General features: G+C 42.5%; 11 protein-coding genes and 1 long non-coding RNA gene across 22 annotated transcripts; 6 read left to right on the top strand and 6 right to left on the bottom strand.

Moving 5' to 3' along the window:
* Nucleotides 1-2,639: 2,639 nt before the first annotated feature.
* ENPP5 (ectonucleotide pyrophosphatase/phosphodiesterase family member 5) lies at nucleotides 2,640-9,762 on the bottom strand. The gene is made up of 3 exons (XM_062638476.1): nucleotides 8,851-9,762; nucleotides 4,946-5,122; nucleotides 2,640-3,652 (listed from the first exon to the last, which is right to left on the bottom strand). The coding sequence occupies exons 1-3, from the start codon at nucleotides 9,740-9,742 to the stop codon at nucleotides 3,288-3,290; spliced, it is 1,434 nt and encodes a 477-aa protein (XP_062494460.1). The 5' UTR covers nucleotides 9,743-9,762; the 3' UTR covers nucleotides 2,640-3,287.
* A 4,284-nt stretch (nucleotides 9,763-14,046) lies between these two features.
* RCAN2 (regulator of calcineurin 2) lies at nucleotides 14,047-84,310 on the bottom strand. 3 transcript variants are annotated; one of them, XM_062638507.1, is made up of 5 exons: nucleotides 84,056-84,310; nucleotides 77,572-77,625; nucleotides 30,617-30,790; nucleotides 27,745-27,916; nucleotides 14,047-20,521 (listed from the first exon to the last, which is right to left on the bottom strand). In XM_062638507.1, exons 1-5 carry the CDS (start codon nucleotides 84,278-84,280, stop codon nucleotides 20,361-20,363), a joined length of 786 nt encoding a protein of 261 aa, XP_062494491.1. In that variant the 5' UTR covers nucleotides 84,281-84,310; the 3' UTR covers nucleotides 14,047-20,360. The 3 variants fall into 3 exon arrangements, with proteins under 3 accessions (XP_062494491.1, XP_062494492.1, XP_062494493.1); XM_062638508.1 differs by lacking the exon at nucleotides 77,572-77,625 and having other exon boundaries at nucleotides 84,056-84,309; XM_062638509.1 differs by lacking the exons at nucleotides 77,572-77,625; nucleotides 84,056-84,310 and adding an exon at nucleotides 55,565-55,985.
* An 18,351-nt stretch (nucleotides 84,311-102,661) lies between these two features.
* LOC134173953 (uncharacterized) lies at nucleotides 102,662-110,369 on the top strand. The gene is made up of 3 exons (XR_009968452.1): nucleotides 102,662-104,180; nucleotides 109,267-109,456; nucleotides 110,189-110,369. It is a non-coding gene; the product is annotated as an uncharacterized LOC134173953 (long non-coding RNA).
* On the bottom strand, nucleotides 105,498-131,397 carry LOC134173951 (24-hydroxycholesterol 7-alpha-hydroxylase). Of its 6 annotated transcripts, none has more exons than XM_062638468.1 (12): nucleotides 131,033-131,394; nucleotides 123,799-123,934; nucleotides 122,574-122,748; nucleotides 120,730-120,879; nucleotides 119,772-119,865; nucleotides 118,185-118,283; nucleotides 116,159-116,249; nucleotides 114,938-115,071; nucleotides 113,261-113,356; nucleotides 110,365-110,453; nucleotides 106,718-106,805; nucleotides 105,498-105,643 (listed from the first exon to the last, which is right to left on the bottom strand). In XM_062638468.1, exons 1-12 carry the CDS (start codon nucleotides 131,207-131,209, stop codon nucleotides 105,572-105,574), a joined length of 1,401 nt encoding a protein of 466 aa, XP_062494452.1. In that variant the 5' UTR covers nucleotides 131,210-131,394; the 3' UTR covers nucleotides 105,498-105,571. The 6 variants fall into 6 exon arrangements, with proteins under 6 accessions (XP_062494452.1, XP_062494454.1, XP_062494457.1 ...); XM_062638469.1 differs by having other exon boundaries at nucleotides 105,520-105,643; nucleotides 110,365-110,466; nucleotides 131,033-131,397; XM_062638470.1 differs by lacking the exon at nucleotides 113,261-113,356 and having other exon boundaries at nucleotides 131,033-131,397.
* Nucleotides 131,398-134,119: 2,722 nt separating this feature from the next.
* On the top strand, nucleotides 134,120-145,797 carry SLC25A27 (solute carrier family 25 member 27). The gene is given in 10 exon segments (XM_062638475.1): nucleotides 134,120-134,479; nucleotides 135,977-136,106; nucleotides 136,108-136,151; nucleotides 136,882-136,966; nucleotides 137,158-137,280; nucleotides 137,524-137,636; nucleotides 142,333-142,417; nucleotides 143,074-143,166; nucleotides 143,506-143,608; nucleotides 145,664-145,797. Coding segments are annotated over 10 exon segments (951 nt in total). The 5' UTR covers nucleotides 134,120-134,376; the 3' UTR covers nucleotides 145,736-145,797.
* A 1,523-nt stretch (nucleotides 145,798-147,320) lies between these two features.
* Nucleotides 147,321-158,420, top strand: TDRD6 (tudor domain containing 6). Its single transcript, XM_062638467.1, has 5 exons — nucleotides 147,321-154,017; nucleotides 154,482-154,600; nucleotides 155,654-155,743; nucleotides 156,582-156,639; nucleotides 157,982-158,420. Exons 1-5 carry the CDS (start codon nucleotides 147,375-147,377, stop codon nucleotides 158,068-158,070), a joined length of 6,999 nt encoding a protein of 2,332 aa, XP_062494451.1. The 5' UTR covers nucleotides 147,321-147,374; the 3' UTR covers nucleotides 158,071-158,420.
* A 1,539-nt stretch (nucleotides 158,421-159,959) lies between these two features.
* Nucleotides 159,960-180,015, bottom strand: PLA2G7 (phospholipase A2 group VII). Of its 3 annotated transcripts, none has more exons than XM_062638459.1 (11): nucleotides 179,683-180,015; nucleotides 172,177-172,301; nucleotides 167,329-167,479; nucleotides 166,623-166,716; nucleotides 166,002-166,070; nucleotides 165,068-165,215; nucleotides 163,513-163,626; nucleotides 163,135-163,226; nucleotides 162,509-162,682; nucleotides 161,265-161,413; nucleotides 159,960-160,389 (listed from the first exon to the last, which is right to left on the bottom strand). In XM_062638459.1, exons 1-11 carry the CDS (start codon nucleotides 179,939-179,941, stop codon nucleotides 160,286-160,288), a joined length of 1,479 nt encoding a protein of 492 aa, XP_062494443.1. In that variant the 5' UTR covers nucleotides 179,942-180,015; the 3' UTR covers nucleotides 159,960-160,285. The 3 variants fall into 3 exon arrangements, with proteins under 3 accessions (XP_062494443.1, XP_062494444.1, XP_062494445.1); XM_062638460.1 differs by lacking the exon at nucleotides 179,683-180,015 and adding an exon at nucleotides 172,932-173,129; XM_062638461.1 differs by lacking the exon at nucleotides 179,683-180,015 and adding an exon at nucleotides 172,465-173,118.
* IMP3 (IMP U3 small nucleolar ribonucleoprotein 3) lies at nucleotides 173,186-174,066 on the top strand. Its single transcript, XM_062638464.1, has one exon. The coding sequence runs from the start codon at nucleotides 173,246-173,248 to the stop codon at nucleotides 173,801-173,803; it is 558 nt and encodes a 185-aa protein (XP_062494448.1). The 5' UTR covers nucleotides 173,186-173,245; the 3' UTR covers nucleotides 173,804-174,066.
* Nucleotides 180,016-180,067: 52 nt separating the features above from the next.
* On the top strand, nucleotides 180,068-187,846 carry ANKRD66 (ankyrin repeat domain 66). 2 transcript variants are annotated; one of them, XM_062638466.1, is made up of 4 exons: nucleotides 180,068-180,181; nucleotides 181,958-182,118; nucleotides 183,464-183,692; nucleotides 186,308-187,846. In XM_062638466.1, the coding sequence occupies exons 2-4, from the start codon at nucleotides 181,980-181,982 to the stop codon at nucleotides 186,486-186,488; spliced, it is 549 nt and encodes a 182-aa protein (XP_062494450.1). In that variant the 5' UTR covers nucleotides 180,068-180,181; nucleotides 181,958-181,979; the 3' UTR covers nucleotides 186,489-187,846. The 2 variants fall into 2 exon arrangements, with proteins under 2 accessions (XP_062494450.1, XP_062494449.1); XM_062638465.1 differs by lacking the exon at nucleotides 180,068-180,181 and adding an exon at nucleotides 181,619-181,755.
* Nucleotides 187,847-189,797: 1,951 nt separating this feature from the next.
* On the bottom strand, nucleotides 189,798-191,585 carry LOC134173947 (taste receptor type 2 member 40-like). The gene has a single exon (XM_062638462.1). It carries the CDS (start codon nucleotides 191,217-191,219, stop codon nucleotides 190,269-190,271), a length of 951 nt encoding a protein of 316 aa, XP_062494446.1. The 5' UTR covers nucleotides 191,220-191,585; the 3' UTR covers nucleotides 189,798-190,268.
* Nucleotides 191,586-204,620: 13,035 nt separating this feature from the next.
* Nucleotides 204,621-218,179, top strand: MEP1A (meprin A subunit alpha). The gene is made up of 14 exons (XM_062638458.1): nucleotides 204,621-205,227; nucleotides 205,408-205,432; nucleotides 205,530-205,583; nucleotides 206,456-206,496; nucleotides 206,609-206,687; nucleotides 207,023-207,140; nucleotides 207,813-207,992; nucleotides 210,909-211,126; nucleotides 212,099-212,248; nucleotides 213,932-214,147; nucleotides 215,058-215,516; nucleotides 216,487-216,660; nucleotides 217,234-217,441; nucleotides 217,912-218,179. Exons 1-14 carry the CDS (start codon nucleotides 205,159-205,161, stop codon nucleotides 218,057-218,059), a joined length of 2,139 nt encoding a protein of 712 aa, XP_062494442.1. The 5' UTR covers nucleotides 204,621-205,158; the 3' UTR covers nucleotides 218,060-218,179.
* Nucleotides 218,180-222,430: 4,251 nt separating this feature from the next.
* Nucleotides 222,431-254,770, bottom strand: ADGRF5 (adhesion G protein-coupled receptor F5). The gene is made up of 21 exons (XM_062638457.1): nucleotides 254,626-254,770; nucleotides 253,145-253,275; nucleotides 250,879-250,939; nucleotides 250,339-250,509; nucleotides 248,954-249,133; nucleotides 245,537-245,664; nucleotides 245,002-245,060; nucleotides 243,560-243,702; nucleotides 242,551-242,763; nucleotides 240,682-240,915; nucleotides 239,591-239,755; nucleotides 239,237-239,455; nucleotides 238,768-238,986; nucleotides 237,496-237,648; nucleotides 236,041-236,237; nucleotides 234,851-235,030; nucleotides 232,095-233,465; nucleotides 231,139-231,180; nucleotides 230,979-231,038; nucleotides 225,262-225,346; nucleotides 222,431-223,825 (listed from the first exon to the last, which is right to left on the bottom strand). The coding sequence occupies exons 2-21, from the start codon at nucleotides 253,247-253,249 to the stop codon at nucleotides 223,746-223,748; spliced, it is 4,065 nt and encodes a 1,354-aa protein (XP_062494441.1). The 5' UTR covers nucleotides 253,250-253,275; nucleotides 254,626-254,770; the 3' UTR covers nucleotides 222,431-223,745.
* Between the last annotated feature and the right edge of the window lie 19,112 nt (nucleotides 254,771-273,882).

Raw genomic sequence — 273,882 nt, 5'->3', positions numbered from 1 at the left:
TAACGAAAGACAAAATAATGCAAGCTTCTCTGTTTCCAAGCTTAAGTTACAAGTAGCATGCAGGATACTGAAACCCATTTCCAATAAACTTGTTTGTACATCAAAAAAGTGCCATATACACAGAAACCAAATCCCAGATCCTCCCCAGCCAAAAGGTAGCCTGAAAAAAATCTCCCATCAGAGAAAAAGTTGCTATTTTTCTCCAGTGGCATAACATGTGCTTTCAATTTCATTAAGCATACACCCAACACCTTAAAACAGTGTTTAACACTGACTAGTTAGCATATTTGCCCAGAGGTTCCTGCAAATACACCTCAGCAATAAGGGAAACATGTTTAAACCTACACCTAAAATACCTTCATGCTGAAAGATTCCCTTCTGTTTCCTACATAGTTTCAATTTACCCCCCTCAAAGAAGGGCCTTACAGTGCAATACAGACCAGTGGCATCCAGAAGAATTCTCATGCTTGTGTTCCCAATTATTATAGGTATTATTATTCCCAAACCCTTTGTTAGGGGAAACATACTCTTCCATCGTTTTATGTTTGTGCAGGTGAGTCCCAAGATGACTGAACAACACTGACCAACTCTTGCCTCCCCCTTAAAAGCCAGGGTCACTTGGCCCATGATAGAACTACTCTGGTCACGATTAAAGAAGCTGGAGTTTAATGATCACCTCATAGACTACAATCCAGTCATTTTTACCTCTGTGAAATTACTGCAATAACAATATTAAAGCAGAGTGTTCCAAAGTGAGAAAGCGTGTAGCTGAAGTAGCTACAGGGTATGTTTATAGCATCTCCAGTTTTCAGTTACTCCCTTGACAAAGCCTGTAGATCTTTCTTCAAACACAACATTTATGCTAAAGCTTGCTTTTAAGTTACAAATAACAAAGAAAAGTTGGACTTAGTGCATCAAGCTGCTGTCTGCCACCCACTTTTTGGAAGGTAGCTAGGGAAGTGATAAGTTTACTTTGCTGATGCCAGCTAAAGCTGAATGCTGCAGGGGCTTCTCAGGCTGACAGATGGAGGCAACAGTAATGTTCACAGCAGTTTCTAGAGTGTCTGGGGAAGTCCGAGTAGAAAACCTGAACCTCTAAATTGTGACTTAAGACACAGCTAATGGTCAGCTCCACTAAGAATTTTACAGTGCCAGATACACCTAACTCAGGTGTTTTCCTTCAGTGTTTTCTTAAGGAAATGGCAATGTATGTAAACAAGGCAGCAGTACACAGAACAGGAAGAGCAGGACTGCAGCGATGAATCAGATTCTCATTAGGCTTCACACATATCCCTAAATCAAGGGGCTGTCTTCCACAGATCTGCTAGTTTCCTGTCTTCCTACAGCTATTATTACAGGTAGACTTTCAGCATACACCTTAAAGTGGAGTATTTCACTGCCTTCCCTCTCAAGCATCCACTGCACTGTGGTCTGTGGAAACCTTCCACATCCGTCTGCAAAACCACTTAATGCCAAGCAAGTGGCCCTGTCATCACAAAAGAATCCAACAGGTTGTTACTTCAGACACACTGAGCACCAGGCAGTTCGTGACATGGCACTTCAGAGTCATCCCTGAGGCAGTTGAGGCGTATACTCGCATTTGAACTCACCAAGGTGACATTCAGTAGGTCTGGAATTAAGTTCAGCAAAATGAGTTTTGTACTTCAGTTAGTCAGCTTGTTGCTCCTTGCTAGGTCTGGCAGCAACCCTGCACCTGCAGCCTTACACTGTTAGTCACACCAGTAGTTTGACAGATCACATCTGAGGCCAAGATGTTCCCACCTTTGCCCTTCTCTGGGTGCTGTGGATAAAGCAATAAATTACACTTGAAATACCAGACTCACAGTTGGTGTGAATTTTGAAAGGGTTTCTTTCTCCTTCAGGCATTGTAGTCACAAGCAAAGTGCAGAGAAATAGTCAACTCATATAGGGAGGGGAAAAAACAACCACCAGCTTCTAAACAAGTCAGACAACTAGACAACTTTTCTCACTTCAAACCGCTAAGGTTTCATGCAAACCTTAGTCAGCAGCTTCTCTCCTCCCATTTAAATAAGCTCACCAAAAACCCCACAGCTACAACAGCAAAAGATATATTGCTCCATGCAAAATTATCAGAGCAACATGTAGTTTTGATAACCCATAATAAGTAATTTTCCTTGACAGAGACTTTCATCTGGAAGAACAAACCCCAGTCTTACGCCTTTTTTTCATATTAAAAGTGTGCTTTTTCACATTCAAGATACGGATATTCCTTAAATTGTGTGTCTAATCATATTCATCAAACTCTAAGGTCCAGTCAAATAAAACACAAGACAGCAAGCAAAACCCAGACCAGAGGAGAGTCTCCAGTAACAGATCAGATGCTGTCACCCAGTGACAAGCTTGACAGCATGTACGTTCCTTTCCTGATTCATACGCCTTATTCTGAAGGAACCCTCTCATCACAGAAATATGGAAGAGTCCATTTGGATATAAAGGTGTTGTGTTTGTATATGTCTTTAAACTGCCGACTGCATGGAAATCCTAGAAAACTTAGTCCAGTGTACAAGGAACAACAGAAAGACATTTACCTCAAAACATACCTAAAAAGACCTATATTTACCTGAAGAAACCCCAAAACAAAACAAAAAAACAAGCAGTTTAATGCTGACTGCTGAAGGCAATACCGCCTAGGTTCTTATTCTGGTGCTACAGTTAACACAGTAGTTTAAAGAAATAAGCCTAACTCTAAACTTAAGACATTTAGCAGTGCATGACCTAGCTTAATAATAATGTTGTTTTTCTGCAGGATTTATTCTGCCAAGCTAGCTGCAATGGTGATCCATGCAAAAGCTTCCTTGGTCATGCAATAAACACCCCAAAGAAATCTAGTCCCATTCAGTTACTTGTTAGAATCCAAGAAACTAAAAAGAACTTCTCAAAGGAAAATAAAAAGGGGGGGTGGAGGGGGATTAAATCACCACATAATAGTCTGTGAAGTGCACCTCAGCTGATGTTATTTCCCTAAAGTAGGTCAGAATTGGGTATTTAAGATCTACATGTCTACATACATACAGTGTCCCTAAGAGTATTTTCAACCCCTGAAAGATTAAGTGGTTATAGGCTGAAACAGAAACATGCTCTTTCTCTGCACACCTGGTATGTATGCACTCCACTGGACCAATGGATCAGCACCCATTTCCTTTTATTCCACGCATTTATGCTGACCCACCTCTATCCATTTTTGTGACTTTTTTTTTTGTGTAAGCTTACATTAAGCATCAAACAGGAAATAGTACCACGTGTTACTAATCTTGCAACAGTGGTTGGGCAGCTTCAGTATGTTTCATTTGCATGGTGTTTGCTTGGATGAAGATAAAATGCTTAACGAAAATTGCAATAAAAACCATAACAAGAAAGCTGCCTAGAAAGACTCCTAGAACAGTAGCATAGGTGTCTGCTCCAAAGGGAACTTCCTCAGCAAGTATGTCTTTCACAGCGTTGAATGAGCCATTGTGTGGCAGCGGGTTAATACCAAGCAGATGGCACAATAAAGGATACAGGTCTGTAGAATTCATTACTTCTTTAGTGGCATTCTTTCTGAAAGCAGGCCCAAATGCCAAAAAAATGGGATGCATTTCTGGTAACATGTTGTCATATCCATGATTACCAGCTGGAAATGAAAGACAGATAAAGGTCAATATTCTGAAGCTGCAAAACAAGCATTAAACTTTTTGCTAAAACTAACAGAACACAGAAAAGCAACAGACATCATTTAGTCTTCCACAAGTTTTGAAGAATCATTTTGATAAACAGCATAAATGTCTCCCAGCAAATACCAAGTCTCAGAACCACAAAGAGAAAATGCCTTAGGAAAAAGAATGGAGAACACTATTTTTAAGGAAGAAAGAAAAATTAAAAAAAGGCAGGCTCACGGGGCAGTAACAGCGCTGCCAATGGCATGTTGGGCTACACCCAAGTTTCATTGATTTTGCCTAAGAGAAAACTCCAACTTTGCAACTCTACCAGATCTCCTGGGGGGAGAGAGGGAGGAAGGGGAAATCCATGTAAAGACAGACTGACTGCTAGTAGCTGACAGAACTTAAGCTGTGGCTGCTTGGACGCTTTGTCCACTTTTGTGCATGATCTGCTCATCAACAAGGGAAAAGACACTAGTGGGTCTCCAGTGCCTTGCAGGGCACTGAGAACCCTGCACATGTAAATACACCTGTAAGCACAAAAAGCTGCTCTCATCATCTATCAATAACTGAAGTATTTGTCTTACAGGAAATACCCTTCAGCTACATAACCAGCAGCAAATTTAAAAGGTTTCTAGTTAAGAAAGTTAAGAATTGACAATATGACACCTTTATTTTTCCTCATAGCTAACCAAAAGCTACAGTTTACTGTCTCCATTCTACCTATAATAAAAGTGAAACCCCAAGGAGAGGAACTGAAATGTGGGGATTTTTTCCTCCAGGTCACCTAGAATGCATCTTAGCCTACAAGGTAAACGACAATCACTGCTGTACAGTAAAATACAGCATTTAAGGACTCTTTCTAGCAATAGAATAAGGTTACTGTAAGCAAATACATCCACAGAAAATGAGGACTTTCAGAAAGCATTCTTGTATTTCCAATGCAACGCCTCTCCAGCAAATAAATAGTACCTGATAAAACAAAGCAATTCATCCTCTACTTGGCAAGCTCACTTACAACTTTTAGTTTCTTTTTAATCTCTCAGAAAGTGCTTGTCAGTTTGCTAGATCTCACAATAAGACCTCAAGTGTGAGGCCGCTACAACACGTGAATGATCATATCTCAGTGAGTTTTATTTTTTGAAATGGTAAGTCCAGTTCCTCCTCCCTCATCCCATGGGAAAAAAATTAAATTCCACACACTTAACTACAGAGTTTTCCATCCCAGTCTTAAAATAACCAAAACACTGTAAAGACAGAATACTTACATTGAATAACATCAAACTTATTATACACAATTTCCCATCCTTTATCAGCCACTGCTAAGATTGGCTGAATTCTCCTGTTGTGTTTGTAATGTAATCTATCTGGAATCTGCTCCTTTTTATATACAGTCATGTTGGGATGAGCATTGGCCAAAGCTTCATATACTTCATCCAGTTTGCCTTCAAAGAAACAAAAGACAAAACTTAAACATAGCGGTATGCTTACTGAACTCATCAGCAGATTAAATACAATTGGAATAAGAGGGCAAAATGCACTTCCCCAAAAGTTAATTATATCTGTAAGAGACAAGAGCGGATTAAAACGTGCACAGAAGTTACTGTGAGAAATCCAGAGCATCATTCACAGTGAGCTCACACCTGGCACTGGCCTTCACAGCCTATTCCCAAGCAGTAAGTCCTAATTTAAAAAAAAAAAAAATCCCTGGTTTCATAGTTACCAGAACATAAGCTTCTGACAGGAATGAGCCAGAAGCATTCCATTAACACTCACGGAAAAGAAACCAGATCCTCCTAGCTCCATGCAAAGCTTGAAAGCGAGAAGATAGCTCCTAAACCTGTTCATGAGGTAACGCACATGTTAAGGCCATATTCCGCTTCCCCTCAGTTGGCTATGACAACAAATGACACTTCTTTAAATCAGTTTAATTGTTAACTGCTTTCCTTTAGAAGGCCACAGAGAGCACCACTTTGTTTCCTGGCATCTCTGAAAACTTACTTCTGAGTGAACCCAACTATTTTTCTTCTACAAGACGCTCCAATAAGCAGCTACATATCTGACCCCATTTGATTCCCAGTTTTGATCTTCTACCATTCTGATGACACGTTTAGCTGATTTAGGAAGAGCAGGTAGTTTTTTTGCTCTGCACCACGCATCACAGTATTAGCAATTAATTGCTTAGGGATAAGCACAACTGGCTTGTATTAATCTTTTAACAGAAGCCCTCAGGTCACAGTTCAGACACCATTAGTGTGTTAGGAGCTGTACAAAGATTTCAGAGGCCTAAGCAGGGAACAGGGGACAAACAAAGGGACAGGCTGGACTGACAGGTGAAACAGCACTTCTGGCCTAGAACTGTGTACTCAACAGCAGCTAACATCGCTACACATTCGCTTGTATTCTTAGCTCTACTCTTTTCCTTTCCCTAGTCATCTGCTGCATAGGGAGTGTAAATCCTCAAGAGCTGTACTAACAAATAAATAAGCATTTTCCACTGCCAATTCTTTATTTCCTTATTTCCAGTTTCTGAGCTTTTCTTTCCAGTAAAAGTCACTGAACAGTTGGACAAGCTGAACACCACCAGCGAGCAGGAAGGAGGAACCAGGACATCAAGACAGTAATACAAAAGCAAGTTCAACATCCTACATCTGAGCAAGTTTCTTCAATTCCACCTCCATGTTGGCCAAGATTCCTGTTAAGGGCTATGCAGCGTATATAACAGACTTCTGTTAGGCACCAAGTAACTCAGCTCCATGACTTATTTAAGTACTTTGTGCTACTACACACATGTGCAAGTCAGTCAGACAGCAGAGTTCACAGCTAGTCTCCACAGGCCAGTTTCAGCACTACAAGGTCTGAAGCACAACTGGAAGACTTTTACATTTCCCTTGTGGCCAACACTGCCATTTTTAGCAGATAAGGGGAATTTTAAGTACATCCTGTCATTTTGACAACTTATTTCTGTCTAGTTCTGCCTTCACAGCCACATCTTGCAGCAGGTGTTCCTCCAAGTGAGCTCTTCCCTGAGTGTCTATCCCAAGAAACAACTGCCTTGACCACCAGATCAAGTGCTTAATTTGACCTGTCTGATGCTTCCTGAAGTATACCATTTACTGCATGGAGTTTTGCATGTATCTCGGGGGAAAAAAGTTTGGGAGGAGGTAACCAATGACTTCAAAGAAAACTTCTCCATTTGCCTCCTCAGTTCCTAGGATCCGGTATGGAGATTCTGAAGGAAAACTGGAAATGGATTAATGTATAATGTTACTTAACTCAAACTGGCATAAAAGAACTTTAACCATAAAAGAAAGAAACTTAACAGTCTTGACAATAAAGGTCAAGATGAGACAGCAGAAGTCCAGATATGATAGAGACAGAGCAACAGGGAAAAAGACTCCAATCTAGCATTTCTAGTATTAAATTAGTAACAAAACTAATTTTGTTATGCCACTTTTCTATGTGGGATAACAGAGAGGAGAAGCCCCAAATACAGCAAACTATGATTTTTACACTAAATTAACTCTTTGAATTAATGTATTACGTTATATGCAAGAAAAGAGGTCAGCATCACCAGCTGTGCTATAGGTACCATGTTCATGAACATATGCTTAGTTCCACACACACTAATACACCATCACAGTTAAAGAACAGCTTTAATCCATCTCTCAGGGAAGAAATATGCAGCCAAACAGTAAAAGCAGCAGAAACTGCTGCATGTTGAAGCATTCAAAATTTTTCTCAATGTCTCACTAAGTTTTACAAGCAAGACAAATAACTCAAGGAATCAGTCTTAGGTACTTGTTATTTCATACCTAAATGGTTTATAATAAAAATTACAGCTGGTAACACAAAAGGAAGGACTTTTAAACGGCCTCAAAATTAATTCTTGTTTATTGGTAGTGTAATAGATACCTGAACCTCTCAGCAAAATCAAACCCAAGCTATTTTGGAAATGGCTTTTTTACTACTCTGTCATCTAATTGCTGCAGAGATACTATTTCTTTTCAGCATCTAGCAGGAGAATCAGGTTATGCATGTTTTAAGTTCTCATCTACTGCATTAGGGATGTTTCAGCACTAAAGTTTACCTTTACAACTCCTTTATCTGGTAATGAGAACATCCTGATCAACCTTGTTTGGCTCCATTAGAATGGGACTCCCCAGCTCAGCTCTTCTATCACCACTGACAGAAACAGCACTCAGATAGAAGAACCTGATTGCGCTCAGATAGCAAATGACTCAGTCTGGATGTACTAACCTTTTAGTCTGGAGTATTCTTCAAACTAAAAAATGAGAGGAGACATTTGTTTACATATTTAAAGGTCACGTAGGTCTGCAAAATATCCTCTCTGCTGGGGCATTAAGTAGAGTGCTATCCACTAGTAATGCAAATGTTACAGGCATGCCTTTCCAGAAGGTCACCTTAAAACTCAACTTCCAAATTAGCCCTGCTGCCCATACATAAACCTGCTATTTTCCATGTTAACACATTCGCACCAGTTATAGCTTTTGATCATCCAACTAAAGAGCAGCATCCCTACATCACTACCCTAAACATACACCTGACACTTAAGCAACACTTCAGTGACTGCAACCAGACTTCAGGTTTTGATTCCAATAGTGTTCTTGCCCATTATTATGACAATAAAAATGGTATGAACATAACTGGCTATTAAAAGTGATGGAGAAAAAACTGAACTACAATAGCTGGCAGCCGATCAAACAGAGAACACAGGCTTTCTTTTTATCACAGGTCCCCATCTGGTTTCAGTTTACTGTTTGAGTTAGAAATCTAATTCTTCCATTATGACTTTAGCCATATCATTTTGATGAATGGCAAGATATGTGACATTCAGTTGTTATCTATCTAGAACACCATTCATCCTTCATAATGCTTTTAGATTATCTTACTTTTTGTAAGCACTAAAGGATATTTGGCAATATTAGTCAACAACAGACAAATTGCTCACAATTCATTTCAGAAAGTTAATCCAGGCTTTTGACAGAGCTAGCAAAAAGAACAAAGGAGTGATCCTGCAAGTACTCCTTGCTCAAGGCTGACATCCTACTGGCATCAGTGGCTGCTGCTGCCACTTTAGTTAAGGAACAAAGTCTGTAAGTTTTCATATTCAAGTATTTTCTTCAGAGAATTTTACTGCTGTAACTCCTACCTTCTTTTGGCAAAATAGCTACCACAGGAGAATTCTCAAAGATTTTATAGAGCTCTCTATTCACATACTGATCAAGCTCAATGAGCCTTTCTGAGGAAGACTCTGACATTCCATGATCGCTTGTAATTATGACATTTACCACATCCCATAGCTTTGCTTTCTTCAGTTCGGACAGAAGATATCCCAGCTTTTTGTCAATATCACTAATTACAGGCCCCATAAGTGGGTTTTCTGGACCCAGAATATGGCCCATTTCATCAGGCTGTTCCCAGTACAGGAGACCAAAGTTTATGGGCTCTTCTGATGTAAACCAGTCAATAAGCCTAGCAACTCTATCTTCAAAGGAAACAAAATAGTTGTAGGGCATATAATACGTAGGAAAGACTCCATGTATTTTCACATCTGTCCCAGGCCACATGGCTGCGCCAGTTTTATGTCCTTCCCTCTGGTTTGTTATCCATATTGGTGTGGCTTCTTCCCAGAACTTGGAGTTATAGACAGCCATTCTGCTCAAAGAGAAAGTTTCATTCAGAATAGGATCATACATCTCATTAGCAACTACACCGTGGCTTTCTGCATAGAGACCAGTCACCATTGTGTAATGATTAGGATACGTTTTCGTTATAAACACGTTAGTGACCTGTTTGACATGAACACCATTCTCCATGGCATAATGAAAATTGGGAGTTGAGGCTTTACAGATGTAATCCCATCGAAATCCATCAAAAGATACCAGCAATACTTTGGCCTGGGCTGGCTGGAGAGACAATGTGCTTGGAAGAAATGATAAGAAAATTGCCAGGACTCTCCATAAACAGTTCATGGCTATTCCGAAAGGTATTCGTCCCTTCTTCGGAAGCAACATGGCATCTGTTGAGCAGAGACAGAACATTTGTTTGCGTTAACCTGTTTATCAAAGTCATAACTTAGTTTAAAGAATGAGTAGCTAAAATATTCCTTCTGCATTTATACAGCTTGCCTTACTGACACAAGACCTCGTACCTATCAGTTACACTGATATCCCAATTTCAGAGATGGGAAGTGAGACACTACAATTTGTTGGATGAAACTCAGTTTGCAGAGCAACTTCTTTACCCAACATCACTGCTCAACCTCTTCCTTTTTCCTTCCTGCTCCCAATACACAGGAACTCCTGCTCTTGCAATCTGACCAGTTCTTAAGTATTTCCTCTACCCAAAGTTGTAAGAAATTTTCCTATGAGAAAACTTCTGTTTGTTAAGAGTTAAGATGTAAACAGGGGCAGCTCTCACCATGAGAATAACAAGGTCCGTCTCCACCAGAATTTTATAACCCCCATAAAAGCCAATGAAGCATTAGTGCAAGAGTGGCAGACCACATACCTGCAGGGCAATGGATGGAAGAAGGAAGCACAACACGGGAAACTGGTGGAGCCTGCACCTGCACAGCCCCCATCAGGGAGAGGGAACCACCTAGAAACCATCATAGCTTCTAAGCCCCCACACTGGGTGTGCGATTACTAAATGTACAGGTAATCTAGTGGGGAATCTAGAAAACAAGCTTTGAACTTCAGACACAGTCATACATCCATTAAAAGGCTGTGCTGCTTACAAGGTGTCAGATCGGGTTAGACAAAGAGCAGCAACGTCAGTTTTCCCAACATTTTATCACATCTCTAACCTGATTATAGCTTTGCTACAAAACCAAGCTCTTATTAATCCACTTACAACCAAAGGCCACTTCTTGTGTACAGACAGCTTTACCAACAAGAACGTACACAAGTCATACAAGCCGGTGTACAGTTTAAGTTCTGACTAACCACTTATGTCCCTACAGGGATTGCAAAGAGGTCGCTGGAAGATTCAGTAGTACTGCATTCAGTGAGCCACTGGAAATACTACATCTCTCAAGTGTTTTCTGTACTCAAAGCTGTAAGAAACTGGCCTGTGAGAAAACTTCTGCTACTAAAATTCAGCTGGAAAACAGTGCTTCTGTAAGCAGTAAATCCATATTAATATCCAGAATACATTAATACCCTACTTCATATGAAAAGTTCTAGTGTAACAGGCATCTGAATGCCGCTGCAGTGATGGAACAGGATTTGTCATTCTGGTAGAACACAAGATATCTTCCATAGGGAATTTTCCTAGTCCAATTCCCAGAATTCCTCCCAATATACAGCACTGGAAACTTGGAAAACAGTGTAAATGTTCCCCTGACCTTGTGTGTCTCCCAAAATTAACATCCAGGCCTTCAGTGCTGCTAAGAATGCACTGACACTTCAGAGGCCTAATCCCCCTTCCAGCAAACACTCCAGACCTGTGGGGCTGCATCACTCCACCCCATGTGGGATTTCTTTCAGCTGAATCTGAAGGAGAACACGCCATTGTGTCCACCTGAACCCCAGCTGCCAAATTAAGTGCAGCCCGGGACTGACTAATACATTCCCCCTTCTTGGGAGTGACAAGTACGAACTTAAGTCCTCTCAAGGGAAATTAGGTCCATCCTTCTGAATTTGAGAGAGTTCATTATCACAGAATCATTAACAATACTGATGTCAACATCCCAATCCTTTAACTACGCATTTAAAACGAATAATCATGTCGTCTGTTTCCTTTTTCCTCAGGGCCATCCCATACTGGTCTCCCCTGGACACACCTGAGCACATCTACTGACCCAGGTCTCTCGGCGGCTCAGCACTATAAAGCACGGCCCTGAGGGTCTGAAGGGGCTCTGGTGGGACAAAGGCACCCGACTGCCCGGAGCAGGGAGCTGCCACACCAGCACCAGGGACGCGTCCGGCAGTGCCCTACGCAGCAGCCCCCACTCGCGGCCGCACACGGCTTTGCGGGGCTTCCTTCCCCCGGCCAGACCAGCCCCGCGAAGCACAGCCCGGTTCAGGTACCCAGCGCTGTGCACGCCAGAGGCCCCCTCGGCCCAGGGCAGCCCCCACCGCGGCCTAACCAGCCGCCTCCCCGCGCCGGAGCCCTCGGTCCGGGCTGCCCCAGCTCCTACCGCCCCGCGCCAGAGACGAGGCCGCAGAGAGCCGCGGCCCCCCATTACCTGCCGGCAGCCGCGGAGCGCGAGGACGACTCGGTCAGCCCGGGCTCCAGCCCCTCACCGGGCTGAGGCTGCGGCACGGCGCCTGGGCGGTCTGAGGAGGGCGCGGTGTAAAGGGGGTGGTGCGTGCCATGGATTAAATAGAGAAGGGCCGGGGCGGGCTCGCTGCGCTTCGGGCTGGCTGCAAGGGTAAGGCGCGAGGTTCGCTTTCTGGGAATCTGCAAGTACTTCTTCAGTTAAAAACAAAGAGAATTGATTCAGGTGTTCTTGCATCTGCCTTTTTTCTTCTCTTGTGTTGTGAGCCTCTAAACTCTCAGTTTTTTTTGTGGCAGGTACTTTTTTCGATGTTAGCGTGTTCAAGCCCCATAGCCATGCCCTGGAATCAAGGAGAATTAGTTTTTCATCCTCATCTCAGTAGAATCTGAAGGGTTAAAAATCCAAGCTGGGTTTCCCCCCTTTAACATCTGAGGGACTGTGCTATAAACAGGTACAAGCCCGTGCCTTGTGTATGTACACAAACCTGACTCTCTGGCTGTGTACAAAATCACTACTGGTGCATAGGAACATTCTTTGCATTGATCACTTCACAGCTGGCACTGCCTAACTTGTACGTCCTGCTAGTGTAAACAAGAATTACAATGCAAAGAGAACAAAACCCAGGGGGTTCAGGGGTGTTGGGTGTTTTTTCTCATCCTTACAGGATGAACCTGCTTTCTTCTTGATGGCAACCTACTGGAGCCTTCACATCTCCGACACAGCAGATCATTAGTAAGTAGGTAGAAAAGGGTTACCCGTAACCTGGGTGCAGGCTGTAATCCAGGTAAGACTCTGGCTCCTTTATGTGCGAAGGGACAGCTTGGCTTCATGAGCTCCAGATCACTGGGCTGGCCAGGCTTATGCAGGAAGGGACACGCTCAAGCTTGGGACAGTGGCAAGGTCTGATCGTTGTATCTAAATTCCTTCAGCAAGTGTGGTATCTTCCTCCCCTTCACCCCAGCTCATAGAACTATAGCAGGGGACAAGGCTCTTCTAATTGTTTTCTATCTTTACTTTTCCCCCTTTATTACTGTTGTTCTGTTACAGATACAAGATGGAGACTAGTACAAAACTGGAAATACATGTTGCTGATTTGGTTGGTAGAAGCTGTGTGGATGTGGCTTGTGTACACAGAAAACTGATTAGACCACATCTGTAGCATGAAGATCATATGGTTCCTGACCCACACCAGCAGCTTGGGAGAAAGGGGTAAGCAGGGAAATGCAATTAGAAATTTCTTTCTCATGAGACCCCCCCCGCAGTCCTGCATCCAGCTCTGGGGCTGCTAGCACAAGAGAGATGTGGAGGTGTTGGAGCCAGTCCAGACAAGGCCACAAAGATGGGCAGAGGGCTGGAGCACCTCTGCTATGGAGACAGGCTGAGAGAGCTGGGCTTGTTCAGCCTGGAGAAGAGAAGGCTCCGTGGAGATGGTAGAGCAGCTTCCAGTGCCTAAAGGGGCTGACAAGAAATCTGGAGAGGGACTTCTGACATGGGCCTGCAGGGACAGGACAAGGGGGAATGGCTTTAAACTGAAAGAAGGTATATTTAGATTATACCTTAGGAAGTTCTTCCCTGTGAGGGTGGTGAGGCCCTGGCACAGGGTGCTCAGAGAAGCTGTGGCTGCCCCATCCCTGGCAGTGTTCAGGGCCAAGCTGGACACGGGCTTGGAGCAGCCTGGTCTAGGGGAAGGTGTCACTGCCCATGGCAGGGGGGTTGGCACTGGGTGAGGTTTAAGGACCCTTCCAACCCAAACCATTCTGTGATTCTGTGGTTCTGTGAAAATTGCACCTCTGTGTACTGAAATCTCAGGCTAAATTCCCTTCAACAGCAGGGTGCTGTGTCACACCTAATAGTTAATGTTATTAGCTAGGAAATACAGTACTCACATTTACCATTCAGCTTTAATTTTGGCCTCTCGTCACTCAGATCCTGAGGCCTGGGGAACTTCAGCAGTGACCTGCACTCATCTGCAGTGGCTGGAGTTAGTCACTAGAGGGTAGAGGTGTATATGGATTTAAGGCACTGCTCTAAATAGCTGGAAATGATAATATTTGCCTTGGAAGTAGGAAATGGCTCAGCTGCTTAAAACATGTAAAATGAAAACAAAGCATGATCAAGGAGTTTGTTAATTCCACCAAAATGTTTAATACCATAATAGATTTTCATTGAAGTACAGAGCTAATGTGAATATTTGTACAAAATATGTGGTTAAAAATAGTATTGATTTATAATATATACAGATATGTCACATCTGTGTCAGAAATGCAGACACTTGAACGAAAATATGAGTAATGTTTTTAAATCTACAACAACATACATGAAATATTTCTGCAGCTACCCACAGCAGGACAACTTGCCAAACTGACACTTAAGGATCCAACAGTCATTACAGATGGCATTTCTTTCAGAAGTTTCTGAACAAGAACTTTGCTGTAAAATGGATTCAAAACATTTACCTTCATTAACCAGATAGTGAAGAGAACACACCTGTGTGGCACTAATGTAGACACAACTTTCTTGTACTAGTTAAATGATCAATTACAACAATTTGTTAAAACAAGGCTGATTTTATGGTGTAGAGTAGAGAAGTTTAATCCTTTTTGCTGGATGCTCTGGTGAGTGAGGAAGCTCCAGCTCAGGGACAGCAGATGGGCCCATCTTAATAAATTCTTATTTGTAAAACCAAGTTTCATGAATTTATATCCTGAAGTCTATCTTTAAGGTTGTAAACATCTTTGTTTTTCATTAACTTTGAGGCTGCTCACACTTCACAGCCTTCCCAGCCTTACTCCAGCAAGAATCTCACTGACAAGTGTCCCTGATTCTAAGCTTTGTAGCTACTGCATTGGTACACAATCCCCTATTAAGATGACTCTTAGCGTAGCCCCAGAATCTCTGTGTAGTGACTGAACAAACTGACAAAGGGGAGAGGCAAATCAAGGCCATTTTTTAATATTTTCTGAGCACCTCTGCAGTGGAGGCATTCAGGGTTCTTGCCCTTCCTTTGGGAGTGCTGCTGCTGTTCTACCTCAGTGCAAACTTCCCTGCAAGCCAAAACAAATATACTCAACACTTCAAATAGACGTGTGGGAAAGAGCTTTTACAATGCTTCCTCCCTTGTAATTTTAACCCTGAATGCTGCAGTCTACTTGTATTTTTTTTTTAAAAAGAGCATAGCTTACGTTAGGAAGAAAATCTTTTAAGAGAAGCCTGGAATATGTGAAAGCTGCTGTGCTCCCCCCAGATGATGTGCTAAACCAGGAAAAGCAGTGTTCTGTTTTGGGGTGTTTTTTTTAGGGTAGCATACCTAGTTCTTTGAGAGCATTGCATGAGGATGAGAATAAATGAGGGGCTGACTGGGGCTTTAATCCATACCTGGTTTTACTTTTTGGTAAAACAGAAGTAGTATTTTTTAGAGAGAGGGGAATTAAGGAAAGGCAAAGGTCTTAAATTCATATTGGTACATGAGATCAAGTCTTAAATGGCTCAATGTTGAGTGGTAAAATGTTTACCACTAAAGAAGAAACAGAAATAAACTTAGTAAGGGTTCTTTAGAGGATGCGATCTGAAAGCACTGTAACTGTAGTCAGGATGTCCACAACAACCTACTGAGGCACTGAAGCTCACTTCCAAGTGCACAGTCCAGTGCCAAGCAAGAGGGAAGAGCCACAACTGGCATGCAAGCAATGCAGCATTTCAGGGAGCAGGGGAACAGCCTTACTGTAGTTAGAAAGCTCATTTGTTGCTCAAAAGTGAAAAATAAATTGGGCCTCCTATAGTACATTTTGCTTCTGAAGAACACTGTGAGAAGACAACTATTGTTTTTTTTTTAATCAAAATACAGAGGCTAAGGTCTGTCTCTTCAAAAGGAAGCAGGGAGCTCAGAGCTTACATTTCTAGCAAGACTTATAAGCAGATCTAACTTTCAGAATCATGAACAATCATCCTTTGAGAAACAAACAATGTCTTTTATGCCAGCCACCCAGACAAAAACAATCATTTTCCAAAATGCATATCCCAGTGATGAAATACAAGTATTTCACAACACAGTTAACCAGCAAATTCATCTCCTTGTTTGCAATCCACTGCAAGGTCCAATACAAATTGACACAAGAGACTACAAACAATTACTTTCAATTTTTGTAATACTTAATGTTAACAGAACTTTTTCCCCAGCCTGGATGGGAGCTGGTTGCCATCCATGTTCCTCACTCAGGCACTCGTGCCCACCACATTTACCAGTTACTATAACAGCACAGTAAGAACCACATCAGCTGCCAGGGGTGTGCTTTTGCCCAGCAGAGGTTGTGTTCTGTTGTTTTTTTTTGCATACACCAAGCCAAATCCACAGCAAACCAGTGCAAGCTCACATCACTCTGTGAAACTGCACAGAAACAGAACATGGCATATCCTGCCAGCGAGAGGGCTGCTTCCCCCCTAATTGCTACTGAAGCAGAGTTTGGCCTAGATCACACATTTAAGCATTTTCAGTTCTACCAGTTAGGAGAGCAGTGGTATGTACCACACTAGTCAGTTATTAATACTTTAAGTCTTTTAAATGATGCTTTTCAAAATGCCAACGCAAGCAGAACACAAAAATATTGTTTGCCATATTTATTCATTTAAACTAAGCTCTTACACAAGTGTAAAAGTGATTAATTAGCCAATAGCTTTGCAGTAGTCCTATAAAATATGACTAAATAGAATATTTCAAAAGTATGTACAATAGAATGAAAATGCTCACATAAACCATCAGTGCTCAGACATGTCAGTGTCATCAGGTCTTGCAATATGGTTTAGTCTGTCACTCTGTACAGTCTTTTTGAAGAAAACTTTTTTACTGTTACTAAATAGGAAGGACCAGGGAAAAGACCAAAATATGAATAAACCCATCCACCCCCACCTGATGTCAGATCAATTAAATGTTAAACAATTTATGTATGGGGCACATATTCACACTATAAAGCACCTTGCAATAATTATGCCTGTAATCTTGGTACAGTTGAGGAAGCAATGCTCTTGCCATGTTTTCTTGCTGAAAACAAAGTGTGCTTGAGGGTGTATGGGTATGTTAGGAACGGGGGAGTTTGTACTACCTTGTCTTCATTACAAAAATCAAGGCCACAGAAATTCTTTCTTCTGATCCAAAAGCACAGATTCAAAGATACCCTTTTGCCATGCACTGTAAATATTTTCATGCTTTTAACTGTACTTAGGAAGTCATTAAAATTTTTATCTTGTATCTGAAGAGGTGAGAAAGGACAAGCAGGCAGCAGGCAACAGAAATAGCAGCTGTACTCCCTGATTCCCTGCCTTTATTTCCAAGCAACTGCAGCCATGTCCACCCAACAGCAGGCCCCAGGCCACTGCTGCCAGCTGCTCTCACAGGCTCCTGATTCAGAAATGACATTAGAAGGATGCTTCCTACATGACTGTTCAATGGCAGATGTAATGTAACAGAGATTCCATTCTTCTAACACTGTGGACATCCTGTGAAAAGAGTTTGTCAGGACTGAGCTCATAGGTGCTACATGAAAGAAAATGCCCACTGAAGTAAGCAGGGGCTCTGCCTGTGCATTACTGAATTAAACAGGACAGCCTCTCCTCCAGATGGACAGTGTGTTTTTAAAGAAGCCTTTCTTCTGTGATGGCAAGAACATGCCTCTAGCAAAATACCAGGTTGCCTCAAGAGGTAAGTGTCACAAAAGCTGCTACTTTTATGATAGGGATGCTATTCCATAATACCTGAAACATTTTTCTGTGCTGACCATTATTTTATCATGAAAATGTGATCTATAAGCTTTGACCATAGCAACAACAGGCTTCTTTGAGTTTTCAGGTTTGTAGTTGTGTTTCTATTGTACACTTCACCCAACGAGCCATGTTCCACTCCTTCCTGGGCAGTACTGAGGAGTTTTACAAAGACAATGAGGAGTCATTACATGGGACTTGTTTTTAAATCTGTCTGAAAATGCACTTTGAGGAAAGCACATCTAAGATCCAATGCTTTAATCTGCAGTATAGTTTTTAATCATTTGAGGCCAGAGTCTGTATTCCAGAATCTAGTCTCTTTGAAGTTCGAGTTCATGGATACAAGGATAAGATTTGCCTTCCAATGCTTTTGCATGTAAAAAACTCCAGAGTACCAGCTTTGATTGGAGATGATCTCTGATCACTTACATCACTTGAGAATGGGGCCAGTAATTTCTTCTATACAGCAAATCTCAACAAAAAAATCTTACGTGTTTAAATTTTACTGTCCCTGTTTTAAGTGTTCTAAACCTCATGGACCTCAGCATTGTGTATGTTCTCAAAAAGGACAGTGGTGTTACTCCTAAAATCTCGCAGGTGGCCTCTGATGGTGTTTTCAAGAGGAACACCAGGTTATAGTCCCAGGGCAGCAAGTGCCAATTCATTTATTGAAACCAATTCCAAATGCATCTCTGAGAAAGTAACTTAAGTGAAACCTCTAAGGAGTTACTTTAAGACAAGTTTACACATATCATGAAGATAGTGAAGCCTCATTTTTTTTTTCAGTCTCTGCTGTAAGAATGTGCTTCTGTTAGTGTAACACACACACAACAAGGTCCATAATGCAGTAATAAGTTTCGCACTGTAGATATATGCTAAGGAAAGCACTACATCTCAACAAGAATATTAGGGGCTGTGGTGGTCAGAGAATGAAGTGTATGAGGATGGTGAATCCTCAGGAAGGTCTTAGAATATTCTTACCATGCATGCTGAGAATGGCATCTCCACTCTTCACTAAGAACCTGCTTTTCTTCCTGGGAGTACTGCGGAGCAGATGGATGCTCCAGCAAGGGGGGCTTCACTGTGCTGAAGCCCATAGCCTCATTGCTAATTAAAGGTGGAATGGAACCCTTCCTCAGAGACCAGATCATTAGTTTTTAGGACAAAAATCTTGATTACAGAATGTGAGCTGACTTTTCAGATCCTAGAGCGAGCTTCCAGGATGCATTTAAACAGTGGAACCTCACTGTGCCATTATAGTCACTTTTGGGAGTACAGCTGCAGTTAAATTAGCTTTAAAATCCCACTGTATCTTACACATATGCTCAATTTTCTGCAGTATTAATTTCAGTGGAACTACTCATGTGCATAAATTAAGCGCATGCTTAAATATATGCAAAATCTGAGCTCAAATGTCTAGAAAATATGTTCTCAAAATGACAAGTGCGCATAATAAAAGTAGTCATCATGGAAGGTCTGTCAGACAGGGAATCCAGTATCTGCCAGCCATGATGAAAACACAGGACAGTTCTTGTAACCCAGTATACACTGCAAGTGAAAGAAACATGCAGGAGGGAGTGAAAAAAAGGGATTCAGTTGCATGCAGTCTAATTTCAAGTGTGTAATTATGGTCCTGTTTTCTTTGGCCAAAAAAAAAAAAACAAACACCCGAAATCAACAAACACCAACAAACTTCTCCTCACCTCCACAAACCCAAACTGCATACAGCTCAAAAAGGGCTTTAAAGCACACAAGTGGGGAAGTAAGAGATCTGAGTATCAGAGATGTGGAAGTAATTATTAACAGTTTCAGGGCTACTCAACACACCACTAGGAAAGCATTACGCCTGTATCATTACTAGAACTTACAGCTATGACAGAGAGCCATCAGTTAACTTCTCTTTCTTCCTCAATCTCAGGGAGAAGTACCACTCATATCTTTATGGAAGACAGAACAACAATTCCTGTTGATATTTTGGCTCACTCCTCTTTAAGAGAAGGACACTGGACCCTCCAGCAAGCTGCTGTCTCTCCCCTCAGCCCAGAGAGCTCTATTTCACATCCCTGCCACCATTAAGGACCAGTGAGCTCTACTGGTGGGAGAGGGTGTTTCTCTGCTGCTCCCAAAAATGCTGCAAAGGTAGTATTCCTTACAGAAAACTCCAGGGGGGTGAGAAGGCCACCGAGCTGCTAATAGATTAAAAACAACACACATCCCCCCCCTTAACAAAAGAATTACAAGGAAAAAGAAAAGACTAAGGTCTGCAGGGGAGCTGGGAGGGTCAGAGAAGCTGGCTGCTCAATGAAGGGCAGTAGCAAGTATTCTGGGAGTTTGAGTATCAAGCCCGGTATCAGCCTAATTGCCAACCTGAACAATCTCTCTGGTAGTGGTGTTTCAGCATGCAAATTAGAGCTGTGAAAAAATCCTCAGACCAAAACCCTCCCTTGTCTCTTCAGCCTTGTTTTGTCCTTTCCAGAAAAACCTGTCCGTTGGTGTGTGATATGGTTACATATACAAAGATCTTTTTCCTAGCCCTTTGATTACATAGGCTTGATTACTGTGAAGGGGTTTCAACGAGTAGTGTCCTGGAACTCAAAAGGCGATGGCTGCCTTTCAACAAAACAAAGCAAACAAAAACCAAGAGCTGTGCTGGAGGAGAGAAGTGCTGCTTCTGCTGGAGAGGCTCAGTTAGATACAGGAGGTGGCAGACCAGGGCGTCGAGTTTGAATGATTTTTGGCTTTGGAGAATTCTTTGGGTCCTCATCTTCTTCCATGTCACTGTCGCAGACATGCACTACCACACTGGGAGTGGACTCTGTTCCTGCATGCAGCTCATACTTCTCTCCTGGAAGCAGAGGAGAACAGTTAGATCAAAAGACAACAACAGTCCACATAGTAGCACAGGCCATGGCACTCTTGGACTGCAGAATATTCCTGCACCTGGATGCGGCAGATGAGCTTGTGCTGCTCCTAAATGTAGGTGAGGGCAAGCATAGCTAGACTGCAGCAGCTGCCACAACTGATTGATGCCCTGGGTGGGGCATGATCATTGGTCTACAAGGCATAATAAAATACCCTGATGTCTATACCCTGACTGGTGTTTTGCACCAATGTCAGTGGCCCATGGCATCAGTGGGGGAAGGACAAAGAGGAGAGAGAACATGGAAGTTCATGCTTAAGAAGAGGGACTGGATGTTGGGTTGGGGCTGTCTTTTTCTGCTGTTGGCTCCAGTCCCATTTAAAGCCCCTAGATTCTGCAACTTGTCACCTCCAGAGAGACATCAACACTTGGTCCAGTTGCTCCAGAAATACAAAAATACACATATCTGCTTTAGATGGATTTTGAAGTCCAAAGCTCTTTAGCCATGGCTGTAACAAATTCTGTCTCTGCAGATGAGGTTACGGAGTAGGCTATAAATGCTCACTAGCAGGCAAAACAATTAAACAGTACATTAGATTTGCTAACTACATACATTTCCTATTTAAGTCTGCACACAGTACACCTGCAAGGAAGATAAGGGTGACTTAGGTGGTTACCTGCAGCAGTCCACAAAGGAAAATCAGTATCAGACATAGGACTTTCAGTCCTGCATTCAGTCTGTTGGCACTGCATTGTGTTTTGGAGTGTACATAGGATCTAAGTAGGTACTGGTTATTAGATTGCAAGGAATTAATTTAAGACTGTAAGGAAAATACCCTAATGGTGACATGTCTGACAGCATGACCTGGACTTTCAGAACTGACAAACACCCATCCACTGCACTAAAAACTAGAAACCATTTGAGATAATGCCCTGTCCCCCTTGTCATCACTCTTATCTCCCAAGACCCACAAGTTACATTAAAACAGGCTTACAGTGACCATATGCACACCTCATAGCTTGGATTTTTTTTTCCGTAAGACTGCTCCAGAACCACTGCTTTTTGCCTGCAAAATACTCTGAAACGAGGAAGGTGAGGTCCCAATACACTGAGCTGGCCTGAATTTGTGGTGCAGCAGCGCCTAAATGCCTGCATCACTGGCAGAGCCTGGCAGTGCTAGGTGTTGCACTATGAAAGTGAAATGGCCGCTCTACCCCAAAGCACTTGTAGTTTGCTGGTGGTGTTAATTTGGGATTCTATTTATAAGCAACTTTGTGGCAGAGTGATTCCTGTGAAGAAGAGGCTGCAGGTTTGTCCCCTCATTAGCACACGCAGTTCTGGGACTGTGCTCACATGCTGTTTGTGCTGACAAATTCTTGGTCCAGATACGACCAGGCAGCTTACGATTAGAGGACATGCTGCATTTTTGCCTAAAAAATCAGAGGCAAACTAGTGAATAATAGCTGGAAGTCAGGCATCTTGCTGTGAGAAATATTTTACTGCTGTGATACCATTAATGTTGACATTTAACTGCTCTATTTTTGGCTACCTTTCCTCTGAATCCAAATTGAGCAAAGCATTACAGGTCTTGCTGATAGGCTGAAATATAAAAAGAGGAATAGCTTGGTTGTGCTGCACTGAGAAATTATACGGTTTTGCTTTGCCTATTTTCCCTGCGGGCTTCAGCTAATTTCTCAGCTCTGGGCTGACGTCAATGCTGCCAACCAGCACTGAAGGCTACATTGGTCACTGTCAGCTACAAGCAGCTCTGCAGTGCTGTGCGCATGCAGCGCCAGGCCCTTTGCTCATACACCAGCACTGAGAAGTAAATCAGATTCACTGCCCTCTTAAAAGGTAATAATCGCAGTTCAAATGCCACATTCTTTTACTGTTCAAATCCTTCCCAGAAGGGCTCTTTCCGCTGAAAAAGAGCAGTGAAAATAAGTACAGACACAAGGAAAAATATTCAGATGCCTCTGCCACAAGTAACTGCAATAGCAATTAATGTCACTTTGCAAATCAAAATGCAATGCTCCCATAAATTAGGGTTTTAAGGGACACAGTTATTTTTGAGCATAAATGAGCTGCAGACTCAATTCTGTACTCACAATTATTCATGCCTGCAGAACTGTGGCTCAAACTGCAGAACACATTTTTATGGCTCAGCTAGGAACAGTAACTAAGGGACTACTATACAGCTGTACTTTGTTCCTAAAGGTAACCATTGTTTGGGGAAAAATAATAGGGTAATAAGTACAAAATAAAAATCCATTCGGTACAGCCAGATTACATCTTCCCTTCTGCTTTTCACTATGTTTTTTTCCTTTCCTCTTAATGCCTTCAGCATGAAAAAAGAACTAATTCCACAGCAGCTAAGCTACTGGAATAATGGTTGAATCGCTGCAACTGAGATATAGTTACAAGCTATAGGTTGTCCCAAGCTAAAAGTAGCAGGTCGAGTTAGTATAGATAAGATTATTTAAATAATCACATAAGCTGATGTAACAGTGGAAACACATAAATTTACTCACAAAAATATCACCCAATTTATGCTCAAGCATTTTAACTCTGCCTTTGGGTTACAATGCAGAGAAGAACTAAGCTGCAGCACCTCCATCACAGAGGTTTGTCAGAAAATGTTCCTAACAACCCCCTGAAAATAGCAGCGATGTTCCTTTCCTTATTTGATAAGAAGAAAACCCAGGAATTTGAAGTTTCACCGTTCAGCAATGGGCCTAGCTGCTTTTGTGTCACTTGGCACTACCTTTTGCAGCCACACTAACCATAAGCAAAGCTACAGCTTCAAGTGACACAACAGAGATGACCACAAGAACAGCACAAAAACAGTGTAGGGTATTTCAGAATTAGAGATAATGGTATGTGATTTTCTATCCCTTTCTGGATCAGTACTGTGACCTTTCGTTGATGGTGCACCTCTCATACAATGAGGCACTTTTGTCCAGTAAAAAGGATGTTCATATATTTAATTAATAATGAAGAAATGGTAATGATACTGTGCAGTTACCTCATCCCTGATTCTGACTCGTGATCAAAGGTTAATGGGTTCAGAGCTGTCCATTCCATCTTAACTATGTCACTGCCATTATAAAAAGACCTTCCACTTACAGTCTCTTAACGCAAGTGCTTTACAAATAATATGGTGCAAATAATGTTGGTCCTTTGTATGGGTGCATGTTTATGCCAAGGAGAACCCATCCCGTGTAAAACCTCTGCTGCACGGATCTGCCATACACAAAATAGAGGAGTTGCTTTCTGGAAGCCCATTGCTGATATTGCAGAAGGGCACCCTCCTCTCCTGGCCAGAAGAAGGCAGAGGGAAAGCTTTCTACACCCAGCAGCTCTCCTGCACCTGCCCCTGGCAAGAGGAGGGAATTGAAGAAGCAGCCACAGAACAGAGAGGAAGGACAGAGATGGAAAATGTTATCTATCACCCATCTTCCTGCCCCTCCAACCCCTTTAATCCTCTCTGGAAGCCATGCAAGGTATTTAGCATTTCCTTTGAATCACTGAGAACAAACAGGAGGGTTTGACAACAGCTGGGCATGGAAAACTTGCCATGGGAGACACAGTTTGAAATCCCTGTGTGTGGCATTTTCTGGGTAGGGTCCTGCTCTTCCCTGTTTCCACTTTCCCCATGCAAGGGTGAACCAAACCCAGGGGCAAGAGCTATGCATCCTCCTCAAGGAAGCCAGCAGGACCATGGCAGGAACAGCCACATCTTAACTGCTCAAAGACAACAATGAAGCCCTGACCCAGCCCCTCTTCTGACCACTGATCATTCGCAGACCCAGCAGCCAAACAACACAGCCTGCTGCAGGGCCTCCTCTGTGTACCCAGAGATACCACTGTGGACACAAGAGCCATCGTGTGTCATACTTTGGAATGGTGCTTTCATAGTGTGAAAAAATGTGCTTTACATGACCTGGAGCGTAGCCTGAGGGCACTGAGGAGGTGCAAAGCCTGCTGAAATGCTGATGACAGACTGGGAAACCTGGAGAGAACCGAAACTGGTACAAACTTGTCTATAGGGGCTACTAGAGATGATGCCCAGCCTGCACTGGTTTTCAAACATGCCTGAAATCATGGGGACGAGTGCTAACTGACAGAGGCAAAATCACACTGGGGAGCACATGGAGCATGTGAGTGCTCAGGATCCTGACCCACAGTGTGTGTTACTGTATAGTGTGTGTTACTGTACAGTGCAGAAGAAATTGGGGTGACAGGTTTGAAAGAGGCAGTGGGGGTAGAAGGGAAGAAATACACAGGTTAGGAAGTGGACAGGGAGAAGGTAGGACTGCTTTCCAGAAAAGGAGGGGCTTATTCTAGTGCCATGAGGATGGTTCATAAACAAATGGCAGAGCAAACATAGCTGCCTTTTCTTTGCTAGGAGCAGCTCTGCTGTTTATACATAGCCTAGACCTGGAGACTGCCCCTGTATCCCCCTTACAAACATTTCTCATATGAAATTATTTCCTGTATTCCTCATCAGGATGAAACTAAGACCTTATAAAACATTATGGAAAAGACATGAGGGCTTAGACTAGGCAACAGCTTGGTAGGTTGCAAGCATTCCTGTAGGAAAGACGTAGGTGACAGCCAGACCAGGCAGAGACAGAATCTGGGCCTGGTAGGCAAACAGCCAAACTACCACCCCAGTTAGTGCAATGCTTTTATACCTTTGACAAGCTAGTGGAAGTTCTCTTGACAGTGGAAGTGTTTTTCATTAGAGAGATTAACATCACGCTTCTTTATTTGCAATATATTGGAAAAATCCTAGGCTGGTGGTCAGAACCAGGCACAGGCACAGTTCCTGGCTCTGAGTGGTCTACAGCATTCTGTTCATGCTTCATTTAAAGCTCAACTTCTGCATTTGCAGAGAGTGACAATATACATCAATCAACCAGAAACTTTATTAAATATGCCACGATCCTCCCTAAGAAGTAAATGCACCCTCACTGATTTTAATTGAATGTTGAAGGAGCACAAGCCAGCTTCCCTTTGTGCACAGCAGAGATCTTTTCCATTAGAGCTCTGAGATGCCAAACAGCCACTGCTGTAAACCACAAGGAAAAATACAACACGTAGCAAATCTGTTAACTAGCTACCAGCCTATTCACGTTAGTCCAAAGCCAATGTCCCAGCCTTTGTGCCCAGGATAGAGAGGAGATGACCTGTACTCATGGAAGGGGAAAGTAGCATGGGTCTGTGTCCAAGTGGTGTATCTCACATTACCAGCAAAGTAGGTCAGTAAACCCCATCTTATATTGATGAGACAGAAAGAAACTGTTCACTATTTACATGCTTAAATGAATTTTCCTGGTACTTGGATATTGTCACATGTTAAAGACATGGAAGTCAAGCTCCAACATTCAGAGTCAGTCAGCATTTTTTCATAGCTGTTAACCATAGTTACATGTTTTAATTGTGTTTCTTGAATGAAAATAAAGGATCTAACATAGCTGAGGCCAACAGTTGATGTACAGCACTGTGTTTTACTGATTTCCTACTGAGAAATGAGGTTTGGTGGATTTGTTTTCAATGGAATGCTAAACACAGTAAATGCACAACTGAGAACTGCAACACTATTTTAAATCCGGCACTGCAGTTAACTAAAATTGATCCCTCTAACAAGTGCTAAAAATAGAAAGACAAGAGCACACCATGACTTTTCATATTGCTCCCTTCAGGCTCCTTAACTATGGGTGAATATGACCTTCACGCAAAGCTGTCCCAGAGGGTGGGACAATGAGTGATATTTCACATTCCGCTGCTCCAGAACAGGAATTGATTTATTACCCAGCTAGCTTGGGAATTCGTTTACGTGTTTCCATTTATAACAGTGCTGCATCAAAGGAAAAAAAAAAACCCAAAAAACAAAAAGGAGACTTTTGTTTTTTCGTTTATTCACCAGTTTGGAAGTAAAGTATCAATTCTGGAAATAATAATACACAATACAGTATGAAGCGTTATGCCTGACAACCTTTTTCTATGAGCTGTCCTGCTGAATGGGAATAAGCCGCAGGGATCTCTGATGTTCTCCTGATCATGCATTTTCCCCCTGTGAGAGATCCCATTTGAAAAAGATGTGAGATAATCCTGCACCTCAGCTCTGGGTTACTCTGGTACAGCTACACAAAGGCCCCAGTGATAAGATGCTTGCAGTTGGAAGCTACTCTCAGAACAAGCAAGCAGCATAATTGGTTCAACTGCAGAGAAAACAATTCCCTCATCCCACTAGAATATAAAAACTAAACTGATAAATTTTCATTAACTCAGCCACCCCCCAACTGTTATTAGATTACATATGAAGTGTTTTATTTCAGCATGAAAGTAATTTAATAAGCTATTTATCCTTGTGGTTTATGAATGTAAATTGGACCAGTTTCTAAGTAATATTGCTTAGACCTGAAACTGGAACCTTTTCCCTTTTGAAAATTTTAAAAGACAGTGCTTTAACAGCTTTGAAAGAAAACTGTTGTTAAAGATGCCTTAAAACAAAAATAATCCTCTCCTAGGAAATTTTTTGGTTTCATCAGATGAGCATTTTCTAAGGTAAAGCTTTGTTCTGAAAATCCCAGCTAGCTTCACTTCCTGGCATTAGCTGAAGATGGGGAGAAGAAAGCCTATCAGCATTACCCACTGACATGTATCTTATGTTCACAGAGGTTACAGATTACCAACCATTCCTCCTCCACACAGTTTACAAAAAAAAATGGGCAGTCCTAGGAGAGCAACCCTGCCAGGATTGGGGAATGGCAGCTCTCTCCACTCCAGGGGAAATGCAGTGATGCCTAAACATTACATAAGGTATTCTGCACCTTAGAATGCAGTACTGAGCAGATGTGATTTAAAGCAAAAACTCAAGTTCATGGACAAACATTTGTCCAGTCCACACCTAAACCATCAGTTGCCTCATCTAAGCACAGACCCAAGCATAATAAAATGCGTAAGCAGGCTTTGATATGCTATTCAGTCAGACATCACTAATGAGCTGCAGATAGAATTTTGTATGTATATATGGTAAAATTCACCCTTAAGCAAAGAACCAGTTGACATGCACCAACTTAAATCCAAAGCTTTAATGCCACTTACAGGCTTTATGCCAACTTCCTTACAGTTATTATCTACGCTGCTATTTCTCATCTCCTTTTTCTGACACATTTTCACACAAGAACCACATGCTTACCTGGTCCTAGCTTAGAAACTGCATAAAGGAGGTCGTAGTTGATGACAGGTGTTGCATCATCTATTGGTTGCCACCCTACAGGTGGGGAGGCTGGAGGCGAGATGAGAAACTGTTTTGCAGGCTGCGGTGGTGCCAAATGAAGCTTGTCTCCATCTGTCTCAGAGGTCTGAATCTTTAAAGAATAACAAATACATTATTTAGTATAGGATAGAATCATACAATATCTTGGGTTGGAAGGGACCTTTAACGGTCATCTCATCCAACCCCCCATGTAGGGACATCTTCCACTAGATCAGGTTGCTCAGAGCTTTGTCCAACCTGACCTTGACTATTTTCAGGGATGGGGAATCAGTCACCTCTCTCTGCATAACCTGTGCCGGTATCTCACCACCCTCATTGTAAACAATTTCTTACTCACATATAGTCTCAATCTCCCCTCTGTCAGTTTAAAGCCATTTATCCCTTGTCCTGTCCCTACAGGCCCTTGTAAAAAGCACGTCTCCAGATTTCTTGTCAGCCCCTTTAAGCACTGGAGCTGTTCTAAGGCCTCCCTGAAGCCTTCTCCAGGCTGAACAAGCCCAGCTCTCTCAGCCTGTCTCCACAGCAGAGGTGCTCCAGTCCTCTGAGCATCTTCGTGGCCTCCTCTGGCCTTTCTCCAACAGCTCCACCTCTTTATGTTGGGGCCCCCAGAGCTGAACACAATACTCCAAGTGGGGTCTCACAAGAGCAGAGTAGAGTGGGAGAATCCCCTCCCTCAACCTGCTGGTCACACTGCTGGTGATGCAGCCCAAGGTACAGTTGGTTTTTCCAGGTTGCGAGGGCTTATTGCTAGCTCATGTCCAGCTTTTCATCCACACGGGATGGGTAAACGGAATGATTACTCAGATCATACACTTCTAATGCCAAATGCCACACAGAGAGGGTTTCAGTGTCAGTCTCAACAGAGAAGGTCTGGAGATGAATTTCATTTAAATGCTACAGATGGTTCCTCTACAGTAAATGCACTGGGGGGGGGGGGGGGGGAGGTGGGGTGTTATATGAACAAAGCTACAATGTTTGTGCCTATTGTACATGTTCTGTGAGGATAAATGCAAAGCTTTGGTATCCAGAGCTGCTAGTTCAGAGATTTTTGAGACTGAAAAGATAATTGTTGTGATCTACTGGTCTAAATTCCTAAATAAAAACAGATGTTAGAGAAGAAACCAGTAACTCCTGCACCAAGGCCTTATAAGTAACTTCAGAAAGATTTCTGAAGATCTGATTTCTTTAGCTGAAGTGATAAAGGAATCTATCACGTTCTTAGTCATTTGCAACTAGTTGTTCTCATTTCATTTCCATCTTAAATTATGTAGTTTAGGTACTTCTCTTTTCTGGTATATTAAGGAAGGTTCCACATACTTGAGCAAGTTTACAAGCACCTTGAGCCCAAAAGCAGTAACCTGCATTTGCATGCTTGGGACAGCAGCCTCTTTGCAAAGAGCCAGTTTGGTTCTCTCAACATCATGTTCCCCAGAGATTCTAGCTCTTGAAGTGCTTATTCAGACTGGCCCAGGCCCATATAAAAACACACTGCTCCAAACACTCTGCTGCTTCCGCATATCCATTCCCTGGACACAACTAACAGGCTCTTTTAAGACTGCATATACTGGAGAGCATAGTGTAGATACCTAAACGGCTTTGCAGGAAATCAACTCAGATATGGAGACTAATCACTGTTATGCACATTCTTCTTTTCCTTGTGCTACCCAAGTTTTCAATTAACCTCTTGGTAGTGCAGTTGGAGTGAAATGATGCTCAGATCTGCTTAACAGCAGCTTTTGAAACCTTTCAGAAAAAAAATAAATAATCAGAGCCAGATCTAGATATTAAGGCATCTAAAAGGGGACTGAGGCAGCTTTTCAACGCCTAAAGCCAACTGTAAAGTCTTCTGAACTCATCTAACCTGTTAAACATACTGTTTTGTTTTGTTTCTTTCACCAATGTAGTTTTCCATCCTCCCAAGGTCCTGCTTCTGCCTAGGCTTAAATCAGCTCTTATCCTGACCAGACTGCAGAAACTCAAAATTCAGCTACCTCTTAGGCTTGACTGACACCTTCCAATAAGCCTGCTCTTAACCCCAGAGCTCTGAAGGACCGATCTAGCAGCTCAAAGCACACTTACATTGCTTATGAGCACCAGTGAGTATCCCATAAGCCACAGCAATTCATTAAAATACATCCAGAAGAGGTGGTGGCCGGGTTCTCAGCCTCCCTCACTTTTCTGTACCCTGGATGAGGCCTAGTACTCACCCAGGCTGTGGGAGATCTGGGTTCTCTATTTCTTGGCCATGGAGAATCAAATCCTCAACTGACCCTTCCAACAGATGGATTTAATCACCTATGCCCCCAGGCTGGGGGTATGGCTTTTCCTGTACTTTCTTCCCTTTACTGATAATTACTAAATTCCTTTTAGAAAATTCATACATGTATTCAGTAAGAATAAAACAAAAAGGGGGGGAGGAGGAAGCCTGACTATGGCTCAGGGATACAGTCAAATAAATAATTCATCCCTACTTTTTTTTAAGAACTTATGATACTTCACATTACCACGCTTTTATGGTGTAGAGAGTTATTCACAGAAACTACCCAATGTTGTAAAATCAGTTCTAAGCCATGTAACCTCTGTGTGTTGAATAAGCAACTTGGGTCCTGAGTGGTCCTTTAAATTTACTGCAGGCCCACTGGTCAGGTACAGCCCAGACAACATAAGGACATTTGAGAAATCTTCTAGCAGAGAGATTGGACATGGGAGAAACCTTTATTACTTTTATACAGTGTTATTGCTCAATACTTCCATAAAAGCACCAACAGAAACAGACACCAGATTTCATTACCTGTGCAAAATACAACTTTAACTTCTTCCCTCTGAACTGTGTTTCATGCAGCTCTATTCTGGCACGAGCCGCTGATTTGGGATTACTAAAGTTTATCCGCACACGCCTGAAGCTTTTGAAGAGCTGGAATGTCACGCAGTCATCGTAGGCACGGAACAAGCCTTCAAATTTCTCCTGCAGATGGAAAAGAAAGAATGGTGATCATTTACTTTGTGCTCCGTCACATCAGCCTGTGTCAAAGGATCATCTGAAACTTGACAAGTGTTTAACCAAGGGGTTTCAGCCTGTGGCCTTTGGGGGTGAGTGTCCACAGACTAGCGAAGGCTCTGTGAAAAGAAACTAAGGAAAGCACTGGTCTGGAAGTGCTCTGTAAAATGTTCAGGGGAAGGATTCTTCAAATTGAGAACCCAGAAGCTATTGAACTCATAAAAGTTGAGTGAAACTGCAACAGTGGCTTATGGAATGAAGCTGAAAAGGGTGCATGACTGAAAACACCAGACAACTGTGGTCTCATCTGTACAAAAGCAAGCATTGTGCTGAATCACAATGAAGTCAGCAGACAAAGTCAGATTCATTGTAACTGAGCTACATTCACATCAACACAGCAGGGTTATTTGGTATTGCATGTTATGGTTTTTTGATGCTTCTGTCATTTAAATACTTAGCACAGATACACTCATTTCTTGAGAGTTCCTGCAGCAGCATGGAAAAAAGCTAGGGAGCTGAAAACAGTCACCTGACCCAAAGACAAATTTCAGGCTTCAAAATGTTTAGCCGTAGAACCACTTTCAAAAGCAGATGACATAAATGTGAATATTTTAATGCTGTAAAGGAAAGGTCTGAGGTGTTGCACATCCATGGACCTAGAGATCAACAGAAATTCAAGGTTCATTAGCAGCCTTGGAGGATCAGACTTTCTCTGCAATTTCTCTTTAAATATGCAAACACAGAGGACTAGTTCCAAATCGTCAAATAAAACCAAAGTATTTACATCAGTTCTGACACACTTGCACAGGTCGTTTCATTCACAAGCATAGATTCATAAAGTATTAAGACTGAAAGGGAGCAGTTACTATGTAGTGTCTACTTTGTGTCTACTCAGACTTTCGACTGCCATCCAGTGAGTCTCACATGAAGTTCTAGCGTTTTAACTACTATAACCAAGACTTAAAGTCTTTGAAGATGGAGAATCAGCCTGAGCAAAGCTCTTTGTTTTAAGGGTTCTTTATCCTGAAAATGAAGTGTTTGAGATGATTTGCCACACCATTTCATACACTGAGCACTGTTACGTCAGCCGTTTGTAGAATTCCAACAACCTGATGTTTTCTTTGATACATCTGCAAATAAGCTTTAAAATATAACTTATTTTCTTCTCACCCAGGAAAACAGTTTATTTTCTCTTTGAGTGGATAAGTTGCTAAGGCTGCATAAGATGAAACAGAAAATGCAATTTATGTAATCTCATCAAGACCTCAGTTCTCATCTGCTGATCGTACAAAGTGAGAGAAAGAATCCAGAACTTCTTAGAAAAATCACAGAATAGTTTGGGTTAGAAGGAACCTTAAAGCTTACCTAATTCCAACCCCCTGCCATGGGCAGGGACACCTTCCACTAGAGCAGGTTGCTCCAAGCCCCGTCCAACCTGGCCTTGAACACTGTCAGGGATGGCGCAGCCACAGCTTCTCTGGGCAATCTCTGCCAGTGCCTCACTGCCCTCACAGGGAAGAACTTCTGTCTTTCAAAGTAACCTCCCTGTGGTCTATGAAGCTTTCATGATTTTCATTTCATCTGACCTCAATCACCCCTTCCTCTTACCACAGGACATACTTCAGAGGAATAAACAAAAAAGAGGAGAAAAAAAGAGAGGAGTGGCTGGTCAAGGGGAATAACGGCAAGAAGCCGTAATACCACAAACATGATGGTGTTGACAGGTATTCAAGGTATTATAACAGAAGTCACATACGCTAAAAATAAGCAGCAAAGTGAACATTTCCTAGTCATGAACATTCCCTAGCCCCTTGTAGTAACTATCAGTTTCCCTACAAGTCAACAATAAAATCATTCATCATATAAAAAAAAATTCACCAACCATGGAAGAAACCATGCACAGACTTGTCTGGCAACTGGGAAGTAATTATTTATTATGACTTACTGTTTGTTAGGGTACAGATTCTCCCTCTATTGAAAAAATGGTATTTTCTTGTCTTTTGTGCCTGCCCTCTTTGCGACACTCCAGAATGCAGACCTTGGTGAGGGTCATAATGCAGAAGAAGGGAAGACGTTGAGTTCAAACTTGGGCCCAAGAACAGCGAGCACAAGGAATGTTTTGGGCACATTTCTGGACAATAATGAGACACACTTACATTAGGCACCAAAAGGGATAGATGGGAGTATCTCTAAATAAAGCTGATTAAATACTGGACACCAAACGTAATACAGGGAGAACATTAAAGTGCTATGGGCTTTATTCTGCTTACTTTTCAGTTTGATACTGGCACAGCATTAGAGATTCAGCTTTGATTAATGCTCCAAAAAATGCCGTGGGGAGCAGGGAAATCAAGGCCTCTATTTGATACTAATACAGGGCAGTCTGTCCACAGTGGGACGCACCTACTGCACTGACTGAAACTGCATCTCCCATTAAAAAGATTCATACATCTGAATTTTTCTTCATTTTCAGCTGATAATAATAATGACCTCAGCAGAGGTCATTAATCATCAACTGCAATTAATGGCCCTCAGCTGCATTTAGAGCCATCCAAGCTCCTCCTAGCTTGATATTAATTCCCAGGAAATGCCTTATGCCTTAATTGCTATTGCCTGTGATTTCTAATATCTGTTGCATGTACTTATCTGGATAAAAGTCTTTCAGACTCATTCCAACCTATAAGAAAATGTATCATACGCATTTTAAAAGACCTAAGAAAATTCTCTCCCTTTCAAGTTTTGTGAATAAATTATTCAAGACTCATAATCCTCTCAATTCAGGACTTTTAGGATTCAGTATTCTTTAAATACTTCTAGAAAATGTGTCTCTGAATGTTCAGAATACTTAGAAAACTCTTGACAATAAAGCAATGTCCGAAGTTGAGCAGCAGCATTGCTACTCTTAAAAAGTCAAAATGCAGAAAGTCATGAGATAGGCATTTGTGGGATTTTGGACTGTCTCCATTCATCCCAAGTGTGTCTCTGTGAGACCTGATTTGCTCTGGCAAATGCAGTTTGTTTTCAGTTGACCAGTTCTGCAGAAGTTTTCTCTCTCATAGGCTCCGAGCCATCTCTTCATCTTGCTATTCCTTTGCTAACACGAGGCACCTTTCCCCAGTTCTTCCCTGTCACCTTCCGTCAGCTCTCATCACCCATCATTCACCACCTCTAGCAGTTTCTAAAGTTCTTTTATTTTTTCATTAACAGAATTAGCACAAAGTGCGCACACACTAATTGAGGCTGCTGGTTACTCAAGCTTGACTGTTATCATTTATGACAGCCAATGCAAAGGACAAACAGAGCACCATCCATGGAAGAAATGAGCACTGGTGTGATAGACATGAGCTAAAAGCTTCAGAGCACAAGGGCAAAGCTATGCACTCCTGGACTAAAAACCATCGGTACTACTAAAGGGGAGCTCACCTGGGATCCAAGATCCTGTCAGTCACATGATAGAAGTCATCAGTGAAATGCAGCCGTAAGGAGGCAAACAAAATACTGAATGTATCTGGAGAAGTATTTCCAGTAAAGCAAGGAAGCTATTGACAACATTGTATAGAGCACTATTACATGTTATTAAAAATGCAGGGTTTGTTGCCTGTATCCCAGACAGATTAAGCCAAACAGGAACAGACTCAGATAAAGGCTACAGGGAATGAAAGACTTACTGAATAAGAAATGAAAATGCTTGGCTTATTTAGCAAAACAAAGCAAAAACTGAGAGGAGATGGGACAATCATCAGTAGTTTACCAGAACTGTACAGAATAAAGACAAAGTATACTGTGCAGATTACAGACTAGGAGACTATGTCAGCATGAATCAGGTGGAAACAATTTACATGAACAGGTGTAGCTCAGAAGTTAAAGAAGGTTTCAAACATCAGAGTATTGATCCAGAAACAAACTTCCAATCGCAGCAGTGTGAAGAATGATTTTTTTATAAAGATTGAAATCAGTTAGTTGATGGGAGGGACTATGACAAAGTATCCCAACAAGCATTGTAAAACATGACTGCCTGAATTAGCAAGTGAATTGGGTTCTGACACAGCAAGTTCCTGTGATGTATTTCCAAACATTTCTTTCATGAATAGCTCCACTGGTATTGTGTTAATTCAGGACAAAAGCCAAGGCCTAATTCAATTCAATGGAAGTCTTTCCACAGACATCAGCGAGTGTTGGATTAGAGCCCTATAACTCAGAACACAAATTACATTTTATTATTCAGTGTGTTTACACTCATTATCACCCTTGTTACACATTTGATTTAGGAGATGGCTGTGATTTAAAACTTTCCTAGAGTTTTGCAATCAAGGCTGCCTGGAAACCTCACAGCAGCCTTCCTGGATCTGAAGGGGGCCTATAAGGATGCTGGGGAGGGGTTCTTCATTAGGGACTGTAGTGATAGGACAAGGGGTAATGGGTTAAAACTTAAACAGGGGAAGTTTAAATTGGATATAAAGAGGAAATTCTTTACTGTGAGGGTGGTGAGGCACTGGAAAGGCCTACCCAGGGAGGTTGTGAATGCTCCATCCCTGGCGGTGTTCAAGGCCAGGTTGGACAGAGCCTTGGGTGGCATGGTTCAGTGGGAGGTGTCCCTGCCCATGGCAGGGGGGTAGGAACTGGATGATCTTAAGGTCCATTCTAACCCTAACTATTCTATGATTCTACGATTCTAAATACAGCAAGCATTTTTCCCATTTCAGTTTTTCCTGTTCATTTATATGAAGATAATACAAGGAACTAAAGGTATACGACAGAGAAACAGTCATAATTTACAGTTATAGAATAATAGAACAGTTTGGGTTGGAAAGGACCTTAAGATCATCCATTTCCAAGCCCCCTGCCTTGGGCAGGGACACCACACACTAGACCATGAAACATGTTTTTCTTGAAATTAGCTCTGTACCACATACATATTTGCCTTTAAGAAATAAACTCATACCTCAGAGTGGAATGTGGTCTGTTTACACATAGCCAGGCTGGTGAAATAGCATAGATCCCCTCATGTGGCACAAGAAGATGGAGTTTGATAAAATGTTTGAAGGCCAAGCACTAAAGAGTTTAGTAACAAAACCAGTGCACAAACAGCTCAGTAAGGAAGACACACATACCAGTTAATTCTAGAGGGGATAAAGGAGTTACTAAAGCAGTGCACATTTGAAAAAATTAAAACTACAGAAACCTAGAAAACCTCAGCTGGAAGTAATTTCAGGACTGGGATGCATCAGTGCTACATGAAGGGTATTGCAATGACCTAGTCTGGGTATTTTGTATAGCTTTTCTCATCCAGGAGTAACGAAGATGGAGCAAGCTGGAAAAGCAATGGAAGAAGACTTCAAGGATGATTAGAGAAGTGCTGAGCATATCATGGGAGGTAAAAGTAAGTGATCTTACCTTGGGAAACAGTAAGTAAGGTATGGTGTGTTTCCTGCTACATCTAAGTACAAGGAAAGCAGTAGATGAAGTGCAGGGAAATGGATTACCTGAATTACAATAACCAACAGCACTGGTATGAAACAAAGACTTCCCATTAAAACGTTCAGGCTCCAACTGAGGTTATTTAGCATTAAACCTGTAAAATTTCAAAATGCCATTGGCCCAGGAGTAGCAAAAAGGGTAACTACTTTCGTGAAAGGGGCAAGAGGAAGATTACAGGACAGCAGTATGCATTTCTGTAGCTCTGAAATAAAAAAATAAAAGAGCTCTGATTTGTAATCAGAATTGGGTTCACATCAAGTGCTTTTAACAAGTCTTTCATGAGCCACAGAAACCAAGCAAACAGCTTGATATAAGTCATACGTGAAAATATCTTAAATGGCATGACCTCCTGCAAGTAGCCAGTATAAACAACAGCCTAATCAATGATCAAATTCACTGCTTCTAAAAAGGTGAAATAGGAAACTTTGGAGGCACATATGGAAAAGCCCTACTGATTTGCAGTTAACATTGTGCTGAAAAAGGAGGAAATACTTTAAACAGATTACGATGATGATCAATAAAGAGCTCCATGCTCTTGTTCTTATGCCTTTATGAAATGGCAGGAGAATAAATTACAGATTTATCATCCAGGGATACTAAGGCACAGGCCTCCAGGTCCTAGCTTTTTATTTTGCCTTTCACTGAAGGTAGCTGTAGCCTAGAGTGTGTCATCTTCCTACTCCCTCCTTACCAGTGGGATAGGATAGTATTTGAAGAAAATACTCAGAATGAATACTACTGTCTGAATGCTGGTTTGAAGGAAGTTTCTTCTATTATCAAAGGGGACGTCTCATACAATTCCATAGGTGGAAACAACAACAAAAAATGCAGTAGCAAACTGTGTCTTTCCATCTCTCTGTCATTCATCAGGGTACATTTTAAGATGGTAACATTTCTACAGGTGAGAAACTCTGAAAGGGAGAAAAAAAAAGTGGTTTTCACCTTGGTACTCAGTGCAAAGTTCTGTTCATCTCTTCCTGAAGCTGGATTAGAGCACTGAGATAGGGGTGAAAAGAGCTTGGGTTTATTTATTTGAATGATGCACAGCACTTCCAAAATTGCACAATAGCCTGAGTACACAAACAAATCAACCCAGATTCGCTACCCTGGTTCATGCTATTTGTTGTTCTGTGCTTGGCTTTCTGTTAGTTTTAAGGGGTGAAGGGTCAGGTAAATTATGAGCCAAAGATTAAACAAAACAGTATAAGCCAAAATAAATTTTGAGGTTGAACTTTGAGAGGAACAGATTAAAAAATACATTAAATCTTGTTGCCTTTGGTTATATCATGACCGATTTACTTGCATTATTGCAATCCTGTGAATGTTAAGGGGGGTCCTAATACCTTTTAGTTTTACTATGTGAAGAATACACATTTTGTATTCCAGAGGTGATGCCAAGTGACCTGGTTGCTCTGCTCTTTGCAGTGAACCAACCCTACACAGAAATGCAGTGACTACAAAGCGTGCCTGGCACACAGCCGTGCCTCATGGCTCACACATGCTGTCACGTTACATGGGCTGCTTTGGAGGCATCTGCACAGAACTTTTAGATCCTGAAGGCTGCAATCAAGGTTTTGCACCATCATTTTGTGCCAAAATCATTCCAACAGCAGAAATATTTGATGTAACGCTTACTGCTTACAGATATGGTATCTTGCTCCAGACAGAGACTTTGAGAAAGTATAACAGAGATTGCACTGTGGTGTAGACATTTGTACCTCATCATCTCACAAAAACTCATGACAAAACTAGATAGGAAACAGGAAGAAGCTTGATAAGTTTTACCTCACACCAGGACTGAGGCAGTAAGAGCCATCCCTCCCTACCAGTCCTCCTGCGCAAGGACAAGTCCACCAAGGCATGATAGCACTGCAGCAGCACCGCAAACCTCCTGGTGAACAAAACAAGACAGACTTGCGTCTTGAAAAATCAGCTGAACTAAATAAACCCCTGTTCAGCTTCCAACTCACCAGCACAACAAAAGGTACAGAGATAATATCTATCCCAAAGCTTAATGGAAACGGCATTCACATTTCAGAAGAGGCTGACAAATGGCAGGGGCACAGAATTTTGCTGCGTTGCCTTTTCTGTTTTTAACCAGCTCACATCTCTGTTTACCTCAATGTGACGCACATTCCTCCTGCTTAGCTCCACTGATCTGGAAACCAAAGGCTCCTTCAAGATGAAATAAATTGTTCCTGTGGCAATGCCAAGGGGGTGATTTAATATAGTTTGGAGACTTCTCAATTCAATTTCACACCCAATGACTGAGCTAAAAGAAAAATCCACACTTTATGTTTCTTCTTTATAGGAGCACTGCTATTTTACTGTATCACCAGAAACAGCTTTTCTGATCATCCCATATTTGAAGTACTCCAGTTCCAGATGCTGCATTAGCTCACTGAAACGCTGGAAGTGCTCTTTCAAACCAGCTGGCCAAATGCAAATTATATGACTACATCTATTAGTTTTGCCCCCAGTGCTAGGGAGTGTTCTATAGAAACATCATTCCTTGTTCTCAGAGAAGCTATTTCTGATTCCTATGCTGGCTAGCATTTTGTGCAACATCACTAGATACTTCCTTTTTTTCTTCTTGCTTGCATCATATTTGTCAGAGTAAAAAAAGCAAGAAGAAAGATCAGTGAAGGATTTAATGCAATTTCTGTTTTCCAAACAGCAGCCTTACATTTTAGCTTAAGAATGATAAAAATAATGATCATCATGAAGCCATGAGGAAAAAAATCAGACAGTCCTGAAAAAAAAAAAAAAAGCTTTTTTATGTTTATTTTATTTTAAGAATTCACACAATAACTGTGTAGATAATGTATTCAGTGAGCTCCAAGGAGCTCATCTGCATTGGATTTAAGAATATTCATAGTATCGATTTTATCTTGTTGCTGCAAACATTTAAGCCCATCAATTAATTGGTAGCACAAGAAACAAATTACTGTGTATATGTTTAGCCTGTTCCAGTAATTCCTAAAGTTCCTGTTATTGTAATCTGGCAAACAAAACTAAGGAAGAAAAACAACCTTAATTAGTTTTTACCAGTAGCTATGTTTCTGTCAGTAAGGGTGTTCCAAGGAGCAGATCTATACAGCAAAACAGCTGGTGCTGAGGACTTTCTGAGCAGGTTCTGTGGTCTGAATGCCTATCAGCAGTTGGAATATATTAGGCACATTACTGGAGTGCACCTTCTGTATTAATTTCATCTGAAAGACAACCAGCTCACGAGCTGCTCTGTGACGTGGATGAAAATATGGAGATCAACAGGAAAACTGCCTCATGAGAACCCCCAACTCAGACTAAAAAAGCTAATGTAGATGCAAGCCAGGATCTCTCATCAGAACAGTCGGTGGCACTCCTGGAAAAGCCAAAAAAAACCCCAACCAAATTCAAATGCTAGGGACAAGAATAAATAAGGGGCTGGTAGTCAAACTGGCACAGGGAACGAGGATTAGATTTATGCATTAGCTCTGTGAAAATATTCATACTAATTGTATAAACTTAGGGACTGTAAGAAAAGCCACATAAAATTCCATCTTCTTATTACACTATTTTTTATTGATCTTTGACAACTTAAGTTTCATCTCCTTAACCCTTCTGAGGTATACTACTCTCCTCCTCTGTGTGGTGACACTGAGGACAAACTGACTCGTAGTCACAGTGCCCACTTACAGGCAACCATGGGAGCTTAGTCTCAGAAGCTTAGTACAAAATCGCTGCTGAAATGTAGCTTCAAAGGAAAACAGCCTACCTGGAGACAAAAGCGTAGAAGTCAGATTTCACTAAAGGTGCTGCTGCTAAATGACTCTTGTAAGCCTTTAGATAAATACCATTGACCAAATCTGAGACCAAGACTAGTTCCAGCTGAACCTAGGCTCTGTCAGGAGTTTAGAAAACAACGGGGTCTGTTCTGAACCTCACGACTCAACAGGAGGATTTCCTTATTGCCTGTATTTTTTCCATTAGACACAAACTATTGTCCAAGTCTGAGACTGATTTGATTCAGCCTTACCCAGGCTCCATTAGGAGTTTATAAAGCAAAGGGGTCCAGTCTGAACCTTGTGACTCAATGGGAAGGTCTCCTTTACCCTTTTCATCCTTGACCTCTATAAAAATCATTTTAGCTTGATTCTACCTCGATATGCCTTTATACATTCCATTAGACACAGGCTACTGACTGAGTCTGAGAGGAGGGAGGGTCTCCCTCACCCTTGGTGTCTTCGGTCTCTGTATCAATCATCTTTAGCTTGTTTTTACAATTTTCCTTTGAATGCTTCATCTATAAATAAGAAAGTGAACCTTGCCATCAAATTATGTTAAGTCGTGCTTTTATAAATCATATTAAAACTGCTCTTCGTAATACCTTTGATGGTCATTCTTTAAGCAACCCTAAACCACTCATTTTGTAACAGCACCTCTGCCCTAAAACATTAAATAAAGAGCTATTCTCTCTTGCCTTTCTCCCTGCTACTGCAGCCCACGCTCAGTGGGCAGAATCTGCAGTGCTATGACCACTGTCTAACGCTTTGGTTGTACTATTTGACTGTTTCTTATTCTTGCCAGTCTGTCTCGACCATCTGTCATTCGCTGTCTTACACCTCATTTGCAAATTACTCAAGCAGGTCTGTCGTCTGTCTACATTTGAACAGCTAGAGAAGCTGCAGCCTTTGAAACTGGAGTCTGTCTGTACAAGGATACATCAAGGTCAGTGATACGCGATCCCCAGTTGAGCGACTGAATGGAGTCTGTTGCAAACCTACATAAACTACATGTGAATGGTGTTTCAGGCTTAATGGTGTACAAAAAAAGTATCAGAAATAAACATGTAAGGAAGAGGTACAAAAAAACCTCTAAAACACTAAGGAAAAAATCATCATTGGGCTGGAAAAGAGTAAAGGTGTGCATAAAGGGAAGTTTATGCTTCCTAATGTGACAAATAGAGGCATATGGGAAACTCCTTATAGGATCCATTTCAGACATATTCTGCCTCTTGTACATCCAGCACAGTATAGCTGATGGAATAAGAGTACGCTGGTCTGCAACACACCAGAACTGAATGGATGACACATGCAGCTAAACCAAATTTTACCCTGATGGCTGCATAAGGATTTGAGGGTGCAGGATCACACAAGAGATGCTTACACCACAGCACAGCTTTCTGCATTTTGCCCTTGGTTAATACAGCAAAGCCCTTCACATCCCACTAAACAGTAGAGATCAATACAGTTTTCTTAATAGACATTAACTTGTTCAAGTTCCTAATTTCACTTTAAAATAGAGAAATGGTCTAAGTGGGAAAAAATAGATAAAGGAAGAGGAAAATAAAGTGAAATAAACAACTTTAAAGCATAGTTCAGAAACTATGACAGCTCTTTTAAACTGAGAGGTCCAGAAAAAATGTGTTGAGTTGCTGCAATATCTTAAGCAAAACTATTTCCAGAAAAGGCTTTTATGATTCATGAAAGCCTCATTCTGTAGTTTGCCAGTGAAAACCTACCTTCATCATCAATTCTCTATGTACATTTTCTTTTCATACTGCTTTGCTCTATATAGACCTTCCTTCATTAATTGTTTACAAGAAAACATGTGAGCTTGATGCATTTATTTAAAGAGGAAAAAAGTCTTATTTTTATTATTAGAAAGGATACAGATTTTCCTTACAACAGGAGCTGTGCTGTCAAAAATAGAAAGACACCAGTGCGTGTATGTATTTTTATATATATATATATTTAAAAAGAGGATAACTACAGGTAACAGTGCGTTCCTCCTAACTTCAAATGGCAGAACTTCCATAGACCTATTTATACCCTGCACTGAAAGAGGCCACTATAAAAGACTGCAAGTATATCATTCTCCCACACTCACCAATTTGGTGCCCTCAGAGGAGCTATAATCTGTGAGGTACAATTGCTCTTAATGCTGTTATCACTCTGAAAAGTTGAACTGTGAACTTGATTTTGCAGATCATGGCAGAAAATGGATGGAAAATACCTGCATAAAGAGAGATGATACACTCATCCCTCCATGCTGCTTCTATACTGTCACTGTAATACTCACTTCAGCTCTGTCCTACAAAATATTGAAGATGCTTTCCAGTTTGAATAAGCTTCTGTGACAAAAAATGTGCTTGAAACATTCTTACACTTAAGGGAGGCTGTCTTGTCCCTCGTCAGAGGTCACAGTCTTCAGAGGACTGCAGGATCCCAAGCATCAAGGAAATGCCATACAGTAGTCTACCTGCCTAATTAAAAATCCAGCATATTTTCATTTCCAGTATAAACCACAATGCTTAATTAGACTCTAACAATTTTACAGTACTATAGTACCTAATGAAATCAAGAATTTAGCAATTTTCAGAAAACTGGGCTTGTGCAGGCCAGAAGAGGGGTTTTAGTTGACAAGCAGCCTCACAGCACCAGGAAGTGGTCCTGACAGGACAGCCCTGGTCTCTGTAACAGGTACATAAGGGCAGTAAAAGAAGCAATAGTTTTTATCTGCCTCAACAGCCACTAGTACTGTCCACTACCAGACAGAGTATAGGCAAGGGCATTTGAGTCTTACAGTGATTTAATTGTTTTATTAGGCAGATGGAAGAAACCCCAGGGTGAAAAAGCAAATATTCCTGACCAAACTACTCCCATGTCATTTTTCAACCAACTGGATAATTTCCAGTTGGCACAGATTTTCTTTAGAAACAAGAACTGGAAAATAGACTAATCCTATCTTACAGCTAAAAACAGCACTGCTCTTCATCAAAATCATTTTCATTTCCTGATGTGAAAAATTTATCAGTAACAGCATGATATTAAAAAGATACTGGACTGGCATCATGAAACTGAAGCCACTCATCATAGACACTGCCCTCTTACTGATTGCTCTGGATACCAGCAAGCCCAGTGGTAACTGCATGAATTTTTACTCATTTTATGAAAAGTAAAAAAAGTAGGACATATAAAAATAATTAGTACCCTGTAGCGTCCAGTTTCTTGCCCTGTGGCACCTTTTCACGCTGCCTCTGTGTCAAAGAATGGTGTGTGCCTTGCAAATGCCATCATGGGAGTCTATAATGTGTTTATCTGCAGTGTTGGAGGCGAATGTGTAAACTTGAGAAGTCTGGCTTTGAGGACAGTGAGATTTTAAAGCCCTGAACTTTGGTGCAATTAGATTCTAAGTGACATGAGAAGACATGGGAATATCAATTTTAGGGGAACTAGTCAGTCAAAATAATAGAATCAGAGAATAGCTCGGGTAGGAAAGGACCTCAAAGCGCACCCAGCTCCAACTCCCCCTGCCATGGGCAGAGACACCTTCCACTAGACCAGGCTGCTCCAAGTCCCATCCAACCTGGCCTTGAACACTGCCAGGGATGAAACAGCCACAGCTTCTTTGGGCAACCTGTGTCAGTGTGTCATCACCCTCACAGTAAAGAACTTCTTCCTAATATCTAATGTAAATCTACCTAAATCTAAAATAAAGGGAAGCAACCTGTTCGCTACTGAGGTTACATCTTCCAGACCACTCAGCCTGACACATGGACTATACCTGCAAATCACTACGTTGCAGAAGCAGTGCCAATTGTAGCCTTAAGAACAGAATTTACACTTTTCAATTCAATTGAAATTGAAAATTGTATACTTAATAAGTTTGGGATACTAGTATATCATTAAGGACAAATATCAACTATGAGTGAAAATTTCATCCTAGAAGTCCCTCAGCAGAGCCCACAGACTCTCTAAGGGACACTCAAATCAGAAACACAGTAGATATGGACTTCCTACATATATAAACCTTAAATCTGATGGAAAACATTTAGGGAAGAATAACCTTATCTATAGGAAGGGTACCTTCCTATAGATAAGTGGTCTCAAAATATAGTAGTTCAATATATTGAATATCTGCAGCTATTATCAGCCACTCCATTTTAGACACTAGTGCACACTCCTATTAATTATCTTTTTACCACATTTATAACAACTATTTATTCCCAAAGTAAATTCTCTTTATCCAAGACCTTTTCTTTATAAAATACTTAAGGTTCCTTTGCTCTGCTTCTGGTTCACTATAAAACCACATGAACTATAAAACAGAATAATATAGTTAAAGCTTTAGCAGAAATTTTAGCAAACACTGAGCCAATGACACTAAAAAATATTCTGTATTGTTGTTTCCTAGGATGCAGTATGCACTGAGTACTCTTCTGTTTCAGGACTGCCACTTTATGCCAAGCAAATGTTTTTATTCAGCAACACTTAGTGAAACCAAACTCCTTTCACTAGCCCAGGAAATATCTCACTAATCTGGGAGTTAAAATTTTGGGCAGGTAGTTTAAATCACTATAGTTTTATCAGTCTAGTTATCTGCTACAAAAGCAAGATACAGATATCTGAGCATGTTTCATTTTTATTCATTTATTTAAAGAATTCAGACAAAAATGCATCAACCTTCCAAACCTCTAAAAATAAGTATGCCAATAATTTACTGCTAGTATAAGCAGCATACTTATTACTGTTATGGCCCAGTGTTTGGCATTGTTCCCAGCTGTTGTGATTAATAAGAATTCTGTTTAATTCAGTGATTCTCAGATTATGGTTCAAGGACTAGCAGTCACCTGCAGAAAGCTTCCTGGTTGCACAGCCCTGGAATTCCTCTAATATAATCAGGTGTTTCTAAAGATAAAGCTACTTACTACCTTTCACACTTCAGTGGTTTTCTTCTTAGGATCTGTGAACAAGATGGCAACATGAAATCTCATTTTTAGACAAAAAACGTTCATCTGTAAAGTACAACCAGCCTCAAGAGACAAACATTGCACTAGCACTGGCCAGCTTACTTAAACTGACCCGCAGCCACATTAGCACAGAACCCAAACCAGGAAACCACCACTCAACAGGATTAATGCACCCAAGAAATCACAACAATATTCACAACTTGAGAGCTTTCAGTCAGCTTGACAACATGGCCAGAAAGCAGCAGGTCAAGGGAGGTGATTCTGCCCCTCTACTCTACTCTCATGAGACCCCACCTGCAATACCGCATCCAGCTCTGGGGGTCTCAGCACAAGAGGGACATGGACCTATCGCAGAGAGTCCAGCGGAGGCCAAGATGATCAGAGGGCTGGAACTTCCAAAGTACTTACAAACTTACTTCCAAAATTTAAGTCAGATAAAATTTCTATAATTTTCCAGACCCTTCCCCTCCTCCATTCAAACAGAAATGCTATTTCTTTCTAACAGCAGTCTCTCTGTAACCTATGAATTCTCAAAGATAATTTCAAATGGTAGCAAGATTATTTCAACTGTATACTAAAGCATTCTTTGGTAGATTTTATCAGGTCCTGTACACTTGAACAACTGTCTTATCTCTGCATTTTTAGCAGTTTATCTCTGCTCTGGCCGCTACTAGAGTTGGTTTTTTTCTATTAATTTAGCTGCTTATTAGTCAAGCAGTTTATATAACACTGTTCATTATGCATCTTGCTGTTAATGGATTTGCACATTGTTTTCCTCTCACTTTTTCTGCATCACCAGACTTTCCTTGTTCCTATTTAAATCCTCAGTTAACTGAAATCAATTTTGTAATTTTGCCCACTTGGTTTTCACTTTATATATAAAACCTTAAACTGCTGTAAAGCAAAAGTCGTATCTGATCTAGCCACAACAGTCTCCTAATGTATGTCCCATCTGTCCTTTGCATCAGGACAGATAATCCCATTATGCATTCAACAGTGCCTCCTTAAACGCTAGCTCCCATGCACTCCTCAATCTCAGATAATCGTCTTAGGAGACAGTATTTACCAGCTCCATAAAGGTGCTGAAAATGACTTTTTAAAACATAATAATTTTCCTTTCATCCGATCTCAGACTCTTCATTTCAAAAGCTTGCTTCAAAATAACTTTCAGTGAAAGTACTTGACATTATTAATTTCTTAATTGCCAAGATCAAAATCAAGAATCAAATACAAATTAGCTACCTCCACTTGCTGAAAAGAGCGTGCCCAGAACATTCCTTCCTGTTTGGATACTTCCAACAATTCAGAAATTACTGGGTTTTATTTCTAGTATCATCTACCACACTGGGCAGAAACAAGGGAAAAAACACCCTTCCTTCTTGCATTTTAGAAGGATCCAGCAGAAAGCAAGACAGAGAAGGTCATGATTCTATGATAAGGTAGGAATAAAGGGCAAAGATTTTTTTTTTTGTAGGGTTTACAAAATAGTTTCTGTCTTACACATGCATATGTAGCTGAGTCTTTAATTCCTTGTAAGACATACAACAACAACAAGTTTTGAGGAGGAAGCTGAGAACAGCAGTAGCCCACAGTAACAGTTCACAAAGGGATTTTGTTATGTGGAGGTGGAATGGAAGCCTGTGGAATGTTTCAGGACAGCAGAAAGCTGTCAAGATTAATGTACCTAAGGTTTCAATGATGCCAACACCTGACTGGTGACAGCTTTTGTCATGAAGTCCTCCTTTTCTTGACCACCACTGAGTTTTGTCAGCATCTTGTGTCAGCTTCCGCTCTCAAAATCCTTAAATCATTCCACTACACCATAAGAAGTCAAAGTCATCTGTTCTTGCCTTGGTCTTCCATTGAGCATTCTTGTTTTCGTCAATTCTCCATCCATCCTAACTTCTCTGCCTCTGCCATCACTCAATCATAAGGCCTGCCACAACTGACCTCCCTGCCACAAGAGTGTTCTCCATTCTTGGTCTTGCACCACAGAGGCACTTTTGAAGGGGGGAAAAAAACCCTATCATCATACAGGCTTCCCTCCTCTGAAACTTCTTCCTCATTTCAGCCACCTTTTTAAATGACCAACTGCTTTCCTTCTCCCTCAGGTTAAAACCACAGCTCAGAGGACTTCCACCTATGACCTGCTCCTTAAAGATAAGTGCTCCTTTTAATGTTCCTCTTTGAGGGAGAAAGGCCATTTCTGATGGTGGGTTGATTTTGGGTTTAGGTTTGGGTTGTTTTGTTTTTATCAGCAAATAAAATAATAACGCCCAAAACAAAATACACACACCCCAAACAAACAATACCCAGTTAAAAAGGGCACATGTCAAACCAACAGCTACAGAGAAGTGGTGCTTAAAACAAATTTCCCAGTATGATTCTAACTATTTAGACAACGCAAAAGTCTGTATTCTGATTGGTTATTGGTTTTCCCTGAGAAACATGGAAAAGCAACCAATACTGAAGGTTCCCAGGCAAGAGAATACACACCAAAGGATGATGAATACTTGAAGCTGGTAAACCTGGAATAAGACTTATACAGCAAATGAAACAATCATAATCTTATCTCCTCCATAAATGGAATTTCATTTCAGGAGAGGATCAGCAGTTCTTTTACTACAGTTTGTTCATCTGCCTGCACACCGGCATGTCCAACCTACATGAATACAAGGACAAATAAGATTTTGCAAGGTTACCACTGCTCTGGGCATGACATGGGTATAACACAGCAGAGCTCACCACAATGCTTGATTCAGCTGTTTGAGTGCCTCCACCTTTTATGGCCAGCGTATCAAGATTACTCACCACAATATATGAAGCAGACGGATACCTCTGCAAGCGACAAATTGAGCTGAAGAAATTACTGCATACAGCTGCCTGTTGATCCTGCTCTGAGCCAACAGGTTCACTGTGTTTCCCAGCTCAGTGATTGTTATTTCAACAGATAGGACTACCTGGTGCTGCAAAACTGGAGGATTTTTCATGCTGCAGTACATTTCTCTGCCAAATGTGAAGCCATGCTGCAAGATAAAGTCCATCTCTCCATCCAGATGCTGTTATAACCTCAGGCAGATTCTGAAAGGCAGCAAGGTTGGACCAGTTTCAACCCCTCTCTTCCCTTCCCAAAACAGACAGTAACTAAGCAAGGCTCCTTGTTGTCTGGCTAATGTCTACAGCTCGAACAGCATTTGAGGTTGAACATCTACAGAACCTGATACATTCTAATCCACTTTCCTAATCAGAAAACTTACTTCCTGGTTCCTTAGTTCTCCGTCTGCAAATGAGAACACTTGGAACTTTCTTTGTACAACACCACTTTGAAGTTTTTCACAACTCTGGGAGTACAGAACAGACAGACTGCCATAGAGATGCTGCTGCATGCCCCCCCCCCCAGCTCTGCAGTGTGCTGTGCAAAGGTCCCGCAAGGACAACGGGGCTGTTGACTGCTTCAGAGCTGCAACAACCAAGGGCTTCTCCTTGATTCAGCACCAACAGAAATTCCTACTGGGGGCAGTTAAATGCCTCACAAGAACACTGATGCTGTGAGAAGATGACCTGTGCTTTCAGGAATTAACATGGACAAAGCAGAAATCAGCCTGAATTACAGAGGGAAAGCATAGGCTGGAAACAAACTCAATGGCTTCATGTGCATTTTAGAACTGCTGTCAATGAGGAAAAAAAAGGGAGAAGTTTGTGTTTGGCCTGAAAAAAACCCTGCATATATAATATCCTATACTGAGGGCAGCTAAGCTGTCATAGAATCATAGAATAGTTAGGCTTGGAAAGGAACTTAAGCTCATCTAGTTCCAACTCCGCTGCAAGTATTAGAAGCGGCAACTGAGGCTCAAATCTATGATCTACACCAAAGAAGAGTCAAGACTCAACACTAAGAAGTCAATAAAAACAGTTACTTTAAGGAGGGTTAGACAGTAGAGACTCAGAAGTCTCCCATGGAGAAATTTGAATTCAGTTGGCATTTAGAAGAGGGTGCACACTGACAGCCATGTCAATGGGGAAACATTCAGAAGTCCATGCACAGGGTGCTGGCACCACTATAAATAGGTGGAAGGAAAACACAGAATCCTGCAGCAACTGAGCACTGACTAGAGACTGAGCTTGGCAAGTTTCTGGACCTCAGCAGCTTGTGTGTTAGTCAAAGGTCTGATAAACTGCGGCACTCTTCTTGTTCAGCATCTCTTCACCAAGGAAGAATTTACTGCTTGAGATCACACTGTCATGGTTGTTTGCATTCTAGCATATGATCAGATAATATCTTCCAAAGCAAATATGTTGTTTAGCACATGAATGGTCAAAACTAAGTAGATTATTTAATGCCTTTGGCAGAATCACTCCTAGAAAATATTAAAGAACTGTCCAATCACAAAGCACAGCCATTAGTCTATGTGCAAAATAATGCACTAAAGGGATACACATAATAAGGTTGGTGCAGACCTCTGCCCCAAAACTTGAAACTTCTTTCAGTATCAAAGTTTAGATCACGCTATGAAGCAGCCAACGGTATCAGCAAAGCTTGAGACAAAACACTGCACATACACATTACCTGCAGAGATGAATGAGGCTAGCCACTAGGGACATGAAAACAATGTGTCTCTGAAATGCTTTTTTTAAGAAAACCACAAAGAATTTGGGTATTTCACCTCTATAGGCTCTACTGGGAATTCTAAACAAAATAATTGCCTAAAAAACTCAGTATCACACTTGCATGTGTATTAAAAGTACCTCAATCTATAGCTGTACTGATTAATTCCTAAAATCTGCTGAAGAAAATCATCATCTCTTTATTGCTCCTTACATAGGTTGGGCCATTTATCAGCATAATTGCAAGCTCCCTCTTACCTTATTACCTGCCTTGGATTACTGCTGCATGTTCTAGCAATGCATTCTAGCTGTTACTTATTTTCATTTGATGACAAATTGCTGATTGTCTTGTTATCCTTATGAAAAGGAAATATCTTCATGTGCCTTCCAACAGAAAGGAGGATAAAAAGAATATAAAAACCTCTGACTTGTTCTGCTGTTCACTCTGTTAGTATTAAAAGGGTGAAGAATGAGAAACAAAGCATGCCATATTCACAGGTGTGTAAGCACCTGCAGCTGCAACTGACCTCCAGTGAAACAGCAGCATTCCCTTCTGAATCAAGAAAAAAGCAAATACAAATAACTGGAGGTAAAAAAAAAGCAAATACCAGTAACTGAAAGTTAAAAAAACAAATACAAATCACTGAAGGTTAAAAAGGCAAATAGAAATAACTGAAGGTAAGCCTAAAGGCACACCATGACACTTAGAAGTCTAACAACTGTATTACTTCTTCTTTGGAGATTTCTTAAGGAGTTCACTTGCCTTCACATGGGGCTGTTAGAAAGACAAAGGCAAAGACCAATCTATTCCTGTTAACACTGGTTTCCAGCAGTGCTTCAGTCTGCAGCAGCACTGGGTGCATGAGCCCCAGGTTTGCTGGCTCAGAGTCTCTGGACACTGACACTGAAGCTGTGCAACAGGGTCTATGTGCTGGAAACAGAACTACATCTGGGAAGCTATGAAGACCAGAGTAAACAGGGCTACCACAACACTGAAAGCAAAAGGTATCTCTTTGGACAGGGACCTGCTTATTTAGGTCCTAAATATTTCTGTTGCTTTTGAAATTTTTTATTTAGAATATAGTAACTACTATGAGATACATATATATATGAGAGAGAGTGAGACATTACAAACCTCTTAAAGGTGGTATCTTTTATCTTTCTAACACCCTTATTCTACATCAGTTATATCAACATTACAGCTTTTTGAAGGCTAGAAAAAGAGGTTATACTTTTCTCTCCAAACCAAACAGTCCTATTTTAAAAGCATTATTACAGGTGGAGTAAATGAGCAAGAAAGCTAAATGTTTTCATTCTTCCTCTTTGTTACTTACTCTAGATGAAGACAGACAGTAAGCAGAGATCAAAAGACATACATATCTATTTCTCAAGCAGAACTACTGGATCTTGAAGATTTCACAGATGCAACATTATTTGCAAATAGAAAGAACTATCAAGTGCAGGAAATACTAACAGAAATTTTAAAGCAATCCTTTCAAGCCATCAGGGTATTTTCTGTAGTCATGCCGCTGTTTGATTTCCTCCTTATGCTCCCAGTCTATGGAGTCTTACTGAGCAACAGTCTTCCCACAAATCAAGCTCATGTGACTAAGCAGAAGAACCTGAAGAAAAGAAACCCTGAAACTTTCACAAGAAGTCATGATGTTTGCCACTGGGCAGCTGGCAGCATCCAGAGGGGTAGCAACACCCCTCCAGCTTGCTTCACATGACTCTAATCTTCGAGCACTTGAACTTTAAACCTCAGAACATCTTTATGAATGAGCCATTTTCACAAATTGGAGGGTTTTGTAAGTGGAGAGCAAAACCCACAAGAACTTAGCATGTTTTTGCCCTCTAGACTCAGAGGTTTAGATACAATATCACCCTGTTAAGCCTCTTAAAGGCAACTGCAGGGCAATGACTGATCTCCAAACCATCCATCCCAAACAACTAGCGTTATCAGTGTGCTCACCAGAGTGTCTGAACTGAATAATGAGTTTACAGATTGACAGACATTCCACTCCAACTGGAATTAATCCTCCAAAGCAATAAAGTCACCACAGTGAAACTATTTCTCCTATTCCCTTTTGCTGCCTGGCTCATGTCCACATTGTTTTTCCCCTGCATTAAGATAATGTTCCTATCCACATTACTTTACATTATTCTCTTCAGATACAAATTCAATCGGTCTAGATCATAAATATTTCTTCTGTGTTACAGTAGTGCCTTGTAGCCCCAGTCATACCTTGATGCCAAGAGGAACAGCGCATATGAACTGAAGAGAGAACATGAATTATGAATAATATATGACTATCTTACTTAGAGTAAGAAGTATGAGTTTAAATTCTCTTCCACAAGTTTCAGTGATGTCTGTAATTTCTCTATTAGAAATAAACAAGATATTCATTAATTGTTTGCTTATGTAACAAAGATCATTACATAAAATTATCACCTAGAGGCACTGACAGAAGAATTGTAATTATCCAGGTGAACTTCAAAGCAGAACTGCACTTTTTGAGCTCTATGGTTGCCTTCTCACCTCTGCTATTCCCGATACACAAGCCCGATACAGTTAGCAGCATGTTGATTAGCCTGACCCTATTTTGAGATTATAAAACACAATTCAAAGCATCAGCTGATCAAAACCAGAAGGCCTGCTTGATGAATTCATGGATGGTAAACCAACGGTGTCAGTGCTGCAGGTCAGCTGCCAGTTTCAGGGCATCCAAACGTGTGTTTCCTGAAAGGATGAGCCATTCCCAGTGCTGAAACTAAAAAGCTTTGCCTTCAGTACTAAGTAATCACTCACAGGCCAAATGGAGGAAAAGAGTATTTCTGAGCTGTATGCCAAATGGTAAGAGCCTACAGAATAAGGTCACTTCCACAGGTGGAAAAGCATTAAGACAAGCCGCTCAACTCTGCCCCAAGCCCTGTGCCAAGCAGCAGGTGTTGCTTCTCTGTGTGAGAATCCTCCAGCACTTCTCTTGAAGAGTAGCAAATACAAGGAATGACCATTGCCACCTGCTGTGAGAGCTCCTGCTCCACAGCCCCAACACAAACCCTGCTCTTCCAGCACAGGTCTGGCAAATGGGGCAGCTCCTCTCCAGCCACCCACCATAAGCAGGACAGTGGTGGCTCAGTACAGCCAGCATCTTTCTCTGGAGCCCCACATCAGTTCTAAACCTACATCGAAATGAAAGCCATCTATGCTGCAGGCAAATCTAAACCACAATCCTTGCTCACATTAGAGAAGTACTTCTACAGTGCTAATAGCTCATTTTAGAAAATCTCATCGAACAACACATGTATCATGAGATCCTTAATACATATCTTCTACCACTGAAGGAACATTTCCTTCGCACTGCCAGAAGGTTCTCTACAAAAACAACTTTCCCCTGCATGAAGAGCTGTATAGCAGAAGACAACTGGAAGGACAATAGCCTAGATTTCAGTTTCCAGTAGTACTTGTGCCTCCCAGTTGGCTGGCAAAAGGGCTGGGCAGAGCAGTACTCACAGAATCATAGAATGGTTTGGGTTGGAAAGGACCTCAAGATCATTTAGTTCCAACCCCCCTGCCACAGGCAGGGATGCCTCACACTAGGTCACATCGCCCAAGCCTCATGGGAGAACAGAGGAAGGGGAGATGGCAGGATTGATGTGCTTGCTTTTGCTCTTTTACTTCAGTTTCCACATCCATCTCTTCTCAGAAACAGCCTCCTTCCTTTTCAGACTTAAAGCTTGATGTTCTCTTTATCCTGCCAAAGTCAACACAAACATTATCATATTGACTGTGACCATTCTGTCAACAAAAACCCAACATCTTGAAGTGAACCCCTTTTGCAGTCAAATAAAACCACTGTATTTTGCTGCAGTTCTCCTAGGAGTGAGCAAAGAGCAGCAGATGTCTCCACCTTTGGATTATCAGTAGTGCTGAAACTTTGACAAAGGGGATGCTACACTACAGCCTGCTGTGTAGCAACTGGGGCTGAGAGCAGGGCTGGTGAGGCTCGAGCATGGGCAGCAGGCGTGCTGCGGCAGCACTGCACACAGCCTCCTGCAGTCGAGTTTGGGCACAACTAAGTGAAAATTAGTCTGCAGTGAGCTGTGGGTCACCAAGGACAGGCTGCTTCTAGCATCTAAGCCAAACAACTTCAAAGTAGGCTTTGCGTCTAAGCTGCACTGCAGTCTGCAGTGAAGTCCCCATTGGAAAAGTACCCAAAGTCTTTGCACTCAACATTTTAATTCAGACATCAGTAAAAAAAAAAATATAAAGGCAGTTTTAACTATAAGTAATGAAAAGGATTACAATTTCTGTAATGTCTCTGTAACCCTTTTGTTCTCTTTTACCTGTGTTCCTGGGCCACACTTTCCAAATGCTGCAGCTTAAATCAGGCTCCTCTAAGTCTAACCAAAGTCCATGGAAGGCTTTCTGCTGATTTCATGGAAACCAAAACTTTACTTTTTCATTGCTACTGTCATGAATAAGGATACAAGAGATCACTACAACTCTAACATCTGGCATAGTCTTATGTTGAATGTCGACATGTCACTAAAAGACAGTTGCTCCAGATACAAACTCATCACAACACAGATGTAACTCCTAAATAAAAATATATATTTATGTTCTTAAGGAAGAATTAAAAAAAAAAAAAAAAAGGAATAAGCAGACAAACATTCTACTACTTCAAAACACTACAGAAAACATGTCCCACTGCAGGCAAGGCTGCTCACCTGAACCATTCCTCTGAATTACTCTCTATTTCATCTATTCATCTATTTCATCATTCCTCTGAATTTCATCTCTAAATCCAGTTTTAAACTGTTAAGAAGAAGCTTTTTAAATTAAGAAGAATCTCTTGCTGGCAACACAAAAGCATCTGTACAAAGTACACATGACAGCACCTGGTAACAAATTAACAGGGAAATAAACCCCATACTGATCTCTTGCAAATAAAAGTGGTGTTATTTCCAGATACTTCCATTAGCTTCAATGTTTGACTCAGAATTAAACAGCACAGGGATTCAAAATTTGACCTCCAATTAAATCCTTTTCTTCCCTGTTCCATTTTTTGAATACTAAGAGCAATCAGATTAGGAACTAGCGTTGTCTGTATCTCTGTCCTTTAAATAAACTGCTGGATATCACTGTATTATGCCTATGAGCTCTTTCAGATGATCTGTGAAAAGCATACTTAATATTTCTCTTTCAAACTTAATTTGCAGTGATTTTCTTGCAGCAATATGAGAATAAAAGAAGATGGTAATTGATTTCAACAGTAAGCAATTACACAGGATGACTTTTCTATGGCAATTGTCTAATTAAGAGACAATTAAGAGCCCACCTTATCAAGCCTTTAAGCATTGCTTCTGAGGTATTCATAAGATGCGCAAGATGCACAACTTTCTGTATTCTGTTATATTGCAAATTCACCAAAATACTGGCTCCAAACTTTTAACCCCTCACAAAAAATTTATACTTGGACACATGATCTGGATCCAAAGGAAAGAAACAGCTTCTGTTCAACTGAGAGAAAATATGCGAACATTATGAACATTGATAAATAACATCAGTGGCAAGGCTGACACTGGGCTAAAAATATCTCACCAAAAGTAACAATGAATGTTTTTTTATGAGTATGAAACATGCATATACACAGATGTCAGTTATATAACCCATTTCTTATATCATTAAAGAGTAAACACCAGCCTATTCTTTCAGCTTATGAAAACACAGTAAAAAGCAGGCACATTTCTCTCACATATTCCTCTCCCCTAATTAACAGATTTTTTTTTAACTGCGTGACTTTTACTACTGCAGCAGAATCACATCTGCCTCCTTAGTCTGAATTGCTACATACAAATGCCTATTGCTCCCAAAGGCTTTTCTAAGAAGCATCTGTAACAAAAGAATTGTAGGCGCATACCTTAACCTCTTGGTTGGCAAAAACCTCCACATCAACCCCACAGGCAACCAGAGTGGAGATATCACAGTCCATGCTACGGGCTGGCATCCCCCTCTGTTGTACAGAGAGTCAGGCAACCTCGGAGTTACAAATGATTAGAAGGAAAAAAACAAATCTTCACGTCAGTATTGCAGTTGAACAGTCCAAGATCCTGTTTCAATGCTGACAAGAACTGCAAGCTTCCGACACAAGCTCTTTGCACTTAACTGAGTTGCTCCTTGCTTTTCCCCCGTACACCCACCAACTGAGCAGGCACAGCATAGTAACAGCGCTATTCCATCTCTCATGGCAATGACATCACCACAAAGACTGACATAATCTAAATCTATTTTTTTCAACCCTTTTATCTCTAGGCAGCACAGCGGATCAAATTGAACATGATTATGTGCTAAATCTGAACTCAGACTAAATCAATTCAAGCAGCGTTCACTGGCAACTGAGTCATAGCTGTTGTTTCAGCTGAGTGCTTATGTTGGCAAAAAAGATTGCCTGACGCTGAAAGGTCCGCTCGGAGTGTAAATTAACCCAGCATTTAGAGCCACTAAGCTCAAGGTAATGTTTGTTATACTGCAAAACCTACAGCAGCATACTAATAAAAAACCCTCAAAGAAACAACCAGCAAAACCCCTAGCATTCTGTTTTTAATAGCTCTAACTCCTCTTTTTTAGCAATGCACGCTTTATAACCCCACACATGAGATCATCATGGTCCTGTCATCAGGAGTGATCAACATACTGCAAATGTGATCCCAGTGCTTAGATATACAAGTTGAACTGTGACTCATCTTCAGAAAGATCAGAGGCATGTACGCGTGTGATTTGGTAGTCAATAGCCCTTCAAAGAACAGAACATGAAAATTTCCCTTGAAAATAGGACTTTGCACTAGGCAAACCTTTATACCATCTGTCCTTAGAGCTGCTCCTCCATGAAGGTAACAGTATTCAACTGAAAGAAACAGATTTAGAAGGGGAAGATGTTTTACACCTGCTGACTCAGTGGTCTGTTTATTCTTTGCCATTTTATTTTTTAATGATAGAAATAAAATACCTACAAATTCAGGAATTATAAAGTTGATCTTTATCCCAGACTTCGCTGTTTTTTTCAGAAGCACAGAATCACAGAATGGTTTGGGCTGGAAGGGACCTTCATGACCATTCAGTCCCTGCCCCCTGCAATGAGCAGGGACACACTCCCCTAGACCAGGCTGCTCTAAGCTCCATCCAACCTGGCCTGGAACACTTTCAGGGATGAAGCAAGCACAGCTTTTCTGGGCAACCTGTGCCAGTGCCTGACCACCCTCACGGTAAAGAACTTCTTCCTAATATCTAATCTAAAGCTCTCCTCTTTCAGTTTAAAGCCATTCCCCTTTGTCCTATACCTGCAGGTCCTTGCCAAAAGTCCCTCTCCAGGTTTCTTGTTGGGCTCTTTAAGCACTGGAAGTTGCTCCAAAGTCCCCCTGGAGCCTTCTCTTTTCCAGACTGAACAAGCCCAGCTCTCTCAGCCTGTCCCCATAGCAGAGGTGCTCCAGCCCTGAGGATCTCTGTGGCCTCCTCTGGACTTGCTCAAGCAGGTCCACATCCCTCTTCTGTTGGGGGCCCCAGAGCTCTAATGTTTTATTTTGTGATCCATAAATTACTTTTAATTGTTGCAAGCCTAGCGATGACATTTTTTCCTAAATCAGATTAACAGGTGGAATTAAAATATTTAACTATTGATACAAACCTAGCAGCAGCACCTAGCTCAATGTAAGAGGCTGTTCTGCTCAACTCCGTTTCACTGACAGATACTGCACCTTTTTTACCATGGTTCTGTGATGCTGCCCATAGTTTGCTACTGATACTTTTAACTAGGCTGCCTAAAACTGTATCAGGTACGTATGCTGAACTGTGGTCAGTTTGGGCTGCAGACTACCACACCCTTAATGAACTTCAAAATCAAGACATGTGGAGAAAATATATCAAATTCTTCGCATCAAAACTGTGCATTCAGACACCTAAAACAGAAGTGGCTCCAGATCAGACTCAAGCCACCCAGCTTCTTTCCTTACTCTTTTTGCTAGCACTGTAACTGGTAAGTGTGGGAAATTCCAGAGCAGGTGATAACAGAACAACTTTTGTGGAGTAACCCACCCTTCACCCGTCCGAGCTGGCAGTAGGGTTAGATGCGGATACAGAAAGGCTGAGATCTCTTATCAGAACATTCTTTTCCAAGTTCTGTTAAATTAATTTCCCACTTTTTATCTTGCTTTTTTAGTAGCCCCCTCACCAGTGATCACAAACTAAGATCCAGAACCAGGACACAAACACATCGCAGCAATAATGATGTTACAAACCAAGAATATACCAGCCAACAGCCATGGACAGGGCAGTACAAGGCAGCAAGTTAATATGGTTTATCAAGATAATCAACTGTTTTGCACACCAGCAACTTAATCACTGTCAAGCTTTTTCATAAACCACAGGAAAAGAAAGAAATTCGAAGTTAACATTTTTGTGTATGTTTAGAGGAACTTTTATTTGCATATTTGAATCACAGAATACCACATCATAAGGAATCTCAAGGATCATCTGGTAGCAACCTTTCTTGGCAAAGTATGGCCCAGACTAGATGTCCCAGCACCCTGTCCAGCTGAATCATTAAAGTGTCCAGTGCTGGGGAATCCACTTCCCTGGGGAGATTATTCCAATGGCTGATTGTTCTCATTGTGAAAATTTTTCCTCTTGTGTCCAACCAGAGTTTCCTAAGGAGTAACTTGGGCTAGTCACCCCTTGTCTTCTCCATGGGACTCCTTGGAAAAAAGGGAGTCTTCATCTTCTTTGTAGTCACTCTTTAAATACTGGAACATGGTGACAAGGTCTCCCCTGCACCTTCTTTTCTCAAGGGTGATCAAACCCAGCTCTCTTAGCCTTTCCTCACAAAGGAGGCTTCCTAGTCCTTTGGTCAGCAATATCTGAGTATTGCATATACATGATATTATAGAAAAAAAAAGCCCTAAAAATGCCCGATTGAAGCTCCAAGTAGGCAGGATTGGAAAAATCATGAGATTTTTCATGAGAAGTTAGTAAGCAGTTATCAAAGGCCTTGAAGGAATCAGTGAAAGCAAAGACAAGTCACATATATCTGAGCCTAATGAAAATTCTAGCAGAAATGAACCAACAGGATGAAAAGCTGAAACAAATGTTTGAAAAAGATCAAGAATGACATGGTGGGGATCATTTAAGATCTAGAACAGCATCTGAAGTGATGCTTGTCCTAAGTATGGTTTCATAGCAGTGATAGAAAAAAGATCTTACAGTACAGAGCTACACTGAACAGTTCCATCAGAATTTATTTCATTTTTTCATTTTTAAAACTGTCACCTATCGATTTCAATTGCCTATCTCCTTAATCTTCTTATGAAAACTGGTATGCAGTATGCAAACTGACCTGTTCCACATCATCATCATTCTTGCATGTCTACTTTCATCTTCAAAACAGAAACACTGAAATTTTCCCACTCCATCTGAGTAAAGAAACTGTACTGAGATCACAATTACTTTTCATTTCTAGTTTCTTCTTGCCTAAGCACAACCTATTTTTTCCCGAGCTCACTAGGCTATTTTAGTGAGCTCTTTAGAGAGACAACCTATTTGGATTTTCTTCTTGAAAACAATGGTTAAATAGCAGAAGAACTCTGCAGAGTGTTTGCACTTCAACTTATGTCTTTCAATATACATCATATTCTGTTTATTACTACTCATTTCTCATTTGAAATCAAGACATAATCCTATGGGAGATTTTTTATCAGAGCACTCTACAATTCCATATTGTGTCATCTAAGGTTAATAAAAATAATAATATCAGATTAATAAGTTTTTCACTATGAGGTTGCTGAGGCACTGGCAGAAGGTGCCCAGAGAAGCTGTGGCTGCCCCATCCCTGGCAGTTTTCAAGGTCAGGTTGGACAGGGCTTGGAGCAACCTGATCTAGTGGAAGGTGTCCCTGCCCATGGCAAGGGGTTGGAACTGAATGATCTTGAAGGTTCCTTCCAACCCAAACCATTCTATGAGTCTATGATAATTTAAAATTGATTGAGTGCTTTCTCCACATCATGAGACTTGGCTTTCAATCAAATTTAGATTCTTCTAAAAAAAAAATAAATCTCAAATCAGGTTCTATATGGTCTTGCTAAATTCAATTCACCCAATTTGCAAGAAAAAATAAAGCCATATTTCATGCATACTTTAAAGTATCACATTCAATAAACAGAAATTGCTATAGACACACATGCACTTCAACATACACATAGAACTCTTTCAGTAGGTTCTCCAGATCACAAACTGCTGCAAATCACAGCTTTTGTACTAACACGTGCATAAGAAAGTCACAGTCTTTTTGGCACACGCTAAGCCAGAGGATTTGTGGATCACATGTATACCTCAAGGCTTCACCTGGAAGTTAAAGGCTAGACAATATATGGAATATTAATACTGACAACTACAAGCCAGTATTTTCCTTCCAAGAAAACAGTTGGTGCTGAGGACCCAACATCAACTGTATACCTATTTCAAGAGGAATTATTTTAGGCTAGTTCTAGTATGCCCTGTGGACTGGTATACAGCAGCAGCCCAGGAGACAGTCCTGGAGGTTTCCTCTGGTTGAGGTTCATCTGAAGGGAACCCACATACAAAGCACTCTGCGATGTGAGCCAAAGCACAGATGGTGGAAGGCCGTTTTAGAAGAAAATTACCTGAACTAGAACGCTAATACAAGTGCATCCAAAAGTACATAACTCTACTGCTGTTCCCTACCAATTTTATATTTGGCTTAAGACTATGACCACTAGTTCTGAGAATGGAGAGAGAGCAGAGAGTTTTGAGCAGTCATTCAGAAGTTTCTGAATTCATTTCAGGTTTTGTCCAGAGTAACAAATGTGCACAGAATTAAAAGGGCTCTATTCACTATATATGAATATTCCAGGGGAGCAAATTTAAGAGCAATTGAGACCCACTTGTATATGTAGGCTGAGTATGGAAATACCAAGTTTTTACAGTGCTGTGTATAGCCATCAAGTAGGGTAGAACACAGAATACTACTGATTAAACATAATTCTGGGTGGTATTCACTCTTGTGAAGGCACAAGAACTAAAGTCATCTCATAGCATCACTTGACTCTCTGATGATCAACACTGATGATGATCATGTCTTATACTTGAATCAGCAATCCACTTCCAAAAGGCAAAAAGTTCCCCATATCAGAAGGAAAATAAGTCATGCTGTTCCAGCAAGGGACAATCTTGCATTCTGGATTTGTACAGTGCCTGGGATAACACAGTCGTAATGTATAACCTTTACCCTGGTGCATGGAGCTTTTGTTTTTCTACAGCGTTAACAGAGTTGCAGCTGTGTCTCAGCTCGAGACATATAAATAGGACTACAGATTTGAGAATTTTCAAGCTCAATTGTCAAGTTATTAAAATAACTTGTGCAAAATCCTGACCCTCCTTTTGCAAGCAAAATACTGCTGACTTAGCCTTAGGGAAACTTCACTGTCTAGACTTCACAGTAACATCAGCCACATTGTAAACAAAAATACCAGCTGAATTCAGAAGCAAACGTGACATTTTTTGTTCACCTGATGAAGCTTGTGCTCATCATTACTAGTAATAGATTAATTATTTCTGTAGCAGCTCTGCCTGCAGGTGCAAACCGTATTAAGGGGCTGTATAAATCCCAAACGACAAAAAGAACCCCTTCATCAATGACCCCTTGACACCTGAGAGAAACACCATGAATGGCTTCACATTATGCCCAACTCATATGTTTTTAATGATGAACATCTTAATTGAACTCATTCAGCCAACTACACAAGTCAGAAGTATTTAAACCAGGCTCCCTTACGCACTTGTGCTAGGAATACACTTTTACAAATATAATCCTATTTTCTAACAGAATTATGGAGGATAAATACTTCTAAAAACCCACAAAAACTTGGTAACATAAGAGACAGGCCTGAAAAAAGCCCAGGAAAAAGGTTCTTCCAATGTCTGCATCTGCAGCAGAAGATAAGAAAGGCCAGGCACACACATTCTTCAGGAGCAAAGTTAGCTCCTTCAAAGAGGTCTTTCATAAAGACATTAACAGAATCTGGAGTACTGAAGACTGCATAGGGTTCAGCTCAGCCACAGAAGGAAAAAGAACATGCACAACTATTTCTTTGCTTATGGCAGTGAGCATTGACTCATGCTCAAGTAGATTACCCTCAAAAGGACGGAAGTAACAGATAAACCCAGCGAGACGAATGCACAAGCAGCACATCAGACTGCTGGGCCAACAACTGGGAACTGAGGGGAGGGAGGTCCTCTCATCTCTAGCCACCCTGCAGATTATGTTCTGATTTATGAAAGGGTGAACAATTGGCACTCTGAAGACACAATTCAGAGAGAGACGTCTGAACGCAAATGACGGAGATTTGAAAGCAAATGAGATAAAACAGATTGCTTAATGCTATGAGCTAGCATTAACAAACTAGATAAATACACTGTTACCTGGAAGTAACATTCTCACTCTATATTCCCAAACAGAACTGTCATTAAATATTATGTTGTTAAATTATGCCCCTTTTTTTCAACAACATTGTGAGGGTTTTAACTCTTGGTGTATACCCTTTTTAATAGATGGAAAAGCCTGGAGATTCCATTAATATCCACTAGCAAACTTCTCCAAGAGAGGAGTCAAAAGCTGAAACAATAGTGTGTTAAGCCAGAGGATGCCTATCTGCCCCAACTTACTTATTCCTAGGTTCTAAATTACTATCCAAACTTCCTGAATTTTCAGAGGCCATGAGACACAGCAGTACCAAAGATATAAAATAAGGCACCTACAGCATCTCTGAACCACCCATCCCCTGAAGATGAACTATACATTAAATAAAATACTTTTCAGATAGAAAATTTAACTGGCATTTACAGTGAAGAAGGAACAATGAATTATCCAACAGCTACAAAAGCACTGACTTCTCCAAGTTGAGTTTGACCCCCAAAGGTGAAGTTTCTGTAAATGCTAAATTGGCAACAAGTGTGGAAAAAAGGACTTGGATTCATCCCTTCTCATTACAAATAATCATTCCCGTGGTTTGAAGATTTTTAGAGACACAGAATTTTAGCCATAGTAAAAAAGAAAATGAAAGTTTAATTAAACTTAGAATAACCCTAAATCAATAAATTCCTCATGCATGCAGAGAAAATCCCTAGCTGAACCATGCCTTGGCTGGCCTTGATTTTTTTTGAAAGGTAACTTTTCTACATTGTGTTGATATTTTGTGTTTCTGTAGGCAATAACTTTCTGTTAGTCACACTTCTAGATCTTAGAATCTGAGGCTCCAAGAGTTATAAAATAAAATAAACCATAAACATTATGAAGGATTTCTCCCTCCTTTAATAAGGATAATATTAAGCACCTCAAAGACCCACATACGCTAATGTGAGAATACTTCAGTGCCTGAATAAATGACTATGTCGTTTAAGCAACATCATTTTGCTGTCTCATTTAGCTACACACGAGTTTCAACTCTGAGTCAGAAGCGTTCAATTACTTTAACGTAGCAGCATCATTCATGGTCCTTAGCTTCCAAGTATATGCGGGGAGGCGTGAGGGGGTGGAAACCAGTGCATGAGTCTTCTGTCTGCTGGAAGCGATTACAGATCATTCCATGTGCCAGATCCACACAGGATAAGAACCATTTTGGTTCCCAACTACAGAACCCTCTCTCTTAAAATGAGCTGCCACAGTTCAGAAGTCAGGATATTCTTGATTCATTTTGTAAACATATGACCACCCGTGGAATACACAGAATCATAGAATAGTTAGGGTTGGAAAGGACCTTAAGATCATCCAGTTCCAACTCCCCTGCCATGGGCAGGGACACCTCCCACTAAACCATGCCACCTAAGACTCTGTCCAACCTGGCCTTGAACACCGCCAGGGATGGAATACGTAACACATGCAGGAATCCCTGATAAGAGAATGAGATCGTAACCCTGCAGTGTAAGCGAAATTTATTTGCAGTCTGTCTGCATAGTATAATAGATAAACTGAAACCTATGCAATTTTAAATTAAAAGAACTAAACATAGATCCTCACATCCTGGCATATACATTGCCATTATAAGCGACAAATTTGGGACTTGATTTTGTTGCTTCAGCAAGGATAGCTAGTGCAACTTGAGATGCCTTAACAGGATCCATGCATAGGGTTGACAAATGCGATAAAAGACCTCTGGAAGACTCTTCTCTTCTGAACCATCAGCCAAGAGGCTCTTTAAGATATTTAATTAGCACTAATTCGGGCAACTGAATGCCTCTTATACACTCAATGGACTCTAGAGTGGAATTTTGCTGACCTGTCACTTGATGTGCAGTTTAACATGAGCTGTATTGCCCTCTAACCTCTGCTGACAGCTACAGAAACTTATATAGTGCATATGTACATACGTAAAAGATGACATTTAAATTTAAGTGTTGATCTTTAACTGAATCCTACACATAATGTTACCACTGTGCCTAAATTTTTTCAACAGCAAGTTAGGAATGGTGATACCTACTATGTAGATGTAAAGCAATGTTAATGTCACATATAAAATACATTTCTAATTAATAGATTCTTATGCTAGCCCAGTGCTCCGAAGGCTGCAAGAACCTCTTGAAACCTCAGGCACCTTCTCAGTTCACACTGGGAAGATGGAGATGCTCACAGGCTGGCACTGAAGCAAGATGCTGAAGAGATGGATTCAGTACCTCACAAACTACCTTTGTGACCTTGGACGAAGAACACACATTCAGAAGAGCTCAGAGCCCTTGTGCTTTATTTGGATTTTAAGTGTAAGCTGGGCAAGACAGGTACTCTCCATTATTAAATGGTTTTTAATGGATGATGGTGCTTGGGATAGGCCTGTAATACTCCTGCCAAAAAAACCCTATGATTTACAGTTATCCATGAACTCTGTTAGCAGTTTCAAGATGTATTTTTAAATCATTTCCATGTACTCTTGCTTGTCTCAGACTAGCAAGGGTATTTAACATGCCTGTATGTTTTCCTTGTCATTTCAGACACTTCATCACAGCAAAATGCCCTTGAAGGAAGAGCCTGGAATGCTCACTGCTGTGAGAGACCAGCCTTATCTCTCAGCTGCAGCTCTGCACAGGACACACAGGTGAGAGATTTAATGGCTGTGCTGAGAAAATAGTGCTTATTGCCAAGCCAGCAAAAGCAGTCAAGTTCAAAGGAAAAAGAAAAAAGGAGTAAAATGTCAAGCAGCATGCAGCCAGCTAATAATGAAGTGATGAATAATAGATTTCTTACGCAATTGCTATTTTATCCTGATATTGCAGGGTAGGTATTTAGTTTGCTGCAACACTTTAAACCACATAGTTTCTTGATCTGTTAATTCCCTGATGCAGCTGCAGACAAGGAAGAAAAAATGTTCATACTTGAGATTTACCATATACAAATACCCGTTTTTGTCTTCATTACAGACAGAAGACACTGTCTTCTGTTTTGATAAATTCTTTGCTATCATTTTGTTATTTATGTTCAAAGGACAGATTAAGATTAGGTAATAAGGGACCCAAAAGTCAGATACAAAGCTTCCCCAGTGGCTCTCAAGTAAAATGTGAAATCTGTTAAGGAAGTTGTGTTCTTTTCCCCCCTGCAGCATGTACCTTATGGTTGGGAATAAAAAAAGAAAACTGGGTAATTCTAAAATATCAGTGAACTTGTAATTTATTTATAAAATCACCAGAGTCTCTCCCCACAAGGCTGATTTCCTGATTTCACAAACAGAAGAAAGAGACCATGTCGGCACATTTAATTGCCTGTATCTTACATGAAGATGTAAGAGAGCAGATTTAGTTTCTCCCTTCTTCTCTCCCTAAAAAAACTGACTTATTTTCCCACCTAGAACTTGAGAAATAGTCATTTCATTGACCCAGACCAGGAAAGGACCAAACCACACTTCATTCTTCTGTTTTGCACTCTCAGTTTACTCAGTATTTCAGTAGTTTTAGAAAGTGTGATACAGCTCTAAACAGATATTAACTAAAATAAAAGAGCTAGTTCCCATACAGTCATCTTGCACATGAAGTATCAGTACCATGGTTTCAGAAGATGTGTATTCAATATAGTTGTAAATAATTCAGTCATTCTATATGTTAGTTCACTCTAAGAAAAAAGGGCATTACAATGCATTGTAAATATTCAATTGTCAGTAATTAAATTGCAGATACGTTAAAAATATGAGTGACAGAAAACTGATCTTATTTCAAAGCAACCTATGTATATTTAAATGATCAGCTTCTATCTGAAACATGGAGCTGTGAACAGTGCTATTACACAAAGCTACATATTTTTCTAGTAGAGGAACATTACCATACAAAAATTCTAACTCATTCTAGTTTTTAAAGTCTCCAGGAATAAAACCTTAAGTTTTTCTGACTTGAAGTATATCTGGCCAAATTAGAGCTACCACTATGATGCCAAATACAGCAAAAGCCCCTATGTGTACAAGTGCAGATTTCTCCCACTTTCAAAGAACAGTATCTGCAGTTACAGGAGTAACCTAAATCTGTAAGAAATACTCCAAGTTTTGATGTAGAATCTACACCTTCCCCTTATACAGGGAATTAGAGTTTATCACATAGCAGTAGACCACTTAGTTTTCTCTTTAGTCAATTTAATTAGAACAATGTAAATAAGATATGCAAAGAGATAACGTCAGCACTGAAGCACTCAAACCAATCAAACCATTAAGAGTTAATACAACAGCCTGAATTTACATATAATGTACAGGATCCCAGTTTAGGGGGGAAAAAGATCTCACTAAAAACCCCGCTGCTCTCTACCCTGTGCCCTCTGATGCAAGGTGCTCCATACTGATGTTTACCATAACATACGAACTGGAGATAGTATTAGTTCGGAGGTCACTACTGGTTTCACAACTTTCCATAAAGCAAGTAGGGCTTGTAGAAAGGTGGTTGTTTCCTCATTGTTAAAAAGACAAAAAAGTATTAATTTGTAATTTAATATGCAACTCTGAAATAGTATTATATATAAATTTTAGCCATAGGCTGAGCTTTTACAGTCAGAACTTTATACCCTTCAATTTAAGATGGACAAGAAAACTTGACTTCATTTCACTTGAGATATCACCAATTGCATTACAATTTCCTCAGGCCACAGAGATAAAATTAGGCTTAAGTACTGTAACACATAGCAAGAGGCAACTTGGGTGTACCATCTTCTCTCAAAGAAGCACTTGAAACTACTTTATTTTATTCCATGGCACCGGTTTCATCAACTTGAACGAGAAGAAAATCATGGTCCAATTATGTGCATAAGAGGAAGGTCACAATTTTAAGTTAGCTTTTAAAAGACTGCTAAAAAGTATTCTAGCATTGGATGATATCAAATGACAGCAACTACTTCTTACGGAAAGGCTATGCTCTGCAGCTAACAGATTTATTCCCACTCTAAATTACTAAGTGTATCTCCTAAGCATGTTCATATTTCTGTGACACACAGAAGCAACTGAAGACATGCATAAGCCAAGAAACATTCCTGGAAGATAACCGAATTAGAACTTGAACAAAAACCGATTTCTTATCTTTTGGACAATGCAACTGAAAAAGTTACATATTTCCTGTTCTGTCAATAATTTTAAAATATTATTGTAATGTCTGGTTGCTATTTACAAAATATTTTACATAAACCAATGAATGCAGCCAAATTTCTGAAGGGACATGTACCATACCATATACAGTACGTAAGTTTTGAAATAAGAACAAATTCCCCAGTGAAACAATTCCTATATCAAGTTGCAGATTGTTTCAGGGCTCTCTGCCCCATATTAGAGAATCTCAAGAGTAGTCCACTGAAGTTTTCAAGGCATCATATTCACTGTAATGATGGCCAGGGTATAAAATATTTGCACATAAATTTAAAGACGATCTTGCTAACCACTGAAAGACACTTCTGTCAATCTAACATCTGAATATGAGCCAGGAAGCACAGTGCCTGTGAAACAGGGACAAGGTCCCGTCACAGTCTTACATACATTCCACCCAAGCACAAACATAAACCAAAGACATTAATTCATAAAGACACATACTCTGACATCTACAAAAATAGTCCCAGCTTGCTGACCTGGTTCTGTAAAGATCATAGAATGGTTTGAGCTGTAATGGACCTTAAAGCTCAGTCACTTCCAACCCCCAACCCCCTGCCGTGGGCAGGGACACCTTCCACTAGATCAGGTTGTTCAAAGCCCCATCCAACCTGGTCTTAAACACTGCCAGGGACGGGCAAAAAAATCTCATGGTATTTTGAAAACAGAGATCAAAGCTTTTCTGGAAGGCAGACTAGTTACCAAGTACAAAATGATACCATGAAAAATCTTCAAGGCATTGACAGGTTTGAAGTTGTGCAGAGTTTTAAAATGTCAACTTAAATTCTGGAAAAATTATCTGAATTTTAATGGCCTGCATCCTTGACTTCTAAAGCCTTTGAACCCTAGTTATGACAACTGCTGTATTTAAATTTGCTAAATAAATTCTTCAGTTTGTTAGTATAAAGACAAATAATTACTGATTTATTACCATACAAATTTCTGGAATAAAATATTTACTCAAACTTCATGTACAAAATCAAAAGTAGCTCCTCTGCCCCTAAATGCAGAAGGAATTACAGGTTAAGAACTATTTTAGCACTACTTCTAGAGAAAAGCTGAGCAATTAAATACTACTTTGTAATGCAAAATTTAAAAGGACAGAAAAAGAACGATGCTTTCCCACCATTTTAAAATCAGCACCCTCAAACAGCAATTTTGCATGCTGCAACTAACAGAATAATGTGTTTTTAATTTACATTTCTGACTTTATAATTTTATATGTAAAAGTGATGGAGAATTCAGTTGTACAGAATTTGCTTTGTCTGGAATTGAAGTATTACTTCCTTCGGTGAATGGGAAGCTATAGGTGCTGTTATTTTCAACTTGAATTTATACAAGTGATCTTGTATAAATTATTTATACAAGTCCATGTAGTTTTAAATTCAAATGGAAGAACAGAAGATATCTGACAGATACTTAATTTTTTAAACAGCAGATACAAAGAACCAAACCCAAGCTCTTTTCTTCCATTACCTCAGATCTTCTCTATTTATGACTGTACAGGATCTGCTGTAACCCAGGAAGCCACTGAAAATGCCTGAACTGGAAAAAAAGAGTCTCCTGTGTTCCCTCTACAGCCTGTTTTTACAGAGTAAAGTTTTCTAACTGCTTCATTTTTGTCTCTTACATTACTTTTGGGATCTCATTATCTGAGTGTTTTCTTGGTTTGGTGCATCATTTACAAACTCTAATAAAAAACATCTGAAACTTTCACCTCAAATCAAAGCCCGTGGGTTTAGATTAACCTCAGATTTGAACAATTTGGGGTTGTGTCACCAAGTCATAAAACCACATGACTGGACAAGAATAATCACAGCTTTCCTAAATATAGGTACAAGAGCAGTTGGCAAGCACAAGCCTACACAACTTCAAGAGATTTGTGGAAGATGTTTTTAAAGAGATCATTGTAATCCATATACTCAAATGCTAAAAAAACACAGCAAAAGTTTCAAGCTAGTATCTTTTTGAAGAGAATCTTTAGAAGATTTTGTCTAGCAGGTTTATTTCTGATAAATTTGGGATCATAGAATAGTTAGGGTTGGAAAGGACCTTAAGATCAAATATATAAGTTATCTGATACATTACTAGCCAACAAATTGTTAATGCAGAGAAAATGAGATTGGTATAGGAACTGTTAAGTATAGGAAAGGATAGCAATGCATTCAGTGCCAACAGAGGAAGTACCACTCCAGGAAAAGGCTATTAATACAGCTTCCATTGAAACAGATTATTAGCAGTAATTTTATGTGGCATATTAATGCCAACCCACACACAACCCATACAACAGACAAGCACTAAACAAAACTGCCAGTGGCTTAAGGTTTTCAAAGCCCAGAAGGATCAAGATTGGGACTACAATTTATCACAGACCAGCAGCATAGGTAAGGAAAGATCACCAGCACTTGGAAAAAGCCAACACAGTCCCAGGTCTCAGCAGTATACTTCCAGAATAAAGACAAATCATGTCACTTCACCCGAGCTCAACACTCAATACAGTTTGAAGAAAAGATAGATGAAAGATGACAATGGTATAGCAAACAAATAGAGCTTTTTATTTAATGGCAAGTCTGTAAGATGTCTGTGGGAATGCTAACTGGACAGCATGATTGCCATTGTTGTTGGAAAGAAAAGGACAGGAGTAATTTGAAAGATTTTTAAAGCTAAGTGTGGGAAGGAAGAAATGCAGAGCAAAGGTGGTGATAAACTTCAAATGGATCCATAAAACAGTGGCATGAATAAGTAAGAGTGTCTGTACTGGAGAGAGGAGAAAGGAAGCCTGGGCATACTCCTATTTCATATTATTCTGCATCATCTGCTAGTTTAGAATCATGATCACAATGATTCATAAGGAAGAAGCTTAACAGCAACATTGAATAATGAAATAGCATGGGAGAAAGTGTGGGAGTTGTGAAACACAAGCTCAGCTAAGAGATCATTATGGGTGATACATTTCTTTCAGCCATAGAAGCAGGGGGAAAGCAGAGTTCTTGAAATTTGCTGAGCATGGATCAAATTAGATTGTCTTGGTTTGTCACCTGGAATCAGGACATAGATTGCAACATAATCAGCATAAAAGAACAAAAAGGACGTCAGAAAAGGAACAGGAATTTGGTTTCACTCATTCAAGTTTTTACATTGCCAGCAAAGCACACGTAAGTGTCCATTAAAATGGGCCAGCTGGATTTAAGGAGCCAGATAAGAACTGTGAAGCTGAATCAACTCCAGCTTTTGAGCCGATTACTGAAATCATGTGAAAAAAGCAAATGACCCAAGGCAACTTAAAGAGGGTTCCTTCCAGGAGAGACAACAAAGCACAGAACAATGGGTTACGTTTTATTAGTAAATTGGGAATACAGTATTAAACCCAAATCTGACAGAAGCCCATTAATAACTTACACTAAGATCACACTGGAAGCTATTTTACTTCCATAGAGCCCAATTTTAATTTGGATAAAAACTTCAAGAAGTGCCAGTTGAAGAACTGCCCAAATTTGTGTGATAAAATTATTCTGATGACTTAAATCAGCACAAGCAATTGACCATTTTAAATTAACTGGTCTGCAATGATAAATTTAAGTGTGGGCAAACAGGAATCAGCAGAATCCTGATCATGGCTCCACTAAGGGCAAATTGTGCCTGACAAATTTGGTGGCCTTGTGCAACAGGGTTACAGCTCTGGTACATAAGGGAAGATCACGTACCTGGACTTGTGCAAAGTATTTGACACTGTCCCACACAGCACCACTGTCTCTGAACTGAAGAGACATGGATTTGGTCGAGCTATGAACAGCACAAGTACTCAGTCTTCACATTTTGTTCAAAACATATTGCTAGTTTACTTAAATAATTGACTACTGAATGTTTTAGCTGATCCCATTCCTCTAAGCCAGGCTGAAACTGTACCCACCTTATGCATTACCTTGCTTTCCAAGCAATCCTATATACCTCAGTAGGGCTTTGCCAAATAAGACAACAAACATACACATACATGAGGCAGACTTCAATCATAATGCAACGTCACTAGCCCTGGCCACAGAAAGCAACGGGAACAAGTCCAGCTCTAGCCAGAGAGTCAGGAGGAGGAGATGGGACCAGAGGTAAAACTAGAAAGGCTGCAAACTAAGTCCAAGGCTACAGTGCTAGTCCAAAGACAGGACTTGAGACAGACAGACCTATGTAATTCAAGCCAGAAATAAAAGCTCCATCCTGAGCTTAAGAGGAGTTCCTGGATCAATAAGCAGGAGGTGAGACAGGTCACAGTAACTGAATCCTGCTGGTGATACAAACCAGCATGTGCTGGCCACACATGTTATTAGGCAATAATTAAGCTATTTCAAGGAACCTGTTCTGAAATGGCTGTTGGGAATCAGAGCTGACAACATGGAGACTTCCAGACTCTGTGTGGAAGTTCTTAGGGAAAATACTGTTTGTCCTCAGCCAAAAGTGTGTCATGGGCCATTTTAACAAATTGGTTGAAAACATTCTCTCACATTATAGTGCTGGAACCCTTGCCAGAACATTATCTGATTTACAGCAGCAACACAGCCTAAGACTATAGCATTAGATATTACACTTTCATGTTTATTAGGATTGAATTTCTTCTTGGTAGATACTCGCTGACATTCAGTTGAGTGACCCACAGCAATACGTCAATTTAAGTTTTCAAGAAAATTATGACAAGCCAGGCAAAACATAAGTTTCCCTTTAAAACCAATTTAATATACAGGCTATAAACTGCACTAGGGTCTAGCTAAACTGCACTCCTTCAGTTTGCCCATTCTCTCAGCTTTGTTACTAAATCAGGTATAGCCAACTATTTATACCACCTTATCTGGTAGCACTGCCAGTTTGCTCACTGAGGACAAAGAAATCTATTTTACTAGGTTTGCAAGCAAGCACAATGAAAAAATTATTTCAGGCTCATGTCCTAGCTATATACAGGATACCACAGATGGCATATAACAATGACAAGCTATACCTGGAATACTGTGTTCAGTTTTGGTCCCACTATATAAAAGATGTGGTCAGGCTGGAGAAGGTCCAGAAAGGCCACAAGGATGATCCAAGGACTGAGTAGCCACGTGAAGAAAGGCTGAAAGAGCTGGAATTGTTCAGCCTTGAGAAAAGAAGGCTCAGGGAGACATTATCATCATGTTCTACTGTGTAAAAGTTGGCTAAAAAAAACCAAAAAAAAAACCAAAAAAAACCCACGAGACTCCCTTTTTACAAGGAGTCACATGGAAAAGATGAGGGGTGATGGGCACCAATTACTCCGGGGGAGATTCTAGCTGGACACAAGAGGAAAAATTTTCACATTCAGCCATTGGAATAATCTCCCCCAGTACTGGACAATTAAGATTTGGCTGGACAGGTTGCTGGAACATCTAGTCTAGGCCATACTTTGCCTAGATAAGTTGGACCAGATGATCCTTGAGGTCCCTTCCAACCTGGGATTCTATGATAGGGAATAAGGAAAGAGTTCAGAAATGTAAAGAGGTTGAAAGCTAAAAAAGCACATGGCTAGAAGCTGAGTTCAGATGAGAAGCCGCAATACATTGCAAAAATTAAGATCTAGGTTCACCCTAAGCAAAAACACTGCAAAGTAACACTGACAGTAACAATTACTCTGTGAAACTATTTTGCAGGTCTGAAATGAAACTGAAATACATGTAGGGTGACCACTGCTGTTCACATTGCACAAAACCAGGGAGGATTAAAAACTGTAGTTTGTATTTAACATTCTAGTGGTGGGGTATTTAAAATGACATTACTTAATACATGTTATCTCTTTCAGTCCTCCCACAGCTGAAGAGTTGTGTGGTACCTGAAGGAGTCAGCAGATGGCACCCATGGCACTCAATACAACCAGAGCACACGCATTCTGACGTCCTTTCATTCATATACAGTAGACTCTTCACAGAAAGTGTGGGGTTTTTTTTCTGCACCAGCCAGGATTTTCCGTAACACAGCATAAACGTAATTTATACCCACTTAGACTGTTTATCTTCAACTATCAAGGTGACTTGCTGCATGATCATTAGGAGCAAGGAGAGATCAGAAGCAAAATAGCGCTTTTCACTTACAACGTTTTAATCTCAAATTCCACAATATTGGTGGGTTTAACCAGTTTTCACAAGTGATGCATCTGTGTGAGAATCCCAGTTTCAAATACTCTTGTACCTCATCCTACATATACCTAAGATATGACCTCAAGAAGAAAAAACAAAACCCAACAAATAGTCCACATACATACAGATGATGGTTAGAGATGTATTGTAAAACACAAACACAAAAGGCATTAACAAAAATCTAAAGCTTGCCTAAAAACCAGTATCACATTATAACTACAACTCATGTATTACAGGTCTGGGGTTAACAGCAGTCCATACTCTACAAGGATAGCTGAAGATCTTTCAAAAGCAACGATAAGCAGTGAGAGCATTAACTGCTAATGCAGAATTAGAAGGAAAAGCAAGATAGGCTGATCTCTTTGAAAGATTTGGTACCTATCCAGAAACCATATACCACCTCTTTGCAGTACATAACACACAGAAAATCCCAAACCACTGTCCTCACATGACTTTCAGCTTATGAAGAATTTTCTGAAAACCAAGTGCCTCTTAATGTTTGCATTTGGACTCTCCTCCCCACCATTCAAGATCACAGAATCATAGAATGAATAGAGATGGAAGGGACCTTAAAACTCATCTAAGTTCCACCCCCAGCTGCAACAGCAGGGACACCTTCCACTAGACCAGATTGCTCCAAGCCCTGTCCAACCTGGCCAGGAACACTCTCAGAGATGGGGCAGCTACAGCCTCTCTGGGCAACCTTTGCCAGTGCCTCACCACCCTCACAGGAAAGAGCTTCTTCCAAATATCTCATCTAAATTTCCCTTCTTGAGGACTGTATTTTCAGTCAGGGATACCATGGACCCAAAGCTTTCAAGAAGAAATATCTTGAGAAATAGATAAACAATCTGCATACAAAACAGTCATGAAGAATAAAAATGGGAGAGACATAAATTACGTGACTCTTATCATGGTGTCTGGAAGCCAGCCCCATGGTGCACACCAGCCTGTTACCAAAGCCTTAAAATGGGGAAAACTTCCTCTCAGTCAGGGCTGGGACCCCATTTCCTCAGCATCTTCTGAAGTTCTCAGTTCTGTTCTTCCCTTATGAGCCAGCCAAACACCAGAAATGCAGGGAAGAAATGATCATACATCTACCTAATACTAGTTCCAGTAACATTAAGCTCAAAATTTCTAAGTGACTGCATGCCACAGTCTAACAGTATCTTTATGCTTTTTAGACTAACTACAAAACCAATTAAAAGAAACACATACCAATTTGCATCCCCCCTCCTGCAGTGTAATAAATGCCTTCATTACACTCTTGCCAAGGATACTGTAATTTCTTTTTCCCATAATGCTATCATCTTAACTTCCAGCTCATTAGTCTCTATCACATGAAAAAGGTTTGCTCTTATCCCTCTGAGACACACACATAACATCTACAATAGCTGCAATGCCTCTGCTTCTGTATTAAGTTTCAAAGCCTGGTACAAAAGTTACGTAATTTAAGCAGCATAAAGCACCTATAAAATGCAATCAAATTAGAGCAAGACAGCCTACAGTTAAAAGTGATCACATTAAAGCAAGTCAATAAAAAAGTACAAGATACATTATTGCCAAAGCCATTCACACACTCATACTACACAGGAAACTAAGGATTTGAATGAACTCCTCAGCTGACCGAATGGTAAAGTTCATCAGCACATCTGCTGCCCGAGGAGTGGACCTGAGAACATAGCCATAGAGAAACCATTGCACTACTGCACCAAATGCTAGAACTTCCATCAGCTGCAAAGAAGCATGAATTAATCTGAAGAAAATGTGTTTTCAAATGTACAGAAGTAACTGATTATTCATTTCACCTTGATTCAACTCTGAATATGATCTCTCACCTTTGTGCTCAAGTCTGTGGCAGAACCTGCCTTAACCAATGCCACAATCCTAAAGCTGCTGCCTCACAGTTTTCCACTCCATTATTACCTCAACTTGCCTTCAAGCATCCCTCATTTTTCTAAGACATTTCTACCCCTATTAAACACTGACATATTAATTACATTAAATTCTGGTGCAGTGTTGTTAATGTAGATTTTTTTTTATGAAACATTTGAGAAATTCACTTAAATAACTGGTAAAGTTGTAGATTTACTGTTTTGAATGACATTAAACCAAAACATGACTTCTGTAAATGCAATATCCCTATGCATTGGTAATGAAGGCTGACCTTCATTTAGAAGCCTTTTCCTTGGTCCAGAAAACTGATATCAGCACTTGTGGATGGATTAGGAGCTCTGATGGTATTAAAATAAGGAACAGCTGCTGCCCTAACCACATTAGAATGGCTTTACTGCACTTTTTGATTTCTATCAGCTACAAAACCAGTAGTTTTGTTGACTTCAGAATGACAGCTTGCTGGAGGGAGAAGGGCAAAACTGTGTTTGATTATTAGCAGATATCAGCCAATAAGAACTACTTAGTGGAACAAACCAAAGACTTTTCTATAAACTGCATAAAAGCAGCTTTTCCCTTTTAAAGATGCAGCTCTTGCTTGTGCCAGCAGATATAAGAAAGGTTGACTTGCTTTAATACACACTGTGCCAAGATACGTTTCACTTAGATATATGGAAGCTCTTGTAGAAATGACTGCTGTGGTTTATTCCAAGTGTGACCTGGTGTCTATCTTCTTGCTTTTATATCGCTTCATAAAAACACACTGCACCTTAGATTGCCTGATAAGCAAAAAGGCAAAAAAAAACAACCCACCAGGTATAACACTGGTCAAGAATAACAAGTATCACCAGTTACGATAAATCCAACCCTCACAAACTTGGTAGACATGAAATAGAAAAAAGCTGCATGAAATATTTCTGCTAGGTTCTCTTATCATCCCCGAAAGCAACATATCCTACTATCATCCTGGGGAAGAAGAGGCTCAGTATTCCACGTATATGCAGTCAAACTCGCAAATATCTTCAAGCAGGATAGTCAGGAGGAGAAAAATACAGCCAACAAAACTTCTCCGTCAGCAAAAGTCCTTGGTTGAACTCAACATCCCAGTTAACAGTGGTAGGGAATTCAGAGGGAAGACACACTAGCCTCAGCATTCCAGGCCAAATCTCAACTTGCTCAAAGATTAAAAGGCATTTGAGCCCAGGAATTTAGTTCAACCAATTAGAGGAGACAGATGAGTGCAAAGTGGAACTTTAAATCTAGATTTGTACAGTGTTTAGGAGTAACTAAATTAGACCTTCCCACAGTTTATCCTTCTATGTTCATTGTGCTAGAGAAACTGACTTACAGGTAAGACCTCTCAATTCTCTCTGGCTCCCAGAACCTGTGTTTTCTCATGCCACAATTGATAGTCCCTAAACCTTTACATGGATTTACCAATACCTTTGTTAAAATCTTATTATTCAAAATTTTATCTATAGGAGCAGAAGAAAATAGCATCCCTATACAAAAAAAAAAAATTACTCTGAATGTCCTTTCCCAGGAAAGATTTCCCACCCACCCTGATTTCTTGAGATAATGCATTCCCTCTAGGCTGCAGAGCAGAGCATGAGCACAGAAAGCCAATGCTAAAAGAATTTTTCCATAGTTGCTCTTAAGGCGAAAAGTACATTTCCAAATTTAAAAAGCAGACAGTAACTGCTGTCTTGTGTGTTCTGGAAAGAATATTACTCAGTTTATTTTTGTAATTTACAAACAACTAGTATTGCTTGATGCTCTGAAGCACTACTGAAAATTTCAACTGCAATGAACACAGGCCTACCTTTAACCCAGTTGGTCTTTTGCCAGGCACATTCTCCCACCAAAACAAGGGCATTTGTACTACCAAGCACCCTGTGCAAGGATGGGAAAATAACCCCAACTACTGTATAAATTATTAGACAGCATCCACATTACAGACAGTGGTGTTTCAGGCCCAGAAATTCTTGGTAGTCTTTTTTTTTTTTATAGGTTGCTTCATTTTTTTTGTTGCTTTAAACACATTTTCAGAGCAGGAATCAAACATTGATTGAATAGAATAATATTTGGAGCTTTGTAACTCCTGGATAATCACGTCCAAATATACCTTCTACTTGCATGGCATGAAATAGGCATATGCACAGGTTCAACCTGACCATACTGTTACAGCTGCACAGTGTTCTTCTTTGTGTTTCTTCAAAGGTTATAAAATCATAAAGCTTATGCACCTTCCCAGAAAGACAGCAGAAATGCTGAAGCCTTTCAGTAACAGCCAGAATTACCTAAGAAAGAAGATGGAAGGAATGCCAAAACCAGACTAAGCTAACAACTCCTTACAGTTCCATTAGAAATTCCGCAGATCACCTCAGAGAAAATTGGTGTCAGACCCTTTATAAACACGTAAATGCAAGTTGTCTGAACAGCAATAAGAGTAACCTTAAAAAATCTCCTTATAAATATGTATTAAAATTCTGAATACACAAACCACACCAAGCAAAATTCATTTTCTTCCTCCCAACCAGAAAGAATGCTCAATAGTTCCCAAATGTCAATGAAAGTTACCTTTGCTACTGTTCTTAGATATAAAGAAGTTCTTTCCTGTGAGAGTGGCGAGGCACTGGCACAGGGTGAGCCCAGAGAAGCTGTAGCTGCCCCATCCCTGGCAGTGTTCAAGGTTGGATGGGGCTTGGAGCAATCTGGTCTAGTGCAAGGTGTCCCTGCCTGTGGCAGGGAGCTGGAACTAGACAAGGTTGAAGGTCCCTTCCAATCCAAACCATTCTATTAAATATCTACACCTCTTTTAGGGTGCAGAGAGCACTTGTATAATGCTGCTGAAAAACCTGGGATTATCACTCTAACAGTCAGATGGGAACTCAGATGCCAAGCGCAAGAGGTCATAGGTGTCTTCAGCAGAAATACTGCATTAGACCGAGATGGTTTACGCTGAAAGTATTTGAAATTAGTTACAGAATAAAATATGAATGCCATGGAAATGCATACTTGTCATAGCAAGAACAGCCTCCTATATAGCTTTTAGTTCTTAGATGTCAGTAAACTACCACCCAGGGAAGAGTACAAGACAGGATTCCCAAAGGGCAGCTACAATTCATGAACTGCTGAAGGACACTTCCTTGCAAGCTGTCTGTATTTTTATTTTAGTAGATGCAAATACAGTATGTAGTAGAGAAACACTTTTTTTTTTCCCCAGAATGACAGGGAATAATCCATTTATAAAGCAGAACAAACCCAAGTGGGTAGAGATTCCACAGCTCAAGGCACAGTCTGCTTCAAGTGGCAGTTTCTGATACTGTTATCATATCGACAGATGAAAACCTTACAAGGTAGAAAAACTGAAAGTAAAACAAAGCAGCAGCAAGTGTACCAGGAAGGCAGAATGAAGCCTGCATTCCTTTCCAGCCTTGGAGCGGTGACTTCATCTTTGCTAGGGTGACCTTCCACTGAGACCAGGCTTGAATACTAATATTAGACTAAAAAGAAGTATGCCACCCTCTAAATACAATGATGACTCAACACCTAGAGGCTCCAGTGATGTAATGTTAAGTCAGAACCTCTTTGATCATAATCGAGATTTTTAAAAGTGAAGGCAAAAGGCACAGATCTTCCCTTGCAGGAAGACTGCCTCCTAGAGCATCTTCTTGAATTAGCCTGTAGGAAAAGGGAACCAAAGAAACACTTCACACATGGCAGCAGACACACTGGCTTCCCTTTGTTTAAAAGGAGCGCTGAAAAGACACATTTCAATTACATGCTTCAGAGTCAAAGCATCAGTAGAAAGGTTTGTGTTAATCCTAGAAGTGAGAAGTTAACGGTAACCCAGCAGACCACTGAACTGTCCAGTGTCTTTTACTGCACCTTAAAAATAAAAATAGCAGCATGCAGATGCGCTTTGTTGCGAAAGCCAAATTCCAAGTATAAAAGAAAAAAGCCTTTCCAAGTAAGGCTATAGAGTTCTCTTAAAGCATCAAACTTGAACAAATATTCCAGCACTCACTTGAGTAGCCTTAGATCTTTTTCAATGCCCAAGCTCAATAATACATCTTTTTAAAAAAAAGGTAGTCTAACACGGACTTCTGTAGTAAAAGCAAGTCATCATCCAGTATATGTGAAAGAACCCCTCATGAAGGAAGTAACCGTTTTTGTAATAAACACCATTAAACTAGAATTATCTTTTCCATTGATTTGTTAATTTGACCTCTTTTTTCTTCCCTTTCCCACTCCATCTCCATTAACCTCCCTGTTCAGGAAATGCATTCCCCAGTCTTGCATTCACACACTGACCCTCCTCTTCAGAAGAACTTTTTAGGATACACTTCATCATAAGTTCCAAGAATCACAAACTGGTGGAGGTTGGAAGAGACCTCTGAAGGCCCATCTTGAACAACCCTCCTGCTCAAGCCAGCTGTCCAGGACCATATCCAGAGGCTTCTGAATACATCTGTGGAAGGAGACCACACCACCACCCTGCACAACCTGTGGCAGTGCTCTGTCACTTTCACAGTAAGAAAGTGTTTCCTTATGTTTCAGTTTGCACCCATGGCCTGTGGTCCTATCACTGGGCACCACTGAAGAGAGCTGGGCGCCATTTTCTCTGCACCCTCCCTTTAGGTGTTAATACACACTGATAAGATCCCCCAGAGCCTTCTCTTCTCCAGGCTAAACTCTCCCAGCTCTCTCAGCCTTTCCTCATAGGAGGTGCTTCAGTCCCTTCATCATCTAAGTGGCCCTTCACTGGACACTCACCAGTATGTTCATATCTCTAGTACTGAGAATCCAGAACTGGATGTGTCTGGTCACTGTTTTCTCATGCAGAAATAATAATTTAATAATTACCAATAATAATCTCTCCTATTGGTTTTAATTAAGTTAGCAAGAAAAAGCACTTAGTGGACTTCAGCTACCATTTCCTTGTCAGCTTCACCATACCTAAAATGCTCAGAAACTGGTTTTTCATTCTTTATCCGAAATACAACTATCAAGTTTAATAGCTGCTCCTCCTGATTTGAGCCAAAATAGTGGCAAAAGGAAGAGCATACAGCCTCTAAACAGCTTGAGGAAACACATCCTTCCCTCACATAAGCATATTCTAATAATGTCAGTTTTGTGTAAGTAGTTCCTGAGGCATTACAGCATCTGAAGAAACCATCTTAAGAGACAAAGATGCTTCACTTTGACAGTGGGCTTACCAGTTTCAGCCTGAAGGAAACTACAGTCATAATACAGAAAAGGATGTTTTTACAAAACAGTGATATATGCATAACAAATTTACAACAAAAGGTTTACTATCCAGAAAGCCCGAGGGGCTACGTGCAGCAATTAACTGTTAAAACACACACACACACATCCACCCTTAGGAGTAATCAGTCATGCCCTTTGGCTCCCCACCACAGTTGCTTTTTCAGGAAAGATAAAAGGAGCAGTGCCTCCCATTCAGTCACACCATCAGCCAAAAATAACAGTCTCAATTTTGCCATATCTTAAGTAGTCCCAGCAGTTTTTCCAAGAGACATGTGGTAATTATCAGGGTTTAGAAGTATTTTCTATTTAGTTTCTTTAGAGTAGGATTTCCATGACCCAACAAAGCCAGCGCTGCACACTTCAAAAAGCCTCCCCCTACCATGAACAAGTTATATGCTAAAATAAATGATCATAACATAGAACGGTTATGGGGCACAACTGAGTGTGACCCCAGATTTGGAACAGGGTTGTTAAGATAATCTACTTCTCCACACCTTTGTTGGCCTTTAAAAGCTAAAAAACTCAGTATTTTCTAGTTGCATTGTAAAGAAGGTACAATTCTACTTTCTATATGAAGGAGAAGGCTATCCATGATAGGAGTGGAGATAAGCAAAACCACACCCCCACCTCAGCTGTAGCAAGCTGATAGTGTATTGATGCTGCTAAGCCATCATGTGCAAATCCTTAAATGCCTGTATCATTGACCCAGATAGGTCATTCTCCTGACCAAGAACACAGTAAAGCAAATGTTGAAAGCAAGTATTTTTTTTACTAGATACTGTTACTGTAGCAAAATCAGATATACACAGCCAGTATAAATTTATATTTCCCCTTTCTTCTTCCAGTGTTTAGGATCAGGCAGTGACTCCTGAGCAGCTTTCTTTACACTAGATGGCAATGCTCATCTTCAGATTCAGGGCCCGCAACTCTTCAGACTCGCTCTGTGTTGAGACCTTAGGGTGCCAGCCAGGAGAAGACTCGAGCCTGGCCTGATACAATTTCTTAATCTGTAAAGAACATGGCCTTCAGCTGCAAGAATTCCTCATCTTCAGAAAAACAAAGGTCCAAAACTCAGGTTTCCTGCAGATGCCATAGTCACTCTTGATAAGGCAACACTGAATCCTTTCCAAGAAGTGCTGTACAGCCACGTGAGGTTGGTGAAAGTGTATAAACAATACAGAATGCAGTAAGATCAGACAATGTGAATCAGCTTATCCACAGTGCTGGCATACATGCAGGTAAGTGTTACCCCCAGGCTGCTGCCAGCCCGTTCTCAAACACAAACTGGAACTTAACCTGCATCTGACACAGTACTTAAGTGTCTTCAAATTAAAACACAAAGTAGTTAAGGCATTGGCTTTTAAAAACCCATCTTTGGAAAGAATATTGCTTAGATATTTGCATATTGAAAGACTGAATTTGACAGTTCAGCCTCTTAAGGCACTTCAGCAATGTAGCTTTAATATTGTTGCATACCAGAGCCACTTAGAAGCTTATACATTTAAGTATTATTTATACAGCACATTCACAGACCAAACCTAAACAACCTTTCAAAATGACAGGTTTCTCTGGCTTTCTTTACCAGCTAACTTGTAACTTCCAAACCAATCATACCTCTATTTTCCTCCTAAAAGCATGGGTCAGGAGTAAGAGACAAAAGATACACTGCAAAATCATTACTTTCTGTGGAATGGATAACACAATGAAACTACTATAAATACAACCACTAATGTAGTATGTTTTTTAAAAAGTTTAGTGTACCACTACTTTTACACGGGATCAATATATAACTGAAGATATGATTATCAGCAGCATTTATGGTGTGAGATTTTAAACTTCAGCTTAGTAACTTGACAATATTTTATACTGAATTCATGTATGCTCTTATCATGCAGCAATGGTTAATAATAGAAAGGATTACCAGTATTAATCAACTGGGAACATAAGGGCATGTTCTACAGGAATAAAAATCATAATCAGCTCCCCAGGTCCTTGGATTTAATGAGAAATCTGAAGGTAATCCCATCTAGTTAAATACAGATTTATGGGGGTAACTACTTACCTGCCAACAGAGCTATTCAATCTATGTCATTGACAGCTAGTTTACAGAAATGCACATGGAACAGAATACCCACCTCCACAACCCAGCTGCTATTCTTAAGACATCCTTAAGCCCTGCAAGTCTTTGGGGATTGCTTTCCCACGTACTTACATAATCATCCACTCCATTTTCTAACTAAGCCACCAGCTAAATGCCAGAATAGAGCTCTCAGCGAAGAAAGCTCAGGAGCAAGTGGGGATAGAATCTCTGCAGGAGACAAAGAGATTCTCTAGTTCTGGGCACACTTCTTTTTTCTTCCTTTAAAATTATACTTTCAAACCCCTTCAACTTAAATGAAGCTCATTACTAAATGGTTCTGAAATTCCACAAAATGGCACAACATAAGTGCAGATGTGCCTGTAACAATTAGCCTAGACTACTTCATCAGACAATTAAGCACAAAGCTATCAGTTTTCCATTCCTGACACCTCCATCAGGAAGAATACTAGGTTAAGAAACAGGAACTGAACACTTCCTGCAAAAAGTTGATTTTTTTTAAATTATTTTTATATTAAGATATTGTTTTCAACATTGTTTTAGTCAAACTACAGAGTTAAAAGTAATCTCGCATAGTTCTTGTCTTTGTTCTACTATCATTCATTTTAGATTTTTCAAATAAAATAGTATTTCAGATAACTTAAAACATTTGAGACCCTATCATTCATACAACTGCCTGAAAGGAGGTTATAGTGAGGCCGGGGCTGGTCTCCTTTCCCAGGTAACAAGTGATAGGACAAGGAGAAATGGCCTCAAATTGCACCAGGGGAGGTTTAGATTGAATATTAGGAAAAGTTTCTTCACCCAAAGGGTTATCAAACATTGGAACAGGCTGCCCAGGGAAGTGGTGGAGTCACCATCCCTGGAGGTGTTTAAAAGATGCGTAGATGTGGCCCTTAGAGACATGGTTCAGTGGTGGACACTGCAGAGCTAAATTAATGGTTGGACTCCATCTTGGAGGTCTTTTCCAACATAAAAGATCCTATGAGAAGATACAGTAAAGGCAGCCTCCCATCACAGTGGTACGTGATCAGCAAGTGGGAGAAACTTTCACACGTTTAACTTTGCCACCTCCATCACAACTGCAGCTACAATTCCTATGAAGACCTGTACCCACATTTCAGTATTCTACAAATCTGAACAAAAGAAGATTTTTGCTCACCAGAGTTGATAAAACCTTTTTAAGCTATTGAAATAGATGTCATGGCAGAATATTGTTGTCACCTTAGAAAGAAAGCATAGTTTGGATCCATTTTCTTTGTACAAGAAAGATTAAACTGTTTCACTGAAACTGCAGTAAATACAAACATAAGGCATATGTTTCTCATGTATTGAAAATATGGAAAGCAACACTTTACCTTGCTGTTCTCATCTTCAAACACAGACTGGTGAACATTACAAGCAAAGAGAGAATTCGGGAGATCGTTGAAGTCAATTATTTCATGAAAATCTTCCTCTGCAAAGCACCTCTTTAAATCGCTGTCTCCATTTATAGAGTAGAGCAAGAAGTGTGCTCCATCCTCTGCGATACAACCATAGTGACCCAGGCCACGCATTCCAAAGAAGTACGAGTCTCCCCTCATCCCTGGCAACAAGAAGAGACACAGTTACACTACACTTCAAAAATATCATACGCACAAGTTAACCAGAAATCCTTAGTTTGGGGGGTTAGTTCATAGAAAGCATACTTAACAATATTTTAAGGCAACAATTGGACTCTGAAGCAGCCACTAAAACTAGTTTCACCAAAGGGTGAAATAAAGGGGATCTGCTTTAGTTTTAATTATTAGCACAGAAAAGACCTAAGCATACCAGCACAAGCTGCTGAACACAACCAGAAGCGTTATTTCAGTGCCCTTGCCCTAAAGGAAAATACTGGGTTGTATTTAGGTTTAAGAGAATCATGTTTGCTACTGGGAAGGCAGGCTGGTGCTTCTGAATTCACAGTCAGCTTAGAGAAAAAGTGTAATGCATTGGGTAAGATGAAAGTGAAAATAACTTCAACAGTTAAAAAAAGCTAAGGGAAGAGTGGACTTGAGAGATGATTCTCAGCACGCTTTAGGAAAATCCTGCTGCCTTTGGAGCCTTTACTCCATCCAAATCTATCGCATAGAAAGGTAATGTTATGACACATAAGTAACAAGCCCATACATCAAATACTATGCCTACTATTGATAACAACAGTAAACTTCATACCAGCCAAGAGGAATAAGTAAATGTCCAATTAATTATTGGTGTGTTAATTAGCATAAATTCAGGTATTTATCAATCCTTAGTACAGGTGTAATACACATCAGCTACAACCTCTACAGAGCTCCAATAAGCTGACTAGAAGTCATGGAGAAGCATAATAAATCCCCTGATGCTTTTGTTTCTTTTAATCACAATATGTAATCATTGGCTGGTTTTCCTCCTCATAATGAGTTAAAGAATTACATAAACAGTATGCTCATCTGTTTCTGATTTGCTCTACTGCATGCTTGCTATTCTCTATAAATAGTTGTAAATATTAGTTCAAATACACTATTTAGGACTAGTGTCCAAAATTAAACTCTATGGGCTTATTACACTTAATCTTGGTAAAGCAAAGCTAAATTAGTTCAAAGCTTGATCCATTCATTTAAGAGGTCATGGGATCAAGGCCTAATCAGGTCATATTTAAGAGACCAATACAGAAGACTTATTTCTGAAAATTAAAAACTGAACAGAAAGACACAGGAATATTAAGTCATTGTTAATGTCTTCTTGATTCAAAACCTACCAAAACCTGTTTTCTTAATCAGTGCTTATGCAGCTGTGCTCAAGTAATGATTTTCTTAGGGGAGCAGGGCATTGCTTTGACATTCTGCTCATTTTTAAAAGTGATAAATTTAGCCAAAGAAGATGGAAAGGGACATGGCGGCAATCTTTGCACCCCAAAAGGCAGCTGCAAATGGAAAGAAATAACTTCTTGCTGCCAGGGCTAAGGCAGAGAGGCTAAGAACCACACTGGTACCAACACATCACCAGACAAAGCCATGATAGCCCTTGACAGTGGTAGGTAAATGGTTAGGACTTGATGATCTTAAAAATCTTTTCAAACCTGCACAATTCTACAGAGCTAGTCTGCCATGCCTGTGCCTTTCATATAACTTCATTTCTGCTGCTGCTCTGAAATGATACTTGGCTGATAACAGCACATCATACCGTGACATAAGGTTACAGAAGTGTCAGTAATTTTATTGCTGAGGTCTCAGGGCTAACAACAGAAGTCCTCAAGAAAACAAGCTGAAGTCATGCTCCAAAAGTATCAGTTTAGAGCACAGAGTCCACGCTTGCCACACTCTGATCACATAACAGAAACAGATTTACTAGCCAGTATTATTTCTCACAACAGCTAAGGCTGGAAGGGGCCTGGACTGGGCACCTAGTCCAAACCACAAGGTCAGACCAGGATAACTCAGGACCTTATCCAGAGATAAGCGCTGTACAGCAATACCACTCAGAGCACATGTAGCGATCTGCAAAGAGCTGGCAGGTCACAGGATCTTAACTGTCCTCCTTTTCCAGGTACCAAAGTATGTTACACAGCTAAAACCAGAATAGTTTTCTAGTGCTTTATTCCATGCATGTGATTTATGAGGGAGGGGTTGAAAACAAGCAAGAGTGCAGGGCTGTAAGGAAGCAGGTATAGTATGAAAGCCTCTGGCCAATTACCTCCTTTTACTGTATCAACCTAAGGACGGGTTTTTAGACTATCCCATGCATACCAGTAATTTCACCAGCTCAAGCTGGTATTAGCACAAGTATCTCCAACTAATTTCAGTTTAGGAATTTAACTGTACCTGAAAAGAAAGCCTAAATAAGTGGCAAAAGAAATGCCTACTTCAACAGTAGGCATTAATGTAGTAGGAACTCAGTATCACAGCAATACTGCCTCTGGTAATTGAGCCAACTCACTTGAGCCTAGTATTACCATGAATTTCTGTATAAATGTACCCAAGTACGTACCATGAAAAATAAGCAAAACTCACAGCAGCCACTACTGGGGAAGACACTTAAATTCACTCTGGCAGAGAATATTAATAGATCTTCTACTCCAAACACAATCTCTAAACATGCTTACCATCATGTCTAGCATGTGCTGAGATTCATTGCTTCTAGGTTTATAAAAATAAAATTCAAGCCCAATATGTTACAAAATAAAGTTTACATGCCTGAGAGTATGAAGTACTTCATTCACAACAGGCAAAGTTCTTTCAGTCAGTGAAAATGCTGACTATTTTAGAGTCATACTGGCCAAGAACCTCCCCCCCCCCAAACATTAAGCTGGAGGAGTCCAGTCAGCAGAAGGGGATGTTTCAAGCCAACTTTACACAACAGACTCAAAAGTACAAAGATGACACAAGCTGATACTCAAAAGTTGAAGGAATTTGGATTATGAACGAACATTCAATAAGCATCCTAGCGAGAAGGGGAAAATTAAACCAAACTGGGAATAGCGAAGTTTAGGACCCACAAGAATGTCCTAGGATATAATGAAAGCGGGATCTGCTGGTTGAATGGAACTTGGAAGGGACAAACATACCTGAATCAGCAACATTTGTCAGCACACTTCAATGCTTTGGGCTGTAAATTCAGACTGAATGGACAAACAAGCACTTCTGCCAAAACATGCAACATAATCTGTCAAGTACTTCAGGCTTCTTGCCCCAACACCAGTCGTTTTCCTATACAGAGGAGGGCCCCACGCAATCTTTTGTAGTAAAGAAAGCATCTCCTGCTCCGATTCATGGCACAACCAAACTGATACAGTTAAAACACCAGGCCTAAGGAAAAAAGGTTGGGTTTAATTCTATGCATAAAGTAGGTAACTGACCTGATCAACTTAACAGCTGTGTAAATATCTGTAGCAACCAACTTAGGCCCAGTTTGGGAACAGAGAGACAACAGCAGAGGTTGGAATTGTACTTTTCAGCAACTAACCTACTTAAAGAATTCATGAAATTATAATCTTGAGTTTTCACAGCTCCGCATGAACTTCATAATAAGTCACATATGGGACATTATCTTCAGCCAGTCATGAGTTGGAAATCTTACCACCTTCTGCATCATAAATAACTTTACATATATATATAAAGCAAATAACTACACATCCTTTATTATGTCTGTCAAACTACTTAAGGCTCAGGTATTTTTTTGTTGGTAGCATTTTGTAGCTTCTTTGAATTTACTTAGCTACAGGCAGTCCTCTGTCAAAAAATATTATCTTCCTGATTATTCTACTAATTTGGAACAAAAGAATTTACATTTCAAATCCCTTAAAATAATTAATTCCAAATCATGTATAAACCATGAACTGCATTGTCATATAAAATAAACCAAATTACAAGTCATCTTTTATGTAACTATAATACAATCATGTGATCACATTCCCATTTATATTAAAGCTCCTTTCCACAACTGCTGACAAAATAAGCTAACTCCTCCTCTCCTGCTGTCCTTATAAAAAAAACCCAACAACCAGAAAGACATCCAAATAAGAATAAACCATGGTCATCTTGCCTTTAAAATGTAATGACTCCAAAGAGAGCTGTGCATTTGCTTCTCCCTTCCCAAATCAGGATATTTTTAAACACGTAAGATACCAGGAGTTGTCATCCAGAATTTCAAAAGAAGTAGCAACACCGTAACAGCAACACTAAGGCATCATCCAGCACCAACACTGATGCTAAATTAGTTCACCAAGATCTTAACAGGGACCACACTAGTAAACTCCATATCAGAATTGCTCCCCTTCAAAGAGAGAAATATACACAAACCTGAGCCCAAGTCCAAGTAACCTAATCCTGATTGTTTGCCACATCCCTTTATCCCCTGTAAATAAAGTTCACCCATATGCAATCTGTGTTTCTATACTATTTCTGTATTTGGTGTAGGGTTTTGACCTTAAGCCTTCACATCAAAAAAATAGTAAATTACTTGAAATTTCTCCTCCTGTGGTCAGTGTGTGCAAGAGCTTGAAATCTGTGACAGCTCAAACCACGAAGCAAACACCCTTCCCATAGGAACAATTAGGTTATGTCAGTGTTCAACCCTACAGATACTGTAACTGAAAGCTCTGTAGAGATTCCAGGTGGGAGCTAAGCATTCACTCTGTCACCTCCCTATTTTTAGACATGCTACACCTCTAATTAAAATTAACAGAGACTAGCAAAATTTCATATTCACTGGCAAATAGCTTACTTAAAACTGTTATCAAAAAGTATTGCTTTTTTAGTGTTAAACCAAAAAGGCAAAGAGGTACATCCTATGATGGAGTCAAACCCCTACAGAGCAAACAACTGCAGCTGAAATTTTGCTAAATTAAGACAACTTTAGCACATAAAGTGTCTGAATGGACCAAAGCTTTATATACCACCAAGCACGTATAGATTTATCCACTGTTTCTTATGGAAACTAATAACGCATTTCTTTGGTGACCATTTTCCATTTTTAAGAGGTTTTAGGAAGAGTCCCTGAGGGACATCAAGAAACAGGGACAAGTCTTTTGAAATTGCTAGGAAACTTTACTTTTTTTTATTAAACACTGCTTGCCATGACAAACATGGCTAAAAATAGACTAAAGCAAACAAAATGGTACAAATAGAAGCTTTAAATATAATCATTATAAACTAAAAGTATTATTGAGTCCCAAATACAAACCTGGAAACCATAATTTACAGGAATTAAGAAAAGTTTTGGAAAAAAGAAAAAGGGGGGAGGCAAAAAAATGTTGAAGTTGTTTTTCTAGAAGGGTCCAGAAAAGGTACAGGGATTCTACCTCTGCTACTGAAAGTACAAAACCAAACAGCAAGCTATACCATAATTTGAAGGGGGGGGGGGGCAGGGCACGATCAGTCTTTGAATAGTCACTGAATTAATGACAGCACAGTCACCAGTTCCTGTCATGTCAGCCTAAGGATGTAGCTCCTGCTGAAGCACTCGGACCCACAGTGAAGACTTCAGCAGAAGGCACAAGGATATCAGGGTAGTTCAGATAATAGTAGCCTATTAAAATTTCATTCCATTCTGCAAAATTAACACTGGAGACAAATATTATTTTTATGGGGTGGTAATTCTTCACTGTGGAAAGCTCCCATCCACTTAAATTGAGGTGTTTTCCTCAGAGAGAGCAGAACAGGACCTCATGTGACAGGATTAATGAGCTGTTGTAGTCTCAAAAGTAATACAGACTATAGTCACCCCTTCCCTCAATCTGCACCTCAGCATCTCACACCTGGACATGGACTACTCCCCTTACAGTAATAAAAGTTACTGGTACTGTGGAGTCCACTTGCATTTTTAACTCCAGTTTGGCTAGCACCACACAAAAATAGCCTCAACCTCCACTATTGCTCTTGCAGAAGTGGCAGATATGAGGAAGAGGATTTTATTATTATTTTTCCAAACACTATCTGGTGCAAATCCCAAATATTCTAATCCTTTCCATTGACATTCTAGTCATATTAAATTTAGCTGAGACTTTGTAACTATTTTTGGAAGCTTTTAGCATCCAAAGGGACTATTCAGTTTTATTCATCTAAAGCAGGGCTGGCCAGCTCAAGCAATTCAAGACCTGCATATTGCTGTGCCTCCCATGCCAAGGATGTATCCTAAGACTAGTAAAGGAACTCTATTGGCCTCGGCTTGCCAAGTAGTCTGTACCTGAACCCCTGGAGAAAACAAGCCAGCAGACACTGGTGCTCAACCCTACTAAGCCAAGACTCCAGCACCATTCCACAATGGGAAGATGATACTATGAGCAACCAATGCCAGGCATGAAGATTTTACACATGGTTCTTACAGCCAAGAGCTGAGCCATGATTAATCGACCACTACGGTTACCATGGTAACATTAAGGCATTCAAAGAACAAAAATCCCCAAACCAAAGAAACCAGAACAAGCTTTTGGATTACCTTCACTTGGCCTCTACACTACACTATTTAAAGCAAGCCAGTTTTATAAGGGACACACAGCACTACAACATTGCTGGCCTGCAGCCAGACCTGTCACCTCACACAGAGGTCAGTGGAACACATTTAATAGCCCTCTAGATTGGAATGTGAAATTCATAACTATACCCTAATTCCTACCAAGACCTACTTCCCTTTTCCCTGTTAGGAAAAAAAAAAAGGAAGAAATCCTGTATGTCAGTACCACATGCAACAGGAGCTGTTCACAGTGTTTAACTCCTAGAAGGTACTCACTGATGACTTGGAATAAAATGTCATTGTTTCCTTGAAAAGAATTTTCTTCTGGTACACACAAGTGATTTAACATAAAAAAACACCAAGGACACCAATGCACTGACAAGCATTTTCAAGACAAAATAAGCCACCGAATCTAAGTAAGAACTGTAATATCTGGAAAGCAGCAAAGAAGCTATATCACATAGCTGACAACCTTCTGAGAAATTTAAGGAGAATGGGACAAGAAAGGCAGCACTTACTAGATAGCAAATTTGATAATTTCTATAAAGTAACCTTCTGTCCTTTCAACTGCTTGTAGTTTTTGAGATTTATACTCTCACAGTATCCAGACTTCCATCTGTTCAGAATGATGTGCGACCATATCATTCAGTTTTACTGCAAGAATAAATGCAGTAGAGTTTCTTTACAGTAATTATGTATTTCCAAGGAAAAAGAGCTTTCCTTTTCCACAGAGCAACCATTCTAAGTAGGTAAACAACACTGAGCAAACCGATTTGTAAGGGCAGAACTTGAAAGTTTAACACAGTGGCACAGCACAGCAAAGCATAACCTCTGATTAAACTTTAGTTTACACTTGTGTAGTATGATTTCTCTCAGCTGTATAAACCTACCATGCATTTTCCTGTTAGGAAAGTAGATTAAACTCCAAACTCAAGCAGTAAAAAGACAAAATACTTTAAAGGGATACAAAAGAATCTAGGAGAGGCGTGTAAACAACAAACCAACAATTTCGGAGAGCTACATGGCCTATAGACATCAAACATCGCTGCGCGACACTGGACAACTTTAAAGCAGCCCAAGAAGATTCTCCCTCAGACATACGGACTTCGTTGCATGCACCCCAGCTTTAAGGTGCACAAGTAGTCGGGACAGGTCCGCAGCGCTGCGAGCACCCACCTGTCCCGAGCCGGCACTCATCGCCTCCCGCACGGCCGCGACCCGCTTCCCGCCTGCCCCATATAGCGGGTACTCCAGCACCTCACCAAGCTGCTCCTACCCGCACCGGCCGGTCCACCTCCCTCAGCGCGCGGCTCCCCACCGCCAACCGCAGGAAAGCCCCGGGCTCGCCCAGCATCCGAAAGGCCTCCGGCGAAAGGAGCCCCGAGGCAAGCGCGGGTCCCGAGGTAGGGGGCAGGACAGCGGGCGCCGCAGGGAGAGCCGGCGGGGCGGTTACATAACCCCGCCAAGGCGGGCGCACGCCGCCAGGTCGGCAACGCAGGGCTGCAAGCGGAGCTCCTTCGCGGCAGCGGCCCTACCCTTACCTGCTGCGGCTGGACCGTCCTGCACCTGCCCGCCCGCCTCCCCTCAGCCCCGAGCACCGGAACGCGCTAACAACTCCTCACCGAACAACACACACCTCTCGCTACCCGCTCCACTACCGCGGGGCCACAAGCCAATCAATAAACCCCCCCACCCAAACGGACAAGAGGGAACCACCAATAAGAATGCGAGGAGCAAACTGGCCCCGCCTCCTTCGTGCCCTGGCCACGCCCCTCACCTCCCACCCCTTCGCGCCGGGTCTGGGTTATCGGTGCCATACCTCTGCTCCGTGGGGAGGCAGGGGAGCCTAGCGGGTGTTTCATGGCGGACCCGGTGAGGCAGGGGAGCCTAGCGGGTGTTTCATGGCGGACCCGGTGCACAGCGAGGGGTGGGAATCCGGCAGCGACTTGTGTCGTGTTACCGGTGCGTGGCAAAGCTTCCCTCCCTCAGGGTGTTGGTCCCCCCTGCCGTGAGGTGTGAGGTGGTGAGAGGTGAGGTGGGGTGAGGTGCAGCGAGGAGACGTGGGATGGATGTGAGAAGGGTGGGATAGGTTTAGATGAGGTATAAGGAGGAAATTCTTCCCTGTGCGGGTGCTGAGGCGCTGGCACAGGTTGCCCAGAGAAGCTGTGGCTGCCCCATCCCTGGCAGTGTTTAAGGCCAAGCTGGACACAGGGGCTTGGAGCAGCCTGGTCTAGTGGAAGGTGTCCCTGCTTGTGGCAGGGGATTGGAACTGGATGAGGTTGAAGGTCCCTTCCAGCTCAAACCATTCCGTGATAGGGCAAAGTTAGGTGGGATGGGGTAGGGAAATGTGGGATGCAGTGTGGTGGGAGAGAGGAGATGAGAGTTGGGGTAGGGTGGGATGGGGAGAGGTGTGGTGGGTTACAGAAAGAAAAGGGGGGATGGATGCTCACACAACGCCAGCGCACCTCAACATGGTGACAAACCTCTGAATGCCCTGTGGTGCCTCTGGGGGATGGAGGTCACAAGCACGATTCCCACCTCTAACCCCCAACCAGGAAACTGTCCCTTGAAGTGAGCTCCATCTCGAATGGATCCAGTTGTCATCCCTTCTTCAGGTTAACAGGTGAATAAGGTGTACCTCCCCCTTAGAGATGGGGCCAGAAGGTACATTTGTAGGACACTTAAGGAACATCAAGGTTATAGCAGAAAAAGGCTTGTCACGCTCATGATTTTAAAAAGAAGAGAAAGCATTCAGATGCCCCCAAGGCATGCTTTATTAAAGGAAGGTCTATTTTCTCTCTTCCAGCCATGTGTTCAAGACTACTAAGCATCAGAAGCTAATGCTGATTTTCTGCAGTCTTCACGTTGGAATGTAATAGAGAGAGATTTAATCAATAGGGTGATACAGAAATGTAAATAGGTTTTTGTAAAGCTGGCTTTGAAAATCTATAGAATATAATGGAGAACTAGAAGACTCCCATATAATTGTTAAATACCCTATAAAAGATCTATGGAAGGAATAATTCTCCATTAGTTAAAAATATATGAAAAGAAGTATGCCATTTATAGCAGCATTTTCCAATAACAGCATAAAATAACTGTTGTAATGAATGAGATCAATAGCATATCCCACCTGATCTCTGCAAATATGTACGAGCAATGCATTGTAGGTTGTTGTATTTGCAAAAGAAGAGTTTCTTCCTGGTCCCATTAACTAAGAACTGACTTATACCTTGATGCATATCTGGTTTAGATACCTTTCAGGCTTTCTTCTTTGGTTCTAATTTTATTTTTTAATATATAATAGGTAACTGATAGTTATTATTTCTTGTTTTAGCCTTGTGCCTAAAATGTGAATCCCTGACCATGGTTTTATTGCTTTAGGCACTGTGTAGAAGAGAAAGCAAGCTATAAAACCAAGATACCACAATACAAACTAATCAGGTTTTAAATCAAATTATATGCTTGTCATCTTGGGTTTTGTTTTAGGAATTACACCTGGTAGGATATCTTCCTTTGTCTCCATTTACATGTGTTCCCTTTGCATAATGTCTTATTTTAATATTCTGAGTAGGAAGAGCTTTTACTGTCCCAAGTCTTATGTTATAAAATTTCCTTGTGTCTTCTTACCCCCATGTCTCTTAACCATGTCTTGTTTACAGTAGCCAGTCTCAAGTTTTATTCTTTTTCATATTTTCATATTGGGAATAATATTTTCATTGTGATGATATTGCCGTACTGTATGCTTTCCTTGTAGTAAAATGGGAATCTCGACAGTTATGGAAACAAGCTAACCCATGTTCAGAAAAAATCAGGAATGCCTAAATCAGTACTTTGGCTTTTATATGCATCCAGACATTATTTCTAAGATGAAGGAGGAAAAAAACAAATTCCACCATTTGCAGTAAAAATGCCTTCAGATTAGATAATAATGAGAATGGCAACAATTGCAGTGGCTTTAATATCCCCTGTTGCAAGCATTAAACATTTCTATTAGGGAAGGTCACAAAATAATACATTATTCAGACACAGAAAAATGGCACTGCAAAAATAAGAAACTAATAGTATCTAAGAGACCAGTCTCTTTGGAGTCACACCATTTACTCACTTAGGCCCCAGTAGGCAACCTGTGCTTCCTAAATGCTGTGGGTATTGTCCCACAACCGAAGTGGTTGTAGAGTGCCAAAATCTGTAGGAAGCTGAAATTCTGGAAAGAATACCAAAGGAGGTGATGAAACAGCTGCTACTTGCAAGATTTGCAAGCAGTGCTGTAGTCCTGCTCCCACAGAATGAGTGGGAGTTTTGTTACTGATACCTTAGAGCACAGGCTTAGCCCATCTCATCCAAATCCTGAGCTGCTCATTATCTTCACTCTGCACCTGCTTCTTATCTCCAGATTGCATCTGTAAGCAAAAGTGGCCTCTCAAATGTACTGAAGTAACACTGGTGAATTTCAACGCAACTGAAGTACTGCAACCAAAATGTTTTTCCCCTCTATGTTATGCTGGCTTCTCAACATCAAAATACAAACACTGACTCAGTCCTGCAGCCTTTGCAGGAGCTTTGGTGACAAGAGCTTTCTCTTTTCAGCAGAAAGGAGTAATATTGCAAAATCTGTAGAGTCTCAAGAAGTGAATGCTTCTTTTGTATTTGTACTCACTGAGATAATCCCAAATTCTTTGGCCAGATATGGATGATGATTTCGTGCAAATGTCTGAGTCTGGAGATTAGAGTGGATAAAGTAAGTAAAATTAGTGTTGACTTTATCAGCATTAGTGTACCCTTGATTGTTTCAGTTACTTTTTTAGCGTATCACAATACTGTTGGATTCCACTTTTTTAGCATATAATAATACTGTTGGATCCCTCTACTCTCTATTTTATCTCCAGCAGCCAAGACTAGATGCTTAGTAAAACAGAGTAAAAAAAGAAGACCATGTATTCTTCTTCTATTTACCTTATGATTTTCCAGCAACTAGTGAGGTAGGGAATTCTGGAATTCAGGATTGTATCCAACCTACTATGCTTAGTAGCTAAGAGTGGTCCTGTTCTCTAGGAGTTTGTCTTTAAGTCTTTTTGAGCCCGTTTTTGCTTTTGCTTTCCTCAGTGTGCTGCGATAATTCTTAATTGTGTAAGAACATTTTCAAGTCTTCCTAATTGTTTTATTATGTTTTTTTTTGTTGTAGAGTCAGTAAATGAAATTTCTTATCTGACCTTCTCACCATCATTATTTTGCAGACTTTAATTGGATTTCCTTTCAGTTATTCCTCTTTCAAGCTGATGCATTTTTCTCTATTTGCAGTGTGAAACTTTACCACCATCCTCTCTATTCTTTCTGATTTTACTAGAAAGCACTACTGTCTTTAAAACTTTAGTTCTACTAAAATGACTTGAATTTTGGTGGATCTGGAATAGGCAAGAGCTGTGTGGCTGAAGGACTCAGAACTCTGAGCGTATGAGTCTGATGACTTTGGGAGTCCCCTTGTCACGTAAGAGGGGAGCTTCTAATTCTGAATGTTCCATTCCCCTTTTTGACCACTTACTAGCCCCACATAGACATTTTTAGAGAGCTTTCCACTTCAACCTCCAGATCTCCTTGCTCTCTTGAGCAAGGTGATAGCTCAAACCAGTGTCTATGTATGCTGAGCTAGGGTTATTTTTTTCCCATGTACATTACTTTGCACTTATCACTGCTGAATTTCATCTGCTATTTTATCACCCAGTCACTCAGTACAGTGAGACAGCATTGCCTCAACACCTCTTCAGTTCTATCCTGCATGCATATAGCAACTGCAAAGCAGCTTAGATACAACATATTGCAGATGTTTAAGTAGAAATGTGCAAAGCAAAGACTGTCTCTTCTCACCCCTCACCCCCCTTTTTTTTCTTTTTCATTTCTCGACAGATCATTTTGCAGTTTCGGGTACAAGAATAATAATTGCACAAATGCAAAATTGCTGCAAATGAGAATAGCTTGCTGTAAAATTGCAGTCCCTGTAATGCCCTTGCACATGACACTCCATGAGCAGGTTTATCACGGAGCAGGGCTGTTTCCTTCTGTGGGGGTCTGGAGATGCAGAAGAGCACAGGGATGCTGCTTCTCTCCAAATCTGGTATGTGGGGGTCAGGCAAGTGGGGATAACCTGCGACACCACTCTGGGAACCCCTGAGCTCCCAGCCTTGCAGTGGTACAGGCCCTACAACTGGCTCTGTTGCTCCCTAAACCCTTTCTCTGGTATGACCCTTTTGTTCCTGAGCATCTTCAGGGCCAGGCAGGAGGCTCGTATTTTTTAAGGCAACGAGAATAGGAACAGAGTCTTCACATCTTCCATCCACTACTGAGAGTGAGGATTGCCTGAAGAAAAGTCTTTCTTTATGACTTGACATTGCAAAAATTCCATATCTAACATAAAGTGCCACAAAATAGAGCTTTATTACCTTACAGCTAACCCTCAGTTTTGAAAACAACAAAAATGCCATGTCCCGATTTCTGGTTAAGGAATATTTTTAACCAAGAAATGTTTTTTTAGCCTAGATGCATGATAGATTGAAGGAGAAAATGGGTTTCATTGACTTTTGAAACAATCTCTATTTCAAGAAATTAAAAAAAAAACAACAAAAAAAGCCTTTTGTTCTGTAACAAAGAACACCTTTAAGTACAAGTACAGTTCTCTCAAATCTGAAACATTATGGCCAGATTTATATTCTCCCATTTGAATGAGGACACTGGAAGATGAGGAGGGTTTAATTTTGTTGAAATACATGAGGTATTTAAGATTATTGTTTTCACTTATGTGCTTTCTGTTTCTTCTCAGTTATCATCATCCCTATACAAAATGAAGGCAGCGCTGCTTCCATCTCTGTACATACCTGCTCCCAAAGCTATGACCATCTCACTCTGGGGAGAAGAGGGATGACAAACTGCAGAGGTGGAATGGTAAGGAAACCGATTTCCTTTTTTCTTTAAAAGATTATTTTTTCCTCTTGATGTCCTTCTTTCCTCTTGATGCCCTTTGAGATTCTGCAGACCTTCTCTCTGCAGAATCTCAAACTGTTGTAACTGCTTCACTAAGGTCAAGGCCTGTGCAATACCATGCAAATTCAAAAGCAGTCTTGAAGCTATAGTCACAATTCAACAGCGTGACTGCTAATGTCAGCTCCAGTTCCTCAAGAATGAACTGTGGTTTGTTGCCCCATATTAACAAGTACAATCACTTGATTTCTAGGATTTACCTAATCAAAATTAAGGGAGCTAGAATATCTGACTTGTCAAAATGATCATGAGGTTATAGAGGAAATGACAAAAATGCCAGACAAGTAAAATCCAGGAAATGAGCACAATTTAACCAGAACATAAGTTTAGCCTCTGAACATAATGTCTCATCTTTCTGATGCACTGATTTCTTTATTTTTTAGACTGAAATTCTCGAAGCAGGAAATGTCATATGAGGAAGTGCTGAACATCATGACGGTATTTAGCAAGTAATTCTTACCACCTCTCCTGCTAGTTCTTAGATTTGTGAAGAGAATTATTAGGAGTGACTTGCCCATTGTGACCCAAATGGAAATAAAAAAAAAAGCAATGAGCCATAGCTGTGTGACCTCAAGCCAAACACTTCAAACTCGTGGACCTAAATATAGACACCTAAATAAATGGCCTGATTTTCAGAAGCAGTGTGCAACTCTGAGAGTTCTAGGTGCTCTGAAAAATCAAGATGCTTATGTAGGCATGTAAATACAGACTGAGCTGCTGAATTTGTTATTTAATCTGCTTCAGAATGTAAATAATTAAGAAAACAAAGGTACTACAAATACTGTTTTTACATGTTATTTAGGAAGCCACAGAGTGTAATTAACTGTGAGAAACTAATAGCTAATAGCATGGAAATTACTGTTTATTAATTGTTGAGAAGTGGAATTCCCCTAGTTCTGGAGCACAGCTAGACAGCTTTGATGGAGAAGTCCATTGTACTAGATTTCTTTGCCTTTTTAGTAATCTTTATCCATAATTACAGAGATTGACATAGAAACGCATTTAAAAATGTCAGATTAAGGAGTTTTGTTTATATTGAGAGAACTTAAAAAATTATATGTTTCATCCTCTTAAAGTGTGATCCATGGTCTTAAGGCTTTTTGTATTTTCTTCCTGAAATCATCATTCCATTATTTTGACACTTCTAGGTGACTTTTGAAGGCATAACTGGAACATCACCGGAAGCAGAGGACCTGATCTAGTTGAAGATGGCCCTGCTCGTTGCAGGAGATTTGGACTAGATGATCTCTGTAGGTCTTTTCCAACCCAAATTATTTTATGATTCTATGATTGTGAATTATGGGTTATTGGTCAGCACATGACATCAGATGCACATTCAGTTAATAGAAAATAAGTAGCTCAAGCAGGTAAGTAACAACCGAGACTGTATTTTTGTGTCTGAATTATGCCTAGAAGTAAAAACTTACACACACAGCCTGTTTTGACACTTCTACTATGCCATGTTCTGTTTAGACACATTATGTTAGTGTATGCTTATATATAGTGTTATTTTTATGTATTATGGCATCAGTGATTGACAGTTGGCCCCTAGATGGTGCCAGTACCTACAAACTGCCAGCCCTTGCGCAAGGTGAACACTGGAGATGGCAAAATGGAAATGGTCTTTGTGACACAGATATTCTTAGGCAGTCATACTTTCCACGACACTGAGTCACTGCATCAGAACATCTCTGAAGAGAGTCCTTCTGCCACATCACCCAGAGGGAAGTCTCTACCCCTTCCTTCTGCTTTCTCAGCAGTGTGACAGAGCTCCAAAAGAGATAGCTAGTCCATCCAGTCATTATTCCCTACCTAAGCATCAATCTGCCAGTCATACCCTTTTAGTACTGCACTCCAACTTTAAGCTTTCCAGATATCGGGCAGCCTGGATATCTGAAAATCCTGAAGGAGAGAGTATACTGGGTTTACAGCTGAGCTGGGAAGGGGGAAAAGGGCATTAGTGAAATTCCCAGAGAGGATGGGAACAGTAAAGGGAAGTTTAAAAGGAGAGAAGAAATGGATCCTCTGGTCTAGATTCTGCTCTTGGGCTGCTCCAGGGCTGCTCCATGCCTCCTCTGGAGGAAGAGTGCTCTGCTGTGAGTTCATCATGTAAATCTGCAGAAAGGGCCTTGCTAGAGGTGTCCCATTCAGCAACCAGCCTGCCAGCACCAGGTTGTGAAGTACTCAGTCCAGAAGGTCAGACAGCCCCAGCTCAGACCTTTTGCCCAGCTCCCACCTTTGACCCCTGTACAAAGTTGCCAACACTGGCACATCTCCATGTGGAGGGATAAATGTATCTTGTCATGTGCAGATCAGTGCTGGCAGGTGTGGTAGCTCAGGATGCTTTAGCGATTGCAACTTTTGCTATGTTCTGTCACTTGCATTTGTCCTGTCTTGTGGGTATGTGGAGAACTCATTACCCAGTTTATTCCTACAGACCCATGTGCCTACATGCGCTGACCATTCATGTCCAAAAACCTCAACCAGACTGCAAGGCCAGAGTCTGTAAGAAAAATTTAGCAAAGCTGAATATGTTGATGAATACCCAAAGGACAGAATATAACCATCTCCTGCTGATTCAGGTCTTTCTGTTATTTTAAGAAACAACCAGATCATTGTGATGAGACTGGCTTTTAACAAAGTGGTTCTTCATTTCAGTTCATGGTAAGCAAAGACCAGTTGCCAGGTTTTCAAACAGTAAAATATTCTTTGGTTTACTTTTTCAGAAAAATGAAATTCAAACCTCGTGTTTAATGCCTGAAAACACCCCTGTAATGATCCTTTTTTATCTGTGTATTATTCCAGTTGTATAAGCAAACTTAAAATAGTAAATGATAATACCATGATTTGGGCAGTACCTTGAGCTATAATGAATTACTTAAGGAGTAATTAGAATTAAAGTAGAACTCTTTAAGTATCTTGCACTGCTCATCTATTCATTTTTAACCTGGGAATCACACTTGGGCAGGCATGTCACGATACTGAAAAGCACTTGTTTTTCTTTCAGTATCAAGCAAACAGAAGGACACACAATGCTTTTCTGAGCAATGATGGTTTTCAGAATAAAGGCCAGATAAAAGGCCAATGCCTTGAAATTGCCTCTGGATGTGTGTCAGCAGTAACAAAGACCAACACTATGAACCCACTGAAACTTTTGTGTTTAATCTGGAAGAGTCAAGTCTAGCTATAATTGAGACCTTTGACATGAGGAAAAGTGACAGAACTCTGTCTTCAGCCTGGAGCACACTTTACCAGTGCAACACATCACAGCTAGAGGAGTCTGGAAATTCCATTTCCTGATCTGCATTTTCAGAATGAGGCAAAAATCTCATTTCAGGTGGGAATCTGCTCGTTTTCTCTTCAGTCCACTGCAGAAAGGTAGAGCAAGCTCCAAATGCCCATCCGTAGTCAACTTTGGTATGCTAAGCTGGTGCTCAAGTCACTTCTGAGCCGGAATTCCCTTCCTTAAGCTAACCAGATCAACTCCAAGGCTTCACAGGCTTAGCAACATTTTCATCAACTTTCTGATGCAGCTCTGATGTGTCTCAAATTTATCAGCAGCCTTTTGGAGTCACAGCCAGGGTGGTTACAGTGCTATCAGTGTGAGATGTAGTTCCTCCTCTCCAGCATGGAAGTTCTCGTTTTCTCATCCAAAATCCATGTTATCGCCTTCAGGCATAGTATCCCACTGGAGCTTGCGCCCGATTATTTGCTTATTTGCCATGACTCCTTCCTCACTTGTCCTTTTCAAAGCTTCAAAGATTGAACAGCAGTAGTTGCACTGTACCTGGACATTAAAGCTCTTTTTATGCTTGTTGCTCCAGTACTCTGCTTGGTACTTGGGAAAGCTGATGTATGAAGTTTCTAACGCAGTAAAAGCAGCACGTGAGTGAAAAAGCCTGGTAGACCTTTGGAAATTTAGAGTATAGATGTAGTTTCTATCTCACAGGTAGCTGCTAGCAACCTTCTAGGTAACACTCCTCCAGAGTGGTTGCTCTATGAAAAGATGTATTTTTACTCAATAGGAAACTTGTCCATAGTGTTTAAATTCCAAGCTTTGCATTAAAACTAAAATATTTCTGAATTTCAGCATCCTAAAAAGAGTGAACTAAAAGATTTAAAATATTTCTTCTGAATATTTTGACCGTAACTCTACAATGTCATTTACTAGTAACATAAATATGACAGTTCCAATTCAGGACAGCACATAGCTTATGCAGAGTCTTACAGACATACCTTACCATCCGTAAGCAGGCTTGAGTGCTCTGATGAATATGAGCAATATTTACAGCTTTTAATCCATATGGACTTTACAGCAGTGGGTAATTCTCATTGTCACCCCAATGCCTAGATGGGGAAATCGAGTCACTGAGGGATGAAGTGATTCGCTCAAAAAGCACAGTGAGTCAATAGGAGAGCTGGGAATAGAGTGCAGAATTCCCTGTGTTATCCATTGGAGTCCTTAGATAATATCATTTTATAAATGCTCTATCTTTGTAAAGACTTCAGTGCTAAAATTATCTTCCCAGGACTCTCATGGAAACAAGATATTTATAACTCCATTAAGCCTTTCCTAGTAATTTTATGATCAAAGTGAAAAAAAAAAGTAATGCTGTGCCAATCAGTCACATGTCCAATGTCATTCTGAATGGCTGCCATGATGAAAGCTTCTCCTTGGTTGTCTCCATTAAACACTTGCTGTCTTTTGAATGCCTTTCTTGTGTCTAATTCCTCTTCCACTGCATACCATGGAGGGGAAATATTTTTTGCCATGTGATGAGCCACACATTTAGAATGTACCATATAACTGGGAAAGATGCTTGCTGCCAGTAGAGCCTAGTGGTTTATGCTGTAAATGTGACTTTGTTGTTTGCCAGTTTCACCTAAAATGAGCAAAGCTACCTCAGTATTTCCACTTTCAAAATTACAGCACAGATGCCAAGACCAACTATAAACAGCAGGTTAGTGACTGAGGCATTTGGACCCTGGTTCAGCAAAGCACTCAAGCTTGTGCTTAAACTGAAATCCAGTCTCATTCTGCAAATCCATTGGAAGTGTTTGCTTAAAGCCAAACACATGCTTAAGTCAAGTTTTGTTTGGCACAGCCTTAGGCACAGCACAGAGCTAGGGCCTTAGAATTAATTTCTTTTTGAAAGGAAGTCATTATTTTTAGCTCACCTCTCACTGGCTACAGCCATATCTTTTAGTCCCCAGATATCTATTTTCAGGAGGTATACGTGCTAAGCCTAAACTTCTGGTTTCTGTGACAATCAGTGGCACAGAAAAGATATCGAATACCGTTACTGGTGTAAAGAAAGAGACCACTTGAAATACTTGACTGCTAAGTACAGATGAGAGGGGCCTTCAGTGAGGCTCATTAGAGGGGAGACATAAAAGAAGTTGTGATTATTCTGGGAGGTGGCTGCTGATAGCAGGGGTGATCTTTTCACTGTGCTGACTGAAAAAGATTCACTTGGTCAACAATTTTAACTCAAAATGTTTACATGAGTTTTCTGTCAAAAATTTCCACAGTAAATTTATGATTTCAGGGAAGATGTTTATGTTCTCCTCAAAGGTATCAAAAAAAGGTTTGGCAGCAATGTGATAGTTTGTGTTGTTTTATCCTGAAACTCTTTCTTAATATATAATAAAATTATTAAAGGAAATTTGATTTCAAAGAGTTTTATAGCTCACTTCTAGCTTTAGATTTCTTCTCTTGTTAAGCAGACTCCCGCTGTTCGTTTTTCTGGCTTAAACATGGGAGTTACTTATCCCAACATAAATGGTGACCACCATACAGTCCTGGCCAGCTCAACCGCACGTTTTGCTCAGGTAGGTCTGGCCTATGGCACATCTGGAGGAGGAGCAATTGCATTTTCGAAGATGTTTTTCTGAGGGATGCCCTGATGTATTCCCTTTAACTTCCACACTTCCTACAGAAGGTAGAAATACAAGGATAGGTCAAAATAAATGATTTTATTTCTTTCTGTGGGCTTAAAAATCTCCTGCTTCATACGCCCTTGTGGTAGTGGAATGAATAAAACCTCATTCTGACTCCTTCTGCTGAGCTGTAGAAAAGCTTTCTAACAGTGGGGAGAGTTGGGTAAGAGGACAAATTCCCAGGGAAATTCAGCACTGTTGTATTTGAAAGCAGACTGCACAAACACTTCATAAGAATAATTTAGATACTGTTAATCCACTCCTGAGCAGGGTTTCATGATGACCTTTTAATACCCATTTAACCCTGTCCCAGTGGGAAAGTCTTCCCCTTCCCCAGAAGCTTCTGAATTCCCAAGTAGAAGACCCCATTTAGATCTATCACTTGGCCACCACATTGCTTTACTAATCCACCTCTCTTCTTTTTTTCTATGTAGGAAAGTATGGTGAGTGCATGGAGCTGTCATCCCTTACGTGACAGCCACATAGTGATGGGATCCCTGAGTCAAGCCCACTTTTCTTCACTTGCTTGCTTGGTATCTCTCTGGCTGTCAAGAACAGGTACTTCTTTCCTGCCAAAAGCCCACACTTCAATGAAAATATGTCCTGCCTTTCAGGACAAATATTCTCATGATTATTCTAGACTGGCAGGGAGTTGCTAAATCCAGTGGCCCAACAGAGGAGAGGCTTTTCCTTTTCTGCTCCTCTGCGTATGGTGGGGGGGAACACAGTTGTTATCACACACTCCAACACTATTCTTGTGAGATGTGGAAGGAAGAAGGAGGTACTTCTCAGCAGAAACAAGATCACACCAGGTCTGAAAAATCCAGCAATATGCCAAAGCTACACCAGACGTGTGACTGTATTTAGGACAGGTTAGAACCCATGTGCAGTGGGGTGTCAGTAAATCTTCAGTAATGCCTTCAGATGCCTTTAATTCATTGTAAACACACTGATGTTGACCTTTAGGTTATACTTTCCTTTAGGGACCTGTTACTTTAAAGTCAAGCTTGCCATTGCAGAATTTTGGTTTTTTGAGTTATACATCATTGTTGTATCCATAACTGCAGAAAGCCAATTGTGTAATCAATTATACAATGTGTTATTTTCCTATGGACGTTCTTCCCATAGTTTTACTGCTGCTGAAAGCCCATTTGTGTTTTGTTTTGTTTCGGTGTGGTTTGGTTTGCTTTTCTTTTTTTTTTGCAAATACTTCTAAAATTATGAATAATCTTTACTTAAAAGACTAAAATTACATGCTAACTATTATCATGTATGAAACCTGACAGCAGTTAAAGTGTTGGTATCTGAACTTACTTGACAGTTTCTTTGAACAACTTTTACTAGGTATTCTTCATAGGTTTAAATTTTTTTGATTTGTGCACTATTTTCTGTAAGTAAGTCATGCTAAAGTGAAAGCAAAAATGTTCCAGATATTAGACAACATTATAATGAATAGCAATAGTTTTTCTTGCAATCACTTTTCATTAGAAACCAAATATCAAAATTCAGCTTTTATTCATATTCATGCAAGGACTGATTCTGAATCCTGTGGAGCAACTAAAGCTCTGTAGAAATTCTAGGTGCTCCAGTGGAAGAAGTCCCCAGTGTTTCCTCTGCTTGCAATTTTTCCATTACAAATGCATTTTATCTGCACCGACTGCAGACAGAGCAGGCCATGCAGATTTCCAAACACAGCAGCTTTTTGTCCTGAATGCCCGGTCAGTGAATTTAGTTTATACACAGCTTTGGACCATCTGTGAATAATTGGCCCAAAAGTTATGAATGCAGCAAGAGAGCTTGAATTTTAAATACTAGGAGGTAGGCAACCAGGTGAGGAGCACAGCTACAACTATACTGCTATGGCACACCACATTTAAAGTTGAAATTAAGAACTGTTAAGGTAGAGAACCTATCTGAAGATGTAGGACAGGGAAGCAGCTCAGTAGCTTTCATTCCCGGCATTTATACTGGACCCGGAATGGTGCCATGGGTTGCTGCGTCCCCACCAAATGTAAGGGGCTCTGCAAAAAGAAGAAAATGGGTAAAAAAAAATTTAAGTTAGTTCAGTTAATGGAATTATCATTGTGTTTTAATGCTAAGATATAAACGTATTCTTTGGTCTGAAGAGGATGAAGACCAAATATTTCTTGGCTTTGCTGAAGCTACTGTGTAGGGCCTTCATGATGACTTTTTATTCCACTTATTCTGATAGAGGATGACACATGAGATCTTAAGAAACTCTTAATGATTTTGAGTATCTTCACCAGCATAATTGCCAATTTACAGTGAACTCCATTGGGAGCTGGCATGGCAACACCATCGTCAGAAAGAGGCAACCTTCCTCATATTCTGGGTGGATTCACCACCACTGCTTGAGATCACAATCTTCAAGGAGAACAGAGGACTGAAGTTCTCTGAGCTGCCAACTTCCAGCCTAAAGGGGCAATCCTACAAAGCCCATGCCAGTCTAAAATTCTCCCTCTTCTCCTTGGCAGTTTAGCCAAGTAGTGTCCTTTTAGGTTGTGACAGGCAGACATGCTCATTTAGCAGCAGTCCCTGTTTGTGAGGAACTATGAATTTTAGAAAGTGCAAAGGACACAGTGCAGATGAGAAGGAAATGACTGCTGAGGGTGGAGACTGCACCATTCTCCTTCAGTGGTAAAATCTATCTATTTCACATCTTGTCTTAGTGTAATCCATTTATTCTCCCACCACTGAATATGTAGTGGAAGAGCACTATGAGGGCTGCATCTGATTTCATATCTTTAAAGTATTAATAATCCAGATGCTAACTGGTTTTGTGAGTGGCAGAGAGCAGTTATAAAATCTCTTGTAATGTTTGGGCAATGATGAGACAAAATACTCTTGTAGATGCTTTTTTTGTATAGGCAGTGCAGCCCCACAGCATTGCTGGAGCTGCTCTGGATTTTCTGAATTACAGCAAAGATTGAGTTATTTGTTATGTGTTTTATTAACACTCCCCTCAAAATTCTCCTTCATTATACATAACCACAGCTGAGCACGGCTGTTCAGCTGAGCATAATGAAGGAGGAATATAAAGATGTGGAATGCATAGAAAAGCACGGGCCTTTTACCTCCTTTGGTACTGCATCCAAAAGCACAAATTCATATCTGTATAGGAACAGCACAATGAACAGCTGGATTTCCATGATGGCAAACCACCTGTAAAAAAAGGGAGGAGAATGTTGACCATTCAGCCTGACCATCTCAAGTGTGTTATCATCAGATAAGAAACAGGGTGTCTTTGGCACGTTACATTCCATTATTTAGTTCTGCCTGGAAGTTTATCTTCAGTTGGAAAATGTGCTGTAGCTTTGTTCGGCTCCATTACTCAGCAAAGAACATGGATGTCATGGCTACCCCTTCTTTCTGGTGAAACGTTAGACTGACAGCATCCCCCTGACACCCTATTTTAAAACAGACCCTTATCATGATGCGTATTTTTTCCACTGTAAAAAAACACTAATGTTCTAGCACTCACTGACTTGAAATAACTTCATAGGAGCGAGAAGACAGTCAATCATGGACAAGACTATATGACTAATGGTGCTATATAAAGTTATATATACAGCTGGGAGCCTGATGACATCAGAGTAGCTGTGACAGTGGGAGTTACTATTTAATGCATCACCATCAGAATGCAGCATGAGACACAAGGGTGTGATTTTTGCTTCTGCAACACTCTCAGAAAGGCCCTTTTCACTCAATCCAGGGAAGATTTCAGGTAACTGCAGTGAACTCCTTCAGGCTATTATTTTTTAAAGCTGACATGTACAAGAGCTTTCAGCATTCAGGCGCTAGGATGCACCTGTGCCACATCATGGGATTACTCACTTGCAGAATTTAGACTGAAGTCTAAAATACCTAGTGAAAATGAGAATACTCCCTTGCTGTTCCACACAGTTTATTTTCCATCATCTGAGAGACGCTGGAAAACTTGAACAGCTATTGGGGAACTCACCAGGGAAAAGACCACATGACTGCACATGGCGTCAGCCTGGATTTGGCCTGGCAGGTGTGAAGAGGAAGCTAATAAGCCCCACGAGACACAAGCTGACTTCTGCAGAGCCATCCAGATCTGTGCGCTGAACCACCCCCTGCTCCAGAGTGGGAGGATCTGTGCTTGTTCTGGCATGGCTTCATAACTCAAATTATCTCTGTGATTTCACTTTGGAATTACCTTGAGATAGGGAGCTTTTGCTGACCTTGAGCTTGGGGGAACACAGTGCAGGGATATTTCAATGGAAATTAGCTTGGGTCAGGCAGGAATTCCTAGCCCAAACTCTGTGCCAGCAGCACTGAGCAAAGGTGGGCTTCCTACCATCACTGCACCACTGGCACAACACAGCCCTGGAGCCCTGGTGCTTGATGTCCTGCCTCTGAGCCATTCTCTCTGTTTTGGCACAGATGTACCATGATGCAACCAAATGCCCAAATGTCTCTAGGTTGCTCTGCAAGTGGAAGTGCCTCATTTACAGAGGGCTGTCCTTCAAACCCAAGCACAGCTGGATGTGGGCTGACCAGCTCCGACACCTCTGTACCCACAGTGGGGGTCATCTGCAATGGGTATAACCAATAACTGGCTGCAGCACTTCCCACCACTACAGCTCCAAGTGCTTTTCCCAACAGGCTGCTGCTGTTATTCTGCTCGGCACACACCAATGCTGAGACACAAGGGTGATAAGCAACATGCATGTCTGAGGGTGGCCTGAGGGACAGCCCAGGAGTGAAAGGCAGGACTGCAGAGTCCCTGTGCATCCTTCTGTCCCACAACACATCATACTGAGCAGCTAAATGCCCCCTACTTCCCACCCATCTTACATATTCTTGACTGAGTCTTAGACCAGTTTTCCTGTAAAAACTCTGAGTTGCTGATGCATTCCCATTTTATTTAGTGACAAGGGGGCTGGACAGATGTGTGCTTTCTGAAATAAGACCCCAATGCACTGCTACATATTTGTGTTGTGCTGGAACACTGGCACCCAGCTGTGGATTGAGGTCCTACAGTAAATGGAGTCTGAGAATGAAATCACAGCCATTGTGCTGAAGGATTTACAATGTCAGCATAAGATAGGAGACATCAGATGGAGCCATGCAAGATAAGCACAGTTGCACAGATAGTAGTCACCTGGTTAGACAAAAGTAGCTTCACTGCCATCAAATTTTCCTTTAGGTAAAAAAGATAGCACAGAAATGGCTTTGTGGGAGCTCTTCCCACATCAGTTTTCCAGAAATTTGCCAAGAAAGTTATTTTCTAGCTTTCAGTTTGATTAAATTAGCTTTAATTTTATGATGAACATCTGCAATGGAGAAATTAAATGTTTAATACATTTCATTTATAAATCCCAGTATGAATTAAATGGAATTAAATGAAAATGCATCTTAAACTTGAAATATCATTGTTTCATTCAGCCGTACCAAGGAAATCTGCAACCTGGGATCTGGAAACATCTCTTGATGTAATGTTAGAATGATGCTGAAAAGCATGAAGGTGTGTCTTATGATGTGGGCTGCCACAGGGTTTGAAAGGACTTTTTTGCGTGTCAGCAAGAAAAAGATTCTCCATCCAATGTCTATGCAGAAATGTTACAATTTTATTTCTAACCACGAATGTATTTTAAAGATACTATCAGAGTACAGAGAAGAGCCTGAACAAAGAAATATGTCAGTATATATAAACAAGCAGCTTTCACAAACATCATTTTGCAGCTTGTCCTGGACTGGTGGATGCCTCTTGTGAATCGTGCTGCCGTCCTTGCTGGGAATGAGCCTGTGCTCATATTTAGCTCAGGAACATGGTACAAGTCACGGAGGTGAGTGAGCACTTTGGCAGGCCTAAACCATGAGTGCAGTTTTGTTCATATTGTTTATGTCTTTAATGACCTCACAAAGTTTGTCTGGCACTCATGTCCAGCCTGCTGTAGGGTGCAGATTCAAGATTGCAGATCCTCTGCAACACCTTCCAGATTCCTTGCTCCACATGGGAGTTAAATTGACTAGCTCTAGGGATATGTGGTTACTTGCTTCATTGAGAAGACCAGGTTTTGAAAGCAGAAGATTGAGCATAGAGATGTTTGAATACAGAATTGAGGAGCAGCTGGCTCCCTGGGACTTGTTCCAGGAAGAGGGACAGCAGAGAAAAGAGCAGAAGGAATGCAGGAAGCATCGAGGCAAGCATTGCTGGAGGAGTGAAGAGAGACAAGATCTGCAATTTAAGCCATCAGACAATTGCGTGGGCTTTAATGCAAAGACAAGATTCAAACAGAGGGGAGCCATTTAAGATATTAAGATATTCGTAAAGATGTCAGTGGCCTCATAGAGGATAGAGAGTCTCAGAAATGTTCTTTAGATTAGTTTAGAACTTTTTAATGGCAACCTAAATGCCCATGTCGCTAAACTGGCACGTTGGTAAGTGGAAAAACTCTCCCATAATGAAAAGATGCCTCAGCAGCAGCAGAGCTAAGCTGACCTTCCTCCCTGGAGAATATCCCTTGATACACTAGTCTCAGATTCTTTTATATTGTGACTTAACCTGTATTTTCCAGGAATGAAACCACTTTCAAATCAGTTTAAACAAGGTCCAGATAATACTGAACACTAACGGACTGACAAAGAGCAAGGCAATGAAAACACTTTATCTCCAAGTGTAAGAGGAGCCCAGTTGAAGAGAGTTGTTCTCTGCAGGGTTTGGGAATAAATAAACCCCAGCTGTTTCACTGACCTTCCTGGACACTGATGCTTCCCTCCTCCGAATGCCACAAAGCTGTCCAAGAAAGCATTCTTCTCTAAATTTGCCTCTTTCCAACGATCCTGTGGGAAGAAACTTTTTTTTCCAAATCAGCCTTATATAAATAAAGCTTAACTTTACTTCTCCAGGCTAAAAATGACCTTGGACAGCTAATCCTCAATACGAAGTTGCACTAATGCCATTTTTTGGGTTTGCAATTCAACCTGTTAAAGTCTGGACTCAAAAGTCAGCACCAGCTCAGGAAAAGAAATAATCATACTCAGGTGCCTCAAAGCGCTGCAGAGTTTTTCAAGCTTACGCCTAACACATACTTCTTACACCTCCCCATTTTTCTAAATCCTGTGTCTTGAGCTATTGAAATGTGTATAAAAATGTAAAAGCATAACTTTCTCCTTTTAAGTATATGCACATTCAAAGCAATTGCTCAACCAGTACCTTCCCTCAGCCACAAAATTGTATCATGGCACACAAATGGCTCATGCACATCTTGCACACAAACCACTTCCAAGACACTGTGAACAGACAAATGCAGCTGTAACACAAGAGAAGGGCAAGGATTGCACAGCTCCATTCTCAGGTGTGAGCCAGTGTATGTGAGAAAATGGACCATTCCCAACAAAAACAGTCTGTCTGTTCCCAGAAGCCTCTTTGCTCATCCTAAGTTGCTTTAAGAAAAAAGGAACAACATAAGGAATGAAGCAATAATGGAAGTTTGGGTGGGTAACACTAACAAAAGTAAATCCTTTGAATGCTGGGTGACAAACTATAGCACCCTCCAGAAACAAAGTGCTACTCCACTAAGGCCTTCAAATAACACCCTGTCAGGTTTATGGTGGCTAACTCCTCTGATGAAGCTGTCTTAGAGACGATGTAATATTGTGTTTGCTTATTTTGTTTATATTTCAGCCAGGGCTGTTTAGAGCTTTCTGAAGAGGAAATCTGTTAGAATCAAAATCCAGTAAAAGTGATGAAGCAAGGCAATACACTTGGAACGGTAGTGTCCTCTTCCTCACGGAAAAAGGCTAAGTTTCTAAAAAACAAGGTAGTTTGCTTATTAGGAATAAAGTTCCTAAAGAAGTAAGCTGCTGCATCAGGGTTTCAGATTTCAAACTGGCAGGAACTGTTATGAGGGATTTCAAACTGGTGAAGAGTTTGCTAGAAGGGAAGTTTTGTTTAAATTACTTCTTGATGTATTCCTATAAAAAAGACAAACTGTTCTATTTCGGTTGGTGCTAAAAAGAGCAGTTACAAGCCTGCCCACACAGCCACCTGGGGTGGAATAATAATCAAGAAACTCTAGATGAACTACTGAATTAGCAGAGCTAATACCTACCAGAAATCATCTGACTGGAAAGACCAATGAACTGGGTAAATATGTGGAGATGAGTTATACAACAAACAAATGACAAGGAGAGGAAAGTACCTGGAATCAAAGAATCACAGTATTGTTTAGGTTGGAAAAGACCTTTAAAATCATTGAGTCCAACCATTAATTTAGCACTGCCAAATCCACTACTAAGCCATATCTCTAAATGCCACATCTACACATCTTTTAAATACCTCCAGGGATAGTGACTCAACCACTTCCCTGAGCAGCCTATTTCAGCACTTGACAACCCTTTGGGTGAAGAATTTTTCCTAATATCCAGTCTAAACCTCCTCTGAAGCAACTTGGGGCCATTTCCTCTTGTCCTATCACTTGTTACTTGGGAGAAACAGCTACAACCTCCTTTCAAGTAGTTGTAGAGAGCAATAAGGTCTCCCCTGAGCCTCCTTTTCTCCAGACTAAACAACCCCAATTCCCTCAGCTGCTCCTTATAGGACTTGTTCTCCAGCCCTTCATCAGCTTCATTGTCCTTCCTTGGACCTGCTCCAGCACCTCAATGTCTTTCTGTAGTGAGGAGCCCAGAACTGAACACAGGATTCAAGGTGCAGCCTCACCAGTGCTGAGAACAAGGGGACAATCACTTTGCTGGTCCTGCTGGCTAGGCTATTGCTGATACAGGCCACAGTGCCACTGGCCTTCTTGGCTGCCTGGGCACAAGCTGGCTCATGTTCAGCTCCGTCAGTCAGCACCCCCAGGTACTTTTCCACTGAGCAGCTTTCCAGCCACTCTTCTCCAAGCCTGTAGCATTGTATTGTTTTGTGACCCAAGTGCCAGACCTGGCACTTTGCCTTGTTGAACCTCATACCACTGGCCACAGCCCATCTAGCCTGTCCAGACCCCTCTGCAGAGCCTTCCTATCCTTCAGCAGATCAACACTCCCAGCCACCTTGGTATCATCTGCAAGCTTCTGAGGGGCAGTTCATCCAGGTCATCCCTGAAGATATTAAGCAGAACTGGCCCCAATACTGAGCCTTGGGAACACCACATGTGACCAGACACCAACTGGATTTAACTCTTTTCACCACTACCCTTTGGGCCCAGCCATCCAGCCAGTTTTTTACCCAGCAAAGAGTGCACCCAGCTAAGCCATGAGCAGCCAGTTTCTCCAGGAAAATACTGTGGGAGATGGTGTCAAAGTCTTTACCAAAGTCTAGCTAGACAACATCCACAGCCTTTCCCTCAGCCACTAAGTGGCTCACCTTGTCATAGAAGGAGATCAGGTTAGTCAAGCAAGTTGGGTTCAATAAGTAGAGTCTTTCAGTGGTGAACTTTGAATCAAGATCGAACAGATATAAAGAAGTACCAAATCATTTGGAAAATATAACTGAACTTTTGGAGTCTTGCTTATTCCTGCAGGCTCCACCTTTTTGTGCACATCTCTGTATACAAAACCATCCTCCAGATGACAAATTTAAGCCAATTTGTCCATGTGCCTTTGTTGTGAAATAAGTAGAGGAAAAACAGCAGAAGAGGACAACTTACAGGTTTGAACATTTCTGGGTCAGGAAAGTATTTTGGATTCCTGTGCAACCAGTATGGTGACAACATCAGCATGTCACCTGCAGGGATGATGAAATTCTGAAAAGGAGAAAAAAAATCTAAGAAAAGAGAAAATCACAGGTTTACATCATAAAACAGTCCCTCCTCTTACTACTTCACAGCTCTTTCACAGCTACAGGTTGGGCAGAGAAGAGATTCAGAGCAGCCCTGCGGAGAAGGACTTGGGGGTGTTGGTCGATGAGAAAATGAACATGAGCCGGCTTCAGTGTGTGCTCGCAGCCCAGAAAGCCAACCGTATCCTGGGCTGCATCAAAAGGAGCGTGACCAGCAGGTCACATGAAGGAGGTGATCCTGCCCCTCTACTCTGCTCTTGTGAGACCTCACCTGGAGTATTGTGTGCAGTTCTGGTGTCCTCAACATAAAAAGGACATGGAACTGTTGGAACAAGTCCAGAGGAGGGCCACGAGGATGATCAGGGACTGGAGCACCTCCCGTATGAAGACGGGCTGAGGAAGTTGGGGCTGTTCAGCCTGGAGAAGAGAAGGCTGCGTGGAGACCTCACAGAAGCCTTCCGGTATCTGAAGGGAGCCTATAAGGACTCTTCATTAGGGACTGTAGTGACAGGACAAGGGGTAACAACTTAAAACTTAAATAGGGGAAGTTTAGATTGGATATAAGGAGGAAATTCTTTACTGTTAGGGTGGTGAGGCACTGGAGTGGGTTGCCCAAGGAAGTTGTGAATGCTCCATCCCTGGGAGTGTTCAAGGCCAGGTTGGGCAGAGCCTTGGGTGGCATGGTTTAGTGTGAGGTGTCCCTGCCCATGGCAGGGGCATTGGAACTAGACAATCTTAAGGTCCTTTCCAACCCTAACTATTCTATGATTCTATGATCCTACTTTTATCAGCAGAAGATCCTAACCAAGGATCAGTGAATGTCATACATCCACTGTGGGCACATTGTGTTCAGACAGATTCTTCTTGCTGTTGCTGGTTTTTTCCCATGAGAAAGATGTGAACAGTGGAGAATGGGGAAAGACTATTTCTGTTCCAGTTTGTTTTTTTCAGGTATTGAAATAATAGGAACATTATTTCTGTCTTTCCTGCTTTTTGAGGTACCCATGTGAGCTGGGACTTTTTTCTAAATCTTTTGTTAAGCACTTCCTTCAATGCAAAGAAATTCATAGAATGTCTTATGTGACAGTAGATCTTTATACGACTTCAATAATTTCTTAAATAGGCATGAGCACTAATTCCTTGAAGTGTTTTTCTCCCAGACTTTTATTCGTGAGATTCCTGAATGCTGGCATTTCCCTTCTGAATGGCAGTGAAGAGGACAATCAGAACAGAAGTTTTATCCATTACTAAATTGTGATCCCTTCTCCTGTATCAGTTGTGTCTGATTGCTATTTTATATACGGTCATCACAGTATCTCCAGCTCAATTCAAAATTGAAGGTAAGACTGTGAGAAAGGGAAGCAAAACTACTCTTAAATTCTTGATGACTACATTAATGATGATTAATAAATCTTTCAAACAGAATATGTATGGCAGATTGTGGAATATCTCTACTATCTTAATTTTATCCAGATCTATTGGGAGGCCCCTCTCCAGACAAATCATACAGCATCTTTTTTGGGGGGGAAAACCCACCAAACCTCACCTGAATTCTTACTGGGTTTACTACTTTCTTGGTGATTGCACCTGGAGACCTCAGCCTGATGGCTTCCAAAGTGCACCATTTCATAAAAGGGAGCTTCTTAAGGTCCTCTTCAGAGACATCTATTTTATCTTTACCTGTTGTGGCATGAGAAAAAGACTCTCTAAATATGAGATTTCATCCTTGTTTTGATACATGCTTATATGTCTTGCTTTAGAACTGCTGATAGAATACTTCAAAAATCTCATTTTCATCCAGAAATTTTCTTTATATTTCAAAGCAAATTAATGGACCAAAATCCATCTTAAGTACAACTTAAGAAAAGCCACTGAAGATTATTTAATAACTCCAAGGAAGGTGTAGATGTGGAATTGGCCAGAAGAGGGAAAACAAAGGTCAGCTTGTAAATTAAGAGTTGCTGGACTTTTTCTGCACATGTAGGGATACTACATGGAAATCTGAGGGACTGTAGACACCAGGATGAGAAGCCACGGCTTAGCTCTTGAGCTATGTTATCACTAGCAAATAAAACAGGTCCAGGAGAAAGGCTTAAATTAAGCACTGGTTTGTGATTTGCCTTATCAGTTAATTATTGCCATGTTTCTTGATATGGTTTTGACTCATGTCAACTCAGAGTCTTCCATGAAAGTCTAAGCATGGTTCAGGGGATGGCAAATGTGAATGACTGCTCCCAGTAGGTGACTGTTTTTTGAGGGAAAGAGATTAGTCTTGTGGTGGGTGAATCATGCTGGACAAATTCACCTCAGATGAGAGAAAAGAGAACAGTTCCTGGCCTGTTTTTCTACAGAATAGCTGTCAATCTCGTGAACATCACACCATGAAAAGCAGCTGAATTGAAAGAGCTCACCTGACCCTATCTATCATAGATGCATGAAAGAATCACAAGACTGGCTAATACAAATCTAGGTCTAAATGACAAGTGTGGAATGAAGAGACAAATACATGCAGTTCTTCTTCTACCTTCTTTTGCTAACACCAAAGGTGGTTTTGCTTAAAAATATGTCTTCACCATATGTTGAGTAAAGAACTCAGAGCTGGATCTATGTTACCAGTAGCACTGTTAGCAGCAATATTCATTAATCTGATTATTCATTATTATTATATTAGAATAATTATTATATTATTGACCCAATGTGTCCTGTGCTGGGCCAACATAGAATAAATGATTTCTAGGTTACAGAAGGACCCTGCTGGATTTATTACCTGCTTTGCCAAAAACAGAAGCCAGGTCTTCCATGATTTTCTTGTAAATGGAAGGATAAGTGAGTATGAAAACAAGGGTCCAAAAGGCAATCTAAACAGAGACGAAAGTACTTTAACTCAGGACTATGGAACAGAATTACAGCATCTTTGTAGAAGATCACTGGGGCAGGTGAAAACATTTGCACTTTTTTGCATGTGCCTGTTGTAGTTGGGATGCACAGGGAGCTGTGCTTCCTGGTTAAATCCACATGTAAAGACTCAGACCTTGGGAGATTATGTCTAGTCATCTTCTGTGTACTTCAGTGAATATTATATAGCTTTGGCTTTGAGCTTTGAAACACTAACTTCTTTAATTACAGATTACTAGGTGTTAAAATGAATTACTAAATCATTGAGTATGATTAGATTTATCTGCATGAATGGGAAAAAGAATCAATAGTAAATTCCTACTAGTATTAGCAGAAATGAGGTTAAATAATTTGCAAAGCATTGTCACTGAGTGGCACTAAAACGAGCAGGAAAAGTTTTAATTAATGGCAAAACAAGCAGTAGCATATCCCCTTTAGAAATAATTAGCTAACTGATTATGCAATGAAGTTGAAAATCAAGACATTTAGGAAAGCAGAAAATCCTCTTAAGTAGGATGAAACCAGAAGGACTTGCAGCACCGCCAGGAATCGCTTTCTCGTCTTGCTGAGCTAGCAGGAGGTGAGGTCTACAGACAGATCTGGTCATGGGCCATCTGTGCTGGTGAGGGATGAGAACTCTTACTGGTATTTCCCAAATAGCCCCACATGGATGCTGCCCTCCTTCTGCAAAACAAAGCTGGTAGCTTAATTTTCTTGTACAGCTCTTGGATGCTGTGGCTTCACTCCATGGGCCAAGGAGGGATGGCTAAATTGTTTTAGGTAAAAGGGTTTAACATGCTTGTAAAAATACCCCCTTGGAAGGTAAAAGGACCTTTTTTTGTCATTCCCATCACCAGAACTGTGGTTGTGCTCCTCAAGGTCCCTTCTAACCCGTTATTCTATGATTCTATGACTATTCTGAGAAAGAACAAAATATCTGTATGTCTATTTGCAGCTGAATACTACAGGAATAAGTAATGATAGTGTTGTGGAAGGAATGTCAGTTATCCTGGTAACAGACAGCAGGCTATGCCTCTCACTTATGCCACCATGTGAATCCACAAAAACCTCACTGAAATGGATGAAATTCCTTTAGGGTAAATTGTAGTAACATCCAATCTACAAACCCCACAGATAATATCCATTAGCAGTACATACAAAAGTAACTTCTATCATTTGTTTTCTAAATCACATCTGTAACAGGCATAACTGTGCTGGAAAGAGCTTAGTAGTCATGCTAAATAAAGGATGTTTTTGCTACTATGGCTTTTTCATCTGAGAAATTCCTATAAATGTCTTTGGTCAGCCTAGGCTGTGTTAGACACATTGGACTTGTTAGCATGCTTATATCTGTACCATTAATCCATCAAATACATTTCTAACACAGACAAAAGTCAAGTGGCAGTAGAATCAAACTACCACTTTCCTTCACTGGAATCAGCACTGGCATTTGTACAGCAGATCCCGCAAAGTGAAAGAGCCAAAATCACTCAAGGTTTTATACACAGATGAAGTTACTCTATATTATGTTTTAATATTCTTTACAATTGGTAACATCAGGCTATGTAGAATAGAGTCTCAACTATAATACAGCCAAAGTGCTTCAAAATAGAGCTGAATGCTCCTCACAGCTGAAGACTGTGATCTTAACAGCTATGAGACATGATCCTGAAATGCTATGGTAGGGGACATCATAATTTAGGAAAAGTACAAGAAGAACTTTCCTTGTCATGGCATCTGTGACATTGCAGCCTGGGTATATTTTGAGTGATGCATGTGGGCGTGATAATCCCTTCTTTGGAATACACGCAGCGTGTGTGACCTCTGGTTTGAAGGCTTTGCTTCCCAAATACAGGCATTTGAACAGGGTAAAGTGTTTCTCTAGCTGAGGTACTTACGGGAATAGCATTTGCTTGGGAAGCCCAGAGCATTAGAAGACTGTAATTGGGAGCTAGGTGTCTTCCTTGCAAGTTATCCAGGAGATGTTGCAGTAACGTCTGTTATAAATAAAAGATAGTAATGTGCATTTCCAAAAATATATTAAAATCTAGTTTAGGGTAGGGCTTATGAGAATTCAAGGATATAATATATCCTAGTTAACATAGGACTAGTTTATCAAAGTAATGTTAGTTATGGGGATTTTGCAGTCACGAAGTAGAGATTACAGATGTTAAGAGAAAATGAGACTCACTTTCAGCAGCAGCAGGCCAGAAGAAGTCAATGCACTACATGAATCCCTACTAAATACTTTCACTGCCCTCCATTTTCTTCAAGTTTTTAGGGGATTTGGTTCCCTCACTCCCAATTGTTTCTCGTATATGGAAGAAAAAAGACATCTCTATTCTAATTCCTGCTCTACTTCTCTAAAGAACCTGAAAATGGGACTGAAAAAGTTGAATGAATGGAAATAGAGAAAATATTCTCGCTGTTCCTGCCAAAATGGTGTTTATTATGAAGAGATGGTCTGATACATCAGCAAACTCCCTAATTCCAGGTGCTTTGTTAGTGACCAAACCAGTGACTGCAATTGCTTGATATTTTTTGAAACTATAGCAACCGTGTAATGCTCTAGGATCAGCTTTGTTTATAGTATTTCCTTAAATACAGGGCAGCCATGCATTCAAGGCAAAGCTTCCTGCCTGCTTTTCAGAGGGGAAAAGGTTGAACTTGAATAAAAAATGACCACTCTTTTTCCCAGATTCCCACCCAGTCTAAGACACCAAGTTTGTGCCTCCTGCTTCCTGCAGTTCTTTACCTCCCACAGACCCCTCTCCAGCCTTCTCTTCTTTCCCCAGTTTTGCTTTACTTTATGAAAGAAATTGTGGCATGTAAAGCTTTTAAAGTCTAAATAAAACCTGGTTTGTTTAATCGTCTGTTCTATAACCATTTGGTAGAGCAAAATTCCCAGGCCAGTCTGCCGTCACGTTTGTCAGCTGTATAGACAGAATTCCTGCCATAGCTAAGGAGAATAACCAGGGAGACAACTTATCACAGCTTTTGCACAATTGGTATTTAGGGTACTTGGCTTCCAATCCAGTAATCTGCTATTTTCTACTAGTCTGGCTGCTGGAGGATCTCCTCACTCCACACAAGGGTTTAAAAATAGCACCTGCAAGGTTTCGAAATTTCACAGCACAGTGCCCTCAGAGAAACAACTGAAAAGGTCTTTCACATCTTTCGACTGCTCATTGCAACTGTGATACTGGAGCCTGGCAATGGGTCACAGCTCTGAACTCTTGGCTTTAAATTCCCCAGAGGAAGATGCCGATTTTCACAATTGCAGGAAATAAAATACTTTGAGGAGTGGGACTCAAAATTATGGGTCTGTCCTAATGTAGGTGACAGCAATACTGCACAATTAAGGTAAAGCTATAAAATCTGAAAGGTTTAGTTTGTTTCTTCCAGTACTGAAATAACTCCTGTCCTCTATCACTTCAGTCAGAATACACATGAAGTCATGTTATTTCATAGCCTTGGATGTTTACCTTGGATGTGGTCTCTGAAGGGTTGGTCCTTTCAGCATCCAACACTACTTTCTCAAATAATTTTAGAAGCCATGTTTTGGATTTAGACCAGTTCCTGCAAAGAAAAGCAACAAAACAACAAGCACTTAACCGAGGCAGCACAAACTAACATTTCCTTTTCCATGAGAAGGACTCCTTGTTTTTTTTCCAAAAGCCCTGGGCAGCAGTCAGTCGATGGATAGTCAAATGTCAGTCTGACTGACATGAGGAACTCACTGACATGAGGAACAGTATGTCCGGGACCTTCACCTTGGCCAGACCTCATCTTGCAGCCAGGACCTGTGACTGCAAGACCCCTAGATTTTCCCATCTGTTTCACTGTGGCTTTGGACAGATTGCTTATGCCAATCTTTTCAAGAATTATTCTTTCTAACAAAATCAAGGCCCCATTTTTGAAGCATCCTCAATTCTTTCTTAAGGCTATTTTGAGGCGCTTAAGGTGCTGTCGTGGCCCTGAGGGCACTGAAAGGCTCTGTGAACACTTTCCTCAGGGTTTGGTTGCCTCTATCCAAAGTCAACTCTGTGACAGTAGAGTAGTGTAACCTGGCATCAGTCTGCTGGGAAAACAGCTATGGTGTGGAAAAGAGCAGAGAGATGCCTTGTTGGGGAGCCCCTCAGCTTGGGACTTAAATTTAGGCTCAAGCCTTTGCTCTTTGCCCCATTCTGCTAGTCCCTGACAGCTCCAAGGACCCATCCCACCTAAGCAAAGCTGTTTCTGCTTTATGCCAGGAAAATGCACAAGACAAGGTCAGAACTGTTTTGAAGCATCTAGCCAAAGGCCTGACCCAAGGACATGCCGTCAATAAAGACAGTGCATCATCCTCCAGGGAAAATGTCTCTCGTGGCTGATATTCCAGTAAGCAAAATGTAATGGGTACCTGTAACGGGTACACCACAAGCATCATCTCTGCTCCATTACCTCAAGAAGCATTCGGGCATCTGAGAAGCGTATTCAAAGTCCTCATCATACTTCTGAAAATGTTCTTCAAACTCCTTGATTTCACTCTGACCTGTTGGGCAGATGCCTTTCCCAAACAGAGTTTCCACCACTGCTGGATACATGACATGCCTGCAAAGACAAGTTCCCTATGATTTACAGGCTATGGGGAAGCTGTTGCAGCAGGTTTAGGTCAGAACGCAGCATGCTGAATTGCCAGCACTAGAAGGTGTGGGACTCAAGGGTCATGCCAGTATGGAAGGGCTGACACAAAGCTGATACCTCATGCCCTCATTGAAGATTTTAAGCAGAGGATGGGAGATACATGGGTCTCAGGCTAGTCCTCTTCACATGGCTGAGCTTCGTCAGTTAGTGTTTGATCGCTTGAGCAGTGGCAGAAAGGCTCTGGGCACTGAGGTCCCTTTCTCCCTGTTAACCACCCCTCTTATTTCAGGTTAGCCCATGCAGATCTTCTGGGAGTTGCACAAACCCTTCTGCAACCAGGCACCCCAACAAACCCTTCCTCCGGCTGCAGCTTCGCTGGACAGAACAATGCTCTTTTGTTTTCTTTTTGTCTCACACCTCCCCTGAATGCTCCTCTGTTATCCTGACAAATCTGAGCTCCCTTTTCAGACCACTTCACCTCTTTAGCTCTGAGAAACCCTCATGCAGTCTTTGCTGGGTTGCAGCTACTGCTAAATATATATTTCAGGCAGTGACTCTTTCGCTTTCCTCCTTTTCTGAAGATCACAAGGACGTTGGAGCCACCTGCTGGCTCTATGGATTTAATTCTGAGGCAGATAAACAATTATCCGAGGCATTGCATACCAATTCTTTTCCCCTGCCTTGTTTGGCAAAACCATAAGAACAGATCACACTGTGGATGATTTTTCTGGATTCTGCAATCTATCATATAACTGGTTTTTTTTGAAACACTTTAAACAAGTAACAGCTGATTTGGATGCTATGACAGACATGGCAGTGGGAAGAACACCATCTGCCTGAGGCTGCATCAAGGATGTAGCAGGATGGGGTGATTTTAGATGAAACCCTGTCCACTCCGTGCTCCACCTGAAACTGTGAAGCAGTGATGAGCATCATAGAATCATAGAATAGTTAGGGTTGGAAAGGACCTTAAGATCATCTAGTTCTAACCCCCCTGCCATGGGCAGGGACACCTTACACTAAATCGTATCACCCAAGGCCGTGTCCAACATGGTCTTGAACACTGCCAGGGATGGAGCATTCACTACATCCCTGGGCAACCTATTCCAGTGCCTCACCACCCTAACAGTAAAGAATTTCCTCCTTATATCCAATCTAAACTTCCCCTATTTAAGTTTTAACTTGTTACCCCTTGTCCTGTCACTACAGTCTCTAATGAAGAGTCACTCCCCAGCATCCCTATAGGCCCCCTTCAGGTACTGGAAGGCTGCTATGAGGTCTCCACACAGCCTTCTTTTCTCCAGACTCCTGACAGAGCTTTTCTAAGGCTGAAGAGCCTGAGCTCTACCTGCTTTACAGTAATGAGGGAGATTTAGTTTAGATATAAGGAAGACATTTTTTACTGTGTGGATGCTGAGGCACTGGCACAGGTTGCCCAGAGACGCTGTGGCTGCCCCATCCCTGGCAGTGTTCGAGGCAAGGCTGTATGGGGCTTGGAGCAAGCTGGTCTAGTGGAAGGTGTCCCTGCCTGTGTCAGGGAATTGGAACTGCATGATCTTTAAGTTATTTTCCAACCCAAACCATTCCATGATTCTATGATAATATCTCTGCTTCCATACAGGATACCCATACGTTAGCCATGAGCTGCAGAACTCCCTTACCTTACCAGGTCATTGAGGTCACCTGTGCCCTCCGTGCCGAGGTGTGTCATGTGCTCATATAGCTCCTTACACAAAGTGCCCGTGAACATATGCAGATTAGAAGGAGCCATTTTTCCCTTCAGCATGCTGTAGAGGTTACCGTGGTTCTGATAAAATGCTTCTGCAGGGACAGAAACTAAATACAAAAAGAAACAGAAACATTTTGGAAAGCAGATGTACTACAGGGTAACAACTAATTATTACTACAAGCTGATTTTCAACTCAAATGATGGGACAACATACTATTGCTACAAACCTGGTACGCATAGGTGTGATACCAGGAAATAAAGGGTTAACATTGTGCCTGCTTGCTTAAGCAGTTGCTGTGCTTGGTGAAGCAGAACCGTAAGAGTCAAAGTTGGTAGAATGGTGAAGCAGAGTTGTAGGAGTTACAGCTGCTAGGCAGAATTGCAGTAGATAAGATTCCTAGCTTAATATTTAAGACATTCTTGTTCAAATAGTATCTTTAGAAAGAAAAGGAACAAAAGATAGCCAGAGTAACAAAATTTGCAAACTTGACAGGTTTCTTCTTTAAGGTACATAAAACCGGCTTGTACCGAACCTGAGGTTTGGATAGGAGCCAAAACCCTATTGAGTCTGCGTGAAAGCAAGAGGTTACTCACGGTGATGAAGAGGAACTACAGGCCTTCATCCTCACGACCCCATAACAACCACCACCAGGAGGCACTACGCAGGTGCATCAATGGGATGAATGCCAGAAAACTAATTATAATACTAGACGGGAATAGGCTTTGCGTATGTATTAGGCGTGAAGCAATCTCATGTTTAGGTAATCATTACATGTAATAGTAATAGTGGCAAAGGAGGGTGTGCATGGTTTTGGAGAAGCAACCCCCATGCGCCTCAGCGCTGAATAAAGCATACCTACTTTACAACTCTAACGAGTTGTGGAGTCAACCCGCATATCAGGTGGAGTGTCTAGACACAGAAAAGGACCTGATCTCAAACTGGGAGTGACTGATGATGAAAGTAATAACAGTCCCTGCATCAGAAAGCCTTGATCCCTTGAGGCTGAATCCAAACCACTTTACAGGTTTACAGTGCTGGATCCACGTGAATAAATTTAATTTCACCTTCATTTTGTAGCATGGGCTTTGGGTAGGGCAGTAATGTCCCTGGGTATCCAGATTTGATTTCCATTAAAAAAGAGCACGGTCTCATTTACCTGCATTCTTGACAGCTTGTTGGACTGCCTGTTCAAAATTTAAGTCTTCAGATTTAAAAAACACTTCAGCTCCTTCTTCCTCAGTCACAAAAGTGTACCGCTTTCCCAGAGCAAATATTGTGAACACAGGCCCATGCTGGAACAAAGAAAGATTTCATATTACTGTATTGCTAACACGTTTGATGGGAGAACGGCACTTTGGTGCTGCTGAGAGCTCAGGAGGGAGGACCTGGTGCTTCCTGCTCTCTGTACACCTTATCTCAGAAGTGCACAAAGATCAGCATGAACCAGACCAAGTTTGTAGTCTTATGACCCAGAAGGGAACATATGTGCCTGCCTGACCAGACCTCTTGCAGATTAACATTTTATATTTGAATTACATTACAGTTCAAACAATACAACCTACTTGGGGTTTAAGAACCCAAGTGATGGATTATCTACTGCACCCCTTGGCTGCCATAGCGAAGTACCCACATTGTAAAAATCCATGATCCTACCAATTTTAATCTGCAATTTTTTTAACAAAAAACCTACTCCTGCCTATTTTTAATATTTTGGTTTTTCCTTTCCCTTTGTTTTCCCTTTCCTTATTTAAAGGTTCCGCTAATACCAAGGATTTATTTCTTGTACAGGTGTTTAAAGATTAGTATCTAAATAACTAGCAAGCTTTGAGCAGAATAGATGGAGTTTGCTGAGAGTTATATTCAGGGAACGTTTTTGATGCCATAAATCATTCTTTCATTTGCCCTTAATTTAATAGCCTAGAGCTCTCTTAGAACTTTCAGCAGTAAGTATCCACATAATTATTCTGAATTCCTACATTATTTAAAAGATTGCTGATATGTGTAGATACTCTAAGCTAGGAAACAAATGCGCAGTGTCTGCTGGCTGTAAGATTTAGGCATTAAAAAAAATCAAAATTATGAAATAGAGCATCTTTAGCATCTTTTTCTTAGTCAAGGCAATTTCTGCTTGCAGGAGAAAGCCTTGGAAATAAAAACCACAGCATTTACATTTATAGGCACACCATCTTCTCTTGGCAAAGTTACTGTGCATAGGGAAAGGTTTAGGGCTTTCATAACATCTCTAAGCACATGAAGGAACTTGATTTTGTTTTCCAGGTTACATTGCTAAAAAGGGTGAGAAGTTGTTTTCTGTTGATTTGTTTGGAGCACTGAAAAGCCTTGAATCCTCCTTGCTCACGTGGTTTATGCCACTGACTTTAACCATTTCTTTTATTGTCTGTGTCTGTATTGTAAAGCCTGCTCCATCAAAAGCTCTTTGAAGGAAAAGATTCCTCTTGGCATCAGTTGACTTTTGAATGTGTCCTTCAACTGTAAATTATTAAAGAATGACTGTTTAAACTCTGTGCAATAATAAATAAAATACTGTTTAATAATAGCTGAGGTTGCTTTCTTAACAGGTAACAGCAGGTCTTCACCATCAGGCTGGACAAACCCCAGTGAATCTGTACTTGGGCTTAAATTAGATATTTTAAATTTTATATTAACACTAAAATGTACTTAAAGCAATTTTAAAATAAAATTAAATTTGAATTAATAACCACCTGCAATAACAATTAATTATTCAATTAAGGTCACACTCAATTAAAATTAGAACACTTTATTTTAGATGATTACATGTAAGCAAGATGCCTAAGCTCCCACTATATGCAATCAGGGGAGCCTAAAACATGATTCACCTGACCACCTACTGCACCCCTCTATTTCTGAAGGTGAGCAGAACTGCCCTTAGACTCCACTGACAGGACTGGCTTTGTGTCCACTGTTCATCAGTAAAGCTGGATGTTTTACCTGTAAACATCTACACAAACAATCTGATTTGGATCTCACCAAATTTCCTGCAATCTATTTAGAATAATAAGAATTAAACCAATATTGAATGAAACTGCAATAAAATAAAGCCCTATAAAGACCTCCTGAACAAGTCAGCTTCATTGAACAGTGCAGTGATGGTGGATATTCACAGACATATCTTTCAGAAGGGAGAATTTTGTGTCCCAACAGGAAATTACAATAAATATGATAGCAGATCAATTACATTTAAAATTAAAATGCTAAAGAAGGTTTGAGGATCAAACCACTAATGGCAATCCCCATCCCCTGTAAGACAGACTTTTCCAAACACTCAAGATGCAGGAAGTTTCGCAGTGTGTTGCTGAGCCTGATAAATGCTCAAGGTGCAAAGAAACCACATGGGGAGGAAGCATTTATGTCAGTTTAACGCAAGTCCCACACTGGAGCCTTTCACCCAGTGTGATAGATGGAGACTTTGTATCAAAGGAAGTATTAAGTAGAATAGACTTAAACAAGTGCTCGGTAAAACAGTGATAAATATTTCAAGTTAAAACTCTAGAGGATTTGAAATATGAAGTCACAGAACTACCTACTATGATCTGTTAAATCACCCTCAGCAACAGGAGGATGGACAGGTGAACATGGTGCCTTTCTAAAGGGCTCCTGAGGGAGGACCTGGGAAGCCTCAGAGTCATTCCAGTACTCAACATATTTTTACAAGCATCATTAAAGATAAGGTTTAGCAGTTGATAAATAGGATGTACTGAAGGAGAGCCCAATACAGCTCTTAGGAAGACATAAGGATATGTGGCCTTAAGCATATTCCTAATTCATTACTTAGAAGAAGGAATCAAAAGTTTTCTCATGATCTGGACTCATTTGGAAGTTTAAACTATGAGATCTAGAAACATTACAGAAGAAGGCGGCCTAGAAAAATCACATTCTGAAATGACTCCAAGATCTATTAGCACTCCAAGTGGTAGTAATTAATTTAGAGCTCTCATCTTGCTAGGAAAGGAGAGGAGAAAGGACAACAAACATCTAAACTAATCCTGTGCCCACATCTTCAGTTTAATGTCTCATTCCATCTCAGCAAGATATACTGAGGGAGAAAAGGCAAAGGGATGCACAGCAAGCATGAATGAAAGTTTCAACAGAAAGATACTTATATCCCATGGAAACGTGAAAAGAGAACAATTATTCCTGGGTTCTCATAATGTAAAGGCTAATGGGCACCTATTTAATGGTTTAAAACCAGACAGGATACTTTATATCATTCATGGTTAAATTATGGATTCACTGCTGTGGAATGCTAAGAAACAAAAATTACACACACAGTAATAAAAGAGATTAGGTTATTGTAGTCAGATCTGGATGCAAATTCCGGCCTGGGAAGTCCCTCAACCGTTGACAACCAGAAGCTGGGAAGAGGGAGTAGAATGCAGCGTATTCTCATCTGGGCGTGCTCCTTACACTGTTACTGAGCATCTACCAATGGCTGCTATTCGAGAGAGACACTGAATAAACAGGTTTTTCATGTGTCCCAGTATAATTACGCTGTTGTTCTAATGCAATAAAATCAGCTACTGGAACAAGCTGTGGGGGAGCTCTGCAGTTACCATCTCAGTGGTACGGGCGGGTAACAAGAAAAGCGTGGGCGCCGCCTGCCAACACTGCGTGCCTGTTTACTGTTCTGTCTGAAACAGTGTTTGAGGAGACATGCTGACAGAGATATGGAAAGCAAAATAAAAATGCTCTTAGGAGTCAGGGCCTATGAAGCTGCTTTCACTCCTCTGTTTTTCCCAAAGACTGGGAAACACTGCACAAAGCAGTGCCGTGATGAGGCACAGATCTGAGCCTATACAAAAGTAATACTCCAGAGAAATAAAACTTCAGGATGTTCTCCAAAGTTCCAAAGGAAAGAAATTGAGGAAACAGCCTGTTTTCCCAGGGGTGCTGCAAGGCAGGGAGCAACCACTCTCAGCTGAGACAGCTGTGGTTAGAATCACAGAATCAATGAGGTTGGAAAAGACTTTTAAGATCATCAAGTCCAACCCTTACTCCATCACTGCCAAGTCCACCACTAAGCCATGTCATGGCCTCTACGTTTTTTTGGAACCTGTTCAGGAACGGTGATTTCCCCACTTCCCTGGGCAGCCTGTTCCAATTCCTGATCACCCTTATGGTGAAGAAATTTTTTCTAATTTCAAATCTAAACCTCCCCTGGTGCAGCTTGAGGCTGTTACCTCTTGTCCTATCACTTGTTACTTGGGAGAAGAGACCAGCCCCACCTCACTACAATCTGTTTTCAGGTAGCTGTAGAGAGTGATAAGGTCTTCCCTGAGCCTTCTCTTCTCCAGACTAAACAACGCCATTTCCCTCAGCCGTTCCTCATGAGAATCGGTCTCTAGTTGTGTCAAGAGTCACGTTGGGAGCTAGGTGCACTGGGCTGGTTTTCTCTCCTCTGGTGTACAATCACAAGTTCAATGTCATGTCCCCTCTCTATCAAAGGGACTTTAGAATTTTGGTCTTCAGTGTATGGGACCAGGCTCACAGACCATTATCAACTCAGATGTGGCCATGGTCTTTGGAAACACTCTACCAGAAAACCTGTCTTCTCCTCCAGCCTGTTTCCCCTACACCAAACCTCATCCAGGATGCGTGTCCCTTGCCAGCTAACACAGTGAGCCATCCCAGACGCAGCCACACACAGACAATAAACCTGGGAGGCATCCAGCTGAGTCCTGGCACCATGTCCCAAACACAATCAACACACAGAGAGTGATGTATGGATCCATAATCCATACAGTAGTGCAGAACAATCTCATGGGTTTCATTGAGCTTTTCTTGTTAGCTTAATTAACAAACTGATGAAAAGCATTTGAAATTCCTGGTTTGAGCAAAACCTGGTCTAGTGGAAGGTGTCTCTGCCCATGGCAGGGGTTTTAAGCTAGATGAGCTTTAAGGTCCCTTCCAACTCAAAACATTCTATGATTCTATAATTCATAAACTCTTACCACGTTTCCATGGCAAAGTGTGGAACCACAGCCATTGAACCCCTCATTGAGCAGCTCTCCCTGTATTTTGTGTGGCATGGTGTCTCCAGTTACCCACCCTGCCCATCCCAGATCACTTGCAAAACCACTTTAACCAGGCAGCTTTAGGAGGAAGAGGTGGTATCTTTTATTAGACCAGAGATTAAATATTTTACTGGACAGGGGATCTTTCTTTTTTTAGACCCACTGATGACACAAGGGGAAAACCAGACAATTCTGCAGCCCACGTCTTGCTCTGTAGGAGGAAAACAGAAACCGTGAACTTCAAGCAAATTGAGGCTGGAAGCAGTGGAAGGAGAAAAAGCACTGAGGGATATAGACAAAAGGGCCAATAATAAGAAAGCTAACTTTAAGAAAGAAATGAGTGTCACTTTGACAGAATGAAGAATTAATCCAGGGGAGAAATTTTCTAATTGTGAAAGTCTCCCTAGAAGGTAATGACCCTACCAAGCCAAAGAGGTTTTACACTGCCCAGAGCCTGCTGTTTCTGCACTTTTATGAGAGCAACTTGCTTGTACTAAGGGCACTTAACCTTGTTCTGGCAATATTAAGGAGTGTGGAATTATTGCAGATATATTTTGCAATCCTTGTAATGACTGTTAATGACCTTTTGGCAGCAGCACTTGTTTTATTTGGCTGCACTCTGCTACAGTGCCTACTCCTTTAAAAGGGAGCAGGCAGGAAAAGGCTTGTCTTTCCAGGCCTCAGCACAGCCCAGTGTGGGTTGGTGGGAAGGGAGGGAGAGGTGCCTGGGGTGTTTATAGAGAGGAAAGGAAGAACAGGAGAGCAGGGGCAGTAAGGGTAAGATCCTGCTGCAGCCAGCCAGCCAGGGAGTGATGGATGGAAAGGTCCCTCCTGAACCAGGGGGACCACAGGGAGAGGTCAAGTCACAGGGATGCTGAGTTGCTGGACTAAGAAAAAAGCCAAAGGAAAGGTCCTGTCTGCAAACAACACACAGTAAAGGGGAGAAATGTAATAAAGCCTCCTCTTCCTGCTTTGCCTTATTCAGAGTTTTCTCCCATTGGAAATGTTTTTTACTCTAGTTTCTGTCCCAATAAAACCTGGGGTTTATAAAGTCCTTCAGGTGTCTCTGGTGTGTTCAGAGGTGTCAGCAGCTGCCTAAAGGGCAAGTGAACATCAAAATTAACCAGAGACCCAGTGCCACCAAGCTTGCATTTGTACTTCAGAGTATGTAACAGTTTTTGCTCATTCAATCTGTGAATGAGTTCCCAAAAGGACTCTTCTCTCAGGTTTTGTCTGTTGGATTTTGGTTGGTTTTTTTTTTAAGGATTTCTTCTAAGAGATTTTGTTAAAAGCTTCCTGGTGAAGAAAAGGCAACTAAAGGAAGCTTAAGTCCCGGTGAAACATCTGTCCCCAAAACGAATTGCACTGAAAAGGAGTCTGGCAAGCTGCTTTAATCTGTTTGCCACCAGGATGTTTTCAACACAAGCAGATTTCTAACAGCCTTCAATTTGAAGAGTCAAACAAATACTATCATTGGGGTTTTTTTTAAGTGAGGCTTGACCAGATTGTTTAAAGGATTATGTGGCTGGTTTCTGCTTTCATTTAACACCACAAGTTAATCACAAACATGGCTGAAAAGAAGTATTTAAACATATGAAATCGAATAGCTCAAAATGAGAAAGCAAATTTTAAACATCCTTTTTTTTTTTCTCAAATTTCAGGATGTTGCAGAGGTTTCATTTTTAGCTAGTTTGTGCAAGAAATGGGCTGTGCAATCCTTCAGTATCGGACACGTGAGGCTGACCACATTGCAGTAGCAGCTGCCATCGCTGACTGAAAATGGGAAATGGGTTTTACAACAACTAGTATTAGCTACCTAGAAATTAATCATTTAGGCTCTGTCTATCAGACAGACAGAGAAAGAAAAGCACATCTAGTGGGTAAATCTTCATACCTGCGTTTGGTAAGTGCATCAGGATGGAAAGAGTCACTTGCCAAGCATACCTGTGTCTCCTGAATGCAGGGGGACAAGCTGGCACCAAACAATTTCACCTAACTTTAAGCATGCAAATAATTAACTCCCGGTCCCCGCGCCCAGCACAGGACTTTCCACATTATCTGAAACCAAGATTAACATGTAGCCGGACTGCAAGAGCGAAACAGCAGAGGGGCTGGGTGAACAGAATGATCAAAGCACACAGATCACGCCTGCATCAGAGCCACAATTTAGCAACGTTACTGGGATAAAGCCAATCCTTCACCAGCTAAATGCTCCTCACGTTATAAAGTGTGACAGGAAAGGGACAAACTTAATGTGGGAGTTTCTCCTCAGCCTTCCCCTGCACACAGCCACCCTGAGCACACGCCCATGAGCAGGCACACCGCCACAGCCATTACCTTGCTTCTAGCTTGCTCTATGAACTCCAGAGGAGCCTTCCCGAACTGAAACGCAGCTCCAAACCAAGGGATCCAGCCCCTGATGCAAGGAGGGGAGCTTGGGTTTCTCAGCTGAAACAAAACAGCCTTGACAACAAGAAGTCCCAGGATTGCTGCCAAGAGGAAAGCAAGAGCCATTTTGCCTCTCTGCTGCCTGCCACAGCACCCGTGCGGTCGCGTCAGTGAATAGGGCGTCCTTTATCAGTTGCCAGCTGATCACTGCCACGGAGACGAGATGTCAAAGCACCAACCAGCCCAGTCTGGGGCTTGTTTTTTAACTTGTGCTGGACAAGGCAGAGTCCATTCTCTGCTCTGGGATGAGGATCAACTCCACTGCTTGCGAAACTTGGATGCTGCTTTGCCAAATCCCTAAACTTCGCACCCGTTGCTGAAGGCTACCCAAGCAGGCAGGGACACAGCCAGGGGCTCTGTGGCAAAGCAGTGTGTCACTTTCTTCAGTTAAAACAAGTATTTTTGGCAATATCAAGATCACAAAGCAGAGAGGCTGTAATTTGCAGACATCTGGTTTTCATTAAGTCAGACGGCAAGAAACTTCTGCAAGTGTCACCTGAAGCAGTAAGCCCTATGAAAGGTATCTTTCACCTGCCTGATACAATCTCATTAAAGGCTGGATGTGTGTCCAGTGTCTGAGGGGCACAGAAAGGCTTCGGAGGTCAAACTGATAGTTAAAAACATGATGGTGGCCCCTTTAATATCACTATAATGTCAGTAGACATTTCAGAGAGGTCAGGTTGATTTGTGTGTGTAGAAGTATCACACTAACACTATGTACAGAATTCAGTAGTATAAAAAAGCCTAGGAAGTGTGCTCACAGCCTGCCCCTGCACACACTCAGCGTATGTGAAGACAATACAAAACTAGGAGGAGTAGTTGATAGACAGATGGGTGTGCTGCCATTCAGAGGAGTCTCAACAGGCTGGAGAAACAGGAAAACAGGGGCTTATATAGCCACAGAATACAAGGTTGGAAAGGATCTCAAGAATCATCTAATCCAACGTTTCTCGGCAACAAAGTGACCTCATGAAGTTCAGCAAAGGGAAATGCCAAGTCCTGCCCCTGGGTAGGAATAAGCCTATCAGTACAGGCTGGGAGCCACCTGGGTGGAAAGTAGCTTGGCAGATCTGGGGTCCTGGTGGACACCATGTAGAGAATGAGTCAGAAATGTGCCTTTGCACTCAACAGCAGGCTGGGCTGCACTAGGAAGAGCATTGCCAGCAGGTCATGATCCTCCCCTTCTGCTCAGTGCTGGAGATCCATGTGGAGTGCTGGGTCCTGTTCTGGGCTCCCCAGTGCAAGAGAGACATGGACAGACTGGAGTGAGCCCAGTGAAGTGCCAAGAACTTCACAAAGGGCTGGAGCATCTGTCATTTGATGACAGGCTGAGGCAGCTAGGCTAGTTCAGCCTGGAGAAGAGATGGCTCTGCTGGAGCTGTCTTCCTCAGGATTTGGGAATATATAAACTCCAGCTGTTTGATAGACCTCTGCGAGCAATGGCCCTTCTCTGCTCCACAAATCACAGCGATGTTCACACAAGTGTCCCTCTCCAAGCCAGGCTTATTTCAGAGATCCAGTGGGAAGAGAAAATTCTTTCATCACTGCCATATCCAAATCTGTCTGGTTTATTTCCTCAGACCAAAAATGACCATGGAGAGCTGCTCTCTCTACAGGATACAATTTTATGGGGTTCATGTGAAGGAGAGATCTAGTTGGTTTCCACCCCCTAAAGCACTAGGTTAAAGAGAAGAAAGTGTGAGACTGTTTGCAGAGGTCTAAGGGATGAGAAACAATGGACACAGGATGCAACATGGGAAATTTTGACCAAATATAAGGAAAAAAAAAAAAGATCACAAAATGGTTAAGCACCAGAACAGACTGTGGGTGTGAAATCCCATCCTCGGAGGCTTTCAGTAGGTGTCCAAACAAGACCCTGGGCAACCTGATGTAACCCTGAAGCTGCCCCTGCTCTTGGCAGAGGACTGTACTAGGGGACCTCTGAAGGTCCTCTCCAATCTGAATTGTGAATCAATGATACGCAACACTGATACACAGTGGCACAAGCTGACCCAAACCCAGAGAATAGCTATGGAGAGAGGCAGAAAAGTGCCAACAGCAGCCTGCATAAACTGTCTGGAATAAGGTTGTGAACCACTCGTACCCTCAGTGCAGCCAGGCATGCTAGCATTAAACTGGAATATGCTTTATTCCCATTTAATCAGGGGTTTGTTGGTAATTTATCACTGCATAAATTCTAACCCAAAGAAGGATCCAGTTTAATACTCATTACTGGTGACTGGTGAGATAAATTCATCTGACTATAGCCGCATATTGCAGTGGTCCCTTCATTTGTCTGAATAGCTGCGACCAGGACCAAAATGTTAGGCTGTTAGACAGGGAGGTGTTCTGGGATAAGTTTGTGACCCAAAAACTCCTCAAATCCTCAGCACGAGGATTAGTGATTAATGGCTAATGATTAACTTAGTGATTCAGCTGAGCCTTCATGATAAATGAGATATTTCTCTTGAACAGCACATGCCTTTTTTCATGAGAACCTAAATATGCTTACATTAATTTAACAGAAACGAGGGCTGGCACACAATTAACAGGGCTTCAGCATTTGGCCAGGAAAAGCTTAGAGCTTTTCACACAGGGGCTTTGGGCAGAGATCTGCTTCTGCCTTCCCAAGTTTGTGTGCCTCTTGCTCAAACCACACTCCTCTGTGCCTAATCCTCAGGAGACGGAAGTTGCTACAAGCACTCCAGCACTCCACATTGACATGGAGCTGTTGCTTATGCAGCTTTTGTTACACCAGATCTGGATCAAATCATCTATCCAGATTCCTGTGCAGATGTTTGCCACGGGGATGCAGTTTGGGGCTCCCTAGGCACTGCTGACAGCACCCCATAAAGCAAACAAACCCCAAACATGTTCTCATAATCTTGAGGTTTCAATAATGATTTTTTATACATATACACATTGGGCAATTGGGCAATAAGAGTGTGTGTGACCGTATCTGCACTGACGGTTTCCTGCCAGACAGCAGCGCTGGTGACAGACTACATTTCCCAGGAGGCTGTTGTAGAAGACTCTCCTGTGTCACTGCACCAGGACCCTGCAGCTCTGCAGGAGGCACTTGTGCTGCTGCAGTTCTTGCTGCTGGCGCTGGAGGACCATGACCGTCGATAATTAGTCAGGTAAACGACCCAGAACAGAGCTGGGCTAGGGTCTGCTTTTGCTGCAGACCCTAGCAGGGCGGCTGGTTCGCCCTGTTTCATGCTGGACGCTAGATGTCACCTGCAGAAGAAGAGAAGAGCTTACCTCTTCCAGAGAGATGGCCCCGAGCCAGCAAATTCGCTCTGTCAGCCTGTGCAGCCGCTGTGGCAGAACTAGGTACAACTCACTCTGATTTTCTGAGAGGGAAGGGGGTCCACATTTACTTAGGGGAGGCAGGGGGAACTTCAGTCCCCAAATACCTCGTTCCTTGGCATTCATTCCAGCGAATCTGTTTGTTCCGCTGTGCTTGTCACCACTGTTCAATGATTTAAGGCTTGTAAATATTTTGTGCCACCTGACTGTGGCTGGAGGGAAGAGTTTTTCAGGTCTAAATCTCTGCCTCCGAGGCTGAGGGGCTGCAGTAATTAACACAGAGATGCTGTCACTGGCTTACGCTTTGCACTTGCTGGGTTTCTGGAAGATGACTATAGAGACAGGAAGCTCTAGCAGGGATTTGTTTTTCATAGTTAATGCAGCTTAATAAAAAGAAAAAAAAAAGAAAAAGAAATCTTAGAGTTTTGGTTACACCGGGGATGTCTGTAAAAATGGACTATAGTGCATTTCCTTCCTGAAATGAAGGAAGGAGGCACCCTGGCATCTGCATAGCCAGGGTGAATAGTAATCAGTAACTTGGAATATTTCTCAGCATATTCTACATATTTTCTACAAGAGCATATTCTATAATTTCCCCAAGCTCTTGCAGGCAAATCTGTTGCACTGCTCTAATGATTTGTAACTTCTCAATCTTTGCTAATCTTTAAATATGGATACCAAACTTAATGCACAAATATACCAGAAATCTGCTGAGGCTTTGAGTGTTTCTGCATTCCCTCAGCACCTCCAAGTCCTGCTCTGGAAGGATGCTGTAGCATAGTGTGTCACAGAGGTATACAGCCAAAGGCAAGCCCTGCTCCTGGTCCCTCGCTGCCGGAGACAGGCTGGGAAGGTCCACCACCCACTGAGACACTCCCTGCCTGGAACTGAAACTAGGGGCAGCAAATACATACTCACACTGTTTGAGGAGCAGCCCTAGGAAGCTGAGATCAAATTGGAGCACCTTCCCTGGCCAGAAGATATTTCAGTGAAAGAAATAATAAGCTAAATGTGATTTTGTGTCTAGATCAGAAAAGCAGCACGGTTAAGGGTGGTTCGTAGAACAGATGCTCACCTGTGTGCCTGTACTGCGATGGTCACTGTAGGGTTGCTCCTGACTGTAACATATGCTGCCACTATGCTGGGTAGAACTGGAGAGGCCACACGCTCCATGATATTTGATTGATCTTTATTCTTGAGGAGTAACTGGAACAAGATTTTAAATCCAGAGTCTCTTGGAAAGTACGCACATTGCATAACAAGCCAGCAAAAAGAAATCGGGGATCAAGAGATGGTGTCTGATGAGAATTTTAGTTACTCCTGCCCAGAGCCACTTTCAGCAGATCTGGACATGAATAGTCTGTTCTCCACCCACACTGGGTACAGTCTCTGCTGCCTACTGCTGCTTGCACAGCTCTCTTGGCCAACTGGCAGGGGGATGTGGTGCAGATGTTACCAGCATGGTAAGTCTCCCTGCAGCTGCACTCGTATTCATGTTTGTTCCCTGCTTTTTCTCCTCAGTGACATTTCCCCTTGACCTGACAAAAACTCGACTGCAGGTCCACGGTGAAGCTGCTGTTCGTGGCAGTGGAGCTGGTACTGGGCAGGCGGTCCCTTACCGCGGCATGCTGCACACTGCAGCTGGCATCGTTCAAGCTCTGGCAAGGAGCCACGCCAGCCGTCTACTGACACATAGGTGATTGTCTGCTCATGACGGGATTAGTTTGGGTCCTGCCTTCTGTGGCTAACAGCCTTTTGGAGTGTCAGCTTGTGTCTTGGTATTGGCTGGGATAGAATTTTCTTCCTAGTAGCTGGTGCAGTGCTGTGTTTTGGCTTTAGTCTGAGAATAACACTGGTAACACAGATGTTTTATTTGTTGCTAAGTAATGCTTTTGCTGCTTATCAGCTTACCCTGATCAAGGACTTTTCAGCCTTTCATGCTGTGCCAGTGAGGAGGGGCACAAGAAGCCAGAGAGAGCAGAGACAGGACACCTGACCCAAACTAGCCAAAGGGGTATTCCATACCAAGCCACATCCAGCCTGGCCTTGAATGCTTCCAGGGATAGGGCAAATATGGTAACAGCAACAAAGCTCAAAAGCACATGTGTGAGGTTTTGTGCTTGGCATCAGCTGAGAGGGAAGCAATGCGGTCACATCTCCTTAGCGTGGAGGCATAAACTGTGGTGCCTCCTGGCAGATGTATGGCTCATCCAGATACATCTTCTGATGCTAAAAGTCATGGCTCTGACATTGCTACCAGGTAGCTTCCTCCCTTTCCACCCTGTGATCACGAACGTGAGAGCAGTGACCAGCTGACCCAGGCAAGCTCCGGAGTGTTTTACAACCAGTTTCTTGCTCTCTCTATCACAGGGTGACCTACAGAAATGGCAGCCCCAAGAACTGTTTCCTGCTTTTATTTCCAGCAGTGTACTCTGGTGTTCGGATGGTTGCATACGAGCATCTCCATGACTCTGTGCTTGGCAGGGCTGAAGATGGGAGCTTTCCCTTCTGGTAATATTGCATATTTATACTATTGCCTGTTTGGGGACTATCCTTACTGTAGAAGTCCTGCAGCCCTAAAAGCTGTCTGCCTGGGAATAACCATTTACACTTGTTTCATCTGGGCTGTGCTGCTGAACTCTTTAGCTCATGCACTGCCATTTTCAGTGTATCCTGCAGCATGTTTTTTTCCCATTTGGCAGGAAAGCTGTAGTTGGAGGCATGTGTGCGGGTGCCATCGGACAGCTTTTTGCCAGTCCAACTGATCTGGTGAAGGTGCAGATGCAGATGGAGGGAAGAAGGAAGTTGGAAGAAAAGCCGTTACGGTCAGTTCCTCTCGAAGCTGGTGTTTTCTTCCTGTTAATGATTACTCTTTGGCCCATGCTGTGGTTCTCCCTGTTTTCCGACACCTCTTTTCCACAGCTGCTCTGTGTCCTCCCAGAGGCAGGGCACTAAGATGCCTGGGAAGCATGCAATGGCTCTGGCCAGTGGGGAGGGTGGGGGATTCAAAGATGCAAAGACTTCTCCATTACTGGGCTCTCTACCTACTAGTTGCATATTGATTGCAGGTTTCAAGGAGTGCACCATGCGTTTATGAAGATCCTGTCTGAAGGAGGAGTACGGGGGCTTTGGGCTGGATGGGTGCCAAATGTCCAGAGAGCTGCTCTGGTGAACATGGGAGGTAAATGTAGTAACTTGGTCTGCCACACTTAAGACTGCAGCTAAGCTTTAAGAAAGACGAGCTCAGCTGCTCCCCTGCTCTTAGTCGCTTGCTTATCTACATTGGGGACCTGTTTGGAGTGCACTGCAGGTGATTTCTGCCTTGTGCACTTCTGTTTCAGTCCTGCAAAAATCAAGTCACTTAAAAAAAAACAGTCTGTGCCTGAGCCTAAGGGATGGTGAGGTGGGAGCTGCAGGGTCCAACAGCCAGAAGAGAAGGGACCTTGCCAGCTACAACACAGCCCCTGCTGCCCAATCAAGGTGAGCAGGGCAGAGCCTGCACTGGCAGCCAGGTCTCCCAAAGATCCAGATCCTCAGGAAAGAGTGTGGTGATGAGACAGATCTGAGGCCAAGCTAGGAAGCTGTGCCAGCATCAGGCCTGGGTAGGGTGGCCAGGGTCTGACACAGCTCAGTGATCACAATGTCTGTGGTGATGACACAGGTCCAAGCCTGAGCTAGGGAGATGGTCCATGGGTCAGTGTCCAGATGAACAAAGTGTGGGGTGAGTAGCTTGAGGGAGGACGCCTGCAACACCGGAGCGGAGTGGGGCGAGATCAGCGTCCAGGAGCCTCACCTCAGAGCAACAAGAGCCACCGAGGAGGGAGCCTCAAGTCCTCGACAGGACTTGCCCAGGAGCCGGCAGCTCAGCTCACGCAAGGAGCTGACACACCAGGAGTGGAGCCAGGAGGAGCAGCACCAGCTGTGACTGGTTAAAGACCTGCCCAGGGAGCGCAAGCGACCAGGAGCGCGGCAAACAGAGCGGGTCGAGGCAGTTTGCTTGGCAGTTCACACAGGCAGGCGAGTAGGGTGACCGCCTGATCAAGAGGACTCGCCTGGAGCGCAGGAGGAGGAAGGACTGCTTGCTTGTGCAGAGAGATGTAGACGGACTGATCGACCAGATAGATCATGGTCACCACTCGATCAAAACCTGTAGTGAGGAATAATGTGGGTAGCCAGACTGAGCCTTCCTGCAGACATGTGGCCGTGCAGGTCTCTGGCTGCAGTGAATGCCTGAGCCTGGCACTTGTACTGGAGAGAGCCAGTGACACCGCTTGTGTGAGCGAATAAATGATCTGCTCAGGCAGGCGGCTGAACTGAGGGAGGAGGTAGAAAGGTTGAGAGCTATCAGAGAATGTGAAAGTGAAATTGATTGGTGGAGCCACACCCTAAGACAAGGGCAGAGGGAAGTGGTTGAACAAGTGATGGATCCCCTTCCCTCCTACCATCAGATAGAAGGAGTGAACTTAAGGGACAAGGAGGTATGGAAGGAGGTCCCTCCTCAGAGAGGTAAGCGAAAACCCTCGCAATCCCTTTCTCCCTCCCACTTGCCCTTGAATAACAGGTACAAGGTCTTGGAACTACAGGGCCAGGTAAACGGAGATGGAGGGGTAGATCCATCTAGTGAGTCACCTAGGGCTTGCCACTCACCCCCATGCCTTAGAACTTCCTCAACGAAGAAGAAAAGAAGAGTAATTGTGGTGGGTGACTCCCTTCTGAGGGGAACAGATCCATCCCACAGGGAAGTCTGCTGCCTACCTGGGTCTCAGATTAGAGATGTTAAAAGGAAACTCTCTGATCTGGTGCAGCCCTCTGACTGCTATCCGCTGCTGGTTTTTCAGGTTGGCAGTGATGAAATTATTACAAGGAGGGCAAGGGCAATGAATAGCAGCCTTGGCTGCAGTGACCATGAGATGGTGGAGTTTAGGATCCTGTGTGGCAGGAACAGAATATCTAGCAAGGCCATGATTCTGAATTTCCGAAGGGCCAACTTTGGCCTCTTCAATCAATTGCTAAGGGAAGTCTCATGGGAAAGGGTACTAGGTGGTAAAGGGGCTCAAGATAGTTGGTCAGCATTCAAGGACCACTTCTTCCAAGCTCAGGATCAGAGTATCCCAATGGGTAGGAAGTCAAGTAGGGGAGCCGGAGACCAGCATGGTTAAACAAGGAACTGCTCGGCAAACTCATACGGAAAAAGAGAATCTATGGATTATGGAAGGATGGGCTGGCCACTTGGGAGGAATATAGGACAGTTGTTAGAGAATGTAGGGAGGCAATTAGGACAGCTAAGGCCTCCTTGGAACTTAATCTTGCAAGTCAGGTTAAGGACAATAGAAAGGGCTTTTTCAAATACATAGCAGATAAAACTAACACAAGAGGCAATATAGGCCCACTGCTGAATGAGGTGGGTGCCCTGGAGACAGAAGATATAAAGAAGGCAGAGGTGCTGAATGCCTTTTTTGCCTCTGTCTTTACTCCTGCAGACTCTCCCCAGGGGACCCAGATTCCTATAGCCCCAGAAGGAGTCAGGATAAAGGAGGAGTTTGCTTTGGTAGATGAGGATTGGGTTAGGGATCAGTTAAGTAATCTGGACATCTATAAATCGATGGGTCCGGATGGAATACACCCGCGGGTGCTGAGGGAGCTGGCGGAGGTCATTGCCGGGCCACTCTCCATCGTCTTTGGTAAGTTGTGGGAAACAGGAGAGGTGCCTGAGGATTGGAGGATGGCAAACGTCACGCCAGTCTATAAGAAGGGCAAGAAGGAGGACCCGGGTAATTATAGACAGGTCAGCCTTGCCTCCATCCCTGGAAAGGTGATGGAACAACTTATTCTTGACACCATCTCTAGGCATATCAAGGATGAGGGCGTCATTAAGAGCAGCCAACATGGTTTTACCAAGGGGGAGTCATATTTGACCAACCTTATAGCCTTCTATGAGGAAGTAACTAGGTGGATGGATGATGGTAGAGCGGTAGATGTGTTTTTTCTTGATTTCAGTAAGGCATTTGATACTGTCTCCCACAGCATCCTCATAGATAAGCTAAGGAAGTGTGGGCTTGATGATCAGGTAGTGAGGTGGGTCAAGAACTGGTTGAAAGGAAGAAGGCAGAGAGTTGTGGTCAATGGGGCAGAATCTAGCTGGAGGTCTGTGACTAGTGGAGTCCCTCAGGGGTTGGTGCTGGGACCAGTGCTGTTTAATATTTTCATCAACGACCTGGATGAGGGAACTGAGTGTACCCTCAGCAAGTTTGCTGATGATACTAAACTGGGAGGAGTGGCTGACACACCAGAGGGCTGTGTTGCCATTCAGCGAGACCTGGACAGGCTGGAGAGTTGGGCAGGGAGAAACTTGATGAAATTCAACAGTCTTGCATCTGGGGAAGAACAACCCCATGTACCAGTACAGGTTGGGGGCTTACCTGCTGGACAGTAGTGAAGGGGAAAGAGACCTGGGGGTCCTGGCGGATAGGAGGATGACCATGAGCCAGCAATGTGCCCTTGTGGCCAAGAAGGCCAATGGCATCCTAGGGTGCATTAGAAAGGGTGTGGTTAATAGGTCAAGAGAGGTTCTCCTTCCCCTCTACTCTGCCTTGGTGAGGCCTCATCTGGAATATTGTGTCCAGTTCTGGGCCCCTCAGTTCAAGAAGAACAGGGAATTGCTTGAAAGAGTCCAGCGCAGAGCTACAAAGATGATTAAGGGAGTGGAACATCTCCCTTATGAGGAGAGGCTGAGGGAGCTGGGTCTCTTTAGCTTGGAGGAGACTGAGGGATGACCTCATCAATGTTTACAAATATGTAAAGGGTGAGTGTCAGGCTGATGGAGCTAGTTTTTTTTTCAGTGATGTCCAGTGATAGGACAAGGGGCAATGGGTGTAAACTGGAGTATAGGAGGTTCCATGTGAACATCAGGAAAAATTTCTTTACTGTGAGAGTGACAGAGCACTGGAACAGGTTCCCCAGGGGGGTTGTGGAGTCTCCTACATTGGAGATATTCAAGGCCCGCCTGGACAAGTTCCTGTGTGATGTACTCTAGGTTACCCTGTTCTTGCAGGGGGGTTGGACTAGATGATCTTTTGAGGTCCCTTGCAACCCCTGGGAGTCTGTGATTCTGTGATGGAGCTGCAGAGTGGCTGCCCGAGTGCTTGGCTGATCCAAGAAACACTCGCTTTTTCCACATATAGATAGATCTTTCCTATGTCTCTCCAAAACTGCTAGGATATGTTGGATGGTCTTTGTTCTCCTTCCTTTGTAAAGTAAGGAGGGAGATGTCTTTGAGAAAGACACTGCGTGCAGGTTCCCACCATAAAATACTTGGTGCTTGGCACATACTATAGAATTGCCTTGGCAATTTTTTCTTTTGGATGTTTCATTTCCTTTGACATGATAGCTACCAATTTCTAGGTCATTCAACATAGGGTTATGTTAGCAGCATGTCCAAAAAATGTCTTTGAAGGTAGAAAATGAGAGATACTGTAAGCTTACTTTCTAAGCACCAGTAAAGAATCACTGGATGGATAATGTTTGCAGCAGGAGCTGCTAAATGAGGCTGCAGGATGACTGTTAACTAAGGTATGTCTCTCCATACACAACATTAATATGCAGTCTTATTTTGCAGAATTTTCCATTTGGCATCATTTTATCATCTGTAGGGTAAATCTGGTAAGAAGGTAACAGAAAGGAGCATGCATTCACATAGCTAAAGAGAGGACTTAGATGCCACAAAAGTCATCAGAAACTGAGGACAGAGTACTAGCCATGCCAACAGGGAGGAGCAGCAGTGGAAATACAGGTCTTGACAAGCCTCATCCTATGTGGTGTACACCACAGATACCATTTACTTCTGACCGTGCTGTTTTTTCTCATTATCCTCTTTACAGATTTGACCACTTATGACTCAGTGAAACACTTCTTGCTTCTGAATACGCCACTTGTGGACAATGGTGTGACTCACAGTGTTGCCAGGTGCCTGTTCCTCAATTACTGCTTTTCTCCACTGTGGAGCATTTCCAGCCTTGCTGTCTTGATCCTCCTCTCTGTGCCAAGAAGCCCCTATTTTTTGGTTGTGATATTGCTGATGAAATGCACCTTTATAATTTTGATGGGTTATTTTTTGCCTGAGGGGGTATCACTTTACAAAAGATACAAGAGAAAGGATGCAACGATTGCTACAAAACTGCCCTCAGTAGAAGTACCTTGCTGATGCACTTAAACATCTTTGCTGTCATCTGTGAGTGCATAGGAATTTTCACTTTTCTAGAATTAGTACTGTTTTATCTACTCTAGTTTCAACTTTAGTGAACAATAAGTGATAGAATCCCTGCAGAACAACCTCTTTTACTGCCGTAAATTATGAAGAAATCTGCTTTACGTAAACAATATCATAAAGTGCCTGTTGTGGGTCCTTCATCCCTGCCTCAGAACTACATACAGAGGTGAGGGCATCTTTGCAAGAGCAATACTAGTGAGCCTTCTCCCAGATCAAGTTTATGTTACGAGGTATTACTCATGATTTGATAGTAATGGTTTTAATGTATCTTTATTATTAGAACTGGAATCATGATGCTTAATCATTGTGATAAATCTTAGTTTCTTCTTAAAGCATATGTTGCTGTTGACAGCTGCTGTTCTGGCCTGGTAGCTGCTGTCCTGGGAACTCCTGCTGATGTGGTGAAAACCCAGGTAATGAACCAGCCAAGAGACAAGCAGGGAAGGTACAGACACTCTGGCGATGACTTTTCAGTAGAAAACTGAAACCCGAGTTTCACCCATTTTGCTGGGAGTGATAAGTTTCTAATTTGCTCTTCAGCTTTTTGATGATCATTTTACTGATTTACTAAATGTTTGGGAGGGGAAGCATTATTGTGATGGCCACCTGAGCACACCCAGTTACTCCAGTGGATTTCAGTTCTGATTAGACTCCACTGAGCCTACAAAAGCGCCTTTGCTTGTAAAAAATTAGCAGATACAAATCATTTTTCAGGAGAGATGAGTATTTTTAAAATTGTGTATTTGTATTCCTAACAATATTTGTTCTCCTTGCACATTTCTAGAGGTCTTCTGTGTAAGTCTTCCATGGACTGCTTAATTCAAACTGTACAGGGTGAAGGGTTTATGTCTCTATACAAAGGCTTTATACCAACCTGGATGCGAATGGTAAGTGCTTTTTAACTCTCTTCACTAGACAATTTAATTATTTGGCATTAAAATGTGAGTTCTTTCTGTGCAGCACTTTTTAAAAACTATGTGGATCTAGATTTATTTACTTGCAGTTAGCATCATTGAATGTGGTTCCTGATGATGCAACTGCACGCAGTGTCACTTCTCCCATGTTGGAACATACTGTCCTCCTTAACTACTAGGGATTTTCCTTGCTTTTTTTTTTCTAATTTCAGGCTCTCTGCTTTCTCCCTTCCCCAGACTCTGTTGTTCCCTTCTTACTTCCAGCACTGGACTCCCTTTGAATCCCTTGTACTTTCATTCCTCATTCTCTCCTGATCCCAAAACTGCTTTATTACTTTTCCACCCTGGGGTCTCGCTTTTACCCGATTTCAGGCTGGAAGCTTTCTGCTGCATGCTGCTGGGCTGTTAAAGCTACATCTGTACAATTAAGCCAAGCAGCAGTTGAAGCCTGGGAACTGGAACTTGGCTTTTGGCAAGGGACAATTCCCAATAGCAAGTTTAGATGAGTCTATAAGAATTAAACAGCATGACTGTGTCTAGACTCTGCCAGCTGGCTGTAACCTTTAAAAACGTTAAAAAGCATTCAGCCTGAAGTAGTCCCCAAGTATGAAACATTTCAGGTCATTTATGGGTTGACAAGCCGAAATCAAAAGAGTTTTAGGTGTCTTGTGAAGGACTGGGAAGCCCTAACCACATGCAACACTACGATGTTTCATAATATGAGATGAAGCTTAAGAATATGATTTTAAAGAGGAGACAGTTTAATCTAATGGGTTTATTTATTAGGTCACATCAGTTTTAATTTAAAACACTCTAAATTCAGTGTTTGCTTTCACAGGCTCCTTGGTCACTGGTATTCTGGCTTACATACGAACAAATCAGAAGGATCTGTGGAGTTAGCTCTTTTTAAAATTGTGAAACCACTTCAATATCCACAAAAAAAAAGAAGAATCAGAAAACTGAATCATTCCACAAGGCACCCCGACCCTACAGGAAACTAATTTATTTAGGACACTGGCAGTAGGATCACATCTATAGCTTGCTGCCCCAAATCCAGTCCTTATGGGTGAGGAGTAGCATGACTTAAGGACATCATTTGCTTGTCATACTGCTCTATGAAATTTAAGTTATCCACAGGATAAAATTGTCACAGTATTACTTCAATTTGCAGCCAGTATCAGCTTCCTGAAACAGTAAACAGAGGTAAAAAGAACTCTTCCAAGCAAGTAGAATATAATACTCTTTGATTGTGTGATAACAGATGGTTTCTATTGTTAAAGGACAAGAGCAGGTTGAACAATGCAGCACTGAACATCTTCTGTGACTCAGCAGTATATAAAATTATTGGGGAATTTTTATCACTACATTTGCACACACATAAAGAGCCATGTCTCATTTGATGCCTCAGCAAACCAAGTCCATAGTGCTAGATGCTGAAAGAAAGATTAAAGTAGTTTAACTGAGTTCAAATTTGCTTTGCACAAAAGGTGGAAGGCTTTGTGTTCCTCCTCTTACTTCCCAGAGACCGCTTGACTTCTTCACTCAGCCATCTGAGTAATAGCCAAAAGTGGAATACAGTCCTGTGCCCAGGAAATAAAAAGCCTGTTTGAAGCCTCTTGGAGGGCTCTAATACACATTGTCCACAGGACCAAGCTAAACTACTTGTCCTCTGAGAGTCCCAGTACTGATGTAGCAGACCAGGTCATTAAGGTGCCACTTTTCCAGGGAAATATGTACTCTGCCCATTTTAAATCTTGGTGGAAATACAAAGTTCTCTTCAAAACCACTAAATATTTTAATGTGATTTTTATTTTCAAACCGAAACCTTCCAGATTTCATAGGGAAGGGGACTGCTGCTTTGTCTCTAGGCTTATCTTTAGTAATCATGAGGAAAAAAATGCAGTATAAAAGCAATCATAAAATAGGCAGAACAAAGCTGGCTTTCATTTAGCAATTTCTAATAGTGAAATGTCTATACAAGGCTTAGTTCTCATGAGCCTTTTGTTATATTTTCTCTGCCCTGTCTAGTTGAGGAGGAAAGTGACGGAGTGGCTTCGGTGCGCACCTGGCCTCCAGCCAGGGTCAATGCACCAGTTCTAGATAACTCTTTGCAACTAGTACCTTCAATGCGACAATATCCGATTAAATGCAGTTTAGACGTCTTCTTGGCTTGTATTTGTACTTTCTAATTGCACTGTAGGTTTGTTTTGGTGGCACGCATTTGTATGATTCCAGCTTGGAAAAAATTAGCCTCACCAATATTAGGAATCCAGAAGTCATTCAGAAATACTGTTATTTTTCTAGTTGTCAGACTGAGAAACTTCTGAGTTCCCTCCTTCCTGCATCACCAGCAATTAGAAACCAGCAGCCAAAGCTGCTTCTTCAGTTGCATCCTAAGTGGTCCAGGCTGCAGTCCTGTTACTGAGATAACCCTGGTGATGGATATGCAGAAGTACCTCATCTACTGAGTTAAAAAAAAAAAAAAAAAGCAATTTTAAGTCTTGTAGAGAAAAAGTGAGAAAGAGAAAACTCATCACAAAACTTTTTTCTTTTGATCACGGCACACTGAAGAGATTCATAACCATGCTGATTTTACTTGTATTATAAAATAAATCATTTGCACAGCAAAACTTGCCACTCTGCATTACTTCTTAGGTGTTCTGTAACTTCTTCTTTCAAGAAGTTTCCACCACCTAAAGTGCCTGGCCATACTTAACAGTGTCAGTTTCAAAGCCAAATATTAGCCAAAGGATGCCACTGAGGTTCCTGGGCTGACCCCTCCTGCGCCTTATGAAGGGCTCAGTGAAGCCCTAGGCCTTCCTCTTCCTCACCCACCCATTTCTGCTCATTGTCCCTAAAGGCTGGAAGGCATCAAAACCTCAAAGGTCCGCTGGAAACCAGGGAGGAATCTCATGCTTGCAGAGCTGAAGAGCCATGTGTCAGTCCAGGCTCTCCGGATGGGGCCACCAAACAGGACGCACGTTTGCCACTTCCCCCGAGAGGCCGTGAGCCGTGGTGCTGGCCGGCGGCTGCCCCATCCATAGCCAGCACAGCCGCGGTTGCTGCTGTCCTTCGCCCGCGGGGTGCGCGGATCGGACGGTGACCGGGGGACGGCGACCTCTACGTGGGGGGAGCGTGGGGCAGGCTCGCGGCTGGGCGCTCGCTGCGGGCAGAGGGGTGGCCCACGCGGCCCTGCCACGGGCACACCCGCAGCCCCGAGCCGCCAACCCACGTCCAGCAGCGCCCAATCCCACCGCCCGATGGCGGGCACCCCCGCTCACACCGCCCTCACACCGCCGCTCCGCGGTAACCAATAGCCGCCGAACCCTGCACGCACTGCCCGCCCCCGACACCCGCCCTGACCAATAGAGGCTAAGCGGGCCTCGAGGCGTCTCCCTCTCACTCCGCCCCGCGGCCGTGCCGCTACCACACAGGCGGCGAGGCGTGCTTCAGTTCGGGGAGAAGCAGATCCAGCGGGCTGTGGGCTTAGCCCTGCGGATCCAGCGTGCCGCGGTTATCTCCTCTTTGTGGCGCCTCGTTAAAGCAGGCGCGGCCCTATGTATTAGCCCGCTCCGTCCTCCCTGTTCCCTCCCCGGCCCGCCCCCCTCCGCGGGGATCAAAGTGGACTCGACCACGTAAGTTAGCGCTCAACGGCTCCTCGCGGGTCACGTGGGCGGCGCGTGCTGCATGAAGGCGGTTGCTGGCGGCCGTTCGGCGACGCGCGGGCCCCGGCGGCAGGATGAGTTCCGGGCGGAGCGGGCGGCCGGGGGTGCTCAGTCCCGGCAGCACCGTGACCCTGCGGGTCTGCACCGTGGGCCTGCGCCCCGAGGTGCCCGTCGTGCGGATCTGGGGGCTGCTTGGGGAGCGCCGCGCCGACTACATCCGCCTCCGCCGTCAGATCCAGGCGGCGGCGGCGGGGCCGCGCCTGGCGGCTGCTCCGCGACCAACCAACCCAGTGGCTGGCGGGGTTGAGCTGTCCACGGGAGACCTGGGCCTAGTGGAGGTGGTCGGGCTGTGGTACCGCTGCTGCGTGGTGAGTCGCTCCGGACAGGACTACCGCGTGTTCTTGCTTGATGAGGGTTGCATGGTGGTTACGTCCGCCTGTTACCTGGCGCCGGGCCGCGAGGAGCTGTTCCGCCTGCCCCCGGAGGTGTTGGGATGTATTGTGGCTGATGTTGTGCCCTTAGGAAGCCCCGGGGTGGCAGCCTGTGGGGATGCTCCCTTCTCCAACTGGACGGTGGAGGCTATGGAGTTCCTGAGCTTCCTGCATGGCAAGGAGATGTCTGGACGGGTGAAGGAGGTGATGACTCCGCAGCTTATAGTGCTTGAGCTGCCCCAACTCGTATCCCAGATGCATCACCTGGGTCTAGCCAGGCGGGTCACTCCTAGCTGGTTCTGCCAGATGCTCAGGCAGTGCCTGGCTTATGGCCACCCAAGGAGCCATCTCAAGGTACAGCCTTCAGCATCTTCCTTTGTATCTTCTGCAGTGCCACAGCTTCCCCGTGTTTTGCTCTCGTATCAGCCTGTGTCACCTCCTTTGGATTATGTTTACCCACAGCTTCACTTGGATGTGACAGAGCCTGTCCTAGTGACCCATGTCTCTGACCCACACCACTTCTACTGCCAGTTGAAGAGCTTGTCCCAGGAGATCCGTTGCCTTTCTGATACCATGCACCACACTTACAAATCCTGCTCCTGCTTGCCATTACCCAAAGTGGGCTCACCCTGTGCTGCCCGTGGCAGAGATGGCCAGTGGTACCGTGCACTCCTGCTGGAGCTTATTGCTGGGGAGAGAAACCAGCAACTGGCTCTAGTGGTCTTTGTGGACTATGGCAGGAAGGAGACTGTGACCAGAGCTAACCTGTGCCTTTTGCCCCCTGAGTGTTTCCACATACCTGTGGTAACTTATGCATGCGCTCTTCAGGGTGTCTCGGATGGGGGTTGTACCTGGTCCCCACTGCAGATCAATAAGCTGAAAGCGTTAGTGCTAGGCAGAGGAGTGAATGCTCACATCAAAGCCTTTAACTCCTTTGAGCATCTCTATTATGTGAATTTGTATGGGGAAAATGGCATCAACTTGAACTATGTTTTCCGGCTGCAGGCTTGCTGCCTGGTCAGCAGCCATACACAGGTGAGCCAAACTGAGGGCTGGGAGCAGCTGGAAGTAGAAGAATCCACAGCTGAACTGGAATTGCCTCCAGGAGCACCTCCCATTGCTTTAGTGCATGGAGATTTGGCTTCTGCTCCTGTAGTTGATGTACATGTGAACTTGGGCGCATTCTACAATGCACAGGTCTCCCACCTCCGAGACCCATCTGAGTTCTGGCTGCAGCTACATGAACATCGGCGGCTCTTTGGGCAGTTGAGGCGGTGTATGTGTGATTTCTATTCACATGCCATGAAGCTGGATGGTGCTAGGTGGGATCTACAGCCTGGATCCCTTTGTTGTGCCAGTGGGAAAGAGGGTGTCTTTTATCGAGCAGTGATCACCAGGGTACTGGACAGTGAGGTAGAAATATACCTGGTGGACAGAGGCAATACAGAAATTGTACATCGGTGTGCAGTGAAGGAGCTGCTCCCTCAGTTCAGGGAACTGCCTGCTTTAGCTCTGAAGTGCTGTTTGGCAGATGTCTGTCCTCTGAGAGGGAGTTGGAGTGAAGCATCTGTATCTGCATTTAGAGAGATTGTACTGAACAAGGGACTAAAGGTTCATTTTTTGAGTGTGCAGGGTGACAAATATATAGTTGAAATTTTTGACCAGTCCCAATTAGGAGAGAAAAGTGTAAGTAAACTCATGGCTCAGGGAGGGTATGCTGAATACCAGAGGTCTGAAATACCCAAGAGTGTCCAGAAATCACCTAATATGGCTATGAGCCTGGCCTCAGATGTTTGGGAAGAAAACCAAATAAAAGCAGAGAAGAGGCTGGGAGAGGAATCTGATCTAAAGAGAAGTGATAGGGCACTTAATTCTTATGCAGCTGTAGTGGTCAGAGGGAGCCCTGTTGCACCCATTCACAATTCTGCAGGTAGTAAATCTCTTACTGCTCAGAAGTGTGAGGGCAAGGATAACCTGCCCATCTCCTGTACACAGAATTATGACAAAATGAAGCTAAGGTCTTCTTGTGGAGGTCAGTTAGAAGTGGGAACTACAGTTAATGTTGTAGTGTCATATGTTGAAAATCCGGGTCATTTTTGGTGTCAGCTAAGTAGGAATTGCCAAGACCTTAAGTTATTAATGTCTGAAATTCAGGAGTATTGTGAAGATTCATCTCACCCACATGCTTGGCCAAATTCTCCATGTTTAGCCCAGTACTCGGAGGATGAAAAATGGTACAGGGCTTTAATTATTAGTGAAGTTCCTTCTGCAGAAAAAGTAGAAGTCATACATGTTGACTATGGCAACAGAGAGCTGGTCTCTCTAGCAAACCTCCGCTCAATTCACAAACGCTTCCTTAAGTTAGAAGCTCAGGCTTTCAGGTGCAGCCTTTACAACCTAATTCAACCAAATGGTCAGGATCCTTTTGCTTGGGATGAAGCAGCAATTCGGGCTTTTCAGGAGTTTGTTGATACTTCTTCATCTCATCTTGAACTGAAGTGTACGATATTTGCCTTGGCTTCAATAAGCAAGGAGTTGTTTAACATTGTAGATTTAATGACACCGTTTCGGAGTGCTTGCCAGTTTTTGACTGAGAGGGGTGTAGCCAGACCTTTATCTCCTCAAAAGCCTCTGTCATCCTTGGTTCATCTTCATTCTTACTATTATTCTATGCATGGTATCAAAATTGGGAGTGAGGAAGACGTTTATATTACGCATGTTGAGGATCCATGGACATTTTACTGCCAACTCGAAAGATGTTCAGATGTCTTAGCACAACTTACCGATAACATTGGTCGCCTGAGTGAAAAAATGAGCAGCTTAGAAACCTTGCAGAAGTCTGAGAGCTTGTGTCTAGCCAAGTATACTGACAGTCACTGGTACAGGGGAATAATTATGAAAAAGAAACCTGATATGCAAGTCTTCTTTGTGGATTTTGGGAACACAGAGACAATAGATAAAGATAACCTGCTTCCTTTACCCACTGATGTTTGTGATATCTTGCTTTTGCCAATGCAGGCCGTAAAGTGTTCCTTATCTGATATCTCTCGTGTTCCCGAAGAAGCTATAGCATGGTTTAAACAAGCTGTCCTAGAAAGGCAATTAAAAGTGATCATTGTAGCAAGGGAATCTGATGGTAAACTGTTGGTTGAGTTGTTTGATGGTAATACTCAAATTAATGCAAAACTGAAGGAGTTAAGCTTAATGAGCAATACAGGAATCAGGCCTATAGAAAATGAAACTTTGTGCTCTAGAAATACGGATGTGATAGAGAGGAATGGGAGTGCAGAATCCACTTCAGATGCACACAGGACTCTTGAAAGGAAAAGAAGCAGATCTGAAGCCCAAGGAAAAAGGGGGGGTAGCAAAAGGCACTTCAAGAAAGAAGATGAAAACCTTTCCCAGCCTGCTACAAAGGGAGATCTGGCAGCTGGATTACTAGAATCTGATGAAGTGATTAGAAGTAAGAAGGATGCTTCCCTGTTGAATAAAGCTGGGAAGGAGTCTTTGCTTTCCATCCAGATGGATACACAGTCAGATATTAAGTCTGATGCTGAAGGTGGGAGTATAGTGCTTGAAAATGTATCTGATCTACTGCAACAGAAGATAATGCCAGGTCTTAAAGTGTCAGTGTATGTGTCTTATGTAAATGATCCACTGGATTTTTATGTTCAGCTAGAAAGTGATGAGGCTCAGCTTAACAGCATTTCAGAAAGCTTAAATGTTAGGACACAAAGAAAGAACCCTTGTGGACAACTTTGCCAAGTGGGAGACTTAATCAGTGCTGCTTATTCAGAAGACAGCCTGTGGTATCGAGCTGTAGTTAAAGAGAAGACTTCTGATAATTTGATAAGCATACAATATATTGATTATGGTAATACCTCAGTAATTAATGTTGGTCAAGCACACAGACTCCCTGAAGGCTTGTCATCTATTCCAGCAATAAGCATTCACTGCTTCCTAGGTGGACTTAAATGCAAAGAAAATACAGACTGGGCAGAGAAAGCTGTGCTTTACTTCATCAAGAGAACAAGTGAAGTTCTGCTAACGTGTGAATTTGTGGAGAAGGTTAAGGATAAATGGGAAGTTATCCTCAGTGACCATGAAGGTATAATAACTGTGGATTTAGGTGATGAAAATCTTGCAAGTAGCAAAGGATCTTGTTCAACAGAAATACTTGATAAAAGAGAGAACAGTGACATAATAACTGAGTGTGAGCCTTTGCCGCCTCAGGCACAAAATAAAACTCCTTGTATAAGTAACTCTAAGTCATTTATCTGGAAATTCCCAGAGGCAGGCCAGACTGTAAAAATTTATGTCACAGTGGGAGGTGGTCCAGAATACTTCTGGAGTTGCAGCGCTGATACAGAAGACATGAAGTACATAGAGGGAAAAATAGAAGAAGCTGAAAGCACTGGACTAAAATCTTTGAATGATTGTGGAGCTTGTATTAAAAGCGGTGATATTTGTCTAGCAAAATATAGTCAAGATGGGAAGTTCTACAGAGCTAAAGTCAGCAGCGTAGAAGGTGACAGAGTAGTTGTTAGACATGTGGATTATGGAAGTGAGGAAACTATTAGCATGGAGTTGGTCAGGCAGATTCCGTGTGAATTGATCCAGGTACCTAATCAAGCATTTGCTTGCTGTCTGTCAGATTTCAATTCGTCTGAGGGTTCGTGGCTTAGTGAAGCAAAAGAGAAGTTTAATGATATGACCCAAGATGTCTTATTAGAAGCAAAAGTAATAGAAACTCAAGAATGCAAAGCTTCTGAAGTCCCTCTGTCTGTTGTCAAGCTGGAAGCTTCTGGTAAGAGTGTTAATGAAGAGATGAAGTCTTTTTGGAAGGCTAATAAAGGAACTGGTGACCAGTCTTTCTTAGACCTTGAGAACCCCTTAAAGGAAAACAGATGTTCAAAGAATGATATGAATCCTTGTCTGGAAAGAGGAACTTCTGTTGCTTGTGGATTAGCTCAAGAAGAAAGTGAAAGTGCTTTACATTGTTCTGAACCTTTCCTGGGTATAACTTCTGAGTGTTTCAATACTGTAGAAGCAAGTATGTCAGTCGAAGCTGTTGAGCATATGTCTGGAAAGGCTGGTGGATGTGAAACAGCTGAGCACCAAAGCAACTTTGATGAAGACATACCTCTATCTGGAGGAGACAGCAGTAACAATGTATTACTAGAACCAGTGAGAAGCTGCAGTCTTCATATTTTGAAGAGTGAAATGAAAGCTGAAGAACAAGAATTATCTGAAGAAGCATTTCAAGAGGATGCTGAGCTGAAAGAACCGACAGGTAGCGCTTCAGCAGCCAGTCTTCTAGAAAACAAACAAGAAGAACTGCAAAGGGAGCCAGTGCTACAGTCATCTTCAAGTGATGAAACAGAGATATTAGGAGCACTGGATCAATTACAAAATCAATGTTCATATGATGATCTAAAAGAGTTAATACTGGAGCTAGAGGCACTTTCAGTTCAGCCCTTCTTTGCTGAAGTAACAAAAGAAGCTCTGGAAACAGAGTCAGCTGAAATGCAGACAGCTTTGGGTGTTAAAGCAAGAGAGAAAGTGTTTGAACAGGGATCATTTGAACTGCCAGTCATGAGTGAGGACACAGCGGAGTTGTCAGCTCTGAACTTTCCTGAACTCTTACCGTCACTTAATGAGGGGAAGAATTCAGTGCCTTTGGTTAGAAATGGAGAGAACACAGTAGAGCTGATTCCATCTGATGCTCAGCCTTCTTTGGGAGAGAATGCAGAGAAACCAGAATTGAATTTGTCTGGAATTCATAAAGCAGAGTCTTTGCAAGAAGACTGGGTAGAATTAGAGCCTTCTCCCCTAAAGCTGCCTTTGTCTGATGGCAGATCTGAGAAACAACTGGACCTGAAGACCCATGACATGCTGTCATTGCTGGGTGCTGAAATTGAGCAGCTTCTGGAACTGGTGCTGCCTGATGTGCACCCATCTCAGGAAGATGGGGATGAGGACTTGTTAGAGTTGGAACACACTGCACTGCAAAGTTCTGCAAATAGCAGAAGTCAATTTTCATTTCTTACAGAAGAATTAATGAATCAGAGGTCTGTTTGCACTGTAAAATCATGTGACTGCAATGTTGAGAAACATAAGGAGTGGCAGGAGAAAGATGACTGTTATGTGGAAGAATGGATGAAACGAGGCTTGACTGACTCATTTAAAGAATGTGGAAATACACATGTGCGGTATTCACCCTGTAAGCCTGAGGATGAAGATGTAGAAGAAAAGCAAAACAAGAAGTTGGCTGCATGCAATGCAGGTAAAGTATCTGAGTTTTGTTTTTTTTTTAAGGAGTTAAATGATCAAAATACTGTGCACATTCAAATGAGAATCACTTTCTTATAGGAACCTGTTTTTTATTGCCTAATAAGTTACTATTTTAGTGTTAACATCCGTATGCTTCCATGGTTTAAGGACATCAGATTAAGTGTAGTATCTAATGGATCCTGTGACAGACTAACAACAGCTAATCTTTGAGAGGTTAATTATTTTATGATTGAAAATCATAGAAATGCATATTTAAGACTCTGCAGGATGGCAAATTTTCAACTTTCAAATATTAAATAAAAGTTTGGAAGGGGGTGGGGAGTTTGGGGGCAAGGTTGTGAGGCATTTCTGGGTTTCTGTTTTCGGAGGGGTTGTTTTTATTGTGTTGTGGGGTTTTTGTTGTCTTTTTTCCTGTGCTTTTATTTTCTTCCTCCTTCACTGATATGATTTTTATAGGACACAATGAGTATACTTGTCATCTGAAGGGCTTTGCTGTTGGTTCCAAATGTGTGGTGAGGACCTCTCTAAAATGGTGCGAGGCTCGCATTTTGGAGGTATCTGAAAAAGGTACCAGGGTAAGTATGGTTTCAGTACTCCTTCTGCGTACTTAAGATCTGGTCATTTTTTGGTCTTTCTCCAAGTTTTTAATATTTTAGGGAGGTCTATTACAGAATTTAAGACTTAGTATTCCCAAGGTTGATTCTGCACTTAGAGACTTCATACAAACAACTGAGCTACATGTCAATACTTGATATTCCCTTCATAGGAAGACTGAAGGATCAGGCTCTAGCTTGAGATACATATTTCTGTGTGTGTTTGTCTGGCCTCCAAGTTAATGTTCTGCTGTGGAGCTGTGTTAGTATTAAATGCTTATGAAACTTGTCATTATTTTACTGGTGTTTTATACTGAGGAATTGGTGCTAGAACAGTATAAACTTGGGAAGAAACCTGAATTACATTGTAACTAATAATATATGACTATTACTGCTTCAGTGAAATGTATTAGATTAGTGATTGGTGGTAGTTAACAGATTATAATCTAATGGGTTGTGTTGTTCTACTTCTTTTAAGCTATGGGATAAATAGTCTTCCTCTGGTTCAGGGGAAGTGTGTGTGTGTGTGCATGTACACAAATGCACAGATGTTATACTTAACATAAAAGAGCCTTTAAGTTGTAATTTAAGGTTGCATATCCAAAAGATCACTTCACAGAAGTAACTTTTTGAAAGATGAATGAATGCCTGAGATCATGAAGGCCATCTCTTTTACTAGTGGATTCCTTGGGTATCTAAAACTAACCTCAGCCTATATTCAGATGAGTGTTGGGTATGTAGCGATATCTCTCCTGATTTATTTCCTTCTTCTTCTGACCTAGTACATGTTTTCCAGCCTTCCCCTCTCACTATACTTGAGTTAAAAGTTCAGGAGAACCTTGAGCAGGTTCAGTAGTGGTGCTCAGCTTTATTAGAGGTTAACTTGCTCTTCCTTGCTAGATACAGACTGAAGACCTTCTCAAAGGCAGGGAATCCTCAGCTGTGTTTTCCTCCTACTAGATGTCTTATTTGCTGAGTGTGTTCTCAGGATCGATCCACTGCTGTGTTAGATGTGGTTTGGCTCCGTCTGTACAGGTCTTGAATCTCTCCAGTGGCAATGAGGAGATTGTGGATCCTGAGAATGTCTGGAATGGTGTTCCTGACTGGGCTTACAGGTCATCTGAGGTAAGGCAGTGTGGTAGTGGACTGGGCAGGACACTACTGTCTTTTAGAAAGGGCTCTCTGAGTTTAGTTGTGCTTCTCCCTGTGTCACCCTGAGAATAGAAAGGCAAAGTCGCATTCATCTAAATCTGTGTATTCATGCCCACTGCTAGAAGTGCAGTATTTTACTTTAAGACTTCATATTATCTTTCCTCCTCTGTGGATCACTATGGAGACTATAGAAATTTGTATTAATGTATTATATAACAGATATACAAATCCATCTAAATAGTTTACATAAATTATAAATTAATAATTACATAAATTATAAACTGTCAGCCATCTGGCCTGAGGACTGTGAATTCAGGCTGGGAATAGATTTATGAAAACAGCTTGAAGGAAGAAATGTTACGGGAAGACTAGTATTAATCAAGAACTGTAGAACAATGCTGATATGTGGCTTTTGACAGATCATGCTAGTAGAGCATGTCAGTAACTGGTAAATTATGAAAAATACTTCTATTATTAAGTAATTGGGAAATTATAGTAAGATTTTTCACCAGTGCTCTTCATGACATACCAACAAATGAAAAACTCATCTCTGGAACCCGCAACTCAGGTTGTCAGCCATCCTCCTGATGATAGCAGAATGAATTTCCAGTTTATTCCTCACATGCAGTTCTTCCATCAAAGTAAAAAGTGGGCAGAAGACTTCTGTAGTGAGTTGTAAGGGGACAGAGCAGTGGTAAATTAGAGTCCCACAGTGCTGATGAAAAAAGTTAGCTTTCAATTGAGGTGATTCCTTTAATACTAGACTATCTTGGCAGTAGTGCCAGCTTCCTAACAATCCCCTTTTGTTTAGGCAGTAACCCCTGTAACAGGAAACTTGCAGTTATTACCGGAGGAGTCCTCACTTCAAGGTAAGACTACCTTAAACTCCCAAAGAGGTGGTGAGCTCTGTGTTTGGATGCTTTCTGATTTTCTAGGAAATGCTTTATTTAGGAAACTGCAGTTGAAACTTTTTTTAGCTTATGTGTTTACTATTGTTGTTCTGATTTTTTTTCTTAGCATTAGCTTACATACTGTCAGTTTAATGGTGAATATCTGTAATGTAAGCTGCCACTGTCTTGATTAGAGATCAGTTTAGTACTTATTTATTCAACCTAGTGGATTGAGCCTTTTGGACAGGTTGGAGTGGTACACCTACGTTACAGATTTTGGTAGGGTTTTGAGCATTGGCCACCAGTATACTGCTCTTGCTTGCCTTGCCTCAGAAATGTGGGCAACTACTAGGCAGACTCTACGAAGCATTGTAATTTGGTTATTTGAATGCCCCAGTTCCTTAATAGGTCTTCATCTATAAATCTAAAGCCATAATAATACCATCTTAGTTGTTGTAAGGGTAGTTTGTGAATAGTGCCATGTATGTCTTTATTACTTAAATTCTGAAGTGTTACTAGCAAACACCTATTGTGTACCAAAGAAAATAGTACAAGTTCTTTCTGATTATATACTATATAAAATATATTAAAATCTATGGAATGGTAGAGAAGTTCTGGTTGAAATGGACCTTTGAAGATGCTGAAAGGAAAGTCAACTAGAGCAGGTTGCTTAGGACCTTCCTTTCAGGTGTGGAATCTATCCAAGGATGGAGACTCCAGAACCTCTCTGGGAAACTGGTTCCAGTGTTTGACCAGTGGTTGCCTGATGGAGACTGAAATAAGCTTGAGTAGAGATTGCATTTGTGTTTTCAGTGGTTGAATTGGTAATTTCATTTTGGCACACCTGTACAGAAAGTGGACTGGTTCTCAGGTAACAAATTATGAAGCCTGCAGTGGAGATCTAGTTACCTGTTGGGCAAACAGCACAGAAAATGTGAGTTAAGGTCGTGCAACCATGTGGCATAGATACAGGTCTTGCTGCACATGCAGGCCACCACCTGGAAAGGCAGTTAGAGTAGAATGTACCCAATCCACAGGATGCAAAAATCCCTGCAATGTGTTACCCTAAGACCACTGAGGAATGGAGTGGCTTGAACTTGTAACTAAAATCTGGGAGTACTGCTTGCTTCATCTTGGGCTGTTTTGTTGTTCCAACTGTCTTATCCTTACAATGATAATTTTGCCTGAGTATAGTCTTTTAATATGGTGCAGTATGTTGATATTTAGTCCAAAGCCTTGTTGAGTTAGACTTTAAATATTAATGCATTTATATGTTTACAGAAAAATTCTGATGGATCTAACCTATTTCTACTTTCTGTAGAAAAGCAAAGTGGCTACAGTTCACATTTAGCTGAAGATCCCTCATGTTCTCCAACATTGCTGAAAAAAAGTGATGTGTTCACCACATGAAGCTCAACAAGTACCTGTGTCCACAAGCGTTCCTCTGAAAATGTGTTTTCATGGGAACAAGAATACAGGCAAAGCACTGAGTGTTTCTTCAACATAATGGAGCAAATGTCTGTCACTGACATACTTCCCTGTCAAGGAGCAGTACTTATTACTAGACTCTTACTGTCTATTTGGCTTCTCATTTCTGTACTTTCTTGTTATCTAGCTGCCAGTGGGTGATTCTTCAACAGAGGTTTGAGTTGCTGTATAGGCTACTGTGGTGCACAATACTACTTTCTGATGTTTGAGGGAAGTTGCATTGTTAAGTGTTTTGAGGTTTTTTTTTCTCTAAAAAATGGTTGAGGGTATGTTTTTTTTTTTGTGCAGGGAGGAATGTTGTGGGTTTTTTTGTCAGGGAACATAGTTGGTTCAGGTTGAAGTCTTGCATTTGGTGCTGTTATAAAGCAATGGAAAAAGCTGGAATAAAGCTTCAGCTGGTGTATACTGTTTTGTTAATGACTTGTGTTCTTTCCCTAAGCATAAGCCCAAATGTTGTGTGCATACCACGTATCTTTTTTCAACACTACTACTGCAGTTAGATGTAGCTATGCACATTCTGCAGATCCTGGTTCTGTTTTGACCCTAACCAGCTCTCTAGACCACTGAGCTGTGGTGAATGCTTTGAAATATCAGAAAGTCATGTACAAAACAGAACTTGTATTTATGACATGGCCTTAACTGCACTAATGAAAGATAAAACTTTTCCTACAACTATGAAGCAGACCTAGCAGAATGGTTTTGCATGTGTACAGTGGGGTAAGGATTTGTTAAACCAGCCACATCTTATCTTGCCTTTTGTTTTCCTCCTCATGTGTTGAAAGGAGGTTTCTGTTTCATAGTCCTGTTCTGTGTCAATATCTCTGACAATGTAATAGTCTGGGTGAATATCACAGATGTCAGTGTTAGAGCTTACACAGTAAGAAGAAACAAGTGTGTGTCTAGTCCCTTAATAGAGACAATACATATTAGTAGGCTGGAGAGAAGTTTCAATTCTGAAAACGGGTCATAGATGTTGTAATATCATGTTAAGATCACAGATTATATAAATATTTACTCTGTTAACTGCTGTGCTTGTTCTGTTTGCTTCAGTTTTGTCATGTGATTTTGAAACAAATAGGCTACAGTTAGAAGTACTCCCCCTTTTGCAAGGTTTATTCATTTAGAAGTCGCTCTTCCAGGTGGCAGCTTCAAGGAGTTTTCCTCTAAAAACCAGAATTTCCATTAGCAAACCACATAGTCAACTGCTTCTACTGACAGACAGCAAGTACTTGTACAAAGATGAGTGTCTGAGTAGTACATCCATGAGAGAAACATCAGGATGATCAAGCAATGCTTAACTACTCCTTTCTAAAGGGAGTGGTAAAAGGGACACATCTCTTCTGTAATTTCACCTACAACAGTATGACTGACAGTGGTAATTCAGACAGGAACAGGAGGGGCACTGCTTGGAGCTTTGACTAAGGGGAGTTATAGTTGCTACAAGAAGAGTGACTGTTTCAGCAGCTTTTGGAATGGAAACAGCCTCAGAGTATGGTAGTAAACACAGATCTTAAAGGTAAGTGGATTGAGCTCATATGAGAAATCCTGTCTCTGAACAAGCACTTCTGTTACATTAAGCTATTTCCTGTAGCTTTTACTGGGGCTTACTAAAATAAGACTGTTGAAACCCTTCATCTGGTACTTCTCTGACTTAGGAGGAGCAAAAACCTGCTCCAGCTTTCAACTGTTGTCAGAGCACAGCTGAAATACCAAGTGGTTTAATAACGAATCAGAGATATCTTTTTTTTCTTATGCTGCAAAACAGTTTGCTGACTTAAACCTTGGTAAGCACAACTTCAGGTGAATTCCACAGAGCTTAACTGTCTCTCTGCAAACTTGATTCTAAATCAAAACCAGAGAGTTTAAATTACCATCAAATGATTTCCCCTCTGCTTCCTACAAAGCAGAAGTTACCCTGTTGCAGTGTTTCAGAGAAATCCCACTGACTCATTTGAACTAAAACCTCTCTGCACATTGATGATAATATAACCTAATGCCTTATCTCTTTTTTATTTATTTTTTTTGTTCCACACCCCAAAAGCTGCGTAGGTGGCCAGCATTACCATGTGTCTGAGCAATGTTTGGCCAATATTAGTGTTGTGATGTCTGTAGCATTTTCAGTACTTCTTTGTATTCCTTATTCAGGTTCAGCTGGAGGTAAGTCAATATTAGTACCAGGAATAACATTGGGTCCTATGCCATCCACAAGAGAATCCCACTGATCGAAATCTTTCTTAAGACCTATAAAATGGGGAAAAAGAAGCTTGAGTTGCAATGACTTAAGTAACTGGCTTTTTTAAAGCTACACTGAAAAATGAAACCAACTTGGCAAAGTAGGGGAAGCATGATGTTTCAGGGAGGGAAGAATAACATAGAATCATAGAATAGTTAGGGTTGGAAAGGACCTTAAGATCATCCACTTCCAACCCCCCTGCCATGGGCAGGGACACCTCACACTAAACCATGTCACCCAAGGCTCTGTCCAACCTGGCCTTGAACACTGCCAGGGATGGAGCATTCACAATGTCCCTGGGTAACCCATTCCAGTGCCTCACCACCCTTACAGTAAAGAACTTCCTCCTTATATCCAATCAAAACTTCCCCTGTTTAAGTTTTAACCCATTACCCCTTGTCCTGTCACTACAGTCCCTGATGAAGAGTCCATCCCCAGCATCCCTATAGGCCCCCTTCAGATACAGGAAGGCTGCTATGAGGTCTTCACGCAGCCTTCTCTTCTCCAGGCTGAACAGCCCCAACTTCCTCAGCCTATCTTCATACAGGAGGTGCTCCAGTCCCCTGATCATCCTCGTGGCCCTTCTCTGGACTTGTTCCAACAGTTCCATGTCCTTTTTATGTTGAGGACACCAGAACTGCACACAATACGCCAAGCGAAGTCTCACGAGAGCAGAGGGGCAGGGTCACCTCCTTGGACCTGCTGGTCACGCTCCTTTTGATGCAGCCCAGGATACGGTTGGCTTTCTGGGCTGCAAGCGCACACTGAAGCTGGCTTATGTTAAGTTGCTTGCTTCTGTTCTTGTTCTAAACTGAACGGTTATATAGAAAGCCTCAGAGGAATTAAATATTAACTTCGTACTCGGATGTAAACAGATACTTACTCAAATGTTTCTGCAGGAAGGCTAATGATGCGTGGTTGCTTATATCAATAGCTTCATTTGGATCTATTTCTCCTTTCAGTTTGAAAAACCTTCCAATAAGTCCTCCACTCACAAAGGTAAAGTCAGGAAAGCTCTGATGTACTGACCCCCTGCAAACAGAAAAATGAGCCCCAGGCTCTTACAAATGTCGGATTAAAAGATGCCATAGGTTGCACAGGATTCTTCAAAGACAGTCATGCATCTTATACTGGGTTTTTCTTAGCAGAAGATAAAGCAGGTTAATCTCATGAGCATGCAAGATGAGTAGTGAATTCTGCCCTAACCACAGAAGGGAAGAAGTTCTGTACATGTTTTACTGTAGTCACTGCAACAGCAATCAGAAGTGGGCTTGGCAAAACTTCAAGTTGTGTCTCTGCTCTGAGTATAAGGTTAATTATAGAGCGATCAACTCTGCTGCACACAGTACTTTAATGAGGCAAGTGCATAAATGCACCCAGAAGGCTATTTAAAGTGTTCAAATGCAGATTTGCATTTGAGCAAAACTTGTGGCTGGGGGCAGGAATGCACACCTTGGGGTATCATAAATTTAGGGTTACTGGCAGCTTTGAGAAGTCTCTGGCTCCAGTGTGGGGACGTATTGCTATCTATTTTAAGTACGCAGTGAAAACCTGGGCCATGAGAAAGTATTGACTGTCTTTTTGCAGTTATATAGAACTATTGAGTGCTTTGGGTTGGAAGGGACCTTAAAGATCATCTAATTTCAGCCACCCTGCTGCAGGCAGGGACAGCCTCTACTAGACCAGGTTGCTAAAAGCCTCGTCCAAACTGGCCTTGAACACTGCCAGGGATGGGGCAGACACAGGTCCTCTGAGCAACCTGTGCCAGCGCTTCAGCACCCTCACAGGGAAGAACTTCTGCCTAAAATCTCATCTCAATCTCCCCCTTTTTAGTTTAAAGCCATTCCCCCTTGTCCTGTCTCTACAGGTCCTTGACAAAAGTCCCTCTCCAGGTTTCCTTTCCCTTTTAGGCACTGGAAGCAGCTCTAAGGTCCCCCCTTAAGGAGCCTTCTCCAGCCTGAACAAGCCCAGCTCTCTCAGCCTGTCTCCAGAGCAGAGCTGCTCCAGCCCTGTGAGCATCTTCATGGCCTCTGGACTGGCTCAAAAAGGTCCACATCCCTCTTACGTAATTGGACAACATCAACAACAGAGTAACAACCACAGGAATGATGGATCCTGGACACTTACTTGATAGTGATCATTTTCTTGTTTGTGTCATTGGAGCTGAGCTTCTTCATCTTTAAGATGTTATCAGCCCACTGGAATTTTTCAGAGTTGATAAAAAGCAGCGGTTGCTGGACACTGTTTTGGTAAATGTCATCTCCTACTGGAAGCATCCACGCATCGAGGGCAATGCCACACCTGTCAAAAACAACTGGGTACTGTCACAGAAGCAGGAAGCTTTGTATGGAAGTTCTCAGCATGCTTTGATTTGCAGGAGACATGGCAGAGAAACGCTCTATGAAACTGAACAGGGGAACAGATGAATGAATCACTTTGTTTCAAAATAATTTCTCCTCTGGGGGCAGAGAATTAATCCATTATTGCAGTATCCATGGTCTCAGCTGCCAGGTGCAGCCCAGCACAGGAGATTCAGCAGGGTGCCACAGTATCATGGTACATGATACAATATGATGCAGCTATGGTGTTCCACCACATCCCCATGGTTGAAAGAAGCACAACTTAAGAAAACAAGACATGCCAAACAAGCCTTTTCTTCAAGAGCTAATCAGCAGTTGGGGGATCTTAGGCAAGGTCCCCTGCTCCAGACCTCTTAAGTGCCAAATGTCTCTTGCCTTGTTTTGCATACTTACCTGAATCTTATTTCTTTGCTGAGACTCTCAATAACTGTAGCACCACCAAAAGAGTGTCCCATCACAGCTATTCTGCTAGTATCAACAGAATCCTGTCAAAAAAATCCAGGTGCTGTAAGAGACTTTCTTTCCCAAACTTCTGTTTTCTGTTTGTTTTTGTTTTGTTTTTGTTTCAATGGAATAATTTCTTAGGCAATAGATCCTACTGAAGTAGGAAAAGCATTATTTAAGCTCCATTGCTATCTAGCTGAGAATATTTTCACAGATCTACAGTGTGATCTTCAGAATAGTTTACAGGCACCAGTTTAGAAATGGAAGAGGGAAACCAGAAGCATTATTAGGTGTTTTAACAAGATGCAGTCACAGCCCTTCACTCACCTTTAGGCTATTCCAGTCAAAGTTTGAATTTAGCACATTTGTTACTTCCTCTCCTGCGTTGATTTTAAGAATGAGATTGAGAGCTTTGATACACTCCTGCGCTCTCTGCTGCACCTGGGGAGAAAGAGAAGTTGGGACAGAGCAGTGGAAGGAATTTTCAGGCAACCACTAGACTTGCAGGCCCTTTGGACACAAGACTGCCTGATTTCCCCCTACCCTTTGTGTCTGATACCGTAAGAACTATTCTGAACTGCAGAATGGAACTCTGATGTCTGATCAACAAACAAAACTGACTTTTGGAGGTCCAAAGAGTTGAAGCTCTTGTATAGATCCTCTGCACATGGAGGATCTACATGCACATGTAGATCCAAGTGCCAAGACCTTCAATCGTTCATCCTGGCACTACTAGGAGAAGGAGTTGCTGGGATGTGCAAAAGCTTAAGTTACACAGCTACAAGGAAAGCTGACTTGCTACTCCTCCTTGTGCTCACTTTGATGAGCAAATGTCAATACATCACTAGTCCCATATGCACAACACCCCTGAAATCTTTACAGTGGATAAACCCAAAATACGAAACACTCAAGAAGCCAGTCTTCTTGTATATATATATATATATATATTCTTGAAAATTGTACAAAGCTGTTGCAAGTAAAGGTTCTCATTGTTCAGAATAAGAAGTGGTTTTGACCAGTATATCAGTAAAAGAAAAGCTTCAAAAGTAGCCAGAGAACAGTACTGTCCTTGGGAACGGCAGTGTGTAGGCAGCAGCAAGATGTCTGTGCATCACTGAATTTCAAATAAATCTCAATCTCCTGACTTATCCATTACTGAAATTTGCAGGCAACAGCTTCTGGAGGCTATTTGCAAGCTCAGACACCATGCATTTAGACTTGTAAGTAGGATGTTATATGCACACAGGAAATGACTTGTACTGCTGTCTGTACAGCCCAGGGAGATAAACACCTCCCTGGCTGAGTCTGCCTTAGTGGGAAGAAAACACTCCCATTATTTTAAAGGTCAAGTCTATGCTTGGAGGAAATCATCAGGATGACCATTATCACATCTAGTATGGATGCTACTTATCACCAGGAAGTCTGTATTGTCTACATTGCTATAAACCACATTAAAGTGGTTTTGAAGATGACGAAGCAAACATGATTCATCTTGCTATCCAACAGTAAACAAAAGCTAAAGCAAGCCTAAGGCTACACAAACATCTGAAATGAATTCTGTGTCACTTAAAGGCTGGGCTGGGCAGCAAAAGTGTGAACACAAAGAGAAGAAACAAAGTTGACTGGAACTAGGGGTGAAACAGCTGACTATGCTCAACAGTGCAACTTCACAAGAAAGCTTTGTTGAGGAAGCAGTTTATGCTCTGAAGAAAGCTGTTGTTTGCTTTCTCATCTTCAGGGACACAGGACTTGACGTACTTTTGCATATGCCCTAAGTCATGGCAAAAGACTGCAGACACAGTCAAAGGGAAAGAGTCTGCTGGTTAGTCCTCAACATACTACTCCTGCCTCACTTCCTAGAGCCCAGACTTAGGACGAGTACCTGCTTATGGCGCAAACAACGCTCTTCCTCTCCAGTTTTTAGTTTCCTGTAGTAGATCCACTCCTTCTCCAGGCCTGACACAGACTCTTTCTGTGGTTCAGAAATGGACTTTTTTTTACAATAATACGTTGCTGAAGCAGATTCATCTCTGTAATATCAACATAAGATTATTTCTGGGGATGTTTGAAATGAAGTTGGCGGAAGTTTTAGATTTCACTTATCTCAAGAGATTCAATTACCAACCAATGCTGCTGCAATCGCAACAGAGTGTTGACAGACTTTCTAAATAATGCATTAACCCCACCAAAGCTCTCACTTTCTTTATATTATAGAATCATAGAATAGTTAGGGTTGGAAAGGACCTTAGGATCATCTAGTTCCAACCCCCCTGCCATGGGCAGGGACACTTCACACTAAACTGTGTCACCCAAGGAAGTTATTATCCAGGCTCTAACAGAGAGAGAAAAGCAGACTGCCTGAAGAATGATGAATTATATCTACCTCAGGGCTTCTCATTCAAGGGCTTATCTAAGCAAATCCCCTTTAGAATAAACTAGGTTGGAAAACACCTTTAAGATCAAGTCCAACCTTTATCCCAGGAGTCCAAGTCCACCACTAAACCTGTCACTAAGGGCTTCATCTACATGTTTTTTTGTGATTCCACAACTGCCCTGGGTAGCCTGCTCCAATATCTGAACACCCTTTTGGTGAAGAAACTTTTCCTAGTATTCAATCTAAACCTCCCCTTTGCTTAGATAAGAGTTAAGCTAAGAAACAGAGAGGCGGTGAAGAGGAATAGCATGTGAGGAGGGTGACAGGGCTGAAGAAGGTAAGGTAGTTTTTCTTTAAAAGTAAACATAAGTTCTTCTTTAGAACTTATTTAACGTGGGAAAGTTTCTTTCCATCGGAACTCAGGAACGTGCAGTATACGCACCTGTGCTCCACAGCAGCCACTACAAAGCCTTGAGAAGCCATCTCTATGCAAATAGCAGAATAGATGGTCCTGCAATCAAAATCACACCATGGTGAGACATGTGCATAGGTCATTATTTCAGTTAGACTTCCTCTTTAAACATTGACCACACTATATATGTGTGGTTCACATAGGTTCACTATTTCTTCTGTTTGAATTTGCTAGCCAGTAAAGCAGGCTTTTGTATACCAGGCACCAAAGCCTTTTCACAAAACCCTGTTACTGTTTTACTATCTGTTCAGAAGAAAAAATGTTAATGATTTTAAACAAGGAGCACATATCGCACTTTACATCTTCAAAGAGCAATCCAAATATCAACTAGTTAATCTTCACACAAGCTCATGGATTAAGAAATACCTTCACCCCTAAAATACACAGGGAAAACACAAGTACACCAACCCTGCTTTTATTTACTGCTGTTGATTTCAGTGGAAGGGTACTGATACACAGAGCAGCCTGTTCAAATCTTTTTCAACACCACAGAGATCTCACCCCCCTACTGAAAATCTGTTCAGAACCATTCTTGGAGGCTGCTGTCTACATAGACAACAAAAACAATTTGTCAGCAATCTGTGGAATTACCGAAAAGCTCCAAGTCCATGGGAAAAAATGAGGAGTGGGTATTTTTCTCCCAGTTTAAAAGCAGCATTTGACTTTGCAGGACAGGTCACTGAACCTAGATAAAAATTGAAGCATGTCATTATTACTGAAATGAGAGAATCTGGTGACTGCTGATTTCATAGTGGTCATCTAAAGATACGGTACCAAATCTCATCCTTACAATACAGGAGACAGATACAGAGCTGATTCTGAAAACACTTTCTACTCGGGAAGTTACTTTCTTCTGCTCCTCCCATCCAAAGCCTAGCACAAGCCCTACATATCTCCTAAACCCTATGAAAACAGATTTATAGGGATAGGCACGCATCTAAGTCTAATTGGTATTCAGATCTTAGGGTCTATCTGACCTTTGCATATCTATGCATTTCCCAGTGGAATTTAAATCCCAACACATAAGTGCAGTTTATCCAAGCTCTTCCTAGAGAAAACTGCCCAGCCATTCCTACTTAGAGCACTGAGACACTGCAGATCTGCCTGAGAACTGGGTCACATTCAGCACTGAGCCTCACTACATAAACCCAGCCCAAACAAACACACTTCTTTGAGAAAAGCTGTTTTTCAGTCCTGCAGCAGTAACGCAGGGCTCATGGAGCACTGAAATGACAACTGAGTGTACAGAGCTTGTGCCCTTGCACTAGTCAAGGAATAAAACCAGAACCAGTCTTACCAATGTAGTACTGGAAAAGCCTTTCTCCTACAACTCGATACATGTTAAGGAAGTCAGAGAGTCCCTGATAGTATTCTTTATCTGGAATCCATGGTGCCTCTTCATTATCTGTGGCACTGCATGATGGATAATAGAGGCGCAAGAAGCTTCCCTGTGAAGAAAAAGTAGAAACATTTTTGCCAAGGGCTTCAGATACAAGAATGACAGCTTGTCGTGGTTTAAACCCAGCCAGACAGCTCGTTCACTCACTTCCTCCCCTTCTTGCCCTCCCCCTACTCCCAGAGGGAGAGAGAGAAGAATTGAAAAGAATGTAACTCCCACAGGTTGAGATAAGAACAGTTTAGTAACTAAGGTATAACCCAAATCACTACTGCTACCACCAATAATAATAATGATAAAGGAAATAACAAGGGAAGAGAATACAACACCTCACCACCAGCCGACCAATAACTCGCCCCCAGCCCGACCAAGCACTGACCGATACCTCCTCCAACCCTGCAGACTACCAGCCCTTCCAGGTAACTCTCAGTTACCCCCTGGGCATGATGTGCTGTGGTATGGAATACCTCTTTGGTCAGTTTGGGTCAGGTGTCCTGTCTCTGCTTCCTCCCGGCTTCCCCTCCTCCCTGGCAGAGCATGAGGCTCACAAAGTCCTTGGCCAGACCAAAACATCATTGTTATCAGCTCTGTTCCCAGGCCGAAAGTCAAAACACAGCACTGCACCAGCTACCAAGAAGGAGAGAAATGACTGCTACTGCTGAACCCAGGACAGTATCCACCCCTTGTTCCATACCATTCATGTCATGCTCAGATCCCACATTTTCAATATACCATCATTCTTATCTCAGTGCACTCTTATCTTAGTGCATGGACCAGTCTCTGTAAAGCTGCTGAGTCCACCTGGTCCATGATGTCAGGCTCCATCTCTTGTAACAGTCTTCCAGAGCAGGAGAGACTGTGTGCAGTGTTCACACTTGTGAATAACCTGGGCAATAATGTCCATTGCTAAGTCCACCCCTCGATCATGAGTTCATCTCTATGTTACATTTCTGCCCTGATGGCCTGAATGTCATGGGCCCACCAGGCTCAAAATAATTCACTCTCCCCTTCAGCAGTTACTGCAACTTGTCGCTGGGAAATCCATACAGCTGCCTTCCATCTCTGATGCTTCCAAAGCACTGGAGGGGCCCAGTGGACTAGATACTTGCCCATACTGTCCCACACACCCTGCCACTCATGGCTGTCCAGCCTTGGGAAAAATCTCCTGGTCCTCCTATATCGTCGTCTAACCCCAGACAAGACCCAAACCTGACTCTGCTTAACTTTTGAGATCAGACAAAATGGTGGTGGGTAAAACACAGTCTGTGTGTGTGCCAACATGCTGATCCCCATCACAATCAGCAGGCAGGTCCCAAGGATACCCAAAGGCCATTCAAAACCTTCAGAACTCCCAAACGATGCTGCTGTACTTGTCACTGGGGCTGGTGTAGCTGCTGTGCTTGCCGGCTCTCCCACCACCAGCTTCTCTTTTCCTGAGTCCAGCTCTTCCTCCTCTGCCTTGCTGGGAAATGCTGCGTGGTCTCCTGCATCCTCCTGGGGCTCGGCGGGCGGCTTCCAGGGAATGCACTCGGCCGTCGTGGGGCTGGGCTCGGCCGCGGGGCTCGGCTCCTCCGCCGCCTTCTCCCGCTGCTCGGCAGCCGCCTCCTTCCGCTCCTCGACCGCCCCGACCTCCTCCACCGGCAGCCGTCCCCTCGCGGCCTCCGGCCCCGCTCCCGCCGCCGCTTGGTCCCCGGGGCCGCTCTCTCGGGCTGGTTCGGCTGCCGCCGGCTCCCGGGGCCGCTCCCCCTCGGCTCCCCGCAGCCTCACGAAGATGGAGAGTAGGGTGAGGGCCAGGACGGTGAAGAGCAGCCGGACGGCCAGGTACAAGTCCACGGCCACGTCCGTCCCGCCCTGCTGCTGGAGCCCGCCCGTGTTACAAGCCATTGCCATAAAGCACAGTGAGACAAGAACCTTAGCCCAGGCCCCACACTTGATTAACACAGCAAATACCGGCTCTAAGTAAGTTACAACATTCTGAAACTGTGAGATCAAGAGGAACAATTCTGAGAGCCAATAAATCAGCATTGTGATGAGTGACTATTAAACCAGTCAGATCTGTCGTTATCTCAACCCCTTGTGCCCCACGTTGGGCGCCAAAAAGAACTGTCGTACACACTCATCTGAGTTACCCCCTTGATTTAAACAAAGTCAGCCACAAATCAAGCAGCCACTCTCTCACTCTCCCCCTTTTTTTGGCCTCCCCCTGCTCCTGGAGGGATGGGAAGGAGAATCAAAAAGAATGCAACTCCCACAGGTTGAGATAAGAACAGTTTAGTAACCAAGGTATAACACAAATCACTACTGCTACCACCAATAATAATAATGATAAAGGAAATAACAAGGGAAGAGAATACAACATCTCACCACCAGCCGACCGATACCTCGACCCCCCAGCCCGACCAAGCTTTGACCGATACCTCCTCCAACCCTGCAGACTACCAGCCCTTCCAGGTAACTCTCAGTTACCCCCTGGGCATGATGTGCTGTGGTATGGAATACCTCTTTGGTCAGTTTGGGTCAGGTGTCCTGTCTCTGCTTCCTCCCGGCTTCCCCTCCTCCCTGGCAGAGCATGAGGCTCACAAAGTCCTTGGCCAAACCAAAACATCATTGTTATCAGCTCTGTTCCCAGGCCGAAAGTCAAAACACAGTGCTGCACCAGCTACCAAGAAGGAGAAAAATGACTGCTACTGCTGAACCCAGGACAAGAGAATTAACTCACAAGAACATAGTTATATCCTAGATAGGCTTTGATGCCAATCCTATGTCACTATCTTTCTGTCCCTGCAATGAATTTAAAGTAGCATGACTGTTGGCATCCAGGCAAAGATACGCATCACCTTCTCCAGGTTATCCTATGGCTAGTTCTTAATGCTCCATTTCATGAAGTTAAGCATTACAAACACTACCTATTTGCTCAATTTCTGCATACTGCTGGATCATTTTTTCTGTGTTCCTCACTATGCCTCCCCTTCCGGGAATGGCACAATGCTGCAGTTTGATCAGTTTAACAGGGGTGACTCTTCACGCTTCCAGCTGTTACTGACCCAATTCAGCTTGCTAACGGGAAAAAAAAGAACCCTCCTAGAAGTATACCTTTCCTCTAGGTTAGCAAGACAAATTACCCTGAGACTTGTTTCTCCAGCAGAGATGTGGGTAGAGTCATGGGCATGATCTCAATGTGGCTACACTATGGCTAGCTAAGCTGAGCAAAAGGCAGTCAGTAAAGCTCTTGGGTAGCTGCACAGCAAAGGACTGCAATGTATTGCTCTCCTTCCTCATCCAGATGTTTACAAGTCTGCAGTGGTTCATCTTTCTAAACACAACTTTGTTAACCTGTGTTTTATCTGCCTCTGTTTCTTACCAGTTTGGATCTTCTTTTACTGTCTGCACTCCAGGTCTCCCAGGAAACCGCCCAAGCTTTCCAAATTTACACAGATCCTCCATAGCCCCTTGCCAAGATTCCTTCTACACAGACAGCAGCAATGTACCACGGCACACCTTAGAGCAGACCTCTCAGCAGATAAGCTGTGTGTAATTTGTATTCTTACTTCCTGGTTTGCGAGGAAACTTGTAACACTATTCAAATTCCCTGTCTTGCTGAAACTGTACTTTTGTTTTAACAAGTTAAGTCTAGGGACAAAAAGAACATGAGCTTTGGAACAAACTCGGGTTTCTTGAACACTAATTTATCAGTTTCATACATAACGCGCACCAAAACTTGTTTAATGAAGCTTGATTCTATTTAGCCATCAAACTTAAATCAAGCTTTGACGCAAAGACCATTACAGAAGAAATCATCTTCATCCACACAGGAAGTGATACTAATTTGATTCCAGAATGATTCCAGTGAACTTCCCCAGGTGACTAACTGCATACCAGAAAGGGGAAGAGGTTCATTACCTATACCTGAGAGAACTGTAATTACACAGATTGCTTATCTCAGAAAAACACACAGGCTGATTGCAAAGAGAAACTAATCACTTATTTTGTACTAGAATGGAGTAAGCTCAGTAAAGAAAAACATATGAATAACCACTACAGACTGATCACGAATTCCACTATACCTGGCTAACCTGAGGAATAAAACCACAGTGTAGATGCAGGCACATTCTCATGGGAAAATTAAAAAGCAACAGAATTTGAAATGGAAACCCACAAATGAGTTCATTAGCTGCCTATTTACTGTCTCCATCTCCTTACTGTGGCTTCTCTCTGTAGTAACCACTTACAGAATTGACATCCCGTTCTTCTACAGATAGATAAAACCTTAGGAAGACACCTCATGCTTTACCCTGCGGCTGAAACACTGCCTACCCTCATCACCCAGCCCTGCCAAACCCTGTTGGGATCTTTGTGATGAGAAAACAGCTAGAGTCTCAGAGACTGCATGTGGAGTCCCTGCAGCAGTCAAAGCAGAAGGGAGCAGTGGGATGGTTGGGAAGAGCCCCATGGGTCCCAGGAGGACACAAGCTGGTGTGCATTATCTTGCCTAAGGGAGCCAGAAAGCAAGGATGTTAGGAAGGAGGGGGGGAGTAGCTAAGGGGAGACTTGTAGCTTACATCCATCTGGTAAAGGCCCAGTACACATGCTACACTGGGACAAAGAGGAGAGGAAGCTCAGCTCTGAGTGTGTGCCATGGAGCATTCCTGCACACAGACAAGACCTGTTTGATTCATCTGTACAACTATAGCAAGTCATTTCACTAACACTGTGGCTTTAATCCTAAGAAGGAAGTACCGAGAGCTTTACCTCAACTGCATTTTCTGTCATCAGGTCTGTGCATCCAACCGAGTGTGGTCCCTTTCCTTTAGGGATCCTATAAAACTTCTCAGCGCTGCTGCTCCCTGGTTCCATTGCTGCGTTCACTGACAAACCTGGGGAAAAACACAAAGCAAATCAAAAAACTGCAACGTCCTGTGCGACAGATCACCTACCCTGACAAAAATGCAGCACGTTGAAGATGCAGGAAATTCAAGGTTGAGCTGATACAAGAACCTGCTGATGAGAATCAGAGATCTGAAATCCTGAGTCACCAACCTGACCTGCTCTTTTGGGGGGTTCCCCTGGAGCAGTATCCTGAGTCCCAAATATCAGAGAACACCATGCACTGAACAGAAAGGCAGGCAGGAATCCTTTGGCTGTGGGCGCTGTGGGCTCGATTCAGGAGGCCGAGGTGCTGCGGTGCGGAGCAGCAGCAGCAGTCTCACTTCTTGGGCACGAAGAGGGAAGAGCAAGCTCAAGAGCGGCAAGTTTCAGTTGTGAAGGCAGCTCCCTCCCCACCAGGCTACGACATGGAGCTGCTCCTCCTAGTCTGACCGGCAGAGAGCGGAGCTCTCTCAGCTCCTCGGTGAGCAAAACAAGCCTACGCATCGGGGTAGAAGGATGTCACGGAGAAAACCGAACGCCGGAGCCGCTCCTCAAGAGGGAAGATGAAGGCTGGATCTGATCACTGGAGAGAAACGGCCTGTCCGTGCAGGGGACGCTGTTGGGAAGCCGGCCCGTACCTGGGGTGAGCCCTCGGAGCCAGGCCCGCCCTGGGTACCAGCTGAGAGCAGCGGGGAACAGCCGCATCCCTCCCTAGGCAGCGCCCCGCCGCTCCGGCAGCCGCCGCGGCTCTGACCAGCCACTTTTCCTTCTCCTGGTGGCAGCGGCAGCCCCGGCACGGTGTACACCAGACCGCGAACCAAACCCCTGCCGCCACAACCGCTTCGCCAGACCCCGGGCCCTCCGGGGCGGACGGGGAGGGGCCGCGGCGGGCAGAGCGCGGCCGCTCCTCCCCGGAAAGGGCGGTGGCTGCCGGCGGCACGTTCCCGTCAAGATGGTGCGGAAGCTGAAGTACCACGAGCAGAAGCTGCTGCGGCGGCTGGAGCTGGTGAGCTGGGAGGCGGCGGCGGGGAGCTTAGCTGAGGTGAAGGCGCTGCGGCGCTACCGGATGGGCCGCCGGGAGGACTACGTGCACTACAAGGCGCTGGCCCGCGCCGTCCGCACCTTGGTCCGCCGCCTCCGGGACCTAGGCCCGGCCAGCGCCGCCTTCCGCTCCCGCTGCGCGGCCACGCTGCTGGAGAAGCTGTACGGGCTGGGGCTGGTGAGCGGGCGGCAGTCCCTGGCCGTCTGCGAGAGCCTGTCTGCGGCCGCGTTCTGCCGGCGGCGCCTGCCCTGCCTGCTGGTGAAGCTGCGGATGGCGCAGAACCTGCGCCACGCCGTCACCTTCGTGGAGCAGGGCCACGTCCGCGTGGGGCCCGAGGTGGTGACCGACCCCGCCGTCCTCATTCCCCGCGCCGTGGAGGACTTCATCACCTGGGTGGACGCCTCTCGCCTCCGGCAGAAGGTGCTCGACTACAACCAGGAGCGCGACGACTACGACCTGGCCGCCTAGGGATGCGCTGCCTGTGCTGCCCGCACGCCTCTGCCCCGCTCCTTAGGACACGATGGGCAATAAAGACACACGGCGGTACCACTATCAGATAGATACCCTCCCTCAACATACCTGAAAGGGGAGCAAAGAGGAAACCTGCCACTGGTACCGTGCTGCTCTGCTCCCAGCTCCCCTTTGCACCTAGCAACTCCATTCATCAGCATAGAGAAAGTTCCACATCTGTCGCTCTGAGAAAACACTGGACAGCCCACCTCCACAGAATCAGCTAGGTTGGAAAAGAACTTTCAAATCATCAGGTCCAGCCATTCTGCCAGGACTGCCAGATCACCACTAAACCTGAGGGCCTCATCTACACAGTTTTTGAACGCTTCCAGGGACAGTGATTCCACCACTGCCCTGAGCAGCCTCTTCCAATACCTCTCCGTGAAGAAATTTTTCATACATTCCCATAAAGTGAAACTGCTTGGAGGGAGCTTTACCTCATGGCAGGAGAGGATGCAGTTGGGTTTAAATGCTTGGCTGCTACTAATAGCAGTTGGAAGAGGGTTTAAGCACAGCTGAGGATTGAGTTTAAGACTGAGCTTGACAGCTTTGCTGCTGCTCTTTGAAGAGGTGGCCCTGCCACTTCCTCCTGAAGCTGGCTCAGTGACTGGGGGAGCTGCTCCTGGGTTTCCTCTTGATACCAGGGAATGTGCATATGGGGGAAAGGCAGAGATTGTGTGGGGTCAGCAGTAAACAGGGAAGCCAAGTACTACATTTCTGAAACTGTAACAGTTTTAGCCAAAAACAGAATTAAAAAAAAAAAAAACAAACAAAAACCTGACTTCATTTTCATGTGAAATTGTAAAGGGAAGTTTGATGCTCTGGGCTCAGCATCTTTGCTGTACAGGGTTCCAGCTGACAATTAAGCATCATTTATGGAGCCAGATCTAACTGGAGAGGCGTCTGGGCAAACGCTGTCCTACCTAGAAGTGCAGATCTGGGGGGAGCTTTTGCATTTAGCACAGAAGCCAAACGGTATGTAAGGGGAGGCTCAGGCCTTCTGGGGCTGTTGGGAAGTTTATTCCCCTTTGAAATAAAGAAAACAAAACCAAAAATTCAGCAGTTATAAGTAACTGAAGAAATGTCTCCTGTTTTATGATACAGTTTCTCTGAGAGTTTCTTCTCATTTTTAAATATTCTAGTAAACCCTTTTTGTCAAAAAGCTACAGACCTTTTGTTTTTTGTTGTTTTTTTTTTTTAATAGGTACAAGGCTATTGCTAGGTTATAAACTGTTTTGTTTTTTTTTTTGGTAGAAATGCCTTCTTTCTCCTGCCCAAGGCTACAAAAGGACTTGGCAGTAGGTTTAAGAGCAGAGCTGTGACTCTCCATCCCAAGTCTAGAGGGCTGGAGTTCATCTGCAGCCATCACCCTGGGTCTGGCTTTTCTGAACAGAAGAGGGGTGTTTTGGGGGCATTAAATAAACATAAATATAAAATATTGTGGCTGTTTTTTAAAAAAGCAAACAGTTAAAATTCCTTCTAGTCTCATAAGCCAAATGCATTAAGCAGAGCATTAAGTTTTAAAGCACTAATAGATATTAAGAAAAGGACACAAAAGAGGTGGGGAAACCCCATGGCTTATCTTATGACCTACTCCTGTTTATAGCTTAATTTCAGTAAAACATCACCTGTAATACCTTAGCATTTTTCTTGGGGCATGCACCTTGCTTATGGTAAGAAATGCAAATTGAAAAGATGTTTTGCTTCTGGAGCATGACTTTCCTTAATCTAGACCAATGTAATTTCTTGTGAAATCCTAAAGGTGCCTAATTCACGTGCAGGTAAAAATGGTGTATTTGGTCCACTTTACTCTTTTGGAGGGATCAGAATCACAGAATGGTTTGGGTTGGAAAGAACCGTAACATCATCCAGTTCCAACCCCCTGACATGGGCAGGGACACCTTCTACTAGACCAGGTTGCTCTGAGCCCCATCCAACCTGGGCTTGAACACTGCCAGGGATGGGGCAGCCACAGCTTCTCTGGGCAACCTGTGCCAGTGCCTCACTTCCCTATTAGGGAAGAACTTATTCCTAATATCTAATCTAAATCTTGCCTCTTTCAGTTTAAAGCCATTCCCCTTTGTCCTGTCACTTTGTAAAAAGTCCCTCTCCAGCATTCTTGTAGGCCCCCTTTAGAATTAAATAACAGCACAGTGACATGCCCTGTACAGGGCATTTTACTACTCAGATGGTAAACTGCTGCTCTGCCCAGTTTATCTACCTCTGAAAGGAACAGCAGAAAAAGAAATGTCGAACCTGCATCCTGTCAGTCTCTGTAGTTTACACCACACACTTGTTCTTTTTGTCCTAACCCAACTTGTCATCATTCATGTGTCTCCAACACCTGTGGCAGAAGAGAAACAACCCCAAAACCCTACAGCTGTTAAATTAAGTGCTGGGAATTGATTTTCTTATGGATACTGTGAGATAACAGCATCAGGCTGTTTATCATAGAATGTTATGCTGTATGTTTATCATAGAATCACGGAATCAGCTAGATTGGAAAAAGACCTTCAAGATCATCAAGTCCAACCTTTACCCCAGTCTGTGTATGTCTTAAACCTGGAATCCTGCAGCACAGCTGGTTGTACAATAGGTGATGTCTGAGATGAGTGTCCTGCTCCTAGATTTTTAACAACTGGAGTCCATGCATGCCCCGGACAATACTGGATCCACCTCAAGTGCAATAAACAGGGTGTTGTCTCAGCGTGAAAATGGAAGTTGAAGTTGCACCTGAAAGCAGCATGCCCACATTGGTGCTTATGAATGCTGTCAAGCAGATGATGGCTTTCTCATGTGTAATGGTGGTTTTGGCCTGTAGTTCATGGGTTTGAGTTTGTTTGCCAGAGCCAACATGCTGTGGCTGTCATCAGGCAGTTCCTGCAGCAGCTCTGGAGCTGGGGATTGGAAGGGTGCAGGAACCAGCTTCAACAGCCTTTCCAGGTATTTAAATTCCAAGGCTGGATGCAGTGTTGGTATAAATTGGCACTGACTTCCCTGGGTCTGTGTAAGCTGGCATGAGGAGGCAGTCTGTGCTTTTGGGGGACAGATCCTGCAAACTCTCCAGTGCTTTGGGGGCTTGCAGTGGGAGAGCTTAGGCACATGAGAGCAGCAGGACAGGGTTGTGGGTATTACTGTGATTCTTCCTGGTACCTTCCCCACTGAGTTTGCCATTCCTCAGGCTGCTCAGCATCTCCATGAAGCCTGTGGGGAGTTACTGGTGGAGGAGAACAGATGTGGGTGCTGGTGTTGGGGTGATCTCTCCCTGTGCCTGAAAAAAACTCATCTTTGCCACCTCTATAAGTATCCATCCCAAGAGCTGGGGGATGGAGAGGTGCCAGCTTCTTCAGCAAAGGAGGACAAAGCTGCAGCAGGGTCTGGGCAGCGCAAGAGCAAACAGGGAGCAGTTGCTATGCAGGAGCTCTCACTTGGACAGTGGGCAGCAGCAGGGGAGGTTTTACCAGCGCCTGCAGTTTTAGAGGGGTTTTTCGCTCCTTGTTTTACTTTTTTTCCTCTTTGTTTTCCCCTGACCTTGGCTTGTCCTTTATTTGAAGGCTGTGAAAGTGGGGGAGTGGAGCCTGGCCAGTGTGGGGGAGCAGAAAGAGAGAGCTCTTCACACTGAGCCTTTTGTGTTGCAGAGTGCAAATGGCTGAGGCTGTCACTGAGATGCAAATGTGTATTTTTCCACTGATGTGAGACACTTCTTTTTTTCCAGTAAACAAGCACACAGCACTTTTTAAAGGCTGCTTCCATCCAACAAGTGCTCAAGGCCAGGTTGGATGGGGCATGGAGCAACCTGCTCTAGTGGAAGATGTCCTTGCCCATGTCAGGGGGTTTGGAACTGAATGAGCTTTAAGGTCTCTTCCAACCCAAACTATTCTGTGATTCCATGATTCTTAACATCTTGGTGTGGCTTAGTGCAGGGGTGGTGCTGACCTCAGTAATTTGGTGACAGCGCGTCACCATGGGCACAGATGGCACATGAGGCTGGGGAAGGAGGGTACATGCTTCTCAGGATGAAAAATGGAGATACAGAAGCAAAGGTGGAGCTGGGTGATTCCCAGCCTTTCAGGTGATGCTCCTACCCCAGGTTAGGCCAGGTCCTTCCAGCCATGTCTCCATGTGCTCATCTCAGTAGCACTCCTCAGTGAGATGCTCTGCAGCAGATGGATGTGTCACTGCCCCCTTCGGTAATTTAAATACATTCCTTGCCTGATTTGGCACTGCAGATTGAACCAGAGCAATTTCTCATCACTGGGGCATGGGATCACTGTAGACCCTGCCCCAGATATCAAAACATTTCAACATTCACTGGGTCTGGAGGGGGAAAGCACTCTTAAGAGTTATGACAGCATTTACCTTAAAGCTCCAGTTCTGGCCGCTGCTCTTAAGTGCCTCATTTTAGTCACTGAAGCAACTCTTCGGGCCTGCAGCAGGACTTTCATGGTGGAAAACCTGTCTGCTGTGTGGTTGGGAAATAGGGGTGGGACATGGGGACTTAGAGTGGAAGCAGCAAGCAGCAGCTTTGGAATCAGCAGGAGGAGGCACCTGGGTTCAGTCTTCCCATAAACTGGAGCTTCTGGATCCAAGGGCTAAATTCAAGTGTACCTCCTTCACAGCAGAAATGACCACTCTCACTTCCCTGCAAGCACAGCTCCACTCCAGATAGGTCCCTTCCGCCCTTATATTATCTGATCTTGAAGACATACATTATTTCACTTCCAGCAGGGAAGGCAAAAGGGGAGGCAAACCAATAACAGCCTCCAGAGACAGAGATCTGAGCATCTCCTGTTTCCACCTAGAGCCGCCCATTAGAGGACCCTGCGTGTCCCCAGTAGTAAGTCACAACAGCTTCTCAACTGCTGTAAATCATGTCAGCAGGGCTGGTAAGTGCAAGTCCAGATGGCTTTGCCACCCTTGGTTCCTGCCCTGAAGAGCCACTGCCTACTGCTCCTGGAGATGGTTGTGTCACAGGCTAAAGTACAGGAAGGCTCTGTTAGTGTCTGACTAACGTTACAGTCCACCACCTTGTCACCTGTAGCTGAGCTCATTGGGCTTAAAGTATACCAGGGGAAACCACATCCTAAAACCACCATCTCTCTCCCTTCCAGCTCCAACAGCAGCCAGGGTTCAGGGCCCCACCTTGTAGATGCTGGGTCTGGGGGAGATGAATGCCATACTGCAGAGCACCCACAACCTCATGCTCTGTGTCCCTCGCAGCCTCCTAGAAGAATTTAGGTTGGGAAGGACTATTGGAGGTCACTTAGTCCAAAGCCCGGCTCAAAGCAGGGTATGCATAGGTCTGCCTCGGTTTTGCATGTCTTGGTGTCAGACACATGAAGCAGAGTTTAATCACCCTTGCTGTGAATTATTTTTTCCCATCTAGTCTGAGTTTCCCTTTGTGCAGGCTGGGACTGCTGCTTCTCATCCCCACGCTGGGCATGTCCATGTCAGGAAGTGGGCTACTTTTCCCTGCAGGAAAACTCCATTCACTTTTCCTCTGAACACTGGCTGCATACACAGCAGGAAGCGGCATGTCCACCGTGACCCCCCATGCAGCTCACCCAGAGCAAATCTGACCCCTCTGCAGGGACACACAGGGATTTGGGGTCGGATAAGGGGCTGGGAGGAAGTGGAGAAGCTTGAGCCTGTGAGGATTTGGAACAGGCTTTGGGAAGAGCAGGCTGAAGCCAGAAGCGGGAGCACTGGCAAGCTGTGCTAGGGACTGCACGGAGACTACCGAGCTCCTTAAAATCCCCCTCGCACCACGGTTGCTCCTCCCCACGCTGTCCCCGGACCCTTCTTCCCCGTGTAGCAGTGCCTGGCACTCCACATACCTGGCGTGCAGTGTCCCAGCTGCCCTCCGCTCCCGTCCCGCTGTTCGGAGGTGCAGGACGGACCCTTGGGCCACCGTCGTCTCTCCGGAGCCCGGCGGGAGGCGGCTGCTCCCGCAGGAGGACGTCTCTCTCGCGGGCAGGCCGGCGGCCGGGCTCTCCCTGAAGGGGAGGGACCAAACTTTGCCTTAGTGTTCAGACGAGAGAATCTGCCTGGGAGAGACCGGCGCTGGGCCTGGAAAAGCGTCTGGCATGGAGCCATCCCTGAAAATCACTGAGCGCCGCACAGGACCCCGCTGCTGCTTAGGCACTGGGCTCTGCCTTTGCACGGCGGTGGCGGGTTTATGCATGGGATTGCTGGCATGCGGCTGTGAGCTTTCCCGGCTTTCCTCCGGTGCTGCCGAGCGTGGCTGGGCAAGCACTGGGATCCCAATGAGGAAATCCACCCAGCCGGGCTGCAGCATCCTCCGGAGCAGCTGCGATGCTTACGGAATGCTTTGGGGTGAGGAGGGGGATCCTGCAGAAGGGAAGAAGAAAACACTGCCCTTTGGATCAAGGTCCCTCCATCAACATCCAAATCTTTTCCTCTGGCCTCGTGAAAAGGGGTTAACAACACCCCAGGGAAAACAATATCACTTTTGGGTCAACTTGAGCAGTTTAAGATGGATCAAGTGCAGGGCCCTACCGGTTGGGCACATCTGCATGTGCTCCCCCACTCCTTGACACAGCCCTGGCATTTGCCCCGTGATAACGCCGAGTTTAGGGAATTAACCCCCAAACAGCACCAAAAATAAAACGGTTTTCTGAGAGAGCAACAGGTTGATCCAGCTGATGAAACAGCCATCTGAGCTTCAAGGCCAGCAAAGGGAGGCAGCAGGGGAGAAACTGAAGGTAAAATTTGGCTTATGCAGCTTCATCTTTGGTGAGCTCTGGGGGTGGGATTGTGGGCTTCTCTTCTTCCCCTTTGCATATACATGTGTGGATATAAACTGAAGCTAGCAGACTGCAAAGGTGCTTGAAATTTAAGTTATATTTTTATACTAAGAATTTTGTTGGCAATTCATTGAAAAGGAACAAGAAAGTGGCATGAAAAGGTCCAAGATTATTACTATTTTTCTGGATGAATTAAAGCATAACATTTTCAAGATAGATTTAATGCTGATGAAAGGTCTTGAAGAACAACTCTGAAGACCTTTATTTAATCTAAAGGGACAGGTTCTTCAAGGTTAGTGTGAGACAACGAGGAGGAGATAGTGCGTAAATGGTTAAAGCAACAGAGACATGCCAAAGCCAATGATACTTTGGTAGCCCACTGAGGAGCTCCAAAATTTATTATATCTTGTAATATATTCAGATATTCCCTGATGTGCAGGAGTTAAACTCAGTAAATGTCATATATGGGTCTTTGTCTTGTATGTGGGCTGCACAGTCCAGCTACATAAGTCAGGGGACCTGCTTGCTGATTCCCTCTGACCTTTTTAATCTCATCCTTTTCTTACAAGAAAGCAAGGTAGAGATGCTTGTGTGTCCCTCCAGCCTGTATTTGGGATGTGTTTGGGATGTTTATGGGAGTTGGGAGCAGGGAAATGGCCCCATCCACCTCTGGCTCCCAAGATGTAGACCCCAGGATTGCAAACCTTCCCTCACATCAGCCTCTGAAAGCTCCTACGTTGGTCCTTTCCAACATGCTGAATGTGGAAATCACACTCTTTTCAATCTGTGAAAATGACTCCATGGAGTAAATGCAATGCAAACGCAAAGCAAGGCTATGGAGATGGGATTTTGAAGCAACATGCCATAGCTTGATTATTTGCACCAAAGAGCTTCAGGAGTACCTTCACAGACATTTCTTTCATTGCAGTAAAGCACCACAGATAATGGATCTGCAGCTCTGGCAAGGGAGGAGCCAGTTTCTATGGTACTGAGTACTAACAGACCCCATAGCAAATGTTTGGCCTGAGCTGGCAGTTTGTTAGCAACATCCTTGAGAAATGCAACGTGGTTTTATGTAAAAGTCCTTTGTTTAAAGGGCTGCACTTTGCTCCAGATTTCCGTGACTACAAACCAAGCATCACTGTCAGTCTGTGATCACTAGTTTGGATAAACTGTTTTCCTTTTTCCCCACTCATTCCTTTTTCCTTATTTTTGGATAAATCCTGGTTTCTCACAGTGTGTGTCTCATTTTTAATATAGATGCTGCTTGATCTGTTAAAATTACTCTTGAGAGAAGCTGATACATCAGTGAACACCCACTAATCAACCATCACTCTTTTACCAGGCACCTTTCTGAAGTGTGCAGCATGACAGAGCTCCACGAGGCTGTGGCTGTTGGGGACTACGACCTGGTGGATGAGATTTTGAGGACAGGGCGCTGCGACCCGAATCACAAGGATGCCGACTGGCACGACAGGACCCCGCTGCATTGGGCTGCTGCAAAAGGTAAGGGTACCCCCTGCTCTGTTACCTCTGCAAACTGGCATCATAGGTGATGCTGATTGTAATTGCATCTCACTAGTGGCAGTTAACGCTGGTAGTAGTCACAGCTTGTATCTGATTGTTCTGTCCTTAATGAGTGAGAAAAAAGAAAATAAAAATTTAAATGGGAAATTTGCCTCCAAAATAATTTATGGGATGGCCATCAAAGTGTTTTTTAGGGCTTTTTCCATCATGTGAAAATTTAGCTTACATGATACTTGCATATAGCATGTCTGCTTGTCCCCCACATATTACTTTTCTAAGAGGTGTCTTCATACAGCGCAGAGGAGTGATTTCTCATGTACATCTGCCTGAGTGAGCAGAAAATCAAACCCACTATATTTGTACCAGGTATTTATCAAACCCAATAGGACAAAATAATTACAGTGTGTTTTACATTGCCCGCCCTTTATCCCACCTGGTTGAACAAACAACACAGGACCAGAACTGTTTGCAGCTCCCATTTGGTCTTTCACGGTCAGAAGTGTCTGTTAAAGTCAAATATGCCTTTGCAGCCCAAAAAAAGAGATGAATGCAACAATATATAATGTGTAATAGTACACAGTGTCCTCCTCCATGATAGGGCATTTGTTACACATTGGGATCTCACATCACGGTGTCTGTCTCTGCTCAGAAATCAAGTATGTGATTTGTTGGTTTACATTTGACACCATGTTTTACTTTTGCCCTGGTGGATTATTACTTGTTTGAGCATCAGCAAAGGGAACTGAGCTGCTTAAGAAAATGATGATGGGAGACTGGCATGGCTTGCTGCCATTGGGAACAATCTAGTTCAGTCAAGGCAGTGTGAAGCTGGGTAGAAATAACTTTTTTTCTTCTTTAAGCAATTCCACAAGTTAGAAAAATGTGAAGGTGAGTGAGAACAAGTAATTTCTCCTATCAAACAAACCTTTGTTTTAGTAAAGATATTCACAGGTTTTCCAGTTTTTTAATGTTTAAATTTTAGTTTGCATTAAACTAAAACCCAAAACAAAACAATGAAATAGTAGGTAGCCAGATGGTCCATGACTAATTGAGGTGTGCTGTTCAGAAATTAATAGAAATCATTTTGATTGTATTGTTGACTTGTTGCAAAATTCTTCTGGAAACAGTCTAGTTTGGGGGGAAAAAAATCAGCATTTTCTAATGAGTATCATTAATTTGATAAATGATGGCCAGGTCATGAGTAAAATCCATCATTGCATGGTAAGGTATTATGATCAGTTGTGTGTGACCATCTTCAGCATCCTAAAGGTATAAAGTCTAATGCATGTGCATCTTCTCTTCCTGTTTTGTGGTCCAACACAAGGGCAATCGGAGCTGGTCAAGCTCCTCGTGGATCATGGCGCCCGGCATTGCCTGCGAACTGAGGTGGGCTGGACTCCAGCTCACTTTGCTGCCGAGGCGGGCAGGCTGGGTGTGCTTCGCACCCTTCATTCCCTGCACGCTGCCATGGATGCAGCCGACCTCTTTGGTGACACTCCCAAGAAGGTTGCAGAAATCTATGGTCACCAAGACTGCTCCAGGTTCTTAGAAAGGTGAGTAGCCATGGTCAGTGCTGCTGCGGCAGCTGATGGGGCTTGTGACGAGTCCCCATTGAGGATCCTGCTGACTACACCTGTAGGTCACAAATGAGTGGTTTAGGGTCCCTCAAAGAATCACCGCCACAGGTATTAGCAAAAGTGGGTTTAATATTAACTTGTGAAAGTGTGACTTAAAGCTCAATGGCAAGGTTCACTCTAGTACTTGCTACGTGGAAGAAGTTCTCCCCTGTGAGGGTGGTGAGTCACTGGCACAGGTTGCCCAGAGAAGCTGTGGCTGTCCCATCCCTGGCAGTATTTAAGGTCAGGCTGGACATGGCTTGGAGCAACCTTATGTAGTGGAAGGTGCCCCTGCATGTGGCAGGGGGTTGAAACTGGATGAGCTTTAAGGTCCCTTCTGACCCAAACCTTTCTGGGATTCTATGATTCTATGACTCATGCAGCTGATAGAGGGGTTTCTGAGGTGGCTGACTGAGGTAGAAACTTGTCTCTCAGACCCACGTGCTGGCCTCACTCACCCTGTTGCTGCATGGCTCATCTAGGGGCATGGCTGGAACAATTTAACAACTGGGAAGATGCTTTGAGTACCCATGCCTAGGACATTGTATCAGACACTTGAAGGCTGTGAGGTGATTTCACATAACACAGCCTGTGGGCAGCCAAGAGTTATCACTGGGGCTCAGGAGCCCTTTTTTTTAAGTCAAACCACTATAATTTACAACCACAGTGAACACCTTCACCCTCATGCAGCAGTTTCACCTCCTCACGTCAGCAAACTTGGAGTTAATCAGGATGAATTACTGACATTTTGTAGTATAATCACAATTACTTCTGCTCTTTCAGTTGTCTAGAACATCTCAGAGGTGATGATGCCCATGGTCAGGCAGCACTCTGTGGCTCCAATGGGAGCTGGGCAATACTGTTGGGCACTGCAGACAGAAAATGAAGTGTGTGTCTGCACACTAATGCTGTGCAGCAGAGTAGGTCTGCCCTCTGCTCATGGTGTGCGTGTTATTGGTATGTAAATATGAGTGATATTTTGTTACAGAGCATCACTTTTGGATATTTGCCTCTCATGCAAAAAGAGAGAAAAGGCAATTTTTTAAAGTCTGAGGGTCTGTGCCAAATGCAAACGTGTGTATTATAACAGGGCTCTGAGCATTCAAATCCTTCCTAAACCCCGGTTCAGGGTTAGGGGTTATCTAGCACCACCATGGTCCTTGCACACTGTCTCTGACCCCAGGTGTGCCAGCTGCACATCAACATGGAAATACTACATGTATCGACATGTAAATATTATTAACATGCAAATATTAATAATATTTTGCTACAGAGTATCTGCCACTCACAGAGGTTTGCATGGGCATGCAAAGGACAGGAAACAGCCTTCAAAACACAGCTGATTCTGGATAACAAACACATGATTTGCATCAGGGTTTTTTTGCATGAGAATGGCTTTACCCTGGATGCTGTGAGACCTGCTGAGGATGGGGCCAAGCTGTCACAGAGACGCTTCCTGTGCCTGCCACCAGCTCTCTGCAAAGTGCTGAGTGTTGAATGCACCAAAGGCTCCAGCTATTCCAAGTCCAGGGCATATATACATTCATAATATGTGTGCACATGTGTGTGTGTGTGTGTGTGTGTGTACACCAAAATACATATATTAAAAAGTGCCCAGAAAGAGGTTTCTTGCCCTTGGTAGCAGATACTTTAGAACAGAATACAATAGAATATAATACAATAGGATAGAATAGTTCAGCTGGAAGGGGCCTGCAGTGATCATCTAGTCCAACTGCGTGACCATGTCATGGATGACCAAAAGTTAAAGCATGTATTAAGAGCATTGTCCAAATGCCTCTTAAATACTGTCAGACAATGGGGCATTGACCTTCTTTCTTACGCATATGTGTGTATAGACAGGATTTTTCCTGATATCTACTGGTATTTCTGACAGAGCTTCATGAACACTGAGTACCTACAAACATCCATCCTCTGCAGTAGGACGAAAGGGTTTGTCTTCTTTTGGACAAGATTTACACTTAAGAGTGCCCAGTGAAAGAGAACTAGTGACTTAAATCTTGGTGGTTGACATGATCTTCAAAGGTCCCTTGTGACCCAAACCATTCCATGATTCTATGTTGTATGACTTGGAAGTGAAGGATAGATGTACTTGTCATTTGGCAGTAAGAGTTTCTAGTACTTACGAATGAGCAGTACAAAAAAAAATAAAAGAAATTGGGAACGTTGCAGTGAGTTAATATACCGTGTATAGTTGCGTTAAATGCGGTTAAGCCTATTTAAAACCACAGACATTCACAAGATCAGTCTTTCAGAGCTTTGATGGCTAAAATTATGATTCCAGTGGTGAAAGTCCAATCTTTGATCCTTACCAAAGGTTTCCCACTTCAACCCAACTCTCAGTTGAGTACCTGATTGCATGGGGTGAGGAATGCTGTTAGATTTGGGATGAACCTCAGTGTTTTCTTATGTATTGCTGGCAACAGTGTTGTGAACATACCAATATACGATGTAGGTGGGCTGCTTATGAGTGGTGGTGTGACTGTGCTGTGCCCAGTATTGTATTGAACATGCTCTCTCGCTTTCTTCTCCAGAGCAGAGGTGGAGAGCAGAAACTATCGCAGGACAGCTGCAATGAAAGGAATCCCATTAGACCAGGTTGATGAAGACTGGAAACTCAAGAAAGAAGAGCTTAAGAGAAACCCACCATGTTCCTGGAAGAGCTATACATCCTTTGCGCAAAAGAAAAGTCCCAAAAAAAGGGAGAAGCAGTAGTGTGCCCTGCCTATTTGGTGCCACTGACAACTTGCAGTTGAGAGCAATGACCCTGACAGACCTCAAGTGTACCTGCAGGGTGAAATATGGATGAACAGGAGCAGATGGCCACCAGGATGCATCCCTGTGATGTACTGTAAATACTCTTGTTCACAGTGAGCACGTACAAGTGCCTCTTTCTGTCTGTGTGTCTGTATGTGTCAGATCACAGAAAACTGCAGAGGATGTTTAAATACACTCTTATATTCGAATTCACTGAAATGTATAAATTTACAGAAATGACAGCCGTTTCTTACAGTGTCTGAGAGGGAAATGGTTTTGCCCCTAACTGATTAATGAAAGTACCTGGGACTGTTCTGCTCACTCTGCTGATGTTCATGGCCTTTGCTTATTTGCTCTCATCCTGAGTCACCAGGAGGCTCTGTAGGGACTTGTAGCTTCTGGTGGTGCCTCTCACTTTGAGAGTGGGGTGTAGTTGTTTCTTCTGGCGGAAGGAGAGGCGCTGATGTTGACCTTTTACTCTCGTTGCTGCTTTCAGACATGTATGGCTGCCAAGACAGTTAGAGCACTGCCTTATTTTTAGCAGTGCTCCCAGCCATTTTTATATCTATGCTCATAGGAATGCTGTGGAGCTGGTGCTGAGCTGTCCCTCTGCACTTCAACACTCTTCATGGGAAAATACTTTTTAACTGTTTCACTTCTCAATCATAAAGAGTTTGGATTTGACCCAGAGCAGTTTTCCATTCCATGCTAGCAGTGGGCAGCCATTTGTTTTGAGTTCTGACATCTTTTATGTGTCTGCTTCGCCTGCTCTTGTATATCTGCCTCCTTTCCCATCTGCTTCCCCTCCATTACCCAGACCTTGTGCTTCTGGAGTGCCTTAGTTACAGGTATCCTTTGCCCAGCACTTGAGCACTGCAGCTGTAACCAACAGTGCTGTGATCCATCTCCCTCTTGCAGATTTCCAGGGATTAATTCAGCCATCTACACAGAGGTGTCTAAGCCATGAGGGATGCTCTCAAGTACCCAGACTGACCCTGCAGGTATACAGAAGATCTTGTGCTGTAGCTCCCAACCCCATGCAGATGTCTCGGGTACCCTAGGCATCCCAGATGAGTCAAGATGCCTATGGAAAAAAAGGCAAGCTCCCAGCTTTGTCTTGATCTTAAGGTCCTTTCCAACCCTAACCATTCAATAATTCTGTGATTTGTAATTCCCAAGCCATGTGAGACATCAACTCCATTCACAGTTGGCCTGACTGTTGAACTGGTGACAGTGCAAGTGGAGACACATACTGGACAGAGTACCTCTTTCCATACTGACAAACTAAACAGTGCTGTTTCTAGCCCTGAGGCCAGCTGGTGAGTGGTGTGTAGTTGAGGAACACTTTCCCTGGGGCTGGGCACATCACTGCATCTCTCCAGAGAGCACCTTTACCGTATGAGCTGTGCAGTGCAGCTGTGCTGTTTTAGAACCTATCTCCTCCAGTGCCAGCTGGGTGGGGCTGGATGCTGGAAACTGGAGGGTGATGCTGCATTGTGCATGATGTTCACAAGGGGTTTATGGAGGGGAAAGAAGGTATCTTCATCATGGCTTAATTGGGTGCATTCTTTTTGTGCGATAACATCTGCAAGATATTGGTTTTGCCTGCTGAGTTTTGTGGCATGTGACGTTTTGAGGGACGATGTTGCATGGGTTGTAGGGAGTAAGATGGTCTTGTGATTGGGACTGTCACATTAAATGATCAACTGCATGAGCAACAGAGGGAAAGAAGGGAGGTGTGGTAGTTCCTGCCCTTTAAAAAGGCCTTTAAAGCTGGAGACACGTGTCTGAATGAGGTGTGTAAGATCTGCCTCTGTCTGGACACAGTGTCTCAACAGATTGAGTGGTGTAGTGTCTCCTGCTGTCAAAGTGGGACTCTGTGGAGTTGGGCATCTGATCTAAAAAGCGCAATTACAGCTAAAAGCAAACAGCTATAGGCAGTGTCCTCTGAGTGTCTGATTTTGATCAGATGAATCAAACCCTTTGAACCCATCTTTATTACAGAACAACAGAAATGTAAATTTTTTGGGTGGGTTTTTTTGTTTTGTTTTTGTTTTTGTTTTTTTTGCTTTACTATTGCAGGAAAAGCCAGAAAAGAGTGAAAGCTGATGATTTGGAAACAGCTCCTTGTACTTTCCTTTTAAGCTCTTCCCCTTTCATTTTTGTGGGGATGGAGAAGAATAGGGAAGAGAATAAGGGAATGGTCTTTTGCTCACAGGTGAAAAAGCTCATGGGTCAAGATGAAGACAGGGAGATCACTCACCAGTTGCCATCACGAGCAAAACAAACTTGACTTAGGAAAAATCAGTTTCATTTATTGCCAATTGAAAATAAAAGTAGGGTGATGAAGAACAAAGACAAAACCAAGACACATGACTTCCACCCCCTCTTCTCAGCCTCATTTCTTCATTCCCAGCTTCTCTACCTCCTTCCCTCTAGCAGTGCAGGGGAATGGGGAATGGGGATTCCGGTCAGTCCATAATTTATTGTCTTTCCCACTTCTTTCTCCTCAAGCTCTTCCCTTGTCCCAGCATGTGTCCTTCCCATGGGCTGCAGTCCTTCAGGATAAGCCTGCTCCGGTGTGGGCTCCCTACAGTTTTCAGTCCTTTGGGGCATCCCTCTGTTCCAGTGTGGCGTCCTCCATGGGCTGCATGAGGATATCTGCTCCACCGTGGACCTCCATGTGGTGCAGGGGAATTTCTGCTCCAGTGTCTGGAGCACCTCTTTCCATTCCTTCTCTGACCTTGTTCGCTGCAGGACTGTTCCTCACAATTTTCCTCACTCCTCACTGCTGGGCAGTGGTTTTCCCCGTCTTAAAGATATTTTCCCAGTGGCACCACCAGCACTGCTGATGGGCTGATCTGTGTGCTGCTGTGGTGGGTCCATTGAAGCTGGCTTTCCCTGGCATGGAGCAGCCTTGACCTTTCCTCAGAGAGGCTCCCATGGACCCCACAACTGCCAGCACGTGGCACAAACGTCGTGTACAACTGCAGTGGGTCACTGCAAGAAGAAAGCTTGACTTCATCCGAGATCACACCTTGCACAAAACGCACTGTCCTCGGTGCTTTACTGCTCCAGAGTCCACTGGTAACAGCAGATGTCATGAGAAACAAAATGCAGAGCAGGGGCGCAGTCACACGCAGAAGAGGAAATCATGTTTTCACGTGAAGTGTGGCAGAGAGAGGACACATAAGGCTGGTGTGGTACAGGGGCTTTCCACCCCACCTGTCCACCCTGTGGCCAGTATTTAGCAATACTGGCTGTATTGCTAAAGCCAGTTGGCACCTCTGGTGAGTAATAGTGATCAACATATTCACGCTTGTGCTATAAACCAATGCATGATAGTGATACAGCTCATATTATTATGGACTGTGAAAGCAGAAATAAATGTAAAACAACAAATAGATATAAACATGTTTAGTTCAGTAGTTTCAATCAGCAGATACCAAATTTTTAGGAGGTTTGCAGTAGTGTTATTCCGCTTTTGCATCTAGCCCATGTACCAGGTCTGATTTACTTTGACAATAACTTACACAAAGAATTGTATAAATGATAATAGTAACTTATTTAACTCAGAATAATTGAAAGAATTGTAATGAAGCTTTCTTAACTTAGATAGTGAAGGTAGAACATCTGTATCATCTACACTGACTGGAGAGTTGCATTAGAGATTAAATTACTTGGGTTTTATAGCAAAATATCAACATTTTTAATAGGCTTCAGCTTTTATTACAGTTCCTACTTCTTGCAAACCTTGCACTTCACACAGAGTAGAGTCCTTAGCAGTGCATTTTCCAGTTTTGGATTGCTGAAAATCAGAGTAAGGGAATGAAGAGATGGAAAAGCATACTGGAATATGAAAATGAGAAATGACACAGTATTTTCCTTCTTTGTGGCATAAATCAGTGTCAAGATCAAACATATAAAATTAAAGCTGTAAATAATGAAGATGGACAGAATAGATTTTATGGCTTTGATATAGGTGTCCATGTTGAGTTCCTTCATTGAGTTGTTCTGCATCTTGCGTTTTTGTCTCCAGAGAGAAAAGATGAGTAGGACAGAAAAGATGACTGCCATGAATGCAGTGGCAAATCCAAAGCCGCTGATAAGAAAAACAGGAAAAAATTCTTCACTCATTCTGACATCCATTTTCCAGAAGTTTTCTAGGGCAGTGGAATTGGGCTGGACACATTTTGCCTTATCAGTGACGTAGTAGATAGTGATGCAGATGACCAGAGATAAAAGCACTGAAGCCAGCAACAGCCATGGCACAATCCTGTCAATTTTCACTTTCAGGTACAGGAAGAAGGTGTACCTGAAATTGGCAACTTTTACGCAATAAAAAACACACAGACAGGCAGAAACCCACAAGTTGGAAGAGTTTAAAAAGCTTTGAACAGCTACAACTACTTGCGGTATGGGGTGAACATAAAAGTATGTGGGATAAAGTATTGCGAGAAGGCAATACACCCATGTGACGATCAAATATGCAAACCTGGAGCATCCTAGAAACAACAAGACCTTCTCATTAGAGTTAAAGCTTTTCTTTTTGACCCAAGAAACACAAATCACAGAAATGATGAAAGCATTTATCCACGTGCCAGCAAATGCCTGAAATGTGATGATGACAATAGCCAGGGTATCATATGAAGTGACATTGAATTCTTCTTGAGAGTAGCACAAATTCATCCTCCAAGATGGATGGTGACACTCCGCTGGAAGAGTAGGTTGTTGCACCAATGCTTAACGCAGGTTAGCAACTGCTGTTCTATGAGTGTCATGTGAGGGAGCTTTATAGAGCAGGGAAGAAGGCTGGGATTTTGGTGCTGCTCCTGTTCAGAGCAGGGCAGGTGCAGGAATGTAAATGTGCTGCGTATTCCCTTACCTGGTATCAGTGTCAGTCTTCAGTATTTGAATTTCGGTTCGCAAGAGCTGTGCTGGATAGCACAAACAATGTAGATGTTTTTCTGCAATGGGCAATGTTGTGATTTAGTGACTGTCCCATGTTTGATCACTGTCAAGATTCATGATCTGTGTTCTTCTGTCCCTTTGTCACTTGTGATGCTCATGTGGAGGGGTGCGCTCAGGAAAACACAGGCAGGGAAGTCACTCTTTCATCTGAGAGACCAGGAGATGTAAAATTCAACCAAGATGCTGGAAACTGGAGTTCATTTTGATCCTCTAGAGGCACTGAGATCTATGTTAGCTTTCCTAATGGTAATGCCTCAATTTTAAGTGAAAAGCCGCTTGGTAGGGGGAGGGCATTGAAAGAAAAGCAGGACTTTCTCTTAAAGTTTGAAGTTGAAGCATATACAGGAAAAGGGCAAAAATAAATATGAGTCCTGTGCACAGGTTCAAAACACACCTGCTAGCAATGTAAAGAGCTTCAGGGATGGGTCCATGCTGGGTTCCTGCCACACTGAAATATTCCCAAGCTTCCAAATAAATTTAAGTCCTGGAAACTGTGGGTCTTTAACAGGAAAAGTGTGTCAAGCTCTGTCAAGCTCTGTAGAGCATGGACTGCCAATAGGCTTTGAGTTTGTACAGGGCCCTGTACATTGGACCCTGCACATTGGGACCACAGCTACAAACTAGATCTTGGCTGGTGTAATCAGGAAAAATATTAGACCCAACAAATGGCTATACAGCTACGTGAAATAAACCACCAGCATTTTCTCACTTCAGAATGATGCACTTGTTTTCTGGGGGATATAAATGTAGGAGCTGCTCTTTAAATATTAGAAATGTGTAGGAAGCCCAAAATCTTCATCATAAATTTGGCAATACATTCAGCTGCTCATGAGGAATCATAGAATCATAGAACAGTTGGGGTTGGAAAGGACCTTAAGATCATCTATTTCCAACCCCCCTGCCATGGGCAGGGACACCTCACACTAAACCATGCCACCCAAGGCTTTGTCCAACCTGGCTTTGAACACTGCCAGGGATGGAGCATTCACAACTTCCCTGAGCCCATTCCAGTGCCTCACCACCCTTACAGTAAAGAATTTCCTCCTTATATCCAATCTAAACTTCCCCTTTTTAAGTTTTAACCCGTTACCCCTTGTCCTGTCACTACAGTCCCTAATGAAGAGTCTCTCTCCAGCATCCCTACAGCTCCCCTTCAGATACCGGAAGGCTTCTGTGAGGTCTCCACGCAGCCTTCTCTTCTCCAGGCTGAACAGCAACGTCTCCCCTGTGCTCTTCTGCAGCACAACTCCCAGAGAAACCTTGGCAGTGGCTGTAGTTCAACTTCTGCTTTGTCAATGTGAATTTATCTGGAGTTGGTTGGTTACACATGATCTGTGACCAAGATATGAAGCCCAAGTACCTTCATCCCTGCCGCAGGGTTTCAGAACATTGCACTGAGAGCTTTTATTTTCTGACATTGCCCATTTTCTGCTGTATGCTCTGGCCTAAGTTTCCTCTGGTTTTGGTGACAGAACAGAAAATGTGGTGTAGCATTAGGGGCTTTTTTCTTCTCTGCATATGTATGTGAGGAGAATATAAGTTATCTCTATAACAAAAGGGCTGAAAATTAACTGCCTGTGCTGGGATTGTGCTTGTACAAGGGCACTAAATGAAAATGTTACACTAGCAGGACCATACAGTGGCTGGGGTTTGGCCTCAGCTCTGTGTGGGGAATCTGGCACCTTACAAAAAGTAAGGGTGTAAAATTAGATCTTCAAATGATTTTTAAAGCATGGAAGATGTGGATCAGCTGCTTAAAACAGCATTGTCTGCTGCCAGTCCCCCCCAGCACCACTGTAGAAGGGAAGCAATATCTCAAGCTTTTCATCTGCCGGCCCATGGATAACCTTGTGCATCTCAAATGGCACCAGACTCCTACGTTTAGGCATCTGGATGAACACACAGCTGTAATGGGATCTGAGACACAGAGAACATAGACTTAATTGCTTCAACCTGAGCTTGGTTCAGGCTCAACCTCTTACCTCTACAGAATCCTTTAATCATGCAAGAAATCCCAGATGATTAACCAAGGTTAGCTAACTAGTTAGGCTATTAGATGCCCAACTTCCAAACAAATCCATTCCACCAGGATATCAGTGTTATTGTTCAGAAGTCCACAGTTATTTCAGGATACAAGCCTGAGAAAAACAATAAAATTCTGGGCACCTCTGGGCAGGTGTTACTAAACTGTTGCAGAAATCTTTATTCAGCCCCAAATCCCCTTAGTTTCTGACAGAGAACAGGCATGTTATAGTGTGGTAATGGTTGGTGGTTTGCTTCTTTCTGGGCAGTTACTGTTTAGAGAGATATGGGCTGGTTGATGAGGCAACCTGATTAATTGTGTGGTCCTTGAAAAAGCATATATTGTAGTTCTTGATATGTTACCCTGCCTAAATGGTTGTTTATCTCATTTCAGAAACGGGAAGGAAGCTTTTTGAAGTTGATATTATCTTACCACTATGTGCTGCTGCTCTAAACCAGCATCAGCAAAGACTGGGCTTAAAATGTTAATACAAACATGCAGATCTCATTAACAGCTGGAGAGGAATGCTCTGAGAAACAACTCCTACAGATGGAAATTTCCCAACGCATATATCCCAGCTGACAGCCTGGGTAGTAAGACTTTTTATTAGGGTAGCATGGTATTACTTGCATTAGATATACTCTCTTTTTGTCCAGCTCTCTGGGCTGCTTTTGTTTCATTTGCTATTGAGTTATGCTGCATTAATTTAATAACAAGGGCTGCATTATGCTGCCCTTCTTACTGCTGGCCAGATAGAACAATGCAACTCTGCCCCAGTACACTTGTTTTCAGTGCAACAGCCCCAGTGACCAGCCAGATGCTGACGAGCAGCCAATTCGACTAGTATCAGTGCATCTCTAGATAATGAAGTCAGGAAATCCTAATCTCAAGAAAAGGCATGTTGAAATACTGCACCCTTTGTGCCTTATCTCTTCTTAACAGGCCCACCTCAGTACAGGCAGAAAGGAAATGCAGGTGCTCTAGAAGTAAAAAATGTTCAGAGCATTCTCCCTCCTTGTTTTCAGCTAGTTTTAGGCACTATTTGAAATTCTGAACAATTTAAGAGTAAAATCTAATATCAAATCTGTTAAAATCCTGCACATTTCTCCTGTGTTTACTAGCCCCAAGATCAAAGTTTACAGTACTTAAAATTCCATAGTAATATGCAATAACATTGCCCAGTGAAACATGAACAATGCCCTGGATGTCCAAAAGCCTGTTTGCTTGTTTCAGCATTATCAGTTTATCCACAATATTATCTCTCTCTATGAGCTCTGCCAAAATTCTTCATTCAAGGAATTCTGCTAACAGCCTCCTGCTCTTTTATGCAGGTAGATATTTGTAATATGTGTTCATAGCTTTAATGCACGCTTGTTCATACTTTCTATCTAGAATTATAGATATTTACAATACTATAAAGGCAAAACAACTGCTATTGTTACCCTCTGCTGTCTGTTTCAGATCTGAATGCTAAAGTTGTTATCCTGCAGATGTTTGACATGTTCAGGCTGAAGTCTTGCATTGATTTAAAGCCCTACAAAGGAGAACAGGCTTACCTGAGATTTGAGAAGCTAGATGGGTAATTTTGTATTAGAAATCTGTTTTGTACCACTCTGTTTTATATGATTGCTTTTCCATCTTAGAAGGCATGAATTTTCATTCTTGTTTGTGCAAAGGACATAACTACCTGAGCCACATTTCTGTTCCAGAGCTTATTTGTATTACACTGGAGTTAAAACTGATGCAAACAGACTAACCAAAGGTATTATCTGCATTGAAAAGATTATTTTATTTCCATTTGCATCCTAACTACTGAAATAAATCCCTTTGTTGGCACTGTTTTAGGGAAAACAAGCAAATAACTTCCTCCTGTTGTTGGCATGTCATTAATGTGTTGGCATTAGCATGATGCCTGAGCATCCTTGCTTTCAGACGCAGGGTTAGGTTTACTTGAGCAACTGCTGAAGCCAACAACCTCCACCACTCTTCAGGTCACTGTGGGTTGCCTTTGCACTCAGTAGGTAACTCTTCAAGCCACAAACCATCTTATCTAAAATAGAAGTCTAAAATAGGCCTGGTGACTCATATCCCAAATGCCTGTTACTCTTCAGGAACTATAAAGGTGCCAGGGAAGCTAATACAATGGTGATGCCAACACTGTGAATGTCTGAAGTTAGGTCAGGAGATTTTCCTGCTTGCTCGAGAGGACCATCAGGAAGTTGTTGATGCCAGTTAGTGTCTGTGTCTAGGAATCCAGTCTAGATTTGCCCCTGGGCATGTGTTGTGGTTTAAACCCAGCCACACAACTCGTTCACTCACTCCCCCCCTTCTTGCCCTCCCCCTACTCCCGGAGGAATGGAGAAGAGAATCAAAAGAATGCAACTCCCATGGGTTGAGATAAGAACAGTTTAGTAACCAAGGTATAACACAAATCACTACTGCTGCCACCAATAATAATAATGATAAAGGAAATAACAAGGGAAGAGAATACAACACCTCACCACCAACCAACTGATAACTCGCCCCCCCCAGCCCGACCAAGCACTGACCGATACCTCCTCCAACCCCGCAGTCCCCCAGCCCTTCTGGGTAATTCCCAGTTACCCCCTGGGCATGATGTGCTGTGGTATGGAATACCTCTTTGGTCAGTTTGGGTCAGGTGTCCTGTCTCTGCTTCCTCCCGGCTTCCCCTCCTCCCTGGCAGAGCATGAGGCTCACAAAGTCCTTGGCCAAACCAAAACATCATTGTTATCAGCTCTGTTCCCAGGCCGAAAGTCAAAGCACAGTGCTGCACCAGCTACCAAGAAGGAGAAAAATGGCTGCTACTGCTGAACCCAGGACAGCATGGGTACACTTGTGACAGCATTTTGGGCCAGCTTTTCTTTTCTTAAATCAGGATTTAAATTGGTACTTAGGAACCAAACTGGGGAAGCCATTGCAACCTGAGCTCACTGGAAACTGCTCAGTACCTTTGAACATTGGACCACTTATTTAGGTACTTTGGTAAACATACACATAAACAACAGCCATGCTCATGGTCATCGCAAAACTCTCAGGAGCACAGATGGGGATGATTGTGATTTCCAGCTCCACTGGCAAAGCTATGATGGTGAATAGTCAACATGCTATACAGTACTGACATGCTGTGTTAGCACACACCTGAATATTGCCACTAGCTTCAGCAGGACTACTTCTGATTGGCACCCTGAAGAGAGAAATGGGCCACAGAGCCTATCCCAGGCAGGGTTAGAGAATATTATGGGTGTCTGAAAGGGAAAGCTAACACGTAGGTTCTGAGCTAGTTCACACAAGGAAATAGCCAGCCGAGAATGGGATAAAGAGTTGAGATGTTGGAATGGAAGGTTACAGGCTTTTTAGAAAAGACAGGCCTGGCAGGCAGGGAGGGGGAGTTGCCCTTTATGTTAGGGATAGGCTGGAGAGTATGGAACTCTGTCTGGGGACAGGTGAGCAGTCCACAGAGAGTTTGTGGGTCAGGGTAAAAGGGAATATAGCTATGGGAGACATTACTGTGGGGATCTGTTACAGACCGCCTGATCAAGGAGAACCTGCAGATGAAGCACTCCATAGACAGATAGGAAAAGCCTCACGAGCACAGGCCCTTGTTCTCATGGGTGACTTCAACCACCCTGACATCTGTTGGAAGGACGGTACGGCCTGGCACAAGCAATGCAGGAGGTTCATCGATTGTGTAGAAGACAACTTCCTTCTGCAAGAAATAGAGGAGCTGACAAGGAGAGGTGCCATGCTTGACCTCGTGCTCACCAACAGGGAAGGGCTCGTTGGAAATGTGATGCTCCAGGGCAGCCTTGGATGCAGCAATCATGAGATGCTCAAATTTGAGATCCTCAGGACAGTGAGAAGAGCGTGCAGCAAGCTCCCTGCCCTGGACTTCAAAAGAGCAGACTTTGGCCTCTTCAGGAACCTGCTTAGGAAGGTTCCATGGGATACAGCCCTAGAGGGCAGGGGGGCCCAAGACTGTTGGTTGATATTCAAGGATCACCTGCTGCAAGCTCAGGAGTGTTGCATCCCAAGCAGAAGGAAGTGCAGCAGGAGGGCCAGGAGACCTCCTTGGATGGATAAGGAGCTGCTGAGGAAACTTCAAATGAAAAAAGAGGCTTATAATAAGTGGAAGCAAGGACAGGTGGCATGGGAAGAGTACAGGTATGTTGTCCAGAAAGCTAGGGACCAGGTTAGGAAAGCTAAGGCCGAGTTAGAATTAAACTTAGCTAGAGGTATTAAAGATAACAGGAAGGGATTCTACAGGTACATAGCAAATAAAAAACGGACTAGGGAGAATGTAGGCCCCCTCAGGAAGCTCTCGGGAGAACTGGCTACACAGGATTTGGAGAAGGCTGAGGTTCTGAATGACTTCTTTGCCTCTTTCTTCACTGGCAAACGCTCTGACCAAACCACCCAAGTCTTGGAAGGCAGATGCAGGGACTGTGAGAATGAAGACCTTGGGCCCACTGTAGGAGAGGAGCTGGCTCGAGACCATCTTAAAAATCTGAATGTACACAAGTCCATGGGTCCTGATGAAATCCATCCGCGGGTCCTGAAGGAGCTGGCGAATGAAGTTGCGAAGCCGCTGGCCATCATATTTGAGAAATCATGGCAGTCAGGTGAAGTTCCCAATGACTGGAAAAAGGGAAATATAACCCCCATTTTCAAGAAGGGGAAAATGGATGACCCAGGGAATTACAGACCTGTCAGTCTCACCTCTGTGCCTGGCAAAATCTTGGAGCAGATTCTCCTGGGTGGCATGCTAAGGCACATGAAAATCAACAAGGTGCTTGGTGACAGCCAGCATGGCTTCACTAAGGGGAAATCCTGCCTGACCAATTTGGTGGCCTTCTATGATGGGGCTACAGAACTGATGGACAGGGGTAGAGCAGTTGATGTCATCTACCTGGACTTGTGCAAAGCATTCGACACTGTCCCACACGACATCCTTGTCTCTAAATTGGAGAGACATCAATTTGATGGATGGACCGCTCGGTGGATAAAGAACTGGCTGGATGGCCGCACACAAAGAGTTGTGGTCAATGGCTCAATGTCCAGCTGGAGACCAGTAACGAGTGGTGTCCCTCAGGGATCGGTGTTGGGACCGGTCTTGTTCAACATCTTCGTCGCTGACATGGACAGTGGGATTGAGTGCGCCCTCAGCAAGTTTGCCGATGACACCAAGCTGTGTGGTTCGGTTGATACGCTGGAGGGAAGGAGTGCCATCCAGAGGGACCTCGTCACACTTGTGAGGTGGGCTGATGCCAACCTCATGAAGTTTAACCATGCCAAGTGCAAGGTCCTACACCTTGGTGGGAGCAATCCCAGGCACAGCTACAGGTTGGGCAGAGAAGAGATTCAGAGCAGCCCTGTGGAGAATGACTTGGCGGTGTTGGTGGATGAGAAAATGAACGTGAGCCAGCTTCAGTGTGTGCTTGCAGCCCAGAAAGCCAACCGTATCCTGGGCTGCATCAAAAGGAGTGTGACCAGCAGGTCGAAGGAGGTGATCCTGCGCCTCCACTCTGCTCTTGTGAGACCTCACCTGGAGTATTGTGTGCAGTTCTGGTGTCCTCAACATAAAAAGGACATGGAACTGTTGGAACAAGTCCAGAGGAGGGCCACAAGGATGATCAGGGGACTGGAGCACCTCCTGTGTGAAGACAGGATGAGGAAGTTGGGGCTGTTCAGCCTGGAGAAGAGAAGGCTGCGTGGAGACCTCCTAGCAGCCTTCCGGTATCTGAAGGGGAGCTGTAGGGATGCTGGAGAGGGACTCTTCATTAGGGACTGTAGTGACAGGACAAGGGGTAACGGGTTAAAACTTAAAAAGGGGAAGTTTAGATTGGATATAAGAAGGAAATTCTTTCCTGTTAGGGTGGTGAGGCACTGGAATGGGTTGCCCAGGGAGGTTGTGAATGCTCCATCCCTGGCAGTGTTCAAGACCAGGTTGGACAAGGCCTTGGGTGATACAGTTTAGTGTGAGGTGTCCCTGCCCATGGCAGGGGGGTTGGAACTAGATGATCTTAAGGTCTTTTCCAACCCTAATTATTCTATGGTTCTATGTTTCTTTCAGGGGAAAACATCATTTATGTGAGGTAACAGATGTAGATGTGAAAGTCTATGTAGTCTTCAGCTGTATTAAGAACATATTTCCTGATGTTAAGTGCTGTATGTAAATGCTCCAGAATAGGGTTAACACTGGGAGCCTTATTTGATATTAATGAGCACGGTAAAGTATGTTACTCTATTCCCATCAGCTTTGAGCCTCACCTTTTTGGACCAGTGCTCCTCTGAATACATCAATATATGTGGGATAATGCAGAGTGGACAAGATGGTGCTAACTGGGAGCACAGACTGGGCAAACCAGGAGATGAAGACCATACTTTGGTAGGAAGCTTTGTCAGTAACAAGTGTCATTTTAGAGGGTCATTACGCTTTATCATGGTTTTATGAGATGTGAGAATTAAGATATACAGAGATAAAGAAGTCATTAGAAATACTCTTCTATTAATGGTAATCACCGTATACCTCATGCTAAACATGACTCTTGAATTTCCAGATTGAAAGGCTAATAATGTTAATTTGAAATGATTAATCCTTATTTAAATCTTCTCCTTATAGTGTAATACCTCATGAAGAAATGACAGTTCAAGACTTAGCTGCTGTAAACTAGTGTATCTCCATTAAAATGGATTCCCCTTGAGGCATCCCCAGAGAAGGACATGCATAAGCAAATACCACAAGACACAAATTTTGTTTGTAGACACATTCTGACAAAGAAACCAATCCAGGGCCATCAAAATAGGAAGCTGAGCTTCAGCAATGTGTCATGGAGCATCAGGAAACCACCCTCAGAAGACTTCTTCAAGGGAGGGGTTGCAGTATGATGCAGAGCTGTAACAGGAGGGTTTAGCTGCTGGTAAATCAAAGTTTGTTTTTTGTGAGCTGCACCACAAAGGGAGCCTGAAAGATTGTGTTAGAAGCAAACCCTGTGTGATTTCCCCTCTTCCAAGGAGAGCATTGAATGGGGTCCTTTGGCTCTGCAGTGATTTAGACATGTATTGAACAAATATGATTGTGCTGAGCTCTGTAGTATTTTGATTGCCAGGACACAAGAATTAAGTAGAGTCTCCTGTTTTCAAAGGCAGTGGGGAGGAAATGAAGCACTGCAGAGGAGCATCATATATACAGTCCAAAAATCCTCAAGGAAAAAAGTTTCTTTGGAAAGTCACAGGCACATATGGTCACATCTGCTTCCTGATACACAAGTGGCTAGTCACTAAAGTGTCTCACAGAGCAGGGGAGTTAAAAAATACTGACTGGAAAACAAAGCCATTTCCAGGGGGAGGGAGTGAGAGATGGCTCTTGGCAGTAACAGGTCATGTTTGCTGCCAATGCTGCCTTTGATTGCAGTTCAGAGATCCTGGGGTTAAACCAAGTTTGCTAGAGGAGAGCAGGTGCATAGCAGGCAGGGCCAGGGAGTGCTCCTGTTCTTCTCACATGTGGTGTTTGAGAGGGCAGATGTGCACCCAGTGAAGAGCACAGTGTGAAAACCAGCTCTTGGAAGACCTTCCGAGCAGGGGGCAAAATGAACAGGAGAGTTGCTTTGGACCTGTCATTGGCACTTTCTTGTTTCTACAGGAACAAGTCCGTCTGGCTGTTGTTTGATGGGCTGCTTGCTTGCAGCTTGCAGGGTGTGCGGTTTGCTGACACTGTAAAGGCTCTGGATGTGTGATGGAGCATGTGGCTGGGGAGCTGACAGCAGCTTCCTGCCTCTCATGGCTAGTGACAGATAAATAACTGCTCAGCTTCAAGGAGGGGGGAGAAAAAAATGTTTAAAATGTAAGGAGTCAGCCTTCAGAAGTTTGCTGAGAGCAAACGCATCAGCAGTTCTGGAAAATAAGCAGCTTTATTGGGTATTTGTAGGGGAACTTACTGCAGAAGGACAGCAATGCTTATGGGAGTACATCCAAGCACCAGCACATAGCTGGAAACAGCAGTGGAGCTCAGGGCAGCATCAGGCAGCCATTCAGTCATTGTTCTCCACATGATCTCTGCTATTTGTATCAGCTGCCTCCCAGACTGACAGAAAATGCAAACCCATAGATGCAACAACAAGGTATTTGGAAATCCCCAGTGTGATGAAGCTTGAAAATATCCTTGCTGTCAGGAGAGACACTTCCTATATAGAGGGGATATATTGAGGCAATTAGGTGAAACTGATGTACTTGCTCAGTCTTCTTCAAGAATCATATTTAAAATTGGAATATATAGATTGTAGAATCATAGAATCACATAATCATAGAATGGTTTCTGTTGGAATGGACCTTAAAGCTCATCCAGTTCCAACCCCCTGTTATGGGCAGAGACACCTTCCACTAGAGCAGGCTGCTCCAAGCCCCATCCAGCCTGGCCTTGAACACTGCCAGGGATGGGACAGTCACAGCTTCTCTGGGCAACCTGTGCCAGTGCCTCACCTCCCTCACAGGGAAGAACTTCTGCCTAAGAGCTCATCTCAATCTCCCCTCTTTCAGGTTAAAGCCATTCCCCTTTGTCCTGTCCCTACAGGCCCTTGTAAAAAAATCCCTCTTCAGCTTTTTTGTCAGCCCCCTTAGGCACTGGAAGCTGCTCTAAGGTCTCCCTGGAGCCTTCTCTTCTCCAGGCTGAACAATCCCAGGTCTCTCAGTCTGTCTCCGTAGCAGAGCTGCTCCAGACCTCTGAGCATCTCTGTGGCCTCCTCTGGACTCGCTCCAACAGGTCCTTGTCTTCCTTATGTAAGTGAAAGTGTGCTTTCATATCTGAACTGCTGGAAACCTTGGCACAATACAGCACTGATGTGGTTTATCTTATGAAAGTTTGATCAAGTGTCTGGTGTAAATCTAACTTTCATTTGCTTCTCTTGAGGAACTCCAGAGTTAGTGCCCATGAGAAAAGAACATGGCTTAGGGGCAGTTTCCTTAAGACTGTTCCCAGATTAGCAAGGGTGTGGGGTGTCCGACAGTCACCATCCAAACAAACAGGTCACAGGATGCTCTTCAGCTGACAAAGAACATCACTAGAAATTGGCCAGCTTTCCCTTTAGTGTCTAAAACAAATTCCAGTATGGGTTTCAGGGTTCCAGTATGAGATTCAGGAGATACTTGTGAAGCACTGCTCTTCTGATGGGCTCATCTCCACCAGCTGTGAAGTAATCCATCATTGCTGACTAATGGTGGGTGGGATGAATCCATCACCCTTCTGAAGTAAATTTCCTTTGGAAAATGTCAGTGACTGCAAGGTGAAAACACTTTTATAAGTAACTAATCATTAAACCAGGTCTGACCGTAGTACAGGGGGCAGAGCACTGGTCTGAGATAGGAGAGGACAGTTGAGGGCATGCTGTGACAATCCATTCGCTCCTCATGACCAAGGACTGTGAATGCCAGGCTGTGAACTCTCCTGGCAGGGGAATTTCTCCCTTGCTTTTCATGGGGGAAAAAGTGCAAAGTTTTTGTTTTCATTGTAGCAGAGAATGGAGAAACTTTTGAAATGGCAAGAACTGTGAGATGGAAAAGTTGCTTCCCATGAATGCTCAAACCAGGAACGTGTGCTGCCTACTAAAATGCAAAGGGCAGTCTACACTTCTGGTGTACAGAATGGCCCAGCTTTTCTGCAGGTTATGTAGGGCACCCAGCAGTGCTCCCAAGTCCCCTTCAGCAATAAGAAAAGCAGCTGAGGGCTCTTTGTGCTTTCCCTGAACAGTGCTTTGTACCAGGAGCAGTTCACTGTGGGAAATTCAGTTTCACTGTGTCAAATAGATGCCAGTGGTCTCCAGAACATTTGCAGCTACTGAGTGAAATTGTAGTTAAGAATTTTTATGACTGGTTAGGAGACTGCATTTAGTCTCCAGTTATAAATGGGTTCAGCTTAATTTCTAGGTATTAGATTGAGTATGGTCACATTTATAAGGTTCTAGTCTGCATCTGAATACTAATTTTGATATCAAGAGCAGTGTTACACTGCTCCCTGATGGAGGTTGGGAATTGTTTCTGTCCAACCACTGGGGATCTGCTCCATGCCTCCTCCTTCTCCACAAACTTTTCCACCCTCTCCCCTCACCTCCCAGCCCTGCTTTCAGATCACTTCTGACCCAGGCCCTCTACTCTATCACCCCAGTACCCTTACACCTCAGTAACCCCAGGATCCCCTGCCATGCATGCCTGCAGCTCTCCTCCCTTCCAGTTTCCCCTTCTTCCCATGAGATGGCCGCATAACCGTAGTCCTCTACAAACTCAAATTTATGCCTACAGAATGCTTATTTATAGACATTCTCTTTAGTTCTTTTGGGTAATTTTTAAGTTAAGGGGACTAAAACCCAAATGTTTTAAGAATACTTTGATTTTGCTCCAGTTTTTTGTTCCTTTCTCATGTCTACTGCTACATATCTGCAAATCATGGACTTTTTGCTGTGTTTTGACTCTCTTTGCTCAACTGTGAAAACAGCCTTTACACGATTTATCTTGAAAAATGCTTGTCTTTTGCTGGTAGTGGAAGCCGTGTGTGAGGCACCTCCACAGCACTTCTTGTCTTCCTACTCAAGCTCTCTATATTGTGCTGTAGGTGGTTATGTCGTGCTACAAGCCTTTTCCTACTTTATTGCTGAGCATAGAGGTGAACATCTTCACCTTCATTCCTTGTAATTTCAGATGTGAAATGAGGAAATAGGATTCAATTGCCTAAGTTGAAGGCATTGAGACACTCCACGGAACATGGGACATTTGCAAGTGGGTAACAGGTATGATGCAGGACCTGTGGGAGACCTAGAGCTTTCTGGAGCCTTGCTCAGTTAGCCCACATACTTCTCTGATACATGTTCCTGAGAAAGAAGATAGCAAAGTGGAGGACAAGAGTTTATCATCTCTGAAGTCCACCACAAATGAAAGAAACATCAGGCTGGAAGGCCAAGTATTTACTGATATATGTAACTGTCTATGGAGGCAAAGAATGGCCATTTGTGTACTGGGGCATCAGTCCTGGGATGGGATCAGCTGTGGAAAAACACTGTCAGGGCATTCATAACAATCTCTCTTTTATGCCCATGGCAGGGGGGTTGGAACTAGATGATCTTAAGGTCCTTTCCAACCCTTACTATTCTATGATTCTATGATCTCTAATCTTTACAATGTGATGTTAATTATTACTTGAAAACAGCATTGGGCCAAATTCTAATGTCACTGGAGTGCTATAAACCTACAATAATTCTGCTTCAGCATTTGGCTTTCCTCCTGTGTGGCTGCGATCATAATGCTGACAAATAATAAGCACGGTGGAAGGAGTCAGCAACTTTGGACCAAATTGAGATTGTACACAAAGTCTGGGTAAGACTTTCACCAAGTGCACTGAAGACATGAAGTTATCACATTCCTCTTTGTAATATATATATATATATATGGACTTTGGTAATCAATAACAACAATGCCGTCACGTGCCATTTACAAAGAAAATCTTGATGTTATAATAATATTGCAAAGGTGGAAAGATAGAAGCTGGTTGGCTGATGTTCTGTGGAAAGCTCAGCAGCATGCTTTATATATTGCCAGAGATGAGAGGGACCAGCTTCTTTTTCCATTGCAAAAATGAGCTCCAACATCTTCCCACTCTGCCTAGTGCTTCTATTACACTTTCTTTATGCTACTCCAGTCTCTGTAAGTAGAAACCTGACTTCTTGTCCTGGGTTCAGCAGTAGCAGTCATGTTTCTCCTTTGTGGTAGCTGGTGCAGTGCTGTGTTTTGACTGCTACTGCTGAACCCAGGACACTTCTATAGGGTCCTTTCAGTCCACAGACATCTCTTACCTTATAATGGGTGTATTTTATTCTCTTTCAGGTCAGGCACCTCTCCCGTGAAGCTGGTAAGTGATCTATGAGCTGTTTTGAGTTTTGAAGCATTTTCATCTGCTTGCTGTGTGCCACCACATCTGAACACATGATTTTTTGTCTGTCTTGCAGCAGCAGATGTTGATGGTGGTGAGACAATCAGTGACATTCCAGATATAAACTTAGGTGAGTTCATATCTAAATTCTTGTAAAACCTGAAAAATTATGAGCAAAATAATGAATTTTTCAGTGTGGTAAAAAAGACATGGGTGACTGCTGGTCAGGTAGTTCATGGTAACAGGAGAAATATAATTTAGTGAGCTCTGAATTACCATCCTCTGGATATAACATGTAAACCTATCCTAGTACTGTATCCCTGTGTAAACATGGGATGCAGATGTCTTTCATTTTTGAAGTTTGGACAGGATCCATGATGTAAGGCAGTATCACGCTGTATCGATTGGAAAAGCTCTAAGTTCCACTAGCATTTTTCCCCCCTTTCTATATTTTTTCTATATAATTATATAGAAGTTTTACAAAGTGGAAGAGAGCTTACATGTTTATTGAGCTTCTGAATAAGTGGTAAGGAAATCAAATAGAAAAGATACAACAGACTTGTGGTTTAACAGGACAACACTCTACTGTCTTCCTCTACTTTTATATTTCTTGTAATACAAATTTCCATATCTCCTTTGATAATTTTGCACTGTATGATATTCTTCCTGATGCATTACTCAATATTACCATATTCTCTAGAGCACTGTCTCATGGTATGACTGACTGATAGCAAGCAAGAGGTGATCAAACTAGACAAGGATAATGGTTTCCACCAGATTTCTGCCACCAGAAGTGCAGCCATCGCTGGGTAGCAAATATTGAGTAGAAACTACTGTTACTTTTAGGCCTTTATCAGAATGAAGATGCTGGTCCTTCTTTATTTTCTGTAAATGCCCAAGGACATTTGTCTTCTATAAGTAAGCTCAATATGGTTTATGAGATGAAATACAGTCAATATTTAATATTTCATTTACATTATCTTTCATTAAATTACTTTTCAGCTGCTGGACTGGACCTCTTTCAGGGTGATATCTGGCTCCCTGTAAGTAATTAAAAATTTTATATTTATCATTTATCCTAATTGTATTTTTTTGGTACAAATCAGCCTATATCCTTACCACAGATGCATCACCAGCTGCTAATTTCCTTTTCAGATAAAACCCTTAAATGCCCTAAGAAATGAGAGCTACAGATGGAAGTTCCCCATTCCCTATATTCTGGCTGATAACCTAGGTAATGCAAATACTTTATGCAGATTTTAGTTCCCATCCTTATCTGCACTGGTGTCACTGTGATAAAAAAACCCTGTCTTTTTCAGAACTGGTTCTCTCCCATTCAAATTCACTAATAACTAGATGGCTCCTTTATATCAAACCCTTTTTTTTTTTCTTCTACAGCTATCATAACAAAACATAATTTAATCAAATTAATTTTTCTTTTCCATTTTTCTTTCAATCATCTTTCTTTTGGTCCTACATGTATATCTGTGTGCATATTTTATCTCTTCAGAATGAATGATCTGCAGTGTGTGTTGTACTAAAGATACTCTCCTGATGCATGTTTTCCAGATCTGAATGCCAAAGGGGTAATACTCCAGGCATTTGAAATGTTCCGTCTTAAGTCTTGCGTTGATTTTAAGCCTTATGAAGGAGAGAGCACCTTCATATTCTTTACAAAAGAGAGCGGGTAAGGGTTATACCAACTTCTGTTTAGTTTTGCTGTGGAGAATCAGCCTGGAATTCATTTCACTTGACTTTAAGAGTCTGAAAGTTTAGTCTAAGTTTGTTGTCAGCAGAGAAAAAGAGGCCACCAAGCAAGCAATATATCTTATCTTCTTACACACAAAGCTTGCAAACAGCTGCCTCCCTCTGCTGACTGCAGAGGATATTTAGATGATGAACTTGGAATGGGTATATGGTTACTCTTTGATGAGGTGAATCTCAGCATTGCTGAGTTTTCACCAACTGCTTCCACTTTCCCGCCTAGGGTTGCTTTCCATTTCAGTGGTGGGTGAATTGACCCCCATGTACATTCTCTTAGCTTACCAAGGATGTGAATAACCAAAATTTAGGGTTTGAAATCTTTGTAAGACAGTTCAAAAAAAAGCTGTGGAAAGCCAGTTTATTGTAGTATTGCTAGCCTCATGCAAGCAATAGTGAGTATGTTTTAGGGTTTTAGTCTGCTTTCAGAGTAGAGTATCTGTAAAATATCAAGGTCAGCATCTAACTAATGATTTATGTAACTTCTTTTATATTTAAACCTTTTGGATATTACTTTAAATACAATGAGCAGACTGAGAACTTAAATAAATTAGAGAAAACACTACTTAACAGACAATAAAATCTTTCTCTTTCTCAGGTGTTGGTCCCTAGTGGGGGACCAGCAGACAGGACAGAGCCTCTCTATTGGGGCAGGGTGTGACTACAGAGCAATTGTGGAACATGAGGTCCTGCATGCTTTAGGATTTTATCACGAGCAGTCGAGGACGGACCGGGATGACTATGTGACGATCTGGTGGGATGAAATTATTGAAGGTGGGTTTTGACTTACAAGTCAGATTTTGTCAAGTGTGGATTCATTGCTATCTTATTTTCCCACCTAGATTTTAAGACTTTCTTAAAGTTATGATTTCAGAAAGACTGGGCCACACCGGAGACCACTGTAAATCAGTCAGTACATGTAGTGGGATTTTGCTACGACTTCTCTGGTCTTTGACCAGAGACTGTCTAAGGCCAGAAGAGAGAGGCCCTACTTGGAAGTCAGAGGACTTTATTTCCCCTTGGCTCCAGGACTGGTCTGCTCTCTGATTTTGAGCAAATTGCTTCCCCTCCCCATGAGTCTGTTTTCTCTTGCCGTGTAATATAAGTTGTAAACTTAGTGGGATGGCGAGCTTTGAGGTGGCTTTTCTTTAATCGAAGGTCCTCTCAAAATATGAAAGATTTTTATACTCAGAGATTCAGGCTTTCCTGAAACTGGAAAGATTTACTTTGAACATGGAGAAGACTCAAAGTTATTACATCAGATGGGACACATAAACCAGAGCTCTATCCTGCTCTACTGCTGCAGGATCTTGCTTTCAGGTTTAGTATCACCAGATTCAGTGGCTTTATGAGTTTCAGTAGAGTCTCCACAGTTCCCCTGGTTCCCAGGCAGTTCGTCCTGCTGTCTCCTATGAGAACGGTTCTGTACAACTTAATGATCACTTATTTGAAGAAGAGTGAATGGGAGTCTATAACAAAATCTGAAAGGCATGCTGGCAAAGACACCAGCTGTAAACTCTTGTTCCCAGTGGTGGTGCTTTGCAATGCCAGTAATGGCAGCAGTGCAGCAAAGGTGCCCTGCCATTGCTCGTACTCTGCATGAACAAGCTCATCTCTTCAGTCTTCAGAGTTAGGCACTCACCATCTTTGCAAATAAGTGAAAACTACATGAAAAATAGTCATCAGAAAGGAACAAGATTCAGAGAATGCTGTGTTCTTTTTTGGATAGGTAAGAACTGATGGTATGAGCAGTTTCTGCTGACCTCTAAGAGCAGTATCTGATATTTTAAATTGTTCCAAGTTGAATGCTCTTGTGCATTACTACTTGCCTTTACTCAGTAGTCTGTAATGTCTTTTGGGGTGGCTAAGCAGTAGATAGAATGGGGATATTGATTTTTCAGACCATTTTTATTGTTAGGATTAGCGCTAAAACCAATTCAGGTTATTACTAACTTGATCTTATCTTGGGTCGTGGTGATGAAGATAATGATGATGTTAATAATATCTAGACTCTGACTTTTGGACCCCTTTTTTTCTGCATACTGTAACTAACTACTTCTAAAGCAAGAAGTTTTACAATGTACTTATAATGCACTGCTGTGGGCTCCATGATGTACAGAGGTATGGAAAAGCTCTACAAAACAGTGCCAATTCTCCATGCTTTTTTTTTTTTTCCTCCTCCAAAAGAATACGTCATTGAATCCTCCTAATGTTATCTGTGGTGTATTCAGTAGTTACAAATCTGGAACGCTAAGAAAATGATAAAGCTGATGGACTTCAGTGTGACTCTGTCCTGGAGCTGTCCTGATATCACTACAGTCAGTTCTGTAGGTTTCCATCCATTACTGTAAAAGCTCATTTTCCAGTTAGGCAAGTTTGTTAAGTAGAAAACTTCTGCTATAGTCATTTGAAAGATGCCTGTTCCTCTAAAGGGGAATAAGGCTGATATGATGGTGCTCTCTGGTGTGGGGCTGTGAACATCTGTTCCCATAATTCTGATCAGCAACCCCAGATTTAACAGCATGGTAACAGGTTTTGCCGTAATGAATTCTCATAAACTGCAATGCAGATAGCTGGCTGGCAAGAAGAGATCTTCTGTTCATGTTGCCGTTGACAGAAAATCTAATAAGCCTGATAGACTTCAGAGAAAACCCACAGGACAGCCTAATGAAAATGCCACCTCGAAGTATGGTTTATTTCTCTTAAAAACACACAGAAGTTACCCTTTGCCTGGTAATGATCATTACACAAGCCTGTGCTCTGCCAAGATACTTTCCCCAGCTATTAAAAGTGATAGCACTCAATCAGCAAGATTCTCACTCTTTTAGATAAAAGATGTGATTCAAGTACCTGTAAGAAAACAATCACAAGTTCTTATACAATCTCAGACCTTGGACTGAAGACCTTTGCACACAGAATGGACTTGCAGAAGGGAAGGGCAGTCTTTACACAGAGAAGCTGTAATTATCCACCAGTCCAGTCATGTGCTTTTTGTTCTTGGAGAAAGTCTCTTTATACTTCATACCAAAGTCTGTGAAGTGGCTCACTTTCTTTGTCCTAGCAGACATCTTCATAATGAAAAACTTTTCCTAAGGAGAAATTACTTGGCCAAGAAACCATGAGAAACGTGTTTCTAAAAGACATTTCAATAAAAATATCATGGCAATATTGTCAATCTAGGATAAAAACATCCTGCCACCTCCATTGCTAATGTGTTCTTTGCTTCAAACAAGAACAGAACCTGGAGCCATTCCAGGAGTGTCATACTTGTCTCCTTAATGATTGGAGGGCTCCAGGGCCTCTCCTTGTCCATATGTGATCTAATATTTGCATCAATATTCACAGGCTCTAGATTGGAGCACATTAATCCTTAAATTCAATTCCTTAGAATGCTTACTATCAGACAGTCTAATCTGACCTCCTGTATATCCCATTCCTTACAGAACATTGATATTTGATTTTGAACTTACTGAAGACACATATAAGAGTGAGAATTGCAATCTAAAGACACTGCTTTGTCATCCAAATGACTTCATAAGCAAATCTTGCTAAATTTGGATATTTCATTGTAAAGTAACTGCTTTTGTATGTATAAATTCTGCTTCATAAAACTGTATCCAAGGGGTCATGCAAAAGCCATTTTCTTTCCAATTTCTCTAAGCATGAAGCACTTTTCTGTTCTTTTACCAGACAGAGAGCACAATTTTGTGAAATACGAGGACAGCTCCATCACTGACCTGAACACCCCGTATGACTACGAATCACTGATGCACTATCAACCATTTTCATTTAACAAAAATGAAAGCATCCCCACGATCACAGCAAAGATACCAGAATTCGATAATGTAATTGGACAACGTCTAGACTTCAGTGCCATTGACCTGGAAAGACTGAATCGAATGTATAACTGCAGTAAGTCGTAATGTAACCATGGCAAACTGTTTCTTTGTTGGTACTTGAGCCTGGCTGGTTCACCTCCCTTATAGCTCTGAAATGACAAAAACTTTTCTCGGATGCTTGTGGGGAAGTATGGGAGAGGACCTGTGGTGTAAAGACCAAAACGGTTTATTCCTTCCTCACCCCTCTCTTTAGCTCTGCTACTTTCATTACTTTTGTAAAAGTTTGATTACTCAATGAAAGTCAATCCATTCACATCTTTTCTTCTGTGTTGCTCCTAGGGGTTCAGATGTGTAGCTATGTTCTGCTAGTGTTTGGGCAGCTTCATTGTGGGTTTTTTGACATGAATGCAACTATACTTCTTCCTTTTGTTACTGATGTTTGGTTTTTATTAGATTATTTTGCACCTGAGATGGGCTAAGTCTAGAGTACCACACTGTCTAGTTGGTTGCTAAGCTGGTTGAAGATGTTATCACCACATGTTATTATTAGTGAGAGTTATTGTCCCCATGATCTGTCAACAGAAGCATCAATTTGTAGCAAATTCAGCTGGACTGGTCCAAGGTAACTGAGTGGACTTTGCTTGAAGTGGAAGAACAGTGCTCCTACTCACCAAGCAGACAAGTAAGCCATGCAGAACCATAACCTCCAGCTGAGGAATGGTTGAATACAGCAGCATTGTTCACAAAGTGACTTGTTTATCCAAGGCTTGCAAGCAGGCACAAAGACAGCCACCAGAACTCACTGTGTTTCAGCTGCCGCATGGGAGTTTAACCTTCTGCAAAGTGGTCAACTCTTGTTACCTTTATGCAGGGAATCCCTCCAGGAATCATATCTGTCCTCTTTTGAGTCTTTGGGCTTGCCTGTGCTGTGGGTTGTCTTTTTTACTGGATGTCTATACTGCTTTAAACAAAACACCCTAAAATTGGAGCAGAAATTGTAATGAAATACTACTTCTAAAGTAACTGAGTGTGCATTGCTTTTCAGCTTCAACTCACACTTTTTTGGACCAGTGTTCTTTTGAGATTGAAAATATCTGTGGCATGATTCAGGGCACCAAAGATGATTTAGACTGGGTACATCAGCAGAGCAGTGCTGCAGGGCAGGATGACCACACACTTTCTGGGCATTGTAGAGGTAAGCTAAACAGAATGCTTTCCCGTGGAAAAGGGGTTAGCTGGAGTAATGGTCCTTTGTGTATGTCTGTACTGGTATGGTGTGTTTTAAATACAGCATCTTTAAAATCTTTTCTGAACCTGTTATTGCAGTCAACCCTTGAGAAAACCCAGCATCGGCTACTCTGAAAACACAGGAGTATAGGACCGTATTTAAGATACTACCTAGCAAACAGCCGAGTTGTAGCATTTCTAGTTAAGCAAAAAGCCCTTTTCGTTTTCATATGTCTTGGCCATGTGTCAGTTTATGGTTGCACTTCTGCTCTTGTTAATCTTTTTCAACATAGTGGAATGTTTTCCACACCAGCAAGATAAAGTGGAACAAAGAACAATCTTAACTAAAGACCTTTTAAATATAACCTGGAAAAGGATTTACTGCAACTTCCCAAGTCTGAGTAAGAGTTGGGTTACTGAATAAAACGGCCCTCATAGCCACCCATAAAAGTTCTGTTTGCTCTGTTTGCAAAGTAAATGAAAAATTAAGCCTGAGGAGTGCTGGTTCTGGAGGTAGAAGAAAGTTACAAAGTATTTTATGATAGAAGTTTAAGGATAATTTTCTTTCTCATACAGTAATTTTTCTGGTCTTTAGAGGAAAAAGGTAGAGCCAGCCAAAGTCACAGCTGCAGCATACTGGCTTACAACAGAGAATAAAGATTAAATCCCAATAGGCAATTCTGAAAAGCAAGGGCCTTATTTGTCATTATTTAGACAGGGTAAACTACTACAGGCTCAAAAAAATAGTTCCTTTTCTGGTAAATTTTGCCTAAGTACAAAGTGGGGGAATCCTGGCCTAAAGCAGGTGAGGACTTGGCACAGGTTGCTCAGAGAAGCTGTGGCTGCCCCATCCCTGGCAGTGTTCAAGTCCAGGTTGGATGGGGGTTGGAGCAACCTGGTCTGGTGGAAGGTGTCCCTGTCCCTGGCAGGGGGTTGGAACTGGATGAGGTTTATGGTCCCTTCCAACCCAAACTATTCCATGATTCTATAATATGTTCACGTGATACCAAGATAAGATATGTGTGCAAACACTCAATCTCTTGTAAATGTCAGGATAAAAGTAGACCCTTGAAATTTAAAGTAAAACCACTTCAGAAAAGGTTAGTGGGAAATTAAACTAGAGGGGCAATAACTCTTAAATATTTTCCTCAAAATGAGTTTTGAAATGTCCTTGGGCAAGCTGTAAAAAAGATCTTCATGTGCAAGTTCAGAAGAGTGCTAGTTTTGTACCCAGGGCATTTTTATTGCCTTATCACTGATAAGAAGTTATCTTACTCTTTACAAGATAATATAGCATACAATCTCCAAGACCTTATCTTTAGATTATCTTGAGTATAAATCAAATAAAAAAAAAATACATCTACTAATTACTTGCAGTCAGCACTGAACACTTTGTCTTACATCTTTGACATTCCTGAGACATCCAACCAGACCAACTAATGCAACATTGACATAAGCTGCCAGCCATATGCTAAACTACTAGTCCTGTTCTTATCCTGGTCTGTTTTGGATGGTTATCACATACTATTTCCTCTACTATTCATGTTAAGTACTACACTTATGCCTACTAAAAGAGTGGAGTTGAAATGGTAAATTTGCTCCATGCAGCCACAGGAAATCTGGAGATGGTAACACCACGCTTTCTTTGCAGATGCTGGCTATTTCATGTACTTCAGCACCAGCTCTGGTAAGGCAGATGAGGTGGCAATCCTGGAGTCTCGAATCCTTTATCCAAAGAGAACTCAGCAGTGCCTCCAGTTCTTCTATAAAACCACAGGAAGCCTTTCTGACAAGCTGATCATCTGGCTTAAAGAGGATGATGGCACTGGAAATGTTCGCAAGTTGAGGAAAATTCAAACCTTTCAAGGTAATTGTGGTAATATGAGGATAATCTATAGTATTAGAGATGGGAGGGAAGCGTTGCCTTACTGAGTCCATGAATGAAGTGGATTGGCACAGGAATCAAAAGATTTTCCTAAAGCTACTAGAATAACTTGCAGTTGGCTATGGAGTTTGGCATTCTGTAAGGGCATTTAGCAATGAAACTATGGGTTGTAATAATGTAATTTAGATGCTGGACAGCAGAAGTCACAATGTTCTTAATAATGTTACACTTAGTGACTGAGATGGACCCAAACTCTGCTAGAGATCTGTTGACTAGATCTCCACTGGCTATATTATCTAACAGTGAGCTGGTCAGATGTAAATACCTGTGCTCATCTGTATTCATTAAGAACCCCAGCTTGATTTTTGCATGGTTGGAAATATAAAAACTTATGTAATTCTGGAAATCTGAACTGAGTTCCCACTTCAGGTGATTTTGCTAAATGGGACAAATTCAGCCATGGCACTGTGCCTTTCTTGTGTCAAAACCCAAGACCTGTGATAACCTGCCTGTATCAACCTGCAGCAGTTTGCAGGGAAGAGTAAGTCCCTGGGAAAGTGGCAACAGCAGTTAAGTCTAACACACTGGGTCTTACCCACTTGTTATGACTCGGCCCTTAGCCTGTTCCTGTTACATTAGAGACTGACATTCACTGATGTTTGAAGAGTTCCTAATACAATGTCTCCAAAGCATTTAGATGGTAATGTGAATGTGAATGGTAATTATGTGAATACATAATAATCACAATACCAGTTTAAGATCTCTAGCCTTCAGGACTCTGCGAGAGGTCCAGTTGTCCAAAAATGCAGTTGGAATGGGTGGCTAGGGGTAAGCCGTTTCATCGTAGCACTAATCATACTGATGGCAATGTTTTACTTTCCTTTTACCAAAGCGGATGATGACTATAACTGGAAAATTGCCCATGTAACCCTCAATGCTCAGAAGAAGTTCCGTTACCTCTTCCAAGGAGTAAAGGGCAACCCTAGCTCTTCATCTGGTGGGATTGCTATCGATGATGTCATGCTGACAGAGACTCCTTGTCCCACAGCTGTGTGGATCATTCGGAATTTCAGCCAATTCCTTGAAAACACATCAAGTGATGTTATTCAAAGCCCCAGGTTTTATAGCCCTGAGGGTTATGGTTTTGGCATAAGTTTGCATCCCCACTCCAGAATCAGTGGCTACAGTCGTATTGCCTTTCACTTGTGCAGTGGAGAGAACGATGGTGTTCTGGAGTGGCCAGCTCTGAACCGCCAAGCTGTACTCACAGTGCTGGACCAGGACCCTGACGTCCTGAAAAGGATGTCCTCAAGCAGAAGCTTCACCACAAGAGCAGATGATGTTAGCTCAGGTAAGTGATGTCTGCCTGGAAGAATGATGAAAATGAAAGCCAAGGAACTTGAGTCAGAGTATTGAACATAGGACTGAAAAGCTGAGCAACTTTGGCTGTATTTCCCAATCTGGGACACTTTCTTGCATATAACTCAGAATTCCTGTCTGTGAAAGATCAACTAATGTGAAAAATGACACCTAGAAGGTTGGTGTTATTATAAACTGTCCCTGGGATATCTAAGTTTGAATCTAAATACAGAGTTCTAAGAGCTGGCAATTCCCATCCTACCTGTGTTTTGCCCATTATGATAGGTGGCATATCACCACAGGATGGTGTAGTGACAGCAGGGTGCTGTATTCCATTATTAAATCAGCAATAATTTAAGTTAAAACTGCGTTTTGGAGACTTGGCTAATTTGAACATACATGCTCTGAATTCACAGCATTCACATTGTAGCTGTATTTAAGAAAAAAATATCTGTGAGATCAGTCTGCAGCACCTGAAGCCTGTCTTGCTTGGCTGGGTGTAGGCTGCTTTTTCCAGTGGAAGCTTAGTACACACCTTTTCAGTAGGAGCGTTTAAGCCTTAGGTGTGAATATGTTTAACAGAACCATTGCAGTGAACAAGATCTGGTAAATTCTAAAGCATAGGTACCTAAAAAAACAGTAAGGAATGCCCTTACACAGAAGGGAGCTCTTTCTTAGGTGACAATGAGAAGGTAACTTGTGTTTGGTTAGTCCTTAAGGAAAGGGGAGTTGTGGAATTTCAATGCCCTCATATGGACTAAGAGTCTTCATGCAGACCATATCTGATGATCTGCTGGCACCCATAATTTGTCAGTCCTCTGTGATTTGTTTGGGTATTTCAGATCTGAATTTGATTTTACAGCAGAAGTCCCATTTAACACTGTAATGCAGAAATAAAGGCATGTCACACTTCCAGCTGCAAACTTTGTGGCTCTTATTCATCACTTATATTCTCTTTGCAGATGATAATGAAACCTCAATATGGGAGAAACCATCAATTGTTGGGAATTTTGATGTGTCATGCAATTGCTATAGAAGTGTGTCCCTGGGGTGGAATAGCTTCATATCCCACAGACAGTTAAGACGGAAAAGCTTTCTGAAAAATGATGACCTAATTATTTTTGCGGAATTTAATGGTAAAGACCCTCTTCCTGGTTCTTCTTACAAAAGCAAATTGGTGATCCTTTTCTCTTTTCATACATCCAAGTAACTATTGCCACTTGAGTTGTTGTCTCTTCTAATGGGCATCAACTTTTAAAGGCATTTCTGTGCCTTAGTTTCAGGTGGGTGATGATGATTAAAGTGACTATGAGTTCAGAGGAATCTAAGTGGCAATAAGTTACTGAAGGTTAACTTCTGAGACAGCTTTAAGCACCCTAACCAGTAGCTGTGTCCATTTCTAAGCATTGAACATAATGAAAGGCCATCTCTGTTGTTCATATTTTCAAACAGAACAGCCATACTTGGCATAATTTTTTGAAATACAGAATACCACTGATTTACCTAACTATTATTTTCTACTTTGTGTTTTGAATACGAAGAACTTGCTGTGGTATGGCAGGAGCTCTGTATGGCAAGAGTTCTGTAAAGGAAAAATGGAGAAGTACCCTCTAGTTCACAGAGCAGCCTGTAAGCCCCTGGTATGAAGAATACTACATATAGCATCACTCCTGTCTGATGTCTGTCTCCTCTTTTTCCTTTTTTAAAAGACCTAAGTCACCTCAATAACACTGAAGTTCCTGTTGGACCTGAACAAACTGCCTTCAGGAAAGGTCTCATTCTTGAAAGGCAGAAGAGAGCAGCTCAGGACATACAGCCCATTGAAGACCAGCTGCCTTATCTGCAAGACCCGTGTGACCCAAACCCTTGTCAGAATGATGGAGTCTGTGTGAATGTGAAAGGAAGACCAAGCTGCAGGTACCACAGACCTCTTCCCTGCTTGCCTTGACTTGCCCACCCCTCTGGGAGGGGGGGGGAAGTAGGTGGGGTTGGGGGTCAATGAGCAAGCGGCTGTGTTGTTCTGGGTTGCCGGCTGGGTTTAAACCACTACAATTCTTACGCAAATGATGCAGCTATTAAGTAAGTATTCAGAGCTACACATTTCAGAGGTCTAAGCCACTAGGTTTTCAAGGAACAGTAGGAGCAAAACATGTTACTGCTGTGACCAGTTTTAACTAGCAACCATAAGGGGAGGCAAAGAAACCCCATTCTCTGGTGCTTCCAGGGTATGTAGGTAGCTTCCAAATAAGGTGGGGATGTTGTAACATGAACCCCTCTGATGGGAACTGCCCACTGAGTGTGGGATACTGAGTGTGAGGTCCTTGGTGTGGACCTATAGGGCAGGACAACACTCCTGTTCCATATTAATCTGTACTTGATTTTCCCAGGTGTCCATCAGGACAAGCCTTCTTCTTCACGGGTGAGAGATGTCAGTCATGGCAGGTCCATGGGAACATCCTGGGACTGACAGTTGGTGGAATTGCTGGAACCATTGTCTTAACCATCGTCCTCATTTCTGTGATGGTGAGAAGATAAAAAGCTGCAGGAGGATAAATCACAGCCTGGTATTAATCCATAGTTCATGAGACATTGGGTTTCAGTGAAAAATTTTGAATACAGCTTGTCGAAAACCAGTCAGTGTATGTATGTGTGTATGTATGATGTAACCAAATAGCTGTTTACACTGTAAGACTTCACAGTTAAAGAACATAACGTAGAACTGTTGTCTAATGAAAGTTCATACACTGCCTTCCTTGTGTATTCTTTGCATGTTTCTTTTTTAATTCATCCAATAGCAAGCAGTCCAACAATGCTGAGAGTCCATGCATTTACTCTCAACAACAGTTCAAACTTAAATACTGGTAGAACCTCTCAAAACACTGGAAAAAGTCACACAGAAGCACGTATGTTAAGATTCTACAAATGTTTACAGAAATTGCTCAAGAAGTCCATTTTGGGAATGGATGAAAGGTGCCATGGCCACAGGTGAAGTGCAGTTTTTGGGAACTCCTGGAGCTCAAATGAAAGTAATCACCATGGGTAAACTGCAAATACTGCACTCAGCCCATAAGCTACAAGCTTAAGAAAAATCAGGTGCTAAGCACTGGAGTCTTCGGTGGTTCCTCTCTCCAGTGAGCCTGCGTTATAATTAACTTGTACACTTCCTGGGATCAGTCACTGTAGGATGTAGCTGACGGCATCTCTTGGCTCTCAAACATCACATCTAATAAAGGCAGCTTTCTCACAGCTATTGGAGCAGAATATTGAAAGAATGACTCTCTAAGGCTCTGAAAATCTATATTTAGGCTCCTTAAATAGACCTGTACTGAAGTTGCTCAGAAGCATTGATTAACTGTAGTTTCTAACATGAGACCTTGTTTAATCTGTACTTCTGAATACAGGTCAGTTCCAGGAAGGCCTCCTAACTCTAACCCCTTGGGAGAAGGACTATAATAAGCCTTGCCATCTAAAATCACTCTGAGAAGTGGCTTTTGGAAATTCTAGATGAGATTTTTATTCTTGTATGAAGGAAAAGATCTGCTTTGTGTGCAAACACAAACAGTAGCTGAAGTGTTGGTCATTTTTGCTTGAGGCCAAAGCATGTGTAGCTCTTTATTTCCTGTTGAAACTTGCATTTAGGGCATTCATTTTCCTGAAAGCAAAGAGCTGTTTCCAACTGTCCCTTGCTTAACAAACAGCACTTGCATGAGAACTGGGAATTCCGTTGTTAGAGAACAAATCCCTTTCTTTCTAACTTCCACAGGCTTTCAGTGCAGAACCTCAGTCTTGCTTGTGTGCCCCAGGCCTGTATGGGTGGTGGAGCTGCATTACAGCCCTGCAACCCTGGCATGGGTTTGAAGCTGCTGATGCTTTGCTTGCCTTACCCACCTATTTTACCTCACAGCATTGAACTGGAACCAACAGTGGTCCAAGGTAATGGAGACTGGAGATCTGGATCATAGGGAATGCACACACCACATCCTCTTAGCTTCTGCAAAAGACCCCTGTAACCTACAGAAGATCCTTTGGAGCCACCAGGTGTCATCAGCATTGCTTGCAGCTCTTGGCCACAGGAGAGATGTGAAAGGCACAGCTCAGACTGCCTGAGCTTTGAACCGAGGGCGTCTTTGCCAGCTCCCAGCCCTAAACTTAGTCTGTCCCCTAGGAGGAGCTGTCTCAGCAGTACTTCTCAAGCAAGGTGCCTGTCCTCTCTCTTTTGGGTTTTCTCATCAGCAATGGCGTCACTCAAAGGTGTGAACCTGCCCTCGTTCACTTAGCCAGGGCAAAACGGGGTCTGCAGCCCAGGCTTCATGGGGCAAAAGGGGTAGAGAAGTCTTCCACAGTGATTTCTAGGGCATTTCAGACTTCAGCTTAAAGACTCAGCCGCTTGCAAACAACCGCATGTATCTCTGCTCCTGACCCTGCTGCCAGATCTGCTGCTGTAAGACTCTAACACTTCAGCGCATCACAGTGAGACGGCTCTTGCGTGGCTGTTCCCTGCCCAAGGCTGGGACTGGAAGTAGACGGTTCTCATGGACACATATTTACTTTGTTGTTAACACGACACCTCACCTTCCCAGGACGGCTAGCTGCTGCAAACACGCAGTTAAACAGGGGCTCTCAGTGCAGGGCTGACTGGCCACCACTGCTGCAGGCTAAATGATTTGGGCAATGCTTCCAGCAGTACTGGACCAGGGGCAACCAGGAGCCTCTCCTGAGATCGCTGCTGAGAGTGAAGTGATTGCTGCTGCCAAACAGCATGTGGGAAAAATCCTACAAGCTCTCATTTGACCCACACACTGGTTTATCTTCCATCTGCAGCCGTGGGAGATGGACTGCTGCCCAAGGAAGGGAGGGAGCTGCCTGGCCTGCCTGCAGCACAGTGTACAATGCCGACAAGAAGTCAGCAGTGTCACCCCGTGGAATGTGCACACCCTTTTCAAGGAGATGGCATCTGGGCAGAGGTAACACCCAGATCACACAATTCTCTAGCACTTTCCTGTTAGAAAGCCAGGGTAAAGCACAGGATACAGCTGATGTGGTGCACCCAGACTGCGGGCAGGACAGGCAGGTGAGCAGGGACCGGCCAACCATGATGCCAACACTGCCTTTCACACACAGCTCTTCTTTCCTTTGTGCAGCAGCTCTATCCCCTTCCCTTGGGGCTGATTTTTGCTTCCCAGTTCAATTAACAAAGGGAAGCCTCCTTCCTGCCTGACAAAAAGCCCCAAACCTAATGGGCTGAGATGTGCACTGTTTGTTACCCTGCAAAGGGAGGAACGATCCAAGAAGAGATTGCAGAAGGATTAGCACTACTTATACCAAGGAAAAAGCTAAAAAGAATTTGGAAAGAGTGTTAAAGTGTTAGAAGAAATTATCCTGGATTTTGTGTAGGTTGTTTTGTACATTTTACCCTGGTTTTCTAACAGGAAAGTACTAAGGCAATGACACGGTCCATGTGTGAATCTGCCTGTCAGCCCCATGTCATCTCAATGGCATGGAATCCTGTTAGTTGTTGAGAACCAACTTGACCTTTCCAAAATGCAGCTGTTTCCTGGACATGTTTCCTGGGACAGTGTAAGGAGTGAATATGCTGGCCAGACTGCTGAGCCATCAAAACATCAGAGATCAGAACATAATTGGTTTCATGGCCCAAACAAAAGGTATCTGAACTGCACACCTGTAAACCCCAGTTCTGAGTCACATTGATTTTCACTGTCCACTCTAGTGGGATTAAAATGGTCCTGGGCTCTTTGCATTGTTTGTATCGAAGGTTCCCAAAGTCTTTTAAGAAATGGAGGGTAAAATCTGAGCTTGAAGCACATATAAGAGCTGTTCAGCAACCACCACAGTCCAAAACCTCTATTCAGAGCATGTGAGAGAAGGCATGTCTGATCTTCAGAGACCTGTATGTCACAGTCCTCTTCTTTACTGTTTTTCCTAATTTGGAATATATGAGGAAGGTGTCAAGGCAGTGACTGTTCTCCATCCAATGCTATAAAAGGTGAATAATCCCTTTTAGAGATTAGTGGAACTTGGTAGGGTTTTGTTGCAATGTTTTTAACTCGGTGCCTTGCAGTTAAGCAGAGAGGTACATGAGTGACAGAATCATCAGGAAACAAGCCCCATGACAGCCCTGACTTCAAGAAGGTAGGTGAATGCAGGAATCTGGGCTTTGGTCAGACAAAGGGAAGGACTGGGCCAGCTGCCCACTTCTCACCTTGCCTTGTTCTTGCTGCTGGGAGGGGTATAGCGTTGTTGTGGACATTTGTTTTCCCTTCTTCCACCATTTAGCACTTCCTTCCACTTTTTCTTCTCTTCCCTTATATCTGATCCGTGTATATACAAGTGAAGCCTTGGCCCCAAGTGTTTAAGACCAGCACAGTTAATTTCTGAGCTGCTTCTCTTTCATGAATTGTCATGGCTTTTGTAATGTTGGCAAGGACCTTGCCTTTCAAGATCCACCCAAAGACAGCTTTCAGTGCCAGACAGCTCAGCATCACATCACATCCTGATTTTTCATTCACATACAGTCAAGACCCAGGCTTAGCTAAACCGGGCAGTGTGGTGAAACCTCAGGGATGAAATGTCTGCAAAGGTAAAGTGGGTGCGACTGTGCCATCTACATGGACTTGTACTTTAGAGCTTATGTACCACACAGTGGGATTGTATGATTCTGTAGCAAGTCAGTATTGCACAAGTTACTTCCAGAGTGAGTTAGATCAAATTGCTGTCCAAAGGCAAATATTGGTTGGAATAATGTGAAAAGGTCTAATTTTCAAGTTTCCACTGGCCATGGAGTTCAAAGAGATTCTGGATTTTCAAATATTTCTTAATCTCTGTACTCAAGTTTCAGTATTATATCTACATCTTCAAGGAAAAAGAAATTCCTTTCAATATAAATAGTACATTTGATTGATGCTTGTTTATTGTTTTCAGTCATTACCTGCCCATACCAACCCATTGCACATGCCTGTAACTGTAGTCAAGAGTTTCACATCCTGATTCATCCCAGAGTCCTGGGAAAGGGTTCACCACTGGTAGACACAGGCCTGATTCCCCAGTGACCATATGGGGCTGTACCACTCAACAGCAGTGTTTGATAATGGCCTCAAATCTAAATCTTCACGATTCCGCCTACTATATTTTACATTAAGTTTTGTAACATCTTTGTGCACTATAAATACTTTGCAGGCTCTCTCATAGCCCCCCACTTTAGTCAGGAGTCCTGCCTTTAAAGGTATACAGTCTTGGAAATAGCTGTTTCCAAAAATGCAGTCTTAGAGCAATAATTTCTATAAAACCTTTCATCCTGCCTGGCACATGGTGGTTTACATTCACTGCAGAGTTGACTCTCTGGGCCCTCCAAGTGTGATGCTCTTCTGAGAGGACCCTCAAACATACAGACTTTACACAAAAGATTCCTTACATACTTAACACTACTATGCATTAGATAAATGCAGTTCCCTCTGTGGTAGAGGGCAGTAACCATCTCCCTCTTACCACATATCAAGGGAAGGACAACTATAGTTAAGGATATAAAGATTCCTTTTCTTCAAAAATAGTGCTACATGGAGCTTTCAGTACAGAGCTTTCAGTACATTCCATCTGAAGAAGACCATGCAGGAATCATCATGGTCTTCGTTTTACCCAAGTTAAAAGTGAAGATCTGAAAGGGAGATTCTTAATGAATCTTTTTCTTTGTGAATCTTTAGTTCCAGAAAGTCTTAAATAGAAAGTGGAGAGCGCTATACCCTATGCACTTTCCAAACTCCTATATGAGGGCAAGAGACAAGCTGTGAGGTACTTGTGTATCTATCTACACAGGCTTTTGGCATCAGTCTGAGAGTTGATAGGGGAAATACTAAAACCACTGGACAACAGCTGTCTATACAACTGTAACTCATGGCTCAGTACTGCACAGTGCTAAGCACCCTCTTAAATGCTGAGAATTCTTCACTCCCAAATGTCTTTTCCAGCACTTAGAGGCCTTCAAATCCCTGTCATCTCTTCTGGGATTGGCAGCCCCTGTAAAATTCCACTTCTCAAAGCTTCCCTGCCTTACACGTTAACCAGAAATGATTATTCCAGAAGAATGCACCAAGGCAGTTTACTCAAAATGAAGCAGTCCACTTCTTGATGACTCACAGGTACTTTTTGTGTGCGTCTTGGAAAGGGCAGAGGTTCTTTCAGAGCTATGTGATTTAGCATTTGCAGTGCCTCAGTTAAGCAAAGAATATGCCTTGGAAGTGTTTTCAGAGGAAGAGCTGGATGGCTCTGAAGAAGATACTCTGTATTTTCCTGCAAAACAAAGCATAGTGGTTAGGCATAAGGACAGACAGCTTCGACACGTTGTCACTGCAAAGCAAGGACAGTTAGACTGTCCTGATGACGCAGTTGGCTTTGACTTGGTCTGCAGCCCTGATACTAGCTGCATTACAGCAGTACAAGCAACCACAGAAGTCAGTGTGTTTGCTAACATAGCCAGGATATGTCAGCCTGAACTGATGATTATGCCATGGGATAGTAATTTACTCACACAAATGCAGGGACTTAGTGGTCCTCGTTGAGCATGGTTGATAAATCCCAACTCCCTCCTTTTGTGACCATGAGACTCTAAACTAAGACGCAAGTGCAGAGAACCCAGGAGCAGAGTGTGGAAGAGAGTGGTAATAATGCAAGAGTCTCAAGTGACAGCAGCATGGGAGGCAGTTGTGGGCAAGTATCTTTCTTGTGGTATGAGGCTTCTGTATCTGATCATTGTACTCATGTAAACTTACTGTAGCAGAGTAAGAAACCAACTTCTCCTTCCATTATCTGACTAATAAACTGGCTCTTAAAAAGCAATTGCTTGCCTACATTAAATTCCTCCTTATCCCACTTTGACCAAATGTCACAATCATCTTCTCTGAGCAATGGTTGGATGCAAAGATTACACACTTTCTTAGGAAAGAAATTACTCATATTTCCAGCAGTGTGTCTTACAAGTCATAACTGAAATGCTGACATCCATAAAATGACAGCCAGAGAACTTTTAAAGAGATATATCTCCAAGGTGGTGAAGAGTAAATGAACAGTAAATGAAATGAGGAGCACTGTTCCAGGATATGATTAAGCTCAAAACAAAAGTCAGTCAGTGGGTTTTAGAACTGATGAAGCATACCACTTTGCAATACTTTAGATTAAATATTAGGAAGGAGTTCTTCCCTGAGAGGGTGGTGAGGCACTGGCACAGGTTGCCCAGAGAAGCTGTCCCATCCCTGGCAGTGTTCAGGGCCAGGTTGGATAGGGCTTGGAGCAACCTGCTCTAGTGGAAGGTGTCCCTGCCCCTGGCAGGGGGTTGAGACTGGATGAGCTTTAAGGTCTCTTCCAATTCAAACCATTCTATGATTCTATGAATCTATGATTCTATGATTATGCTGCTAGCATTATGCTACAATCACAATCAGTTATGCTAGTGGTACCAATGGCTTACTCTAGTTCCTTTGTATTAGGAGGTTAAATGCCATCTACAGATGGATGGATAGACAGTTTGATAGATAAAGAAGATAGATAGATGATAGATAGATAGATAGGTAGATAGATAGATAGATAGATATAGATAGATAGATAGATAGATAGATAGATAGATAGATAGATAGATAGATAGATAGATAAAAGAATAAACAGCCCCTGACAGTGAGAATGCAGGCAAAACCTTATTTGTGCTTCAGTAGGCGAGATTTATTGTCACATACCTGTTTTCCCACATAAGTTGTTAAAGGTTCTTGAAAATGGATAGCTCATAGCAAGCATTGGTGTCACCAGGATCAGAGAGGTTGACTGTAAGAGAAAAAGTAAAAGCTTTTTGTCAAAAGCCTGGAACTTTCTTTGCAGCCACATTGATGGGGGAAAAATATAAAACTTAGCAATAAGATGTCCAGTAGTACAAGCAGGCAACCCACCAATGGACAAGTTAGATGTTTGAGAGGCATCAAGTTCACCCATTTGCATGTTTATGATGGCAATGAAGGAGATCAGCTTTGAAAGGAACTGCAAGGAAACAGCAGGACACAAACAGCGTGTCTCTAACTGCTGGCCAGGGAACATGGGGTGGGCTCCAGAGCCTACCATATCAGACAGTAGAGAGTTCTGGTCCCTTATCTGAGGGAATGCGTCCATTAAGACAACCAGAAAAGCTGAGATTTATGTGCTTACGGATGCTCCTTGAATGCCAATAGCCTGAGATAATCAGAGGCAAATTTAACTTGGCACACTAGAGGGCATTGGAACACAACTCTCTACAGTCCAGACAGGAAAGAAGAAACGTTTGCCGCTAAAATGAAGTTTATTTTTTGGTTCTGGAGTGGCTTGGGATTCCTCTAAAGATGTGTTAAAAAAAAAGTGTATGGAAAACGTGTTTTTTTTTCTGTTCAGTCCCTCTCTGTTCATTAGGTTGTACCATGGTGGCAGAAATTAAGCAGTTTTGTGTATTGTCACCTGTATCATAAGGTGGTAGAGGAAGACGGGATATGACTCATATCTAAAAAGTCTGATCAAAGACTTTGATCTTGCTTAATTTATTCCTTATCAGCAGAACTGCCAAGGACATATGCCAGTTCCCATTGGAGCAGCTTCCACAGTGTCAACTAGAGCTGGAAGAGTCTGAAAAGGAATTCAGAACTGAGATCCAAGACTTGTTATCTCTACTTTATTCTGCTAGATGTGTCAGTATAAGATGGAATGAAGAAAGTAACATGCTTAATGATAGCTGTATCAGTTATTCCTGCCTTCCTTCCAGTATCCTGAGAAAAAAGAATTTTTTCCCATAGTCAGAGTAGCATCATGTACAGCAGATGTCCTATTCAAGTCAGAAAGAAGGAATGGTGCTGGGTTCCCAGGAGTAATCCTCCTGCAGAAAGCAATGGGATACTTGGAGTACTTCTGTAAAAAAATCCATGTGGATTATTCTGGGCAGCCTAAATGAAGAAAAATGAGTCAGAAACTGCATCTTTCCCTTTGATGGTTGGAGCACTTAAAATTTAGAGAGTTGCTCTGTCTCCTTCTGGGCCATCAGCTTGTTGCTGGAGGGGGCATGCAGAGAGGTCACTACATTAATAATATAGATGATGGGAAAAGGGCACCTTTACCAAGTCTGCAGAAGATACAAAACTGAAATGAGCGGCTGATAGATCAGATGAGTCTGATGTCATTCAGAAGGACCTCAACAGGCTGGAGAAATGGGATGACAGGAATCTTATGAAGTTTGACAAAGGGAAATGCAAAGTCATCCTATCCCTCAGGAGGAACAACCGTATGCACCAGGGCATACAGGGGACATCTAACTGGAAAGAAGTGAAAAGGTCCTACACTTGTGTCGGAGCAATCCCAGGCACAGCTACAGGTTGGGCAGAGAAGAGATTCAGAGCAGCCCTGTGGAGAAGGACTTGGGGGTGTTGGTTGATGAGAAAATGAACATGAACCAGCTTCTGTGTGTCCTCGCAGCCCAGAAAGCCAACCATATCCTGGGCTGCACCAAAAGGAGCGTGACCAGCAGGTCGAAGGAGGTGATCCTGCCCCTCTCCTGGGTCCTGAGACCTCACCTGGAGTATTGTGTGCAGTTCTGGTGTCCTCAACATAAAAAGGACATGGAAGTGTTGGAACAAGTCCAGAGAAGGGCCACGAGGATGATCAGGGGACTGGAGCACCTCCCATATGAAGACAGGCTGAGAAAGTTGGGGCTGTTCTTCAGCCTGGAGAAGAGAAGGCTGCGTGGAGACCTCATAGCAGCCTTCTAGTATCTGAAGGGGGCCTATAGGGATGCTGAGCAGGGACTCTTCATTAGGGACTGTAGGGACAGGACAAGGGATAACAGGTTAAAACTTAAACAGGGGAAGTTTAGATTGGATATAAGGAAGAAGTTCTTTACTGTGAAGGTGGTGAGGCACTGGAATGGGTTGCCCAGGGAGGTTGTGAATGCTCCATCCCTGGTGGTGTTCAAGGCCAGGTTGGACAGACCCTTGGGTGACATGGTTTAGTGTGAGGTGTCCCTGCCCATGGCAGGGGGGTTGGAACTAGACAATCTTAAGGTCCTTTCCAACACCAACTATTCTATGATTCTATGAAAACAGAGCAGGACTTTTCTCCTTGGTGCCTACTAAAAGGACAAGAGGCGGTGGGAATGAAGACAGAGCCAGGCTTTTCTTGTTTGTGCCCAGTAAAAGGACAAGAGGCATTGAGAACAAACAGAAATACAGGAAATCCCACTTAAGAAGAAACTTTTTCACTGTGAGGTTGTTCAAACACAGGAAAAGGCTGCACAGAGAGATTGTGGGGTCTGTATCCTTGGAGCTACTCAAAATCCAGCTGGACATGACTCTGACCATGTTTTGAGTGAGAGGGTGGTACTAGATGATCTCTGGAGGTACTTTCCAACTTCAGCGATTCTATGACTTCAGGGAAGTTGGAGTGATTTTAATCAATGCTGCTCCTCTGAGCTGACAGTCCAGCATTAATAGATGCCTTAACTCCTTTGAGCATATGTACCCATCTGTCTTAATTATCCTCATTTTTAGGTCTGCTTCCTAATTCTTTAGCAGTACCTGTACAGACTTTTCTAAACCCGTATAATATTCAGATACCAATATAAAATTAACCCCTATTGTCATTTAAGAATGATGCTAGCATATATCACCATTTACTTTTTCCACTATAAGTGCCAGTAGTTAGATTCTGATGCCTTCAATCCCTTACCCATCCTTGTGTGGCTTTCTTTACTGAGGGATTATGAATGCAGAAGTGTAAGGTGAAACAAGCATTTCTGGACATAGAGCTATCCATCCTCATGCAGCCATCTCAGATACAAGTATTTTATTCCTGTTGGCTGAAACTTTTCTGTATTCTGTGTCTGGGAATGTGGCTCCTCTTGTGCAGAAGTAGAGATGGACACACCTTTGGCATCAGCAGGAAGAGGGTAATAAACAACTCTGTAGTCCCAACATGTCTTCAACCAGCAGAGTTCTTTGTGAGGTGAATATTAGTCCATAACCTCAGCTCATGGCCCTCTCCTAGGGCTGTAATACATGCCCTGGGTCACTGAGGCTATTACCCCATTGTGTGGGTGGCCTCCTCTATTCTGCTTTAGAGTTTTGTCAAGCCTCATTGTAAAAGCAGGAAGTTCTGTGGGTTTACTCCTTTGTGCACACTGACAGACCATCCCCAACCTCTCTAGAGGGCACTGGTTACTTAATATCATAAACAGAATTGTACTCGGTTGGATGCAAGTATCCTCTTGCCCAGTTGCTTCTTATCCAACATAGGCTATAGCAGAGGCCCTAGGGAAGAGTTTTATAAAAGCAATGCAGTAATTCTCCAGAATGTTCTTTCCCCTTCCGCCTTTCAGACATACAGGGACGTCTGGAGGCAAAAGGCAATACTTTGGTGTTTAACAGCCTTTAATGGCCTATTAAGCTTACACAACATGAAGTAAATCAAGGCTCATAAAGGGATATAGGGTACAGGTTATTTTCTCCTCTCTCCTTCCACTTGTGGGCAGCAACATGAGAACAAATAGACAGACACAGTCCATTAATACATGGCTTTGTGGTTGGATAGCCACAGAGCAGGTCAAAAGCTTAAGGGTAAGAATCAGAGAGCATGGCAACAAAGGATGGTTGGTGTTTACTACAGGCTGCCCAATCAGTACTACTGATGAAGCCTTCTTACTCCAGCTTGCAGGAGACATCATGCTTGCAGGCTGTTGTCCTGCCTGGGGACTTCAACCATCCTGACATCTGCTGGAAAAGTAGCATGGTGAGCTATAGGCAATCCAAGAGACTCCTGGAGTGCATTGAGAATCACTTAAACCAGACAATATAGAGCCCTACCAGGGCAGATGTGATACTGGACCTGATGGTCATCAGTGTAAGCAAGCTAATTGGTGATGTCAAGATTGGAGGCAGCCTGTGCTGCTGTGATCATGTACTCATGGAGTTCACAGTCCTGAGGGAGATGAGACAGACAAAGGATACAGTCAGGACTCTGAATTTTAGGAAAGCCAACTTGTAGCTCCTTAAGGAGTTAGTCAAGAGGACCCCCTGGGAAACTGCCCTCAGGGACAAGGGAGCAGAACAGAGCTGGCAGGTCTTTAAGGATGCTTTCCAGAAAGCACAAGAGCTCACAATCCCCAGGTGTGAGAAATGGGGTAGGGAATGCCAGCTGGCATGGCTGAGTTGAGACCTACTGGTCAAACTAAAGGGCAAGAAGGAAATGCACAGGCAGTGGAAACACGGACATTGTCCTGGACACTGCCTGGTTGTGCAGAGGTGGGATCAGGAATGCCAGGGTGTAGCTGGAGCTGAACTTGTCAAGAGAAGCAAAGAATATCAAGGGCTTCTACAGGTATGTCAACCAGAAGAGGAAGGTCAAAGAAAGTGTACCTCCCCTGATGTGCAAGACTGGAAAACTGGTAACAATGGATAAAGAGAAGGCTGAGGTATTCAGCAACATTTTTGCCTCAGTCTTCACTGGCAGGCTCTTTCCCTACACCTCTCAAGTGGATGAACTGCAGGGCAAGGACTGGGGAAGCAAAGTCCCTCTCACTGTAAGTGGAGATCAAGTTTGTGACCATTTGAGGAACCTGAACATACATAGATCTATGGGACCTGATGAGATGCATCCCAGCACCCTGAGGGAATTGGCTGATGTAGCTGCCAAGCCACTCTCCATGGTGTTTGAGAAGTCATGGCAGTCAGGTGAGGTCTCTGGTGACTGGAAAAAGAGCAATATCACTCCCATTTTAAAAAGGTAGAAAGGAAGACCCTGGGAACTATGGACCTGTCAGCCTCACCTCTGTGAATGGGAAGATCATGGAACAGATCTTTCTAGGAGCTATGCACATGGAGGACAGGGACGTGATTTGAGACAACCAGCACAGCTTCGCTAAGGACAAATCTTGCCAGACCAACCTAGTGGCCTTCTATGGTGGACTTACTGCATTACTGGGCAAAGGAAGTGCTATGGATGTTGTCTGTCTGGACTTCTGTAAAGCCTTCAACACAGCATCCTTCTGTATATATTGTAGAGGTATGGCTTTAATGGATGGACTGTTTGGTGGGTGAGGAACTGGCTGGATGTCACATGGAGAGGGTTCAAGTTGCAATATCTCCATCCTTTCCTGCTCATAGCTGAAGGGCATCTTCCCCAAGAAGTTCCCTTTGTATTTCCCTTAGGTTGTGCATAAATAATAGTGCCACTTAAATTTTCGGTTTTCTAACTTAAAAAAAAAAACATAATTTCCATTATATTTATTATATGTCTTGTGGAATTTAGATCAAATGTCCACCAACCTCCTTCTAATTATTTACTAATTATAGGTGAAATAATGAACTTTGAAAATGTGGATCTGTTTATGGTATTAGTATCTTCTCTTTTATACAGCAGTAACTGACATAGATTCTTAGGTCATACTCCTAACCTTTGTTTGCTGAGAACTCCATTTGGACATTGAATTCCTTTTCAGCAGGGCTTCTTGTATCTATTTGTTAAAAAAAAATATGATCAATTGGTAAATGCAGAATTATGTTTGAATTCCAACAGTATTTTCATGCAATATAAAAAATAATTTGAATTCTTACCTTCTTGTCCCAGAGAGTCCCAAACACCAAAATGAATAATCCCTAGGAGACAGACAGTTACATGCAGTTTGATCATACCTTTTAATTGCAGTTTCTCATAATTATTTCAGACATTTTCCATGCTGACTATTTAAACTTTGAACTCTTTGACAGAGGACATTTTTCTAACTGCATCTCACATAATGGAGTGTTAATGTGGTAGGAGTTTTCCTGGCCTGGCCTATTTAAACTGGGTGTATATCTCTTCTGTAGAAGTGGCACAGATAGTTTCCTGGCACTAAACACATTTAGAAGAAGGCACCACTGTGTATGGATGACATGCCCTGCCTATGCTTCCCAGATAAGCTAGCATCTTGGACTTGAAGTATACAATTTTTATGCCGTTCTTTAGAGACGGAGTAGACATAACTACTGTGCCCTTAAAAGAAATCCCATTGTATTGGGATCCTACTGATCACCTAAATATGTTGTTGTAAAAATCATCCTGACTGAAAATGTTCAGTCACTTGTATTCTTTTTATTATTAGTACCATTCATCTGTTCTTGGTGACTTTCGTGTTCTTTATACTAATTTCTTGAGCACACAAGAGCTTAATATGATGCCTTCAGATGCACTAAATGAAACCAAACAGCTGAAGCTTGCCCACCTGAACATAACAGGGCTATTTTCCTGATCTTCAGGAATGAAATTCTTCCCAAAGGTACTGGCAAAGTTGTAAGTTATCTTTACATCAGCTTTATCTATAAGGCACACCTGTTAAGGCAGCTGGGAATATGAAATGCTGCTGAATTCCTGGAATGGGTTTTCCAAAGAGCCCTTTGGGAATAAGGATGTGTAAGGTAAACCTGATCTCTCTCAAACTGTTTTTATTCCTCTCCAAACACAGCACTACAAGAATGTCACTACATGTTAAATGGTCATTCAGTAAACAAAACCATATGTATGTGCAACTCACCTGCAAAGCATTGAGAAGAGCAAAGAGGATATGGAAGATTCGATGACTATTTTTGATGATGGTGGCAAGACCAAATCCCCAGGTAAGGCCTAATAAGGGTGTCAAGATAGCCACACTTTTGCCAATTTGAAACAAAGAGTTCCTCTCCTGCCTGTTTGACCTATCCCCAATAGTTGGCCTCAGTATTTTTATTATAACAACTGCAGTGATGAACAAATTCATAGCCACAATGATCAGGGCAGGTATGACGAAGGCCAAGAGAGCTTTGCTGTCCTTCCAGTTGAGCCAGCAGACATCCTTTCTGGTGTAATTGTTCCTTGGCAGTGTGACAGCAATGGTGATGGCTGCAATGGCAAAGGGGCATCCATATCCCAAACAGAATGCCACTGCTTTCTGGGAGGACTTGCTTGTGTTATGCAAGATGAAGACCAGTCTGTAGAAAAGAATGAGGCCCAGGCTGAGCATCCAGAAAAAGACACACAGGTAGAATAAATGGATGAAGAAGGTGGCCACTAAACAGATACCTCTGCTCATCTGTTGGTTTTGGTCATTGATGGAGGCAGTGACAATGAACCAAATATCAGCAATCAGAAGTGATGTAGCTATGTTGAGTATACAGACATGGCGCATATAGGAGGTTGTGTTGTTTGTCACATATTTCCAGACTAAGGATTCAATTATAATGCAGACCACCAAACTCAAGATTGAAATAGCCAGGCCAATGTAGGTAATGTAATCTTCAAAGATTAACTGGTAGGATTTATCAGGTGACATGAGAATGGAGAATGATGTCAAGTGATTGCAGGAGCAAATGACATAATCTTCTACCTCTGTGGGGGTGCAACCATTAGTATCCCAGCCCCCTCCAGCTTTGTTGAGTGTGAAGTTCCAAAAGACACACCGGGGCATCTTTAGAGACAAGTGTTTCTTTGCAAAGGTCATATTAATGTCAAACTTCTGGCTTCTGTTGCTGCTCACTGTTGTTGATAGCAGTAAACCATTCAGATACTCAGACTCATTCTGGAGCAAAATATGTCCAAGTTTTGAGTACATCACACTGACAATGGTTGAATTTTGGGTTAGAGTCTGAATCTCAGTTTCATCAATGAGCACATTAACTGTGAGGTTTTCTGTACTGCGGAAGTTCTTATTATAATCCATGTTGCTGTTTTTTGTGACAACTATGCCTTGTAGCTGAAGGCTGTTTGCAGAGACAGGAGGAATGGTATTATTAACTGGTTGAAGACGTAGGGAAAAATTTTCTACTGATTGAAGTAACAAAGAACTTTTGAGTATCTCCTCTTTATTCAGGTCTTCCCAAACTTTAGCTGTGGCATCAGCAACAATGAAGTCCACTGTGGAGAGGAAATTCTAGAACAACAAAAGAATAATGTTGTTACTGAAATCCCATACAAATCACTGTTGTTTCTGATGGTGATTTCTGTGTGGTCCTAGAACTGGCTTTTGAAAAAGCCCAGCATTTTTGTATGTTGCTCAATCCATGAGGAACCTACACTTGTTAACCCTCTGAATGCTCTATTTTCAAGTTAAAGTTTCCAGAAATGGAGTTGTGTGGTGCTTTTTTTTTTTTTTTTTATATATATTACTTGGTATTTGTCTTCTCCATCCTTCTTTTCCTTCTTTCTCAAGGTTTGTGCTATCTTTAATTTGTCACTTTCTATCATGTAGGGTTCTCCAGCTACAAAACATCATCTCTTTGCTCAGAAGAGCAGTGCTTTTCCTCTGTACCTCACGATCAACGTTTTAAAGTATTTCTAAGATTTGCTTTGCTAATCATTTGTTGTAAGATCTAATTGATTTTCCTTGCTTGATCATGGTTCCTGGAATTCACTCTCCCTAACTGTATTTCAAACTTCTTTTTCTATTTCTTCTTCTACACATAGAATCATAGAATTATGGAATGGTTTTGACATTTTAAGACCAATCCAATCTCCTTTCTATGGGCAGGGAAATATACCTTGACCTTGAATATTTCTAATGATGTGGCATCCACAGCTTCCCTGGGAAACGTCTTCCTATGTCTCACCACCCTCATTGTAAAATATTTCTTCCTTATATCCAAACTAAATCTCCCCTCTTTTAGTTTAAAACCATTGCCCCTTGTCCTGTCATTACAGGCCCTGGCAAAAAGTCTTTCTCTGTCTTTCCCATAAACACCCTTTAAGCACTTGAAGACTACTACAGTGCCTCCCCAGAGCTTTCTCTCCTCCAGGATGAACAACCCCAACTCTCTCAGCCTTTCTTCGTAGGGGAGTTGTTCCAGCCCTCTGATGATTTTTGAGGCCCTTCTCTGGACCTGCTGTAAGAGGTCCATGTCTATCTTATACTGGGGAGGGAACTCCAGAGCTGTACATAGTACTCCTGGTGGCTGTCACTAGAGCAAAATAGAGGGGGAGAATCTCATCCTTCAACCTGCTGGCCATGCCTCTTGTTATGTAATCCAGAATACAGTTGGTTTTCTGAGCTGCAAGTGCACATTGTGTACCCATGTCCAATTTCTAGTTGCTAAGCATATCACATCATCTCTTTCATGCACGGGCTTCTTGTCTTCATCATTTGGACCTTTTATAAAATCTTCTGTATCTTTGCTGTCATTTCATATTTGCTCTCTTTAATACTTTTGTGTTCCTGACCCTAAGTAACTGTGGAAATTCTCCAGGGAGAATGTCATCCCCTGTGACAAAAGGGGCCAAAGGGCTTTGTAAGAATAGGTAAGACTTAAAATAAAACCTTACTTGAATAGTGAGCTCCTCTGCATCTGCTGGGATAGAGGAGATCATATCCAGGATGGTAACAATTGCGCCTAGGTTTGCAGGAGAACTGTTTATTATGTTTTGCTCCTTTCCTGTGTTTTCCTTAAGCTCCGCAAGGTAGTTAGGTAGGTTTGCTTTTGCCTCAGGACTGTTGACCAAGGACTGGAATAGAAGATAACAAACAGCGCACCACGTGTTTGCAGTTTGCCTAGAGCTTGATCTTCCTACATAATGGCTATCCCTACACTAGTAAAATAAACAGAGCCAGGGTCATTCTAGACATGCTGTTAATGTTCAACTCCCTGACCCTTCAGAACACAGCATCCTAACTTGTTCTGGGTTAATATCTAGGGTATTATGAAGAGTGGTGTCTTCATGACAGAGAATAGTCTCTTGCCTGTGCTAACTCAAAGACTCCTGGAAATAAGTTCCCCTCCGGTAATATTGGGGGAAAAAATAGTTTGCTTGGGCCAAAGCATATGAGGGAGCAAAATCTAGCAAGTGACAAAAATATATAACCCAGTAGCTATACCTCTGCCTGGGACCTTGCTGTGCCTAATTTACCAAGATAAACATAGGAAGTATTTGGTGGAAGAAAGACAATTGTCCTTATCTAACCTCACTAAGGGAAAGGTCACTCTGGATGGTTTGTACAAGCAAACACCGCGATGATAGGATACCTAGGCTGCAAATCAAGGCCCAGCACTTATCTGTGAAGCATAGTGGCTGAGGGGAAATGCTAAACAGGGCCTGGGTCTGAAGTTGGGCAGTGGCCCAACTGCATCATTTTTAGTGTACTCTGTAGCATGCTTTGGGTTTGTGGCAACAGCATTCCCACCTGAGCATGGTTCAAGGGACACTGCAGGCAGGTGACACTATGAATAAGGTCACCTTGCCAGGGGAAGAGGGTGTTCATGTCTATGGACATTAGCCATGCAATGCCATGTGCCCTCTAGGCCAGAAAAGGGGACTTAGCCTCACTGACTTGTGCAGATATAGGTACCATTCTTTATATCTTTTAGAACATAGTTTTAATTATTTGATTTTTTAATGCTTCATATATTTTATATTATTATATTATTTTATATATGTTAAGCAAAAAAAACCCCAACAAAAATATTTGCTCTCTTCCACTCCCACACCCCAGCCTCTAGAAAACTCATAAATGTTACCTCAGCACTACTCAGCAGGTTGCTTATTGGTACAGATAAGCAGTCATTCCTTTCAAGCTTCCAGGACTTGCCAGAGCACTTGTAACTTTTACTGCCTCGAATAAAACCATATGGATTATCCAACTCACAGCATGGCTTTATTAATGTGTCTCCTTCTATTCCAATCCCAAAGCTGTCTGAGCAGGAAACTTCCTTATCTGTATTGAGAAAAGACATGGAGGTGGAAAACTAAGAAGCAGGGAGATGAATAATTTACACCCATCAAAACTGTGACATCCTGAAGTTCAAAAGTCTTTAAATTAGTGAGGATTTCAGCTTGCTTTCTTCATTGATTATTACTTTTCAGGGTCTATGTCTTGCATTTCCAATTTTTTGGAATCATGAAATTGAAAATGAAATTTAATAAAGCTCCTTGGTTTTGAATACTGACTTAAACCAACAAACCAATACCCAAAGTTTTAGGATTTGTCTGTTACATTACAGGGCTAGATAGAGGTGGAGTGGGATTATATTGACCGCTATGTGAGCAGTAACTCACACAAAGTTTATTCTGCTTGTCTCTGTGCTGCTGCAGCACTAATAGGAAATTCATTAAGACTTTGAATGTGAGATCTCAACAGCTTTTGATGAACAGTGAGTCCTGCTAATTGGTTTCATTTGGTTTGTAGTATCAGTAAGTATCTGCTGCTTAAAATAAATAAAGTGCCTGCAGTGAAATCTGGCCAGATGCACTGATTCAAATTAGGCACCACTACTGTGGAAAACGCAAAAATTTCTACATTATGGGGATGTCCAACATTTCTTTCTTTCCAGTTTAGAATAGAAATGTAAATATTCAAACTCTGGTCAGAACTAAACATTGAAACTGGATTTAGCAAAGTTGAATTGTAATTATCCATGTGTTTAAAGTGGATATGCTCTCCCACAGGAGGACCTCCTGAACTAGGTGACTTCTTCCTGAGGCACCACAGTCTTTTGTCTTTGTTAAATTGTTGGAGCAAGCTGGGAGCTGCTTGACCACATTTCAAAACAGGAGATGAAGCTTGGTGATGCACACTACACCATATAGAAGTAGGAACAGGAGATCTATAACTAGAACTACAACTGTAACTATAACTACAACTATATGGATATAACTAACTATATGGATATAGATATGGATATAGATGTGTAGATACAAGAACTATAACTGCTTGGGAACATACTGGGGCCACTGTCAAATACAGTGAAGACAAAACATGTTGTCTATTTTTCTTTTTTTTTTTTTTAATTACAGCAAAATTGGTATTTTCCTCTGTATTTCAAAATTTCTCATCAAATAAGGAGACAAAAAGTCTTGGCTAACAAATCCTGCTCCTGTTAGGTGTCACCAGTGGTAAATCTGTGGCATCTGATTTAACAAAGTTATTGGGATTTCCTATTTAAAAGCTTTAAATAGTAACGTTTTTTTCTTACCAGCTATCAGGTGCAGTCTTATACTTTCACTGTTGACTTCCTGTCCAATGCGGTTAATAAACTTGCAATGTGCTCTGAGCTCTTTCGTCATGCTGCATTCTGTTTCTGTGTAATTGCACATGTAGCAAAACAAATTTCCCTTTTTCTTTTTCTCTGTATGGAAGGATTAAGATAAATTAATGCAGATTTGGGGTCAATCAGCTAGCAGACAGAAGAAAGCTTCAGCAAAACTTTCTTTTCGGTGGGTCCTAGAGAAAAAAAAACCCTTCCTTTGTGGAAAATCTTCCTTTCTGTACACTGATCTCTGTCTCTTACTTCCCATGTAATCTGGCAGCTGTTGCATGATCAGTACCTTTTCAAATCCTGCCCAAACCCTCCTTTACTGTTCAGGAACCAGAGTTTGCTTTAGAAACTCTTTTGGAGAAGTTCTTCCTGCTTCTGCTTCTACCCCAGGTGTTTCATTTAGGCTAGGATACTTTTTTGCTGCTCTCATCTGGTTCTTTGTAACTCAGGATCTGAGCCACACTTCGATTGCTTTTCACTGTGCCTGTGCTGAGGGTCAATGAGTGCAATATCTTCCAAGATCTCAGCATTTTTCTTAGCAACCAAGGGATCCCTCAGTCTCCACCTGCTTTACAGTTCAGCCTGGGCTAGTCTTCTGGGTTAGTTTAGGCGGGCCTTTGGTTTTGTTTTCAAGCTGTTTTGTAACCCACTTAAAAGCTTCTAGTCTATAAAAATGTGCCAGGGAAGCTGTAGAACTGCCCTAAATTTGAAGACATAGAAACCTAGGCTTTTGTGCTGTTAAAGATCTGTTACCTGTATCCTTGAAGAAAACAAAACAGTTCTTTGAATTGCATTCTTAATGAGTTATTCTACATTTTTCATTAATTAGTAGATCTTGTTAAGTAATGTTTCCATGACAGTCAAAAAAAGTGGCAGTGTGGAAGATAAAAGCAAATAAATGCAGTTCAGCAATTTCTAATCTGAACAATGGTGAGGATGCTCACTTCTCACTGCCTGGTAAGGCAGACCAAACATCGAATTTACCTATTTAGTATTTATCACTACAGCAATGACTTCATTTGCTCTTCTGTTAATCTCAGCCATGCTTCACAGCCATGGTAACCTAACCACTCTAAGGAGTACTTATGAGTTGTCAGAATAACAGTAAGATTGAATTGGTTACAAAGACCCAACTGAAAACAAAAAGCCAAGGGACTGGGCTGTGACACATAATGCAACTAATGATTCTGCAAGTTTATGATTTCTTACCAACTTGAAATTCATTTTGTTGGACCACAAATGTAACAGTGTAATCTTCCTTGGTGTTAGCACTTATGCAGCACTCGAGGGCTTGTTGTGTTTTGCACCTCATAGGTGTTGCAATGGGGTCTATCAGGATGTTCTGCTTCAGAGGCAAGGAAATAACCTCAATTGTCACATTGGCAGAACTCTCTGCATGCTTCTGGGACAGTGTGCAGACGTAGGTGCCTGAAAGGAGTGACACAAAAAACATGTCTCAGTCAGTGGAATTGTTTCTCAGTTTTTGCATGGTCCTGAGCCCTAAACTGATCAAGTACAGTGCTGTTGGCAGCATCATGTCTTACTGTCCTCCAGCAGTTTTAACTCCTGCTTTAATTTACTGTGGCCAGACTGCACAGTGATTTGCAGGGCTAAGGCTGCTATAAATGATACAGAGATTTCGTTGCCTTTGTAGCCAATATAAACTGTGTTCACTCACCGCTCCAGTCCTGTGTGGCAGTCTTCACTGTGAGCACAGATGTAGCTGGAAATTTGCTGGTTTTGATGCATGCATCACAGTCTACTATTTTTGTGTCATTTCCAGACTGGATTTTCCAGCTGATACTCTCATAATTGCTCACATCACTTTCACATGTTAGATTGAATGCATATCCTTCCGAAACTGCTGAGCTTACGCTTGAAGATATTGTTACATGGGCTAAGACAACACAAGACAGACATCACATTACTGAGAGTCACTTGCTATAATAAAATCCTTGCAAATGACATGTCCCAAAGAGACCACTTATGCATTACAGTGCTGGTGGTCTGTTACATGCTACCTGACTCTTACCTGTCCGGAAATATGTCACTCTGATGTTTTCACTGCGCCTGGCACCATATCCAGTCTGTAGCTCACACGTATATGTAGTCACTGTACCTGATTTTTCAGGTGGGCATAGCGACTCATTGATGTTCAGCTTGTATTCAGTGCAGTTTTCACTGAAGCTGGAGACTCCTAAAGAGAAATAAACGTTCCTTGAAGGGTTGTGGATATCAAAAAATACCCGGGCTTTGGAAACCACAAGCAATCAGTCCAGCTAAGGAAAACCTCATGGCTTTATATGATGGCATGGCACTTTTAACACATCATTGCTGAAGTTTGTTCACATTTTTTACTCGCTTTTTCACAGTGGTATTCCAAAGGTCTAATTGTCTGCACAGTGCTGGGCACCTACTGCCCAAATCAGTCTAAAAGCATCAACATTACTTTGCTAGCTCAGGATAAGCCAAAATTAAGAATATTCTGGTTTGGCCTAACCTCATTATCTGAGATATTTAAGATGAGTATCTCTTTGCAATACATTTACTTGGTGCTTTATTAACTCTTTGTATTTACATTATGAGCAAACCCTTGTGGAATGTTACTGGCATGTGATAAATCACAGCTACAGGTGGAGAGGGAAACTGTGCACTCAGTATTAAGCTATGCTGCAGCTGGTTTAAAGTGTACCACCTGTCTCTCTTGGTTGCCAGATCTTGGTATATGGTATTCAGAGGCTTTTCATTCCCCAAGGATGATTCTGGAGATAGCAGAAGAGACTGATGCGCTCATCCTTGCTCTCAAAACTAGACAATACCGAAATAAAGTTTTTGGGAAAAGTTGGTGTGATGCTTCTCCAGGCAGCTGTTTCCATCCAGGATGGCACAGTTTAAAGCATTAATGTCTGCACAGTACATGGAGATGCCCAGAATCCCGCTGGCTCTGGCACAACACATATGGAGTCTGTACCATGCTGTCCGTCCATCATCCTCCTGCCCCCCAACTTTGGAGCATACTCTGTATTCATTCTAGTACTTGGCTTTTGGGGTGGCCAATTAGGAGGAGATCTCTGAAGAACAAACAAACCCAGCAGGTGGAAGACAACTGTTTGTTAAACTTACCTGTAATATTGATTGCTCCGTTCACTTCCCAGTGACCAGTAAGTGATGGTAAGTGTTTGTCAATACAACAGGACAGCAGAAGACCATTTGCCTGCATTTCAGGACTGTTGCATGTAACATTGATGTCATATAAGTTTGGAGTGATGTATAGCGGAGACACTGCTATTGTTTTTGTGGCCTTGTATATCAGTGTGTTAAACTGATCACTGTTTGTGAAAGTGCACTTATAGGAACCTGTAAAACATAAGCAATATCTTAGCATTGAGAAGATGTTTTGCTGCTTTTTCCTCTACACGTAGAATCAGGAGGTGGTAGCTACTTCTATCCCTGGTTTTCACATCTCCCTCCTCTGCAGTGGCTTTGCTACTTGCTAATTAAAGTGTACCCTCAAGTCATCTGCAGTATACTTTCTGCAGACTCCTGGTGCCAAATGTATCCAGGTTAGGCAGCTTCAGTGTTGATGGGTACCTGAGAAGAGACCAGCAGTCTGGGAGTGAAATACCTAAAATCTGGCTGAGTTGGTGTTTTGGGGATCTGTGTATTGCCTATAGTCCACACGGCAGCAATATGTCATAGTAAGAATATAGACTGTGCAAAAGGTTCCTACACAGAATGGGTGAGAGATAGGTGTCTAAGAGGGAGTCCAGAAGAGCTGGCACTCTAGGTGTAAGCACATACGCTGCTCAGAAGATATTGCCAAAGAGCATGAAGTATTTATGAGCCACGTTCTCAGGCACTTGTCCTCTGGATACAGCCAGGCTTCCTTTTGAAACTGGCAATCACAGCTCCCAACTTCTTTCATACTTTAGGTTTGTGGGTTCCCTTTCCCCATTGGGATAGCCAAGTGAGTAGGCCACTTACATTGGAGTGGAGACACCATGGTTCAGAGCATCCTTAGCCCAAAGAAGTTTGGGCCCGTGGTTCCTACTTTGTGTATGTGTGCCCAAATACTTGGTTACAGATTCCCTTTTTTTGAAGTTGAATGTAAAATTTATGGTCCAAAGAACTGAGTGGGAGCTTGAGTCAAAGCTATGATAATACATGATAATTACCCTGACAACTCCTCAGCAAAACGCCACAATTTAACGGGGTCTGATTTTCAAAAAGCCATAAACATGAACATGTAAAACTGTAACTGTGAGCTCTGATTGGTTAGGTGATGTTTGCAAAGGGGGCAAGGGCCATCGAGGACAAATTCAACCACAGCCTCAAATTAGCACACCAAGAGTGGGAAAGCCCCACAGCTGTGTAGTCACTGTTATCTCCTGTGATACGGCAGTGAAGCCTGCACTGAGAATACCCAAGCCTGTATAATCATTTCAGTCATTTCACATCTTTCTGGCAATGTCAGTCCAGTCAGTACATAATTCATTAAAAGTAAAAAAAAGCACCCCAAAACTACAAGGAACAGACATAGCAGCTTCCAGTATCTACACGGGGCCTGCAGGGATGTTGGAGAAGGACTCTTCATCAGGGACCACAGTGATAGGACAAGGGATAACAGGTTAAAACTTAAACAGGGGACGTTTAAATTGAATATAAGGAAGAAATTCTTTACCGTAAGGGTGGTGAGACACTGGAATGTGTTGCCCAGGGAAGTTGTGAATGCTCCATTCCCTGGTGGTGTTCAAGGCCAGGTTGGACAGAGCCTTGGGTGACATGGCTTAGTGTGTAGCGTCCCTGCCCATGGCAGGGGGTTGGAACTGTATGAATTTAAGGTCCTTTCCAGCCCTAACTATTCTATGATTCTATGATTCTATTTTTTACATTTCCCCTAGGAAAATGCAGTCACTGCATTCCTCTTTGCTTTTTATAGAAGTAACCACACTGGAAATTTACATCTGCTGTTTTAACAATAGAAAATCATACCAGAATCCTCCATTGTAATGCTGGCAATTTTAAGAGTTGACCTTGAGTTTTTCGTTGTAACTTTTTTCTCCATTGAATACCGCATGGAGGTTGAGATGATCTGATCGAAGTGATACCAGGTCACATTCTTAGATGTTGAATTTATCTCACAAATCAGTGTTACTGTATCCCCTTCAAAAATGTCTATAGGACTCACAATGAAGTTTGTCTGATCTGGGAAGACAAAGAGTAGCATTCTACATTATTGTCATTTCAGCTCATGTCTTTCATCTTTCATATGTCTTTCATCTCGTGGGAATCCTAGGTGCATCGCAGCTAATACACACTCAACATCAGCTGCAGGGCACTACTTCTGATAGAAGGTATGCAATTTTCCCTCAATATATTCTTCTACTATCTTTGTCAGCCAAAGATCCCAGAGAGTTTTACACAGAGGGGCAGAAATATTATCACCACCACTATTATCTAAGTAGATAAATTGGGAAAAGAAGCAACCAGGTTGAAGTAATCCTCTGAGACCAACAGACCAGTGCTCAGTGCACTGAGAATACAGCACATTTGGGCACTTGATCAGGCAACTGATTTGTAACATGCTGTCCAGCAGCAGCATGAAAAATTTCCAAGGAAGCCAGGGGGAACTTGTTCTCATGTCAACTGCAAGAGGTTTTGCTTTTGTTTGAAGATGTGGGAAGTGCTGGCAGCCTGATATGCTAAGAGCTGTCTCAGTTCTGGAGGTGAGAGCATTCAAGCTCTCTCCCATGGACGGACTGCATAAAAGTTCAGTGGAGTATCTAGAAGGATTTGGTTTTCTGTGCAAGGTATTACATGCATGGTCATCTCATGTAAGTCCTGACCTTTGGTGGTACAGGATGAAATGGAATAGCCAGAGAAGTAAACGGTTTTTAAAGGTCCAGTAACAAATAATCAACAGTATAAGGCAGCTACATGGTTCAGGCTAGAAATACTAAAGTAAAGGTTGAAGGAAAACACTGAGAGAACTTAAACTTACTAGTTATTTCTGCTGTGTACGTCGCTGGGTTTAGCTGGTATGATGAATCTAGAAATTGTGGTGTAACTTTGTTGGCATTTGCTAGCTGTTCAAAGCTTACTGTTCCTGCTTTTACTTCGTAGTTTGCAAAAACACTTCCAGGCCTGAACAGATACAAGAACAAGAGAAGCACCAGAATTAAATATCCTTGCATATTAGTGGTTTTCTATGTTGTGTTGATCCATCTTGTGTGACTAGGAAGGCTTCACAGGGCTCTCCTTTGAAGGCTCCTGATGTGACTCAAGACTTGATCTGGAATACATGAAGGTTATGCTACAGCTCTTCCCAAAGTGAGAACACTCTGTGTGAGATCTCCTTTGCCTACTGTTAATCTCCATTAAACTTCTCTTAGATACCTAAAATACAGCTACATTTACATATGTGTGGACATAAATAATATCTGTGTTACTCAGATCCAATGTTATAGCCAGAGTCAATGTACTAACTCATCTTCCTGATGATCTAGGAAATTATACTAGGTTTACTCACATCTATTTCCCCCTTTGGGTGGAATTCAGTCTTTCCCATAAAAGGCTTTGATCTAGATGGAGAACAGTTATGTTTCTTGGAATTTTGCACAGTAGTGAATTTTACCCACAATCCTATTTCTATGCTAATAGTTGACCTTTCCTTTGAAGCTTTTATACTGTTATTCAGCATGTATATACTGAGTCATAAGCCCGCAGATGGTAGCCTCGTGCCAGTGGCTCCTAAGCCAAGCACACGCACCAGGGTTAAAGCCCTTCCTGAATCTTCATTAATGAAGACAAGCCTTCCTCATAGGAGAAGAAAAACTCCTATCTTCAAACCCAGGCAGATGGAGCTCGTCTAGCCTTGTATGGTCTTCCATCTAAGAGAAGGACACTCTTACAAAACCTACGACCTGTGGACTTTGCTGTCACCGTCCTAGCTAGCTAGGCCATGGCAGTTAAACCTCAGGTGTAAAGGGTAGGGCCAGTTCTGCACAAGCTGTGCCTCACCTAAAAAATCCACTGCGCAGGCTGGAAGGGCTCACTCTCACGTGTCTGTATGGACAGGCGAGGGTCGAAACGGCAGGTGACAAGGTGCATGAGAAGCTGCAGATCCAACCTTGCATGCGGGCGAACCAGTGCATGGGTAGCTCGAGATTGCTCAGGAGATGACAGTCATGGTTGGACGCTTCCTGATTGCCTAAGCACCCTTTTTGCCAACCAGATTTGCATATCCCACATGCCTTTGGTCATCGTGCTTGTAGTAAGCATGGTTAAAGCCCTTCCCAAATCTTTGCTTGTGAAGCTAAGCCATCAATCAATCAATATACTGAGTGTGGATTCTAGCCAGAGTGAAGGTAGCTGACTGGTGTCTCATTGAGACTGGACAGAAGGATTTGTGTCTTTCATGAAAAAATATAATTGTTTACTTACCTGAAACCAGTCACTGTTGCCGATACAAAGCCTGGTAAACATCTGTAGCTAGCATTAAACTGTAAAAAAAGAAGACATATCACGACATAAGTCCTCTGTACATTGCTCTAGTCCTCTGTACATTAAAATGGGAAACTCTCCATTTTACACTGATGTAAGTGCACATAGCATATGTGATATGACAGGCCTGGTGTTTTCCCCACTTTCATGGGATAAGTTTGTGTTGATGGTTTCATTCTATGTGTGCTTGTGTGGATTTAAGCTGGGACCCATTATGTGATTTATTTTTTCATGCTTTTGATGCAAAACATTCTAAATACTTTTCTATTGACAAACATATTAAAATTAATGGAGATATTGTCATTGCCTTCCAATGGAGGTCAGCCTTTGCCCACTTTGTAGCTACCACTGCTGCATACTTGACAGCTACTCACAGACACAGTGACAGTACACCAGATTTAACAGACACTTATGGTAAATACCATATTTCTTAGAGGGCTTTCTTCCTTCAGAGATGGAAAACTAAAGTCATTACCGCTTTTTCAAGGTCAGCTTTGTATTGTTTGTATAGTTCGGAAGAAGAATCCCTGAGATCATCCTGAAAGTCTGTGTCAAGTCTGACTGACATATTCATTACAATGGGCTCTCCCATACCACATGAATCTGTAAGGAAAAACATTCAAATTAGTGTAAAAAACAAACAAAATCAATGCTTACAAAGTGATTTCTTAGCTTATTCTTCTAATTTAATCATAGAATTATAACATCATACAATGGCTTGGGTTGGAAGGGATTTTTAAAGATTATCCAGTCAAACCCTCTTGCCATGGTCAGGGACATTCATCCTGACCTTGAATACTTCCAATGACGGAGCAACCACAACTTCTCTGGGCAACCTGTTCCTGTGTCTCACTGTCATTAATGTGAAAAACTTCTTCTTTATGTTCACTCTAAACCTACCCTCTTTCAGTTTAAAACCACTGCCTCTTGTCCTGTCATTACAGGCCCTGGTAAAAACTCTTTCTGTCTTTCCTATATAGGATCATGGAATCACAGAATAGTTAGGGTTGGAAAGGACCTTAAGATTCCAACCTCCTTCCATGGGCGGGACACCTCACACTAAACCACCTCACCCAAGGCTCTGTCCAACCTGGCCTTGAACACCACCAGCGATGGAGCATTCACAACTTCCTTGGGCAACCCATTCCAGTGCCTCACCACCCTCACAGTAAAGAACTTCTTCCTTATATCCAATCTAAACTTCCCCTGTTTAAGTTTTAACACATTACCCCTTGTCTTATCACTACAGTCCCTAATGAATAGTCCCTTCCCAGCATCCTTGCAGGCCCCCTTCAGATACAGGAAGGCTGCTATGAGGTCTCCACGGAGCCTTCTCTTCTCCAGGCTGAACAGCCCCAACTTTCTCAGCCTGTCCTCTTTTGGGAGATGCTCCAGTCCCCTGATCATCCTCGTGGCCCTCCTCTGGACTTGTTCCAACAGTTACATGTCCTTTTTATGTTGAGGACACCAGAACTGCACACAATACTCCAGGTGAGGTCTGACAACAGCAGAGTAGAGGGGCAGGATCACCTCCTTCAACCTGCTGGTCACACTCCTTTTGATGCAGCCCAAGGTATGGTTGGCTTTCTGGGCTGCAAGCACACACTGAAGCCAGCTCATGTTTGCGTCCTCATCAACCAACACCCCAAGTCCTTCTCCATAGGGCTGCTCTGAATCTCTTCTCTGCCCAGCCTGTAGCTGTGCCTGGGATTGCTCCGACCCAGGTGTAGGACCTTGCACTTGTCAGGGTTAAACTTCATGAGGTTGGCATCAGCCCACCTCACAAGCATGTCGAGGTCCCTCTGGATGGCATTCCTTCCCTCCAGCATATCAGCTGAACCACACAGCTTGGTGTCATTGGCAAACTTGCTGAGGGCGCACTCAATCCCACTGTCCATGTCAGCGACGAAGATGTTAAACACAACCGGTCCCAACACCGATCCCTAAGGGACACCACTCGTTACTGTTTTCCCCCTCTAAGTATTGAAAAGCCACAATAAGTTCTCCCCAGAGCCTTCCATTCTCTCTCAGCCTGTTTCCATAGCAGAGGTGCTCCAGCCCTCTGAGTATCTTTGTAGCCTCCTCCAGACTTGCTCCAACAGTCCCACATCCCTCTTGCATTGGGGATCTGAGCTGGATGCAGGCCTGCAGGTGGGGTCTCACAAAAGCAAAGTAGAGGGGCAGGATCTCCTCCCTCTACCTGCTGGTCCTGCTTTTTCTGATGCAGCCCAGATCTGGTTGGTTTTCTTGGCTGTGAGTGCACACTGCAGGCTCATGTCCAGTTTTCACCCACCAGTATCTCAGCATGGCTGTTCTCAATCCCTTCACTCCCCAGCCTGTATTTATACTGGGGATTGTGCAGGACCTTGCTCTTGGCCTCATTGAACTTCATGAGGTTTGTACAGGCCCACTTCTCAAGTGGTCAAGGTCCCTTTGATGACATCCCTTCCCTCTTGTGAATGAAGTACACCACTCAGCTTGGTGTCATCTGCTGACCTGATGATGCTATACTCAATTCAACTGCCTATGTCGTTGAAGAATATAATAGTACAGATCTTTGAGGACATCACTTGTAACTGGCTTCAATTCGTACATTGAACCACTGACTGTAACTCTGGATGTGGCTATCTGACCAGTTTATTGTCCATCTAACATTTTATCTGTCAAACCCATCTCTCTCCAATTTATCAGCAAGAATGTTGTAAGGGATCATATCAAAGACCTTATAGACGTCTAGGTAGATTACATCTGTAGCTTTTCCCTTGTCCACTGATGCAGTTAGTCCACCCCCTAAGACCACTAGATTAGTCAGGTACAATTTTCCCTTGGTAAAGCTGTCTTAATGCTAAATCAAAATCTTACAACTGGCCAAGATTTATTTGTATAATAGGAAAGTTGGGATTCTTCTGATTTTTTATATCTAATTTAGATGCCTGGCATCTGCTAGAAATCTATGCAAAACTGTGGACACCTTCAAAAGGTGACAAACATCTATCCTACAATGGTTGAATTACTACATTGCTCTAGCTATAGAGAGCTTGCATGAATAAGTTTGATCAAATACTTATCTTTCATATACTGAAAGTTACACAGGATGAATATCCACTTATGTTTCACTGAAATTAATGTAAAAATCCTCAGTGACTTTGGAAGGGTAATATTTTGGGTGAAAACTCATCAATGGGCACAAAATAATATAAAATGCTTAGATACTGGAATTTTCTAAGTTGGGTCCACTTAAGGACATGTCCATACCATTCAGTGGAGGAGCATTGTACCAAGGGCGCTGGACTTCCAAAGGGTATGTGACTTCCACATGGAAGAGATACTAGGTGTAGTTCTGGAAGTAGTACAGCAGTGTTGAAATGAGGCTGCCCTGTGATAAAAACATTGCCTCCAAGCAGAGTTGATTAGAATGGGCATGCTGACAGCACTGGACTTCTTCCAGCTCTAGGGCTGCCTCCGGATAACTCTGCATGCTGCTCATCACAAATCAGAGGAAGAGCCTCATGGGTGTTTGTCTTGGATTGCAGAGAAGCAGAGTTCCATCACACTGCTGTCAAACCTAAGTGCCCAGTCATCAGTCAGGTTCCTAAAAGCCCATGGGCGTCTTGTCACAAGAGTCATGAAATAAAGCCAGACAAAAGATTCGTGCTGGATTTTTGCTTCCTTTTTTTGAGCACTGTGGCACACTTTGATCGCATATGTAAGTTCCTCTGTTGAAAATCTGATGAGAATGAACTTTCTTTACTTAGCAGAAGCTGGAAGTCCTGAAGAGGCAGGAGAGTGATTCCAGAAGCTGGGGCTCCAGTATGGCACTAAATATCTGCAAGTACTTGGGTCAAGGTGGACCCACATCAGAATGATGAAGTTCAGCACTCTTTCTCCTTACCTTTAGTCTGTGGCTCACAGTAAGACCCAGAGAAAGGCATTTCCTTCATGTAGCCACAGGGCAGATCAGGTGCTAGGCTGGCAGAAGGGCAGGTTATCAAGTCACCACACACTGCACTTGGCCAGGCATATCCATCTTCACAGGAACAACAGCTACTGTTCTCACCACTGGGCAGACAGACTAGTATCAGACAGAGAAATACTATGAGAATGGTAAACATAGCATTTTATATTGCATGATATATATTCACCCTGTGTACCTTTATGCCAGTGATCTCAACTAAATGTTGCCCTTCTTGTGAGTTCACTTGAATGATGCAAACTTCTGACACCTTGCAAACCTTACTATACTAATGACAACTAACCAGAAATGGGGACTAGACTGGTACAGTGGTAAGTCTGATTAATTACTTTTAAGTAATCGAATGCAGATGTAAACCCTGATCATAAAAATTTACCTGGTGTGTTGGCCAGGGTCCTGTGATAGTTTTCAGATTGGGTGTTTATGTATTGCCTAAGCTGGAAGCAAATGTCTAGGGTTTTAAGGATTTTAAGAACAGATAATGGTCATTACATGGTGACTAGTGAGTTGCTGTCTAATTCTGTCTTCTGACAGGTGCTGCATGAGAGAAGGTAACGTTATCACCAAGTCCTTTAAAGACATACATTCTCTCTAATAAAAGAAATAAAAAATAAAAATATAAACCCCAAACCACTTCACTCTCAGTTTTTCTGTACCATTGACAAAATAAGGTATTAAAGTAATTTTCACACATTGCATGTGACCCTGAAGACCTCTAGAAGATCCATTTGCCTGTTGTTTTGAGAAGAAATGAACACTTCCTTTCACTCCTTTATGGGTCAGCTCATGTAATAAAACTTGTCTGGTATCTTGTACAGTAAGAACATGGTTAGAGAGTATACCAGGGAAAGACTGCACTTCATGCAGCCTATCTTGATCAGGGTCAGAGTACAGCCTCTTACAGCAATTTATGTTTCAAATGCAAGTGGAGGGAAGTAAACAGTCTGATAACTGCAGTCGCAGCTTCCTGACACTTGAAAGTAACTCAGACTGCCTGTTAGTCAAACTGGAGCAAAATCCTTTGGCTCAGGCTTCCTCTGGCTTTGTCCTTTCCTTAGGAAAAGAAAATCATTCAGGGCTATTCCTAATGCCATTATATAAAGGGGGTGGAGAGATGCAGATAACAAAACATGCTGTTGTGAGCTTCAGTCTTCATGGGTCTTCCATACACAGCAGAGACAGTTCAGTTTTGCTGATTCCTAAGCATGATGGATGGTAAAACTGGGAGAGATCAACTACTGGCAAAAAAAAAAAGCATAATATATAAAAATAAAGCAGATCATAAAAGTAAATAACCAACCCACCTGTGGTAATGTTGATGTTTGAAACTGTCATTTCTACATTTGAAATATTTGTTGAAACTGGAAGATTAAGATTTTTGAAGTAGTCTTTGACTGGCTTCAGGAAAGATGAATCTGTAAGGCTTACTTCAATGTCAACGGTGTACTCCAGAGGGGGAAGGTCAAAAATAAGCACTGAAAGAGAAGAGAAATAGCATGAGACTAAGCTGTGTGTGAGGGAAAATCAGAAATTGATAGCTTCCATTTTGGCATTTGGGATCTTTGTTGCTTAGTGTGGCATTCTGCTTAGGAAATCTTGTTTCCTACTCAGCAGATATTTTGCACATGTTTTATCTGCTGGTTGTCTGACAAAAGACAGATTTCTTTGGTCTTTGGACAATAGGAAGCTGATGCAAATGGCATAACAGATACAGAAAAAAGCTGTCCCATCCTTTCTCTCCTTTGACTCAGTAAGTCAAGGTACCTTAAGAGGTGCTGGCCCCAATAGTGATTTCACCCTTGGCTTACTAGAATCATGTTGTTACCACATGTTTGTGTACGTACTGTTTCTCTTCTGCCTTTGCATCTCTGATTGAAAGTTTTCCTCTATTAGCTCACTGTCAATCTGTGGGGAAAAAAAAAGAGAGTGAAGCTCTGTGAAAAAACAAAATGAAGCTTTAGCTGCTGTTGTTGGCAAAGAATTGATGGAGAATGTATGTAGATAGTGTTTCTTTCCTCCACCAATCTTAGCCCCTCCTAGGTTTTCCTCTTTAAACAGAATATGTGTATCTTCCATGTAGGAAAGTAAGACACCACCTGAGGGACGTACTGAGTGTGTAGGAGTCTCTTTGTATATTTCTGCAAGGCAGTTGCCTCAGCTTACCAGGAATTCATCAGCTAAGGAGCTGATTCAGTGCTTTTAGTCCATGGCTAGCCTTGCAAACTTCTTGGGAAACCTAGCCACTCAGCCTCTGAATCCAGAACATGGACTCATGCCACCCTCTGCTTTCCTCTTTGCTCTGAGCTTCCAGCTCTGCAGCAGCAAAGCCAACCTGAGTAGGAGTAGAAAAGGGTTTGAAATGTCTTGGCTCCAGCTTAGGTGTCATGTCAGCTATTCTGTGGGCACAAGGTTGACTAGAGCAATGGTGGTATGACTGGGTTCACGCAGGGTGCAGCCAAGTGAGATGCAGACCATCTTATTTTTTTAAACATGCCCTAAAAATACACTGGCACCACAGTTAGCAAGAAAGGCTGAAGAACAAGCAAAGGCACAGGCAGGAAATTCATAGCTTTGCCAGTTTCTTGATTCCTACTGAAATCTTTATTTACAGAAAGGGTGAATAGCTTGGCAACTCTTAAGTAATCTCCTTACATAAAGGAACCATCTGTTGTGTGATTAGAGCTGGGCTTCATATTGCAGCTGTGCTGGCAGCAAAGATCCCGAAGTGCTCTGGCAGTTTTGCACTATTGGGGTGCTGCTGTTCACTTCAGAGGTTAGCTAAGAGAGTTACAGAAAGCCCGCTGTGACCCATGTCTTCCTCCAGTTTTGGACTAAGTGGTTTCTCTTTTCAGTTATTCTCCCAAACAAATGCAGGGTATTGCTACATGACTAAATAGTTCAGGTATTTCACAGCATTAAATGATGACTCATTTGCAGGTTGAAATAGGCATCAATGGTGTTGAAAAACAAGGTGTTACTCTTAATGAAAATGTCTAAGTACTGAGATGGAGACAGTTTGGAAAAACAGAGCAAATGAGATACTTGGTCACTATTATACATCTGCCAGAGAGCAGATCAGGCTGCTGGCATCAGCTGTATCTTGGCTTGCAAAAAAAAAAAGGATTGGTGGCAGAACAGCTTCAGGAGTTCCCACCTTCCTCTTCAAGTTTGCATGCCTTTTTTCAACCTGCTCAAAAACTTACACTGTGCTCTGGTCAGTCCATCAGAACTAAGGTCCCTGTTGTTTTAGGGGCTAAACACAGATGTTGGAGTCCATTTTGGCTTGGCATCTTCATAATGTAGAAGATGAAAGAAGCATTTTCTGGACCAATAGTAATTGTGATAGACCAAGAGTTGGTAGATTTGTACATTAGTTTTCCTTACCAAAGTACATTAACTTCCACTTGGTCATACCATTTTTTTCTCTGTTACTTTTTTCCTTTCCAGTTAGGGACTATTCGTACAGAAACTGTGTTAATAAAACCATATAGAGGACAAAGCACAAAATGGTTTTTCCATAGTTCACACTATTGATGAAGCAAAAACAGTATGGGAAGATTATTGAAAAAGTGGGAAAGCGAAGTGAAGTCTGACTGCAAGCACAATGCCTAAACACAGGTGTCTCAGGAGTGGCATTTTGATCATCTACTTGTCCTATTGTCAAGACAGTGGTAAAACTCCTGTCACCTACATGTAAGCACTTCCGTGCCTGAGCTAGTTTTGTTTGCACACCACCTCTAGGCAAGATTTATTTGATTTCTCTCTCTCATGGGACAGGTAAATTCCACCCAGGAGCAGTGTTTATGTAACTGTTATTTAACTCTAGGGACCGCAATTTAAATCCCTTGTGGACTAACATAAGTGAGAAACCAGTTTTGCTCAATCCCTTCTGGAGAGGAGTAAAACTGGGAAGCAAGGAGACCCCAGTTCCTGGATTTCTCCATCTCTTTTACACACTGGTTAAAAGTTTCCCCACCTGGGTTGAGTTTCCCCACCTGATCTTATACTGACTTTCTCTAAGGTTTTGTGGATAAAAAGGAGAGCTATTGTAGCTGGGTGCTACACTTAGAGACCAAATGAAAACCAATGGGGCTGGGAAACGATACTCACTACGTATCGGATGAATGGCTCAAAGTTTGAGTCTTGTGATGTCTGGCAACATGCTGTGACCAGTAGAAACAGGCAGTGGAGACCTTCAGCAATCAGGGATGGCATTTTGTCCAGTGACCTTGCTGTACAGCCTGAAAAGAAAATGAAGCAAAAACACTACGGGATTTTCAGCCGACTCACACAGTAGGAAACACCAAACACTCTACAAAACCAGTGTGTTCAGACTTTTTCAGCACCATCTGTTTGACTGCTCCATCCAGGAAGAGCATGGAGCAAGCTCTGCCACTGTCACCAGACTGTTTCCCTCATATCTCATTTTTTTCACATCAGTTGTACCTACTCAAAAAGGAGGGAGAAAGAAATCACCTGGAGAAGGCAGAGTCACAAGTAGATTAATAACAAGGACAAATGAGGTGCTAAAAATTCATCTGCCATGAGAAAAGTTGACTTTGGATCTTCCGATATTTCTCACAGTGGTACTTGGCAAATGCACAGCCAGAACATGACGGAATAGTCAGGAATGTTGCTGTGTAGGCCTGTCCTGCTGCAGCAAGGGAGAGCTTTGCTACCAGTCATGTCCCACTCTGGAGAGGGCTATAGTAATATCATGGGCTCAGCTAGAGATTTCTGTGTGTTTGTTATCCCTTGGCTAACCAGACAAACAACGAAAAGTGATATGTTCTTGAAAAAAATCCTTGCAATTATGAATTTTTAGCATATATCTCCATTAATTGCACTGAAGTTTACAAATAAATAACCTAGAATACAAGAATATTTACACACCGGAACAATAAAGCAAGAAATCAAAAATATCAGGCAACCAAAACCCAGAAAACCTCAACCTTTTCCAGCTCATTCATACCTAAGCTAATTTACTTGTGCAACAGATTGGATGATGAAACAGAAAGGGAGAGGTAAAACGTGCATGAACCCTTATTACAGGTCTTGATGCATTTCTGCAATCAGACGAAACAGAAAGGAGCTGAAGAATATGTAAACATATGCATTTTCCTATGAACATACACTTTATGATTATTCCTAAAAGCAGAGGCAAAACATACCTCTAGCACACTTTCCTAGCTCCAGAATGAACAGCTAGTAGAGAGGTACAGGAAAAGGAAGAAACCAAGTAGATTATGAGAATCATTTTAAGAAAGGAAAGCACTGAGAAAAGACTCAAGAATAGTACTGAACAGTACCTGAGTGGATAACATCAGCTTCATTAAAACAATGAGCTTTTGTACAGTTATGATCTTTCTGCATTGAAAGATCTGGCTGTGAAAGGCTGTGAATCACTAGGGGAAAGCAGAAATATCAGCACCTCCTGAGATGATAGTGAACATTGGCAATGACTGCCAATCGCCACCATGATATATATCAGAGCTGGGGCTCACAAGAAGACAGGGTGCTTCATTCTGACTTTACAGATCAGAAGAGCCCATGATGGAAAATTACAATATGAACATAACCTGAGCTCTCACCTTGTGAATGGATAGAGGACAGCAAGGAGCTTATAGCCAAGCAATATGCCTGCTGTCACTGATGCAGATATCCAGCAGGGACGTACCAGTGTTTCTCACCAAATGTGGCTCTTCAAGCAATTCATCTGCAATGAGATTTCACCTGGATACTAGTTAAAAGATAGGGGGAAAAAGCAAGAGGAAATTATTTGCTTTTCCAATAGAGAGATGTCATCACCAGAGCTCTGCAGGATCTTGTGTGTAAGCCTGCGTCTTACCCTCGGTTCCCAAGTGACTTGAAAAAGGCAGTGATAGTGATACAACACTGTGGAAAACTTTAAATGACTGAGACTAAGAAAAGCAAAGTCTGCCTGTGCAGACAGTGTTGGAATAAAAGATTACTGAGTGACTGAGTTATGAAATCCAGGGAATTTAGCACTGATAAGTATAAAGAAGAGAGAAACAATCCTGATGTTATGTATACTCTGATGGACTGATAGACTCTGAGCTGACTATTACCACTCAGAAAATGGGGTCTGAAGAAATGTCAGTGGAATTCTGAGATGCAGTTAAAGAAGGAAAATCAATTTTAAGATATTCTAAGTTAGCAAGGGGGGGGGGGGAACAAAAAAAAAGGGGGGGGAACCCCAAACCCACAAAAAAAAAACCCAAAGCAATAACCTCCTGCTAGTATCTGGACATTTGAGCTCACCCAGCATGGCTGTTCTTATGCTTCTATGCAGGGATAACCAGAAAGTAAGACATCTCGCTGATTCAGATTATCTTCCCACTCCACCCTAAAATCCATTAAAAGAAGATTTTTTCAGAATGTGTATATATATATATATGCATATATATATTAATGCACTGGATGAATGGCTGTCAGAACTGGGGGGTGGGGAGTGGTAGGGACAGAAGTAGGAAAAAGTTTCTTAACTTTTCTGGGCACGTCCAGCACTGTATCCAGCATTCCACAAAAGACACTATTTTGCTGTTTTGAAGACATTATCCACATGTGACAACCTCAAACTTGCATGGATCTGGCTAATCCCAAGACCAGGATGGATCAAAATGGACCAAGAGGGAAACATTTTCAAGTTATAAGCTGTGACACAGATCCTTGATATAGTGACATGACTTACTAGTAGAAACACTAACAAAAGAAAGATTGCTGATAGTTTTGTATATGCACGTATGCTTCCAGCATATGGTACATCAGCTTAACCTGCACAAAAAAACTTGTACTTCATGGCAGAAAGGAAAAAAAGCCATTAAACAAAATTTATGATGAGGCTACACAGCATCTGCTATGATTTTGCGTGTATCGCTTGCACTGCCCACAAACTTGCATTCATATTCAAATGTTGTGGGTCAGCCTCTATTTACAAATGCACCCTTTGTGCAACCATGTAGCTGAGACCAAACACCCTGTTAATGGAGAACTGTGCTGCTATTCAGGCTTTGATAGCTATTTAAAAGTACTCAAACCAGTATCTAGAAAGCCAGAAAACTAACAAATATCAAATTGCAAATGGGGGAAAATATCAATGCTCTTCTCAAGTAATGGCTGCTCCCCTTGTTCATTTAATTTTTCATTGAAGAAAAAGAATTGCAGTAAACTTCTCAGTGAGCAGTTTATTAAAGTATCTATCTACCTTCAGTTGGTAAAACAGAAGATATGGGGACACATTCATCATTTCTCATAAAAACTGTCTCCTGGGAGGCAATAAACACCTTCCACTTATTAAGACCCAATATGCTACAGAAACCCAGGTTTGCTACCAAATCGCATCTCCACGGCATTCAGGCTAAAAAATGTTTAAAGTTAACTTTAAAGTGCAGAAGATTCCTAGAGGTAAATAGCAACTTGTCATTTTAACCCAGGAGAGAGGTGATCTACATGACCTTCTCTTTACTTTTTCTGTAAGTTTCTTTTTTTCCATGAATGTTGAAAAATAATTACACCCTCTTATAAATCACAATAGAAACCATCACATATCTTTTAGAAAATAAAAATGTTACCTGGAGATATAATCTGTTTTACCTTCTCACGTGATTCAAGTTGAAGACCTTCTAATTACATCCGTCTTAAACATCCTCTGTTTTCTACTACAGCCCAGTCTACTCTCTCAGAGGGAAACCAAGACACAAGAACTTGTATAATTAGCTGAACATGTTATAACCAGAGATGCCACTGCAGAAAACCCACAAGGCATTTTAAGAGGAGCTGTTTCCTGATACCATCCATCACGTAGTAGTTATTAATTCCCCCTGATCTAAGGACACTGATCTAAGTCCTTCAGGTTCTTATCTGCAGATTAGTTTATCAAGTGGACTAACTTGTTCTGCTGCTATTACTCACCTGCTTTCTTCTAACAAAAGAAGGTGTTTGAGGACTGAAAGCAGTAAAATCGTGTTTTGCAGCTATGGCTAAATGTCTGTGGGTTTGATTAAATTAAAAAGAGAGGAAAACCCCCAAGTTTTCATGCTTGCTATGGGCTGGACCTGGAAGGCACTAGTGACATGCGTGGATAATCTTGGAGAAGGGGTATGCAGACCTATGACTCTGATAGCTACTCTGAAAGGTGGGGAAGTGCAGGAAAATCCCAGAAACCAGGGGAAACTCTGATGTGTTACTGATGTTTCTACCTTGAATAGAATCTGGAGCCATGAAACCCACTGTACAAGCAGGGACCATCTGTCCAAACAACAGTGGGGCCCTTGTCCCTACAGTGTTTTATCACAGCTGGTTTATCAATGGAATTTCTTTCCACAGCAATGTGTGTGAGACAGTGATTCACTGAGCTCATGTAAAGTCCGTTGGAAAGCCTGGGGTTGAGCGCATGTTGTATTCCAGACTCAGAAAAAAGATGGTGAAACCTCTCAGAATCTGGATGTGACACTGCAGGTTCTTTACACCATTTGCTGCTCTTACTATTTTGGACTCTGAATTCACATGGTCAGCCTCTCAGAGAGATGCGTTTTAGAAATGTAAGGACAGAGTGAATCCTGAGCATATTTGAACTAATAGGCAGATTACTTTGAGATAAAAAGTTTGGGACTGAATCTGGCAATGCCTGGGGCTTCATTTATCATCTCTTTCACATGACTTTATATAGTTTTTCCCACCACAGTCTTGTAGAAAAGAATCTGGATGAACTCCTAGCAAATTGCTACCTAAATCCACTCAGCAAGATGATGTTGCAAATAAGGCTTATCTAATTCTGAAGTACTTTTAATTTAAGACCTGGAAGGTAACAAAAGTGCTCTACTTGATGCTCTTGATGCCGTGGCTGGAGTGCTGTGTCTGGATGTTGCTGTATCAGAGAGTACCCAAAGGAGAGCCATGTGAATGCTAAGACATGAGCAGAATATGATCTTGCGAATAGGTTGAAGGTTGTTTGGTGTAGTCAGGACAAGACTCAGGTAAGGACACTGTAAGTAACTTGTTTGTCACTTGGTAAAGGACTGACATAAATGTTCACAGCAACAGCTGGGTGAAGGATGATCTGGAATCATACAATCTGAAGCAAAGTTAAATATGTCAGTGATTATGGAAAATGTGTAATTGTAAAAGTTAGAAGCACTGAATAGAGCTACCCAGGGCAGATGCAAAGTTCCCTTCAGTGGACTGTTTTAAGAACAGGCAATAAAATTGCATAAAAAGGGGCACCAAGTAGATGGTTTATTGACCTCTTCCAATTACCTCAGTTTCTTTACACTGCTTCTATTTCTGTGCAATCAGTGAGCTCAAAGAGATTCAGAGACATGTAAGACCACTGTTCTTTGTACTCAGAACTCAGTTTGGACTGACTAGGGCAGTGACCATCACCCTGTACTCAGCACTGGGGAGCATGCACCTCAAATCCTGTGTTAAGTTCTGGGCCCCTCACTACAAGAGAGATACCAAGGTGCTGGAGCGAGTACAGAGAAGGGCAACAAAGCTGGTGAAGAGCCTGAAGCACAAATCCTGTGAGGAGTAGCTGAGGGAACTGTGGTTGTTTAGTCTGGAGAAAAGGGGGCTCAGAGGAGACCTTATTGCTCTCTACAACTACCCGAAAGCAGGTTGCAGTGAGGTGGGGTTGGCCTCTTCTCCCAGGCAACAAGCAATAGGGCAATAGGAAATGGCCTCATGTTGAGCCAGGAGATATTAGGAAAAATTTCCTCACCAAAAGGGCTGTCAAGCATTGAACAGGTTGCCGAGGGAAGTGGTTGAGTCACCAGCCTGGAGGCATTTAAACTCGTGTAGAAATCGCACTTATGGGCATGGTTTAGTGGTGGACTTGGCAATACTGGGTTAACGGTTGAACTAGATGATATTAAAGGTATTTTCCAAACTAAATGATTCTATCTTAGACAAGTTCAGGAATTCCTTTCTGGACCAGCACAACATTTCCACTGGTTTAAGCGCAGAGCAGGTGAACTGTATCTACAGCCTTATCAAGAGTTTCCCCCAAATGATATTTCCAGAGAAGGGCTCTGGTTCACACCCTTTTCTACATCGTCACATTTTCCATCCTTACTTACTAAGAATATACTTTTCCTTCTTGACTTACGACTTTAAATTCCTCTATTCCTCTGTGAGCCTCCCCGTGAATTAGTGATGACCTTTTAACATACTGAAATAGTCTACATGGAAAACTAAAATAATTAAGCCCAGCTATCTGCAGATCAGGCTTAATTCATAGCATGACCAAGCAGGGCTTCCTGCAAGGAAAAATATAGCTCTGCAAGACTCGTGTTTGCAAGGCACAGTAACTGAAATAGAAACCACTCAACCAGATAACTGAATGGTAGCACTGACTAGTTTGAAAAAGACCTTTAAGATCATCAAGTCCAACCATTACTCCATCACTTCCAAGACCACCACTAAAACATGTCACTAAGGGCCTGATCTACATGGTATTTGAACATTTCCAGGCATGGCCATTCCACCACTTCCCTGGACAGCCTCTTCCAATATGTGATCACCCCCTCTCTGAAGAAATTTTTCTTAATATCCAGTCTAAACCTCCCTTGGCACAGCTTAAGGCCATTAGCTCTTATCCTATCATTTGTCACTTGAGCAAAGAGACCAGCCATCTCCTCACTCCATCCTCCTTTCAGGTAGTTGAAGAGAGCAATAAGGTCCCACCTGACCCTTCTCTTCTTCAGACAAAGCAACCCCAGTTCTGCCCAGCTGAATGACCAAATTATCAGATCCTTCAAGCACTCCTAATGCCGTGAGAGGCCAACAGAACTTTTCATGAGCATTTCAGCATACTCTGGACAATACCAGCCAGCCCTCAAACGTCATCCTAGCTCCCCCAGAATAATTCACAGTTGGACATACTGTTTGTAGTGGAGAACAGCAGTCTGCTGGATAAGTGAGGGTATTCTGACAGGAACAGAATCGTAGAATCACAGAATCAACTAGGTTGGAAAAGATCTTTAAGATCATCAAGTCCTATAATTACCTCAGGACTGCTGAGACCACCACTAAACCATACGACTGAGGGCCTCATCTACACGGTTTTTGAACACTTCCGGGACAGTGATTACACCACTTCCCTGGGCAGCCTGTTCCAATGCCTGATTGCCCTCTCTGTGAAGAAATTTTTCCTAATTTCCAATCTAAACCTCCCCTGGCACAGCTCGAGGCAGCTACCTCTTGTCCTAGTGCTTGTTATTTGGGAAAAGAGACTGAGATCTCCCTTCAGGTAGCTGTAGAGATTGATAAGGTCCACCCTGAGCCTTCTCTTCTCCAGACTAAACCCGGTTCCCTCAGACTTATCCTCCAGACCCTTTATCAGCTTTGCTGCCCTTTTCTGGACCAGCTCCAGCACCTCAATGTTTTTCTTGTAGTGAGGGTAAATACACATTAACTGCAGCCATTATTGGCTAAGTGTTAACTCAGGGAAGGAGGAAGGTGAGAAACAGTCTGCTGTGTTTGGCGGGACATTAGCACTGTCCCAGCTGCAGGCTATCTGTGCAGGTAACCTGTCTGGGAAGCTGCCCCACTTGCAGCAGTTTGGTAGCTCATGTCTGGTGGCTAAGCTGCTTCTATAGACACTCTTGCAGGCCTGTGGCTCCTAACACGGGTTCTCTAGCTCAGGTAACCACTGTTCACTCAGTGGGACATGGCTTATTCTACCGTATCCTTCTGTCTGACTTCCCGATTTCCCCTCTCTTGTCTCTTACAGGCAAACACATTTGATAGCCTCTCTTAGCATGCCCAGCCATGTCTTCTTTCTAGATTCTTTGGGACAACATTTCTGATATGATACCAGACTTAATGATGAGAAGATTTCCTGGTTTTGGATATATCTGAAGCCCAGTGTCCGTTCCCAGGTTCCTCAGTATGAGAGACATAGACATGTTAGTATGAGTCCAGCAAAGAGCCATGAAGAAGACGAAGGAGCTGGAGCATCTGTTATACCAGGAGAGACTGAGAGAAATGTGGCTGTTTATCCCGGGAAAGGAAAGGCACAGGGGGATCTAGTCAATGTCTATAAATAACTGATGAGAGAAACTAAAGAAACACCCACCCTGGAATGGTTTCTTTGATGAGGGAATGCAGAAGTGTAAGGTGAAACAAGCATTTCTGGACATAGAGCTATCCATCCTCATGCAGCCATCCCAGATACAGGTATTTTATTCCTGTTGGCTGAAACTTCTCTGTATTCTGTGTTTGGTAACATGGCCCCTTTCGTGCAGAACTAGATATGGACACACCTTTGACACTAGCAGGAAGAGGATAACAAACAACTCTGTATCTGCAACAAAGCAGAGTTCTTTCTGAGGTGAATATTAGTCCACAGCCACAGCTCGTGGCCCTCTCCTACGGCTGTAATACATGCCCTGGGTCATTGAGGCTATTACCCCATTGTGTGGGTGGCCTCCTCTATTCTGCTTTAGAGTTTTGTCAAGCCTCATTGTAAAAGCAGGAAGTTCTGTGGGTTTACTCCTTTGTGCACACTGACAGACTGTCTCCCAACATTTCTAGAGGGTACCGGTTGCTTAATGTCATTAGCAGAATTGCACTTGGTTGGATGTATGTATCCTCTAGCCCAGTTGCTTCTTATCCAACATAGGCTATAGCAGAAACCCTAGGGAAGAGTTTTCCAAAAGCAAAGAGAGCATGTAGCAGCAGATCGCTAGAACGTTCTTTCCCCTTCTGCCTATCAGAGGTACAGGAATTCTGGAGGCAAAGGCAAGGTCTTGGTGTTTAGCAGCCCTTTTAATAGCCTATTAAGCCTACACAAAATGAAGCAAACTATAAGGAAACCTAGGAAAGTGTCCAGCATCCACGTTGTCCAGGAGCAAGCAGGTCTAAATCTCCTTTGTTTGCTTTGAATCTACCACTCATTAGGGCCTTGATTATCAAACTGGATGGCACACTTGCTCTACGGCCTCATAGCAGTATACGTCACTTTTATATTCCCCATCAGTTGCCTATGTCATTCTAGCACAGCAGTCCTGCCACCTCTCTGGTATTTGTTGTGCTCTGCATCTTTCTAATTAGGCTGTACCATTTTTTGAACTTAATTAAGCTCATCTGTCACCATGCCAGCATTGTTCTGTGGCCTAAATAGCTCTGCCTCCCTTTAAGGCATTTTGGATGAAAGGCCTGTGGTGTCGTGAGATCTGCAGAAGTGAAGGGCACATAGAGAGAGGAACCAGGAGCTGCTAAAGATTAGAAGGTGTGAAGGGAGTAGATACGTGGTTGGCACAAGACAGTCAAGCTCTACAGCTGCCCAGTAGCTTGTAGCAGCCGAGCTCTGGTTTACCCTTCTCAAACAGCCACTGAGCATTTTTTCAGAGACTTAGTCTCTGGGGCTAAAGCCCTTGTTTTCAGTGACCATCCAGTTTGTTATTCCTCAGGCACAACAGAAAAGCTTTCTTTTCTGGGCATAAAACATGACCTTTGGGTAGTGCGTAATAAGTTGGATGATCAGACAATGTTTGTTTCAGACACAAGAAACACAATGACTTTAAGAAACACACACCCAGGCGCAACAATATTTCACTGGCGAGTTGGCTAGAAGGGAGAGGGGGGACAGGGGAAGTTGCACTGACCTTAGATAACACATCTGAATGAGAACAAAATTAAAATAAACACAAATTAATCAAGGACTCCAAACCAAACCACTCAAGTGATAAGGATTCAAACAGGCAATAAACAGGCTGTGAGATACTTTCTCTGTGATGTTTGAGGAACTGTGTTATTCCGGCTCTGTCCCTAGCATGGTGCAGGAGGCTGAGCTAGCTGGTGCACTATGGGATCTGCAGAAATTGAGAAGAGGTTCTGTTTTCAGGGGCTATTTTAATTCTGTGTGAGCTACTTGCATGCAAACAGATGTTGTGGCACTCATAAGTGAAGGGATAAATGCTCCCCATGCCACGTGGAACATTAATATGTCAGACTGATAACAGAGGTCCCTGAAACCAAAGTGAAAAAGGATTAAATCAGCACTTCACTAGAAAAAGAAAGCCCTACCCAATTCTTGCCTTCCCCCTGGCATTTCTTCCTTACCTCTGCTCGGGAAATAATAATTTTCTACTTGACAAAGAAAAACACTTTTGCAATGAACTGATTAAAATTAGGCATTTATCAGTATAAAGTATGAAGAAGGCAGGAGCAAGTATGGAGTTGAGGTTTACAACAGAGCATCACACTCAATACAGCTGCTTTTAATTTCATGTGAATATTCTCAACTTCAGCTAATGGCTGCTGCTTGACCTTTGTGTTGGAGTTTGTAGAAAGAACAAAGAAAAAAAGAAAAGAAAAAAGGAAAGAAAGAAAGAAAATGCAAAACAATTAGCTCCACTCTGCTATTCTAGCTCTTTGCATGGAGCTGAGTACCATATGTTTTAAACGGCTGTGGGAAAGCACACACATACATTAGATCACCTCTGATGGCTGGGATGGGAGAAAAGATGTAGCCATGATATTTCCTTTCTTCTCCTCAACCTTTTTGGAGCATGTGAGTTATTAGTGGCAGGCCTATCTCACAGCTAGCAGCAATGATGCAAGAGATTTGGAGCTCAGCACCAGGAACAGGGAAGGTGGAACTCTCCACGTACTCCCGTATCAATATAGTAAAGAGTGAGGTCTAACAACATCCGTTGAAGTGGAATTTCCATGGGCTTCAATGAGTTTTGGATTAGATCCCTAAGTCAGGCCAGCCACGGGTTACTTCTATAGACTGAAGTACTAGAAAGCCTGATGACTGCATGCTTCCTGCTCATTTCATTTTATTAACCTCTTGATTTTTTTCCTGTTATTGCTGCAAGCACAGCTGGCTGTATAGGAAGCTACTGCGAGTTGTGTAGGTGTCACAGCCATTTGGAGTTTGTATAATCCCACTCTGGACAGCAGGAGTTTCCTGCCTGAAGGCCTGGCCTGTCACACCTAGCAACACAAATGTAGACGTACAAAATAGCATCCACCTTTCACATAAAGAATTGCATAAATGGAGAGAAATCCCTCAGATCAGTGAAGGCAGGTCTCTGTTGTCCAGATCTCATAATTCTCCTCTCTAATGATCAGGTCTGAGAGAAAAAAAAAAATTGTTTATATTTTGTTCCACTGATTTCACTTCCATCCTTACTATTTTTGTACTCATCTGTCTGCCAGAGCACAGAATAACTCAGAAATGCTAAATACTGCCAGTATTAAACTTCTTTGAAGCTACACTTGTCTATAATGTTTTCAAAATCTTCAGAACTCTTTCCTCTTCATCACTGGCATTAGTTGTGAAATCAAGACAGAACAGCATCAGCCCAGAGGGTACTAGTTTGTTTTACTAATGTTCAGAAGACTTTAAGGAACATTAGACTTCAGACAGATGCTTGGCCTGGTTCAAAATAACATCATACTTGTGAACCCTGTGGTGCATGTTGGGCTCACATGGTGTAAAATCACGGTGATGCAAAGACAACTTGCACTTGATGGCAGGTTTGCTCATGCGATCCAACACCAGCCTGTGTAGCCGAGTGGCATTTCTCATGCCCCAGGGTGCCTTTGGAGAGCTTAAAGAAACACCTGCCATGAGATGTAGAGCTGGAGTAGGTGACCTGCTGAGGTCTCTTTCTGCCCTATTTTTCTAGGAGACCTAGTCAATAGTTAGCCTGTTCCTCATCTCAGCTAACTTCAATGCCAAGATTCACAGAAATGATTCAAAAAGCAGTATGGGTCAAGGGCTGTCCCCTGTTGGCAGCACAGCCTAAACTGCCTTTTAGAGGGAAAAAAGGAGTTCAGGCATAGGGAGATGAGCGCTGCCCTGACTGATGGAACAACTCTAGGCTCTCATGCTGTACTGTTGCTGTTGCACATGTTTCTCCTAATCCTAGTATGACCTCAGGTAAAATGCACATTTCAAGACCAGGAAATAATAGCACAGAATACCTCCACTATGGAGACAGGCCAGGAGAATTGGGGTTGCTCAGCCTGTAGAAGAGAAAGCTCCAGGGAGACCCTAGAGCAGCTTCCAGTGCCTAAAGGGGCCAACAAGAAATCTGGAGAGAGACATTTGACAAGAGCAAGTAATGACAGGACAAAGGGGAATGGCTTTAAACTGACAGAGAGGAGATTTAGGTTAGAAATTAGGAAGAAGTTCTTCTCTGTGAGGGTGGTGAGGCGCTGGCACAGGTTGCCCAGAGAAGCTGTGGATGCCCCATCCCTGAAAGTGTTGAAGGCCAGGTTGGATGGGTCTTGGAACAACCTGGTCTAGTGGAAGGTGTCCCTGCCCATGGCAGGTGGCTGGAACTGGATGAGCTAAAGCTCCCTTCCAACCCAAACCATTCTGTGATTCTATGATTCTAACATCTTATGTGTCCTGTCTGAAATAAGGGCCAGTGTTTATGAACAGCAAGTGTTTTTTTTAAGCTGTAGGCTTGAAACAGGATGGATAGTGAGAGGAAGGAAGGAAGGAAGTTCCATCAGTCCTGCTTTACAGCCAGCGAGACTTAAGGCATGCACAGGCTCATTAGGGATCTCAGCCATAGGATCAGTTAACCCGGATTTTAGGGACCCCATGCACGAATTTAAAGAATTTCTCCTCAAGAATGAACAGTAAAACAATCTCAGGAGCAAGGGGCATGCTGTGAACAGCCTGTCATAAGGCACGTAGGGACAGCTTTGGAATGAAGATGGTTTTTACACACTTGGTCTGATGGTTGTCGAGGGCCAAGCCTGTGGTCACAGGAGTGAGCCAAAGCAGGAACTCTAGTAGAGGTTTTCCTCTGCACATGAACAATTGGGGGAAGCTCTGCCGTTTTGAGGAATTTCCGAGGACAGTAAATTACATACTAGATCACAGCTCTATTATGTTTTTGGGGAAGGCATTTGGAAATTAATGTTTCATATTAAGATACAAATGGTGAATACATACAGCTCTGCTGCTCATGGGCATCCTCAAACCTGACCTTCCACTGCATTGTCTCTCCTGTTGAGGTGGATTTAAGCAGGGCCTGGGTTGACAGCAGCCACCCATGTAAGCAGACCCTCACTACCTCCTTGCTTCTGTTCTCTGCTGCCAATCAAGGATGGTACTAGCTGTCCCTACTCTGAGACAGGGTGTTTAGAGACAACCTGGGGCAGGAATAAGCCATTACTGCTTGCACTAATAGTCTGATAGAGCAAGAGCTGTAGAAATGCCTCAAAGGCAAATGAGACACAGCTCTCCTTTCAGCTAGAAGGAAGGATTTCAGTACCAGGACTGGTCAATTTTTGGTGATCTTTGAGTTCTTCCTAAAACAAATATTATTTTGTGTAAATCACAGAATAGTTAGGGTTGGAAAGGGCCTTAAGATCATTCAGTTCCAACCCCCCTGCCATGGGCAGGGATGCCTCACCCTAGACCATGTTGCTAAAGGCTCTGTCCAACCTGGCCTTGAACACTGCCAGGCAGGGGTGGAGCATTTACCACTTCTTTGGGGAACCTGTTCCAGTGCCTCACCACCCTCACAGTAAAGAAAGAAATCAGCTGATTGAGATGACACAAGGCAGTTAAAGGTTTTTCCTGGGCTGGGAAAAACCTGTTTATTCAAAAGCATCTAAAAGGTGGGCTAGATACCCTGTTGTGGTGCATTGACCCTGTCCTGCAGCTAAGCACCCACACAGCCACTCACTCCCCACCCAGCAGCGGGACTAGGGAGAGAATAGGAAAAAACAAAGTGAGAAAAGTGGTGGGTTGAGATAAATAGATGTTAATAAGGGAAAGAAAGGAAAGAAAAAAGTGATATGAAGACCATCACTAGTCCCCTCCCACAAGCAGAAAGTCTCCAAGCAATGGCCACCTTGGAAGACAATTGTGTCCCCATCCTTATTTATTATTGCTGAAGATGATCTTGCATGGTTTGAAATAGCCTATTTGTGAATTGGAGTCAGCTTTCCCAGCTGTAACCCCTCCCAGCCTCCAGCCCACTCACTACAGAGGCAGAGTGGTAAGAAAAGAAAGCCAAATGTTAGGCAACCACTACTCAGCAATAGCTAAAACATTGGTGTACAAGCAACACTGCTGTAGCCACAAATCAAAACACAGCACCTTATGGGCAGTTATGAAGAAAGTTAACTCCATCCCTGCCAGACCCAGTACACCCATCTTGTTTGGCTTACTCAGAAGGCAGTTATGATGGAGAGGGGAGGGCTTTGGGGGAGAATTCATTACAGGCTTCAGCAGGGATAAACTGATGTTTGGAGAAAAGATAGGGGCTGAGAGCAGAGATGGTGAATCAAGGTTATAACATCCATGTGATGTCATGGGGTGGTTGTCAGAGTGAAACCTCTCTTACAGGCCACCACCATCAGCAGACAAGCCTTCAGATAAGGCTGCAAATGTAGTCAAAAATTCCTTAACAAAGTCCATTGCTGCAGCATTATAACATGCAAATATACTGCTGTTATTACTAGTCAACTGCTACAGTGAATTAGCTGCTATGCAACAACTGCAGAAGACATGGAGCAGATAATTCCTTTGTCAGAGAGAAACAAGCCATTACAAACCCTCTCTTCCAAGCTCTTTCCCTTGCTCCCTGCTCCTGAACACCTACCTTGTGCCTTCCCTCTCACGCTCATCCCTGAACCAACCCCTCCAGCCCACTTCAGGGTCAGCATCACAGCCCCCCAGTTTCTGCCTTTGCCCAGCACTGACTCAGTCCTCATGGAGGATGCTGCCAAGCATAGATAAGGGGGACAAGCTGCTGTTTCATTACCACACACCAGGTGTTGGATCAAATTAGTTGATGGCTGGTAACTGCCCATGGGCAGGCTGAGCAAAAGCAGGATCATTTGAGAAATAAACTGTTTGATTATGCAATTACAGTGGATCAGCTTACAAATGACAATGGGACCCCTCTTTGAGATCACAGCCCTAAGAAACTCTTTCCTGGAATACTGGAAATGGTTTTCTGGAAGGTATTTGGTGTTATTGTAGCATGGTCTTAGAAAGCCATGATTCCTGCACAAGCTGGAGGTGAATTCCAGCAGCAGATAATTTCAGTTTCAAGTTCAAGTACATTTCCTTTGTGACATGCAAACATAGCCCCAAAGCTACTGATGCCCTCATGGGTGATACAATGCCTGCCTACTGCAAGCCCTTGTTTCTTCTGGGAAACTGTGGGTTGCAGCCATGAACAGTGACAGCATCAGGGAGGTTTTCTTGATCAAGATGAATGGGTTAAAAAAGGAACTCTAGTAAAGGCTGAGCTGCTCTTTTGTGTTTTAACAATAAGAGGAAGCTCTGCCTAGTTTGAGGAATTTCCCACGTCTCCAATTCAGACTTTGGTAAAATGCTTTACAAAGCCTGTCTAAGAGGTGTTAAAAAAATAAAAACAATCAAGGAGATGAGGACAAAGATATCTCCCCAGAGCCTGCGCATGTTCTGTTTGGTTTTTAAACCTGGATCACCGGAGGCAAACTCAGAGGAATCTAGGGAAGTTAAATAATGACAAATGCCAAATAGTTACACCAGGTTCCTGACAAGTTGGCCAAGCCATTACTGAGTTCAGTCAACTGTCACTGCTATGCAGATGCTAAAAATTTGCCACTAAACTTCCTTATGTATCACTTCATTCTGCAGTGCTACCAGACAGATTCAGTGACAGAAACAGATGAGGAATTTTCTGGATGACAGGAAGATCTATGGGTTGAGAAATGCCATTTTTGCCATGCAATAACAAATGATGGAGAAAGCCTCAGGCTTTCAAATTTACAACATCTTTTCACTTGCTATTCCCTTGCCTGTTACAAGATAATTGCCTCCCATAAAACTGTCACTGAAAGCAATAGCTACAGCATTCAAACAGTAACACCTTTCTTCTCCAGATCTGAAAGCTCCTTATGCACCCAGGTGAGCATCACTTTCTCACTGATGGGGAGAGAAACAAGGTTGTACAAGGTCAAACCACAACTGTGTTTTTTCTGAATGACAATCATTTAAGCATCCAGTAGATACTGCTGCACCAGACGTGTTTGGATGGAGCAGAACTTTCAGGGTTATGGGCATTGTTGGAGATGAAAGCATCAGAAAGCATCCCTGCATCCCACCTGACACAAGCACTGCAACAGCACTTCAGCACTTGAACATAACACAGTAAAACTGGCTTTCATTTAAGCAGCTCAAAACACGGGTAGAAAAGAATGGAAACAAGATAAATGTGACACTCAAGAACATTACACAGTAGTGTCTCAGCCTGTGGCCATGGCTGCCCCAAGTTCCTCTCCCTTGTCAACAAGTGTCACCTAATATGAAACTGAAGGGGGATACAAGAAATTGCTCTTAAAAGGAACAAATCCACCATTTTATACAGCTGACAAAAATACATTGCCCGTTACCTGCACTGCAAATCCCAGCCACTGTAGCCATAAAGCAAAGTGAAAAAAATACAAATGCTTTTGCAGTTGATCTGTTTGGTTTTTTTCTGAAACTAGGTAGCTTGCCCTCAGAGGTAATAAATGCAGTCCAGATAAGCACAGCGTTTCCATGCACATCTCTCTTTACCTCTGCAGCCCCAAGCTTAAACTAGATTAACCATAGCCTGTATTAAAATTCACTAGCCAAGCTAACAGACAGTGTCTGAATGGCTTAATTCATACCCTCACAAGCCAAAAGCATCCTACAGAAAACTGTCAACTAATTACCACAAAGTTAAACACGTGCCAATCGCATGCCTCCCAGTAGGAACCTGCAGCAGGTTTACTAGTCAGGCAAAGCTCATACCTCAATGTCACAAGCTGGTCCTGAAAACTTCTCCAATCAGCCTTCACCTGCCCCAAACAACTAAACCACACGAGGAAACCAATACCACATTTCACAAGTATCATCCATACCTGTAGGACAAGTACTGTTCGTGTCCGAGCCTCTTCCAAACTTGTCCTCCTGTGCTGGGAAGGGAACTTCCCATCTAAGTGTCAACTCCTGCTTCAGTCTCTGCCCTTTGTTTTCCCAAGATCTGGAGACACACCTGCTTTTCGGTGTGTGCTGTTGGTTGTTGGGCTTGGGGCTTGTTTCTTGTTTTGCTTTTCTTTTTGGAATAAATTAAACAGCCTGTGAGCAATTCTCAGTAAAGGAGAGAGAGAACCTTTTGGCTTGTGGTGATTTAAGCAAGCAAACCCCGTGACCTCCCTTTCCTGCGATCAGTGGGAACAGCTCCCTTCTCCACCAGCACGGGGTGGAGTTGCAGCTAAAAAACACAAGCCTGAAAACGCAGTGCTGGATGGGCAGGGCAGATCTTCCTTCTCCGTTTGTTGTGTCAGAGAACATGGTGATTCCTGCTGGCCTGAAACACCGAGGTGACCTCTAGCCAGGAAGGAACCTGGGAAATATTTTCTCAGTGATTTCCTGCTGGGGGGGGGGGGGGAAGTGGATGCAAGAGACACTTGGGCAGGGGCGCTAACAGGGCTGCTGGGGACTGCAACTGCAAGATGAGGAAAACACTTTTTTGGTCATCAGGGAACTAAAAGAAATTGCTATTTTTTTTTTCCTAAGGTAAATGTTCTAAGAGCCTCAGTTGTCACTATGCACAGTGAGCTCCGCTGTGTGGGTGCTTCTTGGACTTTCAGCTGTGGTGCCGTTCATGCCAAGAGGTGCTGAGATGCTCTGCAAATTAATGTAGGAGAGCCTTTCCACAGGGAGCTCATGTTCAGCAGCACCCCAGTGATGCAGCCATGGCACAAAGGATTCTTGTCAAGGCGCAGAAGAAATCTGGGCAGGCTCACGCATCCAGAAGGACATCTATGCCTGGAATAACTGCCAAACTGTGCTGTACAGGCCCAGCCGTCTCACACTGGGGCAGAGTGGGACTTTCATGCACTAGCCAAAAGACTGCACCCCAGGAACGTGGGGATGGTTCCCCATGGCTGAGTCCCGATTACGGTGACAAAATGGAGGAACTGTAATGGCCTCCTTTCTTTTGTCTCTCCTGGCTTTGCATCACCTCTGATGTTCCTGCAAGATAACACTTGCAAGCACATCATCAACCCATCGGATAGCACAGGGCATGTGCCATCTGTGATGAGTATTGGTCTCTGGAAGTATCAGCATCTCCTTCTTCACTGTAGAAGTAGCTGAGAACAGCTAGTATCTCTGTGTTTCAGGGTCTGAGTGTAGGCTATCTGAACCACCTTCTGAGGATGTTTTAACATGGAAAGTTGTAAAAAAAATTGTCTTTCTTTCTGGACACCAAAAGAATTTATTTTAGTAACTTGGTATCTCCATTCAGGATCACTTTTTAGTTACTTTGTTGTGATCCAGTTCAGACTATAAAAACAAGAATGGACATTTCACTGCTGAATACATCTCACCCACATACTCACTGACATACACTTTTATTTTCACAGAGGGAGAGAAAGAGACAGAGAATGAGAGGTGTGTACGTCGTCTTTATGTGCTTTTGATTAATGAGTGTCATCCATATTTCTTATATTTAATGGCAGCCTTGATATGTAATAGCAGCCACTTCATTGCAGCGGGCTTTTCAGTTTCATTTCTTTTGGTCTGGCTAGAGCTGGAAATGTTATTCCTGTCCATCTCGTTCTGTTGTCTGGGATAAGAAAAATATGATGGTTGGGGCATCTAGGAAAGAAAATCATAGTTACAGAATAGTTAGGGTTGGAAATGACCTTAAGATCATCCAGTTCCAACCCCCCTGCCATGGGCAGGGACACCTTCCACTAGAACAAGTTGCTCAAAAATACTGCTGCAATGCTTTCCTTAGAGCGATAGAATGATTATTTCTTTAAACAAGAGCACCTGAGAGATTATTTTTTAAAGTATATAGAAAGCACTTATATTTATTGCTCAGGCTTGTCTTCCTGACTTTTATTCCCATCTATATTGCAGTTCGCTGGTGAGTTTGGTGGTTGGTGGAACAAGACTTCTACCCCCATGGTAATTTCCAAGGTTTCGGAAATGTTCCTGTTCAACATCAAGATAAATTTAAAATCTGGGATTGTCACATCTGGGAATTGGAGAGAAGTGGATAATCTAGAGAAGGGTTAAATAAATATCTAAAATGACTCAGAAGAAAGTATCTAGATCTGTTCAGACTAGAGATGCTTATTTTCTCTACTGGCTAATGGGGACCTCAAAGACTAGGTTAGGAGCAGTTATCTACATTGTTGTAATTTCTAGTGAAGTGAAATGAATACTAGTCTTTGTGAAAAGACCTTGTTGCCTTCAATGGGTCATTATTATTATGCAAAATGGAATGGCTCTTTGGACTTCAAGATAAGAGCTGACAGGCATGGTTTAACAACAGCATCATTCAACAATTCTATTTGCCAGAGAGCAGACTGGGGCTTAGGCCAGAAAGAAATTTTGGAGGGAACGAGGGAAGTCTGAACTTTGAATAGTTGAGCAGACAGGAGGAAATGCAAGCTGTTCCTAGGTTCGGATTATTCTGTTTTAGAGATTAGGAAAGGCTTGCAGGACCTCAAAAAAGTCCTATCATCTTTTTTTTCTATATCCTGTGCTCTGTCTTTGCATGTCAAAGCTTAATTTTAACCCCAAGCACTATAGGGTTCTGAAGATGGCTAGGGCATCTCAGTACAACAGTAAATCATTAAAAGCCACAGGTCACTAGAAGGATGACACAGCAGTTATCTCACAAACCTGTCCTGCCATCAAGGAGTGTCTGTAAACTGCAGTGCTCTAACATGCACAGGGACAGTAAGGGGATATTTCAGTTGTCCCGGTGATCCTGGCAGAGAGCAAAGACTTAACCTTTTCTCATACCCCTGACAGCAAATCCTGACTCGTTTTGCTCTAATGTGCTGAGAAGGAAGGAAGTAATGAAATGTCTCATTATACAACTGACTCGCGTAATATATTTAGAACTGACAGTAGTGCTGCAGACTGCATGGTTTCATACCAAAAGGAATGACATGCTCTGGGTTGTCTCATTGCAGCCAGTGGTCAACTAAAACTATTTATTGAATAAGGCCCCTGAATTTTTTTTTTTTTTTCCTGAAGCACCAGGAATTCATTGCAGTGATAGAACAATTAATTTAGGTAATCAGAATACTTCAGTTATACTCTGCCATTGCCCAGGTTTGTTTTAGATTTCAGTGGTTTAAACTGTAGGGTTTTCAGGCTAATTACCACACTTGTATGTATTTCATTATAGGAGAACAATGACTACAATAATGTGTAACGTAATCATTGTGTTGAAAAGGTACAACCTCCTAAATAACTATTTAATCTTCTAGAGAAAAGCAAAGAAGAATCAAATGTTGGAAACTGAAGGTGGACAAATCTAATTTAAAAGCAAAGCTTCATGTTTTTAATAATTCCAGGTGTCAGCCATACATGTAAACTTCTGTGTGATTCAATACTTGACACATTCATATCATAGCTGGCTGCTTTCCTACATGGGGTGTTTTGGTTTTCTTCATTATTGGGTTTAGATAGACATACAGCTATTTGACAACCCTCATACATAACCTGCTCTTTCAGCCTTTAGACTTCCTAAAGCTCTTCTATTACTAAATTAGGGATCTAGGTACTTTAGTGGTCTGTGGTTTCAATAACATGTTTTGTCTGGGGTTATATAAAGCTTCATGTGCTAAAAGCACTTTTGACAATAGGCAAACAAGGGCCTTCATAGCTGATAGGAAATCCCAGTGCAGAGACCCAGGCCAAAGTAGGGACTTCTGCAGAATGATGGAGAACTCATTGACCTCTTGTGAAAACCAATAGAGGAAGTGGACATGCCTGTAGCTGGTAGCCTTTGTACTCATGCGATTGTTGGATTTCCCCTACCATAAAACACACAGCAATTCCTCCAGGGATTTTT

Source organism: Pezoporus occidentalis, unplaced genomic scaffold (assembly GCF_034315485.1).
Source record: "Pezoporus occidentalis ecotype Australia unplaced genomic scaffold, CSIRO_AGI_Poc_V1 ctg57, whole genome shotgun sequence".
Lineage (NCBI taxonomy): Eukaryota > Metazoa > Chordata > Aves > Psittaciformes > Psittacidae > Pezoporus > Pezoporus occidentalis.
The sequence above is the reverse complement of the archived record's forward strand: the minus strand, read 5'-3'. Positions and strand labels throughout refer to the sequence as shown.

What these genes read in the sequence shown, in the direction of transcription:
- ENPP5 (XM_062638476.1), bottom strand. Translation starts at nt 9,742, where the DNA reads ATGTTCTGTCTCTGCTCAACAGATGCCATGTTGCTTCCGAAGAAGGGA. An exon ending in AGCTATTTTGCCAAAAGAAG is followed by an intron (nt 5,123 to 8,850) that starts GTAGGAGTTACA and finishes GTTTCTTTGAAG; the next exon opens with GCAAACTGGATGAAGTATAT. An exon ending in TAAGTTTGATGTTATTCAAT is followed by an intron (nt 3,653 to 4,945) that starts GTAAGTATTCTG and finishes TTTCATTTCCAG; the next exon opens with CTGGTAATCATGGATATGAC.
- RCAN2 (XM_062638507.1), bottom strand. Translation starts at nt 84,280, where the DNA reads ATGAGGGGAGACTCGTACTTCTTTGGAATGCGTGGCCTGGGTCACTAT. An exon ending in TTGAAGATGAGAACAGCAAG is followed by an intron (nt 77,626 to 84,055) that starts GTAAAGTGTTGC and finishes CTTCTTTCTTAG; the next exon opens with GTAATTCTGGCTGTTACTGA. An exon ending in AGTTTCTAAGCTAGGACCAG is followed by an intron (nt 20,522 to 27,744) that starts GTAAGCATGTGG and finishes CTCTGCTTCCAG; the next exon opens with GAGAGAAGTATGAGCTGCAT.
- LOC134173951 (XM_062638468.1), bottom strand. Translation starts at nt 131,209, where the DNA reads ATGGCTCTTGCTTTCCTCTTGGCAGCAATCCTGGGACTTCTTGTTGTC. An exon ending in ACAAGCTGTCAAGAATGCAG is followed by an intron (nt 122,749 to 123,798) that starts GTAAATGAGACC and finishes TTTTGTATTTAG; the next exon opens with TTTCTGTCCCTGCAGAAGCA. An exon ending in CCCAAGCAAATGCTATTCCC is followed by an intron (nt 116,250 to 118,184) that starts GTAAGTACCTCA and finishes GTCTCTGTTTAG; the next exon opens with ATTGCCTTTTGGACCCTTGT.
- TDRD6 (XM_062638467.1), top strand. Translation starts at nt 147,375, where the DNA reads ATGAGTTCCGGGCGGAGCGGGCGGCCGGGGGTGCTCAGTCCCGGCAGC. An exon ending in TATCTGAAAAAGGTACCAGG is followed by an intron (nt 154,601 to 155,653) that starts GTAAGTATGGTT and finishes CCGTCTGTACAG; the next exon opens with GTCTTGAATCTCTCCAGTGG. An exon ending in GGAGGAGTCCTCACTTCAAG is followed by an intron (nt 156,640 to 157,981) that starts GTAAGACTACCT and finishes TACTTTCTGTAG; the next exon opens with AAAAGCAAAGTGGCTACAGT.
- IMP3 (XM_062638464.1), top strand. Translation starts at nt 173,246, where the DNA reads ATGGTGCGGAAGCTGAAGTACCACGAGCAGAAGCTGCTGCGGCGGCTG.
- PLA2G7 (XM_062638459.1), bottom strand. Translation starts at nt 179,941, where the DNA reads ATGGCTCCATGCCAGACGCTTTTCCAGGCCCAGCGCCGGTCTCTCCCA. An exon ending in GTTGTTTGCGCCATAAGCAG is followed by an intron (nt 163,627 to 165,067) that starts GTACTCGTCCTA and finishes CTTTCTCCCCAG; the next exon opens with GTGCAGCAGAGAGCGCAGGA. An exon ending in AGCAAAGAAATAAGATTCAG is followed by an intron (nt 162,683 to 163,134) that starts GTAAGTATGCAA and finishes TGTTTTTGACAG; the next exon opens with GTGTGGCATTGCCCTCGATG.
- ANKRD66 (XM_062638466.1), top strand. Translation starts at nt 181,980, where the DNA reads ATGACAGAGCTCCACGAGGCTGTGGCTGTTGGGGACTACGACCTGGTG. An exon ending in GCATTGGGCTGCTGCAAAAG is followed by an intron (nt 182,119 to 183,463) that starts GTAAGGGTACCC and finishes GTCCAACACAAG; the next exon opens with GGCAATCGGAGCTGGTCAAG. An exon ending in TGCTCCAGGTTCTTAGAAAG is followed by an intron (nt 183,693 to 186,307) that starts GTGAGTAGCCAT and finishes TTTCTTCTCCAG; the next exon opens with AGCAGAGGTGGAGAGCAGAA.
- LOC134173947 (XM_062638462.1), bottom strand. Translation starts at nt 191,219, where the DNA reads ATGAATTTGTGCTACTCTCAAGAAGAATTCAATGTCACTTCATATGAT.
- MEP1A (XM_062638458.1), top strand. Translation starts at nt 205,159, where the DNA reads ATGAGCTCCAACATCTTCCCACTCTGCCTAGTGCTTCTATTACACTTT. An exon ending in TATTCTGGCTGATAACCTAG is followed by an intron (nt 206,688 to 207,022) that starts GTAATGCAAATA and finishes CATGTTTTCCAG; the next exon opens with ATCTGAATGCCAAAGGGGTA. An exon ending in AAAGGAAGACCAAGCTGCAG is followed by an intron (nt 217,442 to 217,911) that starts GTACCACAGACC and finishes TGATTTTCCCAG; the next exon opens with GTGTCCATCAGGACAAGCCT.
- ADGRF5 (XM_062638457.1), bottom strand. Translation starts at nt 253,249, where the DNA reads ATGCCATCCCTGATTGCTGAAGGTCTCCACTGCCTGTTTCTACTGGTC. An exon ending in AAACATCAACATTACCACAG is followed by an intron (nt 249,134 to 250,338) that starts GTGGGTTGGTTA and finishes GTCTGATACTAG; the next exon opens with TCTGTCTGCCCAGTGGTGAG. An exon ending in CAACTTATGTGGGAAAACAG is followed by an intron (nt 223,826 to 225,261) that starts GTATGTGACAAT and finishes TTTGTTTTGCAG; the next exon opens with GAAAATACAGAGTATCTTCT.